General features: G+C 40.9%; 12 protein-coding genes and 3 non-coding genes across 22 annotated transcripts; 10 read left to right on the top strand and 5 right to left on the bottom strand.

The window, feature by feature from the left end:
- Window positions 1-2,587: 2,587 nt before the first annotated feature.
- Window positions 2,588-12,956, bottom strand: LOC134430801 (ubiquitin carboxyl-terminal hydrolase 42-like). The gene is made up of 13 exons (XM_063178685.1): window positions 12,932-12,956; window positions 11,622-11,822; window positions 9,821-9,931; window positions 9,643-9,745; window positions 9,427-9,494; window positions 9,216-9,286; window positions 8,631-8,713; window positions 7,667-7,778; window positions 6,218-6,358; window positions 4,653-4,753; window positions 3,827-3,968; window positions 2,765-2,955; window positions 2,588-2,651 (listed from the first exon to the last, which is right to left on the bottom strand). The coding sequence occupies exons 1-13, from the start codon at window positions 12,954-12,956 to the stop codon at window positions 2,588-2,590; spliced, it is 1,413 nt and encodes a 470-aa protein (XP_063034755.1).
- Window positions 12,957-17,824: 4,868 nt separating this feature from the next.
- On the top strand, window positions 17,825-24,209 carry LOC134430800 (acrosin-like). Its single transcript, XM_063178684.1, has 5 exons — window positions 17,825-17,895; window positions 19,014-19,223; window positions 20,424-20,689; window positions 22,566-22,711; window positions 23,616-24,209. The coding sequence occupies exons 1-5, from the start codon at window positions 17,825-17,827 to the stop codon at window positions 24,207-24,209; spliced, it is 1,287 nt and encodes a 428-aa protein (XP_063034754.1).
- A 1,870-nt stretch (window positions 24,210-26,079) lies between these two features.
- LOC134431011 (G protein-activated inward rectifier potassium channel 1-like) lies at window positions 26,080-38,220 on the bottom strand. Its single transcript, XM_063178933.1, has 3 exons — window positions 37,325-38,220; window positions 29,962-30,178; window positions 26,080-28,143 (listed from the first exon to the last, which is right to left on the bottom strand). The coding sequence occupies exons 1-3, from the start codon at window positions 37,973-37,975 to the stop codon at window positions 27,572-27,574; spliced, it is 1,440 nt and encodes a 479-aa protein (XP_063035003.1). The 5' UTR covers window positions 37,976-38,220; the 3' UTR covers window positions 26,080-27,571.
- Window positions 38,221-39,504: 1,284 nt separating this feature from the next.
- On the top strand, window positions 39,505-65,042 carry MPP3 (MAGUK p55 scaffold protein 3). Of its 3 annotated transcripts, none has more exons than XM_063178932.1 (19): window positions 39,505-39,674; window positions 42,420-42,572; window positions 45,279-45,397; window positions 45,877-45,954; window positions 47,581-47,661; window positions 48,145-48,282; window positions 49,310-49,391; window positions 50,159-50,244; window positions 51,766-51,840; window positions 53,747-53,943; window positions 55,000-55,064; window positions 55,704-55,724; window positions 56,454-56,492; window positions 57,784-57,948; window positions 58,617-58,697; window positions 59,099-59,192; window positions 59,964-60,072; window positions 61,836-61,958; window positions 63,477-65,042. In XM_063178932.1, exons 2-19 carry the CDS (start codon window positions 42,548-42,550, stop codon window positions 63,654-63,656), a joined length of 1,758 nt encoding a protein of 585 aa, XP_063035002.1. In that variant the 5' UTR covers window positions 39,505-39,674; window positions 42,420-42,547; the 3' UTR covers window positions 63,657-65,042. The 3 variants fall into 3 exon arrangements, with proteins under 3 accessions (XP_063035002.1, XP_063035000.1, XP_063035001.1); XM_063178930.1 differs by having other exon boundaries at window positions 39,507-39,674; window positions 56,451-56,492; XM_063178931.1 differs by lacking the exon at window positions 39,505-39,674 and adding an exon at window positions 39,967-39,984 and having other exon boundaries at window positions 56,451-56,492.
- Window positions 43,723-43,794, top strand: TRNAC-GCA (transfer RNA cysteine (anticodon GCA)). The gene has a single exon. It is a non-coding gene; the product is annotated as a tRNA-Cys (tRNA).
- TRNAC-GCA (transfer RNA cysteine (anticodon GCA)) lies at window positions 44,211-44,282 on the top strand. Its single transcript has one exon. It is a non-coding gene; the product is annotated as a tRNA-Cys (tRNA).
- Window positions 44,626-44,697, top strand: TRNAC-GCA (transfer RNA cysteine (anticodon GCA)). Its single transcript has one exon. It is a non-coding gene; the product is annotated as a tRNA-Cys (tRNA).
- A 628-nt stretch (window positions 65,043-65,670) lies between the features above and the next one.
- Window positions 65,671-70,275, bottom strand: LOC134431012 (ras-related protein Rab-18-B-like). The gene is made up of 7 exons (XM_063178934.1): window positions 70,189-70,275; window positions 70,063-70,118; window positions 69,696-69,757; window positions 69,262-69,334; window positions 68,229-68,347; window positions 67,668-67,734; window positions 65,671-66,825 (listed from the first exon to the last, which is right to left on the bottom strand). Exons 1-7 carry the CDS (start codon window positions 70,251-70,253, stop codon window positions 66,650-66,652), a joined length of 618 nt encoding a protein of 205 aa, XP_063035004.1. The 5' UTR covers window positions 70,254-70,275; the 3' UTR covers window positions 65,671-66,649.
- Window positions 70,276-70,355: 80 nt separating this feature from the next.
- Window positions 70,356-79,983, top strand: DUSP3 (dual specificity phosphatase 3). Of its 2 annotated transcripts, none has more exons than XM_063179129.1 (3): window positions 70,356-70,524; window positions 73,655-73,881; window positions 78,440-79,983. In XM_063179129.1, the coding sequence occupies exons 1-3, from the start codon at window positions 70,403-70,405 to the stop codon at window positions 78,637-78,639; spliced, it is 549 nt and encodes a 182-aa protein (XP_063035199.1). In that variant the 5' UTR covers window positions 70,356-70,402; the 3' UTR covers window positions 78,640-79,983. The 2 variants fall into 2 exon arrangements, with proteins under 2 accessions (XP_063035199.1, XP_063035198.1); XM_063179128.1 differs by having other exon boundaries at window positions 75,925-79,983.
- Window positions 79,984-82,422: 2,439 nt separating this feature from the next.
- On the top strand, window positions 82,423-91,738 carry SOST (sclerostin). Its single transcript, XM_063178917.1, has 2 exons — window positions 82,423-84,449; window positions 88,851-91,738. Exons 1-2 carry the CDS (start codon window positions 84,230-84,232, stop codon window positions 89,267-89,269), a joined length of 639 nt encoding a protein of 212 aa, XP_063034987.1. The 5' UTR covers window positions 82,423-84,229; the 3' UTR covers window positions 89,270-91,738.
- Window positions 91,739-115,589: 23,851 nt separating this feature from the next.
- Window positions 115,590-120,934, top strand: MEOX1 (mesenchyme homeobox 1). Its single transcript, XM_063178871.1, has 3 exons — window positions 115,590-116,259; window positions 119,219-119,391; window positions 120,605-120,934. The coding sequence occupies exons 1-3, from the start codon at window positions 115,833-115,835 to the stop codon at window positions 120,725-120,727; spliced, it is 723 nt and encodes a 240-aa protein (XP_063034941.1). The 5' UTR covers window positions 115,590-115,832; the 3' UTR covers window positions 120,728-120,934.
- Window positions 120,935-146,832: 25,898 nt separating this feature from the next.
- ETV4 (ETS variant transcription factor 4) lies at window positions 146,833-156,777 on the top strand. 2 transcript variants are annotated; one of them, XM_063179100.1, is made up of 7 exons: window positions 146,833-146,966; window positions 148,668-148,882; window positions 151,039-151,113; window positions 151,191-151,253; window positions 151,611-151,780; window positions 153,707-153,808; window positions 155,020-156,777. In XM_063179100.1, exons 2-7 carry the CDS (start codon window positions 148,693-148,695, stop codon window positions 155,299-155,301), a joined length of 882 nt encoding a protein of 293 aa, XP_063035170.1. In that variant the 5' UTR covers window positions 146,833-146,966; window positions 148,668-148,692; the 3' UTR covers window positions 155,302-156,777. The 2 variants fall into 2 exon arrangements, with proteins under 2 accessions (XP_063035170.1, XP_063035169.1); XM_063179099.1 differs by having other exon boundaries at window positions 151,608-151,780.
- Window positions 156,778-156,936: 159 nt separating this feature from the next.
- On the bottom strand, window positions 156,937-178,062 carry DHX8 (DEAH-box helicase 8). The gene is given in 28 exon segments (XM_063179101.1): window positions 156,937-159,233; window positions 159,236-159,261; window positions 160,201-160,380; window positions 161,231-161,427; window positions 163,142-163,270; window positions 163,721-163,855; window positions 164,667-164,823; window positions 165,701-165,759; window positions 165,761-165,834; window positions 166,491-166,547; window positions 166,550-166,678; window positions 166,975-166,989; window positions 166,992-167,127; window positions 167,129-167,185; window positions 168,588-168,773; window positions 168,968-169,162; window positions 169,564-169,745; window positions 170,055-170,202; window positions 170,699-170,796; window positions 171,382-171,469; window positions 172,401-172,604; window positions 173,467-173,611; window positions 174,324-174,635; window positions 175,720-175,829; window positions 176,419-176,504; window positions 176,843-176,915; window positions 177,508-177,593; window positions 177,936-178,062. Coding segments are annotated over 28 exon segments (3,567 nt in total). The 5' UTR covers window positions 178,048-178,062; the 3' UTR covers window positions 156,937-159,042.
- Window positions 178,063-179,385: 1,323 nt separating this feature from the next.
- On the bottom strand, window positions 179,386-201,993 carry NBR1 (NBR1 autophagy cargo receptor). Of its 3 annotated transcripts, none has more exons than XM_063179096.1 (21): window positions 201,858-201,993; window positions 198,879-198,941; window positions 197,230-197,248; window positions 196,814-196,836; window positions 195,790-195,987; window positions 195,232-195,306; window positions 193,704-193,933; window positions 190,460-190,624; window positions 189,821-190,027; window positions 189,006-189,165; window positions 188,224-188,511; window positions 187,650-187,802; window positions 187,125-187,200; window positions 186,699-186,809; window positions 185,732-185,920; window positions 185,476-185,610; window positions 184,067-184,427; window positions 183,665-183,762; window positions 183,056-183,125; window positions 182,091-182,196; window positions 179,386-181,611 (listed from the first exon to the last, which is right to left on the bottom strand). In XM_063179096.1, the coding sequence occupies exons 1-21, from the start codon at window positions 201,957-201,959 to the stop codon at window positions 181,438-181,440; spliced, it is 3,003 nt and encodes a 1,000-aa protein (XP_063035166.1). In that variant the 5' UTR covers window positions 201,960-201,993; the 3' UTR covers window positions 179,386-181,437. The 3 variants fall into 3 exon arrangements, with proteins under 3 accessions (XP_063035166.1, XP_063035167.1, XP_063035168.1); XM_063179097.1 differs by having other exon boundaries at window positions 179,386-181,608; XM_063179098.1 differs by lacking the exon at window positions 196,814-196,836 and having other exon boundaries at window positions 201,858-201,872.
- Window positions 201,994-202,707: 714 nt separating this feature from the next.
- On the top strand, window positions 202,708-223,563 carry BRCA1 (BRCA1 DNA repair associated). Of its 2 annotated transcripts, XM_063179145.1 has the most exons (22): window positions 202,708-202,848; window positions 203,259-203,358; window positions 203,818-203,871; window positions 204,216-204,296; window positions 204,851-204,939; window positions 205,299-205,444; window positions 206,141-206,243; window positions 207,029-207,074; window positions 207,523-207,665; window positions 208,234-211,521; window positions 212,186-212,271; window positions 214,536-214,714; window positions 214,895-215,061; window positions 215,554-215,879; window positions 216,476-216,563; window positions 217,203-217,280; window positions 217,736-217,776; window positions 218,486-218,569; window positions 218,976-219,030; window positions 221,095-221,168; window positions 221,550-221,610; window positions 222,560-223,563. In XM_063179145.1, the coding sequence occupies exons 2-22, from the start codon at window positions 203,279-203,281 to the stop codon at window positions 222,661-222,663; spliced, it is 5,373 nt and encodes a 1,790-aa protein (XP_063035215.1). In that variant the 5' UTR covers window positions 202,708-202,848; window positions 203,259-203,278; the 3' UTR covers window positions 222,664-223,563. The 2 variants fall into 2 exon arrangements, with proteins under 2 accessions (XP_063035215.1, XP_063035214.1); XM_063179144.1 differs by lacking the exon at window positions 202,708-202,848 and having other exon boundaries at window positions 203,270-203,358; window positions 206,144-206,243.
- Window positions 223,564-234,982: the final 11,419 nt, after the last annotated feature.

Here is a 234,982-nt window from a genome sequence, read left to right as displayed (position 1 = left end):
ACAATAATTAAGTAGATATTGATGCTACCCATGCAACAACCACAAGAAAATCTATTTTCTATTTTTCTCAGCCTTGAGAAGTGACCTTAAGGGGCTTCCCTACTCAAGGGAGGGATCTTCACCCACCTTAGGGTGGTAGTCTAAAAGTTCTCACCATACAAAAGTGGGATGGCATGGTGAGAACTTCTACAGCATAACAGGATTGGCTACCAATCTGATACATTTTTAGATTTTGTTTTTTCAGGTTTATTCAGTAAAATATGCTTTGCTGCTGAAAAAGGTGATAGAAGTGAGACACTTGTGACTCTCACTTCCCTGTGAAGGCCTGGCCATCCCTGCTGCTCCTGCCCTCAGATCAGGGAGTATCTATTTGGGAATGATATAACTTTACAGACACCTTTTCTAATGAATTGTTTTAATTAAATTTTCTAATTCCTTGTTTTAATTAATCACAACCAGTGTAATTTTCCACTCTGTCATAGCCAACATTCGGCAAGGTTTGTCATAAGCTGCTACAGTGGGAACACAGCTTGGGAAAATTCCTGAAGGTTTAAGTTTTGCTAAAACCACTGTAATCAACCTTGATAAGCTTCAATGGTCTCAGAGCTGGAAAAGGGATTTTTTGCTGAAGCTGGACACAAGGAATGCAGGATTTATGAGCCATGAGGCCATTGTGCAGAACCCTGAGATAAAGAGGGAACTAACAAAGCCAATCCACTGTAATCCCATTGTCCTGGTTTCAGCTAGGGTAGAGTTAATTTCTTCTTTAATTTCTTCTTTAGCTGCTGCAATTTGGGTTTGGAATGAGAATGGTGTTGATAACACACTGAATTTTTAGGTTTTGCTAAGCCATGTTTATCCTGAGTCAAGAACTGTTTGTTTCCTCATCTTCTGCTCTGCCAGTGAGGAGGTTCCAAAAAATAAAATGGGAGAGAACACAGCTGGGATAGGTGACCTGAACTGCCCAAAGGGACACCCACGCCCTAGAGCATCATGCCTGAAATATAAACTGGGAGGAATTGCCAAGAAAGGCAGCTGATCTTGGTTTGGGAAGGGATTTTGATTGCTCTGGCATCAGTCAGCAGGTGGTGTGCGATTGCAGTTGCATTTGGCCCCTTTTCATTATCATTATTAATTACTATTATTGTTGTACTTGACTTTATTTTCAAATATTAAATTGTTCTTGATTCAGCACACAAGTTTTACTCCAAATCTCCTCCCCTTGCACCAGTGTGGTGGGCAAGAAGAGGTGGTTGAGCAAGCAGCTGCGTGGTGCTTGATTTCCACCTGGGTTTAAAACACGATACCTCTCTCTATCTGGGAAAAAGATAATAAAAAGATTGAAAATATGAATTGATTAGCATGAAAAGCAAGAAGTCAATAATTAATAGAAGACAGAAAACTAATTAATGAAGAGCACTTTGCAATTTATAGCAAATGAACATTAATTGCTAAAATGTATAAATAGTGCAAAGTTTAGAAAGAGCGTGTGCATGTTGAGAGGAGCACTTTAACAAGGTAATGTGTGCTTTCTGATACTAAAAGTGACATTAGAGAGCTTAATTTATTCTGATGTTTTCAGTGACAATGTGACAGTTTGGTCAAGCTGCTCTCAGTGTTTTTAACACTAAAAACAGGAGACACTCCTTGCTCAATTTCTGGTGAGGTGTAAACAGCTGGAGCAGCTGTGTCCCTGCTCAGACAGTGTCCTGCTGCAGCTGGCTCCCTGACAGCCCATCCCTTCATACTCTAAAAGCCTTTCCCACTCTTTAATAGGACACACTCCCTTCTCAGAGTGTGGAGATTCCTCCCTTGAGTGGGGACAGCCAGCAAGGTTTCACTCTGAGACTGAGAAAAATGTTCAGGGCCATTGGGAAGGGTGAGTAATGTCAGTCTCTACTTAACATTTATTTTTCTACCTTTAACATAATTGCTTCAATATTGCTTCCAAACACTGAGCTATATTAGTAGCAATAACTATCTACACAGTGGAATAAAGAATTCTAATTAAACCCTTTTTAGTCTAGCCACCAACATCATCATCCATGTAAATAAACCCTCATGTGTGAGAAGGCGTGTAGAAAACAAGGACACCTTTGCTAAAAACCGCAGCGCTAATCTTCCATTCTGCTTCAGCCAGGGCCACAATCTGACTGCAGCACTCCCAGGGTGCTCTGAGTGCTTGTCTGACACGCGTCTCTGGGCCATGGAAACCCTCCTCTTCCTCGCTGGAGGCTGGTGGGTGCAGAGCACGAAGCGGCTGCGGAGATCGTAGCCCGGCTGCAGGGATCTTCTCTGCTCCCTCAGCCTGGCTCGGGATGGCTCCTGAGCAGCCCTGAGCATGGCAGCTTTCCTCAAGCTGCTGTTGTTATCCACTGGGCCTTTGTCACAATGTGGAGGACTCCTTCTGCCCCTGCTCCTCCTGCCCAGAAGGAGGTGGTGATGGTGTGTGCGCTGCACCGAGCGGCTGCGGCGCTCCCAGCCCCTTCTCCTCTGCTCCCTCCACCTCGGTGGGCTTTGCTGTCTGAGTGTGCCAGCCTGCTTCAAGCTGATGCTGGAGGGCTTTGGGACTGCTCTGTGGGCATGGTCATGACATGGAGGATTTGTTGCCTGCCTCCTCCTCCTCCTCCTCCTCCTCCTGGGTGAGGGCTCTGTGTGCAGCACAAAGCGGCTGCGGAGGTTGTAGCCGCCCCGCACGGATCTGCTCATGTCTCTGTGCCTCAGCAGGGTTTGCTCCTGGGCAGCCCTGGGGGCACCAGCCCACTGCAGGCTCCTCCTGGAAGGCCCTGAAGCTGCAGCATCCCTGGGAGAATGGCCTTTGCTGGCAGGGTTTGTTCTCCTCCCTGCTGAGGGGTCACAGTCCATGGTGTCCACAAAGCAGCTGTGGCCATCCCACAGCCGGGACTTGCTCCAGGCCTGCTCCATGCCAGCGTCCTCCACCTCCAGCACTGTGTCCTGCAAAGAGAGCTGTGGAGAGTTCCTGCCCTCCTCTCCTGAAAGGGCCAGAGTCGGTGGGGAACCCCCAGAAGTTCTGGGAGGGGACATTTCAGAGCCTCCCAAAGGCTCTTCTGGAGGCTGCCAAGGACAAATGGCCAAAGGTGCACAAATGGGATGGATCTGGGTGGGGTGTTTGAGACGAAGCAGCATTGTGGCTGTGGAGAATGCTGCAGGATGGGAGGAGAAAAATCAGAAATGCTGAGATCTGTCAGAACCCAGCAAATTCCTCTGGAGGGCTCCAGCCCCTGCCCAGGGGGCTCAGAGACCTTGGCACAGAGCCCCAAACCCCTGTGCCTTTGATTTAGCCCTTGGAAAAAACCATTACCAACATTTATATGAAGAATTACAAGTCAAGAAAGTTTAAATAGAATAATAGTTTGTCATGGGGTGAAAAATAGATTTTTTGAGGTTTTTAGAATGGGGGCTTGGGGTCCCAAGATGGAGGAATTTGGGTGTGCCTTGTCCTTTTTCTTTCTTCTTCATAGCCTCCATCTTCTGGGTGATGTTGGCATTTTTCGATTGGTTTAGAGTAGAAGCTCACTGTCTAAAATAGGTGATAGGTATTGGGAAGTTATTGTAAATAGTGTACATGTAGTTTTTAGTATAAAAAGATAACAGCAGTGTGCCTTTGTCTGACCAGCTGAACGGACCTCAGCAGGTTGGAGAAAGAATTTTATAGGTAAGAAACAATAAACAACCTTGAGAATGAGAATAGAAGAGTTCTGACTCCTTCTTCGACTGCTGAGAGACTTTCTAACACATCTCTGACCAGCAATGACTCTGAGAGAGATCCTAGAGAAAATCCCCTGCTCCCCCTGCCCAGAGTTACCTTCCTCCTGCCAGGCAAACCCTGGGGGCCAATGGAAGCCACCTTCTTGCTGCTGCCTGCCCAGTGGCTGAGGAAGGAAGGGGCATGTGGTGGTGTCAGAGAGGAAGAAGCAGCCCTCTCTCCAATCTTCAGATCAGAGCATCTGAAGAAAAAAAGATTAATCTCAGTTTAAGGCTGTTGTTGCAGCTTCCTCTGGGGTTCAGTGATTTTCTTGGAGAGGTTCCTATGACAGACAGAAGACTTAACCAAGGTCACTAATGGAAATTTCAACTAGAGTGTTCCCATTTAGTCTGCAAAACCTCATTTTGGTACCTTCTGCAGCCTCCATTTCATAAATTCAGAGAATTGTTTGAGTTGGAAGGGACCTTAAAGCTCATTTTGTTCCACCCCCCTGTCACATAAACAATAGACCAGGTTTTTTTCCAAGCCCTGTCCAAACTGGCCTTGAACACTTCCAGGGATGAGGCACCCATATCTATTTTGGGCAGCCTCTTCCATTGTCTCACCACTCTTCCCTGAAGCATTTCTCCCTAATATTTAATGTAAACCTGCCCTGGGTTAGCTGAAAACTGATAGCCTTCATTGTGTCCAACCTTTCTTTATAAAATCTTTCCTGGCAGGCCACTTTAAGTTCTCTTGCTCTTCTGTACATAATTCCAGCATCAGAGAGCAGGCAAAAATCAGGGTGACACACATGGGGTAGCAAAGGTTTCACAGCACTGAATGATGCAGGCAGTAATTGAAAAACATTCTGGAGTAGGAGAAGCAAAACAATAAACAGGGAAAAGGAAACATCTTCTGATCAGATCTGCATCCTGGTTATTACCTGGCATAAAAGAGCAGGTAGGCTTGCTGCCTGAGAGCTGTGTCAATGCAACGGAGCTCCACAGACTCATCATCCATCTCGTACCACAGCCCATTGCTGGCCTGGGAAAAAAAAGAAAAAAAAGGCAATTTTTGTGTTGTGAGGTGCCCAGGATGAGGTGAGAGATGAGAATTTGACTCCATGTTCTCAGAGGGCTGAAATCAATATAATGTAATATAATGTAATATAATGTAATATAATGTAATATAATATAATATAATATAATATAATATAATATAATATAATATAATATAATATAATATAATATAATATAATATAATATAATATAATATGCATTGTATTATATTGTATTATATTGTATTATATTGTATTATATTGTATTACATTGTACTCTGTTTCATTATATTACATATTATATTACATTACATTATATTATATTATATTACAATATATTACATTGCATTACATTATATTACAATATATTACATTACATTACATTATATTGTATTATATTATATTACATTATATTATATTATATTACAATATATTACATTGCATTACATTATATTACAATATATTACATTATATTATATTATATTATATTACATTATATTATATTACAATATATTACATTACATTATATTGTATTATATTATATTACATTACATTATATTCTAAAACTATACTAAAGAAAGAGAAAGGATGCATCAGAAGATTTAACAAGAATGATAATGAAAACTCGTGACTGACTCCTCAGAATCTGACACAGCTGATGGTGGTTGGTAATTAATTAAAAAAAATTCACATGGAACCAATCAAAGATGCACCTGTTAGTAAACCATCTCCAGACCACATTCCAGAGCAATCAGATAATTATTGTTTACATTCCTCTCTGAGGCTTCTCAGCTTTCCAGGAGAAGAAATCCTGGTGAAGGGATTTTTCAAAAAATATCATGGTGACAGGCAAGGATTTCTGCATGGCTTCTCTCCAAAAACACAGTCAGAAAACTACCAAGCAAAGAGTATATTAAAAAAATCCATTCTGTGGCATTCACATTTTCTGGAAAAATCCCTTTGCCCAGGATTTTTCTCCTGGCAAACTGAAAAGCCTCAGAGAAAAAGGAAAACAATAATTATCTCATTTGCTTCTCCTGGGTTTTGCTCATGTGGAATGTGTTTTGGAGATTGTTTATCCAACTGGAGATTGTTTCATTGGTTTCATGTGAATTGTTTTGACTTATTGGCCAATCAGGGCCAAGCTGTGTCAAGACTGGAAAGAGTCACAAGTTTTCATTATTATCTTTTTAGCCTCCTGAAAGTATCCTTTCTGAATTCTTCAGTATAGTATAGTATGGCATTCTTTAATATAATATAGCATTATAAAATAATAAATGAGCCTTGTTGAGAACATGGAGTCAGATTCATCACTCCTTCCTTCATCTGGGGACAACACAAATACAAAACCAGCCCAGGTCCTAAGGAAACCTTCTGCCCCAAAACCTTGGAAAGTTTATCTCCCCCAGCACACATTTTCCCCACGAGGAAGGAAGGAAACTGCTGCTCACCTTTGTGTAGCAGAAATAGTGTCCTCCTTGGCAGCTGACCCCACTGTGCACCAGGACAGCATACAAGGAGTACTGGAGGGGTTCTCCATCTGCCTGGGACATGTAGGGACGAAGGTCCAGGAATTCAGGGTACTCCACAACCTGCAGGGACACCAGCAGGGCTCAGAAGTGACCCTGACCTGTGACACAGCAGAGCCTGCCACATCCAGGGGCCACAGGTGTGTAAATACATCTTTGGGGCTCATGAACACCTGGTTGTCCATAAAGCAACATGGTTTGGGTGGCAGGAAATTGTCGTTGGCCAAAGCAGCTCTTGGAGAAGAGCACTTGCCTGTCTTCCCAAGGGAATTCTTCTCTCCTATGGAGGGGCTTGCAAGCAAAGCTGAGTTAATAGAAAAAATAACAATTTATGATTTCAAATACGTCTTTGGGGTTCATGAACAGCTGGTTTTTCATAAAGCAATGTGTAATGGTTTGGATGGAAAGTGTTCTTTGCCAAAGCAGGTCTTGGAGAAGAGAGCTTGCCTGTCTTCTTCTCTCCTATGGAGGGGTTTGACAGCTGGCTTGCAAGCAAAGCTGAGTGAATAGAAAAAATAACAATTTATGGTTTCAAATACATCTTTGGGTCTCATGAACAGCTGGTTTTCCATAAAGCAATGTGTAATGGTTTGGGTGGAAATTGTTCTCCGCCAAAGCAGCTCTTGGAGAAGAGAGCTTGCCTGTCTTCCCAAGGAAATTCTTCTCTCCTATGGAGGGGACCACAGGTGTGTAAATACATCTTTGGGGTTCATAAACAGCTGGTTTTCCATAAAGCAACATGGTTTGGGTGGCAGGAGAGTGTTCTTGGCCAAAGCAGCTCTTGGAGAAGAGTGCTTGCCTGTCTTCTTCTCTCCTATGGAGGGGTTTGACAGCTGGCTTACAAGCAAAGATGAGTTAATAGAAAAAAATAACAATTGATGATTTCTGAGTGTATTTATAACAAGGAAGAAGACAAGGTTGTTAGCATGTAAACAGAGAAACAGATATAGAAAAGATATATGAAAATTTTTGCAAGTTAGACTATGCCTATAAGTAGATGTGTATACGTGTTTTATTAAATTTCTGTAAAACTTTTGCCAACTATATTGATGCTAATTGCTTTGCACCAATGAATACAGTAACTTAGTGTGGTATAATTAAATCTTAATTTAAGATTAACTTAAATTCACACTCTGTTAAGAGTACATAAGCTGGAAAACTGCAAAATAAAAACTTTTTTCTTCTTAAACCCTGATCATGTGTGTGTGTATGTCACGTCCAAACTAATGGTGACACTCTCCCCAGAAGGGAACAGGACTAACCCAAGGCAGAGGCTTGTGCCAAGCTCTAGGAAATCTGCTCCAGGAAGAGAAAGCTGCCCCAGGAAATCTGCTCCAGGAAGAGAAAGCTGCCCCCCAGCTGTGTACCCACCTTGCTGATCTTCCCACCGTTGAAGCAGTCAAACCTCTTCAGGCACACCGTGAGGATCTTGGGGGCACGATGGACTGTGAACCTCTTGGAGGCAGCAACATTCTTCTTACACCTTGGAACCAAGCACAGAGCCCAGCGCTGAAATGCACCCAAACCCTGCCCCAAGGCGGCCATGCCACCATTATATTTTCTGGAAAAATCCTCTTTGCCCAGGATTTCTTCTCCTGGGAAGATGAGAAGCCTCCCAGGAGAGAGAAATGTAAACAATAATTATCTGAGTGCTCTGGAATGTGGTCTGGAGATCGTTTACCAACAGGTGCATCTTTGATTGGTTCCATGTGAATTGTTTTTAATTAATGACCAATCACCATCAGCTGTGTTGGACTCTGAGGAGTCAGTCACGGGTTTTTATTATTCATTCTTGTTAAGCCTTCTGATGTATCCTTTCTATTTCTTTAGTATAGTTTTAGCATAATATAATATAATATAATATAATATAATATAATATAATATAATATAATATAATATAATATAATCATATAATGTAATGTAATATAATGTAATATAATGTAATGTAATATGAGATCTATAATATATATAATATTATATGTAAATATAATATGATATATAAATATTATATTATGACATGGAATGGAATGGAATGGAATGGAATGGAATAGAATAGAATAGAATAGAATAGAATAAAATAGAATAGAATAGAATAGAATGTCAGATTCCTCATCTTTTCCCTTGTCCTGAGGACCTTACAAACACCACAGTGGCCAGGAAACGTCTCCTGCCTCACACAGCTTTTGCTATTCTAAGGCTTTTCACTGCCATGGTTTATAAAAGCTGCATCTCATCTGTGTGCAGGAAACCTCCACAAGAAGATGACTTCTGCTCAACGACATTCAGCCCCCTCACACAGGATTTTGTGTTAATAAGTTCTCAGTAGTCATCTTACTTGTCACATTTAAAGCAGTTATCACCATCCAGGTGCTCGGGTGTCACAAATTCCTCCAGAGCTGCAGTGAGGGACGAGGCTGCCTGGAGGGGAGAGAAATGAGCACTCTGTGCTGCAGGAAATGCCCTCAGCCCAAACATTTCCCCAGAAAACCCCTGTGGCTGATGCTGGAGAGACCCCCACCATGAACCTGTGCAGGAGGAGGCAGGAGCAGAGAGTGATGCTGAACATTTCCCTGTGTCCCAGCAGCTCCTGGAGCCATCAGGAGCTCCCTCCCTGTACCCCTGCTCAGTTCAACTGATGCCACTGTGCAGGGGCACCAGTGGTGCAAACAATGCAACCCACCAGCCTGGGAGGCAGACAGGGGTGGTGGGAGGGCAAAGGGAACAAGGATGAGGACGTATCGAGGGTGCAGAGAGGATAATGCTGCTTGTCCAGCTTAAAAACAGCACCCACAGAGTGCCACGGACTCTCCACTGCCCTTCCCACCCACACCAAGATCTCCTGGGTACATTTTTAAGACAAATGTGGTGGCTCTGGGAAGCTGCAGGGGATGTTTTGTACCACAACTGCAAAGCCTCTTACTTTGATATCCAAAGGAACGTCCAGGAAGGCCTCGTAGGAGTCAGAAATGGCTTCACAGCTGAAGCAGGTGACTGGAAGGAAAAATCCAAATGTTGAGCAATGTTGAACTGACTGACACTGCCCATTTACACACTGCACCTGCCCCACCAGTCCCAGGACCAAATATCAGGCACAGACAATGCCAAAGAGAGTAATAATTGTGCAAACATACCTCTGGATCTCAGAAAGCCCCCAAATATTTGATAGACAATGGTGGTGGATTGAGAAGAGAGGTCCAAGCTGGAAACAAGTGTTAAGACAAAGCATTATCTCCTCCATGGGTTTTGCTTGCCCTGAAAGCCCAGGGTTCAGGTTTTCCTTTTTTTGGGAGCACATCAAGCAGCCCAAAGGGCTCAGAATGCTCTGAGGGTGATTTGCTTGTGCTTACTCATTGCTAGCACTCAGACAAGCTCTCTGCATGGCATTGACAGTGCAGCACAGGAAATCATGGGCATCTTCCTCCCTGCCAGGCTGGAAATGCTCTCCTATGCCTAAAAAAGAAGGAGTTTGTGGTTTTCTCACGCAAGGAGGGAAGGAAACCTGCCAAAGCACGGGGCATGACTTACGTCTGAAAACCTTGAGGACAGCCAAGGGCAGGATGGCGCTGACAGGGGAGTGCAGGACCTTGTTCACGTGAGATTCCATGATGCACATCATGCAGAAACCTTGGTGGTGGCCTGAGGAGGAACACAGGGAAGGTCCTGAGGTTACCAAAATATCCACAGCAGCGGGGTAATGCCCCTCTCCCACCCCAGTGCAATGCTCCACTCCTCCCAGTGTCCCAGCCATCCCAGGTGTCACCATGATATTTTATGGAAAATCCCTTTACCCGGATTTTTTCTCCTGGGAAGCTGGGAAGTTTCAGCTTCTCCTTGTTTTGCTGCTTTGGAATGTGATTTGGAGAATTGTTTACCCAGCATGTGAATTGTTTTAATTTAATGACCAATCGCAGTCCAGCTGTGTCGGGACTCTGGTCAGTCATGGGTTTTTATTACTCATTCCTTTCTAGCTTTCTGCTGTATCTTTTCTCTTTCTATGGTATAGTTTTAGCATATAATATAACATAATATATAATATACAATATATAATGTATAATATAATATATAGGATATAGGATATACTATAATATGGTATGGTATGATTAATATAATATAATATAATATAATATAATATAATATAATATAATATAATATAATATAATATAATATAATATAATATAATATAATATAATATAATATAATATAATATAATATAATATAATATAATATATCAGCCTTCTGAGAAACATGGAGTCAAATTCTCATCTCTCACCTCATCCTGGGGACCTCACAACACCACACCAGGGCATTTTAGAAAGAGGGATTTTATCCCAGCAATCCCAGGGCATTTTAGAAAATGTTCTTAAGAGGGCTTCTCAACTGACAGTTTTCTGTGCAATAAGCCAAGAATGTTTAACTTGCAGGAGTAAAAACTTGGAGCTACAAAGAGATGTCTTCATGAAGGGCAAGACAGCTGGGTAGGACAAGTGGCTTCTAGGCTTGAGTGCTCAAAGAACATAAACTCATGGGGCTGACAAAGGACTGCTGTTCTCCTGTGGAAACCCAGGGAATATTTCTGTGTCTGCTCTGGGGTGCCCTGACCCCCAGGGGAGCTCTGACTTTGACCCTCATTCATGGAGAAAGTTTCCCAGACTTCAACATAGACTGGAACCCACAAAAGTGTGAAATAGATTATAGAGAGTAGTGTAGGTGTATCGCTGGGTGAGAAATTGAGGTTTTGGGATTTTAGTGTGTTGTGGATGGAAGCAAGATGGCACAGAGTGTCATCCTGAGTTTCTTCTTCATGGTTCTTCTTCATGGGTTTGAGTGGCATTTTGTAATGGGGCAGGAAAGTCTGCATTGTGGGCTCTTTGGGATCAGTTATTGGGTTAAAAGGGAAAATAATCCAGGTGTCAGTTCTTAATTGGATAGTTTACTCTTAAAAGACCTTGTAACCAGAGATTGTTGGCCATTTTGTGCCTTCTAATGAAAAGCTGCCCAACTCAGTAGTGAGACTGTTTTACTGATGAAAAACAATAAACACTTGAGTCTGAACATGAACTACTGTCTCAAGTGCCTTCAATCCAGACCCAGAGAAACCCAGAACACATTTGAGACTGTTTTACTGATAAGAAATAATAAACACTGGAGTCCAAACATGACTATGTTTGGAAATATCATCTCAAGTGCCTTCAACGCAGACCCAGAGACACCCACAGTGGTACCACCACATTCTCCCTAAATCTAACTCCATGTTCTGTGCATCTTTGGGGTTTGACAGACAGATTTTCAGGGAGATTTCCCAAGGAGATGTTCCCCCAGCACTCACAGGCCCGGCTGTGCTCGCGGGACAGCAGGTAGTTGGCCAGTGGCGGGGTGTAGGTCAAGCACTGCAGCACAGAGTTGAGGAAGCAGGTGTTGCCCACGTTGAAGAGCCCAGCCCCAGCATGCTGCTTCTGCTGCCAGACCATGCAGATCTTCTCCGGTGGAAAGAGGATCCTTTTTGGAGGAGCTATTCCCTCAGCAATGACTGTGGAGAAATTGCGGTTTGGAAAGAGGTGAGGTGAGGAGCAAAACCTTATTTAAACTTTGAGCTCTCCACACAAACAGTCAGGACTTGAATCGTGAACTCAGCACCAGGGGAAGCCTAGCACTGCCTTTGAAATGTACTGCTTTGGAAAACTCCGCTCCCTGTGTCACATTTTGTGAAAAATCATTTTGTTAGGATCTTCTCTCCTGAGAAGCTGGGAAGCTTCAGCTTCCCCATGTTTTGCTGCTTTGGAATGTGATTTGAAGAATTGTTTACCCAGCATGTGAATTGTTTTTACTTGGTGACCAATGACAGCCACCTGTGTCGAGGCTGTGAGCAGCCACAAGATTTTATTATTATTTTATTATTTATTTTTTATTATTTATTATTTTATTTTTATTTATTTTATTATTTATTTATTATTATTTATTTTATTATTTTATTTTGATTTAATTTATTGTTTATTTTATCATTTTAGTATTCATTATTTTATTTTTTTATTATTATTTTATTTTTATCCTTTTCATTCCTTTCTAGCCTTCTGATGAAATCCTTTATTCTCTTAGTATAGTTTTAATATATAATTTTCTTTTAATATAATATATATCATAAAAAAATAAATCAGCCTTCTGAAACAATTCAGATTCTCATCTCTTCCCTTGTCCTGTGATCCCCACCACATCTGGTGACCCTGAGTAAGGAAGATTCCCACATCCCTGTTTACTTTGCAAGAGTCCAACAAACCCCAACTCTGATTTCTGGGCCCCAGGGAAACTTCCTTTCCCACCAGAGGTGTAGATTGGATTATCAGGTCAAGCTTTCCCTGATTGTAACTTACAGAAAACAAGAAACTGAACACAAAAGGTAACTCAAGGGTGTCAGAGCTCTCTATGAGCAATGATGTTTCAAAGTCTTGTAAACAGTGAAAAAGGAGAGACAAAAGGTGTTATCCTAATCACAAACACCTGGGTCAGTCTGGCTGCTGTCAGGAAACATCCCAGAGCTCACTCTGGGTTGTGAGCACATCATTCTGGGGTCTGACCCCCAGTCATGTCAGTTGTCTGTGGGGATTCACCAAGTCCAAACCTGCCAGTGAAGCTGCTACTCACAGAAATCCTTCCCTGTTGTGGCCATTGCCTCTCTCAGGAGCAGAGGGCAAAGCTCTGGGTGACCAAGGACATCAGGACATGCTCCAGAATAGAGAGATCTGTGTCAATCCCATCACCTGATTGCAAAGAAATTACTGTAGCTCACCAAAAGTATAAAAAATACAACCAATAGAAGAGCATTTGCCATCCAGAGTTTCAGTGGTGCCTGTACCAGCTGCTGAGCTGCAGGCTCACACCTTTGGGATCAGTGGCAGAGCCCCAGCTCACAAGAGGTTCAGAGATTCCTCTGGAGTGCTCCAGGGCATGTTCCCTTCTCAGCCACAGCATCAGCAGCGGAGTTCTCTGGCTTTCCCTCCTCCTCTGCAGGAGTGCCCAGGTTTCAGCCACTAATTTAATTTAACTACTACCTTTGCTGCTCTCCTTTTTCTGTCTCACTCCCTCTGCAGCAGCCAGGGTGGGCTTTGTGCCCCTCAGACTATAATCACCCCCTACTTACCTATCCTAGGCTAAAGAGAATCAGCAAATGAGAGCTCTAGCCTGGCCTGTATCTGGGCAGCTACAAGGTATAAACCAGCCTAGACTTTTATCCCGTATCTCCTTCCTCTGTGATCCATCTTGTCGCAGACATCTTTTTATGAAAATCCTTTCTTTAGGATTTTTTTCTCCTGAGAAGCTGAGAGGCCTCAAGAACAAAATGTAAACAATGGTTATCTGCTGCTGTGGGATGCAACAGGTGCATCTGGGATTGGTCTCATGTGGTTGTTTCTAATTAATGGCAAATCATAGAAGAGCTGGCTTGGACAGAGAGTCTGAGGCAGCTGCCTCTGTTATCATTCTTGCCTTTCTATTCTTAGCTTAGCTGGCCTTCTGAGAACCTTTTCTTCTATTCTTTTAGCATAGTTTTAATGTAATATATATTATAAAATAGTAAATCAAGCCTTCTGAAACATGGAGTCAAATCTACATCTCTTCCCTCATCCTAAGACCCCTGTGAACACCGTCACACTATCCCAAGAGTCAAATCATAATTACCTTAGAGAGGATGAAAGTTGAGGAGGACAGTAAGCAATAAATTTGTTTAAAAGGCAGGGACATGAGTAGTAGAGGAAGAAGCTGAGTTATCCTGCAGGCCAGCTCTTTCATTAGCCTGCCCTCAGGACACCCAGCATTGGGCAGGTGAGGTCACAATGGCTGCACAGGTGCCACATCTCTGCCCCTCTGTGACACAGGGATGTGTCCCCTTGAGGCCACATGGGCACAGGTGTGACCGTGTTCACAGGGGTCTTATGTTGAAGGAAGAGACGGAGTTCTGACTCCATGTTTCAGAAGGGTTGATTTATTATTTTATGATATATATTACATTAAAACTATAGTAAAAGAATAGAAGAAAACGTTCTCCTCAGAAGGCTAGCTAAAAATAGAATAGAAAGAGTAACAAAGGTTGTGGCTGGGACAGAGAGTCTGAGCCAGCTGACTGTGATTGGCCATTAATTAGAAACAACCACATGAGGCCAATCCCAGATGCACCTGTTGCATTCCACAGCAGCAGATAACCATTGTTTACATTGTGTTCCTGAGGCATCTCAGCTTCTCAGGAGGAAAAACCCTAAGGAAAGGATTTTTCATAAAAAGATGTCTGCGATGCACAGGAACCCACCTGGCTCCTCTCAAGGTGGAAGTCATTGGGATTCTCCCTGTGCTGCTGATGAAGAGGGGTTCATTAGAAAAAGCTGCCACTCCTTCCCCAAACCACAGAGATGAATGAGCACAGGTTTGCCAGAGCTGGCACAAGCCTGGTCGCAGCTCTGCCTGGCACACAGGTCACTGGGGCTTTCTGTTCCACTGGCAAAGCCCCCATGGCCCTCACAAGGTCATTTCCAGTCGTGGTAAATAGGTGTGATTTGTGCTGACACAATTGACAACAGTAATCACAGTAATCAATATGGATACAGTAATTAATGTTTGGAAATAATAAAACAGTGAAAAGGTGTCATGCCAAGAAAGAAAGGGAGAGGAGGGGTTGAGAGGAGGGGTTCCATCCCCCCCTTTCCTGCAGATGTTCAAGGGCAGGAAAAAGCAAGAGATGACAGTTACTAAAAACTAACAGAAAGAAGGGAAAATCTGGTTGGGTCCCAGGAAAATGCCAGCTATAAGAGATTTATTGCTTTGATGCTTAAATGAAGTAATATGTTAGTTTTGGCTTACATTGTACTGGCTTGGTGCACATGTGTAACCCAAGGGTGAGTTGAAGGACATCAAAGAAGAGGAGAAGCCTTCATCAAAAACGACCCCCCCAAATTATCCCTTATTTTCAATCAAATTATATTGTCAATGTATATTTTCTAAACAATTCAATTAAAATTGCTGCTACCTCAAATATTGTTTGGGGCTTTTTTTATGATGGGATAATTGGGCAAACATAACACAGTGAATTTTATCAGGTACCTCAAGGTACCCCTAAGCTGACTTGAACCAGCATCACCAAAGGGGCCCTGCAGAGCCTGAGCTGAGTGAACTTTTTACAGCTTCACATTGAATCCTTCCTCCAGGCTTGGTCAGGCTGGGTTTGAGCAGACACAGCTTTAGCCAGATTCTCACTCAGGACAGCTGGAGGCAGATTTGTTCCTGCTCCACTTGATCCATGTGGGTTTGGGCCGTGCGCTGAAGTTCTGAGCAGCAGTTGGTGTTCCTCATGCTGCAAGGAGGCTGCTATTCACCACTGATGCCTTCAAATTTAACTTTTATATTTTTCATCTATTTGTAATCCTGCAATTCTTTCCTGTATAACTCTAAACTCTATATTCAACGTGAGCTGCTGCTTTCCCATTCTGGTCAGACACAACAATTCCTCTCCAAGGACACCTCACTGCCTCAGGCCCCAAGAGATGTGAACAAAAGTGAATTGGGGGGAGCAAACTGTGGGTAAATAACTTCATTACCTGAAGCTGTAATTGGAAGATTAACCCCCAATATGCAAAAGGACTAAACTTATAAAAATATAAAAAATCCATGAGCCATGGTTCGTTTTTGGGTGTAGCACCTGGAGGAACTGCCCAAAATGTACCTTTATTGAAGGCCCTTCAATAAATTTAACCACTTTTTATTCCACTTTTATTTTATTATTATTTTATTTTATTAATTTTTTCTGGCCTCTGTGTTTATGTAGTCCCAAAAGGCATCACCCCCACTTGAACTGGGGTTCAAGTTCTGTCACAAGGCTGCGAGAACAGGGATGGATTTTTGGAGATCAGGGCCCACCAAACACCTTCCTGCTGGGGAGAGTCTGGGGCACAGGCAGGAGGTGCCAGAACCACACAAACTCCATTTATATTTGTGTTAATTTAGGAATTAGGTGTTCCTTCTCACTTCCACCTAGGCAATAATTGCACAAAATAATTTCCCTGCAAGCCCCACAGCAGCCTCAGATCAGGATCCAAGAAAAGGGAACTATTGTGTGAATATTAAAAAAGCTTTAGTGATGTATAGTTCTGTTATTGTAGTTTAGATTTGTCATATGCTCTTATGCCTAAGAAAGAAGAAATATGTAGTTCTCTCATTAATAGTGGCATTTGTGACCACTGCCATAGAGGGGCATGGCAGTTTTTAATTTAAAAATTTAAAATTAATTTTAATGAATTTAAATTAACTTTTAACTTTGGGAACAAAGTTTGGGAAAATTACTGGAAAAATTATTGACACTCAAGTTTTATTAAACTAACCTTGACATGCCTCAATGAACAAAGTCTGAAGAGAGACATATATTGCTGAAATGAGACATGAGGAATACAGAATTTAAAGATCTTAAGGACATTTTGAAAAAATCAGAAGAAAAAGAAGTACATGGCAGAAAACTCTCTATTATATTGTGATTGTTGTATCCATGTGGCCAGCCAAGAATTGGGATTTTCCCCAGAGGATCCAGGTGATGGTCACTGTAACAAAACTCCTCCCAGCCAAGGTTTATTCTGCTCCCTCTGAGCTGGGGGGAAGCTGCAGTTTCAGAGGAGGAAGATATGCTTTCTGCCCTTCATTTTGATGTCTCATCAAAACCACTGCAGATTTAGATAAAAATCAAAGGGTAAGGGCCCAGGGATGCTCCTGACAGCCTTAAAAAGCCCCAGAATTTGGATCCTGATTGCTCCCTAAAAGAGGGAGAACCTGGGTGTCCCTGAGCTCCCTTTGAAGAACCTGAGTGTCCCTCTGCTCCCTTTGGGGTACCTCGGTGTCCCTCTGCTCTCATTGGGGAACCTGGGTGTCCCCCTGCTCCTTTTGGTGAACCTGTGTGTCCCTCTGCTCCTTTTTGGGCACCTGGGTGTCCCTTTGCTCCTTTTGGAGAATCTCAGTGTCCCTCTGCTCCTTTTTGGGTACCTGGGTGTCCCTCTGTTCCCTTTGAGGAACCTGGGTGTCCCTCTGCTCCTTTTTGGGTACCTGGGTGTCCTGCTCCCTCAGGGGAACCCAGGTGTCCCTCTGTTCCCTTTGAGGAATCTGGGTGTCCCTCTGCTCCCTCAGGAGAACCTGGGTGTCCTTCTGCTCCTTTTTGGGTACCTTGGTGTCCCTCTACTCCCTTAGAGGAACCTGGGTGTCCCTCTGCTCCCTTTGGGGAAGCCTTTGGAGTGACTTTCCCTTTGTGCCAGATTTGTCATTTTGCAGGCCCGGGACCCCTTTTTCCTTGCATGACCTTCAACGTCCCTCCCAGCCCAAACCATCCTCTGTTTCTCTAAGGCTGCGGCCTTTCCCTGCCCTCTGAGGCCACCGTGCCCAGAACCTGGAACCACCCAGTCTGTGACATCAGCCCCAGGGCTGCAGGTGCCAGGGGCAGTGCAGCTGCTGCAGGCACTCGGCTCACAGGCTGCCCTGGAAGAGACAAGACTTTGTTTCTTTCAGCTGGCAGTGATGAGCCTGCTGTACCTCCTCATCCTCCTGGCTGTGTACACACCTGCACATGGCGCCTGGGACAACTGCAGGTATGGCCCCAGGCTCTGGGAGAGGGCTTGTCTCCCATTGTCACACTCCAAATTCCATGTGGGAGGGGGCAGAAGGAACCAGAATGGGCAGGGCAGTAACCACAGAATTCACAGAAACACAGAATGACCAGGCTGGAAGAGATTTCCAAGATCATCGAGTCCAACCCAACCCAAACATCTTCTCCACTAAACCCTGGTACCCAGTGCCACATCCAGGCTTGTTTAAACACATCCAGGGATGGTGACTCCACCACCTCCCCAGTCCCAAAATTCCCATAATGACCAGGTTGGAAAAGACCTCCAAGATCATTGAGTCCAACCCAGCCCCAACACCTCAACCAGACCCTGGTACCCAGTATCAATCCAGCCTTGTTTAAACACACCCAGGGCAGTGCTCACCTCCCTGGCAGCACATCCCAGTGCCCAGTCCCTCTTCCTGTGAGGGATTTTTTCCTCATGCCCAGCCTAAACTCCCCCTGGCACAGCTGGAGGCTGTGTCCTCCTGTCCTGGTGTCACCGGTAAGCACTGCAGAGGAAATGACCTTGTGGGAATGGTGTGAGCGCAAAGAACAGAACAGAATGCCAGGTTGGAAGAGACCTCCAAGATCATCGAGTCCAACCCAGGCCCAACATCTTCTCCACTAAACCCTGGAACCCAGTGCCACATCCAGGCTTTGTTAAACACATCCAGGGATGGCACCCAGCAGAGTGTTTCCCCAGATGTATTTCTCCAGCAGAGCTGAGGGAAATCACAGAATCACCGGGTTGGAAGAGACCTTTAAGATCATCGAGTCCAACCCAGCCCCAACCCCTCAACTCAACCCTGGCACCCAGAGCCACATCCAGGCTTTGTTAAACACATCCAGGGATGGCACCCAGCAGAGTGTTTCCCCAGATGTATTTCTCCAGCAGAGCTGAGGGAAATCACAGAATCACCGGGTTGGAAGAGACCTTTAAGATCATCGAGTCCAACCCAGCCCCAACCCCTCAACTCAACCCTGGCACCCAGAGCCACATCCAGGCTTTGTTAAACACACCCAGGGATTGTGACTCCACCACCTCCCCGGGGCAGAACATTCCAGAACTTGATCACTCTAATAATCACTTTGTGCTTCCAGAGGGACCTGTGGGCAGCGGCCCATGGCTGACTTCGACTCCATAACTGCTGACTACAGAATCATGGCTGGCGCAGGGGCCCTGCCCGGGGCCTGGCCCTGGATTGTCAGCATCCAGGACCCCAGGAAAGATGGCAGCGGCCACACGTGTGGAGGGTCCCTCATCAGCCCACAGTGGGTCCTCACAGCAGCACACTGCTTCCTCCAGGCCAGGTAAGGAGGAGATATTGGAATAATTACCAATATAGCCAGACAGGATGTGCCTGAGTTTGTCTGGGCCTTGGTGCTGAACCAAATAGAGGCACTGTGGTGTTTCACCCCACAGACACTTTTGGCTGGCTGGGTGTGGTGTTTCACCCCACAGACACTTTTGGCTGGCTGGGTGTGTGGTGTTTCACCCCACAGACACTTTTGGCTGGCTGGGTGTGTGGTGTTTCACCCCACAGACACTTTTGGCTGGCTGGGTGTGTGGTGTTTCACCCCACAGATGCTTTTGGCTGGCTGGGTGTGTGGTGTTTCACCCCACAGACGCTTTTGGCTGGCTGGGTGCTGCAGCTGGGCATGTGGAGACAATTCCAGGCCTGCAGGAGCTCTGGTGGTGGTGGGATGGATCTTCCCCCCATAACAGGGTCTGATCCTTGGGTTTACCTCTGGCAGAGAAGATTTAAGGTGATGGCGAAGGAAAGGAGTCGGTTCTGATGGAGGGTTTGGTTCCAGAGCTTTATTCTGGCCCACACTTCTGCTGTATCTAAAGCTTGCATCTTGCAGCTTTCCCAAAACCCTCTAATTTTGTAGATTCCCACAAAATCCTTTCTTCTATTCTTTTAGTATAGTTTTAATGTAATATATATCATAAAATAATAAATCAAGATGTGACGGTGTTCACAGAGATCTTAGGATGAGGGATGAGACGTAGATCTAACTCCATGTTTCAGAAGGCTTGATTTATTATTTTATGATATATATTACATTAAAACTATACTAAAAAGAATAGAAGAAAAAGTTCTCATCAGAAGGCTGGCTAAGAATAGAAAAGAATGAATCAACAAAGGTCTGTGGGTTGGACAGAGAAAGAACCAGCTCTGTCATGATTGGCCATTTATTCCAAACAACCACATGAAACCAATCGTGGATTCACCTGTTGCATTCCACAGCAGCAGATAACCATTGTTTACATTCTGTTTCTGAGGCCTCTCAGCTTCTCAGAATGGAAAAATCCTAAAGAAAGGATTTTTAATGAAAATATGTCTGTGACAATCAAGCCTTCTGAAACATGGAGTCAGGTCCTCATCTCTTCCCTCATCCTAAGACCCCTGTGAACACGGTCACAGACGAAAAAACACAAAAGCTCAAATCCTAAGGGATCACCAGCACCCGGCTCTGCTCCCTCTCAGCCCTGTCTGTGCCCTGCAGGAACGTCACCAAGTGGCGCGTGCTGATCGGGGCCACCCAGCTGAGCCACCTGGGCCCCGAGGCTCAGGTGCGCCACGTCAAGAGGCTGCTGGCCCACCAGGAGTACACGGCTGACTCCCAGCAGAATGACATTGCCCTGCTGGAGCTGGACGAGCCCGTGGAGTGCAGCGACTACGTGCAGCTCGCCTGTGTGCCCAACGCCTCGCTCACGGTGTCGGAGCTGAAAACCTGCTACATCGCTGGATGGAGTTCTGCCAGTGCTAAAGGTGAGTTTCCAAAAATTCACTTATTCCACACTGTGGGTGAGCTGGGCTGTCTTGGTTTGGAAAGCCAGGAGTCGAAGTCTGCTAAGGAAGGCAGGAGCCTTCCCTGAAATGGAGAGTGTAAACCGTCCCCAGCCCTCTGAATTGCTATAAATTTTAAATTAAGGGGCTCTCAGGCAAAAGAATATGGGAGCAGAAAATAACAGTTCTTTATTAGGGAAGGAAAAAAAATAAAAGGATGAAATAAACAATGCAGTACACTAGAACAACACTGACAGAGTCAGAACCCAACCTGACACCCTGTGGGTCAGGGTGTTGGCAGCAGTCCCATTGGAAATGTGGCTCAGCCCTCCTGCAGTGTCAGGGGTGGTTCTGTTGGAGCAGGAGGATCTGCAGAGAAGGATGTATTCTTCCTCTGAAGATCCAGTGGAGGAAGAGACAGCTGCTGTTCCTTTGGGGAATACAGTGCAGAAAGCCGTGCTGGTGTCTCAAAACCTCTGGATTATATCTGGGTAGGAATGCTTGGCTCCTCCCTCTGGGCTCACATCTCCCAATGGGATGTTATAGTTCTTATCAGCCATGCAGTGACATTCAAGAGCTGTTATCAGCAGATGCCCCCTCCCCAGGGAGGTGTGAATGCGGTCACTCAGAGAGAGAGATAAAGCAAACAAGGAGACAAAGGATAGTTTTGTCACTCCATCAACACAGTGCACATTCCTATAGGGTACAGCCCTTCAACAGCTGCTCCAGAGGCAAAGCCAAGCCCTGGGTGTGGGAATCCACAAAATCAGAGGGTTTTGGGAAACCTGCAAAAGGCAGGCCCCAGAGACAGCAGAACTGTGATTAGAGCAAAGCAGCAGCCATGAGATAGGTCAGCAGAAAAATTATTTAAACTGTAGAAAAGCAAGGACAAATAGAACAATGGTCTGTGTATTAACGCTTGTCTAGAATAATTCTCTAAGCTACAGAAAAGTTTATCTAGCAAGATATTAGGAAGTTTGAAGCTTAATATTGGAGCTCTGTGTAAAGCTTACAAGTATTGTATTTGAAAGAAGCAAGCATTGTTTTAACCAAAGGGACGTGTGCTTATAGTAATTGGATGCAACTACTGTCAATGTGCTTTTGCTTTGTGTGATTGGTCACACAAACTTACAAAGTAAGTTGTAACATTAAGTTCTTAGTCTGATGCCTAAGATGTGAGCTGCTGGCATCTTCCCATTATCATAACCATGTACTGAGACTGATGCTGGAAAATAAAACAGCCCAAGGCACTTTCCACAGCAGCCCCATCACATCCATGATTTGTACAGAGACCCCTGGCCGGCATCAAAGGGGAATGACTTCACCCCCAGTGAGGCAAAGTGGAAATTTTCCAGGGTAGAAATCCATTTTGATTTTGGTGAAATGTACATCTTTGAGTTAAGTCTGTAGTTTGAAACATAGCTATGTAGGCTGACTGCAAGGCCTAGGCTCAGGGATTCTGTGAAGGACAGAAATAAAGGAGGGGAGGCAGAGGGTGATAAAGAAAGACAGAGAGACTGCTGTGAGAGCAGGTCAACCTGACCTAGGAATTCTTTCTGAAAAAGAAGAACTAGCGGCAAATGTCACATGAAATTTGTAAAAATGAATATGTATGAACCTATTGTGAAATTGTATGCATATGTATCTGAGAGGGGGATAAAAAGGAACCTGAAGTTCTCAAAGGTACACATGCCTTTTAAGGAGAGCAATCTCCACATGCGTCCAGCGCTGTAATAAACATACCGGCTTTACAACTTCCACAAAGTTGTGGAGTTTTGGGTTATCCCCTCCAAACACCAGACAGGGGAGTGGAGGTGGCAGGGAGCTGTCGGGTGCTCACTCCTTGCTGTGCTCCCAGCTCAGGGTGCCAGCGATGTCCTGCAGGAAGCCAAGGTCCGGCTCATGGATATCCGGCTGGTCAACAGCAGCCGCTGGTACGCCGGGGCCATCCACACCCACAACCTGTGTGCTGGCTACCCACGGGGTGCCATGGACACCTGCCAGGTAGGACTTGACACTTTTGATTCTGAAAAAATGTGCATTTTATGATTTTCACAAATATTAAAATGAATATTGTATGTGTTATGTCAGAAAGTGATGCTGTATTAATTTACACAAGTAGCATGTTAAATAGAGTTTTAGGTTATGACATAATGTTAAAATAGAGGGTTATAATGTCAAAATGGTAAAATAGAAATAATGTTAAATAATAGAAACTAATAATGTCAAAATAGAAACTATGTACGTGGGATATTTTTTTAAAGAAAGGAATGAGGTACTTACACCAGATAGCAGCCACAGGACACCTAAATCTTTCAGAGAAAGAGAATTTATTTCTCCATTATCAGAAGAAATGAACTTCTTCCTGCCTTGCTCAGTTGTGACGACACTGTTAGGATTAAGAGGAAGAAGCTGACACTGACCAGACAGAATCCTTTGTTTGAATTGAATTTATGCATCATGTATGAGGTGTATGAATATGTGTGAAAAATGCATATTTTATGATTTTCGCAAATACGAAAATGAATATTATATGTGTCATGTTAGAAAGTGAAGCTGCGTTAATTTTCTTGAGTAGCGTGTTAAATGCAGTTTTAGGCTATAACATAATGTTATAATAGAAACCGAGTATGTGGGATATTTTTTAAAGAAAGGAATGAGTTATTCACACTGAGATGGCAGCCACAGGACACCTAAATCTTTCAAAGAAAGAGAATTTATTGCTCCATTATCAGAAGAAATGAACTTCTTCCCACTTCACTCAGCCCTGAAAATACCATCAGGATTCAGGAGGAAGAAGATGATGATGACCAGACAGAATCCTGTGTTTGAATGGAATTTATGCATCATGTATGAGGTGTAGGAATGTGCAAGAGCAGCCACCCTAATCCTCCTTCCTGTGTTGCAGGGTGACAGTGGAGGGCCTCTGGTGTGCAAAGACAACCGTGCCAGCTACTTCTGGCTGGTTGGAGTGACCAGCTGGGGGAAAGGCTGTGCCAAAGCCAAACAGCCCGGAGTCTACACCTCCACTCAGTACTTCTACAACTGGATCCTGATCCAGATGGGCATGTGCCCACCTGTGACAGCCACTTCAGCGCCAGAGTCATCCTGCATCTCAATGCCTCTTGAGCAGCCAACACCAACACCAACACCAACACCAACACCATCAGGCTGCTCCACCTCTACTACCACTGCATGTCCACAGACAACTGTCACAGAGGCTCCAACGCCAGAGCCAAGCTTCAGCACAACCCCCCCTGTGCAGCCAACACCAACACCAACACCAACAGAGGCAGGCTGCTCTACTACAGCCAGTACTTATCAGCCAACTGCAGCAACCATGCCAGAGATACCCTGGCCCTCAAATTTCTCTGTGGAGCCAATGCCAACAGACTCTCTCTTTCCCACGCCACATCCGTATGAGATACTGCAGCATTTCCTAACTCAGGTGCACGAGATGCTGCAGAGACTCATGGGGAACAAGACAGAAGCAGGAGGATGAAGAAGATCCAGCGCAGGCTGCAGTGGACCATGACCACTTCACACTGGGGCAGTGCCTGCTGATCCAAAGGCAGCCTCAGGGTCAAAGGTGTCCTCTCTCCTGCCCATCTTCCTCCTCTGCACGCACGCAAATGCTGAAATTTAGTTGTGGAAATAAAGTTGCCTATAGCCACTGTTAGCACGTGTTTGCAGTCCAGTCCAGTCTCCTGTGCAAGACAAGGAGTCCCAGGCCAGGCACCAGCAAAACAGAGCTGTGATGGGAGAAGGGAACACTGGTCACAGGGGCTACAGCTCTTGAGGACAGCAGTAGGGAACATTGTTTTATGCTGCCCATCAGGGGGATCCCTGGGTGTGGGACTTGAAACTGGGCTCTCTTGTGACTCAGGAGATGTGGCATTCACATTCTCTGAAAAATCCCTTCACCCAGGATTTTTCTCCTGGGAAGCTGAGAAGCCTCAGAGAAAAGGAAAACAATCCTTATCTCATTTGCTTCTCCTGTGTTTTGCTCATGTGGAATGTGTTTGGAGATTGTTTACCCACAGGTGGTTGTTTCATTGGTTTCATGTGAATTGTTTTGACACATTGGCCAACCAGGGCCAAGCTGCGTCAAGACTCTGGAAATAGTCACAAGTTTTCATTATTATCTTTTTAGTATTCAGTAAGTATCCTTTCTGTATTCTTTAGTATAGTGTAGTATTTTTTTAATACAATATAGCATTATAAAATAATAAATTAGCCTTCTGAGAACATGGGGTCAGATTCATCATTCCTGCCTTTGTTGGGACATTCCCTGTAAATACAATAATTGTTTATGTTAATTAGCCTATCAGGCCCAAGCTGTGTCCTGAGTGTCAGGAGACAGTCATGAGTTTTCTTTAGGATTCTTTGTAGTATAGATATAGTACAGTATAATGTAATATGATATAGTTTTAATACAAAGAACATTCAGCATTCCAAAGCCTTGGAGTCAGATGCCAATCATTCCCAGAGTTGGGGCTGCCTGATTCATCATTCCTGCCTTCATCAGGACATTCCCAGCAAACACAACAAGGAGACACCGTTCCAGAAAGACTCAAGGCTGAAGATTGGCCAGACACATTGAGGAGGAGGAGTTCCTCAGGCAGGAGCAGGGATTTCTGAGCAGTGGGCAGACAGAATTGCATTGTGCCACCCCCATTGTGATACATGAACAGTCCACTGCTGGCACTCAGACTGACTCCACATCTGTCAGACACACAAGGAATATTCTGCAAAGTGCCTTGTGTTCCCCTACACTGAGCATCTTTACCTCTCTTTTCTCTAACTTAACCCTAATCATTTTATGTCTTAGTGCTTTTTATCACCAGGTATTAGCAGTGGGTGTGTAGTGTCAGTGTGCCTGTGTGGTTTTCTGCTTGGTTTGGGGTTTTGTGGGGTTTTTAAAATTTTTTTGTTGCAGTACTGCCTTTTGTCATTCTGTGGTAGTAGGGAGAGGGTTGTAATGACCATTACTCTGTAAAGACCACCCTCCTACAATGCATTAATTCAACATTTTACATTATATTTATTTATTCTGTATAGATCTATACTCACCCATTCTCCTATGGTGAAGTGTTCCGGGGTCCAATTAGTTTTTCTGTAAGTTAATTTTGTGTGTCAGTGTGTATAGAAATGAGGAGGTTTAATTATTTTATAAGTGGCAGTGTAAAAAACATTGGCCTCTAAGTTGGGTAACTCATTGATAATTAGCGCCGTTGCTCATTAACAATTAATTAATGCTATGACTCTGCCCCACAGCAGAGGGGGAGTGTGCCCAAGGGTGGGGCCTCATCTCCTGCAGCTGCTCTGCTCCAACACACACATGCACATTTGAGCAAAGAACACCTGAGACCTGGGGTGGATGTAATTTTATTTTATACTAATTTTGGCAGCTCTGGAGAGTAGGGAGAGTCATCATCACTTAAGACTTCATGCTGTCATCTAAGTACTCCATACAAATACAGTTGATAAATGAAAATACAGATTTTAGCACATATATATTGTTGAAATTCATGTTGAGAACAGGTAAACAACAACAAAGTAGCACATCTTAACCCTGCATAAAACAGCATTTTCCAGTTTCACACTGTAGACAGATCAAAAGAAATAGTGAGTTCTGCAAGCCAAGCTGTTCATAGCCTGGATACATAATTTTACCATCAAGGAATGCATTAGCAAACAACATGGCCATTGCCACCCCTTTTAATTAAATCTGACTGAATTTTGTCCATGTAACAAGAGCAGAATTGATCCTTTATTGGTCTGGTGATGAACACTGGATGCTGAGCACTGAACACTGTTTACAAACAGCAGGGTGTGTTTATAATTACTACCAACCAGGAAAGAAAAAGCCTCTCTCACAGACAGAGGTGGATTGAGCTGAATAGCAATAAATATCAAATCTACAAAATTACTGAGAATCATTTATAAATGGAGAAGGCAAATGTAACAAAATGGAAATTAGCAACACCAAAGACTACCATTCATTAGTAAAACTCTGAGATGTGTAATGACTGAGCATTATTTAGCACTTGGCTTTTATTTATTTACTTACAATGTCTCCAAACTGAAATGTCATTTAATTGCAGTATAAAACATGCCAAGAATCTGAGCTACTGATCTCAAGTTTCCTTCACAGTGAGTGGTGATATGGCCATTAAAATTCAGCACATGATCCACCAAATCAAATGCTGAGGTCTAATTCTGGACAGGATAAAGATCCTCACGTTTAGGAGAGCTCATGTGGGCCAAATGACCCAAATGGTTATTGCACACTGCTTCCTCACCTGAACAACCATGGATGAGACACTGGGAGCACACAGGGAGTGTGCCACAGTCACTGGGAAAGAAGGATGGAGCAGGAAAACCTCTTTGCAAAGAGACAGCTGGACTAGGGCTGAGCAGGGTCACATACTCCTCCTGTGTTCTGAGGTTCTGCCCTTCAGGAGCAGTCCAGGACCTGAGCTGCACAAAACCAGGGTCCAGCTGCTCTTACGCCCTTCTTGCTTCCATCTGTGCCTGAGGATCTGATCCTTGCTTTGTGAAAAAGCATCTGCATACACGGAAGACAGGCTGGATTTGCAATGAGCATGCTGATAAGCATTATCAGGGCAGGAATCTCTTTGGCATGACAGGGTAACCTTACTGCCCCTCAAAGTCCTGCTATGCTACCTACATTGGATCTGTACAGAACAATTATACAAAAAGGATCATTCTTCCTGAAAGCAGCAAAACCAAGTTGTGACTTTACTGTGATACAACTCTTCCAGGGCAGCAGTCTCAAATGCAGTTTATCAGCAACTTGTGTTTCTTCAGCTCTTGAAAGAAGTAATCAGAGTTCATTTTTCAAAGTTTGGCAGGGAAATTATCTTCCAATTTCACCTCTAGGGTGCCCATACCTGGAAAATCCTTCTGTAACTCGAGCTTGCTGGTGGACTGAGTCAGAGCCTTGGCATTTATTTTTAAGCCTTTCAGCTGCATCCTGTGATCACTGTCTTCACCATCAGACATGGGACTTATTTCTTCAATTTCCAAGAGATCTCCAGTGCTGAAATTCTTCTGTGTGTTACAGGAACTCATTCTCAGGGCTCTTGGTGGAAGGCCCTCCTTCCTCGAGCTGATCTTCTGGAGTTTAGCAGGGAGCTTGTTCTTCTCTCCTGTAGCATCAGCACAGTCAAGAGGACAAACCTGTTCTCTTCTGCTTTTCTTCTCAAAAGGACTGTTCAAGAGAGATGACTGGGACAGGCTTTCTTCTTGCTCTTTGACACTGTAAGGAGGAGTGGGGACTTCAAAGGTGGCATGAAATTGAGAATAATCGACACGGAAAAATCCATCTTCCAGAGACATGACTGGCAGGAACCTGTGACCCCACAGCACTTCATCCTCTGTGTAGGAGGTCCTGGCTTGGCACGTCATTCCTGTGCAAATGGACAAGAGCATTCCATGTGAGCAAGCAGACTGGCACGTGGAACCAAAAATACATGAGGCTGACAGATAAAAATGAATTTCAGCCAGCAAGCCAGTGATTTTATAGGTTATAAAATGGGGCAGTTGCTCCTAGACAATCTTCTGACAGTCATTGACTGACTAAATTTTTATGCAGACTTGCAACCAAGCCATAGCAAAATATAAAATAAAACAGTATTAGCTTGTGTGCTGGTTTCAGCTGGGACAGAATTAATTTTCTTTACTGTTTCTAGCATTAGAAGCAATTAGGTCATCCCAAAGTTTCCCTTTTCCGGGCTGAAAAATCCCTATTCAGACTTGAGAGAGTAAGTAATACTATTTCTTGGGAGAAGGAACTACTGCTTGCCAGAGGCTGACAGATGAAAATAAATTTCAGCCAGCAAGCCAACGATTTTATAGGTTATAAAATGGGGCAGTTGTTCCTAGACAATCTGATTGTCCAGTCAATGGAGTGCCTCTAATTGACTGACTACATTTTTATGCAGACTTGCAACCAAGCCATAGCAAAATATAAAATAAAACAGTATTAGCTTGTGTGCTGGTTTTAGCTGGGACATAATTAATTTTCTTCTCCATGTCGAGTATTGGAAGCAATTAGGTCATCCCAAAGATTCCCTTTTCCAGGCTGAACAATCCCAATTCAGCCTTGAGAGAATAATTCAGTCAAAATTCAGGAAAAATTCAGTCAAATTTGTCTGTTTAATTATGTATAATAATGAATTTCTTACTCTGAATTCAAGTCAGTGTAAGCTAGGCTGTCACTGTCATATTTTCTGGAAAAATCCCTTTGCCAGGATTTCTTCTCCTGGGAAGCTGAGAAGCCTCAGAAAAGAATGACAACAATAACTATCTGATTGCTTCTCCCTGTTTTGCTGCTTTGGAATGTGGTCTGGAGATTTCTGATCCAATATGTGAATTGTTTTTAATTAATGACCAATCACAACCAGCTGTGTCAGACTATGAGGAGTCAGTCATGAGTTTTCATTATCATTCTTTGTAGCCTTCTGTCTGTTTCCTTTCTCTATTGTTTAGTATAGTTTTAGTATAGTATTCCTTAAAATATAATACAATATAGTATAATACAGTATAGTATAATACAGTATAATATAATACAATATAGTATAATATAGTGTAATGTAACGTAATGTAATGTAATGTAATGTAATATAATAATATATAGGTTTATTTATCTATTTTAATATTTTATATATTATATAAAACAATTATTCATTATATTATATTATATTATATTATATTATATTATATTATATTATATTATATTATATTATATTATATTATATTATATTATATTATATTATATTATATTATATTATATTATATTATATTATATTATATTATATATATTATATTAGCCTTCTAAGAACATCGAGTCAGATTCTCAATTCCTCCTTCATCCTGGGGAACCAGAAAATACCACACTAGGCTGAAAGGAATTTTGCAGCACTAGCAAATGTTAAAGTTCAGCTTTCTTTCAGAGTGATGATCCCTAAAACAGAGGCTTCATAAAAGCATTGAGCTGTGGCACACAGAGTGGCAGGCTGTGTCCCTTGCTGGCCACTCTGGGGATTGGCAGTGCCAAGCCCTGTGGGGAAGGGAGGTCTCTGTTCCTTGTGAGAGCCACTGCAGCTCTGCAGCATATGGCAGGCAATGCTGCAGCATGCAGCACTAACAGCTGCCTTGCTAAAAATATCAGCACTGAAAAAAACAAAGATTAAAAATCAGAGTATGCAGATTATTCCAAGCCTTACCGGTGGTCTCAACGATTCCTTCGAGGATGACAACGATTTCAAATTGCTCACTCCTCAGGGATCTTTGTGAGAGACAGAAAAAGGGGCTTTCTGAGTTGATTTCATGGCAGATGGTTAAAGGGGAAACCAAAAACAGCTGGTCAGCTCCAGTTCCAAATCCAACATCCAGCTCACACTGGTCCAGTGGCAGAAATTCCCCCTCCGGTGTCTGTCTGGACTAAAGAGAAAAAGATGATTTAGTAATCACTGTGTGAGGCAAAACATAAAATCAATGCAATAAAGTTTAAATCTGCCTCTTGCATGATATTATCAGCTGCATGTGGTAGGTCTGGGGGCTTCATCATGGAGATGAAATAATGCTAAATACTGTGAGGCTGCTATGCAAGATCAAGGTTGACTTTTCTTATTATGCCACTGGATCTCATCACCACCTACAAACTTTACTGTGACATATATATATATATATATATATATATATATGTGTGTGTGTGTGTGTGTGGATATTTATATCTTATATGTTAAAATATTATTAATATTAATTATATCATTATATAATTATATATCATTATATCATAATGCATTATTAATAATACAGCAAGATATGTTTTTATAAATTTAATTATTATATAATTTATTATTTTATGTATATATTATATATTTTATATATCTAATATATATTTATTTTTATATTTTTAAATATGTATTTATTTTTGACCAAAATGTCATGTACCACACACTACATGCCTTGTAATGGATGTTCAACATGAATACCCTGTGGCAAAAGTTCCTGTTAATGAGACCAAAATCTGAAGCTGGACACATTTTATTCTGTTGTTTGAATTAATATTCTGTTATTTTTGTACATTACTAACTTTTGTTTGGCACTGTGATGTACTAACTTAACTCAAAGGTAAACACCACATTAATTGCACAGTATATCAGGTAAGTGGCATTTTCACAAATCACCTGAATTTATACTGATGATGCTCTCACCCCTTGCTTGTACCACCTACTGCATATGAACCTTAACAAACTGAACTTATTATTAAACAAAGTGCCTCATTCTTCTTCCCATCATTCCATGGCTTCAATAAAAATACTGACATAGCAGCTTCCCTCTACCCCACAGAGTTCTCTCCAAATTTTCCTGGTATTCAAAGTCTAACTAAAAATTACATCACTTGGCCAGGTAGCTCCTCATGTGATTGCTTTGAAGGTGTCTGGTGGAAGCTGCCCACCAAAATTAGCAGCTTTGCACAGCTGATAAATAAATCCTATTTCAAATCTTTCCTGTTTATTTCTGACCAAAAAGCACTTAACTCTTCAAGAAGATGACTACTGAATATAAATAAATAAATAAATATTATTATATTTCTACTACCTATATTTATATATATATATATTTCTATTATCTATATATATTTATCTATACTATCTATATTTCTAGTAATATTATTATAAGTTCTACTATCATAAATAAACAAATAAATAGTTTTAATTGTGCTGCATTTTGGAAACCTTGTTCACTGAGAGCAAGCCAAAGGCGGCAGTTTTCCATCAACTCAGATCTGCCTAGTGTTCTTTTAAGAAAGTTTCTGTCTTTAAAGAAAATCCCCAAGCAAATAGTTGATCTTCATATTGTCTCCCCTCTTCACATGGACCTTAAAAATGCTGATTTTATAACTGCCTAGTATTTACTGGGGATTACATACCCAGCTAGGCAGCAGCTGGAGCACAGCTCATTATTAAATACAATCCATGGTTTCATCTATGTGCTACCTGCTTGTTTTGCTGCTGAGGAAGAAATATTCTTCCTATCTAAGTAACAAAAGTTCTCCCCTGCACAGGAGTGATTCAGGGGTTTCTTTGAGCCAGGTCTGATAAGCTCTTGGAGGTCAATATCACACCTGAGATAGCTCAGCCACCTCAAATGACATAAAACCAGCAGGATGGCTTCTGTGGTAGTGTTGGAAACAGAAATATTTTAAAAACAGGCAAAATAACAAAGCTCTTTATAGAGAAAAACCAAGCCAGGGGCAAGAGGTTCTTGCTCCTGGTAAAACACCCTACAAAAACCAATTTAATTCCTTTGTTCTCTTTTTTTCTAGTGAATTGCTTAGGCAGGACCTTTTGGCCTCTGTCCAATTGGCCATCCTGAAGTTTGAGGTGAAGTCCCCAAGGTCCTATGAAGTGTCTTTTTACCTCATTGAGGAGAGAAACTTCTGAGCTTTTTCCCTTTTTTAAGGAGCCAAAAGATAATTTAGTCACTCCAGGGCACATTCCTACACAGGAGGCCAAGATTCAGTTTCTCCTTTGCTGATGAAGACAGAGAAAATATCAGCTGATTGCATGTGAAAGCATTTTCACAAATTATTTATGATCTGAAAGGTAAAGAGATAAAAATCTCTTTGTGAGATTTACTGTGAGATGAAAGTGATGTTACTGTGAGATAAAAGTGATCAACACTTCCACAGCAGTCATGACAGTCTGTTGTAAGCAAAGGTGGAATCAGCCTAGTGCAAAATCATCTTTTCTCTTTTCCTGCAGAGCTAAGCTGCAGATCAACACTGCTTTTGCTGCCTGGCTGCTGTTCTTGCAGTGGGTGCACAAACTGATTGCCCAGGTATAATCTTTGTTCTAACCAGTATGAGCCAACATCTAAATCTCAAATTGTCCCAAATCTTCATCAAATGCATCTACCTAGACAAAAATGTGCCATTTTGCACAAACTGTTGCCTGACTTGAGAATTGTTTGATCTACACAGCGTTTTTCTTTGTGGAAGTCTTCAATCAAACCCATTCAATAGTAAACAAACCCAGCCAGGATGATGAGAGGTAACAGATCTGGGAGAAAGCAGAAGGTTTTATTTGAGGTATTCAGGATCTTACATGCAGGATTGATTTATGCAGGGCATGGAGGATTTTTTAACTTGTTTGTTGAATAAAAATAGGTTAACCTGAATGAAGAGAGCTTAATAGCCCCAACAGGCTCAGCCTCCTAGCCAGTGACCTTTGTTTTATATTTACATTTACATCTACAGCTTTACTCAGAGGATCACAAAACAAGAAGACAGAGGGCTGTGAAATGTCAGGAATAAGTCTGGAAGGAACACTTGTGACTCTTTACTTTCACCATCCACATAACACAAAGACAAGGAAATTTTGCAGATTAATACATGCTGAACAAGGGAACAAGTAATTAGAAATGCCCTAGCCTGCAATTTAAATGTGGTCAGAGAGGGATAATCTAAAAGTCTCAAAGAATTCCTCTAAAGGTTAATTGCATCACAGGTAAGTAAAAAAAACAAATTAAAATGAAAAAAGACTCCTGTGTCTTTAACTTTCTGCCACTGGATCTTTGTTTCAGTTTTTATTACAAGGCAGGCTTCTACTGCATCACCACTTAAGTCTGTTTTAGTGTCTGAACAAATACATCCTGCTCTTTAAATCTTCACTCCCATCCTTTATTAATTCTCTTTGCTTTTCTGAACCCTGTTTATGCATAAACATGCATATCTCCCTGTAGTGATAATGCAGCTTTATTATTATTATTATCATTATCATTATTATTATCCCTCTGCCAGTTCACTCATTAGAGAACTCACATAATTCTGTTTTGATATCCAGGTGAACTAATCAAGCACTGGAGCAGAAAAAGTGGGACTCAAAAGATGGAGCACCATCAAGCTTAATATTGTAGAGAAACATATCTAGAAAAAAATCTAGAAAATGCTGAATTGGTACATGCTCATTGCTCCTCCCCCACACTCAGACTATCAGCTTGCAAGAAGTGTTATTGTATTTTGTATTACTGGAATATGAAGTCTATGGAACAATGGAATAAAATGATCTTGTTACTTGGATACCATCGCTGAAGATTTGTGTGGAGTTTTTTATCAGTTGTGACATTACACCTGGAGCTCCACTGCAGAGAATTCCTAGGATCACTGTTGCTTTTTATTTTAGTCTGGTTGTAAATATGACCTGTGTGAGCTGGGCTTGCTCAGACCAAAGCAGAGAAGGCATGGAGGAGGATCTAACAAACACCCCAACAGGGATGAGGAACATGAGAGGAACATGACCAAGACAGAGCCAGGCTTTTCACAGAGGTACCTGGCAGGAATGAGAGACAACAGGTATGAACTGAAACAAGGGAAGTTTGGATTGGATTGGATTGGATTGGATTGGATTGGATTGGATTGAAGGAAAATATTTTCATCATGCGGACAGTTAAGCAGTGGAAAAGCTTGCCCAGCAAGACTGTGCAGGTTTTTTTTTCTCAGAGGTTTCCAAAACTATATTGGAAAAAGCCGAGAATAACCTGGTCTGATCTAGCTCACCATGCTTTCAGCAGAAGGTTGGACCCCAAACTTCCTGAAGTTTCTTCCAATCTGAACAATTCTGTAATATTGAAAATCTCTTTTGTTTTGCGCTTTCTTCCCTACTTATCAGCTTACTGAAATCACAATATAATTATTTCCAATGCCTGTCACCTGCCATCTGCAAACTTTCTGGTACAATTTTGTTTGCTTTCAGCTCATTCAAAGCTGTTAGTAAGTACAGCCTAAAGAACAGGTGCCTGCTGGTTCTAACCCAAAGCTCACTGCCCTGTGGCTATCATATTTCACAACTGCATTTTTAAAACTATTGTTAGCACATGTTGAAACTATTGTTATTAATGGTACTAATGAAACTAATGTTAAAACTACTGTGGAAAACAGGCTATGATGATTTTACATTGCTCAACTTTCTGAATCAAAATTTCCTGTACTAGCTGAAACACCATAAAGACAACTTTACACACCAACACTATCATGTTTATCAATTACATATGCAGTCACATCAAGAAAATGTACAAATGTGTACTGTGATTGAGTTTTATAAAAATCAAAACTAATTGCCATACTCATGGCTGCTGCCTTAGGCACACTAGAAAGGCCCAGGAATCAAGGCAGAAAAATACAGTTCATTGTGACATTAAAAAGTCCAGGACCTGAAACTGCACATTTTCAGCAGCTAGTTCCAAATAGCTTTTCCTTTCTATTTCTTGCCCCAGGATTTTGCTTTTCCCAGCTTCTGTAGCACTCTATGTAAACTAGAAAAGACTTGGATTTCTGGAAAAGTCTTTGCTGAAAAACACACAATTAATCTTGTAACCGTCTTCCAAGCTCTCCTTAACTCATTTTAAATAGAGCCACAGACTTTTGCATGGTATCACTTTGCCATGCTGCTGGACCCAAAGAAAAGCCAGCCCAGCGTGGCAGCACCATTTTATTCCACTGAATGGACCAGGGCATCATCACACTGTCAGGAAATGCTGTTCAGACAAACTTAGGTTAGTGTACAAAGGTAAATCCTCAGAGCTCCATTGGTCTCAGCAAAACACCACATTCACTGCTGAATATATCTCCCAGCTCAAGTACAAAAATGTGATGTGCTTATTCACATTTATTCACTGTGGCACCAGTGCAAAAGAAAATTCTGGCTACCTGATCAGGTGCAGGAGCTGGCTGCAGGGAAGTACAGAGGGCAGAGCTCAAAAGGATTTGCTGAAGACAGCAAGCAAATTCTGGCACATCCACCCTAATTTACAGGACACAAAACGTTCCTTTAAAGCAGCTGATGGAAATTCAAGGGTGACCTGGAGAGCCACCAGTGGCTCCCAGAATGGTGTGTCCAGTTCAGTGACCAGGATTTACAGAAATACCACACCTTGCAATGAGGACTGAGGGGGCAGTTACTGCACACTCAATTTTAAATCTTCTGCTCATAGCTGGTGTTTGTCAAAGGTCACAAAGCAGCTTGAAGACAACATGATGATCATATAAAAAAAAAAAAAAATTAGGAATTGCTCACTGATTCGTAGTCTGGCCAACAAAACAGCTATCCTAAGATACCATGGTCATGCAGGTCCATCAAATGTCCTTCAGTTTTCTGGCCCAGTCACCAGCATTGTGTAGCAATAGAATTGTCAGCAGAAAGGACATCAGGCTGTGTACTTGGTGTCTTATTTCAAAAGAAAATTAGTTGCCCTCTCTGTAAAAACACAATGTGACCCCACTTTTATTCCACTTTGACCTGCGTTCCATTCTGAATGATAGAATTAAACACTTTCAAGGAGATTTCTGGAGGATAAAGCAACAAAAACCATGGTTCAGCTGGCTTTCCAATTCCTACAAAAATTGCTCCAGTGTAACTCCTGACAGCTTGTTCCCATAGATATAGATATATAAACATTTTCTTTTTAAACCTTAGCAGATTTTCCATTTTAAGTGGTATTATGTAGCAAGAAAAATTCACAGCTCGGGATGGCATTCAGCACAGAACAGATTTACCACTCATATTTAACACAGACTTATAATTCATATTTACCACTGCCCCAACACCTACTGCTTCATGTTTATTCATGCAGATTATTAAATAGGCCAGAGAGAATTACCAGATAGAACATTTATAACACTCAAATATGATATCCTGAAATTAATCTCATCACTGGGATCCAGCTTCTGACAGCTTAGGAGCTTCAGACAGAGCTCCTCACCAAGGATGCTCCCCTGACAAGTCATAGCTGCTGTGAGATGTTACATTGCTTAGGATTTCAGTGCTTTTCTTCCATTCTGCTCCAGCCCAATGTATGTTCTGGACCTTAGTGACTGCCAAACTCTTCTGGGTGTTTTTGTTTGTTTGTTTTGGGTTTGTTTTTTGTTGTTGTTGTTTTGTGGTTTGGTTTTGGTTTGTTTTTTATATTCCCCTTTGAATCCCAGTTGTTTTTTTTTTCCATTCTGAATTCTACTGGCCATTGTCAGTGATTAATAAACAGATACTGGTGACAATCAAAGGAGCATCTATACAATCCCCCTGAAATGCTGTCAGGTCACTAGCTGGAACATAGCTGGGATAAGAGACTGCAAGTTAAAGCTCACCAAGTTCCCCCAAGAGGAAGAGGAGGTCAAGGTTGATCTTTATCCTAGTTTAATACCACCACAAATCAATTCCTTATTCCCAGCCATCATCTGCTAAGCAGCATGCCTCAGTACCCATCCTTGGAGCTGTCCTGCATCCTGACACATCCATCCCTCCATCCTGACTTTCTGCCAGCCTCACAATCCACTGGGGGCTCTCTGATGAGACAATTTTTCCCTACACCTGCTTGGCTCTTTCACGGCTCCTGCTGCGAACAGGAAAAATCTTGCGCAGTCCTTGCCACCGCCCCAGCCAAGGGACAGCACGGGGCAGGGCAGAGCTGCCAGCTGGCACCACCAGCACCGGCTACACAGGAGAAACCTCACGCTGCTGCCCTCTGTGCCCACCTCTACCCGTGTCACCGCCGCCACCCAGGTGCCACCCTGTGCCACCGCCTCACCTTGATGAGCTTGCAGCGGATCTGGGCAGACACCATGTGGCTGTTGCGGAGGTTGCCCACACGGAACATGAGGCAGAGCTTGGCATCGCGCTGCGAGATGACGGCGGCGCGGCTGAACATGAGGGTCTCGGCTCGCTTCTTGGGCTGCGACATCTTGATGAACATGCAGCCGATGAGGAACGCGTCCACCACGGAGCCCAGCAGCGACTGGAAGAGGAACAGCACGATGCCCTCGGGGCAGCGCTCCGTGATGTAGCGGTGCCCGTAGCCGATGGTGGCCTCGGTCTCCACGAAGAAGAGGAAGGCGGAGGGGAAGTTGTACACGTTGGCCACGCACGGGCTGTACGAGTCACCGTGCGCCTGCTGCAGGTCCCCGCGCAGGTACGCGATGCCCCACCACATGGAGGCCATCACCAGCCAGGCCACCGTGTAGGTCAGCAGGAAGATGAGCAGGTTCCAGCGCCACTTGAGGTCCACCAGCGTGGTGAAGAAGTCGGAGAGGTAGCGGCTGCTCTCGCCGCCCAGGTTGCCGTGCTGCACGTTGCAGCGCCCGTTCTTGTCCACGAAGCGCTGCCGCTCCCTGCGGGCGCTGCAGCGGGCGAGGCCCACGGCCTGGTACTCGTCCCCAAACTTCCTGCGCACGGCTGCCATGCCCTCGGCTGCGCGGGGGCTCGGCGGGCACGCCGGGGATGCGGCGGGGCGGCAGGCTGAGCGCACCGCGCTGCCTGCGCGCTGCGGCCGCCAGCCCCCGGGGCGCGGGGAGCTCCGGGATGCCCGTGGAGCCGGAGAGGGAGCGGTGCTGCCAGGGCTGCCCGATCGCCAGCGGGGCAGGGGAACGGCTGGAGCAGCCGCAGCCTGAGCGGGCAGACGGCGGCAGGAGCAGGCAAGCTAGCGGGGAGAGCCGGGCTGGGCTGGGGCGGGGAGAGCCGCGATGGGGCGGGGAGAGAGGGGTTGGGATGGGGCGGGGAGAGCCGGGCTGGGCTGGGCTGTGGAGAGAGGGGCTGGACCGGGAGAGGGGCTGGGGCTGGGGCTGGGAGAGCCGGGATGGGGAGGGGGGACTGGGCCGGTCCGGGGTGATCCGGGCTGGGCTGTGGAGACAGTGGCTGGGCCGGGGAGAGACCCCGCCCCGGGCCGGGCTGGGCTGTGGAGACAGTGCCTGGGAGAGCCAGGGCTCGGGGCGGGTTCGGCGCTGGAGGTGCCCGGCCGAGCCCACGTACCCAAGGTAAAAACACCCAAGTGATGCACAATACAATCGCACCACCTGCCAGCTGATAGTAGACTCTGTCCCTGAACTCCTGTCAGTGCTCCTTTCAATAACTCCCGCAATTTATATGTAGAGTGCGGTGTTCTATGGTGTGGAAATCCTTTGGCCAGTCCATAACCTGTTCTGGCTCTTCCACTGAGCTTTTGTGTGCACCTCCTGACTGGCAGAGAATGAGACATAAAGTCCTTGGCTTAGGATAAGCACTGCTTAGCAACAACTAAAACCATCAGTGTGTTATCAACATTATTCTCATACTGGTTCCACAATACAGCCCTCTGCCAGCTACCAAATTAACTACTGATGTCTTTACAAATAATTTAATGGATGAAGATATGTGTGTTAACATCTTTGAAATGTCTCTACTGAGTTTGGGCAGCAGGTTTATTACTGTCCTGGAGAGCTTGGCTCCTGAGATAGGCACGGGTCTGCACAAGGCTGAACTTTGGGGGAAAATGCCAGGTTCAAGAGGGACTATGGAGTGGCTGCACCCTCCTGGTACCTCAGCAATGGGGAAAGGAACAGGGCACCATGCTGCAGGAGTTAGAATAAAAAGGAGACCGAGTCCTCTGAAACCCAGAGAGAGAAAACCCCGCGGGTGCGTGCCCCAGTGAACTCTCTCCCTTTATTCGAATAAATCAAAGGACTCCTCCATCTCCTTTTGGGACATAAAATTCTGGCGTTTTGGACTTTCCTGACAGCCCCCAAGGGTGACTTCAACAAGGGAACTCCGGAAGCCGGGCTGAGGCAGCGCCCAGGTCCGCCCGGCGCCCGGAGCTCCCCCGGGATAGCGGCATCCGGAGCCGCTCGCTCTGGGGCGAAACCCCGGGGCGGAGCTGGCAGCCGCTAACCCTGGCGGTGCCGAGGCCCCGATTTCGTTGTCAGCCGCCGCTCCGGGGCGATCCAGAGCTCCGGGGCGATCCAGCCGCCCCTCAGGCCGTGGCAGCTTGGGGGAGGGAAGGAGGGGGGCGTGCTTAGAACGGCTCTTGAGGGCGCATGAGCGAGGTGCGCAGCAGGCTGCGGGCAGCTCCGCGGCCGGCCGGGGCAGCCTCCAGCGCCGCAGGAGCCCAGCCCGGGCCGCTCCCGCAGGTAACGGCGGCCCGGGGCAGCGCCGGGCCCGGGGCGCGGCGCGGCGCGGGGGCCGCTGAGGCGGCGGGGGCGGCGCCATTTTGCGGCTCTTCGGGCCGGGCTCCGGTGCTGCCTTGGAGGCGCGGCCCGGCGTGAGGGAGCCCGCGGGTGTGTGCTGGGTGTGCCTGGGGGCTCGCTCCGGGTTAGGGCTCCCCGGTGGATGTGGGCCCGGAGCGTGCTCGCCTCACGGCTCGGGAAGCATCTCCGGTCCCGTGCGAAGCGCAGCCTCGCTCCGTACGCGGTGGGGCTGTGAGGAGGTTTGGGCCCGCAGGTATCACCTCCAGCTCGGTGGAGCTCACATAAAGCTCTCCGGGGCAGGACAGCCCTTGCCGGGGTTGCCGGTGGGTGTCACCGGGTCCCCACACCGGCCAGGGGTTGCCCGGCTGAGCCCGGAGCGCCCAGCGCGGCTGGGCCGGGGCTGCCCCTGACCGGGGGCTCGGAGGAAAAGTCCGGCCCGGTGATGCTCAGCAGGGTTGTGCGGTTTTATCTGTGCTTCGTTCAGCACCAGAGCAGTGTCTTTTTCCGTCCTGAACTAGGTACCCGTGAAGAGCTTCACTCAGGTTGGACAGGAGGAGAAAACCTGTGTGGCCATCAGCTATCACTTATGGCCCGCTTAGCGTAGTGATGCATCTTCTGATCTAATGTAAAATGTTAAACTGCAGATGCTTTCTGAAAGCAGCTGCTGCTTTGAATGATACAATCTGGATTACAGAAGCTTTCTGTTGTGTTAGGCTGTGAACCACAATAGGTTTGTTCTCTAAGTTAATGGGGATATTATGCTTCTGGTAATATTACGGTCATATTACGCTTCTATTTTATCTCCTGCATTGACCCTATGGAGAGCATCAGTTGAGTTTATTTAGCCCTTTCCAAATATTATCAACCCTTTTTCTAGGTAAGAAAGGTGCTTCAGGCTTTCAGCCTTGGTAACAGCTGGACAAGAAAAATGAATTAAGGTTTAGGTAGATGTTTTTAAAGAGGGAAAGTGTATTTGAGCCTATTGATGCTATAGTGATAAGAGGACAGATTGATGGTTTTGAGACACATCTTGCAAAATATCACGTGCTGGGGCTGATTTTAATACCTCTGAGAGCCAGCCCTGGCTCTGGAATGTTTTCCATTCTTTGGAGTGTTCATTCCTGGCAGTTCTGTGTAACGGGATTTTTACAGAGCATGGAAGATGCCTCTAGGGGAAGCCTCCATTTTGACTGCTGTGCCTAACTCGACTAATTCTCATGCTCCTGAGTTTGCTGTCTGGTTTCTAAGATGCTGAAATGTGTTTTTCAGGTTCCTGTGTGGGCTTTTTTCACTAATAATCTGGAAAATAACTTGGCATTTTGTGGGGTTTGGTGCTGAATAGGTTTGACTGTAGGAAGCACGCATTGTTGCAAAGATGAAGCAGGCAATTAAAGTTCTTTCTCAATCATTTGAGAAGATTTTAATATGAGTCAAATGAAATGCCATAATCAAGGAACCAAAGCAGTTGAATGAATTGCCCATAAATTTCTTTGGCATGAAGTGAGTGAAATGTTTATTTCTTCTAAGCAATGGGCAATAAGAGTGTTTAAATGAAGGTATAGTATATATAATGCACTGGAGCACAATCCATGGAGTAGAGTGAAATTTCAACACTCAGATAATTTATTTAGAGAACTCCAACCATATTTTGATGCCTAGATGGATTAATTAATTGTAGTAGTAGAAAATACAGGGTGTAAAACACAGGTGACTGTTGAGCTTAGTATTTCACTGTATTGTAGAGAAACTCAGAAATCTAAAAGATTCTAAATAAGGAAATGCTAATTTGCCATGCAGTACTATGGTATTTTCAGGCAGCTAGTCAAGAAAATTTGAATTGGAAGCATCAAACTTGTTTCATGCAACCAAAATATGATAGACTTATCTACAAATAGAAACACGAGGAGCATCCTTTTTTGTATTCAGCAAAGAGTTGGAGTATGTGTGCTGTTATGGAAGTTTATTTTTATAAAATACTACTCCAATGAATTTTATAAGCATGGAGAAGATTGTAAGTGCCCTGAAACACAATGTTTCATCTTGGACTGGCAATTACATGCATAGATTCAGTTTTGGGGGTTGTTTTAAATTAAAAAAAAAAAAAAAAATGCTCTGGAGTAATTTGCTCTGAGTGACAAGAGAAACCTGCAAGAGAAGTATCCAAAGCCATTTCTGAGCAGCGGAAGTAGCTTTATTTTTATAACATCTGTAGTACCTGTGACCAAGGTTGGCAGAGTGCCAGCCCTGCCAGCTTTGAGGAGCTGTAACTGTAGCATGGTTCCCATCAGAATTCAGGGATGTGGACACTTCTTTGAGATGAGTTTTAGGAAGCCCCAGCACATCTTGTGATGTGGCATCTTCCTGCATGCTCTGTTTCTGCACGTGATATTTCCCAGGGCTTTTAAACATCCCTTCTCTTCTGCTTTTTCTGTTAAAATTACCTATCTTGAGAGATGCTCTCTTCAGCCTCAGCTTTATCCCAGATACAATATGGTTATTATATAACCTTTCCCATTTTACTTACATTTCATTACATAACCTGGTATTTTCCATTGTCACTTGCATAGCAGAATAACTGCAGAGCCCTGCTTGATCCAGGTTAAACTGAAAACTAGAAAATTGCTATTTTTACATGCCTGACATTTCTCTTGCATGCTTGAGCTTAGATATTATGTTTGCTTATTTCAGGACTGCCTGTGAACCACAGCCCAGAAAGAAGAAACAATCCTGTTGGTTGAAGTTGAAGATTTGTCTCTAAGAAAAAGAAACAATCCTCTTGAGGTTGAACATTTTTCTCTAAGAGTAAGAGCAGAGCCATGCCAGTGCTTTCAGAAGACTCAGGTAACTCAGCTGCATGTTTTCAACAGAACAGGGATTGAAATCTTATCATAGGTGTGTCACACATAAAATTAATTCAAATTGGACTAAAATGTAATGGAATTAAGAGAATTCAGCTGGAGTTTTTGAGCAATTACTTACAAGAAAGAAGGTGAAATGTAAAAGGTAAAAAATTAATAAATTTTGTCAGGAAACAGTTTCCTGATAACCCTAGAGCACGAGAATATATTCTGATAGACCTGAGTGTATTCTGATAGACTTGAATATATTCTGATAGACTTGAATATATTCTGATAAACTTGAATATATTCTGATAAGTTCCTGTAGGCAGAGTTGGACCTCTCAGTGTAACAGTGCCTTCTACTCCTGCTTATTAAAGATCAGCCCATGTATATCTGCTGCTTGCTGGGTCATTTCTTAATATTTTCTAAACAGGGGTTGGTAAACTTTGTTAATATTCTTACATTTAACTTAAAATAAGTGATTTTGTTCAGAGCTGCTTACTAACTTTTCCAGTATGCTGCCCAGAGGGAAGTCACAGATATTGAATGATGCTTAGGGTTAAAGCAGGAGTGAGTTTGAGTCTCCTGGATCAAAATTCACTCTGAGGTTCATGGAGAGAATAGCCACAGGAATATATTTGAGCCCCCTCCACCTTTTCTTATTTCCTGTTTTGTTTTGGTCTTGTGTTCCCAGACATTGTTCACCAGGAAAAATCTGGTGTTTGTCTGCTGTGTGTGCTGCAAAATTGGGATACTGGTGATTAAAATAATTTTTAGAAAACAAGCCACAAGCTTTGATTCTGCCACAATGAAATCTCCACCTGTCCCTTCTTCCTCTGTTCAGGCCTGGCTTTTTTAGGTGCCTCAGAGGCAGAAGGGGCAAGAGAACACTGGGGAAGTGCAGGGGTTGTGCCCTGTGTGAGAAGCACTGGCTGCCTGTGTGAGCTTTTGTATGTTTGAAATTCCCTGCAGGCATCAGATTGACCTGAATTTCTCATTTTTTTTTCCCATCATTGATGACATTTGACCCCATGCAAAGCCATTGAGAAGTCCATTAAAGTGCAGAGGGGGGTGTCAAGGGTTCCTGGACAGCAAAACTTTTTCTTTGCCAAGAAATGTTTCTAAATTTCCCTGGTGCAGAAGCTGTGCCAGGGGGTATAGCTCAGTGGTAGAGCATTTGACTGCAGATCAAGAGGTCCCTGGTTCAACTCCAGGTGCCCCCTCTTTTTTTCCACCTTCCCTTTGCCCAAATTTTGCCACAGGAAAAATCCATGGAGAGCTCTGAGCTTGTGGAGTGTTGGTTCTGAACTCCAGCATGCAAGGAAGAGAGACTGAGCTGGGAAGGTTTTGGGGTTGTGTGTGCTCTTATCTGTTGTTAATTCTCTGTAATCACCACCAGAATTTCTTTTTGGTCTTCTTTATGAAAGGATTAGATTGCTTATATTTGTTAATGCTTGATTGAATTTGTGAAATGGAATGAAAGCTTTGATTGTTCTCCTAATTTCTGAGGTCTAACTGTGTGTACCTTTAGTAGGCACTTTGTGGAGCTGTGAAGGGAAGAAGTGCAGTTCCTGGACAACAAAATGTTTTTGTTTGCCAAGAAATATTTTCAAATTTCCCAGGTGCAGATGTTGTGCTAGGGGGTATAGCTCAGTGGTAGAGCATTTGACTGCAGATCAAGAGGTCCCTGGTTCAACTCCAGGTGCCCCCTCTTTTTTTCCTCTTTTCACCTTCCCTTTGCTCAAATTTTGCCACAGGAAAAATCCATGGAGAGCTCTGAGCTTGTGGGGTGTTGGTTCTGAACTCCAGCATACAAGGAAGAGAGACTGAGCTGGGAAGGTTTTGGGGTTGTGCTGGAAGCACTCAGTGTCTGTGTGTGCTCTTGTCTGTTGTTAATTCTCTGTAATCACCACCAGAATTTCTTTTTGGTCTTCTTTATGAAAGGCTTAGATTGCTTATATTTGTTGATGCTTGATTGAATTTGTGAAATGGTATGAAAGCTTTGATTGTTCTCCTAATTTCTGAGGTCTAATTTCCCAGGTGCAGGTGTGCTAGGGGGTATAGCTCAGTGGTAGAGCATTTGACTGCAGATCAAGAGGTCCCTGGTTCAACTCCAGGTGCCCCCTCTTTTTCTCCTCTTTTCACCTTCCCTTTGCCCAAATTTTGCCACAGGAAAAATCCATGGAGAGCTCTGAGCTTGTGGGGTGTTGGTTGAGAGCTCCAGCACGCAAGGAAGAGAGACTGAGCAGGGAAAGTTTTGGGGGTGTGCTCTTCTCTTTTGTTAATTCTCTGTAATCACCACCAGAATGGGGAGGTGGAGCTGCTAAAGGAGCTCATTCAGTCATTTTGAAAGTCTGCTGTGGTACTGAAAATTCAACATTTGTAAGAGGGAAACAAAGGGTTTTGGAAACAAAGCATAATGAACATGAAGTGGGAAATGTGAAAGAAATTTTTATATATATATATATATTGCTTTGTTAGCCTTTGCTTTAATATGATGCTGTGTTTGCCACTTATGAAGGGAATGTTGCAAAATGAATGGTGGATAAACACAAGATAAACATGATAAACACAAGATAAACTCTGCAAATTTGATGATCACCAATGTTTTACCCAAATAAATGTAGTGACTGTTAAGTCTGCAGTAGAAAGTCCAGTGATAAATCCTGTGTACAATGTTTTTGTTCTGTCCTGAATCTAAATTTAGGGTTGCACGAAACTTTGGCCCTTTTGACATCTCAGCTAAGACCTGATTCAAACCATAAAGAGGAAATGGGATTCCTTAGGGATGTCTTCAGTGAAAGGAGTCTCAGCTACCTGATGAAGGTAAAAGTTTATATTTATTTATGTACATTCTCCTTACAGTTTACTTTTTCTCTGTTCACTGGATTTATCAAGCATTTACTTTGCCAAACTTTTTTTTAAGAATTCTGTACCAAGCAAAACATATGTGTGCTTAAGAGCAAACATTAATAATGTTTGACAATTAGCATATTTTGTTCAGAAATAAATTTTTCTGCTCTTCTTGCTAAAATGAACACAGTGCCCCATAGCAAAAAAGTAATGTGAAATGGCTTCATTTTTTCCTTATGCTCCTAAAGTCTTTACAGATTTTCTGTCTGAAACTACCATGAGCAAAAAGAAAACAGAGTCCCAAACAAAACAAAAATAACCCTAAGAGAGATTATTTTTCTGACACATCTTAGATAAATTATATTCCTTAAATAGAAAAACATTCCAGTGTAGGTATATTGAGCAAGTTTTGTATCTCTCTGTAGAAATATCCCTGAATAATCTTTTTTCAGATTCATGAAAAGCTCCGGCATTATGAAAGACAGAGCCCAACTCCTGTTTTACACAGTGCAGCAGGATTAGTTGAAGATGTGAGTAAAAATTCTTGTCTCCTCATTTTCCTATTATTTACACCTGCTTTCCTAACAAATCAAAGCTTTGCAATTGTGCTGTATGTGAACATATTTCTCATCTTCCCCAGCTGTCTTTGTAATCTGTTGGCCATGATTAATCAAGGAAATGAGAGCTCAAAAATACCAAGTTATTAAATGTTTAGTGAAGATGGACACATTCAGGTGGAAGGAAAGGATATTGTGAATTACCTTCCTAAGGGAGAGGCTGCAAAAATCCTTCAGCCCTGTGTGGAAATATCCCAGCTGAGCATTCAGTCATCTTCAGCCTTAAAACCATTACAGCCCAGGCAGCTCTGCTGTTGGTTTGGGTTGGAGGGACCTTCAAATATGATCTCATCTAAGCACCACAGGCAGGCTCACCTTTCCCTGGATCAGATTGCTCACAGCCCTGTTATCCTGATTTTGAACATTTCCAGTGCTGGAGCATCCCAGACTTCTCTTGGCAGCCTTGTTTCCAGCATTTCACCATGCAGATGTTCTAGCATCTCACCACCTTCATCATAAAAAATTCTTCTTATATCCAATCTAAATATGGATAATCTAATTCTTCCTTATATCCAGTCTGCTCTCTTTCAATTTAAAACTACAAGCCTTGGTAAAGAGCTTTTCTCTCTCTTGTAAGCCTCATTTATGTGCTGAATTATCATAGTTGAGACAGAGACAACACAAAGCAGCACATTCCATTTTCAGAAGGCTTCAAACTGTTTTTATTATGGCATTTGCTGGTTCTTTACATGCACCTGTTCCCTACCATAGCATAGGAAGGGGCAGTGGAAGGTTTGGGAGCTGGAATATTTCAGTTTTCAAAGTCAGGAGACCCCAGTGCCCCCCTTAACATGCAGCACACCCCCTCTCCCTGTTCCACACACACTGTACCACCTCCACAAAAGTTTCAGCACTGCTACCTGGCAAGTCACACAAAATTTCCATCTTCAGAACAGCAGAGAAGTTTTTTATAGAGCTATATGAATTCCCTGCTTAGAACCCTTAACAGGGTAAGGAAATCTCTTTTGTCTCAATCCATTTTCCCTTCCTCCTCCCTCCCCTGCTTTCTCTCTCCTCTCACCCACTCAGCCCAGTGCAGAAGTGCCTCCATTATTTCTCTCATCTTTCATTTAAAGTGCCTGAGAGTCCAGGGCATATTTTGGTGTCCAGGTTTTGCAGGGGAACAAGGGAAGTTATGTTGCATGTTCCACACAGTTAATACTAGATGACTGCAGAAGTTTAAAGTCTTTTATCAAATAATGCAAGAATGTTGTTTCAGGTATCACTTATGTATTCCATATGGAATTAAAAATTTCAGAACTCATTCCTGAAATTCTATTGATGGAATAACTCTTAAAATGTATGTTTAGGGATTATTATTCTGATTCCTAATGCTGTCTTCTGTACTATCTAATAAAAATAGCTAAAGAAGCTTTGGTTTCTTTCAGGTTTCATGCACTATGGACTGGGATCAGTTTTGATCTGTGCACACTACGTTGATGGATGATAGATGTTAGCAAACACTCAACAGAAATGTAAATACATGACCTTGTTTGGTGAATTCCTTTAATTTTGAGGTTGTAAATTTTTATTTTAAAGGTAATAGAAGAATTGCAGACAGCACCAGTGAATAATGAAGAAAAGGAGCTGCTTCAGCTGTTGTCAACACCACATCTCAGGGTAAAAACCACAAAGAAATGTCTTTGCAGAATTGTGATAGAACATTTTGTAACAGAAAAGTTATATAGAAGCCTCCCACAAACTTCTATTCCACTGGGATTTCCTGCACAGACTTTGGCATGTGAAGAAAATTGAAAAGAGACAGCTTTCCTGCATAATGCACCATGCTGTCTTCTATTCCTCCCTTCCTTAATATTTTCTGAGGGACCAGAAAAGAAAAGGAGAAGAAAATTACACCTTCTTGCTTTTCATTGTCCACTGTGTTTTTTGTTGTTGCCTGGATTTATTTTAAATATTGATATACACCAGTGTGTAGTTTACATGATGGGTAAGGTAATTGCTAAATCATTTTTGGAGGATTTGTGGTGAGGGAAGAAAGGGGGAGGTTTAATTTTCCTGTAATACTGGAAAGATGAGAATGGGAATTGTGGTATTACTCCATTACATTTTTAAACATTATTGTTTTTTATTTCCTTTATGCAGGCAATGCTTGTAGTACATGACACTGTAGCACAGAAGAACTTTGACCCAGCTCTTCCACCTCTGCCTGATAATTTTGATGATGATTTTGATGAGGAATCAGTGAAAATTGTTCGGCTAGTGAAAAATAAAGAACCCTTGGTACATATTAGATCACCTATCTCTGGTTATAAAACTTTATAGTGCAAGAGTGTTATTGGGAGTATGGAGGAGATACTTGAAGATGTCATCAAATAGCCTTCAGAAACTTGGAGCGTTCTGAAGCTTATAAAGTAACATAAAAAACAATTTGGTAAATGATAAATGCACCTTCACAATTTTGCATTTGGCTGCTTTATGGGCATAGTTTATAATGCCAGGAAACAGTGAAGAAATTGTATATGTTGGAGCAATTATGCTGATTATATCTATTCATTCTTTTGATACTGTAGCTAGCATTCAATGACTTCATGTGTTCACTTGCATGAAAGTCAGTGAGAGTATGTTTGATACCTACATATAATCATTATATTGTCAAAGTCCTAATTTTATACTAATGGAAATGGAAGAATTGATTCCCTAAGGCAAAACAGCTGTATTGGGAAAGAAATTATTAAAGCTTTGTATTGCCAGCAGAGGTAGGAGGAGGAAAAAAAATCCAATTACTTGGCTTTTTTTCTTTTACATATAAAAGTGCTGACTGTATTGTATACAGATTCAGAAAAGGAGGAAAAGGAATATGTTACAATAAGATGTTTTGCACACTTGAGTGGCTTTGATGACCACAATAATCAAAGGCAGCAGAAAGGAAGGTGGGTGCACCTTGCCATAATCACTTGGCATGGGCAAAACTTGAGTAATGGTGGAAATCATCAGGGAGAAAGAGAAAAATCATAGAATAAATTAATTCCAGTTTAAAAGTCATAATAGTATACACATTATGTCTCTGGTTGCTGAATTCGGGGTAAATTTCTTACCTTTTTTTGGGTGGGGGGTATGTTTTATTTATAATCACTTGGCATGGGCAAAACTTGAGTAATGGTGGAAATCATCAGGGAGACAGAGAAAAATCATAGAATAAATTAATTCCAGTTTAAAAGTCATAATAGTATACACATTATGTCTCTGGTTGCTGAATTTGGGGTAAATTTCTTACCTTTTTTTGGGTGGGGGGTATGTTTTATTTCAGGGAGCTACCATCAGAAGAGATGAGCACACAGGAGCTGTGATTGTGGCCAGGATCATGAGGGGTGGTGCAGCTGATCGCAGTGGTATGATTGCAGTAGTTCATTTCTGAATTAAATCTGGAAACCTCTGAAGTTTCCTGGGCATGCTCTTAACATTTCTGTGTTTATCAGTAACCTGTTCATCTAATTACATATGCTTTTTATTAGGAAAAAATGAAAACAGAGATGGAAGAAGTATGTTTGAGCTGTAGAAAAATGCAAAGAATGTTTTTAGCTTCTAATCTAGTACCTTGGTTTATTCAGTGTATCATGTGTTGTTTTCTGTTTGCTTTACTGAGAATTTATTTTATGGCAGTTAACAGTAGCTGTATATATGACAACTACAACATTTCTTATTGAACTGGATAAACAAATCTAAATCTTGTAGAGTCTCTTCATGGCTTGTTAAAAAATTTAGTGTAGCATTCTTTCTGTGAGTGTGAAGTATTGATCTGTCAGGTGACAGATATGTCATTCCTGCCTTTATTTTCTGTGTGTCTCCTGATTTGGGCACACTCATGAAACTATTCCAGTTTTGTATACTTAATACTGATCCAAAGAGTGATTTTCCAGGGTTCCTTGCCTGTCTGCATGCTGCTCTCCTTTGAGCCTGTGCTGCATGGAGAGGAAAGTGCCATTAGGAATAAAGGCAGGAGACTCTGAGGCACATTTCCAACAAAGGCTTTGGTACTAAATCCATCAGTCTGGATGAGGGAGCTGAGGAAGTACAAGCTAATGATTTAGGCTGGACATCAGAGGAGAAGTGCTTTCCAGTCTCTAGACCTATTTTAATTTCCTTACCATCTTTTCAGGTCTTGTCCATGTTGGAGATGAACTAAGAGAAGTCAATGGTATTACTGTGCTTCACAAACGACCAGAAGAAATAAGTCAGATTTTGGTCTGCACTGATTTTCATTTCAAGATCTTTTCTGTTTGGTGATCTAGTAATTACAGTAGATGATGAAATTTAACCATGAGTTTAAAATATAGAGCTAAAAGATGCAATCCCTGCTTGTCTTTGCATTAAGAGTTTTTCTTCTCCCAGTGGATTAGTCTTCTCCTTTTGACTTCAGAAACTTCTGCGAACTGGATTGGTACCAAGTAAGATACAAATACAAAATTAACATGTTGCTCTGTCAAGAACTTCCCTTTAATGCTTTGTTTATGGCAAGCAAGCTGCAAATTATAAATACACTCCTAGAGGATGATTCATAATGTGGTGTGTTGGGAAGCTGAAGAGAGTCTTGTCTGTGTGTTCAGGAGCTGTCAGTCTGTCCTTTACCAGCAGATTCCTGGTGACATGAGCAATTTCTTGTTTCAAGCTTCTCTAACATGAATACCCACAAATCTTGGTAGAAAGTGGTGTAGCTCTTCTGCTTCTTTATCTCTGATTTCCCTTTTGTGCTGTAATTCCCCTTGTCTTGGTGTGGAGTGGAGTTAGGGACACAGTAAGGACACTGGTGTCACTTCCATCACCTCATTTCAATTTAGATCAAATAATCCCAATAATGCCAATGACTGCTTTTAACTTGGGGGGCAGGGGGTGTCAAAACCATTTTGAAATAGTGTGTAAAGTTTAATTCATGGGGATCTTGGGATGCTATTTATCTGTCCTGTGTGATTTCTAATTACATATGTCCCATGTGAGTTAATGCCTGAAGTGTAACACTTTCTTTTTCATGGTTTATTATTTGAAGAAAAGCTACAAATGTTTGTGTTTGCTTTTTAATCTGTGCAGAATTGCAGGCTTCCCTGAAACACAGTTCATCTCATGCAAAATAAGGCATCTAAAACAGATGAGATAAACCCATTCCAGATTTCTGATGAGATAAACCCATTCCAGATTTCTGATGAGATAAACCCATTCCAGATTTCTGATGAGATAAACCCATTCCAGATTTCTGAAGGACCCAGAAGTGCTTTTTAGTTTACTATAACTAATAGTTGTCATTTCCTAGCAAAGATTTCTAGAGTGAAAGTAGGTGTTTATTTTGTAGATGTTTATATTTCACTCTTGACAAGTTAGCCACTATATGGAGAAAACACAGCAGTATTGTTCAAAGCAGCACTTTAAAATTATTAGTCTGCAAAAATCTAAGTCAGTGTTGTACTAAAAGCCACAGAAATATGTAATGTACTCTGAAGTGTAGCCCAGAAATTAATGCAATTGCTAAAAGCAAACAAGAGAATTTTAATGCAGGTCTTAATATGTTTTAGCCAAGTAATTACTGTGGATGTCTCCACTGTTGTGGAGTCATGGAAAATCCTGATGTTCTCTGTAATGCAGTTAAATTGTGGATTAGCTTGGCCTGTTAGAGTTCTGAGGAGACAGCTGCTAGCTCCTTAACTGGAGCTTGAATAGTCTGCATTGTATCCTTGTCCTGCTTTCAAAGTAAAAAACCATTTCTGTTTTGCTCAGGCTCAGTCTCAAGGGTCAATAACACTGAAGATAATTCCAGCCATCAAAGAAGAAGATCGTCTCAAAGACAGCAAGGTATGCAGCTGAACCACTCAGGCACATCTTTACCATTCCTGCTCCAGTGGGAAGTGCCACAGACTCCTGATTGAGCTGCAAAGACAGCACAGTGCTTTTTTGTGCAGTACCCTTCTATTCATTACTCCTCTCCATCTTGGCACGTGTTCTTTTAGAGCATTTCTGAAATCCTGCCTCTCTTTTTGGTCTGTGTAATTCAATTGAGTGTTCTGCTGTCTCCTCTCACCGTGGCAGCTGCAGTCTGTCCATTTTCTCTGGGCATTTTGCCACTCATTTGAGTGAAAATGGACCTCTGCAAGCAGAGCAGCATCACCATGTGACCCCAGCAGCCCATTTCAGCTGCCCTACCTGATCAGCAATAAGTGATTGCTCACAAGGTTCCTCTGTCAGTCTCTCTGCCTCCCTGCTCTTGCTTGCTGAACTTCTCCTTCAAGCCCACAAATCACTTTCTGAATTGGTTCTGCTCTTGTGTTAAACTGTGTTAAGATACAAATCCAAAGTTGAACAGTAGATTTTGATGCATTAAAGGAACATTTTAAGAACAGTCTTTACGACTGGGCAACTTTGCAAAAAATCTGTGACAGTGGTCACAGGGGTTTTCAAGATGAGGGAGGAGACGAAGATTTGACTCTATATTTCAGAAAGCTTGATTTATTATTTTATTATATATATATATATTACATTATAACTGTACTAAAAATAATAGAAAGAAAAGTTTCATCTTAAAAGGCAAGCTAAGAATAGAATAGAATAAAAAACAAAGGTCTGTGGCTCAGACAGAGAGGGAGAGCTAGCTCTGCCATGAATGGTCACTAATTCTAAACATCTACACGAGACCAATCACAGATGCACCTGTTGTATTCCACAGCAGCAGATAACCATTGTTTACATTTTGTTTCTGAAGCCTCTTAGCTTCTTAGAAGGAGAAACCTTAAGAAAAGATTTTTCATAAAAAGATGTCTGCGACAAAAATCCATTTTTACTGTTTTCTCCCTTCCCTTATTTTTTTCCAACCATTCCTTTATTGCATTTTGTACTTAATGTAGATTGTCATCTGTGTTTCTTGGAACTTTGGTCTTTTGAGTCTCATGTTCCACAATTCCATAATTACTGGATATATCCTGGAAAGTTTTTTTTTACTGCACAAGCTGCCAGGTGTTTATATTTTTGAGTGCTTGCAGGAGGAATAAAGTATATATATAGCAGTGTTAGCATTGGGGGAAGCCTTTTAAAGGCAGACATTTCAAATTCCAGATAGGACAAGAAGAAATGACACGTTTCAGGACCCAGGACATCCCTCTGGCTGTCCTGAGCAGCCAAGACCCCTGCCAGGGGTCTCAGGGACCCTGGCACAGAGCACAAAATGCCCCTGTGGTTTTGATTTAGACCCATGGAGCAAATTACCAACCTTGTATGAAGATCAGCAAGCCAAAACAGTTTAGGTAGAATATAAGTGAAGTTATCACAAGGTGGAAAAGTAGATTTTAGGGTTTTTAGAATGGGGGTTCAGGAGGCAAGATGGAGGGAACTGTGTGTCTCCAGCCTTTCTCCTTCTTCTTCTTCTTGCTCTCCATTTTCTGCAGTGATGTTGGCACTTTGGGATTGGTTTAGAGTAGAAGCTCACTGCCTAACATAGGTGATAGGTATTGGAAACACAGGTTTTAGTATAAAGACATAACACTGCCCTGAGGGCAGGCAGAGTGCCTCAGACTGTCTTGCTGAGCTGACCTCGTCAGGGCAGGAGAAAAATTTTTATAGATAAGATAAAACAAACAACCTTGAGACCAAGAAATGAAGATCCTTGACTCCGTCAAGCGCCGGGCTGGGAAAAGCGACTTTGGAACTTTTCTTGGGGTCAGGCTGATAAGCCAATGATCCTGCCAGACATGTTACCTTTCTTTTGCAGGTGTTTATGAGGGCACTTTTCTGCTATAACCCCAAGGAGGACAGAGCCATTCCTTGCCAGGAGGCCGGGCTGCCGTTCAAACGCCGCCACGTGCTGGAGGTTGTGAGCCAGGATGATCCCACGTGGTGGCAAGCCAAGCGTGTTGGGGACACCAACCTCAGAGCAGGCTTGATCCCCTCAAAACAGTTCCAAGAAAGGTTTGTCAGCAAAGATTACAGGTTTTATTTTTTTCTTTTACATGTATACAGTTGTCACTATATTGATAAATTGATTTTATGCCTGTGGTGGTGTTCGCAGGGGTCCCAGGATGAGGGAAGAGATGAGAATCTTGACTCCATGTTTCAGAAGGCTGATTTATTATTTTATGATATATATTATATTAAAATAAAATTACATACTAAAAGAATAGAAGAAAAGATTTCATCAGAAGGCTTGAAAGGAATGATAATAAAATCTTGTGACTGACCAGAGAGTCTGAGACAGTTGGACTGTGATTGGCCATTAATTAAAAACACCAGATGAGACCAATCCCAGATGCACCTGTTGCATTCCACAGCAGCAGATAACCATTGTTTACATTTTGTTTCTAAGGCCTCTCAGCTTCTCAGGAGAAAACTCCTTTTGACAGGATTTTTCATAAAATATATCTGTGACAATGCCAGGTTTTTTTCACAGAAAATTAAAGGCATGGTCATGGCAGGGTAAATACAGCCAAGAGGAAAGTGCTAAAAAGCTCCATCTTCTCCAATTATATCATAAACTTCCTACTTGATTTTAACACTTAAGGAAGATTTTACTTGAAACTCTGTTCTTACATTTTCACACAAGCTGGGTAAATTGGTTTCTTTACTAGTAAATAACAGAAAACTTCCAAGTGATCTGGAAAAAGGTGGATAATTTCTACTTATGCACAGCTCAGTGACTGCTTTGGACAAAGGTTATTTACTTTTCTTAATGTTGCAAAAAAAGATCATGTGGGCAAAAGGGAAATAGGAAAAAAATCAGATTGATAAACTATTGATTTCTATGCTCTGATATATGAAAGCATAAAATGTTTTGAAATTTTCTTTTCATTCCCTTACCAGTAACAATGTGAGACTATCATACTTTTAAATAAAGCCTTTTAAATAGTTGAATCAGAAACATTTTAATTTTTTTTTAAGAAAAGCACTATGTCATTCTTTATTTTCCATGCTATAAATTCTCTGTAATTCTGAGTTTCCATATGTAAAATAGAATTATTTCCTATTCAGACGACTGACTTACAGGAGAACAACAGGCACTCTGCAGAATACCAGAACTCTGAAGAAACCTTTATGTAAGTCAGATGTGTTCTTTCAGTGGTGCTTTAATTGATACTAAATTATCAGTTTTTTCTGTTGTTTCAACAATTGTTTCACCACTGACTGATATTTTAAATACCAGCTGCCATTGGTTGATATGCATGGACACAAGGGAGGAGGAGGATTTGGGTTTGAGCTTTATTTTGTTAATGCTTATTGTTTTCAAAACTCATAGCTGTCCCTCTCTCTCTGCTCTCAAAAACATCTGGCCTCACATATTTAGATGCCTTAACATTTGCTCACACTTTTTCTGTGATTTGAAACTTGAAAGCTGCAAAAATAACCTAATGCATCTTCTGGAAATTCATATATGAGTGCATGAAACAAGTCTAGATTCACATGAAAATAAAGGCATGTAATGAGGAGTGCTGCTTAAGCTTTATCTCAGATGTTTTCAAGACAATTAAGCTGATAACTGGTTATAAGAACTCCATTTCTGCCCAAAATTCTTTAATCAGTTGATAAGGGTATTGTATTGCAGTACTTTTTTTAAGATAGAAAAGCCTGCTAAGCAAATTAAACCAGAACTTTCCTTTCTATTTTCTCTAATTTTGCTCAATTATTTGTCCATCTTTTAATATCATCCCAACTCTGCCTTTCATGCTAACTTATAGATGATCAGTCTTCTGACAAAGGTAGGTGCTCTCCTAACTCACTTTCTGTCTGAATATAAACAACCAAAGTATTTTCTAAAATAAAAATAATAAAATTTTCTAAAATTCCAAAGGGATCAGTAGATATATTGTTCCTAGGACATTTTCTTTGTGAATTATTATTTAAAGTAATCTAATTCAGGTTGATGGCTTAAGTAATGGTGATTTTGCTTTTCTGATTCAAGAGAAAGGATTTGAGATGTGTTTACATGTTCTGGAGGTTTCTGAGTGAGGTTCAAAGACTTGCAAGTTAAATGCAGTCTTTGATATGTTTAAAAAATAAAGAAATATTAGGGTTTAACATTTTAGGGCACCCATGTTCATTCTAAGTGATTTGTCTTCATTGTTTTCTGTGTTATTTTCATTATGAGCAATTCTGTTGGGCTTATGCAGTTTGTATGTCATGTACCAGCTGCCTTTCTAAATATCACATATTTCCTGTTGAATTCCATAAACTCTGGGAACTGTAAATACCAAGATATAAAATTCTCTAATTCAATATCAAAGTCAAGGATTTTTTCAAATACAAACCACTAGTCAAGGCAAGTATTTTTTAGTTTATGTTTAAAAAAGTACCTGCAAACAATGCAGGATATAAAATTTCTTTCCTTGCCAATGAGCCAGACTTGTATCACACACATTGTCTGATATTTCCTTCCTCCCTCTCACTCCTTTCCCCTGTGCCCTACCCCACTTTTGAATTTTCAGAAGACTGTGACTGTGAAGGATATTTCAATGGACACTACATAGGTGAGTAACCAAACCTTTACCTGTTCCCTAGCACACCCACCCCAAAAAAAACCAGAACCACAATGAAAACAAAACAAAACCCCCAAAAGAACCCACCTCCACATGAAAAAATCCAAACTGAACTATTAAATTAATTTCCCATACATTCATAAGCTAAATTATCTCTGTGAAGAGGCATAACCTAAAGCAGCTAAAGTTTTATGAGGGGGATTTTATTAGTGGTTGGGTGTTAGGATTTCTATCTCATATGCAGTGGGATATGAGGTTTTCTATCCTATATATGAAGTTTTCTCTCCCATATGCAATGGGATTTTAAGTTTTCAATCCCACATGCAATGGGATGTTAGGGTTTCTAACCCATGTTTTAGGGTTTCTATCCCATATTCAATGGGATGTTAGGTTTTCTATTTCATATATTAGGATTTCTATCCCATGTGCAGTAGGATATGAGTTTTTCTATCCTATATATGAAGTTTTCTCTCCCATATGCAATGGGATTTTAGGTTTTCAATCCCACATGCAATGGGATGTTGGGTTTTCTAACCCATATATTTGGGTTTCTATCCCATATTCAATGGGATGTGAGGGTTTCTATCCCATATTCAATGGAATATGAGATTTTCTATCCCAAATGTGAGGTTTTCTATCCTATATGTGAGGTTTTCAATCCCATATTCAATGGCATGTTAGGTTTTCTATTTCATATATTAGGATTTCCATCCCATATGCAGTGGGATGGGATGTTTTTTATCCCATATGGGAAGTTTTCTATCCCATATATGCAATGGGATGTTATGTTTTCTGTCCTATAGGCAATGAGATGAGAGGTTTTATATCCCATATTCAATGAGATGTTAGTTTTTCTGTCCCATATATTAGGGTTTCTATCCCATATTCAATGAGATGTTAGGGTTTCTATCCCCTATGTGAGGTTTTCTATCCCATATTCAGTGGAATATGAGGTTTTCTATCCCATATTTTAGGTTTTCTATCCCATATTCAATGAGATGTTACATTTTCTATCCCATATCCATATTTTCCCCCTTCCTTTTATCTTTTTGCCTTTTTTGGAACAGCTGCCAGTAACATTCTGCTCCTTGATCTCAGCTTTAATATCTTCAGCACCTTTTCCTCATGGTAGCAGCTTTTATTACAGATTTCTCCTATAATCTGATCACTGATTTGATGATAAACAAAATTGATGGGAATAACTCCCATTTGAAGACAACAACTTGAGGCTGAACAAGTTTAAAAATCTGAATTTTATCTTTTTCTTGTGTTTTGTGCCCAGCTGGTTTACGCAGGAGCTTTAGGTTGAGTCGAAAAGAGAAAGAAAACAATGGCAATGAGGGCAAGCAGGCAGAGCAGGCAGATGGAGCAGAGTTCCTCACATATGAAGAAGTCACAAAATATCAGCAACAGCCTGGTGAACAGCAGAGGCTGGTGGTTTTGATTGGTAAGGTGCCCAATGTGTTCAAAGTTTTTCACATTTCTCCTTCTTCCTTTATCCTGCACTCCCAGAGGCTTTTCTTACATGTTTCATTTTGGGGTTCTGGTGGGTTTTTCAAAACATTTTTCTGAACTCAGTCTTTTATTTTAAATTACATTAAAAAAAAAGAAAAGGAAAAAAAAAAAACAAAACAAGGAATCAAACTCACCAAATCCTTCTAAAAATAATGATGCAGGACTATTTCTCATTTTTCTGATTCACTTTCTGGTTTTTACTCCAGTGTTTAGGCTGTCAGAACTATTGATGAAGAGGCAGATGTTAGAATTATCTATCAAGATTTTGTATAAAATTTCATTTCAGCTTATCAGCCTTGTGCTAAACCAGTTTCTCAGGATGCCCTAAAATTCAAGGGTATCTCCTAGAACTGACTGCTAAGAGCAGATTTCCTGATTTAGTGCCTGCCAGGTGATTGTCCTGCAGTTCAAAGAATTAAATTTGTTCCTGATGATCTTCAAAGCAGAATATGGCAGAGCAGGTCATGTGCTCTCTCATGAAGGAGGTTTCTTCAAGCTCACTCCCAAATCATATTCTTTGTGTGAAAGTAATATATTTATTTTCTGCATTATTTAATTTCACACAGAAACCTGTCAGACAGTTTTATTTTATTTTTTTAGGTTGTTTGGGGGCCAAGTTAAGTGAGCTCAAGCAAAAAGTTGTGTCAGAGAACCCCCAGGAGTATGGGGTTGCAGTTCCACGTGAGTAAAATTTACTGATTGTGTTTGTTACATCTGTACTCCATAAATGCTGTCTAATTAATGTCCTGCCATCTGCACTAATCATTTCTGTTCTGACTATTGATTATATTAATATTTCTGAAGTACTCCGATTTTTTTTTCTCATGGTAAATTATCATCTTCCTAATTCTTTTTTGTTAGTTACAGCACTCCTGGGAGCAAAATAACTTCGTTTTTGGTCATACAATATTTGAAATTGAGTCTAAAACAAAATTATAGGGTCTGATTTATATTTTGTTCATTTAAATTTGCCACTGTGTAACTTTCTTGTTTGAAGTTGGGAAAATGTGACTGAAACTAAGTAGAGAAAACATTTGCAAAGGCTGATGTGTCTCCCATGTCTTGCTTCCCTTCTCTTCTAGATACAACAAGGTCAAGGAAAAGTCATGAGAGAGAAGGAGTAGAATACAATTTTGTTTCTAAGCAATCATTTGAGACAGATGTGCAGCAAAACAAGTGAGTTAGTTTTTAAATACTGGTATAATTGATTATTTAAAAATATTGGTTGCACAATTTTACATCATGAATACCAAAATCAGGTGACAAGTTGGACAAGATTAGAAGGATTCAGCTTTCAGCTTTTAAGTAAAAAGCTCTTTACAGAGTCTGGACTGTTAGAACAAACTCAAACATTGAGCTGGAAGCAATTTAGGAATAACATCAGTAGGAGGATCCTGAGTTAGAATTTAAATAATCTGCATAATGATTGGTTAGAATTGAATCTAGTGAAAATAACAGATACTTGGTTGGGCTGCTTACTGTCTGTTTAATATGATGAGTAAAAAGTTTTATTCACAAGTCTCTTTGAAAGTAAAAAGTTTTATTCACAAGTCTCCTTGAAAGTGTGTGCTAGATGGAACCTGTGGTTGTACCTGACACTGTGAGCCTGAACAGGTTTTCTCCAAGTTCAGATCTTTACCAGGCTCCCAAAAGATGGGAGAATTGCAGTCCATTGCCTTGCCAGCTTTGTTCTGTTTTCTGTGAAAAATATTCATTCTTCTTCCCCTTTTTGTCAGCAGTGCTGATTAACTGTTAGTGATTTATGAAGAATTGCTACAAAGCAAGGAAGGAAAAAAAATAAGTAAAAAGAAATAAAATCCCTCTCCTGGTTTTCTGCCTCTCTCCTCCCTCTTTGCTTTGACTTCAGCAAACAACTATCAAATGTTCCAAGTTAAATATTGTTAATATTTTTTGTAGATGATATTTAAAAGTGTATTGACTTTTTAGATTTGTGGAACACGGAGAGTACAAAGAGAATTTGTATGGCACCAGCCTGGAGGCAATCCGGTCTGTGATGGCCAAAAAGAAAGTTTGTCTGGTGGATGTGGTACCTGAAGTAAGTCCTGCAGCTTCTTTTAAAGAATGCAAATATCATTTCCTGCTGCCTGAGCAGAATGGCACTCTTGGGAATGCAGGGCAGTGGTTGCAGTTCCTACAGTCCAGCTGGGACATGCCTTGCAGATAAGATTAGATATTTTAAAGAAATGGAACTGTGAAAGATGCACTGTAGTAGGACCCACGAGGGGTAATTGGCTTTAAGGCATTTACAGCATGGGGTGGCAAAAGCTGATAGGTCAAAAAACACTTATAATTTATTGTAATTAGCAAATAATTGGCTTCTGAATGTGATGGCGTGAATTACAACATCTGTATTGTCTCACCCTTCACATGAGACTGAAAATTAGATAAAAGCTTTTAAAACACATCTCAGTTACCCCATCTCTGGGTCAGAAAAGGGATTAATCCAGCACAGCCTGGATGTCTCTTTAGTAATGCTCACTGTGGGACTTTTCCCTTGCTGTAGGACCAGTGTGCATCCCTGACCCAGCCTGCTCAGGACCCAGAGAGAATCCTTAGAACAGAGTTGTTATTTCCATTCTAGATCTGATTTTAAAAAACCCTGTCCCAGCCTGCTCAGGACCCAGAGAGAATCCTTAGAACAGAGTTGTTGTTTCCATTCTAGATCTGATTTTAAAAAACCCTGTCCCAGCCTGCTCAGTTCCTGGAGAGAATCCTTAGAACAGAGTTGTTGTTTCCATTCTAGATCTGATTTTAAAAAACCCTGTCCCAGCCTGCTCAGGTCCTGGAGAGAATCCTTAGAACAGAGTTGTTGTTTCCATTCTAGATCTGATTTTAAAAAACCCTGTCCCAGCCTGCTCAGTTCCTGGAGAGAATCCTTAGAACAGAGTTGTTGTTTCCATTCTAGATCTGATTTTAAAAAACCCTGTCCCAGCCTGCTCAGGACCCAGAGAGAATCCTTAGAACAGAGTTGTTGTTTCCATTCTAGATCTGATTTTAAAAAACCCTGTCCCAGCCTGCTCAGTTCCTAGAGAGAATCCTTAGAACAGAGTTGTTGTTTCCATTCTAGTTCTGATTTTTAAAATGCTGGCCATGGCACACCCACACCCCCCCAAGGCTCTCATTTGTAGGATCTCAAGGATGCAGAACCCATTTTTGGGTGCAGATACAGAATGCAGTAACACCATGAATCACCCCAGGACAGGAGCAGTGAAAGCAGTGCCAGCTCTCAGTACCCACCATGCTGTGAGTTAATACTTGAAAATTTGATCCAGATTTTGTAACTGGGCTAGGAAAAGGTTTGTGGTGCTACCTCAGATGAATTCCAGGTTTAAAATTTGCAGTGTTGTGCTAAGGCAGTTTCTCAGGATGCCCTGAAATTCAAGGGTATCTCCTAGAACTGACTGCTAAGGTCAGATTTTCTGATTTAGTGTCTGCCAAGTGATTGTCCAGCAGTTGTTCAAAGAATTACATTTCTTTAATTAAATTTGAAGCATAGGTGAAGCAAACCATAACTTGCCCATGAAGTCAGGGGTTTTTTTATACTTTCCTCAGTATTTTTTGCCATGTCCTTGCCCCTTGGAATCCCAGTGCTATTCAGGCAATGCTCCATGAAGTCTTGGGTGCTAGCCAGGATTCTGGCATGAGCCTTTGTTTGAAGGGCAAAAAATTGCTGTGGTCAGATGTGTAGGAAACAGGACTTCACACCACAGTACCAGTGAAACCACTGAAACCAGTTTGAGTCTCATGGAAATGTTGCAAAAACAAGTCTGATAACAAAAAAAAATCATCTGTTCACAGGCAGTAAAGCACTTGAGGACTCCTGAGTTTAAGCCTTATGTTATATTTGTGAAGCCTCTCATTTCAGAAAAGAAAAAACATGTCTTAAAATCTCACATGTCAGAAGAAATCTCATCCCCTCTTGTGAGTATTCCAAGTTCTAATGTCTTGAAAGAAATATTTGGGGCTAGCACTTCTGTTACTTGAAAGAACTCCTCTTCCATAGCAAGAGTTAAAGTGGGGCACTAAGTAGGTCCTGTAGCCTTTCAGGTGCAACTTCAGAAAATGGAATTTTTGATTCCTTATCTCCTCAAGTTTTAAAGTAACACAAAGCCAAGTGCCAGTCTTCCATATTCATCTGGCTACATCATCAAGGCTGCAGCAGGGGGAGTTGTGGTTATTAATTGTTGTAGTTTTGTTGTGGGTTTCAGGATGAGGTGAGAGATGAGAATTGACTCTAAGTTCTTAGAAGGCTGATTTATTATTATATTATATTATATTATATTATATTATATTATATTATATTATATTATATTATATTATATTATATTATATTATATTATATTATATTATATTATATTATATTATATTATATTATATTATATTATATTATAATTATATACTAAAACTACACTAAAGAAAGAGAAAGGAGACATCAGAAAGCTAGAAAGGAATAAATAATAAAATCTCATGGCAGACTCAGAGTCCAACACAGCTGGCTGTGATTGGCCATTAATTAAAAACAATTCACATGCTGGTAAACAATTCTCTAAATCACATTCCAAAGTAGCAAAACATGGAGAAGCTGAAGCTTCCCAGCTTCTCAGGAGAAAAGATCCTGGCAAAGGTATTTTTCATAAAATACCACAGTGACAAGAAGTTGCTGCTGAACTCAGATAAACCAACAATAATTTTACATTTCCTATGAGCAGCCATCAAAAAGTAATTTTGTTATACCCCCAAAGTGACAACCACAGCAGTGTTTAATGGTGTACACACAAATCACAGTGTGTGGATGTCTTGAGGATCAAACCTGGATCAGCTGCAGCTTGGTGATGTGTAAACCTGAACAGAGTGCATAATGGCTTTATTTATGATAACCTAAACTTAAATTTATATATATATATAAATATATATATATATCATAAATATATATATATTTATGATAACCTAAACTTAGTTCACTTGGTAAGGTTTTGTGTAAATCCTCAAAAATACTGATCTTGGGACAGTAGATGCATAATTTCTTTTCAGTTTTGAGGAGTGTGGTTGCCATATCTTGGGTTAAACTACATAAAATGAAGTATCATTTTCTGTCCCTCCTATACCATATTTTCCCCCTTCCCTGAGGCCCTTTGCATTTTTTGGAACAGCTGCCTGTAGCATACTGCTCCTTGATCTCAGTTTTAATATCTTCAACACCTTTTCCTAATGGTAGCAGCTTTTCTTACATGTCCTCAGAGTAATGACTCATTATGCTTTAAAATACCATACACTTTATACATATATATATATTTATTATAATGTATAATAATATATATAATGCATATAATAATCTTATATGTATAGTTTAATATATATATTAAAATAATATATACATACTTTGAAGTACTAGAAGGACATGCTGCAAATTTCATACCAAGATCTTGTTTTGATCAACAGGATGAAGAACAGCAGGAAATTCTGAATTCAGCAGCATTCATTGAAGAGCAGTATGGCCATTTAATTGACACTGTACTGGTGAAAGAAGATCTCCAGAGTGCATGTAATGAGCTGAAAACTGTGTTAGATAAACTGAACAAGGATTCATTCTGGGTGCCAGTCAGCTGGGTGAGGTCATAGCTTGTTACCATGTTTGAGGGAAAGACTGTATAAAAATGTTCTGTAAATACATGAATCAGAAAAGGGGAGTACATTGAATTTGCTTCAAAACTGCTGGTCTTACCTAGAAGGCAATAAATAAAGAATGTATGAGGAAAGATTAAACAAAGTCACAAGTTGACACTGCCTTTCTGAGTCAAATTTTGAATAGCAGCTGTCATTTAGAAGTTGATACTCAGACCAAATAAGCCAGTCCAGTCTTTTACTGATCTTTACACTGGAAATTGTGCATTTTGTTACAGTGGTGTTTCACAGAGGCTCCCACACTTCCAAAGCATTTTGTGCTGAGACACTGACAAAGATGGAAGGTTTGTCCTTTGGCCACAAATTTTTGTGGCTAGATTGAAAACCTCAGAATGAAGTCCCCCTTGGGAACAAGCTCCTTCAGCTGGGTGGGAAGTGTTCTTTGGAGAGAGGCTCAACAAGTTCAGCTGGCCAGCAAAACAGGCTTCCCTTCACAGAGAAGCATTAATTTAGTGCCTAATTAGGCACTAAAAACTAGGCCAGCTATAGGAGGGGTTTTTATGTCCATCACATTTTCCTGTACTCCAAATTATCTTGCACAGCTCACAGGTATTGTCTGCTCATCCACAACTTATGCTCACTTTCCCAGTCACAAAAGCTGAACAACCTCTGAGGGTACCTTTGATTAAATTAAAGCAAATTTAATTAAATCCTAAACCACAGATTTTTATAGTGTACATGAAAACAACTGCAAATGGTTCTAAAACAGGACAGTTAGGAAGCTTTGTTTCTGCAAAACATCTTTGCCTGTGCTACGTGGTGGGCCACAGCCTTGACACCAATGGAACAGCTCCAAAAAGGGCACTCAAAGGAGGAGCCACAGGTCAAAATCATCATCCTTCCAGCATTTATGTAGTAAAAAGAGGAGCTACAGCTCAAAATCTTCATCCTTCCAGCATTTATGCACTCAAAGGAGGAGCTACAAGTCAAAATCTTCATCCTTCCAGCATTTGTGACCACTTCTGTTCCAAATCTGGTAAAGGTTTCCAGAGCATCTAATTGGCCTGAAGAAGAAAACTCTTAAAGGACCTTGTATATATTTGAGACTTGAATATAGAGTATTTTTGAGTGGGTCTTAGGAAGATGCAGAGATGATTCTGGAAGTAGCTGTGCTTTATCCTTGGGGGATTTCAGGGGAGAGCATTGTACAGGTGCATGGTAGCTGTAACTAGTTCCTGTTCTCACTTGCCTGCTGAGGTCTGATATTTCCTGTGTATTAAACAAGACCTTTTGGTGTTCCTTCTATCCTAACACATAATGTTCTTCTTGTTCCATGACATTTAGCAGAACTAAAAGTTGCATATTAAAAGCACATTTCTTACAGACCAGTGTCACTGAATCTACATTATGTCAAGCCCAGAAAGTTGTGCAGAAGAATCATCCCCATCCATCCTCTCCAAATGAGAACTTCCATGTGTGGTCCTGCCCGTGGGCATTGAGGTTCTGTTCCCACTGCTACAAAAACAGAATTTTTCCCTGCACTTGTCAGTGCTGCAGCCTGGTGACCTCAAAAATGCTGAGGACTCCTCCACATGCAGTGGGCTGTCAGCTCTGCAACCATGTCCTACCACAAAAGGATTCTTAGAGAGGCAATTCATGACAGATATACCTTGATCCTGTGAAAATCTATAGGAAATACTTCAAAAATTATTTCAGTAACAGCATTTTAAACTAAATCATTTTGTGAAAATAATAAATGGCCAGACTGATCTCAACCTAGCTGTGTATTTCAGGTTACAAACTGATTTTTAGTGTCTGCAAGACATGAATATATTTAGAAGATTCAGATTTAAGTTAAAAAGCTAAGGGTCAGAATTTATTTAAAGCAAGGTTGCTATCATAAGATCTTAAAATATTTTGCATGGCTAGTGGTAAATAAAGCTGTATGTTTGCTTTATTATCTAACATAGTCTAATAGTAGGAATGTGCATGAACAGAAGCAAGGCACAAGTTCCATCTGGAATTTTCATTTATTTTAATGTAAGTTAGTAAAAATACAATATTGCCATTAAAAATGTAAAAGACAAAAGGGTAACTTCATAGGGGGATTGGTGACAGACACCCAAGTGCAAAGTCTCCCATAAGCAGCACATTTTCTGTGAAATTGAGTTTTATCAATTTCTGGTAACATTTTTATCAATTCTGATAAAATTTTCAATTTTATCTGTGGTTTCTGGAAGAGAACAAGGGTTTGCAGAGACTCTCAGTGACTGCAAAACCACAGCCCAAAATGATGAGTGCACCTCATCCCTGACCCTCAGTACAGCAATCACCACAGTGTCCTGCACTTTTCCTGTTAAAATACACATCCTCTTCATCACAGCCCTAAAACTAATCCCTGATCCTCAGTGCAAAGAGAACAGCAATCACCAGTGTCCTGCACTTTTCCTGACAAGTATTAAAATTCACATCCTCTTCATACAGCCCCAAAATTAACCAGTAACTCAGCTTACTGTCTGGGCACATGTAGCAATTTTGACTTTTTAAAACCATCCAAAATCAGGAAACTCTGTCCACTGATCAAACTCCTGCTGAGTAACTACATGAAAGTGACTTGGGTGCCTCAAAGCCTCCCATGCCATCCAAGGGAAGAGAATCTTCTCAATAATATTCCAGAATTGAATACCAATTAATTTATGCTGAGGCAAGAATTCCAGCAAAAGTCCATGTTGAATACAGCAAAAGCACAATTCTCTAAGCAGCACTATGATTTAATAGTGAAAAATCTGAGAGCTACCAGAAAAATACCTGCAGGCAGCAGTTGTGCAAAAGGGAAGGGGAAACTGTATTTTGTTAATGAATAAAAATGTATTTTGCTAATGAGTTTGTGGTTTGCATCTGCACAACCGATGGCACAGATTGGTGCTTGGAATCCCATCCCCACACCTTTTTTTTTTTCCTCCAGTCAGGCAGAACAGCCAGCTGTACATTTAAATAAGTGCACAGTAGGCACCACATAACCCTTTATGCTGCTGTGCTGAAGATTCCATGAGCTGGATTCCCTTTTTCCCTGTGCCCTTATCCCAAAGATCTGGAGTCTGCAGGATCTTTATGACCAGCTCCTCAAAGGCATGGTGCACTCCATCCTGTGTCTTGGCACTGGTCTCTGGAGAAAAGGGGAAAAAATATTTTATCGTATTTGCAGGGAGTATATTCCACTTAGAAAAATGTATTTTGGGACCAGAGAGAAGATGGGAGTTTTTTAATTAGTGAATCTCTTCTCCTTTCTCTTAAATGTACACTTATATAGGATAAACAGAAATACAACCCAGTCTGAAGTATCACATTTTTCCACCAAAAAGAAATCCACAGTTGCCCACTTTCTCCATAATGGAAAAAAAAAAGAAATTCTTCTCAGGCTGTGACAGTAAATCTAGAAGATAATTATTCCACAACCAAGCTGAGAAAGAATACAGAGGTAATTGCCTGTTGTTCCCTATGTGTTTTAATTTCTCCTAGAAATCTTTTCAAGAAACTTCCTCTTTAGAAACTCCCACCTTTATATCTTCACATTGTACATTTTATTGTTGCTCCAAGAATATTGTCTTTTATGTAGCTGCAACAGAAACTTGGAAATGAAAGATCAGCCAAGGTCCTTGCAGACATCAGTAAGGAGGAAAATTTCAGTCTTCTGGGCTCTGAATTGAAAAATCCTGCTAGTTTCAAAAGAATATGAAATTTATGCCTGTACAGTATATGCAGTAAATCTCTGTTTCTGTAAAAAAAATCTCTGTAAATTCTCTGTTTCAGAGAAAAATGCTTCTGGTCAATGCAGAATCTGAAACCTACATCCCTGCACAGGAATTACAGCAAAAGGAACTCATATTAATTAGGTATTTTAAAAAAAGGTTTAACAACCCATCAAGCTGAAAAACAATTGTACATTCATGCTTGGCAATACCAAAATAAGCATTTGAATGTGGAAGTTTTTGTCCCAGAGGTTCATACCTATAAAAAGCAGTGAGTGTTTCCTGGCAAGCTGGAGCCCTTCTTTTCTCTCCACTTCACGCTCAGGCTGCAGAGACAGATGAAGAACACAACTGAAAGAAGCTACACTTGCCACTTGCAAAAAGTACCCAGAAAAGCAGCACTGAAATGAGAACTAAACTTCAAAAATGAAGTTTTGTTGAAAGGAAAAATGTCTGTGATATGTAATAATCAACTGGAGTCTCCCACTCTGTAGCTCACTGCCAGGCTGGCTGTGTTACAGCACTCACCTCACATTTACACACTCTGATGAATAAATAATCCAGAAATGGAGCCTTCCCAGCTGAGCTGCAGAGTGAATTACCTCCTGACACAACAGCTGTGTTACTTACAGCTCTCACCTCACATTTACACCCTCTGATGAATAAATAATCCAGAAATGGAGCCTTCCCAGCTGAGCTGCAGAGTGAATTACCTCCTGACACAACAGCTGTGTTACTTACAGCTCTCACCTCACATTTACACACTCTGATGAATAAATAACCCAGGGAAGAATGGAAAAGGATGCATTCCCAAACTGACCTTATCAGTTTTATTGCCAACCAACATCTTCACAGTGCTGCTGGGGGTGGTGTACATCTCCAGCTCGTTCAGCCACCTTCCCAGTCCTGTGAAAGTTGCTTTTCTTGTAATATCATACACTGAGAACAGAGGAAAAGGAGTTTAACAGCTGCAGAGCCTTGGACAACATTTCCTTCATTGTCACAGAATTTAGTCCATCCACACTTCCTAACTACTGCCTGGAAAAAACAAAAGGTGCTAGGAAGCTACAGAAAGAGGGATTAACCACACACTCCTCCCACAGCTGGAACACACTGGGCTGTGCTCCCTCAGGATTACAGAACACAAGCACATCTGGAGGGAAAATCAGATTTCCCAACAGAAATACTCTATCTGTTGGTGGTGCTGAATTAGGCCACAGAGAATATTTTTAAATAGGTATTTTGTCAGCTAATTTTATGTATAAGTACATGCACACGCTGCTGGTAAAACATGGACTGAGTTCAAAGCCACTTTTGGGTACTGGTAACTTAATAACTGCATTTACATAAATCACTAAAGTTTAAAAATCACAGAAAGAATATTTTGTACAGCAAAGTTAAGGTTAGTCTTCACAAATCCTGAAAGGAAGAACCCCTTTGTTTTCTAATTGCTGTTGCCACACAGAAAGGGCTTTGTGTACAAACCTCAAGTCTTACCACAACCACAACAATCACATCAATAGTTTCTGGTGGGAGAAAAAAGCAAAATCATGGGGAAAAGAACACAACATAACCCCTGATTAGCCTTATTACCAGAAAATCACCCATGTGATAGCTACAAAGCTAATAATTCATCCACTCAACAGCCAGCACCATGACATCTCTGTCTTTTTAATTTAAGCAATAAATTGAAGCAGCAATATTTCCTGCCTGCGGTTTTGCATACCCAGTGTTTGAGCCATAATTATTCCTCTGATTATCTTGGATAACTTCCTTCTGCAAGGACATGCACATTTAGGAGAAATAAAGCCCACAATTTCTGTAATCATGCTTTTCTTCCATTTATTTCATACCTAAAACAACCCCTTGAGCTCCTCTGTAGTAACTGGGAGTCACTGTTCTGAAACGCTCCTGTCCTGCTGTATCCTGCAGAAGGAGGGGGGAAATAACCCCAAACACAAAACATCAAATACATTTATAACAACAAAAAAAGGGTATTTTAAACTAAACAAGATAAGCAAATTTAAAATTTTAACTCCTGAGCAGTAAGGAAGACATGAAATGGAAGGAAGTCCCAAACCTTGACTAAGGAAGACTAGAAGCGGTTCTGTTTGTCTGCAGCTCCCGCTGTACCATCACGACACTCATGAAATCTCAGCGTGAGGAAGACTTCAGCAAAGAGAGAGGAGGAGCAGGAAGGAAACGAGGAAACCACAAAAACGAGCTCTTGAAGCTTGCACACCTCTCAAAACCCAACACACCCCCATCTGTCTGGAACAAAACATACCCATAGGGCCAGCTGCACTGCACGGCCGTCCACCAGCATTTTCTTCACTTTAAAATCAATACCTGAGAGTTAGAAAGGGAGGCTCGTCAGAAGGAACTGCTGAAAAAGTTCGGCACCCGAACACCCTGGCAGCCCTCACATCTGCACGATCCTGGCTCCGAACCCCAAAACGAAGAAGCCCAGCAAGAAGGAGCCCAGCAAGAAGGAGCCCAGCAAGAAGAAAGGAGCCCAACAGGAACGAGTCCACTAAGGAGGAGCCCAAGCAGGAACGAGCCCAGCAAGAAGGAGCCCAAGCAGGAACGAGCCCAGCAAGAAGGAGCCCAAGCGGGAACGAGCCCAGCCCCGGGCGGGCGGACCCCGGGCTCACCGACGGTGGGTGTGAGGCGCGGCTCGAAGGCGCCGTCCGTGAACCTCCGCAGGAGGCTGTGGGGACAGAGAGCGCGGCCTCAGCGCGGGGCTGCGCTCGGGGCTCCCCCGCGGGCCGCTCCAGCACCTGGACTTGCCCACGCCGCTGTCCCCGAGCAGCAGCAGCTTCAGGGTGAGGCCTGCGGGCTCCATCCCGCAGCGCTCCGGGCCAGGCACCGCCGCTGCGCTCCCCGAGCGGCCCCCGCTGCTCCCGGCGGTGCGGCCCCGCCTCGGAGGCGGCGGCCGGGGCCGGGCGGGGCGGGAGCGGGCCGGGCTGGAGCCGCAGCGCCAAGGGCTCGGCCATGGGCGATTTCCAGCTCTCCGTGGAGGAGCTGAACGAGCTCCTGTCTAACGGGAGCGGCTGCTACAGCCTGCCCAGCGCGCACAGCAACGAGGTGGTGCCGCGCATCCACGTGGGGAACGCGTGAGTGCGCCGGAGCGGGGGCGCGGGGCAGGCCCGGCCTGGGCGGGCACGGGGGACGGAGGGGCCGGGCCGGGCCAGGCTGGGCTGGGTGGGGTGTGCGGAGGGGCCGGGCCGGGTGCGGTGTGTGGAGAGGCCGGGCCGAGTGCGGTGCCCGGCGGGAAGAGGGGCAGGGCAGGGCCGGGCCGGGTGCGGTGCCCGGCGGGAAGAGGGGCAGGGCAGGGCCGGGCCGGGTGCGGTGTGTGGAGAGGCCGGGCCGGGCCGGGCCGAGTGCGGTGCCCGGCGGGAAGAGGGGCAGGGCAGGGCCGGGCCGGGTGCGGTGCCCGGCGGGAAGAGGGGCAGGGCAGGGCCGGGCCGGGTGCGGTGCCCGGCGGGAAGAGGGGCAGGGCAGGGCCGGGCCGGGTGCGGTGCCCGGCGGGCAGTGAGGCCGGGCTGGGCTGGGCCGGGTGCCGTGTGTGGAGGGGCCGGGCTGGGCCGGGTGCAGTGCCCGGAGGGTGAAGAACTCGGGCCGGGCCAGGTGCGGTGCCCGGCGGGTAGTGAGACCGGGCAGGGCCGAGTCGGGCCGTGACCGTCACCGAGCAGCTCCCGGTGCTCCGAGCCCAGGGCAGTCAGGCTGCAGGACGGGATCTGCTGGATCTCAGCGGGGTTTATTTTTTACGCCACATCCTGGTGTCAGTTATCCGGTCCTATCCTGCTCGTAAAAAAACGCCAGTCACTTGTTTTTGAAATGTTAAAAGTTGAATAGTGATAAAATGGCCGTAAAAATAGTAACATAATTAGAGTAATAAAAATTTGGGCAATTTGGATTAGGATAATATGAAACAATAGAAACAAAGAGTTACAGAGGATCTGGGTACCTCTTTCTGGGCAAAATAAGCCCGAAAAAGGACACCCGTTAACCGAGGATTAACCCTTAAAAGCAACAGCCTGTTGCATATTCATACACCTCATCCATGATGCATAAATTCCGTTCAAACACAGGATTCTGTCTGGTCAGTGTCAGCTGCTTCCTCTGAATCCTGACAGCGTCGTCCTGACTGAGCGAGGCAGGAAGAAGTTCGTTTCTCCTGATAATGGAGCAATAAATTCTCTTTCTCTGAAAGATTCAGGTGTCCTGTGGCTGCTATCTCAGTGTGAATCCTTTCTTTAGAAAAAAAGTATCCTATAAAGCATAGTTTCCATTTTAACATTTTGTTATAAACTAAAACCATGTTAAACACACTACTTAAGAGAATTAATACAGCATTACTTTCTAACACAACACATATAACACTCATTTTAATATTTGAGAAAAGCTAATCCTAAAGTTCACATTTTTCACACTGCTGATTTTCCATTCCCTTTTTGGTCCATCTCTGTGCACTTCTTCCCTGTGAAATTGGGGGATTTTTTTTTTAAATACACTGGATCCCTGTACTTATTTTAGGTTTTTACCTTCTAAAGAAGTACAAGTCAAGATCATAGATTGTCACTAACTCCTAAGGCAAACCAAATTATATTTGTTACTGCCAGGACATTCACATCTAGAAAGGGGACTGAAATCATCCAGTAAACAGCCTGATGTCTGACAGCCACCATCTCCTTCATATTTGTAGTAGTTATAAAATAGTGGTAGTAGTTTTTTCCTGGGGAAAAAAAGGAAGTCATAGCTTGCAAGCTGATTTGTGCAGTAAATAATTTAAAAATAACAATCTGTTGCCACATTCAACCATTATTTCAGGATGGGAGTTCCTGTTGATGCTGAACACTCCGATATATGCTGATCTATATAATGTTAATTAAACCATGTTCTCACCCTACTAAGCATAGGAACTCACCACTGAATTAACACTTTTTGGTTTGGCCTTGCTCTGTAGGATTTTTGTGTTGAAAGCAGAATTCTCCAGACACTGAAACTTCTCCCCTGGCACAGATGATGTCCTGCCAGATGGAAAATCTGTCAGCATTTGTTTGGGTAATGAAGTCTTACAAATATTTGGTTCATTGCCATAGTTGCTTGGCACAGACAGCGGAAAATGTAGAAGCTTCAGTCATGCATAAATCTTCATCTGCTTTCACTAGAATTTAAGGGGTGTGCAATCATCAGGAAGAAAGAAATTCTCAAGATGTTCATGGCCTTGAATTAGATCAAAATTGTGAGTGAATGGACTCAGAGATTCATATAGATGTAAACTGACTAATTTGGATGTTTATTTTTTTAGGTTACCTAAGTGTCCAGCCAAAAGCCCTAGATGCATTGCCATCTCACAGAAACTTGTCCAGGATGATACTGCACAAATGCTTATCTGGAGCTCAGCTTAATATTAAGACCTCTTGTATGAGTTGAGCTGTGGGGAGTTTTAAAAAAATATTTGTTTCCATATCTAGTTAAACACATACTGAAAGCTGCTTTTAAAAACAATCTGTCTAGGCTACTTCCTTTCACACAGTGTGCAGGAACTGAGTTATCCTTCAGCTAAAGGATCTCTCACATTCTGCTGATGTTGGCCAGTGGGGCTTAGATTTTACTAGGAGACCACACAGAGTGATAAAACATGTGGGTTTTTTTTATTTCCCAGGAAAGTGAGGCAAATATTGCAAGTGACATAAGGAAATCATCAGACTCAGAATGAAAAGTAGTGGGATTATGGCAAAAAGGAGTCAATGCTCTCCTGATATTCCTTTATGGTTAGCTCCTCTTACTGTAGATTGCATCCCAGGGCACAAGCTGAGGTTGGTGCATGGTCACTTGTGTTACTGAGCAGGGTTGTTTAACTGGTTTTTAAATCATTTTATGTGGATAACTGTTAACCTTAGAAGTTAATGTGTTATCATCTCCAGTATTTTCCTACTTTGGTCAGAATTTTTTGTTCAGAAAGTTAGAATTTTATTCCACAGTAGGATCTAACAGATGCAGATTCACTTTCATGTGTGCATTCCTCAGTGTCAGACAAGAAATCAGCATTCTCTCATGCTCAAATAAGGGAACCATGGCTCTGAATATTTTTGTGAATTTATAACCTGTAGCTAATTCACTTTCTGGGCACATTTGGCATCTATTAGCAGAAAAATCCAAGGGTTTGGTTCTCAATACCTAAATACTGAGATGATTCACCAAATTCTAATCATTTTCTTGACACTTTTTGTCATGCAGGTTCATAGCCAAGAACATAACGAGGCTGCAGCATCTGGGGATAACCCATGTTCTGAATGCAGCAGAGGGGAAATCATTCATGCATGTGAACACTAATGCAGAGTTCTATGAAGGCTCAGGCATCAGATACCATGGCATTAAAGCTAATGATACACAGGAATTTAACCTCAGTCGCTACTTTGAGGAGGCAGCTGATTTTATTGACAAAGCCCTTTCCCAGAAGGATGGTAAGGCAAACTGAAATACCTTTCTACCATGTTTTCTGTGCACTGCATAGGCTTCTTAGTCATTTGCTGTTTAAAATGCTTCTTTGCTCTTACTATTCACAGAACAACCAAGGGAAAAATTCAGATAAAGGCCCTGGATCAGGCACAAGAAGGCACAGCTTAGTCTTGTGTTTATACATGCAGGTCTCCAGTACCTGGCAAAGGGAATTCTGTAGGGGTGACTTTGAAATGAGAAACAGCTGATGCATCTTATTATAGTTTCTTTCTGGCAAGAGATGTTTTTACTTTTCCTTAGACATTTTTGCTTTTTCTCTTCTTCTCTTCTAATGAAATATTCTTTAAAAAATAAGTTAAGCAGTTAAAAGTGGTTTAAGGACATTAGAAATTACAATTTAAAGGCAGAATTGATATAAGTAATACAAGTACTGAAGAGTAGTCACATAACCTGTTACATGGGGTTTTTTTCCAAATGTACAGTAAGAATACAGACTGTCACCTTACAGTTTTTCTTATATTAAGTCATTGTATTATTTTATGTGTTGATTGCCTCTATTTCCTAGGATTGCAGGAAAGTTGAAGGTCATATTTGCAATGTTGTTTATTGCCACATTTCTCTGTAGTGTGTTTCCTCAGAGCAGAAATCCTAGGACACAGTGCAGTGGGACAGATGGTGTTTGTGTTGTCTAGCTATTTCAACATTCCAGTTATTTCTGCACATGCCTAATTTCCTTCTTGCTTCGTGACTGAGCATTGAATAGCAGGAATGAGAACTCCCACAATTCTAGAAGTTCTTTCTCTGAAATGGGCAAAGGGGTTCTGGAGCTGTGATGTGGGTTTTGACAGATGGAAATAAATTCTTCATCCAGTTTGGTGGAGTATGAAAAATTCTAAAAATTAAATGCAACTCTTGCAGTTAGCACTGTGACTCGCTGAAACAGGCTGCAAGAGGAGAGAAGGGTTTGCTGTGCCATGACTGTACCTGCTCAGTTTAATCTCAAAAGTTTCAGGGTCAGTAAATTCAGAGTCAGTCTGGATTTGCAGCAGTTCCATTTCAGTCTGAGCAGTTGTTTACCACACCTACCACTGTTTTTTTAATGTGGTAAACAAGGAGGAGCCTTGGAGCTGGGTGATGTTGGAGTCAGTTTTAAGATTAACTGGCTACTGCAAATTATTAGTTTTGTTTGACATTGAAATGTGTTGTGGTGTGCTGTAATGTCCCATTTTGGCCTTCCAGGTCATTCCCCCAGGTGTGCCTATACCTCTCTCCCTTCCCCCTTGCCCCCATGCTGAGTGAGTCCTGTCAATCAGGCTGAACATTCCAGCAAGGCCTTGTGTGGTTGGTCAAGTTCAAAGGATGCCCCTATGCCCAGAGGTCATTGGCCTGTCTGGGTGTCATCTTCCCCTGAGACCCTGCCCCTCTCACCTGGTTGGTGCTCACCTGTCCCTCCCCTCCCCCTGTACCTGAGCTTAAAAAGGTGATCAGACCAATGCTGCCAGATTCTGTTGGAGCAGTTGCTCACGTTCAGACCTCTGTAACCATGGAATAAACCTCTGGACATTAAACCCTCCAGCAGAATCCTCTCCTTTTTCTCTTCACCATCGCCTGAAGCCATTCCTCCTGAGGTAAACGGGGTTCCTAACGAGCCTGGACTTGTTCAGTGCCCAGCTGCAACCACCAGCAAGCCAAGGTATCTCTGGGGTGATACACCGCAGGTGCTGCCTTTGGCCCAGCAGCGAGGGTCAGACCGGCCCAGGCACAATCTAACTGGGAATATTGGGAGCCTTATTCCAATAAAGTGTGTGACCCTGGCCCGCTGTAACCTCTTGGATGGAATAAGCTGCATTTTGGAGAGCTGCCTGGAGTCCCACATCCCTCATTTTGGCTCTTACAGACACACTTGGCGCCCAACGTGGGGCTCAAAGAGTCCCATCCTCTACCGGCTGACGCTTGGCAAACTTTCATCCTTCCCAACACGCATCACCTATTATTACATGTCCCGTTGCTTTGCAGCCTAACCCTGAGCTGTGGCTGTCTCCCTGCAGGCCAGGTGCTGGTGCACTGCCGCGAGGGCTACAGCCGCTCGCCCACGCTGGTCATCGCCTACCTGATGCTGCGGCGCGGCATGGACGTGCGCAGCGCGCTCTGCGCCGTGCGCCAGCAGCGCGAGATCGGCCCCAACGACGGCTTCCTCCGGCAGCTCTGCCAGCTCAACGAGCGCCTGCTCAAGGAGGGCAAGGTCAAGCCCTAGAGCACAGCGCTGCGCTGGTTCTGCTTTCGGTTTCTCGGAGCTTTAGAGGATGGGTTAGGCGCTTTAGAGACGCGAATTTCAACCGCCCGGCTGGAATTGCTGCTTGTCTAGTGAAAATGTCTGTCTGGAACTCTGTGATGTTTTCGAGATGGGACAAAATTGTGTCGCTGTTTGGAGCTGTTGCCATCAAGGGATGTTTGTAGAGGGGTAACTCAGCTGTCTTCACACACATTTCAGAGCCCCTGCGGGCTCCATAGCATATGTGGTTTGCGTTGACATTGAATGTGATTTGTTTAAGCTTTGTCTTTAGTTGTCTCACCAGTTCAGGAGCACATAATCACAGATTGATTATATGCAGCTGCTTTTATTTAAGAGCTCTGGGTGTCAGGGGCACAGACCCAAATCTGACTCTGACATGGGTTCAGGATGAACACAGTTTTATACCCTTATTATATAACTCCATATTAATTATTAAACTTACATTGTTCTATTGTATACATTGATTTCATCCAAGCATGGATTCTTGTAATTTGATGAGCCCTTGGGGGACACTGGACTGGGACTGTCCCAGTGCCACTTCCAGTGTCCCCAGTGCCACTCCCAGTGTCCCCAGTGTCCCCATTTCCCTGTTCCCAGTGCAAACTGGAGCTGGTGGTTGGGTCCCTGGCATCCTGCATGGAGCTGGTGCTGAGGACAAGGCCTTGGGGACTCTGGACTGGGACTGTCCCAATGTCCCCAGTGCCACTCCCAATCCAAAAATCCATTACATTGATTTCATCCAAGCATGGATTTCAGTAATTTTCATCAAACCCCCCTAACACAGTTTCTCATGATTCTTGTTACGATTAAACAATTCTATCCAATTACCAAACAATCATCACATTTAACAATTATGTCATTTATCATATAACAATCATATCTTTTATCACAGTCATTAAATTATTATACAGGTGCAGTTTTGCATGATCCATTAAAGCCTAACGTTTTCCCAGGCCCAACCTTTCTTTCCATTTCCCCTGAATATCCCATGATTTTAGAAACATTTTATCCCTATATTTTCAACCAGAGCACCAGCTCCCAAAAGCCCCAACACATCCCTTCACTCACTCTTAATAGGAGCACTGTAATTTCTAAAGCTTCTTTTTCATGCACACAGGTGCCTAAGGTTTGAATGTAGGAACTTCAGGGAATGGGAAGCAAATGTACAAATGCACAGATGCATTCACTTGGAAAAGAAAGTGCATGCAGTGTTTTGTGTGGATTTATGCTATACACAGTGTGAGAGTAAAGCCATTCAGAACCCATGCTTGATGTACACTGTGTCTCCAAGAATAGTTTTTTATCTTTTCTGTTACAATGGACATGAAATAGTCTGTTATTAAATGCTCTTTTATTTCAAGATCATAGTAGAAAAAACGTCAATTACAAATGCTGAGGGAAGAACTTGAACAAGGAAGAAATAATATTAATATTTAGAAGTGTTTGTGGTGGATATATAATATAAGTATCCTAATATAATGCCTTTCAAAGCTTGTATGGAATTACAGTGTCTTTATCTCTTCTTTACTATCACTGTTCAGTAACAGAATGGAATGACCTCACGTGCAGATTCCTTCCTTACAAAGCAGTTTGCACAAGAACACTCTTGACTTCTTGGATTGCTTGCATGGTATCATGAAATAAAAATGAGCATTGTAATGTACCACACTGTATAGGAAATATTTACATTGTATTCAAATAAATGATGACTCGATTCTGTTTACTACAGATGAAATGAGTGTTGGGAGAGGGAGCTTTGTTTGCACTGTGCCTGACTTAGTGGTAAATGTGTACCTGTGATTTACAGCACTGTATTCATGCCAGTGATCTCCCACTGCAAACTGGAATTGTTGGTTAAACCATCAGAAACCAGGGTGACTGCTCCATTCTCACCTGTGCTTTAATGGAGTTCTAGAATGAAAAATCTTAACACTGTTTTAAAGAGAAACACTTCAATAGTAGCACATGTGATCCCAGATGAAATTTTGTCTACTCAGGTCAGTAATCAGCAATCACAAACCATGCATGCATTGGTTTACAATGAGAAATTGTTTAGAATCAGAAATCACAAAGGCCATGCATGCATTGGTTTACAATCAGAAATCACAAAGGACATGCATGCATTGTTTTACTGCTGATTTTGGGGTTGTGTGGTTTGAGGTGTGGGAGAGGCAGTGGGGGCTCTGTACAGCAAGGTAAAGTTCTTGAAGTTAAATTCCAGAGCAGATTATTCTGCTTTAGCTCCACTCTTCCTGTTTTTCCTTCCACAGGATGGAGCTGCCACATCAAGGAGCCTTTTCTCTGTTGTGTCCTTCAGGTGACAGTGGAGGGACACTCTGCATGGTGTTCCTGTCACATCTCCACTGTCAGTCAGTATGCACTGCTGGCTTTGAACCAGGATGGTTCAGTACTAATAAGTAGTAATCAATTCCACTACCTAATTACACACCTGTTTGCTTTCTCCCATTGATCCACTTAATCAGGAGTAGATTAATTGCTTCCTCAAAATTCCTAGTTACTAATTTCATATTGTGTGAAGTAGGAGTAGTGGCTTTAGAAACAGGAATACTGGCCTTACCTTTTCTACAAGGCTGACTTTTCATACTGCAGTTTAATTTATAAATTACCCTTTAAAAATACTTTAAACATAGATTTTTTTTTTTTTATTGTCTCACACCATGTATTCTTAACACCTATTTGCACTATAAGGAAGAAAAAGGGAAGTTCACACTGGATGCACTTTATCTTTCACCTGTTACTTGGAAATCAAAATTCCAGTCTATTAAAGAGCTAAGAAACCATTAGGCATTAGATCTTTGTTGACCTTTAATAAACCAGAATGGTTTATTAAAATTGAGTCTGTTTACTTTATGGTGATATTTCTGTAGTTGTCACTAACAAGAAATATTGAAAATCAAAACAGGGGAATGTGTTCTTATATTCAAGATAATTTTTACTTCTTGGGACACTGGTCACTCTTATGGAAACTCTGGCCCATTTGTCTCAGTATAACAAAACTGATTTAGCAAATGTTTTGCAGTATGAGAGTGGAGAGACATAAGTAAAACAATGTTATAAATTGGTTTTAAAATTGAGACTGTGTATCATATTTAAAATCACTGATAGGCAACTCAGCAACAAAACCATTTCTGCTTTTAGAGCAGGCTAAAAATAGTTGAAATGTCAGAGCAGTGCTCCATTAATGGATCATAGCCTTCCTCTGAGTCTTGCTCTCCAAGTACAGTCATGCTGCAAATTCCTCTCCCCATTTTAGCTGGCCAGGAAGGTCTTGTATGTCTGTGACCCGCAGTGATATGCTGTATACCAAATTTCTCTTCCTGATTGTAGAAGGAAAGATACATAAAACATGGGAATGAGAGCTTTCTTTCCTTGTAATATGAAATCGAGAATGTATTGGAAAAAATAGAGCTTTTTATTCCTCTGAAATTGCTGAGAACCTGCCCTTTGCTGTGAGATCTTCCTTACAAGAATGCTAATTGAGGGAGGTACATTTGGAAAGAACTGTGTGTCGCAAACAGCAACACTCTGATGCCAGAAGCAGAATTTTTTACCTAATTTTATTTTTTATATTAGTTCTGCTAGTTTACTATGATGTTTTTAGCACAGAGATTATCTAGTGGAATCTGTCTTAGTTTAGCACAGAAGTTTCTCCTAAAATTATTTTCTGGGCTTCACCAAAGAGCAAAACTAGAAATAGAACAAGCCTGAGGGGTGTCTTTTAAGGATTTGCTGGTGAGAATTAGTTGTAGTTATTTATTAATTTATTCTGCAAATAAATCCTGGAAATAACGAAGTGTTGGTTGTGTGTTTTAATTGTAGCTCCTGTAGGCTGGTGCTGCTGGCTGGCTGACTCACCAGATGGAGCTGTAGGCTTGCTCTTCCTCCCTGGAGAGCCATCCCTGGCTCCTGCACTGTGCTGGGGTGTGAATCCAGGGAATTCTTACCACTGGAAAAGACAAGCCACCAGAATGACTTAGCAGTGTGAGGTGGAAAATAATAAGAATCCATTTATTTTGGCTTCTTGCGGGAGATGACACCACAGCATTCAGACTTTATTCACTCTGTGACATTGCAGAATTCTTCTGAGGCAACTGGAAGTTGATTAGGAAAGGCTGCAGCATGGAAAAAAAAAAAAAAAACAAAAACAAAAAAACAAACAACTGTTTGAGAAGCAAAGTTCATGTCAAAACAGAATTCTGATCATGTCAAAATTCAGAATTTTGATCAGGTCAAAACCAGAATTCCTGGGCAGTGTGTGAAGTTTGTGCACAGAGAAGCTGGAATTGCACCTGCACAGCTTTGGGCTGGGATGCTGAGCACAACCCTCAGGCCCAGGGGTGGGTAGGGAAGCACCTGGAGCTGGAATGACTGAGGAATTTCAGGAGATGAAATGACTGAGGAATTTCAGGAGCTGGAATGACTGAGGAATTTCAGGAGCTGGAATGACTGAGGAATTTCAGGAGATTAAATGACTGAGAAATTTCAGGAGATGGAATGACTGAGGCAATTTCAGGAGCTGGAATGACTGAGGAATTTCAGGAGATGAAATGACTGAGGAATTTCAGGAGCTGGAATGACTGAGGAATTTCAGGAGGTGAAATGACTGAGGAATTTCAGGAGATGGAATGACTGAGGAATTTCAGGAGATTAAATGACTGAGAAATTTCAGGAGATGGAATGACTGAGGCAATTTCAGGAGCTGGAATGACTGAGGAATTTCAGGAGATGGAAGGACTGAGGCAATGTCAGGACCTGGAATGACTGAGGAATTTCAGGAGCTGGAATGACTGAGGAATGTCAGGAGATGGAATGACTGAGGAATTTCAGGAGATGGAATGACTGAGGAATTTCAGGAGCTGGAATGACTGAGGAATTTCAGGAGCTGGAATGACTGAGGAATTTCAGGAGCTGCTTTAGCTGTGCCTGAATTGCAGGGTTCAATGCCAGTGTTTCAGGACAGTGTTTCAAGAGTTTCTGAACTCTTCTGGAGTTCAGAAAGCAGCAGCAGTGGATTCAGGCTGAGCAGGAGATGCCAATTAACTCCTGGTGGCTCTGGTTCCTCCTCAGAGCAGAGCACTGCTTTGGGCTCAGTGGGGTTAACTTTATTCCCATTTTGGGTTTGTGCTGAGCTCAGTGATGATCTTACAGAGATGTTTGTGTTGCTGCTGAGCAGGGCAGACACAGCTGAGGCCTTTGCTGCTGGGGGTTATTGGTTTCTCTGGGTCTGGATTGAAGGCACTTGAGATGATAATTCATGTTCAAACTCAGGTGTTTATTGTTTCTTATCAACGCAACAACCTCGCAACATGAGTTCTGCAGGTTTCATTAGCAAAACACAAAATGGCCAACAATCTCTTGTTACAAGGCCTTTTCAGACTAAACTATCCAATTAAGAAATGACACCTAAATTATTTTCCCTTTTAACCCAATAACTGATCACTCAAAGTCTGCAATGTGGATTTTCCTGTCCAATTACAAAATACCACCCAAACCCATGGAGAAGAAGGTAAAGGAGAGCAACCAGTCTCCACCCTAAAACCTCCATTTTGCTTCATATTTATTTCCAATTAAGAACTGACACCTAGATTATTTTCCCTTTTAACCCAATAACTGATCCCTCAAAGCTGCAATATGGACTTTTCTGTTCAGTTACAAAAAAATCGCCCAAAGCCATGGAGAAGAAGGAAAAATAAGGTAAAGAAGAACGGCCAGTCTCCACCCTAAAACCTCCATCTTGCTTAAGATATTACCTCAATATTTATTTCTATATTCTAAATATATTTAGGATATATTTATTTATAATATAATAGAATTTATTATATTTACTGATAATATAATACATTTATTATTATAAATAATTACTATTTATTTCTAATATAATAGAATTTATTATATTTACTTATAATAAATGTATTATTATAAATAATTATCATACTAATTTCTACATGTTAGAAAAATATTTCTATAAATACATAAATATTTATAGAATATTTATTTCTATAGTCTAAATATTTAGCATATTTATTATATACATAGGTTATATATATATTATCTATATACATTTAGATATATTTATTTCTAAATAAAATTTTAGAAATTAAATATTTATTTCTACATTCTAAATCCCCAAACTCTTAAGTTTTCTACCCTATAAGCATTTCTTGGCCTATCAGCTTTAGCTACATTATGCTGTAAATGCTTTAATCATCTAAAATTACTTTTTGTGGGTCTTACTACGATGTAGTTTTTTATAGTTCTATTTTTTTAAAGCATTTAGTCTTTTTTCCAAGGCTATCTTTTGAAACTTCTTTCTAGTTCAATTTCTCTCTCAACAATATCTACCTTATTCCATGGTATTTCTAAATTAGTATTTCTTATTTTAAAGTTTGCATACACATGTATACTGTGTGAGCTTTTTGTTAAGTTTTGAGAATTTTCTACAAATTCATTTCCCTGTGTGGGTTTGGCTCTGGCTATGGGCGAACCACAGCAGTGGCTGAGGATGGAATTGCTCAGCTCTGAATATTATATATAATAATATATATAATAATTATATATAATATTCTGATATAATATATTCAGCTCCAGTATCAGTCCCACCCTGTCAGAGCTCATTCTGAGAACACTCTCTCCCTAATAACTCTTTTTATTTTTTCCCGTGCTTCATTAAAACTAGAAAAATCAAATTTTTGGGGGAGGGAAGCAGCACAGAGAATGTCTGCTTTGCTGCAGGAAGGGCTGTGAGCAGGCAAGCAGCTGCAGGGTGTGAAAAAATGTTTTTGTAGCTAAGGAATCTGAATGGCTGAGATTTGGGTTCATTCCTGGCATCTATTAGGCCGCCCTCCTTCTTATGGACAAGAAGTTTTAAGCCACAGGCTAAATATATCTTCTGGTTTTTTCATTCAGACATTGTTTTGGTATTATTTCTCCGTGTGGGTTGTACAGATAAATACAATAGTTAGTAATAGTTTGTATAGAAGAGTGAATACAGATTGTCTGAGTGCTTGGGAGAAGCTACATCAAGAAGATTTTTCTGTTTTATGTGACAGCTGATCACTCTAAATGAGATTGTTGTCAGTGCAGGCCCACTAGAGACAACAGCTTTTGGAAATATTGCATGAAAAATTAACAGAAACTGAGCTTTGGTGGATACATCCAACTTTGAGGGCATTTAAACAGAGGAGTAAAGAAGCAGCAAGGACTCAGTGATTGCCAGCACTCAGCTCTGCTCTGCTCTCCTGTCCTGCTTTTCTGCAGCTCTGATGTCACTTTGGACAAGGCTCTCGTGGTGCTATTCCTGTCTGACCAAAATAATACCAAAATCCTTCTTTAGTCCCTGCTCCTTCAGGACTCGGAGTCCTTCACGGCTTGTTCAGTTCAGCTCCAAGCCAAAAATAGATTTACTACATGTAAGTAAGGAAAATGATGCTTAGAAGAACATGAAACAAAATGTGGAGCTCCTTTTTTTATGGAAAGGAGAGGGGAAAAAAGCTCCTTGTTATGGAAAGGATAGGAAAAAAACCCTAATAATTTCCCTGCAGAGACTGAAAAGCAGAATTACTGAGCTACACTTTCTAGATTTACTCACTTTAAACATTGAGCAAAGGGAAGAGGGAATTTGCTGAATAACAACAGCAAAATGTAAAAAGTCTGGAAAACCTTTGGAAAAGGCAAAGTTTCAAATATGGATGGAGGCAGAAGCAGGTTTTAATTACACCATTGTCAGAGCAAAACTGCAGAAAGGCTTGGCAGGTTGCAATTCATTGTAGTCTTGTCTATCACTTTTTGTTGCCAGGCTCAAAAATGAGGTAGATGAGAGAAGTTTTTGCATAACAGTTGTAAAATATTGTCACTAACCCACCCCCACACACCCATTTTATTTCACACTGACAAAAGCTGAGATGAATGAGTTGTCTGGCCCTTCCCACTTTGTATAGTCATTGGCTGGCTTGGTTCTAAAAGGGATTTTAAAAAGGGGAATAATGTGCCTTTGGCCAGGATCTGAGGCTGTCAGGGTGCTGAAAAGCTGATCTGTGACCATGCAGATCCCTTGGGCTGTGTGTGCTGTCTGTGTCCTGACACAAATCACGCTTCACTCTGTGCAAGGCTGGCAGGTGTTTAAAAATGATGCTACAGAAATCATTCCTGAGATCACTGAAAATCCAGAAACGCCAATGGAGCCGGCTTTCAGCAACAACAACACCATGAACCAGGCAAAACATGGAGGAAGACACATACAACAAACTCCAGACCTCAGTGGTAAGAAAAATATCATTATTTCTGTTTGGATCATAGCAATTTGTAAAAGAAAACTTGTGATCATCTATGTTTGTTTATTAACACTTTTAGGTGTGGCCCAGCTGCTTTAAGTGACAGGGATTTGCATCTGCTGTTGAAAAAGTATGAATATAAACATTAGGAAGAATATATTGGAGTTTACTGATGCAAACATCAGCTCTCTGTTGAATATTGCTACTCTGCAGACAACTCCAAAACATCCAACCTGTAGAAATTAATACCTGTAGATAAAAACAAATATCTGTAGATTTTACTTAACACTTCTCTGTGTTTTGTGAGGAAATATCACAAATTCTCTTTCCCTGTTTAATATTAGGATGGGGAATGGGTTGACAGTGGAGACGATAATATAAATTTGTAATTTAGGAACATCCACACCAGCTAAGGCTAAGATCACACCAAAAGGTGCACATTGAGGCTGTGCTCAGCTAAATGAGAGAAATTTGCTGCTCCCTGACTGACAGATCTTCAGCCAGGTTCCAGCAGCCAAAAATGCTCCAAAATCCATTGTCACTCGACCAAGTGTCTAACTTTAGCAGTGATGCAAGACATCATCCTTTTGGGGAGAGACAGGAGGTGGAAAGCCAACCCCAAACAGAGAAATGTGGATTTAAAAAAGTTTTCCACTGGAAAATAGGGCAAGTTTGGTCCTCCAGACACAGCACAAAGCACAGAGCAGCACAGGCACAGATCAAACTTAGAATTTCCACTGTTGGGCATCGCAGATCTGAGCCAGCCTCCTTTTTCTGGGGACAGTTTGAAGGCAATTGGGAATTTCTGCTGCAGCTGCCTTTAGGGCATTTAAAAGCAGAGGGTTAACAATATTTTAAAAATTTTTTTTTTAAATTAATGCTTTTGAGAGTGTGGCCTTAAAAGTCTCTCACATTCCTAAGAGGGAGAGCACTCTCAGGCAGTCCCACCAGGGCAGAGCAGGTTGGGTTTTTTATCTCATCTCAACACCTTCATTTCTTAACTTCTTACCACTCTGCCATCAGCTGGGAACCTGCCCCACAGATTTGTGCATATTTTTCCAAGTGGAAAGCACAGCAAGTTAAGCAATCAAAGACTGAAGGAGAGTGGGCAGCTGTTTAAGATACACAATGGTCTTGTATACTTATTTTGGGATTTTTAACATAAGGAATCAAAATTATGATCCAAAGTGGCCATTTCTGGAACATAAGCACCAGACCATGAGGGATTTCGCACCTGCACACTCACAGGACATAAATGCACAAATATCACCTACAGAGCTGAGGCAGGTGCTTGGATATTTAACTGCCTGTGCTTTATGGAGGTAAAATGCACCTTATTTCACTCATTTATTTATTTACAGACAGACATAATTTTCTTGACTGCTTGGGGAACTTGAGAGCGTTACTGAAGTGCATGTGGGGTTCAGTTGCCAGTGTTTTTGTCACAAGGATTGCTTAATTTCATTAATGCAGTCCTTCAAAATTAAAAAAAAAATGAAATTTTGCTAGCTGTACTTTGACAAATATAAATCTGAGCACTGAAAATCCTGTTTCTATACTTCACAGGAAAATTTAAAAAATTTAAAAAATTAAAATGTCTGTCCAAATACTGTTGTGTCACTAATAATTCAGGGTCAGAATTCTCTTTTGCTGAACTAAACCTTGCACACAGTGAGGAGAATGGGCCTAACAGGCACAGCCTTCTGTGAGCTGACTTTGAAGGCTTCCACCATAAACAGTGTTCCTGAGTTAAATCTGTCCTTTTTGTCCTTTTGACAAGAGAAGAACATTAATGTAGATGAATAATGTAAATGTATTAATGTAAATTAATAACTTCTAGTTGAAGTTATTTGATAAGCACTTAAAAATCAAATTTTGTGTCTTCCCAACAAGTCAATTAAACAAGGGAAAAGAGCCACTTTTGGGAAAAATTATGTTCCTATAACTGGAAAATTTCTAAATACTTAATGCTAAGAAATTCTCTATTTTCTAATGCTTCATTTGCCTAGAGTTATCCATTGAGAAAAAGGAGAGGAAAAAAGGTTCTAATAGCCAGAAGATGCCTTTAGCTCTCTCAGGGAGCTTTGTGGGACATGTGGAATTACCACAGAGAACAGGAAATTTGGAAAAGCTGCTGCCTGAATAGTGGGAATTCCTTAGTGCTGTTCTTACCTGGGATTTCTCTAACCTGGAACACATCATGCAAACTAAAAAATCACTTAAGAAACACTCTTTTTTTATTGGAAAAAAAATTTAAATCTGGAGTAAATAGAGTTAAAGTAAATAGAGTTAAACTAGAGCAGTGGAGGAAGGTGTTGCCCACAGTTAAATGGAGCTAGGAGAATATTGCCAAAAATTCCCAGCTGTTCCATTTCCCCCTGCACATCACTGACAGGAAAAGTATCTGGTGGGTTTTATTCACCAATTTGTACTTTGTTACTCAAGGGTTTTACAGCTGGAGTAGCTGAATAGTCAGGAGCAGCACGGGTGAGTTTTTTGAGGTATTTCTCCTGCAAATCTGCTGTTCAAGTGTGGCTCAGAGAGACATCTGCTGCAGGAAATCTTGTGCTTTGACACTGGCCCACAAAAGCCACTCACTCACCCTCCCCTGCCACAGCTGGGCAGAGGAGAGAAAAATCAACATCAAAAAAATCTGTCAGATTATAGCACTTGGTGAGAGAGTGAGAGAAACTGAGCTGGAGGTTTGGAGGTTGAGGGCAAAACAGGCTTGGCTTAGAGGTACAGAGTGACTTTATTACGACCAAAATCAGAGGAGGATAGTGAGAAGTAAAATAAACCCTTAAAAACACATTTGTTCCCCAAATTGTTCCTCCTTCCTACTGGCAGCTCAGGCAGCCAGGGCATGGGGGGTTTGGGTTTGGGTTGGGGTTTGGGTTTGGTGTAGGGTTAGGGTTTGGTATAGATTTAGGGTGCTTTCTGGCAGGGAAAGAGCCCAGAATGAAGGGAAGAACAGGATTGAAGGATTGCAGGAATGAAGGATCACAGGCATGAAACAACAGGTGTAAAGGGAAGAGCAGGAATGAAGGAAAGAACAGGAATAAAGGATTACAGGAATGAAAGAACAGGAATGAAGGAAGGAACAGGAACGAAGGATTACAGGAATGAAAGAACAGGAATGAAGGAAGGAACAGGGATGAAGGATTACAGGAAGGGAAGAGCAGGATTAGAAGAGAAGAGCAGGATTGAAGGGAAGAGCAGAAATGAAGGATCACAGGAATGAAGGAGCAGGACTGAAGGAAGGGAGGAGCAGGCATGAAGGACTACAGGACTGACGGAAGGAAAGAGCAGGAAAGCAGGGAAGAGCAGGACTGAAAGAACAGGACTGAAGGGAGGGAGCAAGATTAGAAAGGAAGAACAGGACTGAAGGGAGGAGCAGAAATGAAGGATTAGATTACAGGAATGAAGGAGCAGGACTGAAGGAAGTGAGGAGTAGGAATGAAGGATTGCAGGACTGAAGGAAGAGCAGGATTGAAGGATTACAGAACTGACAGAAAAGAGCAGGACTGAAGGGAGGGAAGAGGAGGGCTGAAGGATAAGAGGAAGGGAAGAGCAGGAATGCAGGGAAGAGCAGGGCTGAAAGAACAGGACTGAAGGGAAGAGCAGGACTCCAGAGAGGAGCAGGATTAGAAGGGAAGAGCAGGATTGAAGGGAGAAACAGAAATTAAGGATTACAGGAAAAGAAGGAGCAGGACTGAAGGAAGCGAGGAGCAGGCATGAAGGATTGCAGGACTGAGGGGAAGAGCAGGACTGAAGGGAGAAGCAGAAATGAAGGATTACAGGAATGAAGGAGCAGGACTGAAGGGAGGGAAGAGGAGGGCTGCAGGATTAGAGGAAGGCAGGAACAGGACTGCAGGGAGGGAGCAGAAATGGAGGATTAGAGGAAGGCAGGAACAGGACTGAAGGATTAGAGGAAGGCAGGAACAGGACTGAAGGGAGGGAGCAGAAATGAAGGATTAGAGGAAGGCAGGAACAGGACTGAAGGACTGGAGGAGCAGAAATGAAGGATTAGAGGAAGGCAGAGGCAGGACTGAAGAAAGGGAGGAGCAGGACTGAAGGATTAGAGGAAGGCAGGAACAGGACTGAAGGGAGGAGCAGAAATGGAGGATTAGAGGAAGGCAGGAACAGGACTGAAGGACTGGAGGAAGGCAGGAACAGGACTGAAGGATCAGAGGAAGGCAGGAACAGGACTGAAGGACTGGAGGAAGGCAGGAACAGGACTGAAGGACTGGAGGAAGGCAGGAACAGGACTGAAGGGAGGAGCAGAAATGAAGGATCAGAGGAAGGCAGGAACAGGACTGAAGGACTGGGGGAAGGCAGGAACAGGACCGCAGGGAGGCAGCCGAGGCAGTAACGCGTTCCCTGTCCGCAGATGCCGCCTTCAGCTGCCGGGAGGTTCGCACCACGCGGTTCCTGACGGACGGGCCGTGCCGCAGCCTGAAGCCGGTGAAGGAGCTGCTGTGCTCGGGCCAGTGCGAGCCCTCGCACCTGCTGCCCAACTCCATCGGCCGCGGCAAGTGGTGGCGGCAGAACGCGCCCGATCTCCGCTGCATCCCCGCGCACAGCCGCACCCAGCGCGTCCTCATGGCCTGTCCCCAGCAGGAGACGCGGACTTACAAATTCCGGGCGGCCACGGCCTGCAAGTGCAAGCGCTACACCCGCTACCACAACCAGTCCGAGCTCAAGGACTTCGGCAAGGACGTGCCCCGGCCCCAGAAGAACAAGAAAGCGCATCTGGCCAGAGCCAGGAGCGGCAAATCCAACCAGCACGAGCTGGAAAATGCCTATTAGGAGGGAAGGATGGATGGATGGGTGGATGGATGGATGGATGGAAGGATGGAGGTGGCTCTGGGTTGTTGAGTTTGTGAGGTGCCCAGGATGAGGTGAGAATCTGCCTCCCATGTTCTCAGAAGGCTGATTTGTTATTTTATGGTATTATATTGTATTAAAAGAATATACTGAAACTAAGAGAAAGGATACAGCCAGAAGGCTTGACAAGAATGATGATGAAAAAGTCGTGGCTGACTCCTCAGAGTCCGACACAGCTGGTGGTGATTGGTCATTAAGTAAAAACAATTCACATGAAACCAATCAAACCTGTTGGTAAACAATTCCAAAGCAGCAAAACAGGGAGAAGCAAATGAGATAATATTGTTTTCACTTTTCTCTGAGGCTTCTCATCTTCCCAGGAGAAGAAATCCTGGCGAAGGGATTTTTCAGAAAATGTGGCAGTGGCACTGGGCGACACAGACCAGCAGCTCCAGATGTTTGCTGAACCATCAAAAGGCACTCGGAGGTCACACCTTGATGTTCTGACTGCAGAAGGTTCCAATTCCTTCTGCTGAGCTGGGTCAAATAGGCAAAAAAATGGGTCAGATTGTAGCACTTATGTGTGATAAAGAATGAGATAAAGGCAGCTGGAGGCACCTGTCACTACAGGACACGAAATAACACGCAGCTCTCTCAAGGCAAAAAGAGAATTTTTAATTTCTGGCTCCAGCATTTATAGATTTCCAAAAGTGACAGTGGATTGGAGGGTGACAGTGCCACCTCTCCAATGACACTGGACAAACCAACAGCCTGTCAAATTTCTCCTCCTCCAGAAAAGAATGCAAAACAATGAGTTATTAACATAAAGCATATGAGGAAATTTGTTACAAGAATGCAAACATCAGAAAGCTTAGAAAAACTTAAATATGAGTTTTTCAGGAGAGAAGGACCCTTCCATGTGCATGCTGGACAAATAAATTAAAGTTTTCTCCCCCAGTCTCACGGGTTTGCTGCTGTCACTCACTTGTGTTGTCCTTCCTGCAGCTCAAAGAATTGCATCTTGTCTTGCTCCCAGCACTGGGCAGTTGTTTATGCCCTGTAAAACAAAAATACTGCAAGCCTTGTGGATAATCAACCAGTATTGCTGGGGAGAATTAAATTCCTGAGTTCACCGGAAAATATTTAGCGTTAGATTTTAAATGTAAAACCATTGGATTATTAGATTATCGAGTCACCAGAACACATTTAGCGCTAGATTTTAAATGTAAGACCATGAGATTTATTGAGTTCATCAGAAAAATCAGGGTGACAGGAGGTGCATGGCAGTTTGTGTGTCCTGGAGGAGCAGGGAGGCAGAGGAGAGCGAAGCTGGTGTGGGCACAGCCACATTTTGCTTTATTCCAAAGGGAACATTTACAGGAATAGAATCTTGGAATCCGTTCCCCAGACCAGGATGCAGGACAAGGCTGCAGTTATGAAAGCACCAGGAGAGTCTCTGAAGGCGCCCTAGAAGGTTTGGGGCAGCAGGGATTTCAGGTTCTGGTGGGTGAAGTCAAATTGTTGGGAAATGAGCACATTACCAGATGTCCTCGTGCACCAGGTGTTGCCTCTCGAACTGAAATGTGACGTTAATGTTCTCAAAACAGAAGTAAAAGTGTGACAAATCCATCTCATATTTTTAATTAGAAGCTTATGGGGTTGACAAGTTCAAAACTGGCGACTAGAACCATATTGATTTGGGAACAATGATTTGTTTTAGGGACAATTCAACAAATTCTCCTGGAACTGGAGTGGAGCAGATTTATGAACAAGATGCTCCTCCCAAACCAGATAAGCTCACTGATGTTTGTCCTGTAAGCAGCTAACATTATCCATAGCCTAACATAGAATATAGTGATTATTCCTTATTTCCTAGAACATGTTTGACTTTAATATCAGCTTAGACACATCCATTTACATTTTCTGTTCTGTAGAGGTTGGATTATGTGGCCACACACTCTGTAGCAGTAAAACTGTGCAAACCAAGCTCTGGGAGTGAGGTGGTGCTTCTGCATTAAAAGTGAGCCTCTGCTAAGTCATGAATTCCTCTAGAAAAGTCTTTAGGATATGCAACTTTGTTTTTTCTTTAGTTTGGCAGCAATTTTCCTTTGCTTAGCTTCTCAACACTCAGAGTAATGTTTATGGTTTTACATTAAAGGATATTGTTAGAAAGTGAATTGTCAAATGCTGTATACATCCTGTAGAATTTATGCTGAAATAATATGAATGTGGAAATTTGAAATGTTGATAGATTTTTCAGTTGTTTTATGTGAGACCAGAACCTAGGGACAAAAGATATCATTTCAGAGAGTGAATTATGTATTTATTTTTTTCCAGAAAATTATTTATGCAATGTTTCAACTTGTAGAGAACGAGAAGTAATACTGCTTTAAAAATATTAGTCTGTTATTTTTAATTTTAAATAAATTGTTAATAAAGTAGAAACAATGATTAATTCTAGAAAGACTCATTGATTTCCAGCTACAGCATAAAGCTGATTTCCTGCAAAGCCAGGGATTCACAGAACAGTCAGGGTGCCAAGTCCATTTTCTGGGATTAAAATTGAAATCCTTAATTCTACCAACCTACACACCCCTAAAGAAACTCCACCCTGGAGCTCCTTGCTCTGGTACAGGATGTTTCTCATGGAAAAATTCTTCCTGGGCACATGAGCAGCTCAGAATTATTTCCATATTCTCATTTCTGCTCCCCCCGGACATTCCCTGATTTGTGTGGCCACAACTGGATAAAGCCACCAAAGAAAACAATAAATCTGTGAACTCAAGAGATTTAAATCAAGAGATCTTGGTTGAAATCTGATTGCTTCAGATTTCCTTCATTGAAAAAAAAAAAAAGAAAGAAAACCGGTGTGGAATCCCCCTTTGCAAGGGCTGCCAAGCAACAATTAAAATTTTTTACACTTTGGTATTGTAGAGCTATGCTCGTTTTCATTGAGTCTTTAAGAATCATTTTTTCAATAAAATCAGAGAAAACTGAGCTTGGGCTGCACACAACGGGCAGATCTTTCAATGCAGATGTAAAATGAGCAGCTTTTTCAATTTAAACCAGTACATAAATTGTCCTTTCCTCACTATGACTTGATACATAAAGAAGAATTTTGGGAGAAAATACCACTTTTAAAACTAACTTCTCCTGCTGATTTGACTAGGGGAAAAAAATAAAGCCCTGCATAAAAACCCAAAGTAAACCATAAAAAAAAACACATAAAACCCCAAAGTAAATAATAAAAAAGCACATAAAAACTCAAAGTAAAGCATTGTCACAACTGCGACGACATCTTCCAAACTTACCTTTGCCTTCATGAATTTGAGCCTTGAATTTCAGAATTCAGTTTGAGCCCTGCAAGCAGTGCTGAAGTGAGAAAAGCAGTTCAGCTCCCTGGAAAGCTGTTCCAGTCTCTCAAGCATCTAAAATCAATGAAATGTTGGTTTTTAAATATGGATTGTGATCAATGCCAGTGAGAGAGACTTGCTGCACTTCGTCTCTGACTCCCCCCTGGGTTCCAGGCACTTCAGAAGCATCAGGCCTGATTCAGGTGGACCAGGATTGTCTCTGTCCCAAATATTTCACCTAGAAGAGATCTTCGTACCCCAAAAAATCATATTCCTACCCCCAAAAAATCATATTCCTACCCCAAAAAACAGATTCCTACCCCAAAAAATCATATTCCTACACCAAAAAATCATATTCCTACCCCAAAAAAATCATATTCCTACCCCAAAAAACAGATTCCTACCCCAAAAAATCATATTCCTACCCCAAAAACCATATTCCTACCCCAAAAAACATATTCCTACCCCAAAAAATCATATTCCTACCCCAAAAAACATATTCCTACCCCAAAAAATCATATTCCTACCCAAAAAAATCATATTCCTACCCCAAAAACAGATTCCTACCCCAAAAAATCATATTCCTACACCAAAAAACATATTCCTACCCCAAAAAAATCATATTCCTACCCCAAAAAACATATTCCCACCCCAAAAAACACATTGTCCCACACAGTTCTTGTTCAAAAAGTGTCAATGCTTCCTGCTGTCAAACTGCCACTCAGATCTTGCATTTTCCTGGCTCACAATGTAAGGATTCATTCTTTGCAAGCCATAAAAGCTTTTACAAGGACCCCAGAGGGTGAAGAATCCTTTTATGCTGTATTTCCTCTCGAAATCCATCCTGTCTGCAGTGAGTTCTCACTGGTTTTAGCTCAGGGTAAAGGTGGATGAGAGGAGCGCTGCAGAAATGACTGATTTTCTGTAATTTTTCTCCTGGAACACTCACCTCCAGCCAGCACTTTTGCAATTTATTTTATCAGGAGAGGAACTGGAAATAGTGTCTTGCTAACAGCTGAAAAAATCAAAATATAGGATGTTACACAGGTGGAATGCCACATTCTCCTCCACCACCACATCCAAATGGATTATTTTCAGAGAATTTGGGATTGTTTATTTATTTATTTTTGCAATCACCCTCTATTTTTTAACCTCCAATATTGCTGTGCATAATTTCAGAGGAGAAAGCATCCCTAACTGTGGGTTTGTAGGAAATTTGAGTTTCTCCTTTACACAAAATTACACATTTTCATTTCTTTTCAAAGAATGGACAGTGATCTGCTTTGTGCTTCTTCTACAAAAGCAGATTTGAGATTAGATTATTAAATTAGATAATTTTTCTTTGGAATTGTAAATTCTTCAAATGAAAGTGAATGTCTTCGTTGTCACTTTTGCAATAAAGCAGCACAATTGTGCATTATTTAGGTGTATCAGCAGTAACAGGTCACTACTTTTACCCAGAAGAGAAATCAAGTCACTTTTTTCAGACAATGATTCCTCCAAATCTTTGCTTTTCCAGCCCATTTTTATTTCTAACAATTTGTGTAGACTGTGGCACATTCTCTACAATTCACTCACTGGCTTAAAATAGTCACCGTGCTCACTTCATTTTTTTTTTTTCTGTCAAAAGTAGAATCCTGCTGTAATGAAATAAAAAATGAAAAAAAAAATTAAAAAGAAAAAATTTTAAAAATTTAAAAATGAAAAATAAACCTACCAGCAGAAGAAGGATCCTGCTGGTATCCACAAGGCCCCAAAGATTTTGCACAAAGTTCAACATTTTAATGAGAAATTGAACAATAAAGAGCATAACCTTACCCAGTGAGGTCCTAGGCCCAGAAAACACATCCCATGTGTGTTCTGCAATGTGGTTGAGAAAATCAGCATTGTGAAATACACAAGGCATAAACATGTAATTTTTTTTAGCCATATGACATCAACTTATAATTAGCTTGTTTCACTCAAATTAGTGCAGCATATGGGCACACAGAAGAGCTTTTCTATAATAAACAGCCTCAAAAGCTTTCAACTACCATAAAACACATTTATATGCAGCTGGAGTTTGGGTTGAACATGCTGTGAACCTGAAATTTGATAAAGTGGAACTCCCCTTGACAGGCCAGCGATGGAAATCCATTCTAAAATAACTCTAAAATAACTTCTAAAAGAACTCAGCATTTAAAATCAAGGCAGCACAAACTGCAGAACTTGCAGCACACGCAGCCAGTGTCATTTAGCTGCACAAAACTGCAGCTGCTCCCTGCAGAGCCACCAAAAGGAAAATTCAACTCCAGGTTGTTTTCAAGGCATTGACATTTCTCTTTCCAGAGCTGTGGAAAGAGGTTTTATCACTGAATTTTGGAGAGTCAAGCAGCAAAGTTCCATGGACAAGGCTTATGATGCCTTGTTTGCATTAGGAATGTGTATTTTTTTTATATTATTCACCAAAATGAATTTTAATCTGAGTAGAGTAGAACACACAGAGTGTCTCAAGACCAAAGGGAGGAAGTATGGCTGATTTTTCTCTCTCTTAAGCATTTCTGATGCTGCTGAACTGGTTATTTCTTTCAATCCTAAAAGCTTTCACTTTTTGTCTATGAGAACAACTTCTTACTGTAAAAAGAGGGTAAAAAACTAATCAGTGAAACCTGAATAGAGACAAAACTCATCAGCCCTGTTAATTATGAAATAAAAGTATAACAAACGCAAAGAGAACGTTTAAAACACCTCACCTTTAGCACATTGCAGTGTACAGAGAAATTGAACTCATCAAGCACATGCCCTGTTAATTATGAAGTATAAAACAAACACAAAGAGAACTTTTTAAACATCTCATCTTTACCACATTGCAGTGTACAGACAAATTGAACACTTCATGGATGAAGCATCCACAGCTTCTCTGGGCAGCCTCTCCCAGTGCCTCACCACCCTCACAATGAAGAATTTCTTCCTAAATCTGAACTTTTTCCAGTTTAAAACCATTGCCCCTGGCTCCCTGCTGCAGAGGCCTGTCCGTGGTTCCTCTAGACCCCATTTAGGTGTTGGAAATGTGCTCCAAGTTCTCCTGAAGCCACAAACATCCATTTTAGCCCCCACAGGTGAGTGTGTAAAGGGAATAATATTTTTTTTTTTTTTACCCATATTGGCCACTTAGATTACAGCTGATTCCAGTGGGCCTGTTATGCCACTTGGGAACTCAACTTGAGATGGAAATTGTGAATTTTCTGATGAAGAAAGAACACATTGCTCTGTTCTTGGTGTCCAGAAGGGTAATACCATCATTTTCATCTCAAAGGGTAATACCATCATTTTCATCTCAAAGGGTAATATAATAATTTCCATCTCAAAGTACCCCAAGTCTTGACCGAGTCCTGTGCCCCAAACCTTGGGTGATCTAAAAATCCAAAACCATGCATCAAATTAAACTCCCACCCCAGGATATTTGGAGCATCAACCCTAAGGCTGAAGCTTTCTAGCTCATGGCTTTCCAGGCAAATTAAATATACTCTCAAACCAAGCCATAACAGGGTATTTATTTCATGGTTATCAAGCTCCTAAATTAACCAGACATCATTATCACTCCCCCAACAATTTAATGCTTGCAGCATGAGGTTATTTTAATTAAGAAAACAGCTCAGCTCTGGCTAAATAAATAAGTGATGTCATTCTTCATTCAGACCTCCAGATTCTTTGGTGTAAAAACTTCCCCTAGGGGAGGTTTTGGGACACGGTGGCTCCTCTGAGACTATTTCCATCTCTCAATTTCTCTAATCTCTTCTTCCTTCCTTCCTCCTGTCTCTTTCCTTCCCTTTCACTCCAAACTCTATTTAACTCTAATGCTTCCAGCCTGCCCAACATGCTTTTAGAATTGGGTGGTTGTTGGTTTTGTTGTTTTGTTGGGGTTTTTTTTATAACCAGAAATAAGGTTTAATTTAAGGTAATTACTTCCCCATTTGGAGAGTTTTGCTATTTGCAGGGCCTTATTTTTTTCCCCCCTAGTTAAATTAGCAGGAGAAGTTACGTTTTAAAAGTGATAGTTTTCTCCTAAAATTGCTCTTCAGATTAAGGGTAGCGCTCAAAACCAGAAACTTCTCACTCATGTTGAGTTTCTGCATGTCTAGAAACAAAAGTGGTGCAAATCAGGAAATTATTCAGGGGAGGAAGAGGACAAACAATGACATAGAAAATATGTACTTAAGACTGATCACCAATTAGTATAGGCTTCAAAATAAATTAATCTTTAAATCAGAGGTGTCCAGAGTCCTCCCAGGAGTCAAAAATGGGCCCATTGGGAAACGTATTTTTCTCTAGAACTGTTTTGTTGGTTTTTTTTTAGTACCATCTCTAATATGGCATTGAGAACTCACAATCAGTCATAAGGATTGGACCTGCCCTTGCAGCACTTTGTGGAAATAAAAGTGTTAATAACTGTAAATATTCAATGGAAAAGTGCTAATAAATGCAAATATTCAAATATTCTCCTGTCCACTGACAGGAGAAAGTGAATATGACATAATTTCTGAATACAAGCATCACACCCTCAGTCAAATCCCTTTCTTCTATTTGGAGTTCTGTGTGTCTTTAAGGATTCTTTATTATTTTGAGGGGTTTGGAACCCCAAAGGGGCCAAAGTCTCCTAATTTTAGGAGAAAACTCTCACTTTTAAAACCAACTTCTGCTAATTTGACTGGATGTGTGCTGCTGGTTCGGAGCACAGGCTGAGCTGGCAATTTGCATGTGAGCAATGAACTCAGCCCACATCCAATTTACTTTTAAGCTACACAGCCCTCAAATCTGTAATTCTGGTTTGGTCAGCAGACCCATCAGCCTGTATTTACTGAAAAACACCACTATTATTTTTGAAGTGTGTGTTATGTATAGACATGGAAAAAGATCTTGAATTTATTTGTGTTTCTCTGCAAAAAGTGGAAATATAAATTTTAATATATACGTAGAGTGAAGGTGGAATGGCACAGGGTATTCATGCAAATGGTTTTTATGGGTGGTCTTTAGGGAAATGACAGTTATGGTAAAATTTATTTAGACCTGGCTCTTCAGGGAGACCTCACACAGAAGTCTGGTGAAAGGCTGGTCCAGAAAACTAAAAAAAAAAAAAACCAAACCAAAACAAAAAAAAGGCAAAAAGGCAAAACAAAACAAACAAAAAATAAAAAAATTAAAAACCCAAACAAACCCAAAAAACCCTCCCATAAGTAAAGAAATTCATGCCCAAGAGATAAGTGCAATTGATATGGGTTTCTGTGGAGCTGTACGGATTTTTAATATCTAGCTCTTAATACAGTATTTGCCCAGATTGCATTGATGCAGTTTAAAAAAAGATCTTTTATGTATGAAAGGCCAAAAAAGCCATACTAATCAGCCAGAATAAACATATTTAGCAGTAATAGCAGAAGAATTCTTCACACCTGCAGCTGATGGCAGTTTAAAATTAGTTGATTTTCAAAAATTTCGCTCTGAGTTACTGGGCAGTATACAGACATCCTTAGCTCCAAGAAGCACATACATAAAGGATATATATATATATATATATATATATATATATATATATATATATAGTATAGATATTAAAAGTACGTATATAAAGGATATAGAGGATATATAGGATTTATATATGGATATATAGAGGATATAGATAGATATATATAGATATAAAGGATATTTATCTAGGATATAGATGTGAAATAAATGGAAATAGAACAGGATAAATATATTGGAATTTTGTGGTAATATGTTAAGGAAGAAAAGCAGTTGGAATATTGGTAAGGCAAATCAGAAAAGTTTAAATGGATCTGAGTTACTGAGTCCATTTTGTTGGACTGACCGAAGCTTGGTGTTCTCTGTCCTAAATTACAATATCTGGCAAGAAAAAAAAATTGGGGTTTGTCTTTGATCCTCAGTTAAAGCAGACTGAGAAAATCCCTTCATAATTGGTTAACAGTTCATGGGGCTAGAATTGTTCTTGTAGCACAATCTGTGGGAACAACACAGGAGAAACATTTCCTGCAGAAAGAATGCTGAAGTTTAATTACTGCACATCACACAAGGGAGAATTTCAATTTTTAGGGCGCTGGGTTCAGTTACTAGGAGCTCGTGGTGGAATATTGCTGCTTTATTCCAGTCTCTGCTGTGCCAGAGAACAGTGCAGGGGCCTCATTCTCAGGATGGGGAAGGAGGAATGCTGCACATTTCTTAGCCCTTATCATCATGTACATTGCCACGCCAGGCAGTTTAATTAATAACTGTCACATCTTGTCATTTATCATCACCCAAACAGGAGGGAAGGGCCTTTCCATGTGCATGCTGCACAAATAAATTAAAGTTTTCTCCCCCAGTCTCACGGGTTTGCTGCTGTCACTCACTTGTTGTGTCCTTCCTGCAGCTCAAAGAATTGCATCTTATCTTGCTGCCAGGACCAGTTATTTATGTCCTGTAAAACAAAAAATACATGCAAGCCTAATCAACCAGTATTTCTGGGGAGAATTAAATTATTGAGTTCACCAGAAAATATTTAGCCCTAGCTTTTAAATGTAAAACCATTATATTATTAGATTATTGAGTTCACCAAAAAACATCGTGAGATTTTAAATGTAAAACCATTAGATTTATGGAGTTCACCAGAAAACATTTACCACTAGATTTTTAATGTAAAACCTTTAGATTATTAGATTTATTGAGTTTACCAGAAAACATTTACCACTAGAATTTAAATGTAAAACCATTAGATTTATTGAGTTGACCAGAAAACATTTACCACTAAATTTTAAATGTTAAACCATTAGATTATTAGATTATGGAGTTCACCAGAAAAAATTTACCACTAGATTTTAAATGTAAAATCATTAGATTATTGAGTTCACTAGAAAACATTTATCACTAGATTTACTGAGTTCACCAAAAAACATTAAGCACTAGATTTTAAGTGTTAAACCATTAAATTATTAGATTATTGAGTTGACCAAAAACATTTACTACTATATTTTAAGTGTTAACCATTAGATTTACTGAGTTGACCAGAAAACATTTAGCACTAGATTTTAAATGTAAAATCATTAGATTATTAGATTATAATTAATAATAATTATATTATTGAGTTCACTAGAAAACATTTACCACTAGATCTTAAATGTAAAATCATTAGATTTATTGAGTTCACCAGAAAACATTTACCACTGGATTCTAAATGTTAAACCATTAGATCTATTGTGTTCACCAGAAAATATTTACCACGAGATTTTAAATGTACTACAAGAAAGACTGTGTCATGAGCAAAGAAATGCAGAAACACCACAGTCAGATAATGATGTCAAAATAAGCTTTTTTCACTGATTTTAAATGTCATCAGAGCAATATCTTATTTTCATATCACAAAGCTAAATACTAATTAGTTCATGTAAGTAAATTGCTCATCTTTCTTTGGAATCACATGCAGCACACAGGAACACTCTGGGTACTGTAGGAGATTTTGTTCCCAACAGTCAGGCCTAAAAAGCTTTCTCTCTGTGAATCTTTAATTTTTCATAGCAATTTGCAGGAAAAAACAATTCCAGCTGAAATGAGAGAGGCAGTGCGATAAACAAAATGCATTTTTGGTAAATAAAAATAAAAAGTTTATTAGATGCATTCATCACAGGGTGGAAAACTTGGAGTTTAAGGGTTTAGAATATAGGAATAAATATAGAGCAAGATGGAGGTTTTAGGGTGGAGGCTGATCCCTCTTCTTCTTCTTTTTCTCCTTCTTCTTCACCTTCTTCTTCTCCTCCTTCTCCTTCACCTTCTTCTCCATGGGTTTGGGTGGTTTTGTGCAATTGGATAAAAAAATCCACATTGTGGGCCGTGGGTGATTAGTTAATGGGTTAAAATTAAAAATAATTTAGGTGTCATTTCTTAATCGGACAGTTTATCCTTAAAAGGCCTTGTAGAGAGAGAGAGATAAGGCTCCATTCTTAATTTGCTGAAGTGCTGCATGGTTTGTGAGGCTGTAACATAGATAAGAACTAATAAACATCTGGGTCCAAATAAGAAATGCCATCTCACACATTTAATCCTGACATTGGCAGAGAAAAGAAGCAAAAGAAGAGGAGCAAAAGAAGCAAAAGAGGAGAAGCAAAATAAGCAAAAGAAAAGAAGCAAAAGAAAAGAAGCAAAAGAATCCACAAGTCAGTGTGACCCTCTCAGGTGTCCCAGCTCTGTCCCTTAGGCTGGAGAGCAGCACTGGGGAATTTGTTTCTTTCAAACTCCACACCAAAATTTCCTGAAGAGAAGACATGCTCAAACACCAGCACCAAGTGCAAACAAGAAAATCCTGCAGCAGATCTTGTGAGACCCTCTGGTCTAAAATGTCCCAGGGCCAAAAAGCAGCAGGCATGAGATGGAGCAAGGGACGGACAGACAGACAGACAGACAGAGCCAAGGCTCAAAGAGCTGAGCTGTGAGTGCATTTTAATCAGGACATGTGGTAATTCTGGCCCCTTCTGGCTGCACTAAATTGCCCTGTTTGGCTGGAGCCAAGCTGAAATAGCACCTTGGGCATGCAGCAGGAAATGAGCTCAGAATATAGGAAGCCTCAGGCTCTAGGTGATAAGTAAGGGCCCAACAAATTAATCTCATCATCTGCATTCATCTTTGGGTGCTGCTCTGTGCCAGGCCACAGTGTGTGGGCTGCAGCCTATTTTTTTTCATTTGTCTAAGTTAAATTGGTGGTTTGAGTTACTATGATACGAATGTTCTATTCTGTGCTGTCTGCATGGCAGATCGTTCCTACTGAAATAGGGAGAATTATCATGTCATATTTTACAGGCCTGTGGATAAATGATTATCAGCCTTCTTTTGGCAATGTGTCTTGAATTATACATTGTATAAGTCTGGTGAAGGGAATTCATGGACATACTCTGTCTATTTTCCTTTAATGGCAAGTGTTTTTATTCATAATTGTAACTTAATTATTTATTATGCCATTCAGAATCCACTCACTTCTAAAGTTTGGCTCTGAATTGCATTCCTCACTGTATTATTAAGGCTTTCACGATCAAAAATTACATCTAAGTGAAATGGAAAAAAAGAATTGCCAGACTCATGATTGGAAGTCAAGTATGCTATTAAAAAAGAAAAAAATAACTCATTACTTCATATTACTTTACAGAGAAAAATCCACCCTCCATTTCAGAAAAATCCATTTCTTTTTACAGAATATTTCAGTAAAGTTTGCTGTCCTCAGAATGTTTCAGCAGCAGAAAGAACAGAATCATTACAACTCTCCCTTTTTCCCTGTCACAAATCAGAAAAGTGACTATTGCAGATATAAGGAGGACAGGCAAAGCTTTATTTTGCCTGTATTCCATCTTTCTTTTTGCTGAAATCCCCTGCACCAGGCTTGGATTGGTCTGGCTTGGTCACCTCCAGTTCTCCACTGGGGTCACTGTGACATCTCAGAGAGCACCAGACTGTTCTAAAGGAAATTCAGTATTTTCATGAATATTTGGATTGCTAAACAAATTGAAGCACAAAATGTTCACTATTTCTGCACAAAGGTACTCACTTAAAAGTTAAAAAAAAACAATTAAAGTAGCCCTGAAAATCTATACAAACTAGGATTTAATCCATGATCCCCTACTGATGATACATAAACCCAACTGATTTATAGATGGCCTTCCAATGTTAATGTGATAATGAAGGGGGGTGGTTATTCCATCTGTGAAAGCCCAAAGCTCTGTGGCACACAGAATTCTCCTCTTTGGCTATGAGGCCAGAAACAAATGGATTTTTGCAGGGAAAGGGAGAGAAAAAGAGTCAGAAGTTGATTTATTCATTACCCTGCTGAAATCGTCACTGAAATAACAACTGCAGCTATAGGGGCTAGAATTCAAATATCAGGAAAAGAAATTTGCTTTCCAGTTCTCTTGCAAGGGAAGAATTCAAGTTTAGCTTGTGCTTGCTATGCTTTTGGTGGCACTTTTTGCTGAAATCCTCAGCACCAGCCTGGGATTGGTCTGGCTTGGTCACCTGGGGGTCACTGTGACATCTCAGAGAGCACCAGACTGTTCTAAAGGAAATTCAGTATTTTCATGAAATTTGGATTGCTAAACAAATTGAAGCACAAAATGTTCACTATTTCTGCACAAAGATACTCACTTAAAAGTAAAAAAAAAACAATTAAAGTAGCCCTGAAAATCTATACAAACTAGGATTTAATCCATGATCCCCTACTGATGATACATAAACCCAACTGATTTATAGATGGCCTTCCAATGTTAATGTGATAATGAAGGGGGGTGGTTATTCCATCTGTGAAAGCCCAAAGCTCTGTGGCACACAGAATTCTCCTCTTTGGCTATGAGGCCAGAAACAAATGGATTTTTGCAGGGAAAGGGAGAGAAAAAGAGTCAGAAGTTGATTTATTCATTACCCTGCTGAAATCGTCACTGAAATAACAACTGCAGCTATAGGGGCTAGAATTCAAATATCAGGAAAAGAAATTTGCTTTCCAGTTCTCTTGCAAGGGAAGAATTCAGGTTTAGCTTGTGCTTGCTATGCTTTTGGTGGCACTTTTTGCTGAAATCCTCAGCACCAGCCTGGGATTGGTCTGGCTTGGTCACCTGGGGGTCACTGTGACATCTCAGAGAGCACCAGACGGTTCTAAAGGAAATTCAGTATTTTCACGAATATTTGGATTGCTAAACAAATTGAAGCACAAAATGTTCACTATTTCTGCGCAAAGATATACTCACTTAAAAGTTAAAAAAACAATTAAAGTAGCCCTGAAAAATTATACAAACTAGGATTTAATCCATGATTTAATCCGATACCCAAAGTTGGCTCCTTGCTCCATGCTGGTGGAACACTCAATTCTCTGCATTTTTCCTCCTGCTGGGTCTGTCCTGGGAGGGGACCAGGAGAGGTCCAGCCCCCTCAGGGCTCTTCTCTGCAGTGACAACCCAGCCACTTTGGCTTCAGCAAAAATTCCTCTCTTCAAACCCTAATTGCTGTGCTGGCACAGCACTCTGGGTGGTTTTTCTAATTGTTTGTATTTATTTGCAAAGTCTCTACTGCACGGTGATAAATATAATTCCACTCATGGCTAATTCGATGCTTTTTTGGGGGCCAGAAGGGAGAGTAATTTCATGGTAAACCATAATTACTGGCACAAAAAGTACCTTAATTGCCAATCCAATCTGAGGGAGTAGCTGAGGCTCCAATCAGCCTAATTAGAATTCTACTTGTTCATAATAAATAAGTGGTAATTCCTAATTGGACCTAGCCTACAGTGTTCTAAAAGTGTGGATTTAATGTCAGTTTGGGTTTAATTTTGGCCATTTCTTACTTGCACTGGGCTGACAGTCCAGCACAGAACTGAGCAGAGCATCTGAGGCCTTAAAGTCTTCTCCTGCTGTTGGCTTCTAGTGGCAGAACACACAACTAAAAAATGCAATTTATCACTGTTATTGAGTGCTGAGCTCCTGAATATCCAATTCCTGCTGTGGGTGTAGCACATAGACACCTATATGGTGGAAAAAGTGAAAAATCCTTTTAGCTTTCCCTGTTCCTCATCTTTTCTGGTGAAACCACGCTCATTCAGAGGTTAAAAACATCTTGTGTTTGATTTGGGTCATTCATGGCTAGAAAGCAGGGGTTCTGATTGCTGCCAAGTAAAAAGAAATATGATTACAATATATATGTTGGATTAAGCCTTTTTCTGACCTAAAAATGGGGGAACTGAGAGGAATTTTAAGAACTTTTATTCCATTTTCAGTCTCATGTGAAGGGTGAGACAATACAGATGTTGTAATTCACATCATCACAATCAGAAATTAATTATTTCCTAATTATAAGTGTTTCTTGGCCTATCAGCTTTTGCCACACCATGCTGTAAATGCCTTAAAGCAAATAATCTAAAATTACCCCTCGTGGCTCCTACTACAATGCATCTTTCATAGTTTTATTTCTCCTTCTATCAAACTCGAAAAATTCTCTACAAATTCATTTCCCACACTTGGCTCCAGCTGTTTATCAAATCTGTATTAAATCCCATGCATAAATCCCATTGTGCCTGAAAGGAGAGAGCCAAGTAGGTGTTTATTATTTCTTATTTGTGAAACAGTTTTATAACTATGAGTTTTGTAGCTTTTTATTAGCAAGGCACAGAACCACAGAGAACACTGCATTTACCTAAAGCTATTGTACAAGCTTCCAAAAGTTAATTAAGGAGGCACTTAGATTATTATTCTGTAGTTAAGTTAAGAAGTATGTAATATCACTAGAGTTGTAAAAATCTTTAAATTTGGGCTTTAGGAAGGAAGAAGAAAGATAGAAGAAGATAGAAGTTTAAAAGGTAGACACAAGTTGTTCTTCTTTACCTTAAGAAGGTAAAGAAGAACAACTTGTGTCTACCTTAAAACTTCTATCTTCTTTTATATTTATTCTTATATTTTAAAAGCCCAAACTTTAAGTTTTCAACTCTGTGATATTACATACTTCTAACTAACTACACACTCATAATCTCAGTGCTATTAATTAATTTTGGAAGCTTGTTCTATAGCTTTAGGTTAAATGCAGTGTTCTCTTGTGGGTCTGTGCCTTTAAGCACAGAAAATTTAAAATTCTCAGCATCCAGGTTTCCAACAGGATATCTGCCACTCTTCTTCCCACATTTTACTGAGATACTCTTACAACACTAGCAAGAAGAAACAAAGCATAATAAAATTATTTCTTCCATGGTTTCCCTTAATTTTTTTTTCTAAGAACTCACTGGTTGGTAATGGGAATATTTTGTTAATCCTACAAACGCATTTTAACTTGTGGTTGATAAATGTGTGAAGGAGATTTGACAATTAGAACATTACAGTAATAAAAATTCAAGAATTTTTCATTTTAAGTGAAGCTTACCAGATCTTTACCACTAATGAGGACCTGAAGATTTATTAATTACAGCACCATAAAGGCAGCAGCTTTTTATCTTAAAGATTCCCTAAAAAACATGGATAAGGAGCAACTGTGGGAATCAGAAGGGAAATATTTTGGCATCAACCTGGTCTGGCAGGGCTCTGTGTAATGAGTCAGTCATGTTAATTGCAATTAATGGTGCAATGAAATGGGAACTACAGTTACATTGTATTTAAAAATGGACCAACAGAGGGAGATTCTCCACCAGAACAATCCATTCCTTCACAATTCCTTCTCTTTTCCTTCCTGGAAGAGAGAGTTTCAACTGAACTGAACACACAGCCTGACTGGCCAAGAGACAAATATCCAGATAAAGATCCAAATATCCAGATATCCAAATATCCAGATATCCAAATATCCAAATATCTAAATACCCAAATATCCCACCCAAACCCCAAATGTCAGAGTGTTTCAATCTGTCTGTGGCCCCATATCCTCCTACCTACAGCAGTTACACTCAGACTTTGGAATCAGCATCTCCTCTTTACCCCTTTTATTTTTTATTTATCCTTTTATTTTTAGCGTTTTCCCCTGTTTTTTTCCCTGTTTTCTACTTTTTTTTTTTCTTTTTCTTTTTTTTTTTTTTCCCAAATTTGAGTCCTTCAGAAATAAATAGGGATTTCCTTGGGGTTTTTTTAGATCAGCTTCTGTTCTCATAGCTTCTGGGCAAATACTTCCTTATTTGCTGGAGGGCTTAAGGCCCTGGGAAACCCAGCAAGGGGCAAGTGGAGGAGCTGCTCCCACTCTTTCTTACCAACCTAAAAATCACTTTTTCTATCAATCAAACCCTACATGAGGCCTCCTTCAACTTACAGGCTCCTCACCTTTGTGTTCTGATCCTGCCAGTCACTGTCATGGCAACCACAGAGGCCATTCCAGCTGAGGAAAACTGCTGCTTTTTTAAAATAAAATATCCAATAGAAAAAAAAAATTATTTATCTTTTTTTTTTTTTTTTAGCATGCATGGAACTAAAAAGAATAAGATATGAAAATGTGAAAATCAATTTTTTTTTCTCCATAAACCATAGCTGTTGCATCCTCAATCAAGTTTGCCTCTCTGTGCTTGAGCAGCAAAGAACAGGAGTGAGTGATATATATGTATAAAGGAGTAATAATATATACAGGAGTATTTTTATATATATATGAACAGGAGTATAAAAATATATTTTTTTTTTTAACAGGGGTAAAATATATATATATTAACAGGGGTAAAAATATATATTAACAGGACTATAATATTTATATATTAAGAGGAGTAATAATATATATTTATTAAAAGGATTATAATATATATATATTAAGAGGAGTAATAATATATAATAACAGGAATATAATATATATATAAACAGGAGTAATAATATCTATATATTAACAGGAGTATAAAAATATGTATTAACAGGAGTATAATATATTTTTTTACAGGAGTATAATATAATGTATTTTTTAACAGGAGTAATAATATATATATTAACTGGAGTATAATATATATATTAACAGGGAGTACAATATATATAGTAAGAGGAGTAATAATAAATATATAAATATGTATCTTTATATATTTTATATATATATATATATATATTTATATATATATATAAAGTATAAGTGTATATATATCTACAGCCATGGGAGAGGGGAACATGAATTCAGCCAAAATCTGGGTGACAACCATGTCCCTGCACCCAAAGGCCCCACAAGGCTCAGGAATTCTGGATGTGCCCCCACTCCTGAGCTTAACCTTGTTCTAGTGCAAAAAAAAGTCCTGCAAAATTCTCTTTTTATAAATCCTGGGTTTGTATAAAAACCCAGGATTTATAAAAAATTCTGATTAATAAATTAGTAAATGTATATATTTTTAATTTATCGTTTTCAAAAGTGTATAAAGTTATATATTTTAAATTTATATATATATTAAATTTAAATTCTATATTTTATAAATTTATAAATATCCTTTTTATAGATCCTGTTTGAAGCCATGATTTCTCTCCTCCTTTGCCATCAGCTGCAGGGTGGGTGTCCTGACCTGGTGTGTTTTTGTTGGCTCTGCACTGCAGCTCTGGCCTTTCCTACAAGAGCTGCTCCAGCTGGGAATTTATTAATTAATATATTTTGTTTATTTATTAATTTATTTATTTATCCCCTGTGCCCGGGCATGGGCTTCCCTCACACCAAGGGGTTCCTGGCTCGTTTTTCTTTCTGGAAGCATCCTCAGCTCTAAGCTGCATCTTGAGGGTTGAGAAGCAAATCCTGCCCATGGGGCTGAGGAAACAGATGATGGAAAATCCATGGAAATTCACCAAGCAGTGGACAAGTGCTGCAATTCAGTTAATTTTTAAAATTTTTTTATTTAAACCAAAAGAAATAATGGAGGTCCTTGATAAAGCATCCTCGTACTTTTAGCCTTTGTTTTTTATTTTATTTTATTTATTTATTTCTAAGTGGAAGGATGGGAGGGGGAAGGCCACCCTTTTTATTTAAACCTCAGCCACAACTTCCCCTTTTTATTTTTTTTTACCTAGAATTTCAGGTAGACATCTCACCTCGTGGTGTGAAAGCAAAGTATCCTTCGAAAAATTCTGAATTACTATTTTGTGCAAAGGCAGCAGGCTAAAACAACTTCTGTGTATTATTCTCCAAAGCAAATTGTGCTTGTAAGCAAAACACAGAAATTGAGGGAGGAAAAAGGTTTTATTGGCTACATATAAAGCAAGGAGTTTATATATTAATATTATATATATATATATATATATATATATATACACATATATATACACACACATATATATGGGGTGTATATATGTGTATATATATGTATATATGTGTCTATATATATATATAATATTTATTAAATATAATCTATATTATATTATATATATATATATTATATTATAAATATAATTACAATTATCTACATTATAAAAAATAATTATATATTATTATTTTCGATATTTTTATATTATATATAATTATTTTATATTGTATAGTTACAATAAATAATTATGTGTAATTATTTCGCTTTTACTTATATATTCTATATTCTATATTTTATATAATACAATATATAATATACATTATGTCATATATTATATATAATAATATTAGTTATATGCTATATATTATATATTATATATAATATATTATATATTATATATTATATATTATATATTATATATTATATATTATATATTATATATTATATATTATATATTATATATTATATATTATATATTATATATTATATATTATATATTATATAGACAGATGATGGACTTTGGACCTCCTTAGCACAAGAGATTTGATAACAGGAGGCCTTGGCAAGAGCAAACAGAGCTCTGAGAATTAAACCAAGATTACAAGAAGATCAAATCAGATCAATTTACCAGAAAAAGAAAATTACATCAGACTTCTGCAAGCAAGAGATGTTTAAAATGTGTAAGTTTCTTGATGTGATAACTAAGCCAATAATTGTAGAACATTAGTAGCATCCCTCAAATAGTATGTAGAATTGTATTCCACAATAAATGTGGATTAATTTTTCCAAATTAATACAAATTTAATTGTACTCCACAATAGATTTGGATTAATTTATCTAAATTATTCCAAATTCACCAGCACAGAACCCCTGGTGTCACCAGCAGACAAAACCTGCGTCCTTCAGGCCTTTATTTCAGGACAAGCTGACAGGCTGCTGTGTAAATTCACTTTTCACTGCGTAAATTCACTGCTCAGTGTAAATTCACTTTTTTAATGAAAAAAAAATTTGTTCCAAACCCAGTGGAATTGGTGCAATGAAATGGGAACCACAGTTACAGCACATTTTAAAATGTACCAATAGAGGGAGATACTCCACCACAACAATTCATTCCTTCTCTTTTCCTTCCTGGAAAAGTGAATTTAAACTGAACAGAAACAAGTCATTGATGTCCTAGTTCTAAGGTGTAATACAACACAATGTGTTCTGTGGTTTCAGCAGAATTCCCAAAAAAAAAAGCTGAACTTTAATTACTAGACAGGATCACATAGGACACCTTGAATATTGGAATTTGCTCAGATCTCTTCAAAACATTCTGTGACTGCATTCCACATAATAATAAATTAACTAATTCTTTTATAATTTAGGAAAAAAAACCAATTTCCATTACAGTCATTCAACGCAGGAATGAATTCTGGCTCCTCCAAAAATCCTTTATAAAATTTTCATTTTATTTATCCTTTAATTTTAATTTAATTTAATTTTTTCATTTAATTTAACTAGCTCTACTGCGGTATTAAAGGCAAAGGGTGGTCTCAAGAGAAGTAGTGCAAACCTCTTGTCACTGAAGGAATTCAGGAGTTTATCACTTGTCAGATATTTAGTAGGATCTCCAGAAACAGATGGGATTCTTAATAAAACAAAACCTGAAAAAATATTGCATTCTGCTCTGCCTCAAAACTCAGATTTGTTAATCCATATCCACACAAAATGGTTTTTAAAAGGCTGAGTGTTCTGCTCTTCTCTGTTCCTGGCCGTGATTCCTGTTTCTTTCATGTTATCTGATTAAAAAAACAGAATTTTGCAATCTGCCAAAAGCTGAGCTAATTTTGTATTTTTCAAACTATTTGCCATTCAAACTCTTTAACTGTTCCTTTGTTGATCTTACAAAATAATCTTGATTTAATAGAAAGTTTCTGCTGCCTTGGACGTTCTTCAGGACATTCAGCTCTCCATGAAACAGCTACAATAGCAAGCACAAAATAAAGACAGGAGTCATTAAAAAAAAAAGATGATTTATCAAAGTTTCTGGCAAATGGTCTTTCCTGTCTTAAGGATTAATGTTGTAGCTGAGACACTATTTGCTTTTATGGTCTTTCAAGGGAGGAATATTCCTCATTTTTACATTATGTTGGGCCTAAAATGCACAAAAAAAGAACTTCAAGAGGAGAGACAAGCAAGGGATACAGAAGTTGTGTCCAGACTTGCAAGCCAAGATCTTTGCTCCCTTAGCACACAGCTGCTGAAAAAATGGAGCATTTGCTTCCTGCAATTGCTAAATTTCAATCAATATTATAAATATTTACCTATTTGCATTCATACCCACTTCCTAATAGTAGAGAGGAACCAAAAGATAATGTTTTAAACAAGTTGTGTAAAATAATCCCAATTAAGTGGGAACAGATCTAAGGTAGAAGAAAAACATGTATGCATCTACCCATCCTAGAATTCATTTCGTCTAATTTCTCAATTTCAATGACAGTAGCACCCTTTTTTTTATTTTAGGGTTTCATGTTAATTTTTTTAGAAACAAAATATTGTGTAACATTACAGCAGCTTCTAGCTGGTGATTTTTTTTCCTTTTAACATTTCTGCAAACTTAAATCTGGCCCCCTCTCTCTTCTGCTTTTTGCTTCTACTGCTCTCTGTCCTAAGATAAATTATCATGTAAAGTGTCTCTTACACATCTTGATGTTTCCTCTACCTGAAGCAGGATTTCTTTTTTTTTTTTTTTCCTGCACTACTGTGAAGCCATCAAATTTAATTAATCCCGGAAATATTGACTTAGTGCTAAGGGAAACATTATCATTAAATTAGAAATGCTTGTGGTGGTGATGCCAGCTGCAGAGCAAGGCAGACACTCCTCTCAGTAAGTGCAGCACATTTTAGGTAAAAGTCTTTGCAGCCAAAAACTTTATTTACTCATTTAATTTCATATATTCATTTCACTACTGAAGATCCAGGAGCTGCTTGTTTGGCATCTTCCTTCAACACTATTTCTCACACATTACATATCATTTGTGCTTCAGAATTCCCTGCAAATTGACTGAAAACTTGTTCTTAGAAGTTTAGGTAGAAGAGAAATAAAGACATCATACATCTGTGATGTCACTGTTACAAAATAGCTGCTTTTTAATTTATTTTTTTAAGAAGGAATGAAGACTTCCTCTCTAAATCTCCTCCTTCAAATTATCAAAAATCTAATACTGATTTTCTGCAAATACAGGCCTTTTAAACATGACTAATATGTCATATGGCATTACACCAAAATGCAAGTTAACATTTCATGAGATTTTGTCCAATATCTGATGTCTTTTAATAGCACTACTTAATCACATGGCTCTTTAACTTTCCTTGGTAGGAGATAATTTTTCCTTTCTAGGTTCTCTGCCTCTATTAAAGTCTAAGTTTTACACTGTTGAGTTTTAACTTCTTTTTGCAAGGGTTGTGATTAAATGTGTGAGAAGATATTTCTTGTTTGGACTCAGATGTTCATTACTTCTTATCTATGCTACAGCCTCACAAACCCTGAGTTCCACAGCACTTCAACAAACTAAAAATTGAGCCCCATCTCTCTCTCTACAAGGCCTTTTAAGGATAAACTATCCAATTAAGAAATGACACCCAAATTATTTTTACTTTTAACCCAATAATCAATCACCTGTGCCGCAATGTGGATTTTTCTGTCCACTTACACAAAACCACCCAAACTCATGGAGAAGAAGGAGAAGGAGAAGGTGAAGAAGAAGGAGAAGGAGAAGAAGAAGGATCATCCTCCACCCTAAAACGTCCATCTTGCTTTGTAGATTTGTTTTTTTTTATCTAATTACACAATACCACCCAAACCCATGGAGAAGAAGGTAAAAAAGAAGAAGGAGAAGAAGAAGGACTAGCCTCCACCGTAAACCCTCCATCTTGCTCTATATTTATTACAATATTCTAAACCCTTAAAGTACAAGTTTTCCACCCTGTGATATTACACACTTCTCTTCAAACTCCACACCCACAATCCCAGTTCTGTCATTCCATTTTGGAAGCTTCTCCACAGCCTAAGGTCAATGCAGTGTTCTCCTGGGGTTGGTGCCTGTCAGCGCACTTTATTTGAATAAAGTGAAAGGATTCCTCTGCCTCCTTTTTGGACGTAAACCTCTGATATTTGTGGATTAATTTTTCCAAGAAAAAAATCAAGGCTAAATCTCTGCCTCCTTACGGGAGCGCTCCTCACAGAGCCCACCTCCACCATGCCATTTTCCCCATCCATTTCCCAGAGCTTGACCACAGAAATGTTGACTTTAAGAAGGTTAAAGGTGGCAGCCTCGGGCACCAAACGGGGCTGGGCAGGAGGGGCTGGTTGTTGTTTTTTCAGCAGAAAAGTGTCAGGAAGATGCAGCGGCCCCCGGCCCCCGCTGAGGCGCCGAGTGACAGCGGCAGCTGCCGGGGTGAGGGAGCCCCACAGGCCCGAGGCTTCCCAGGCCAGGAAAGGCCACCACAGCTCCTGTTCCCACATCTGGTGTTAAAAAAGGGACCAGACCCCTGGTGTTGGAGGGTTTTCAGCAGTTCAGGGAGCAGCTTCTCCTCCCAGGCACCAGGGACACAGCCACTGGTGTTAGAAATGGGACCAGACTCATGGTGTGAAGGGATTTCAGCAGTTCAGGGAACGGCCTCTCCTCCAAGCACCAGGGACAGGAGAACAGGACATGGCCACTGGTGTTAAAAATGGGACCAAACTCCCAATACTGAAGTGATTTCAGTAATTCAGGGAACAGCCTCTCCTCCCAGGCACCAGGGACAGGAGAACAGGACACAGCCACTGGTGTTAAAAACGGAACTGGATTCCCAGTACTGAAGATATCTCCGTCCTGGGCAGGAGAGAGAATTTCTTCCCAGAAAGAAGACATCTCCTGTTCCCACATCTGGTGTTAAAAATGGGACCAGACTCCTGGTGCTGAAGTGATTTCAGCAGTTCAGGGAACCTCCTCTCCTCCCAGGCACCAGGGACAGGAGAACAGGACACAGCCTTAAGTTGCGAGGTCTAGGCTGGGCAGGAGGGAGAATTTCTTCCCAGAAAGAAGACATCTCCTGTTCCCACATCTGGTGTTAAAAACAGGACCAGACTCCCAATACTAAAAGTGATTTCAGCATTTATTATAATAAAAAGAAAGGCCTAAAGCAAGGGGGCCTGAGGGCCAAGCAGGAGCGATCCCGTTGAGGATGCTGCAGGTCTTCAGCAGTGATGTCCCCAATGTTCCAGATGGAGTGGCACAGGTGCCCTGGGTCAGATGCCCCTTTTTATCCTGTTTTTTGTCCCTTTGAATTGGTTTCTTTTTGGATCCTTCATGCAAATCCAGTTTTAGGTGCTTGATTGGCCCTTACAGTTCTGTCCAGGTTGGCTCGTTTCACTTGGGGAGTAGCACACTTTACTTAGGTGTAATTTCATGTAACCACCCTTTTCACTCCTTTTACAACATAACAACCAAACTAACAGTACATGGTTAACAATTATCAACTATTTTACAACACTTTCTAACCTATTTTTAACATCTGGGGCTGCAGGAATAACAACGAGAGCTCAAGGGAGACAATGACCCAAGTGGGCTTGAGACTAAGGGATAATTCTCCTTTCTTCTATCCCTGCATTGATGAATGTTTGCTAATTAGAGAGATCTCTTTGTAGACTGAAGGCAGGACTGAAAAACTGATTTAGTCTGAATTAATGCAAACCATGAGTAACCCATGTAAGTGAACACATATACACACACACAGAGAATATAAATTAAATATTCTACGCTGGCAAAACTTTCTGGACTCTGACTTAGATCCTGCCAATGCCTGAAAAATTTGCAGCATTCACAAATTCATCATAACCTGACCTTTCAAAAAAGAACAGTCTGGGGTCTTCCTCCTGCCTGTGAGTACGAAATGTTTTTAAATGTTTACTATTCAATGCAACAGATTTAATATTTAGGTGAGTTCTTCCTAGAGAATGAATTAGCTATCAGATAGTGAGTCTTTTGCATGAAAATTTAGGTTCCTGTGATAGAAAGGAATTTTATGTTCTTCTTCAGAAGGATTTAAACTAAAATAATTCGATTTCCTGGAAAAGGCCAAGTTCTAAAAACCAACAGATACAACAGGATAAACACATTGCCCACCTCACCCAGATTCCATGAAATTTCACAATTCTGAGCTATACAAAAACCAAAATATCTTCAGTATCACCTCAGCTCTTGTGGAAGATGAAGACCTCATGTCTGTTAAATCTCTGTGCTCCTGTGCTCACAAAACCCAGCAGCAGTGGTGGGAGAAGGGAAAGAGGCGCAGACAACATGGAGCAAGGCCTGGATGAGTATTTGAAATGTTTGTAAGCAGATTCTGGAGACATGGGACACATGCATACCTAAATTGTCATTAAAAATATGGAGAACAACCTAGTGAGGAGCTGCAGTAACCCTGGCATAGGGTTTGGGGCATTCTGACTTCTGGGAAAAAGGGATTGAGAACAGATTCCCTGTTAATGTCTTTTCAGCTGGGATGGCTCTGGGGTCTAAAAAAATCTGCTTTCTGTGAGGAAAAACTATAAAATGTTCAACAAAAGATGAAAAACATGCCTTTCATTGGCATAAAATCAGGAGATTTCCTTGCAAGAGGGTGTATTGAAAATTCCCTAGAAAGCAGAATACAGAAAGAATAACTGCCACTGGCAGCAAACTCCAACTCTCAGCAAATACATGTGTTACAAATCTAACAAAACAAACAGCACTCAAAGCCTTGCATGTGTGTACAAGCCAGGTTTAATAATTTTTCTTAACCTTAGGATTGGGCCTTAAATTATATATAATTAGTGAAGGCCTTTCTTGCTTCTATTTCCCACTTTAGTTCTTGAGATTTGGTGTCTATTGAATCCTGTTTTAGAGCTTTTTCTAAACCCAAGACTGAGAATTTTCTTAACAATGCAATAAAAATAACTTCATAGCGTTACAAGGAAACATTAAAGACTTTTTTGTGTGTGCGCTGCTCTTTCCCTTAAAAAAAAAAAAATACAGACATTGTTTCTTTAAAAGGCTCCATCTGCAAATCCCATTAGATGTGCATATAAGGTTTCAGATGATTAATAGCTGCCTGCTTTGCTTTGGTTGGAGGGGCTGAGGGTATGTGTGTTAACCCCTCCTTCCCTCGCTCACATTTCACTTCACAAACTTGTCACTGTCTCCCCAGCCCAGTGTTTAAAAAGTGTTTCACTCATGCCCAGCACTTCACAAGGAAGCAGCTCATGGCAATCCCTGCCTAAATCTGCTTGGCAATGAAGACCTCCAGAACCAGAGTTCCTAAAGCAGCAAACCTGCCGCGGCATCACCGGCAAACTGCTGCTTAGGGAGGAGATTTCTGTAACATCTGGAAGAGTTTCCCTCTGCTCCCCTGGTGCTTTTGGAGGCTGAGCTGTCAGCAGGCAGGAGCCCTGAGGTGTGGGCAGGACTGGGAGCAGATGGATCCCAGCAGCAGCAGCTGCATGAGCAGCCCACAGCCTCCCCCCCTGCTCTGGGGCTGTGTGAGGAGCTCCCAGCCCGAGCTGAGCTCGGCTCCAGGGCTCAGCCACTACCCAGCAGCGCCCTTCTCCTTCCAGCAAAAAGCAGATTTTGCTGCTTACCCTGATTTCTCAGCCTCCTGCCTGGTGCCAGCTGCCCACAGCTTCCCCCAGGAGCAGCACCCCTCGTTCCAGCACCCCTCGTGGCACCTGGCAGCGCCTGAGGCCACCAGAGGAGCAAACCCAGGGCTGGCCTTGGCTTCTGGAGAGTCAGAGGGCGGCAGCGCCAGCCTGGGGAGCGTGGCTGTGGATGAGGATGATGAGGCACCAGCAAATCCTACAAGTGACTCTGAGAAAAAGCCGTCCAGAAGGAAAAAGGAAAGCTCAGGTAGGTGATGTGAAATCAGGGTTGGGGGACAGTGCAGTTTTAGGTGCTTGATTGGCCCTTACAGTTCTGTCCAGGTTGGCTCGTTTCACTTGGGGAGTGGTGCACTTCACTCAGCGATCCCGTTGAGGATGCTGCAGGTCTTCAGCAGTGATGTCCCCAATGTTCCAGATGGAGTGGCACAGGTGCCCTGTGTCAGATGCCCCTTTTTATCCTGTTTTTTGTCCCTTTGGATTGGTTTCTTTTTGGATCCTTCATGCAAATCCAGTTTTAGGTGCTTGATTGGCCCTTACAGTTCTGTCCAGGTTGGCTCGTTTCGCTTGGGGAGTGGTGCACTTCACTCAGGTGTAATTTCTTATAACCACACTTTTCACCCCTTTTACAACTTAACAACCAGACTAACAGTACGTGTTTAACAATTATCAACTATTTTACAACACTTTCTAACCTATTTTTAACATCTGGGAGTGCAGGATGACAGCGAGAGCTCCATGAGGAGATCAGGGCCCGAGCAGTTTGAGAGCAGGAATTCCGAGCAGAAATGAGAACACCTGGTGAGACTGGGACCTAAGAAAGCAAGCTGCTGAGCAAAACATTTCATAATATTGACTGGGGAAACTTTAGACAGTAACAGGACTGTCTAAACTGGTCTAACATGACTAACTTACTGTCTTATTCTTTTTCTGGTCTTTGTATTTTATTTTACTCCTGCAGATCTTGGGAACTGAGCTAGGCATTTTACTCACCAGCACAATTGGCTGGAACTGAGCAGGAGTCCCATGGCATGTACACACACAGAACTCCACTAGGATGTGGAGTTACAGAGTTTTACATTCACACCTGCCATTTGTCTGAGCAAAAGAATGGCAGAGAGCAAAGATCCCTCACCTTGAGCTGCCTGTGGTAGTAGGCAATGTCATACTAGGGATTTGACATCTCAGCTGTGGTAAAGAGTACAAGAGGCAAAGTCTTCCTTTAAATATAAATTCTGTTTGGGGTCCCTAAATGTTAAATATTTTAACCTCAGAACAGGAGGTTCTAAAAGTTTGCCCATCAGGACAATTTCCAGCAGGGCAGAAAATGTTCATGGTTTTCATGGTGTCACCCTAGCTGGCAAAGCACATTCTACAGTGTAAAAACCAATAATTTCATAGTTATAAAAACTCTAAGTTGCTGATATCTCAGATCCAAATCAGTGAAATATGCATTAAATTGTTTTTACTTAGGAGGTTGTTAAAATTTAAGATACTTCTATTCATTAAAATACCATAATATTCACTTAAAAAGCTACACTGTGCTTTTTCCCACAGCCCTGCTACCAAGTGGAGAATATTTTCCTGTAGCCTCATTTCACAGGCAGAGAATGCAGGGATAAAAATATTAATTGATTGATTGATTTCTAGGTTTTGCAGACATTTGTAGAATTTAAGTTCATTTATACTGAAAAAAGCATATTTAGGCAAAATTTTCCCAAATACAAAGAAGTTTAAAAATAATAATAATTTAAAAGGTGAACACCACTTTCATTTAAACATCAGCTAGTCATAGGTAAACAGCAGATTTCAGCTTCCTCACATTATCATTAAAGAGACTGATTCCAAAGCACATCTCCCTGTTTTAAACAGAAGAAAAAAATTTTCTTTTTTCTCTCTTATTAGCACTCTTCACACTTTCTTTTCATCTTTTCTGCTGTCCCCTGCTCTCTTCCTTTCAGGGAGCTGTAAGCAATGACATCCCTGAGAGCTCTGAGCTTCCACCTACCAGTGACCACTGCAGCAAGGGGAGAGGCAGCTGCTAAATTAAACGCAGAATTGAAGCTGCTTGGGATCCTGGAAGGAGACACACTCAAACATATTTTATTTTATTTTATTTCCTCCTTTCCTTTCCTTTCCTTTCCTTTCCTTTCCTTTCCTTTCCTTTCCTTTCCTTTCCTTTCCTTTCCTTTCCTTTCCTTTCCTTTCCTTTCCTTCCTTTCCTTTCCTTTCCTTTCCTTTCCTTTCCTTTTCCTTTCCTTTCCTTTCCTTTCCTTTCCTTTCCTTTCCTTTCCTTTCCTTTCCTTTCCTTTCCTTTAATTTCCTTTCCTTTCCTTTCCTGAATTTCCTTTCCTGAATTTCCTTTCCTGAATTTCCTTTCCTGAATTTCCTGAATTTCCTTTCCTTTCCTGAATTTCCTGAATTTCCTTTCCTTTCCTGAATTTCCTTTCCTGAATTTCCTTTCCTGAATTTCCTTTCCTTTCCTTTCCTGAATTTCCTTTCCTGAATTTCCTTTCCTGAATTTCCTTTCCTGAATTTCCTGAATTTCCTTTCCTTTCCTTTCCTGAATTTCCTTTCCTGAATTTCCTTTCCTTTTCTTTCCTTGAATTTCCTTTCCTGGATTTCCTTTCCTGAATTTCCTTGAACTTCCCTTGCTTTTCTTTCTTCTTTTTCAACTGGCAGTACAGTAGGAAAACCTGCCCAAGATTATTTGTCCTTTCACACATTTGTCATTTCTCACATCCTGTTGTCAAAACTGAAGCAGCTGGGCCACATTTCCACCTCTGGAATCTCCCAGAACCTCAAGCCATGGATTAGGATTATTTCTCTTGACAATACCGTGTGGCACACAGTGTGGATGAGAGGTTCCAAGCTACACACACCATAATATCCAAATATTCACTTTAAATTATTCCCACTGTGAAAACTGCCCCTTGGAAAGGGAGTTCTTCCCACAGGGCTGTGAGGAGCTCCCAGGTACTTTGCATTGGTTATAGTTTATTTTCTCTCTCTGTTCAGAGGTTATGTGATTACCACGAGCTGTCCCACCTCTGTCCTCTCCAAATCAACATGCTGAGCTCAAGGGGGCATAAAGAAACATCTTAAATCTTCCACTGAGCACTTCAAGGAGTTTTTTTAGATCTCTGCCACTGCACATGTTCATCCACACCAGCATAACCCCAAATCACAGCAGTGTGCTTGCCTCCTAGAGAGCCAGATCTCCAGCAATAAGGCAGAAAGCAGCTGCAGATCGCGGAAGGAAAGGACAGCATTCACCAAGGAGCAGCTGAGGGAGCTGGAAGCTGAATTTGCCCACCACAACTACTTGACAAGGCTCAGGAGATACGAGATAGCTGTGAACCTGGATCTCACCGAAAGACAAGTACTTCCCAAACCCTCCCCAGCTCCTCTTTCCTCCCCCACAACTTCTCCTTAATGCTAAAAATCAGATTATGTTACTCAAGGGTCTGCTTTTGCAGTGGCACAGAGGTGTTTTAAAACCAAGCCTCCACATTCTTTCAAACACCTTTTTGTGGTGGTGCTCTCAGGGGTCCCAGGATGAGGGAAGAGATGAGAATCTTGACTCCATGTTTCAGAAGGCTGATTTATTATTTTATGATATATATTATATCAAAAGAAAATGATATATTAAAACTATACTACAAGAATAGAAGAAAGGATTTCGTCAGAAGGCTAGCAAGGAAAATAATGGAATGATGATAAAATCTTGTGACTGCTCACAGCCTTGACACAGGCGGCTGTCATTGGTCATCAAGTAAAAACAATTTCACATGCTGGGTAAACAATTCTCCAAATCACATTCCAAAGCAGCAAAACACGGGGAAGCTGAAGTTTCTCAGCTTCTCAGGAGAAAAGATCCTAATTAAAGGATTTTTCATAAAATATGTCTGTGACACCTTCATTACATATTTCTGTAAGTAGTTAATATTTTAATCATGTTTCTCTCAACTAAAGATAGCCCTGGTAATAACTGGTCTCTGCTGAGTTCTTGTTTACCACCATTCATTGGTGCCTATTGATATATCAAGGTTTACATGTGGAATATGGATATCACCTTTGACTAAAGGAAATTGTTGGAATTAATGTTTGATATGTGCATTCTTCCTGAGTCAGGTGGTATTTTGAGGTGGAAATTTTTTTTTCTTTTTATAAGGAAAGACAATTATACAAAGTTTTGTGGAGAGAGGTATTTCTGTTCTCTCATTGTCATCTCAGTCCAGGTTTCCTTATCAATGCTAAGTGGACAGCAGAAGAATTGTGTGATTATGTGAGGCAAATTAAAATTCCTGAAGCATTAGATTGGATGGCCTAGATGTTAAAAATACATGAGAGGCACTGTGCCTTGTTTGACATGAAGATTCTAGGCAAAGCCCTTTTACTACCCTTGAAGGTTTCAGAGGAACATCTGTGTGGAGCATTTCAGAAATAATTGTTGCAGTCTGTATTAGAGAGATGGATTAGTCAAACTCTGTTCACCTTTTCTTCTAGAATTCCACAAACCATCTCTCTACACACATATGCTTTATACAGCTCAGGCTGAGGCAACAAGTAATTATTTTCTCTTTATCACCCAGGTCAAAGTGTGGTTTCAGAACAGAAGAATGAAGTGGAAACGTGTTAAAGGTGGGCAAGCAGTGCCCCCACACGAACATGACACAGAGGATGTGGACTCTGCTGCCTCCCCCAGCTCTGAGTGATCCCTGCAGCAACGGGAGACGAGTTTGGAGAAAATCATTGGTTGGAATGTGGGTGCAAACTGCTTAAAATCAGCTACACAATGAGGTTACAGAGGCAATTAAAGAGCACAAGGGGAAAAAACGCCAAAGGACAGCATGGTTTTGATTTTTGTCTCTCAAACTGTCTTACTACCACAGATGATTCTATAAAAAAAAAAAAAAAAAAAAAAACAACAACAACAAACACTGAATATAAAACAGGAATAATATTGTAGAGACTCTCAAACATCCAGAAAATGCAGATTTTTAGTCAGAATATGCAGCTCTGTCCTCATCCAGGCTTCCCCTGGTCACACCTATTCAGTCTGCATTTGGACTTGACAATGCACATTTTCCCTGTGCCCTACTTGGAGAGAAATAAATACTTTTATAGTCACTGATTTTTCTTGCAAAATGAGTTGGACACCTGTATGAATAGACAATAAGATTACAAAATAAAATGTGAGACTAAAAATAGATTTACACAGAAGTCTGCTCCCCAGTTTCAGAAGAGAGTCCAAGAAGGTCAGTGCCTTGTTGATGGCAGCAATTTGCAGTGGGAAATTTCTTCCAAGCTTACTGTAAATCCTGAAATTAAATTGCTAGATCTCAGTTTCAAGTATTTTTTCAAAGCAGTCATTACCAAATGTCCCAGCAGGCACAGCAGGGATTGAACTCTCAACACAACAGCTAAAATATCCCCATTTTGGTTTCAAGTTTTCCAATAAACTGCCACAGCACCACCAGAAGTTTTAAGAACACTTAAGAACATTCCCACTTTAAATTATCCCCACTTTCAACCAAAATTTATGGCGTATCGAATTATGATGATTTAGAAAAGCATAAAACCTGCTCCCATTTCTTATATCCTTTTGTTTCATCTTTAATGCCATATTTTAAGCAGAATTTCACACTAGTGTACCACATTATGACCCTTGAGAGTACTGAAACTTTGGTTTAAATATTTCAAAGGTAACCATTATTTGCAGCTCCAGCCTTTCACCTTACTCTGATGCTGTTGTGGTTGCATGTGAACTGTAGATATGGTGGGTACAAATTTGTATATTTGGATTATATGTTTATAAAGCTGTTAGTGGTAATTCCACTTGTAAAAGACCTCAAAATTGATAAATATCATTTTTTAAAAAAACAAGGATGCTGTATTCTTTTCAAACAGCTGCTTACTGTATCTACTAAGAAAAAACATACATTACATTCCTTCTCAACATTTCCAAGCTCTGATGGATGAAAAAAATCAACAATTTAGAGTAAATATTTGTGCAAAACCAATTTAAAAAAAATAATTATTTTTTAAAATAAATTATTTTAAGTGAAAGAAACTTGAGAAGTTTGAGCAGCACTGAAGAAGTGAATTAGGTTGGTGTCTGGTTTCCCATACTGCACTTATTTTTATTATTTCCCATACTTGCTCTTATTCACTTTATCAAAAAACAGCAGTTACATAAAACAAAATGCCAACATTCCTCTGGCCCTGAAAAAAAAAAAAAAGAAAATAAGAAAAGAGCATCAGGGATGTCTCACATAGGGCCTCATGTAAATTCTGTGGGTATAATAACTACTATATAATCAGTTACAGCATTTAGGGCTATGCATGTTCTCTCTCTGGGCTAGACCTACCCCTGTCTCTTCAGATCTTTATGATAAGGAAAAATTACTGTCAATCATCTTCCTTGTAGTAGATATTGAAATGGAAGGTGGTTCAGACAGGGATTTAGGGTCAGATCCCAGTTTCTGCAGCACTGAGAAGGGTGGACAATGGCAAAATATAATTCTTTTTGTTAAAAAACTCAATGTTAGAAACAGGACAATAATCTCAGTACTCAGCTGACATAAAACTAGTTGGCTAAAAAAAATTGCTCATGCACAGATGAGATGAAATTTACTGTAGAAGTTTTCCATGTAAGAACAGAAAATTATTTTGGCTTTCCTTCTTGAACCTTTCTCCCTTCTGATTACATTTCTGACTAAACTCTTGGCAGAGACTAAAGCAAGCTTTAGTATTTTGTGAAGATCTCCTACCCTTTTCTCCTGGGACACAAACCACCACAGAGCAGGAGTTCTTCTTTACTTCTATCCTTGCAACCTCTTCAGCCATTTTTCTCTGTACATTTATCACGGTACATCACCTCCTCCCCACTGGGGTTAGAAAGTTTGCAACCTGCAGGAGCAGCTTCTTTGGAGATGAAAACATTTGGGCTCTTGGCTACTCACATAAACCAAAACCAGCTCCTCAGCCAGATGAGGGGCTAATAAATCTTGCCTTTCAAGGAAGTTGTCAATGGTGGCATAGTGAATCCTAATTTACTTAAAAACTAATCAATGGGATCTCAGTCTGTACCCATAATTGCAGCTCCTAAACAGCTCTGGCTCTGAATTTTGAGAAATAAGCTGAGTCACCTGTGATATCTTCTTGTGCTTAGGCAGTTTCTTCATTAAACCATCTGCTCACTCTAAGATTTTAGTGTTTTGAGAAGGAACATTTCACTGCTGACATCAAAGCATTTGACCTCTGAACCTCTGGTGCCAAGAATCTCCCAGGGAAGTCCTGTTGTCTGGGAGCAAAGTCTTTGACCTGCAATTATTTTTGTCAGAAATACACATCAGGCTGTACTCTCCTCTCAGAAGAGAGGGAAGCTACCTGGGGATGTTTGGCAATATTTTCTGCGCCTTTTTTGTCAATAAATAACCTGAGCACACAGTCACCCCATGGCATCAGAGGAGTCTGGCAGGAATTCCCCAGGAAGCACAGGCGAGCAGGGCACTGAGACTTTGCCAGTGCAAACAGCCCACAGGGAACAGGGATATCTGTACAAACACAAAAATATGTGCTGGAGCCCTTTATATCTGTTTACCTCTTCTAAATAGAGCAAGAGAAATGCTTTCCTTAGAGTCAGAGGCTTTATGGACCCTTTATCTGTCTAGCTAGATGCCAATGGAGCAGAGGCCCTGATTTATTTTACAAGTTCTGTATCCCCTGACTCCTCTGTTGTTAGTCCTCAGTTCCTCCAGGCCATTCCACAGCTTTAATCCAGGGATTTTTCCAGTGAATGGAACTCCTTAAACTCCAAAGATAACCCAAGACCAGTCCAGTGTCGCCTTGAATGTCTCCAGGGATGGGGCATCCACAACTTCTTCTCTGGGCAACCTGTGTCAGGGCCTCACCTCCCTCCCAAAAAATATAAAATATAAAAAAATAAGGAGCTAAACCCTCCAGTTTACACTGTCTGGGAAACAAGAGAGCCCTTTAGCAAACATTTCACAGCCAGAGATTGTGACTGGGACATATTCTACATTACAAATCCTGCTTCCTGTAGGATTTCCTATGCGTGGAAACAAGCACACACAACAAATTAGGGCATTTTACAGAACACACCATTTTTCAATTACCCCACTTTCTTCCCCCACCTCTAGTAGTGCTCATACGAAGTTTCATCAGCCACTATCTCATATTTTGGATAATTCCCTTCCCTTGAGGAAAGAGCAGAGCCTCTCTAAGAAGTGTCTATTGTGGTGAAGGTCCCCAGGACGAGGTGAGAGATGAGAATTGACTCCAAGTTCTCAGAAAGCTGATTTATTATATTATCATATTATATTCTACTATATTAAAAGAAAATTATAGACTAAAACTATACTAAAGAAAGAGAAAGGATACATCAGAAAGATAGAAAAGAATGATAATAAAAAGTGACAGACTCAGAGAGTCCAACACAGCTGGCTGTGATTGGCCATTATTAAAAACAATTCACATGCTGGGTAAACAACTCTCCAAATCACATTCCAGAGGAGCAAAACATTGGGAAGCTGAGGCTTCTCATCTTGCCAGGAGAAAAAATCCTGGCAAAGGGATTTTTCAGAAAATATCACAGTGACACATGTCTGCATTAGTTACCGGGCTCTGCCTGCTGGATCCACACAGCTCCTCCGGGCAGATGGACAGGAAATCCACTTTCTTTCAGTGCTTACAGCAGAAGGGCTTTGTCTGGATAAAATAACCTCAGGCTCCTGCCTTTCAGGCTGTATTTGTGAGTTATGATGGGGCAGCCCCCCTCAGCCCTGGCTCCAGGTGTTGGCCCCCCGTCGCCACCCTCCCCACACACAATGGCACATTGTTCTGCTTCCTGCAGGCAGGAAGGATTTCCATCCAGCACCAGACCCTTACACCACTGTTCCCTCCCTCTGGACCATAATTGTTATTTTATTCTCTTCCATAACTCTCAGACAGGGATAAGCTCCCAGGGCTGTCTGGGAGCTCCTCTGGGAGCAGATTGCTGCAGAGATAATGGCAGTGAGTAACAGAGAGCAGGGTGACTTCATGCGTGGAGCTTTGAGCTGCGTTTCTCTTTCCTTATTAAAGAAGAAAACATTTTTTCAAGCCTCCCTCAGTCACACTTTGGAGCAGGAAACAGAACTGTGAATTAACATGCTTTCTTACAGCCTTACATTTTCAGTTCAGTGAAAGTTTATTGCAGCCCACACTCATCCCCAGGGTTAATTTGTCACCCAAATGCCACATGTGAAGTATTCCCCACAGCCAGGAATTTATCACCAGGTGAGTGTTAGCCCAGCAGTGCCACAGTTAAGTTGATGATTGTAAAAACTCCCCAAAAAATATTTGTTTCTTCCTTTCAGTACTCACCACAAACAACCTAACAGTTTTATACTTCCATCTACTTCTATATTTTATATTTATATTTTTTCTATAAATATATGTATATATTTTATATTTTAATATATATTATATATATTAAATTTCTATTGATATATAAATAGATTATATATAATATATTATTTATATATTTTACCTATTTTATATTTTCTCTATAAATATTATGTAGAATATTATACGTAATTTATTAGAATATAGAAATATTTTATATAATATAAATATAATACTTCATAATTTCTCATCTATATTTCTATGCTTTTCTGTATACCTATATTTCAACACTTTCCATTCTCTATTTCTTTCATGAGAGAGGATGAAGATAGATAGATAGATAGATAGATAGATAGATAGATAGATAGATAGATAGATAGATAGATAGACAGATAGATAGATTATAGATATAGATATAGATATAGATATAGATATAGATATAGATATAGATATAGATATAGATATAGATATAGATATAGATATATATAACTGTTGAGAATCTGTGTAGTTTCCAATTCAGAAAAAAGTAATCTATCATGTCTAATTTAACTGCTCCATTCACTTTTCTTAGCTGAGGAGGACAAACCCCTGGTCCCAGTGTCAGGTACCTTACAAATCTGGACTGGAAATTATTTTCCTGTGAATAACTGGAAACTCTCCATAATAATCATCCACAATTTCTATGTGAGGTTAATTGAAAAGGACATTCTAGGGAAAAGTGTAGCTCAAGAAGCCAATCTTCATTCAGGTATACAAAAATCCAATATTCTTTTCTCTGATTTTACCTAAAAATATAAAGTATAAAAGTCCTGGCAGCATGGACTTATGTCAGGCTACTTGCTGTCTTCAAATCACCTGTATTTAGCTGGATTGAGTTATAAACTTCTTTAAAATGTTCCAAGAAAAATAAATCCATTAAAAAGAGAATAAAATAATGAGGTGAGAAACTGTCTGTGTCAGGAAAACATTGCAGGCACATCTCTCACTGGTTTATTTGCAGGAGAAAACACAGACACAACTGGAATATGTTTCCCATTACAAGAATTAAGGGTTCTTGTCTGCACTGAGGACTTGTTTACACTGCTGGGTTCCAGTTAGAATCTGGTTTATATCCTCTGCAAGCTCTGGGTCCTTCACACAGCCCAGCCAGGAAGTCTTCAATGCACACACTCAGAAGATATTTTCAGCTATTCAAACATTAAATAAATAAGCACGGCAAAAAAAATTCTACTGCAATAATGAAACTCTTCCTGTGTCTTTACAAGATTTCTGAAAAAAACCAAGCCTCCCAATCCTGACAGAGCTGTTTAAAAAGTCCAAGAAAGCCATAAGGGAAACAACTCAGTGGAAACCCATCCATTTGCCCCTTGAATTCTGTAGCACCATGAGAAATTATTTAAAGCCAGATTCTCACAGTGCTTGGCTAAGAGACATTTTGTCATTTAAAATAAGCAAGTATCAAGGAGAAAACCAAAATGTTCAATGTGTATTTACCCTTCTTCTCAAGGTAGAAAATGAGGAGCTGCCCAGTGCTGGAAGGGGGAACTGAGGCACCTGGAGTCCTTGTCTGCTCAATATTGATCTTCTCCAAGAGATTAAATATCACATTATCTCACTAATTATCACATCACAGTTCCTTTTCTTTGTGCTCTCTGAGAGTTTCTGAGGCAGTACCAAGATGAGAGGGGAAGCTGTGCCTGGAACTTGCCAGAGCTTTCAGTGCACTTGATAATATTCTCAATAATGAGCTCTAATTTTTGCTCAGCCCTGAAATCAGGTGCTTGAACTTAGTGGTTGTTCCTAGGGGCTTCCAAATGAAAAAATCTCTTCCAGTTGCAGTTGCTTTGACATCTTTTACACACATGGTTATGTAGGAAAAATGTATCTCACCATATGGAAAACAATGCAATGTTGGTGACAATGTTGGATTTGTCATCTGTGTATAATTTTAAATATAAAACTGGGCTTGAGTTTTCACTTTCCTTCAGAGTTGCCAGGGCCAGCTTGACTATTTTTAAGAGAAAAATGATCTCTCTTTTTTTTTTTTACAGTCTTCTCTCTGCTGTAATTTCTTTGTGTCTCTGCCAGAATCAAGATGAGGCCAAGAAAAAGGATGAGCTCATTGCATTTAATAGTATGAGGTTTCACAAATAAAAACGAGATTACTCAATGGAGAAGTAGTCAGTGGTATAAAGCAGGGTTAAAGGCAGGTAGTTTTAATTGGAAACAAAAAGAGTTCCTTAATTTCTCATGCTGGTTGTCATTAGTGAACTGATCTGATTAGCCTTCCTTAGGGATGGAATTTTAGATTAGTCACCATTATTGTATTGTTACTGCCCTTTTATGATAACATTAAAGAAAAGACAAACATTATTGGTAAAACAACACAGTGAAAGCAGTGAATTATAGAGAAGAGTCATTTGGATTTTCCTGTTCCTATCCAAGGCATAAATCTCAGCTCAGGAACAGCAGGTTCAGCACTCTTTCCACAACTTTTTGATTTCAAGCATCACACTGAGCTCAGAAATGTCTTGTTCCAAAGAACACTGAATCCTTCTTAGTGGTGCTGAACCAGTTCAGAAGAATCCTCAAACATGAGGAATCTGCTGACCATCAGCCCTACAGCATTGCATTTTCCCAGAAACCAGAGGCACAGTCTCTTTTGCAGTGCCATGCAGTCTTTGCTATGAGTCACATGAAAATTGAAGAGTTTTAAGAGGGAAGGGCAGTTCAGGTGCCTGCAATGCACATCTGAGCTCAAGATGTGCTTGGCTGGGTGCTGGATTTTTGCACAAAGTCCAGCTGAATCATTTTGTGCAAGGCAGGCAGCCACAGGTGTCAGAGATCACCTCTTACGGGAGCAAAATTTCAATAAAACTCCCAGATCTGTGGTTTTCCTGTATCCTCATGAAAATCCTTTACCTATGCTGCCAGGAATGCCATGACTGCTATCTGGAAAGGAACAAAAAGATATGATCCTTTCTGTCTCCTGCAGCACAACTGGAGCAGGATCCCTGTGGTGTTCCCAGAGGTGTCTGCTCCAGTGTCTCACTGACACAAAATGACCTCATTTGTTATGGCTGCTGAGAACTGAGAGGAATTAAATCCAGGGGCTGCAGTTAATTGGGGTCAGGCTGAGATGATTTATGACCTGAGGAATGTACTCACTCTATACACTATCATCCAAGCAGTATCAATTGGACTCAGCAAGCTTTGGAACCAAACTGGAATTGGGATTTTCCAGAAAATGAGCAGAAGCAGAGGCAGGAGGAGGAAGGCTGGTGGGCAGATGAGGCTGAATCTGAAAACAAAGCCAGGTTCTCTTCCCACACTGTTGATCAGTTACCCTCCAAGCTGTGATTGATTGGGATTCAGAGGAGAGATGGAAGAGCTCCATCTATGCCAAGGAAATTTCATCTGTCTGGAATCTGACAGGAAGAAAAAAAAAACCTTTGAAACTTTCAGAGGAAGCTGGGATTTGTCCCAGTTACAGGGTCCCTGTGTTCACTCAGCCAGCAAGTGTTAGCAAGTTAGGCTTACTGAAAAATTGTGGCTTTTGGATGCTTTTCCATGAATCAAGAACCCGAGTTTGGTCCCCAGATGTAGAATTCACATTCTCTGAAAAAATCCCTTCACCCAGGATTTTCTCCTGGGAAGCTGAGAAGCCTCGGAGAAAAAAGAAAACAATTCTTATCTCATTTGCTTCTGCTGTGTTTTGCTCCTTTGGAATGTGGCTGGAGATTGTTACCCAAGGGTGATTGTTCCATCGGATTCTGCTGTGACTCATTTGTTATTTTGTTATTTATTATTTCTCATTCTGTTTTCACTCTTTGGCCAATCAGTTTGGGACTCTGGAAAGAGTCACAAGTTTTCATTATTATCTTTTTAGCCTTCTGTAAGTATCCTTTCTGTATTCTTTAGTATAGTATACTTTAATATAATATAGTATTATAAAACAATTAATAATAATACAGTATCATAAAATAATAAATTAGCCTTCTGAGAACATGGAGAAGTCAAATCCATCATTCCTCCCTTCATCTGGGGGGAACACAAATACAAATCCCAGGCAGTGGCTTTTTAGCCTTCTGTAAGTGTCCTTTCTGTATTCTTTAGTACAGTACAGTATTCTTTAATATAATATAGTATTATAAAATTAATAATAATAATAATAATAATAATAATAATAATAATAATAATAATAATAATAATAATAATAATAATAATAATAATAATAATAGTATCAAATAATAAATTAGCCTTCTGAGAACATGGAGTCAAATCCATCATTCCTTCCTTCATCTGGGGGGAACACAAATACAAATCCCAGGCAGTGGCTGTGCAGTGCAGCCCATGACCCCACACAGCAGGAGCCTTCAGCAGCTTCCCCACGCCTTTTTCAGGATATCTTAAACAAATATATTTCTTTTCTTCGTGGGCTTTAGCAAAGGATTACAGCAGAGTTACTCTGTTTTCAAGTTCAAAGTATTTTATCACACTTCAGCAGTTAAGTTAAAGGTGAAAATAGAGCTATTCAATACTGATTTTCCTAGGAAAACAAAATCACAATTTCTTTTTTTTCCCTAATTAGGACTTCATTTTTCCTAATTTAATGTCCTGTTTTGGATTACACAAGGTTCAGCCATTCTTGTGCCCAGTAAAACCAGTGACTGACTGGGGTTTTTGTTTTGTTTTATTTTTTGGGTTTTTTGTTTCTTTGTTTGGGAGGTTTTTTGGGGTTCTTTTTTGTTTGTTTTGGTTTGGGGTTTTTTATTGTTTTTGGGGGGATTTGGGGCTTTGAGGGGTTTTTTGTTTGTTTTTGTTTTTGCTTTGCTTTTTTAAGTAGAAAAATCATCCTTATTCTGCTAATATCTATCAAAATAGGAAGAGAAAGTGAAGGAGAGACAGAAAAATTGCTGCAATGCCAGGAATGGAGGTTATACAAACCCTCTCTGTGCGTTTTTGTCCTTCTTATTGAAGCTCACACAGACCTTAACATGCCAGCTCAGTGAAAGGGCATCCACCCTTTACCTTCCTGTTCCCTGAGAGTGTCTTTGCATTCCACACAGATGTGAGCTCAAAACATGAGGAAATTTCCTTTTTCTTAGGAAAAAGAATGGCCATTAAGTGTTATGGATATATATTATAACATTGGCTTTTCACAAATATTAAAATCAATAATATATGTATAATGCTAAAATAAATTTGCTATAAAGATATCATTTTTATTTCTGTGGTTAACTAAACTTAAACATAGTAATAAAATAGCTAATGTAAGTATGCTTGTGTTAAAATACCTACTTAGTTAATATAACAGATGTATTATACTATATATATATTATATTATATTATATTATATTATATTATATTATATTATATTATATTATATTATATTATATTATATGTTATGTTATGTTATGTTATGTTATGTTATGTTATGTTATGTTATGTTATGTTATATTTATATTATAATATTGGATTATAATCAAATTACATTATAATATAAATATAATACTTATTATAAAAATCCAATATTGTAATTATTATTATATTTGATATTATAATATTTTTATATATTATATTTTATATTATATTGGATGTTATAAGACAATTCTGTTCTTATTATTATAGTGGATTTTTATATCATATATATATATATGATTATCCTATATATATATATGTTATAATATTGGATTTTTGGAAATATTAAAATGGGTTTTAGAAGTGTAGTGTTAAAGTAACTTTGTTATAAAGATATCATTTTTATTCCTGCTGTTAATTAAGCTTAGACATAGTAGTGAAAAGGCTGATATGTGTTAAAATGCCTGCTGGGATGGGATAACATCCAATGCACAAAGGATGAGGACACCTGTACAGATCTGCCAACCATCAGCACTCACTGGCTGAAAACAGAGTGCACCAAGGCCCAAAAACTGAAGGTGAATATAAAAAATACAAAAACCACAACCCAGAAATCCACATGCTTTGAAAAGTTGGAACCAAGGAGTAGCCATGCTAAACAATTCTTAGAAACTGTAAACTAGTTTGGGGAAAATGTTAATATACATAATGATTTATGAATATGGCACAGGCTGATACCATAGAAATGGGACATAAAGGATGTTTCCAAAATAACAAGTGCAAAGCCACACCCAGCTGCAATCTTTGCTTTATTATCTTTATCTCCTATTGTCCTTTATTAAACTTTTTACATTTTCACAGCAGAGTGAAGGTGTTTTTCACACAGGAATGTGCCTTTGCCCTCATCAATCTTTCTGCGGGACTGGCAGTGGCTGCAGAGTGTGGCAATCTCTACATTTGGCAGAGATTTTGCTACCTGCAGTTCAGCTCCCAGGCAAGCAGACTGCAAAAACACAGAATATTTATTCAGCTGTGCCTCTCTGCTGCATCCTGGGGAGAAAAGGGATGTTCTGCCTCTTTAATCACTTCATTCTTTGCTGGAGTAAACAAGAGGAGCCACGGGGGGTTCTCTTTGCTTGTGAGATTCTGCAAGAGGCTCCTTCACGGCTAGAGCACAAAGTTCTTGCTCTGGAAGGAGGGAAAGATGAGCTGGGGTGACCACATTTGTTAAAGGGAATGCAAAAAAAGGACTGAATAATGGTCCAAACAACTGCTTTCCATCCCTAGCAGCAAACCAAGCACCATCTGAGCACAGATGTGCTCAGAGACACCAGGTCTGGGAAAAGATCCATGAGAGAACAAAAACTGAGAACCAAAATAATGTTGAAGGTGAAGGGATCAGTAAAAAACCAAATACTACAAACTGCGGAACTTGGGAGCAATGAGCATTGAACCAATGAATTTCCCTGGGTTTTGACTGTAGAAGTGCAAGAAAACTGTGGTGAAAACTTTGTGGGATGGAAGGATTTTCTCTGCACATCCAGAGGTTCACTCTCCTGTGAAAATTGAAAAAGGATAATAAAGGACAATAGGAGACAAAGACAATTTTGGAAACACCCTTTATATCCCATTTCTGTGGCATCAGTCTGATACATCTTCATAAAGAAACAATGCAAAAAAGGACTGAATAAACGTCCAAACAACTCCTTTCCATCCATACCCACAGCCCACCACAGTGGGTGTGAAAAGTCTGAGGGAGGGTCAAGCCCTTGCTGACACCCAAACTGTGGGAAAGCCAAAAAATCTCTTCAACAACATTTTTAGTGTTAGAGAATCAAGGCATGACTTTATTCTGTCCAGGATGTGCCACAGAAATTTTTTCATCCACACATAGCCTGGGCAGAGAAAATCCTTCCATGACACGTGAATTTTATTAGATTTTTCAGATATTTACACAATGGAAACCCAGGGAAATTAACTAGTTAAAAATTCACTGATCCTAAATGAGGCAATTCTCGATATTTGGGGGTTTTTGGATAGCTTTTGGTGACATTGTGACACTGTGTGTCCCTGCAGCAGCCTCCTGTTAATCCTGCTCAGGCCATCAAGTTTGGAGTCTGTGAGCTGATGGGGTTGAGGTTGGTGTGACCTTCTGCCTTAGGCCAGAATCCTGGTGAGGATTTTCCAAATCAACATTTAGGCTGCTAAAAGAGAGTGGGGTTCTGGTGGTATTAACCACCAGACCGCAGAGAAAATGTGACTTTTACCTGGGGAATGTGCAGGCTGCCCTGCAATCCCTTCCTCCCTGCCCATCCCTGAGCATTCTGGAGCTGGAGCTGCTCTCCACACCGCTGGAACACAGCCAGAAACTCCCCCCTGAGCCTTTTTTTCCCCCTCAAAACTTAAAACATCCTCATATGGCAGCTTTCCAGGCTCTGGATCATCTTTGTGGCCTTTCTCTGGACCCTTTCCAACCTGTCTACATCTCTTTTTTTTGTACAGCAGGGATCAAAACTGAATTCCAGGCATGGCCTGTCAAGTGTTGGGAGGGACAATGACTGCTCCAGAAGTGCTGGAGATGCCCTGGATGGTGCAGCAGCACTCTGGGCACTCATTTTGTTGCTCATCCCCCAGGAACCTTTCCACGGTTTGGAGGTTTCCCCATCCTAATTCATTTTAATTTAATTAATTGAATTGAATTGAGAAATGACACTTAAATAATTTTTAGTTTTAATTTAACTAACTACTTGTGTTCTGTAGTGTGGATTTTTAAAGCTAATTATACAATACCACTAAAACTTGTGAAGAAGGAGGTGAAGAAGAAGGTGAGGAAGAAGGTGAGGAAGAAGATGAGGAAGAAGGATTCGTTTCTGTTTTAAATCTTCTATTTTGTTTTATATAGATTACTATATTTTAAAACTTCAAACACCAAGTTTTTACCATGTGATATTACACACTTCTATTCAAACTACACACTCATAATCATTTTTTTATCAATCAGTTTTGGAAACCTTCTCCACAGCCTCAGGTCAAATGCAGTGTTCTCTTTTACATAGTAAAGAAGGAGGAAAAGAAGAAGATGAAGAAGGATTAGTTTCTGTTTTAAAGCTTCTATTTTGTTTTATATAGATGACTATATTTTAAAACTTCAAACACCAAGCTTTTACCATGTGATATTACACACTTCTATTTAAACTTCACACCCATAATCTTAATTTTATCATTCAATTTTGGAAACTTTTTCCACAGCCTCAGGTCAAATGCAGTGTTCTCTTGGGGATCAGTGCCTGGAAGCACAGAAAATCTAAAATTCTCAGTTTCCAGGGTTCCAACACCTCTCCTGAGCAAAAATTTTTCTATTTGCTCTCACAGCTCTCCTGGTACATTATGGCCATGTGACAATCAATTAACTGCACACTCTATCAGAATAAAGAAGCCACCCAACCTTATATAACTCTTTTTAATTGTTTTCTTACATTATAGCATTTTGCTAAACTTATTCTGCCATAATTCACATAATTTAATTTCTCAAAGTGCTAATAAAATAATTGCTTCCTTCCTGTAGACAGAGTGCCTGAAATGTCTTGTCTCATTCAGAACATTATCAAAAGTGGCTGCCATGAATGCTTAAAAGGACTGGTTTATTCACAAAATTGTTCTCCCTGGAGTCTGTGTTGCGTCTCAGACAGCCACAAAGGTGCAAGGAACCTACCCAGACACTTCCTGGGGCTGCCTGTCCTGGAGAAAATCACCTGGAGTAGAAAAAGATAACAAGTCTCATGAGTAAAGTTCTGGTGAAAATCTCCTGTCCTTATAGAACAGCTTGGAAATAAACCACAAAATTCAAATCACAAGTAAATAACTCACACTACCGTAGAAACCATAGTATGGAAACTCATATTTTCACTTCCCTGCACCATCATGAAACTCAGAAACACATCCAAAAACTCAGCTGGTCACAGAGAGCAGATGAGACCAGGAGTGCATCACAGGAGATGGGGCATGCCACTGGCACATTTTCTGAAAAATCCTCTTTGCCCAGGATTTTCTCCTGGGAAGCTGAGAAGCCTCAGAGAAAAAGGAAAACAATAATTATCTGATTGCTTCTCCTGTGTTTGCTGCTTTGGAATGTGGTTGGAGATTGTTTATCCAACATGTGAATTGTTTTTAATTAATGGCCAATCACGGTCCAGCTGTGTCAAGGCTCTGAAGTTTTTATTATTCATTCTTTTCCAGCCTTCTGTCTGTATCCCTTCTCTTTCTTTAGTATAATTTTAGTATAGCATAATAATATTATATGATATATGATATGATTGATGTAATATAATGTAATGTAATGTAATGTAATAATATGATATGATATGATATGATATGATATGATATGATATGATATGATATGATATGATATGATATAATATAATATAATATAATATAATATAATATAATATAATATAATATAATATAATATAATATAATATAATATAATATAATATAATATAATATAATATAATATAATATAATATAATATAATATAATATAATATAATATAATATAATATAATATAATATAATATAATATAATATAATATAATATAATATAATATATCAGCCTTCTGAGAACATGGAGACACCTCATCCTGGGGACCTCACAAACACCACAGGGGCAGGCACTGAGCAGCAGCAATCCTGGATCTGGCTGAGCTGGCAACTTCTGTGCCTCAGTTTCCCCCTGCAGAGGGGCAAGGGAGTTTGAATTAGAATGAATTAGAGCCCGCAGGGTGCACCACAAAGGGGAAAGTATTGGGGTAAATTCTGTTGCAATGGAGGTTGTGATAATTATAATCACAGTAATCCATTTCTTATGATAGTTGGGCACTTTCAGTGCTCTAACGGCAGAAATCACAACAATTTCTCCTTAAATTCTGTCTGTTACCCCTTAAAACAAAGGCAGTGGAAGGTGCAGAGAGTGTTTTGGGTCAGGGAAGGTCTGGAAGGCTGGAAGAGGATCACAGCTGGAGCAGCATGAGGAAAACAATGTTGAGAAAACAAATTAGAGCATGGAGTGTGCATTGCTCAGGAGCCAGGCCCTGGAGGGTGTGTGAACAAGGCTGGATTGGCACTGTGTGCCATGGTTTAGTGGAGGTGTTGGGGTTGGATTGGACTTGGTGATCTTGAAGGTCTCTTCCAACCTCGTGGTATTTTTGGGGTCCCCAGGACACAGGAGGAAATGATGAATCTGACTCCGTGTTCTTAGAAGGCTAATTTAATATTTTATGTTATTATGTTATATTAAAGAATGCTGTACTAAAGAATAGAGAAAGGATACAGACAGGAGGCTACAAAGAATGATAATGAAAACTTGTGACTGACTCCTCAGAGTCCAACACAGCCTGACTGTGAATGGTCATTAATTAAAAACAATTCCCATGTTGGTTCAACAATCTCCAAACCACATTCCAAAGCAGCAAACACGGGAGAAGCAATCAGATAATTATTGTTTCCCTTTTTTTTCTGAGGCTTCTCAGCTTCCCAGAAGAAGAAATCCTGGTGAAGGGATTTTTCAGAAAATATGACAGTGACACAACCTGGCCATTCTGTTCTGTTCTTTGCGCTCACACCATTCCCACAAGGTCATTTCCTCTGCAGTGCTCACCAGTGACACCAGGACAGGAGGACACAGCCTCCAGCTGTGCCAGGGGGAGTTTAGGCTGGGCATGAGCAAAAAATCCTTCACAGAAGGAGTGACTGGGCACTGGGATGTGCTGCCAGGGAGGTGGGCACTGCCCTGGAGGTGTTTAACAAAGCCTGGATGTGGCTCTGGGTGCCAGGGCTGAGTTGAGGTGTTGGGGCTGGGTTGGACTCGATGATCTTGAAGGTCTTTTCCAACCCAGTGATTCTGTGAATTCTGTGAATTCTGTGATCCTGTGAATTCTGTGATCCTGTGAATTCTGTGAATTCTGTGAATTCTGTGATCCTGTGAACTCTGTGAATTCTGTGAATTCTGTGAATTCTGTGAATTCTGTGATCCTGTGAATTCTGTGAATTCTGTGAATTCTGTGATCCTGTGAATTCTGTGAATTCTGTGATTCTGTGATCCTGTGAATTCTGTGATTCTGTGAATTCTGTGATCCTGTGAACTCTGTGAATTCTGTGATCCTGTGAATTCTGCGATCCTGTGAACTCTGTGAGCAGTGTGCAGAGCCAGGGTACCAAAGCAAGACCCACAGCTGTTAGCAGGTACCAGCAACCCCGGGCCATTATGGTTGAGGTAACCACCAATAAAATCCAATCAATGAAATCCCTTTTAAGTTGGTTGGATCAGTGACCCAGCAAATAGCTCCCCTGCAGAAAAGGAAATGATAGTCTATAAAGTGAGAACTCAATGGGAAAAATCTATTAAAGTGAGCCAGCTAGAAGGAGACCTTTGGTGTTAACTGAAACCTTTTGGAAAGAAGCCACAAAAAACTCAGAGCGGGCTTTTAACCCTTCAGCTGCCACTGGGCAGGGAGGATGAGATGGTGGGACCCAAAAACCCTCCAACAACATTTTTAGTGTTAGAGAATAAAGCATTGCTTTATTCTGGCCAGGATGTGCAACAAAAATAATTTAATCCACGCAATGCCTGTGTTGTAGGTACATAGTATAATATTGGCTTTTTGCAAACATTGAAATTGATTTTATATATGTGGTGTTGGAGGGACTTTGTTTTAAAGATACAGTTTTTATTTCTGCTTTAATTAAAACTTAGAAATAGCTGATAGAAGTGTGCTTGTCTTAAAATGCCTGCTGGGATGGGATAAAATCCAATGTACACAGGATGAGGATACCTGCACAGATCTGCAAACCATCAGCACTCACTGGCTGAAGGAAGGGTAGAACAAGGCCCAAAAACTGAAGATGATGATAAAAAGGATTAAAAGCACAACCCAGAAATCCACATGCTCTAAAAAGGCGAAACTGAGGAGGAGCCATGCTAAACAATTAATGGAATATGTAAATTAGAGTGGAGAAAAGTTGAATGTGCATAACTATTCATGAATATGGCACAGGCTGATGCCATAGAAATGGGATATAAAGGATGTTCCCAAAATAACAAGTGAGCTCCTGGCTGAGGGCAAAGCCACACCCAGCTGCAATCTTTGCTTTATTGTCCTTGTCTCCTATTGTCCTTCATTAAACTTTTTCAATTTTTAAAGGAGAGTTAACCTCTGGGTGTGCAGAGAAAATCCTTCTATCCCACAAGGTTTTCACTGGAGTTTTCTTGTACTTCTACAGTCAAAACCCAGGGAAATTCATTAGTTCAATGCTCATTGCTCCCAAGTTCCACAGTTTGTAGTGTTTGGTTTTTTTATTGATCCCTTCACCTTTTATGTTGTTTTAGTTCTCAGTCGTGGTTCTCTCATCGATCTTTTCCCAGACCAGGTGTCTCTGACCATGCCAGAACTGGTGTTTGGAGCTGATTTTCATTAATGCTCATTATCTTTTCTGTATCTTCTGTGCTGCTCCCAGTTTGCTGCTGGGATGTGAAGCTCATCATGCCTTAAGATTCTTTTTTTCTTTGAAAAGAAACCTAAAATTCTTTTCCCCCGAGGAAAAGGCAACAAAACTGACTAAAGTTACCCCAAAATATTCAGGTTTGTATCATTTTCCAGCAATGGGGCAGCTGAGGAGTTCTCAGAGTGGATTTTGGAGCACCCAGCAATGTTGGAAACGCAGCTCCAGGAACTCCAGGCTCACCCTGCAAGGCTTTGAGTTTTGATTTCTGCCCCTGCCAAGCAGAATATTCACAGTGTGCCCAGAATTACCACTCAGCTTTCTTTTTTGTACCATTTAAACCTCAGCCAGCAGGGCAGCCTGAGCCTGGGACAGTGCAGAAGATAAATCTGAGGTACCCAGGAATGCATTGTGAAGGAAAGGGTTTTCTGGCACTCAGAAAATTCAAAATATCACACCCAACTAAATTCGAGAGAAAAAAGAAAAATCTGTTTTTCATAGGATTCTTTTTTTGGTCCAAAAATCAGCTTTCTGTTGCCCATCTATAGACAGAACTGATTGATGGCTAAGACTAGAAGACAAAAAGCAGAATCTCTGCCTTGTTTCTTCTGACATATCAGTGCAATTCCTGAAATGTCTGAGGAGCAAAATGGGGATCCAACAGTCCTGGGAACATAATTCAATAACAACAAAACCTTCTTGAAAGAAGTTATTAACATAGACGTTCTGAAAATCAGAAAATTCAAAATATGTTATGCATTAAATTCCGCCTAAGATTATTTTGATTCCATTACTTTATTTACTTACTTATTTTTTAAATGCTAGGCTATCCCCTTTCTTTATCTAAAAATGAAGAGAAATTCAGTGATGCAAAATAAGTCTGGTATCAAGGAAAATTCATTATCCAGATAGGTCTTGATCAATCAATATAGACTTCATCCTTGCACATAAATCACAATAAAGAAGCTGAGAATATCCATGTAGAAGTAGAAGCATCAGTCAAACGTGTTTTCACATTTTCAGTTCTAAAACTATTGGAAGTAATACAGCAAATCAGCCCCCAGGGACACTCAGGCCTTTTTACTTTTATCTTAATTGCTACCTCTGACTTTTTTATTCCATGTAAGTGGAAAAGGGATGGGGGGAGAAAGCTCATATGCACTGAAGACTGTGTGAAAAACATGTGTAAGCTCTGCTCTTTTTAAAAGTGGGGAGAAAAATCTGTGGAATCACAATTTGAGTGAACTTTTTCTAAAGAACCTGCCCTGGGAGGTCACTGAGCTGCAGGACCTGAGATATTTCTGCCTGTAATAATCATTATATTAAAACTTCAATTCTTGAAGGCTGAAAAGAGGATCCTGCTTTATCAGAATTTTACTTTCTTTTCTTTGAATCTGTTTAGTGGTGTTGTTTGGCCACTGGGAAGCAGCAGGAACAATGTGCTTTCCCCACTGGGAAGCAGCAGGAACAAGGTGCTTTCCCCACTGAGGATCTGCTGGGGTTTGGCTTCTTTTTCTCCTGTGAAGGTGGGATTGAAAGTGCTTGAGATGATAATTCATGTTCAGGCTCAAATATTTATTATTTCTTGTCTATGTTACAGCCTCAGCCCTGAGTTCTGCATTATATCACTACCAAGGCACAAAATGGCCAACCCTCTCTTGTTGCGAGGTCTTTGAAGGCTAAAATATCCAGTTAAGAAATGACAGCTAAGTTATTTTTATTTTTGACCCAATAACTGATCACTCATGGCATGCAACGTGGAATTTTCTGTCCAGTTACAAAATACCACCCAAACCCATGGAGAGGAGGAGGAGGAGAAGAGGAGGAGGAGGAGGAGGAGGAGGAGGAGAAGGAGAAGGAGAAGGAGAAGGAGAAGGAGAAGGAGAAGGAGAAGGAGAAGGAGAAGGAGAAGGAGAAGGAGAAGGAGAAGGAGAAGGAGAAGAAGGAGGAGAAGAAGGAGGAGAAGAAGGAGGAGAAGAAGGAGGAGAAGGAGGAGGAGAAGGAGAAAGAAGAATGAGAAGGAGAAAGAAGAATGAGAGGAAGAAGGAAGGAGGAAAAGAAGGAGAAGAAGAAGAAGGTGAAGAAGGATAAGAAGAAGGTGAAGAAGAAGGAGAAGGGCGAGAAGAAGAAGGAGCAGCCTCCACCCTAAACCCTCCATCTTGCTCTATATTTATTACTATATTCTAAACCCTTAAAGTACAAGTTTTCCACCCTGTGATATCACACACTTCTATCCAAACTCCACACCCACAATCCCAGTTCTGTCATTCCATTTTGTAACCTCCTCCACAGCCTCAGCTCAGTGCAGTGTTCTCCTGGGGGTCAGAGTCTGTCAGCACAGAAATTCTGAAACTCTCAGCACCCAGAGCACCAAGAGGGATCTGCACTCACCATCCCCAGCCCCTCTTTGCCCTCTGCCAGGAGCTGGGGCCGCTCAGCTGAGCTGGAGCTGCTCTCAGGGCTTGGCAGGAGCTCCCAGAGTTGGGATTTCTGTGTTTCCTCAGGAATTGCAGCACTGGCAACAATGGGCAGCTCTGGCCCCAGCTCCTCACTCGGATATTCCTGTCCAAGGAGCAGCAGGGCACTGAGGAGCAGCTGGGCTGATTTCATGCCTGATGTTAAGAAACCCGAGCTCTCCATCCAGCTGTTTATTATTATTTTTATAGAACTGCAGGTCTCTCTTCCTGCTCCATTCCACAGCACAGAGAGGTTTTTTTTTCCAGCTTCCAGTGTGTCACTTTCTAAGAGGTTTGTAATTGGATCCTGTCTGTGTCAGCATCTCTGTCTGAGAGCTTTGCATTTCCCCAGCCACAGCTGCAGGGGATGCGGCTGAAATCCAGGCTTGGCTTTTCTGAAAACAGCACAGCTAAATCTTAGGGGTGAGCACAGGAGGGAGAGGGGGATTAGGCACAAAATTCAGTTGGTGACTAAGAAAAATAAACTGTAAGTGCAGGGAAGAAACACCTAAGGCAGTGTGGGTTACAGTGATGGAATAAAGCTGTTGCTAATACTTTATAAGAATTATATGAATTTATAAGAACAGCTCTTCTACTTTATAAGAATTTATAAGAATCAGCTCTCTGGTTTATGGGTCACATCTGAACCCTTCAAACACCCCACACCTCAAGAAAAAAAAAATAATAGAAGGCAATTAATCACTCTGAACATTAATTGTTCACATTTGATTAGCCAGCCTGTGGAAATAAATGTGACACAGGAATAGAAAAAGCCATTGATAGCATTGACAGAACACCTTTGTCAGAGAAAAAAGCACCAAAAAAAACCCCAATAAATTTAAAAATGGCTTTACTGTCTGGTCAGTACCAATGGCAGTGAATTTGGGGCTGTGAATTTCCTGTTCACACTGGTGGTTCTTAAAAATACTTTCAAATATTTAACAATAATGATGTAAAAATATGCATGGCATTTGCTCCCCCAGGTGTGTCAGAGCTGTGTGTCAGTCGGGCTCCCTGACACAGTGGGGAGTTGTAACCTATTAGCAAAAATATCAAAATAAACATTGATTAGATAATTAAATTTCACAGACACCCCTTTCACAGCCAGCAGGACAATACAGCAAACTGGGATGAGTGAGATATAGAGAAAACATTAAAATTTTAAAGTTTCATTTAGCCTTATGGATAACTTTCCCTTTTCTTCCTCTCTTGAGTACCTATTTCTCCTCCAGGACACAACATTCCATCTTATTATCACCAGGCCCTGCATGTCACCAATATTTTTGAAGGTTAAACAGGATTAATAAATGTTAAATGTCATATTGGAATTTTAAAGGAGAAATTGGGGAAAAAATATTGGATGCATACACATGGCCCAGGAGACAGCATCTGGAAAAGCAAATCCACTTTTTTTAGTGTGCAAATCCCAAAACTAGATTTTTTTTTTTTTTTTTTTATGTTCTAGTCCCTTAACATTTGCTTGAGTAAAACTGATTTTGACAGGCTGTTAGTTTAATTATTTTTGCTCTGGTTGGTGAGATTTCTTCCAACTCTTGTTGAAACTTGCTCAGAACGGAACTGAACGAGAAGAGTGTTTGAAAATGACCTCGTAGGGTTTGAAAATGACCTCAGAGGGTTTGAAAATGGCTTGAAGAGTGTTTGAAAATGACCTCGTAGGGTTTGAAAATGACCTCAGAGGGTTTGAAAATGACCTCGGAGAGGTTTTAAAAACGAGCGCGATGCTGAGGAGGGGCAGGGCTGGGCCACGCTGGGTGGGACACACGGACACGGCGGGGCCCGCCTGGAGCCGCTCATGAATGAACTCCGGCTGAGTCTATTTTTTTATGAATGGGCTCCCCGCGATGAATGAACAGCGCGGCCCTGCGATGTGATTGGCCCGCCAGGGTGGGAGCCACGCCCACTCCTCGATGGCTGGCGGCCGAGGCGAGCGGTGATTGGCGGGCGTGCCCCGACTCGGAGCTTCATTCACAAAAAATTCGATCAAACAAAGGAGTGGGCGAGCCGGGGCCGTGAGCGCGGCCAATGGGGGGGGACCGGCCCCGGTCCCGGGCCCACGGCGGCCTCGGAGCGGCCACGGGGCGGCTCCGCCGGGGGCTCCGCGGGGGCCGGGCCCGCCGCTGCTGAGGGACGGCTCGGACGGGACCCGCTCCCTGTCCCGGGGCTCGTCCCGGCCGGGCTCGGTCCCGCCTCGCGTCCCAAGTTTCAGCGACGCGTTCGCCGCCTCTCCCGGATCTCGGCCCGGTTCCCCGTCCCCGGTACCCCTCAGATGCCCCAGCAGGATGAAGGGGTACCTGGACCAGCAGGTGCCGTTCACCTTCCCGCAGGTGAGTGGCGGCTCCGCCGGGGGGGGCTCCGGGCCGGCCCCGCTCCGCCCGGGGCTCCGCTCTGAGCTCTGATCCGCTCCTCCCTCCGCAGCAACCCCCGGGCCCGGCGCTGCCCGCGGGCCGAGCCGTGCTGGGCGCTGCCAGGACTCCCGGGGAACCGGCGGTGCCGCCCGAGCAGGACTCGGAAGGTGAGGGGGACCGGGGGGTGGCCGGGCTGGAACCGGGACCGCGACCGGGAGCGGGAGTGGGGTCGGATCCTGCCCCGCTCCGCGCCCCGAGCATCCCGCAATCAGCAGCGGCTCCTCTCCCCGCAGAGCTCTTCCAGGACCTGCGGCAGCTCCAGGAGACCTGGCTGACCGAAGGTAAGCTCCTTCTCATCTTCTTAAACTTCTGGAATGCTCTGCTCGGGGAGGCGGTGGAGTGACCGTCGCTGGAAGTGTTTAAAACTAGCCTGGATGTGGCAGGGTTGAGTTGAGGTGTCAGGGAATGGGTTGGATTTGATGGTCTTGAAGGTCTCTTCCAACCCAGTGATTCTGTGATGATTTCCCCCAGCTCTGCTTGGTGCCATCCCTGGGTGCGTTTAACAAAGCCTGGATGTGGCTCTGGGTGCCAGGGTTGAGTTGTGGTGTCAGGGAATGGGTTGGACTCGATGATCTTGAAGGTCTCTTCCAACCCAGTGATTCCATGATTCCCCCAGCTCTGCTCGGTTTTGAGTTGGTTTTGGGGTTTGTCCCGCTCCTGACTCCAAACAAAAGTGGTTTTTTCCAGCCTTGCCAGCCCCGGGTTTGTGGAAATGAGGACGCTGAATGGCACCATTGTGCCGGGCATTTGCTCATGAATGGAGCTTGGCTGCTGGCCCGCTTCCCCGGGTACAATTTTCGCTCCAGGCTGTTTGGAACTGCTTCGATTTTATGCTAATTTGTCACTTATCTTTGTAGGTTGCCAGAACGTTGATATTTTCTTAAACAACAAAGTAGTCTTTTAATTTGGGGAACAAAATGCTTCTATTTTTTCTTTTTTTTCTTCTTTTTCTATTTTTTTTTTCATGTAATACTTTGTGGGGACTTTCCTGGAATTTACATACTTTTCAGTTTAGTGTTGTTTTGAACTTCAAGGAAAACTTTGAATGCCAGGGAGTCACATTAATTCCTAGTGAATCTAGTTCTAAACGTGGTGATTTTGCTCTAATTCCAGTGCTGCAGATGATCCATTTTCTAGAAAATTCAAAACACACCCTCGAGTACAGACTCTTGATAAGTACAGAAGTACTTATTGTATCTAGGCACTTTAAAATATTTAACAATAACGATATAAAAAGATGCATGGCATTTTGAGTGGGGTTACTCCCTGAGGTTTATTTTTGGCTGACTGAGATTAGTGGGCTTCCATCCTTTATGTCCCTTAATTTTGACTGCATCACCTGTGTTTTAGAGCAGAGGGAGTGCAATCTGTTCTCCACTCTGCAATATCAAAAACTGTAACTTTTGTTAGCAGCAGCAGCATTTCTTTCAGCAGCACTGACAGATTTTATGAAATAACAACAATCTGCTGCCAGCTCTCCCTTCCCTGCAGTAAAAGGGATGTAAAAGTAATTGTTAGAAGTTATAAAATAGAGGTAAGGTTTCTCCCAGGAGTCACATGTATTCATTAATCCCAAAGGAAAACTCTCCTTAGTCACTAAAATCATACCAGCAGAGAGCTCAGATCTTTCCTGCAGAGATTTATTTCTGCCTTGGTGCTAATTATGCTGAACAAAGTGCCAAAACTGACTGCTCCCTGCCTCTTTTTCTCCCTTCCTCCCTCTCTCTCCTGACAGCTCAGGTTCCAGACAATGATGAACAATTTGTGCCTGACTTCCATTCAGAAAACTGTAAGTACCATGGGGATGCTCACACCTCTGGGGGAAAAGGCAAGTCCAAATTTTGGTGCCTTTCCCCCCTGCTCCAGGCAGTTTCCTCCACATAAACTGAAATGAAACACTTTTATTGGCTGCTCTTGTTTCCCTCCCTTCTCAGAGCTTGGTCTCTGAGCCATATATTTAATTTCTTTGTGTTTTGACCTAGAGCTGAGGAGAGGGATGGTCCCAGTTTCACTCTGAGTGAATCAGTGAGTCAGGTGTAATGGGAGATCCTGTTCCAGCTATTAGGGGCTGCAAAGAATTGGCTGCTCCCAAAACATCCAACTTCCTGACAATCCCATGGAATTCAGGGTCCTGGGCTGTTGGCACAGCAGAGATTCAGCCAAGGAACCCCTGCATTTGGAAATGCCTGATAATCACAGCTCCCCACAAAGAAGAAAAGTGTCAGTTTGACCTTTCCTTTCTCTCCTGCAGTAGCTTTTCACAGTCCTCCTGCTAAGATCAAGAAGGAGCCCCAGAGCCCCTCGGAGCTGTCCTGCAGCCACGAGCAGCCACTCCAGCACAACAGCAAGCCGTGCCTTTATGCCAGGTATGGCTCACACAGAGGGGGCAGCAGCTGCTCTGAAATCTGTGTCTTGGTTTGGAAAGTCAGGTGTGTGCTAAGGAAGGCAGGAGCCTCTCCTGAAATGGAAATTATAAACCCCCTCCCACTGGATTGTTATAAATTTGAAATTAAGGGCTCTCAGGTAAAGATATGGGAGTAGGGATAACAGTTCTTTGTTAGGGAAGAAAATAAAAATTATATAAATAGTTCAATAGAACAAAACAACACTGCCAGAGTCAGAGCCCAGCCTGACACCCTGTGGGCAGCAGTCCCATTGGAATTGTGGCTCAGCCCTCCTGCAGTGTCAGGGGTGGTTCTGCTGGAGCAGAGATCCTGTAAAAGGATGGGGTTTTCCTCTGAAGATCCAGAGGAAGAGGCAGCTGTTCCTGTGGGAATCCAGTGGAAAGGCTGTTCTGGTGTCCCAGAATCTCAGATTGTATCCAGGTAGGAATGTTTGAAATCTCCAGATTGTATCCAGGTAGGAATGTTTGAAATCTCTAGATTGTATCCAGGTAGGAATGTTTGAAATCTCCAGGTTGTATCCAGGTAGGAATATTTGAAATCTCCAGGTTGTATCCAGATAGGAATGTTTGAAATCTCGAGATTGTATCCAGGTAGGAATGTTCCAAACCTCAGATTGTATCCAGGTAGGAATGTTTGAAATCTCGAGATTGTATCCAGGTAGGAATGTTCCAAACCTCAGATTGTATCCAGGTAGGAATGTTTGAAATCTCCAGGTTGTATCCAGGTAGGAATGTTTGAAATCTCCAGGTTGTATCCAGGTAGGAATGTTTGAAATCTCCAGATTGTATCCAGGTAGGAATGTTTGAAATCTCCAGGTTGTATCCAGGTAGGAATGTTTGAAATCTCCAGATTGTATCCAGGTAGGAATGTTTGAAATCTCCAGGTTGTATCCAGGTAGGAATGTTTGAAATCTCCAGATTGTACCCAGGTAGGAATGCTTGGCTCCTCCCCTTGGGCGGAGAATCTCCCCATGGGATGATGGAATTTGATCAGCCATGCAGGGACACTCAATGACCCATTAACAGAAGATAATTAATCATTAATGACCAATTAACAGAATGTCTCCTGGAGGGAGGTTTGGCTGTGGAAGAGATAAAGAAAAATGCCCAATGAACAGCAGGTACCTGCCCCACCTCTGACAGATGGTGATAGAACACACACCCAGCTAAATCTTGCGGCCTAAGACAGAGATGTTCCTGGTGCTGCCAAAAGTCCCTCCTGGAGATCTGAAACAATTTCTGTTTGGCTGTTGCAGTGCCTATGAGCAGCCCAGACAGTGCCCCAGCCCTGGAGTCCTGGTTCAGCCAGCCCTGCAGCAGCTCCCCAGGCAGGACAGGAGCTTCCCCTGCCCTGCAGGGCCACCCAGCTCCACCTCCAGCTGTGGCTTCCTCAGTGAGAGCAGGTGAGTGACCCCAGAGCTGGGCAGGGGACAGCCACGGGCAAGGGTTGTCCTCCTGGCTGGTGGCAGCAGGAAGGTGGACGTGCTCTGTTTGCAGCTCCTGTGGCACCCAGCTCTGCTGCCTGGGCTGTGAAATCCACACCCTTAACCCTGCCAGGTCCTGCAGTGATGGGCTGTGGGGCAGCTGCCCTTGGAAACATCCTGCCCTGGGATGTCATCCTTCCTTGTGCCTGCCACAGGGAGTGCCTGCAGCTCCAGCAATGGGCTGAGGAGTTTCTGCCCCTCATCCAGCCCTGTGCCAGGGCTGAAACCAGGGGGGCCCCAGAAAGCAAAAACCAGGGCTGAAACCAGGGCCCCAGAAAGCAAAAATCAGGGCTGGGACCAAGGGGCCCAGAAAGCAAAAACCAGGGCTGAGACCAAGGGCCCCAGAAAACAAAAATCAGGGCTGATACCAAGGGGCCCAGAAAGCAAAAACCAGGGCTGAAAACAAGGACCCAGAAAGCAAAAATCAGGGCTGATACCAAGGGGCCCAGAAAACAAAAACCAGGGCTGAAACCAGAGGGTTCTTGTCGCTGTTAGGTTGGACATGACAAACACACACGTGGTCAGAGCCTAAGAAGAAAAAAGTATTTATTCTGCATGTTCTCTAGCTTATATAAATAGAGTGTGATTTTAAGTCATTAACTACATCAAAATAACTGATGATATTTATTGGTGCAAAGCAATTAGTGTTAATATAATTGGCAAAAGTTTTACAGTAATTTAATAAGGTATGTATACATATTTACTTATGCGTGGTCTAGCTTACAAAAATTTTCTATATATATAATAGATATATATAGAAATATATATCTAGATATATATAGCTATATATCTATATATAGATATATATAATAGATATTATATATAATAGATACTATATATATTTATAGATATCTTTTTATATATCTATAAACACATTTACTTATGCACATAGTGTAGCTTACAAAAATTTTCTATAGATATAACAGATAGAATAGATATATATAATAGATATAAAAATTTTACAAAATTTTTATAATTTTTTATTTTTAATTTTAAAAATCATTTTTTATTTTTAAATTTTTTATAAATTATATTAAAAATTACAAAAATTTCTCTCTCTATAATATATATAAAATAGATATGTATATTTATAGATATCTTTTTATGTATCTATAAATATGGATTAATAGTAATGTAGATATATTATTAATATTAATAGTAAGATATATTGATAATATAAGTATATATATACGTATATATATACATATATATACATATATATACATATATATAAGTGTATATATATACGTATATATATACATATATATACATATATATACAAACACACACACATATATATACACACATATATATACACACATATATACATATATACATATATATATATGTATATATATATATATATGTATATGTATATATATATATATATATATATATCTATCTTTTCTAATCTGTTTCCATGCTAACAATCTTGTCTTCCTTGTTATGGATAGACTCAAAAATCATCAATTGTTATTTCTTCTATTGACTCAGCTTTGCTTGCAGGCCAGCTCTCAAGCCCCCCCACAGGCTCACTACAGGCTCAGGGGGATCCCCCATTGTTTCTGGGACTGCAAATTCTCAAAGGAAGCAGCAGTCTCACATCTTCTCCCTTCTTAGCTCTGCCTATCAGCCGCCTCTGGAGATGTGCCACCCCTTCCCACCCTCCCAGGAGGACCCCAGTGCCTACCAGTGCCTCCAGTTCCCCCAGCAGGGCTTCAAGCAGGAGCAGCAGGACCCCCAGTACGAGGCAGCAGAGCGGGCAGGCAGCAGGCAGCAGTTCCCAGCAGCTGTGCTGGTCAAACAGGAGCAGGTGGATTACCTGTACGAGCCAGGTAGGCAGAACTGACCCTTCCTGAGGGCAGGGACTGTGGGGGTGACAGGGGTGGGACGGTGGGGATGGATGGAGATGAGAGATCTCTGGAGCCAGGTCGTGGAATTTGGGGTTTATTGCAAAGGGCCCTGCTGGGAGATGCCAGGCACAGCTCAGAGCAGGCCCAAGAGAAGTAAAGAGAGTGGTAAAGAGGATGAGAGGGTAAGAGAGTAAAAGGGTAAGAGAGCGAGGTTCCCGTTTCAATACAATAAATCTTCTTCTGTGTTGAATATTCTGATTCTCACTAACCAATCTAGTACAATATACAAATCCTATAGCATTTACATACAGCCTATAAGAATCATTACATCACCATACTGTGTTACATTTTAAACCCTAAAAACTCCTCTTTGGGCCCCTTCTGCCAAGCTGTAGGGTCTGCTCTGACCCTTGGGCCTGTCTGCAAGCAGAGGGTGTTGTTCCATCAAAAGGGGATCACCTTCAGCTGGCCCCACCATTGTTTTCCAGTTGTTCAGCAACTGAGGTACCTCAAAGCTTGCTTTCATTTCAATCTTGCTGACAGTTTCCATATTCTCAAAATCTTTTGCCAGGCAATCATATTTACAAGGCTTTCCTGTTTCATCTTCCCCAACAATGGGCATCATCAGGGGGGTGAGCAGCTCCTTGGGGAGCATCCAGCTGGATGAGCTGCTGCTCCCTGAGCTCTGGAGCAGCACTGGCAGCACTGTGTGCTCTCTGGGCAGCTAAAACAGTTCTGATGTTCACTGCAGCCAAAATAAGGCTGGGTGACTCATCTTGCTCTAAGAAAGAATTTGTGGTGCAGAGCAGAAAGTCTGAGCAAGGCAGGGGGTGATGTTAAATCCACTCAAACTAGATTAAAGTAGCCAATTAGGAGACACTCAAAATTCATGATTAGCCCACTCACACCATCAGGAATGACAAAAAGGCTGTTTCCAGTTTCACAGGGAGTTTTTGGTTTTGGGGGTATTTGTGAGCTTAGAAAGTAAGTGAGGTCAGTTTTGAAGAAATCACACTGAAAACAACAGCAGAAAGAAAGGAATTAAATATGTTGAAGTCAGTGATGCCAAAAAGAGCTCTCTAGATGCCAGATATCTCCACCAGGTGATTCTCTTATTTTCCCACAAGGGATAAATCTTATTTTTCTTATTTTTCTGACTCACTACCCTGAGATCACAATACCCTTCTTCCAGAGGGAGTGATACCTCTGCTTTCCTGGTATTTTAATGGACAGCTTGAATGGTTTCCTTTAGCAGAAATAAACACAAAAATCAAAAGCTCCTGTGAGGGGATCACCGTGGTGATATTGGTATTACAATTTCGCTGGGTCTGTTCAGAATATGTGCAAGCCCAGAGGATGGGAACGTGTTTTTTGTGAGAGTTTATGGTTGTAATAACACCCAGGCTGTCAGCTCAGAGTTCTCTTCCCTCAGCATCAGCAAAAATCTGCTGGCAGCCATGGTGTGAGAAAGAAATGGAACATAAACCTTTGCAAACTCCCAGTTACAGCTTCTGTTTCAGCTGTGCACAGTAAATAAATTTGATTCAGAAAACACAAATTGCAGTGCACAGACAGCACTTTACACACAGAACCAGGAAAAGACTTCCTGCTTGTTTTTAATTTTGCTCTTATATTTTCTAAACTGATTGTGAGAATGCTCCCTCATGATGTGAAAAAGCCAGGACATCTGAAATGTCATTTGTGAGACTCTAGAGACATCTGAAATGTCATTTGTGAGACTCTAGAGACATTCAGATGCTGCTTCTCTCCATTTTCAGCATCACAGTACCCCTGGAAAAATGTAATGCCTTCTTAAAGCAGCAGCAAAGTGTGTAATTATCTTAAACTAAGAGGAGAGAGAGGTTCAGATTGATTTTGAATATTGATTTATACATGATTTTGTGTAAAAGTGATGTGGAGGTGATTGGCTGGATATCCTGGCTACTCTGAAGGGTGATGCCACAAAATCTTACTGCTCTAATTCCTGATTAAAAGGAAAATGCAAATGGAGTTGATAATGCAAACCAGTCTGACTCTCACCCTTTAAGAGGGCTCCAAGAGGACCTTGGTTAAACTCACCTGTCTCCACCTGTGCTTTTTAAACAAATGGGTTTGTTAATTTGTTAATTGTCCTGTAGATGTTCCTGACTGCCCTTCCATGTACCTGAATGCTGAGGGTTACCCCAGCCACTCCAACACAGAGGGTGCATCAGGTAAGAGATGCAGGCACTGCCTTTTCTCCCTGCACCTCTGCTCCCGCCCTGACTGCTGGTGTTCCTCTCTCTTTCAGGCTATGACAAGCAGATGAGGCCCTTTGCTGATGATGTCTGTGTTGTTCCAGAGAAATTTGAAGGTTGGAGAAAGAAAGGCTTGGAGTTTTTATGTAAATATCACCTTACTTAGCCAGCCCCTTGGCCAGTACCTGCATGGTTCATTACCCTGGTATTTTTGTACCCAGCTTTTTGGTATTTTGCTCATTTTCTGAGCTTTCTTAGCAGCAACCAGGCCTTCTAGCATAATCAGCTTAATTGTGACTCACATCAGAGCTGCTCTTGTAGAGCTGCTTGTGAATTTACCACTGTTTTATGTGAACTGAAATATTCCAGGTAAACATTTTGAAACAGTGAAATGTGCTGCTTTTTTTTTTTTTTTTTTTTCCCCTTTTTTTCACTGTCCTCCTTAGAGACGTCTTGTTTGTCCTTGCCAGCAGGAGACCTCAAGCAGGAAGGTGCAGGGTACAGGGAAGGACCCCCCTACCAGAGACGGGGCTCGCTGCAGCTCTGGCAGTTCCTCGTGGCCCTCTTGGACAACCCCACCAATTCCCACTTCATTGCCTGGACTGGGAGAGGGATGGAGTTCAAGCTCATTGAGCCAGAGGAGGTGAAACCATTGGGGTTCTCTACGACACTCTCTGTTTCTGGGGCTGCAAATTCCCAAGTGGCTTTTCCTCTGCCCTGGCACTGGCACTTCCCACGTCCTGCAGCAAGTCAAGGTTTTTAGAAGAGGCCAAAACACTTGAGTGGCACAAATAGCAGGTTTAAGACACACTGCTTTTGTGTGAATTTGTAACCTCAGCCATGCAGTGAGTCAAATTATCCACAGCCTTCATTTCCCTGGATATTCACTCTCAAGCTTGCAGTGGCCTGTGCTGCCTTGTCATGCTCCATACTTGAGGCTGATATTGAGGTTTGGAGTTTTGAGCCCTACTGATTGCAGAAGTTTTCATAAAATATGCCCTAGTCTATCTTTCTTTCAAAATTACTTCCACTGAAGTGTGATTCCAAATGCTGCCATGCTCCAAAAAAAAAAAATCCAGTGATACTTTAACAGCATCTGGGAGAAGTGTCCATAATATCTGTTCATCTCTCGTTGCACTTAGAGCTGCATTTAGCACTGCTCTGGCTACAAATCAAAATTTATGGGCACTTCCAGTGCAGATGAGTTGATATTGGCTTACAGCAGACTTCTGAGTCTCATGGATAAAGCTGAAAAATGTGTAGGAGTAGAAAGATACAGGTCTCCTCCAACCATGCTTGGTCTCCTGATAAACATGGAATCTTGAAAATTAGGTGTAACATAGGGGAAAGCAGCCCTAGAAGAGGGCTCCTGGAGGAAGAGATCTCCTGGAGGGAGGATTGGCTGTGGGAGAGATAAAGAAAACTGCTCAATGAACAGCAGATAGCTGCCCCACCTCTGATAGGCGGCAATAGAATAAATCTATTTATTTATATTTAATAAATATTTCAGCTAAATCTTTCAACCTGAGGCAGCTGTGCTCACAGGCATTGTCACTCTGGTGCTGTGTTTGCAGGTGGCCAGGCTCTGGGGGATCCAGAAGGAGTAGAAAGGTGCAGGTCTCTTCCAGTGTGTTCCCTCCTGTAGCTTGGTCTCCTGATAAACATGGAACCTTGAAAATTAAGTGTAACATAGGAAAAAGCAGCCCTAGAAGAAGGCTCCTGGAGGGAGGATTGGTTGTGGAGGAGATAAAAAAGAACTGCATAATAAACAGCAGATAACTGCCCCACCTCTGACAGACGGTGATAGAATAAAACTATTTATTTATATTTAATAAATATTTCAGCTAAATCTTTCAACCTGAGGCAGCTGTGCTCACAGGCATTGCCCCTTTGGTGCTGTGTTTGCAGGTGGCCAGGCCCTGGGGCATCCAGAAGGAGTAGAAAGGTGCAGGTCTGTTCCAGTGTGCTAACTCATGTTTGATCTCCTGATAAACATGAAACCTTGAAAATTAGGTGTAACATAGGGGAAAGCAGCCCTAGAAGAGGGCTCCTGGAGGGAGGATTGGCTGTGGGAGAGATAAAGAAAACTGCTCAATGAACAGCAGATAGCTGCCCCACCTCTGACAGACGGCGATAGAATAAATCTATTTATTTAGATTTAATAAATATTTCAGCTAAATCACTCTACCTGAGGCAGCTGTGCTCACAGGCATTGGCACTCTGGTGCTGTGTTTGCAGGTGGCCAGGCTCTGGGGGATCCAGAAGGAGTAGAAAGGTGCAGGTCTGTTCCAGTGTGCTAACTCATGTTTGATCTCCTGATAAACATGAAACCTTGAAAATTAGGTGTAACATAGGGGAAAGCAGCCCTAGAAGAAGGCTCCTGGAGGGAGGATTGGCTGTGGGAGAGATAAAGAAAACTGCTCAATGAACAGCAGATAGCTGCCCCACCTCTGACAGACAGCGATAGAATAAATCTATTTATTTAGATTTAATAAATATTTCTACCTAAATCTCTCAAGCTGAGGCTGCTGTGCTCACAGGCATTGTCACTCTGGTGCTGTGTTTGCAGGTGGCCAGGCTCTGGGGCATCCAGAAGAACCGTCCAGCCATGAACTACGACAAGCTGAGCCGGTCTCTGCGCTACTACTACGAGAAAGGCATCATGCAGAAGGTCAGTTTGCAAAGCAGGAAAAAACTGTTTATGTTTTATGTGATGCTTCTCTTGTTTGAGACAAGAAGCCCTAGATAGGCCTTGAGCTAGCTGTGGGAAATAGGAAAGGTAAGATTTTTAGAAAGCTGGGAAAGCAGGCCTTAGAAAGAACAGAAAACTCAGAGCTAGCTGCGACTGCAAAGCATGAGAAATAAAACAAAGGGGGAATGAGAGTTTCTTTCTTTTTTCTGTATATCCTGCAGTCAGGAGAGTTGGAATTTGTGCAGCTTCAAGGAGATAGAATCAGTCCTTTCTCTGGTGAAGGAAAGGCTGCCTGGAACTTGGTGCTGTGTGGTCGGGCTGGTGTGAGGGCCCTGGAGCGATAACTGGGAGTGTGTCTGAGTGCAGACTGTTCAGGGACTGCTGCTGCTGTCACCTGGACAGAGAGTGTCAGCTGGCAGCTCCCCAGTCCCCAGGAGTGACATATTTTCTCCTCAAGCCAGGTCTTATAAGCTCTCAGAGAAACATATCCTACCCAAGATAGCCCAGCTACGTCAAATGGCATAAAATCAGTAGGATGGCTTCTGAGGTAGTGTTAGAAACAGAAAAGTTTTATTAAAAGGCAAAATAACAAAACTCTTTACAGAGAAAACCTGAGCTAGGGGCAAGAGGCTCCTGCTAAAACACCCCACAAAAGTGATTAGTTCCTTTGTTCTCTTCTTTTTCTAGTGAATTGCTTAGGCAGGACTTTTTGGCCTCTGTCCAATCCTTAGGTCTGACTTGAAGTCCCCAAGGTCCTATCTGGGGACACAGACACCTATGAGGTGTCGTTTTACCAAATTGAGGAGACAAACTTTAAGCCTTTTTTCCTTTTTAAGGAGACAAAGGATAATTTAGTCAATCCATCAACAGGGGGACACATTCCTGCACAGGAGCCGCTCCAGGGGAGGTCAGAGCAGCAAGAGGACAGCAGGGAAACCTTCCCCAAACTCCTATGGCTGCTTAAATGCCACGTACCTGATCTTGCTGGCTTTCTCATATGCATTGTGGAGGGAGAGGAGAAAAGGGAGTGGGACAGGGACAAAGCAGGTGAAAGATAAATTCTGATTTCCTAGCTAGTCTTTGCTCCAAGGAGAAACGAGCAGCTCTGACACATCTCAGGGCAGGCAGATGTTTGTGCAAACCTCCCCTGGGCCTTGCAGCACTCACCTGGCCTCCTCTCCTCCCTGCAGGTGGCTGGGGAGCGATACGTGTACAAGTTTGTGTGCGAGCCCGAGGCTCTGTTCTCCATGGCCTTCCCCGAGCAGCCGCGGCTGAAGGCGGAGCTGGAGCCCGGCGAGGAGGACACGCTGCCCCTGTCCCACCTGGGGGACAACGGGCTCCTACCTGCCAGAGCTCTTCCCTGCACAGCTCTACAGCAAAGGCTACACCTACTAGCACTGCTGGGAGCTCTGTGTGGGCAGGGGTGGGTGGTTGGCGGGCAGCTGGCGCAGTGTTTGTTCAGCCAGCTCTGAACTCGGCAGCCCTGCTCTGGTCAGGACAAGTTTTCAGGTACACAAAGGGAAAATCACCTGGCAGCACACAGGGCTCTTGTGTGCTTGTGGTAAAACCTTTGTTGTGAGTGAGGATGGGGCAGGTTCTCAGCTCAGGTGATTGGTGCCTCCAGATGTACCAAACCTGTCACAATCCCCTCATTGCAGAGGGAGGGGATGCTGTCCCACCACAGGGCTTTTTTCATTCAGAGAAATGAGAGAAATGATGAGAATGTTACAGTGCTGCTGCTGACTCTGTTCCTCCTGTCCATGTCCTGAACTTCTGCATGACCTGATTCCAGCTCTGACCAGAAGAGCCCACTCTGAAAGGCCACTTAAGCCTTCCCAGGATGGCTGCAGGACAATGGTCCCAGATTTTGTGCCTTCCTTGAGGAATACTCATTAATTATCCTGTACCTGCATGCTCCTGCCCTATCACCTCCCTGCCCATGCCAGGAGTTTCTGCTGTTCAGGCCCTCTGAGCAGGGCAGGTGGAGGATCCTGCAGCCAGAGGGATTTAGGGAACCACAGAGGAGATTTATTGCCCTGCTCTGGGGCACAGCTCAAACCAGTGCCTCCTTCAGGGTTGTGGGAAGCAGCAAGGCCTGAGACACAGCTCAGTGCAGTGGTGTGGCTTTTCCCAACTGAAAAAGTTCCTCAATAAACATCCTCAGGATATTTGAAGAGCTGCCAGGCTCTGGAGTGTGCCCAGCCTGAGCTTGGCAAGAGAACTGTCTGAGGCAAGAGGTGGGATTGAATTTAATCACACCTGGTGGAGGTGTGATTAAAAAATGCTATACAAAATAATCTAAACCATACATAGATCTTAATATAGGAATTCAGACCTAAACTCCACAGATATTTGCATGTTGGGGGGATTTCAGATGTGTTGAAAGGCAGCTCTCTCTGCACTCCAATGCAGCACATGCACTTAACTAAACTGGCAGGTTTTCCACAACAGTAAATGTTTATATTGGGTACCACATCCTGATTAAGAGGTGTTTAATTTTTTAATTAGCAGCTCCACCACATTCCCAGTTAGACAAGTGTACCCATACAGGAAAGTCACTTTCCACTGCTTCAGACTGATGCTTCAGCTGCTGAATACAGAGCATTGCCAATCATGCCAGCATGGTAGCCTGTAGAAAATATTCTGTATATTGACTGAAAGCCTGATTTCCCCTGCTGCCTGTCCCTGCATGGCCAATGCCAACCCTCCCAGCCTCACCCCTGAGTGCAAGAGCCATGGCAGGAGGGCTGGACACTCAGAGCTGTCTGCTCTGCTGATGCTTTGTTGTTCTGGCAGTTCTGACCCTCCTGCCTTGCCCTGCACAGCTCCTGTGCTGTGCCAGAAGCGAGGGTGAAGGGAAACCCTTCCTTTGGTATAAGCTGCCTTTTACTATTTATGAGTGTAAAAATATTATCATTAATAAATTGGTCTGTGTTGGGCCAGTGCAACCTCACTGAGTGCTCCTCCTTTACCTTCTGGGCTTGCTTTGCTCCTCCTTGGCACCAGCTCACAGCTTTGATCCCTCCACCTGCAGCACTCCAAGGATCTGACATTTATCCTTCGGGCCACCCCCTGCCCTTTACTTGACTCTCTGAGTCCAAAGTTACAACTTTGTAATTCCCTTTAATTTTATGATGATACAACACGAGGGAAAGCTCAGGACATTGAACATCCCTGCTCACCTTTGTACAGAGAGGTGTTCCCAACAGTTACTTTTCAATGTGAAACATTCTTCCAATTCACTGTGTAAAACAACCAGTCAAGCTACTTCTCTTCATTTCAACAATAATTTTAGCAAATTTTAGCAGTTTTAGAAAAAAAAATAAGGTTTCTACAGCTATGGAGTCAAATAAATTTCATCTGTTAGCAACAAAAAAAAATATTTTACAGATAGTTTGGGCCTGACATAGCACACTTCTTTTTTAAAACAATAAACTGTTATACAATTTTTACAGACATTTTAGCTGTAAGAGCTCATTCTATTACAAAACCCAACAGCTGTGATGCCACCAAGCATTTTTGTAAGTGAAAATAAAGCACATGGCACATTGTAGAAAAGGTCCAAACACTTGTAACCACTTACATTCCCAGGTGGAACTGAGCTGGAGAGGGGGTTACTGGTTGATAAACCCTGATGGGGATGAAGGGTAAGTCTTGCAGCCTGACCTGTGCCATTGTCCAAATATATTCTAGCTGGGTTTCAAGAATTTTTCCTGCCTTATCCCAAGCCAGAGATACTGAATATCTCACCACAGATGGCTTAAATAAAATACAAGTATTTACAGTGCATGGGAAAATGCATAAACTTGGTAAATAAAGAACAGGCTGCTCCCAAAAAGCAGTCACTGAGCAAGAACCTTAAGCAGAAATAAATCCCTTTTAGCAGGGTAAAAACACAAACTATTCCACCTTCTATTTGTCTGGTCACTCAGAACCGATCAAGCTGGTCAGCAACCAGTTTTAAATCATCATTTTTTTGTGTTGTTTAGCTCAGTTCACCCAGACTCCTGGGTCTTAGATTTTGTCTCTTGAAAAGTGAATAATCAGTATTAAATCACCACTTTTTTGTGTTGTTCAGCTGAGTACCCAGACTCCTGAGTCTTAGATTTTGTCTCTCAAAAGGGGAATCTCTAAAAGGAGAGGCTGAAAATTTCAGCTCAGCTCACCCAGACTCCTGGGTCTTAGATTTTGTGTCTTAAAAGGGGAATCTCTAGAAGGGGAAGCTGAAATTTCAGCTTCGTACCCAGACTCCTCAGTCTTAGATTTTGTCCCTTGAAAGGTGAACAATCAATTCTAAATCACCATTTTTTTGTGTTGTTTAGCTCAGTACCCAGACTCCTGGGTCTTAGATTTTGTCTCTCAAAAGGGGAAGCTGAAAATTTCAGCTCAGTTCACCCAGACTCCTGAGTCTTAGATTTTGCCTCTTGAAAGGAGAACAACCAGTTCTAAATCACCATTTTTTTGTGTTTAGCTCAATGCCCAGACTCCTGAGTCTTAGATTTTGCCTCTTGAAAGGTGAACAATCAGCTTTAAATTCTCCATTTATTGTGTTGTTCAGCTCAGTACCCAGACTCCTGGGTCTTAGATTTCTCTCTCAAAAGGGAAATATCTAAAGGGGAAGCTGAAAATTTCAGCTCAGCTCACCCAGACTCCTCAGTCTTAGATTTTTCCTCTTGAAAGATGAACAACCAGTTCACCATTTTTTTTGTGTTGTTTAGCTCAGTACCCAGACTCCTGGGTCTTAGATTTTGTCTCTTGAAAGAACAACCAGTTCTAAATCACCATTTTTTCTGTGTTGTTTAGCTCAGTACCCAGACTCCTGAGTCTTAGATTTTGTCTCTTGAAAGGAGAACAACTAGTTCTAAATCACCATTTTTTTGTATTGTTTAGCTCAGTACCCAGACTCCTGAGTCTTAGATTTTGCCTCTTGAAAGGAGAACAACCAGTTCTAAATCACCATTTTTTCTGTGTTGTTTAGCTCAGTACCCAGACCCTGAGTCTTAGATTTTGTCTCTCAAAAGGGGAATCACTAAAGTGCTCCAAGACCCACTCGTGAGAGGCTGTGCAGCTGCAGCACATCTGGGCTGCCCCCTGAGCTCCTGCTCTGCCCGAGCTGAGCTGCATGGGGGGTGTCTGTCCCCCAGGACAGTGGCAGCAGTGCAGAAGCCCCCGTCCCACAGGAGGAGAGCAGCAGATCCAGCAGGGAGCTGAGCTCAGCGCCGGCGGAAGGCGCGGGAGATCCTCCAGGCGTTGGGCTCCTCGTAGCGGTTGTAGAGGGGCTCCAGCCTCTGCTGCTTCTTCTGCTTGCTCAGCTTGGTTGGGTCAGAGACCTTGAAGAAAGCTGGGGCAAACTCCACCAGCCAGCGAGGATCGATGGTTGTCACCTCCCTCATGTACTCCTTGTGGTCAGCACCAGCTCGTGATACACCACCCTGGCAAAAGGGACAGAATGCTGAAAATCGGTTTTTGCAAACAAGAAGCAACAAGGAAAGGGCTGGAGGAGCTAAGCTTGCTCCTTTTAGGCTCCAGAAGAACCATCCAGAAGAGTTATCCCTCTGATAAAGGACTGAGTAAGCCCAGTGCTTGAGAATTGCTTTTGTTGAAGTCTCCCTCCAAACTACCTCTGTTCACTAGAAGGATCTGAAATTATTTATCTTCCTCCTCCTACTTCACAGCTACTCTTCAGCACAGAACTCCTCCATCCCATTTAAAACAATGCTCTCTCCCTCTTCAACACCCAGTGCTTTAAACCCCCTTCCAATAAAGAAACAATTACAACTTCAGGCCTGGCCCTGGCTCCAAAAGTCAGTCTCATCTCTGCACAGGCACTAAGCTCAGCTGTCACAGACATCTTTTATGAAAAATCCTTTCATTAGGATTTTTTTCTTCTGAGAAGCTGAGAGACCTCAGGAACAAAATGTAAACATTGATTATCTGCTGCTGTGGAATGCAACAGGTGCATCTGTGATTGGTCTCATGTGGTTGTTTCTAATTAATGGCCAATCACAGTCAGCTGGCTTGGACTCTGTCCCAGCCACAAGCTTTTGTTATCATTCTTTCTTTTTCTATTCTTTGCTAGCCTTCTGATGAAATCCTCTCTTCTATTCTTTTTTGTATTGTTTTAATATAATATATAACATAAAATAATAAATCAGCCTTCTGAAACGTGGAGTCAGATCTCATCTCTTCCCCATCCTCAGACCCCTCTGAACAGTCACACTCAGCAGCAGAAAGAGACAAAATCAGACTTGAAACTTTTCTCATTGCTAAGGAATCAGGAGCTCTGCTCAGATCTGTACTCCACACACCACAACTTTCTCTTTATAAAGTCTGAGGAGAAACAGGAAATCCCATGCTCTTGCCTTCCTTACCATTCAGGCTGCCTGTTGAAGAGAGCACTGGATGGGTGGATGTAGACAACCTGCTGGTCAATGAGTGTCCTGTACCCTTCCTGGGGATCCTTCTTGGCTGCATTCCTGAAGAAGCCACTGCAAATGGCCTTCTGGACCCGAACTGTGGCCTTCCCACAGGACACCACATCCAGCTTATGCCTGCCAGACAAGAGATAGAGACAAAAAGATTAGAGCTCTCCAGATTTGGATGCAGCTACCAAGATCAGTTTAGCAAATTTTCTTTAGCTATTACAATGTAAGAACAGAAGACACAGTGTAAGAGCTTGAGCGAGAGATGTGGGACTCCAGGTGGCTCTTCAAAATGCAGTTTATTCCATCTAAGAAGTTACAGCAGTCCAGAGTTGTGGGTGACAGAGCTGCACCTATAGCTGTCAGCTCCAGCTGCAGGCAGCCTGGAGACCCTTTGGTTTAGGTTACAATGCATTATATATTTTTCTTTAGGTTACAATGCATTCTATACTTTTCTTTTGGTTACAATGCATCATAGACTTTTCTTTGCTGAGCATGTTCATACAGCAGAACCAATTTATACCTTAACTTTTATCTATAGCCTATCATAACTACTGTAATTACCATAATCATGTTACTGTTCTCCAATCACTCAAAGTCAGTACATTACAGTTTAAGCTGGAAGTTGTTTTTCAGTTTTCTCGCAGTGGAAAATTCTGAGACCTTTTTTCTGCTTGCAACTTTGCTGCCTTCTTTGCCTGTGCTATCTTTCTGCTTGGTAAAAACATCTTGCTCTAAGTCCTAAAAACCCCTTCTAACCAACACACCCTTTGCCTCCTTGGTTATCCAGTAAGACTGGCTCAGCAATTCAGCAATTCTTTTCTTCTCAATCAAAACTTGCTTCCATCTCTATTCTTTCATCAAACTCTACATTCCAAAATCTTTCTGCTAAGCATACAGATCTATGAGACTTTCTTGTCAAACTTTCACCCTTCCCAACACCACAGAGTCAGAACTTGTCCCTCCTTGAGGTGCTCACCTGTCCATGATGCCCAACATCTGCTTGCGAATGTCCTGAGCCCGGCGCAAGGAACGAGCCTGGATGAAATTTTCATAGCACCAAGGATTTGAAAACTTATTGTTCTTCCAGGAATTGTACACAGCCAGCAGAGTGAGGTGGTCACCTTCTGTTTGATGGAACTTGGCTTTCTTTTGATCAGCAAGTGCTTGTTTATCCTAACACATAAAATATCCATCAATATATAAGATATCTACATCATGGAGAAAATCCCTGGACAATAAGGATGACACAGCTCCTTGTCATTCATATCATTTTTTACCTATCATTTTAAACCTATCATGATAATGATAACAGGATTAATGTGGTATTTTTGGGGTCCCCCCATGGCAGGAAGAAAAGATGAATTTGACTTCATGTTTTTAGAAAGATTATATTACATTATATTATATTATATTATATTATATTATATTATATTATATTATATTATATTATATTATATTATATTATATTATATTATATTATATTATATTTTTCATACTATATTATATTTCATACTATATTAATATTTCATACTATATTATATTTCAATACTATATCAATATAATATATATTTTATACTATACTAAAACTATACTAAAGAATAGAGAAACAGACAGAAAGTTTAACAAGATACTAATCAAAAACTCATGACTCTCCAGAGTCCTGACATAGCTAGGCTGTGATTGGTCATTAAGTAAAAACAATTCACAATGTTGGATAAACAATTTCTAAACTACATTCCAAAGCAACAAAACATGAAGAAACAAATAAAATGATTTTTTTTTCTTTTTTCTGAAGCTTCTCAGCTTCCCAGAAAAAAAAACAATCCTGGTGAAGGGATTTTTCAGAAAAATATAATAGTAAACAGATTAAGAACAACACAGAGTGGTTTTTTCAATTTCAGTCCCTATTTTGAAATGAACACATCAAAGTAAATGCTCATTTATATTGCAGGAAGCATATGCACACACTAGCACTAACTGGTTTTCTAACTGCTCCTACAATTCTTTCAGTAATTCATCAAGAAATGTGAAGCAGTAGTTTTGAGCTGGTGATTCACACACCTACTCCCATCTGCACATAAAACATTAATCAAATGCTGCAGTTACATAGATCAGAACTGAAGTTAACTACCCTGAAAAAGTAATGGATCCAAGACAAACCTGATCCCACCACAGCAGAGCCTGTTTTACCTACTGACTTTAAAGAAAGCAGCACGAGGATAGAGGTGCCATGAAGAAATACTTTCTCAAAATGTAAAGGCAATCTGACTGCAGAGCTGGGGACTGACTTGGTTTTGGGTGTGTGTGTTTGTTGGGAAATGCAAGAGTGTCACAGACATATTTTATGAAAAATCCTTTTGACAGGATTTTTTCTCCTGAGAAGCTGGGGGGGGTCTCAGAAATGAAATGTAAACAATGGTTATCTGCTGCTGGTGGAATGCAACAGGTGCATCTTTGATTGGTCTCATGTGGTTGGTTTTAATTAATGCCAATCACAGTCAGCTGGCTCAGACTCTCAAGATTTTATTATCATTCCATTCCTTTCAAGCCTTCTGATGAAATCCTTTCTTCTATTCTTTTTAGTATAGTTTTAATATAATATATACATCATAAAATAATATAACACAGCCTCCTCAAATATGGAGTCAAGATTCTCATCTCTTCCCTGTGAACACCACCACACAGGAGCAATTTTAAGACTTTTCACATTCCCATCTGCAAAGAAACTACCAACAGCTCAGCTACAGGCCCTTACATGAAAAGGAACATTTGCAGAGGCAAATGTTCTGACCAAATTACAAGTTTCTTTTGGAAATATGCTCACTCCTAACCCCTGAAGCTTTCACACCAAGACTGTAACACTGCTGCCTCTGGCTCAGCTGCTCACCTTTGGCCTGTAGAACACATTCTGCACAGACAGCATGGACACAATTGTCAGCATCTCCTCACTGCATCCCAGGTGCACTGACATGATCAACATCTTACACAGCATAGGCTCCAGGGGGAATTCTGCCATCTGCAAGAAAAATATTTCCAGGCATTCTGTGAAAAATCTCCAGTCTTCTCAGTGCAAAACAAAGCAATGCCCTTTTCTCACATATTTATTTTGCAAAGAGGTGTGCTTGATCCACAATCACTTCACTCAACATGAAGCAAATTATTTGTCTGTAATTCACTATCACAAGAATATCCCAATACTTACAGGAAGTTTTTAGACATAATAAATGTAAATTTATGAATAAAAAAAAACACTAGTTGCTCTTTAAAAAGCAGAAGGCACTTTGAAAAAAGCAGAAGGTATTTTAAAAAAGTAGAAGGCACTTTTAAAGGTATCTTTTAAGGTACCTTAAAAAAACAGAAGGTACAAGCAGAGCTGTGGTAAATGAAAAGCTACCAAAAACTACAAGACAGTGACAGCAAAAGCAAACCAAGAATGCTAAGAAGGATTTTATTCTGCCTACCCTACGTCCCAAGCCGAGTGAGCAGCCCCTCATCATCCAGAGCTCCCAGGGGTGTAGAGCTGCTCCATGGCTGTGATCAGAGTTTCCATGGGGGGAGCATCCATGAAGTCAAAGGACAGCAAATCATTGATGCCCATAGCCTGGGAGGGATGGGAGAAAAACCAAGTTAAAACATTCCAGAAGGAAAGCAACAAACTCCAGCCTGAGATGTAACAGCAAATAGAGAGGCACTACACAACTTTAGGCAGCTCTAGCCTGATGTGCTTATCCTGACTGCAGGTATGAATGCACAGCTGCCTTCCTGCACCTGAAATAAGGAGCACTGGCCATGGCATTCCTGCACTGCTCAGCTTTCTGCTCTGCTCTTTTAGGTACTGCTCCACACACCCCTCAAGCAACATGATTCAGTTGAGGAGAAACAGAAGCTGAATGCTGCCTTTGGGATTGTGTCTTGTAAAGCAGAGTGGCCTGACAGCTCCACAGGACCTTTAGGTGTGCTCCCAGGGAGGGGAATGGCAGCAGCTCTCCCAGCTGTGACTGTGTTAATCCAGCTCACAGACCCTCCAGAGGGATGGTACACACTTAAGACTTGCCAGGTTTGCAGCTCTAAACTCACTCTAAAACAATTTATCTCACCTGTTAACAATGTAAAGGTCCCCTACAAAGGAAGTGCTACTGCTGGAGATTTCTGTTTCTCCTACCTCCTGCAAGTAACCTGATTCATGCAGCTGAAGCTCATCATTTAGCTGGCTATCCAACAGAATAACCCTCAAGAAAAAACACAGGAGCAAGCCCAATGCCTGAGAATTGCTTTTGTTGAAATCTCCCTTCCAAACTACCTCTGTTCCCTAAATCTAAAATTACAGCACTACTTCCTGAGACTCAAAGGCAGAAACTCATTTATTGACACACTTAGCAGGCTGGCTTGCTACAAGCTGGTGAAATACCCACCTTCAGGGAGAGCACTGTGCTGGCCAAATTTGTTCTCTGGATTTCAGGCACGTTGGTGGTCAGCATCTCATCCCTGTATGCACGTTCTGTGTACAGCCTGTAGCATTTCCCTGGGCCTGTTCTGCCAGCCCTGCCCTGCACGCTGCTTGGCTTGAGCCTAAAGAGAACAAGGGAACAGGTACAAAAAACCAGGTGAAAATGAGTTAAATAAAATGGTTATTCACAAATTTACCTGTATTTATAGAAAGGCTTTCAATCGGCACAGACTCAAGGAGCTATCAGAAATGTGGGTTTATTATTGTCTCATTTTGCCTCACTTGTGCTTGAAAACAAGTGAAATAAAACCAGGTGAAAAAGGAAAGGGGAAGGGGGAAGGGGAAGGGGAAGGGAAGGGGAGGGAAGGGAAAGGAAGGAAAGGAAAAGGAAAAGGAAAGGAAAGGAAAGGAAAGGAAAAGGAAAAGGAAAGGAAAGAAAGGAAAGGAAAGGAAAGGAAAGGAAAGGAAAGGAAAGGAAAGGAAAGGAAAGGAAAGGAAAGGAAAGGAAAGGAAAGGAAAGAAAGGAAAGGAAAGGAAAGGAAAGGAAAGGAAAGGAAAGGAAAGGAAAGGAAAGGAAAGGAAAGGAAAGGAAGGAAGGAAAGGAAAGGAAAGAAAGGAAAGAGGAAAGGAAAGGAAAGGAAAGGAAAGGAAAGGAAAGGAAAGGAAAGAAAGGAAAGGAAAGAAAGAAAAGAAAAGAAAAGAAAAGAAAAGAAAAAGAAAAGAAAAGAAAGAAAAGAAAAGAAAAGAAAAGAAAAGAAAAGAAAAGAAAAGAAAAGAAAAGAAAAGAAAAGAAAAGAAAAGAAAAGAAAAGAAAAGGAGTTATTCACAATTTTACTTGACTTTCAGTACAACACAGGGAAGTATGTATTCTGCACACATAGATTCAGGGAGCTATCACAAATGTGGGTTTATCACTGCCTCATTTTGCTCACTTGTGCTTGGATGCCACATTGGCAAGACACACAACACCCATGGGAGAGCCAAACACAGAATACCTACCTGGAAATTGGTGTCACCACCAGCTGGTCAATTCCAGTCTTGGAGTTATAAACTTTCTGCCTTCACAAAGCCAGGATCAACCACATAATATATTCCATCAATAGTCAGAGATGTCTCTGCAATGTTGGTGGCATGACAACCTGCAAATCACAGTTTGAGTCAGCAGCAGCTCTGGGTCAGGCTGCCAAGACAACCCCACCACCCAACTTCACCCTCTGGTGTAATATGAGCAGTTTGTTACAAATGCAACCACTGTCACTTAATGTAGAAAGGAGTAATGTGCTCACAGGGAACAGAAGGAGATGTTATCCACAAAGATGGACAGGTTTTAAGTATCTACCTTTGTTTAAAGTTTGGGCAAAAAGGAAAAGAGCGTGAAAAAATCCACAATTCAAAGCAAGACTGCACTGACTTCAGGGAGATTTTTTTACCTATCACTCAGACAGCCTGTATTCAGAGAAAAATCTCCCTGAGATTGTACTCTAGATATTCACTAGCTGCTTGGTAGGAAATTTACCTCCATCCAACAGGAACTGCATTTAGATTTTAGATCTTTAGATTAACTGAAGTTAGTATCCATTAAATAACACACCAAGAACATTCCACACAGAGGTTTGCTCCACCAGATGTTTTTACATGTGTTGAAAGGCTTAGATAACTTGAGATGCATACAATCAAAAATATGCTCTTAGCTGTAAATAATCTTTTCCCCAAAAAGTTTATCCTTTAAGCACTGTAATACACCCCACTATTAAAATATATCAGCAGAAGATGACAGGGAACAAAGATGAAATTACCTTTCTGCTCCCTGGTGGGGCTGGGTCAAAGATCCTGGTCTGCATTTCACTGGCAAAGCTGAGTACACTGGCAGGATAATTAACTCTGGAACATCAGGTCCTAGAGATTTCATCCTCTCATAGAGGATTTCACAGGCAGTGTCAATCTCTTCCTGGCCAGTCAGAAAGACCAAAATGTCACCTACACAGGAAGTAAATCAAAACATCCACAGAATCAATTCTGTTCATTACAACTCCTGCATTTCCATATTTTCATCCTCATGTTTTCCATTGCTGAGGATCCCCAACTTTGCTAGCAACTCTTAGCCAAAGGCAACAAACTTCAGTCTTTCACCCAAAATTTTCAGCATTTTAGTTACTGTATTTACAAACAAGAAAGAGCATTTTGCTCACATTACTAACATGATCCATGATTCATACAAAGATCTTGCTCAGAGATCTTTAAATCACCAATAACTCAGACCATTTTCTACTCACCTGGTGGCTCTGTAAATGGATCTGCATCACTGTAATCAGGCTGGCATCCAAATAATCTGTCTCTGGCTCTTTTGTGTACAGAATTTCTACTGGGTATGTTCTGCCAGGAATTGTGAAGATTGGTGCTTCATAGAAATACTGAGAGAATTTCACAAGCATCCAGAGTTGCTGATGTCACTATCAGCTTCATGTCCTGCCGTTTCTGCACTGTCTGCAGGAGAACAAAGGTCTCAAGTCATTTATTGCCTTTGGAACTATACAAAATATGGATTGACTAAAATCAGACAAATACAACCAGTAATAAAAGGTGTTTTAACATCTGAGTAGAGGGGCAGCTCATCCCAGTACCAGAATTTCAGAAATCGACCCCTGAGGTCCCATTTGAAGCCTCCCTCAGCAACATTATCACAAGAAAGCTTTTGGTAGAGCAGGATGAGCAAAGCAAGAACACTCCCCTGTTCATCCACCATTATGAACATCCAGGATGGCAAATTCTCATTGTTCTGCTGCATTTTGCTTGCTCTGCCTCCACACAGAGGCTCATTTCACCAAGATTCAGACCATAAACCTTAAGAATATTTGCTCTCGAAGCACATGTATGAACCTAAATTGTGTGACTTCACCTTTGCCTCTGCTCTCCTGTCACTGTCATATTTTCTGAAAAAATCCCCTTCCCAGGATTTTCTCCTGGGAAGATGAGAAGCTTCTCCTGTGTTTTGCTGGTTTGGAATGTGGTTGGAGATTGTTTATCCAACATGTGAATTGTTTTAACTTAATGGCCAATCAGGGTCAGGCTGTGTCAAGGCTCTGAGGAGTCAGGAGCTTTCATTATCATTTTTGTGGCCTTCTGTCTGTAACCTTTCTCTATTCTTTAGTATAGTTTAGTATAGCATGATATAATGTGATATATAGCATGATATAATGTGATATAGCATGATGATATAATGTGATGTGATATAATGTGATGTGATATAGCATAATATAATCTAGCATAATATAATCTAGCATAATGTAATCTAGCATAATATAATAAAATATAGCATAATAAAATATAGCATAACAAAATAAAATATAGCATAACAAAATATAGCATAACAAAATATAGCATAACAAAATATAGCATAACATAATATAATATAACATAATGTAATATAACAATGTAATATAACATAATGTAATATAATCTAGCATAATATAATATATATAGCATGATATAATATATATAGCATGATATAAATATAATATAGCACAAAGAATATAATATAGCACAAAGAATATAATATGGCACAATATGGCACAATATGGCACAATATGATATGATAGATATGATATATGATATGATATGATATGATATGATATGATATGATATGATATGATATGATATGATATGATATGATATAATATAATATAATATAATATAATATAATATAATATAATATAATATAATATAATATAATATAATATAATATAATATAATATAACTCAATATAATAATCAATTACCCTTCTAAGAACACGGAGTCAGATTCTCAATTCCTCCTTCATCCTGGGGACCCTGAAAATGCCACACTTTCCTCCCCACACTGAAAGCAGTAAAAATCCAGGCTGTATTACCTTCTTCAGGAGCCCAAAGAGCACATCAGTATGGATGGTCCTCTCATGGGCCTCATCCAGCATGATGATGGCATACTGGGTGAGATCTGGGTCTATCAGGCACTCCCTCAGTAACATCCCATCTGTCATGTATTTGATGACAGTCTCAGGGCTGGTGCAGTCTTCAAATCTAATGGTGTAGCCAACCTGGAGGGAAGAATTGCACAGAAATAGAAGTTACACAATTATCAGCCTCATTAACGCCCAGTTTGATTATTCCACAAATTCACTTTACAGCTCACAGGGAATAGACAAATGGATACACAAGACAACCAGCTCCAACACTGATTTTTCCTACTTTTCATGATTATTTTGGCATGTTCTTCAACATTGAAATTCACCTCTTGTCCCAAGCAGCAACCAAATTCCTCTGACACCCTCTTTGCAACAGACATTGCAGCCACTCTGCGAGGCTGAGTACATCCAATCTTCCCCCTTGAGGTATATCCTGCCTCAGCCAGGTACTGGGTAATCTGGGTTGTTTTCCCAGATCCTGTCTCTCCAATAACAATCAGAATCTGGTTGTCATGCACAGCCTAGAAAAGATCAGAAAACATGCACTTGTTAATTTTTTTTTAATCAAAACAAGCCAAACAAAATAGCATGGGCTATCTGGGATTAGATTGAGCAGCTCTTGCTTTTGCTTCAATTAACTCAGAATAAAAATCATGTTCCTATTGATCAAGTCAGCAACCTGTTTAAGTGCTCAGCTGACTTACTCACATGATTTTAGTATCAATTTTGACTTACATTAGTAAATATCTGGAACCTCATTAAATATACATATATATATAAAATACTTTAAAATACATATTGTGAGCTTAAGTTCTGCACTTAAAATTATCAGCTGGCTATTCACCTATCAAAAAGCTAAACCAAGAGTATTTATTTTAAATTACTGCTTGCTCAAACCAGAATGCCTTTTCATGAGTCTTACTTGTATCAGCTGCTCCTTGAGTCTGAAGATTGGGAGACTCTCTCTCTGTTCAATGATGGAAAGCTGGGTCTTCTTACCATAAGAAGCTTTGTTGCCACCAAATGCATGTTTCTTCCACTCTGGGATATCATTTGGCATCATCCCAATACCTCTCATGTTTGCAGCTATTTGTCTTCCATCCACTAGAAAAGAAACAATTCCATCATTTACACACCCAGCACAGACCCTGATGATCCTGCTCCAACTGCTCCACCATCCAGGCCTTCTATTCTGTGTGTGCTTAAATGTTTTTAAGTTTCCAAGTGGATACCCCCACTTTTACAGGATATGCCTGTACACTTCCCCTGACATTCCTATTTCCATTTCAGTGGAAAAGCATTTTTGTTTTGACTCACTTTTAAAGTGTGGCAGACAAACACAGCATCAAGACATCTCTCCTGTGCTGCTGGAGCAGCACAAAAAAGGCACAGTTCAGCTGTGCTCAAACATACCATCAGGGAGAGGATCCACCCAGTGTGTGTTGAGGCCCATGGGGATGGAATCCATCTCTGCTTCCCTCTGGGCTTGTTTCAGCTCTCGCCTCTCTTTAGCTAAAGCACTTTGCATCATGGCAGCCTGGGACAGGGAACCATCTGGGTTCTGCAGAGCAACAAGAAAAGACTTCAAGCACTACCATTCCTTCACCTTCAATATAACTTTTCTTTAGGAACATCTTCTAAAAATGCTTTTTAAATGTTACATTTTGATCATTAGATTTCCAGGGTATTTCCATCAGGCTGGCCTCATGAATTTTTATAGTCATAACTAATATGGAGCATCCTTACAGTGCCCAGTCAGAAAGATTACAGGCACAACCAATGAAAATATTTCTTTACTACTTTCTACTTTCAAAACATAAGAAAAAGCAGATCAGAGAAACTTTGTTCTAACACACCTATGTAAAATGGCATTTCAGTTCCATTATTCCACTTGAGAGTCACCAGTTAAGTTAGAACCCAGCTTTATTTGGAAGGAGTTCAATGGTTATGTTTTTCAGGGCTCTCAGTAATGAGCAGGTGGGAAACAGGTTATTAAATTCCTAAATACTTATATCATTTAATCAAGTACATTGGTTTTAGCCCTGGAAATCTCTTACCTTTACTATTTTAATGGGACTCATATCCATGCTCTGTTTAGTGTGACCTCGAAGAAATGGTGGCTCCTCTTCAACTAGCTCAATCTCAAGATCCTCATCTAAAATTCACAAGTGACAATTGTTACAGAAAAAATCAAACATCTTTTGGGTACATTGAAGTGCCTCTTCAAATAATGCTTCCTGTGTATTCTTAAAGATATTCTTAAAACTCCTTGTAATATTGAAAAACTCCTTAGAATATTAAAGATATTCTTACAACTCCTTATAATATTTTGAAACTCCTTAGAATATTAAAGATATTCTTGCAACTCCTTATAATATTTTGAAACTCCTTAGAATATTAAAGATATTCTTAAAACTCCTTATAATATTTTGAAACTCCTTAGAATATTAAAGATATTCTTACAACTCCTTATAATATTTTGAAACTCCTTAGAATATTAAAGATATTCTTAAAACTCCTTAGGAGTTTTAAGAGCGGAAACACTGCAAATAAAATGCACAGACAGGGCACATCCAAATGCCACTAATAATACAGCCAGAAGAACCCTAGTTCCAAATATAAAGATGATAGCAAACTGTGTGATGCTTTATAGTTACTTCTATCATCAATATATTTTTGAATCAAAATACATCCAGAAAGACAAGGAATTTACAAGAATAAGACTGCTGGGAAATATTACCTTCTTCATCATCCACTTTAGGAAGAATCCCAGTCTCCTCATCAAAGTCAGGGAACTCTTCCTTGGAAAGCACATTAGCTGCAATCATCTGGGAACAGAATGAACACACCATGAATATGTCCTCATGAATGAACATAACTCATGCCTATGAGTCAGTTCTAACCCCATTCCTGTAAAACAGTGTCGGCTTCTCGGCTGTTTCAATGACCTGGAAAGGCCCGGGGTGGCCTTGGGTAGCCTGCGCTTCAAAGGACGAGAAGAGGCTTCAGGTTCTTTCTCAGACTTCAGTGTTTATTAGTTGTTTATCTAAAAGTTTTTCTCTCAGCTCAACAGAGGTCTGCACAGCAAGCCAGCCATGAGCACACTGCGAGCCCCCGGGGTGGTCACCTATCTTTATACTCAAAATTACATATATAATATTTATCAATTTTCCCCAATACCTTTTACCCTTATTAACCAGTACACTTTTAGTAATAACCAATCCCAAAGTGCCAACATCATCACAGAAGATGGAGGCCAAGAAGAAGAAGAAGAAGGACAGGACACCCCCCAATTCCTTCATCTTACTTCTCTAGACCCCCCTGTACAGAAATCTTAAACTCTGTGTTTCACTCTCTAATTAACTTATCCCTTCACCATTCACCCAGTGAAATCCTCCCATCCTCATACAGGTGTCATCTCCCATGTAGGATCAAAGTCCAGCCACCAGACACTTCTGGCAACATTCCAGGACTCCCGAGCCCCCCAAGGGTGGTCTCGGTCACTCTGCACATCAGTCCTGAGGTGCTGAGATCCCACAAAACAGGAACAAAGGAATGGTTCTGCATCCTGTATCCTCACCCAGCCTCTGACCAAGTCATCCTTCTGTTACTCTAAACCCCAACTAAACAATCCCAGATCGGAAACCAGCAATTCCAAGTTAATGAGCAAGTTACACAATCCAGGAGCTGTATTCCAGCTCATTAAACTCCCTGACAACTTCACCACCTTTATCCCATTGCCCTGAGTGCAGCACAGACCTGTTTTATCTCCCATTTCTCGGGGTCAGAGATGCGGGTGAGGCGTTTCCTCTCCAGGCTGTCGTCCTCCACCTCGGGGGCGCTCACCAGGGACAGGTGGCTGGGTCTGTCTGGGTTCCTCATGGAGCTCTCCTCATTGGTTTCTCCAACCAGGTTCCTCCTACGGTTTGGGTTCAGGTCCTCCCCAGTGTCTTGATCAACATCCTGTGTCACGGACATATTTTATGAAAAATCCGTTTGCTACAATTTTTTTTCTCCTGAGAAGCTGGGAGGCCTCAGAAATGAAATGTAAACAATGATTATCTGCTGCTGTGGAATGCAACAAGTGGATCTGTGATTGGTCTCATGTGGTTGTTTCTAATTAATGGCCAATCCCAGTCCAGCTGTCTCAGACTCTCTGGTCAGTTCCAAAATTTTATTATCATTCCTCTCTATCCCTTGCTAGCCTTCTGATGAAATCCTTTCTTCTATTCTTTTAGTATAATTTTAATACATCATTTTCTTTCAATATAATATATATCATAAAATAATAAATCAGTCTTCTGAAACATGGAGTCAAGATTCTCATCTCTTCCCTCATCCTGGGACCCCTGTGAACACCACCACAATCCTGTATCAGACGGATTAGTTAATCAATCAGCTCTACACTTCTCCTTATCTATTAACTCTGCCATTAACAGCCCATTCACAAAAAATGCTGGTTTGTAAGCTTTTTGGGTTTTTTCAGCTAAGAACATGGAACACCCTCTGTCTTGGCAATAGTAGTGATTAAGTTTAAAATTAAAAGCTTCTCCCCTACTGAAAGAGGAAGACAAACAGCAACAGCTTGAGGTTTGCCTTGACTCTTTGATATCATGTCAAGCCAAGAAATTGCCTCTTTAATATCATGTCAAGCCAAGAAACTACATCAAAACTAGAGAAAACGTGTAAAAATTAATAGGCTGCTTAAATACAGAATGGTAACTTAATTTTTAACTCCCAACTGAATGGTTATGCATTAGTTTCCAACCAAAAAGAGTGAAAAATAGCAAGAAGAGGCATCATTTTAAGAATTTTAGCACTGTACCTTCATGCTCAGGCTGGTTTTGGATCCAGTAAAAGACAACACTTTGACTTTCACTCTTTGTCCTTTGCTCACAACATCAGCAACGTTGGCAACCCGTCCTTCTCTTCGCAGCTCTGAGATGTGCACCAAGCCTTCCCAACGTTTCCTGCAGTGAAACAGAGGGGCATGGAAGGGGCACATTATTACTCTGACAGCAACAGATTTTAATATAGATTCTGAGTGATCTGAAGGGCTGTCAACAGACTGTGTATGTCCACAATCTGGTTTTTGTAATGAGAATTTTATAATTCTCCACTGTCAAATTTATTTTTCTGAAACATCCCTTCAAAGCCCAGAATTCCTGCTGGTACCTTCACCACATCTCTAAGGTACCAGCAGAAAAGAGAACTGAGCTGAAGCAGTACCAGATCAATGTCACTGTCATATTTTCTGAAAAATGTCTTTGCCAGGATTTCTTCTCCTGGGAAGCTGAGAAGTCTCAGAGAAAAATGAAAACAATAATTATCTGATTGCTTCTCCTGTGTTTTCCTGCTTTGGAATGTGGTTTGGACATTGTTTACCAACTGGTCATTGTTTTATTGGTTTCACGTGAATTGTTTTGACTTAATGACCAATCACAGCCCAGCTGTGTGGAGGCTCTGGAAAGAGTCACAAGTTTTTCATTACTATCTCGTTAAGCCTTCTGTAAATATCCTTTCTCTATTCTTTAGTATAGTATAGTATATCATTCTTTAATATAATATAGATCACAAAATAACAAATTAGCCTTCTAAGAACATGGAGTCAGATTCTCAATTCCTCCTCCCTCTGGGGAACCCACAGAATACCCCAGATCTCTAGGAAACATCAAAGGGTACCTCAGTCCTTCCAGCTGCACAAAGCACCCAAACTGCATGATGCTGGTGACTTTGCCATTGTAGATGTCCCCAATGGAAGGCTCCTCAGCTGGTGGTCGGTCTATGTGCTTGTCCCTCCACCTCTCATGGCTCTTCTCAAGGTATTTGTCCCGATCCCTGCGCTCCTTACTGGGGCTCCAACTCCTGCTCCTTGATCTGTATCTGGATTTTCCCCTGTTCCTGTCCCAGGTCCTGGAACGGGACCTGGAGCGCGATCTGTGCCTCCGCTTCCTGTCCCTGCTACGGCTCCGGCTCCTCTTCCTTTTCTTCACCCTAACAAACCAAAATTCCATCTCTGCAGAGCATTTCCACCTCAGGCAATGAGAGCAGCCCCAATTCCACCTCTGCAGAGCATTTCCACCTCAAGCAATGACAGCAGCCCCAGTTCCATCTCTGCAGAGCATTTATACCTCAGGCAATGAGAGCAGCCCCAACTCCATCTCTGCAGAGCATTTCCACCTCAGGCAATGAGAGCAGCCCCAGTTCCATCCCCACAGTGCATTTCCACCTCAGGCAATGACAGCAGCCCCAATGCCATCTCTGCAGAGCATTTCCACCTCAGGCAACAAGAGCAGCCCCAGTTCCATCTCTGCAGAGCATTTCCACCTCAGGCAATGAGAGCAGCCCCAGTTCCATCCCCACAGAGCATTTCCACCTCAGGCAACAAGAGCAGCCCCAACTCCATCTCTGCAGTGCATTTCCACCTCAGGCAATGAGAGCAGCCCCAATGCCACCTCTGCAGTGCATTTATACCTCAGGCAATGAGAGCAGCCCCAATTCCACCTCTGCAGAGCATTTCCACCTCAGGCAACAAGAGCAGCCCCAATTCCACCTCTGCAGAGCATTTCCACCTCAGGCAATGAGAGCAGCCCCAATGCCACCTCTGCAGAGCATTTCCACCTCAGGCAATGACAGCAGCCCCAACTCCATCTCAGGCAATGAGAGCAGCCCCAACTCCATCTCTGCAGAGCATTTCCACCTCAGGCAATGAGAGCAGCCCCAGTTCCACCTCTGCAGAGCATTTCCACCTCAGGCAATGAGAGCAGCCCCAATGCCATCTCTGCAGAGCATTTCCACCTCAGGCAACAAGAGCAGCCCCAATTCCACCTCTGCAGAGCATTTCCACCTCAGGCAATGAGAGCAGCCCCAGTTCCATCTCTGCAGAGCATTTCCACCTCAGGCAATGAGAGCAGCCCCAATGCCATCTCTGCAGAGCATTTCCACCTCAGGCAATGACAGCAGCCCCAACTCCACCTCAGGCAATGAGAGCAGCCCCAATACCACCTCTGCAGAGCATTTCCACCTCAGGCAATGAGAGCAGCCAAGACATTCCCCCATACACACACCAGGCACCTACCGATGGTCGCTGCTCCTCTGCTTGCTCTGCTTGTCTGCACTGGGCATCAGAGCTTCCAGCTCCTTCAGGGCATCAGCTGCCACTTTCACATCATCTTCATCCAGCATGTTCTGCAAGGACAGAAAACTGATGCCTCTTTCTGCAAAAGGGCTGATAAAAAGCTTGTCACAAAGAATTAATCTACAGAGTTATCAGCATACGTGTATCTATTTAGAAAGAATGCAAGATTTAAAAAATCAGGCTCGATGTGAGATAAAGAAAAAAAGGACTCTCCCTATTTGGCCACAATATTGAGACAATTCTGCTTTTATGCAACAGAAAGTTCCGTCTCAATGCCTCAAATTGTTACAGAAATAAAAAATGCAAGTCCCTCATAGCTTCTAAATATACCACACATTTAATTAGTTTGTAACACACCGTTACTTTCAACATTATGTAAGGAAGGCCAGGCTACAAATTTCATGTCACAAGAGACTCATCTTCCACATATTCTGCAAAATAGTATCAACATGGCAAATTGCTAACAGCTATTCTCTGCAACAATGTGCAGCAACACCAGCCTTCTACCTCTTCCACATTTCATCTCTCAAAGTTCACATTTATCCATGCATTAGACAGAGAAAAAAGGCTGAAACTAAAAAAAAAAAAAATTAAAAGTTTTCACAGAATCACGAAAGAAATGTGAAATGACCACCTTACCCTGATGTTGGGATTGTCTGGCCTGCAAAGGGCTGGATACAATTCCCTCAACTTTTCTTTCTCTGATTTGGGTTTGACAACTGCCTCTGATTTTGAGATAAAAAAAGAAACAAAAAAAAGCACAATGAAACACAAAATAGAACTGCTACAACAACTCACTCTTGATTTTTTTCTATAACTAAATATAGAATTTAATTTCCATCCGAATGCAAAGGCTGATACAGCTTTTACAGAGATTCAAGGAACACTGCGTTGCCTCCCTTCAAAGAAAATTCTGATTATTAGTGAATATTTGAAATACAGAACACTCTAAGCAGCACACTCAGAATAAAAACAGCAGGATGCATGGTACAATAGGATTTGCATTATAAAACTAAAGCAGAAAACAGAAGCTCAGCTCACACTGAGCACTGACCCCACGTACCTTTGCTCGTGGATGGTTTTGGAGGAGGCCGCATTGTCTGGATGAGACGTAGCAGGTTACTGATGAGGGAATCCTGACAAAAAAAAAATCAATAAAATACTTCAGGAAATGCCAGCAACACTTTCACTGTTAGAAGGCACAAGTGAGGGTTTATTGCAGGGCAAAAAAATGCTCAATTCTGAAGATGCAGGTCGATTTTTAGAAACTGTCATTGGGCTTTGTGTGTGCCCTAAAAAGAACCCAAAAATAATTATGATAATTTCATCTAAGTGACTTTTCTGCTAATCATTTTAATCACCTATTTAATCCAACTACAATTATTGCTGAGGAATCAATAAACACAGCATAAAAGCATCATAAGAAGACTTATGACAACATCTGCCTTCATGAAAAGTTGTTTCTTCCATGTTTTATATGCTCAACATAACAATAAGCAGTTTGAGTGCTCAGGAAGATGCTTTTTCAAAGAGTACAATAGTTTTTAAAAAATATGAAGGAGAGGAAGACAGGGGAGACAGGAATATCCGAAGCTAATTAGTATGTAGTCTTCCAATTGAAGAAATTCAATAAAACCTCCTCACAACCTTTCTATTTTTAAAATGGAAAGCTCTATAAAATACAGCATGACAAGAATAAAACACAGACAACGTTCAGGTGTCACTTACAGTGAACTCAGCGCCATTCTTCAGGAGAATTGCTTTAAACGAGTCAAACGTGGTATTCTTCTCGGCAAGACTTATCACAAATTCGGCTGTGAGGGAAAAGCATGAAGTAAATTGAACTAGTAAAGTAAAAAGCAGAGTAAGCAGGGCACGAGGGGGCAGAAGCAGCTCAGGGCCCCTGTGGGGGGAGAAGCCCGGGGAGCTTCTCCTCAGCTCTCCCGGGACCAAAGCGTTCCCTCAGGCTCACAAATTGTTCCTTTTGAAGAAAAATAATGATTTTTGATGTCTATATTCGAAAAGCACCTTTACAAAACACATCCGACCCCATCGAAAGGGCCACTACGGCCCTCCTCATGCTGGCCTCTGCCCGGGAACGCGCCGCTCACCGGAGCGCCCCGGAGGTGCCCGAAGGCCGCGGCCGCCCCGCTTACCCAGATCCTTGTCGTTGATGCCCAGGTGGTTGTCGAGCTCGGTGCACACCTTGGACACCAGCGACAGGTACTCGAGCTTGGCGAGCTCCTCCGCCGCCGCCAGCTCCGCCATGGCCGCCACGGCCGCGTCCGGGGCGCGCCGGAAACGGCGCCGTGAGGGGACAGGGGCGGGGCCGGGAGAGATGGGGCGGGGCCCGGGAGAGGACGGGGCGGGGCCGGGGCCAGCGGGGCGGGGCCCGGGACAGAGGGGCGGGGCCTGGGGACGAGACCGGGCTGGACCGGGACAGCGGGGCGCGGCCCGGGACGAGACCGGGTGGGACCGGGACCTGCGACCACACCGGGCCCGGCCGGGACAGCGAGCAGCGGGAAGGGATTGCCGGGCACCGAGTCTTTACCAACGCTATCATCACGACAATGCGAAGAAAGAGAAATATCTGGACTGTGGTTGGCTTACACAGTGCCGTGGCTCCTCTCACCTAGTGAAGGGTTTGTTTCTTCTTTATGCCAAATGGGCAGTGTATGTGTGTAGGAAAGACATTTTTGTGCTGTTCTTGTGAGGCAGTGAAGGCTTCCTGAAGATAAGGAAAGCCCCATATCTCTCCCAAGGAAGGTACCAAGGCTATCACCATGACAATGCGTAGAAAGAGACAAAAGATCTGGTTTTAGTCGGCTCACAGAGTGACGTGGCTCCTCTTCACCTATTGAGAGTTTTGTTTCTTTCTTATAACCAATGGGCAGTGTTATGTGTTTGTTAAGTAAATGTAAATATCCTGTAAAACTATAAAGGCAAAGGCAACATGTTGCTTTAATAAACGCCCCCTTATACAGCCTTCTGATCTGAGACTTGGTGCTTGCACTGTGTGGTGCTCTACAGCAACATCTGTGTTCCTTAAGTAAATGTAAACAACTTGTAAAACTATAAAAGCAACATGTTGCTTCAATAAATAAGTGTAAACAGCCTTCTGAGTGAGTCCTGGTGCTTTGTGCTCTGTGGGACTCTATAGCAACATCATCCCTGTCACAGATATATTTTATGAAAAATCCTTTTGCTGGGATTTTTTCTCCTGAGAAGCTGAGAGGCCTCGGAAATGAAATGTGAACAATGGTTATCTGCTGCTGTGGAATGTAACAGGTGCATCTGTGATTGGTCTCATGTGGTTGTTTCTAATTAATGGCCAATCCCAGTCTGGCTGGCTCGGACTCTCTGGTCAGTCACAAGATTTTATTATCACTCCTTTCCATTTCTTCTGATTAAATCCTTTCTTCTATTCTTTTAGTATAGTTTTAATTTATCATTTTCTTTTAATATAATATATATCATAAAATAATAAATCAGCCTTCTGAAACATGGAGTCAGATTCTCATCTCTTCCCTTATCCTGGGACTCCTGTGAACACCACCAACACATCCCAAACCCCCAGCTCACCCAAAATAAGATACAGAGATCACATCTGCTCTATAGAATATATTATAAATTATATCATGCATCCATTAACAAAATATACAAAGCCAACAGAAATATATCTATCTTAAGCCTGAGCATACAGCATCTAAACTCTAGTAAAAAGTAACATAAAGAGAACAGCATCTCACACTTGCCACTTCAATCCTCAATGAAGTGTTCCTCCTCAAATGCTTCAGTTTTGTAGTTTACAGAACACATGAACATTCCAAGTACAAAGGTACACATGGTGAACATGGGTCCTGCTGGGCCTGACAGACCCCAGCAAATAAAACCACATTATGCTTCAAAGTGTCATCAGCTTCTGCATTTCACCCCTGTCCTAGAGCTGGCATTAGTCAGAAGATACTCAAAAAAATCCACATCCAAGTTAAGGTGGAAAGTCACAGAAGGATCTTTACCTGGTCCACAGCACACAGTTGTACTGGTGTACAGAGAGATGGCAAACACTGCAAAATACTTCTACTGTATTTCAAAATAAACATTTAAGAGTATATCTTCCACAATCTATAAAAATAGGTTTAAAAGGAAAGTGGTATGATACATTTGTTTTCTTGAACTGTTTTAATGGTATTTTTATCTCTATGGGTACTAAAGTCTTTTAAAAAATTACTGATAACCTGGCCAGCACAATACTGATGCTGCTTCAGCTATGCTGTGACAAAACAGAACACTAGTTTTGAAGCAGGAGTAATATAAAATATTTTAGAATCGATGGTCTCTTACTGCAGCAAGGAAAAAATGTTTATTTGAAAGTAAGAATGCAGCCAACACTGTCACCTGCTGAGGGACTGAACTCTGAGAGGTTCTCTGGATACCCCACTGCACAGCAGTGTCTGGTGCTCATTTATGTCATTCTTCAGAATCAAACCTCTCAGCATATTCAGAAAGGAATTCTTAGATTTCCAAATTAAATATGGGCATCTAAAAATCTTAGCAGAAAAATGAATTCTACAGATGTGGCTATGGAAACACAGGGCCAGCTAAAACCATCAGAGGAGGCTGTACATTTGAAAGTGCTTCAGTTAATGCATTTTTTAAACTCTCATGTAAAGTTATGTGATCCCTGCTTCAAGCATTCTTTCCATTCCTAAACATTACAAAAATTTATACTCCAGGTCTGGGTTCCTACACATTCTTGAATTTTTTCATGTGGTATTAACAGAGTAAATATTTGCACTCTAGTGAAAAAAGGTAATGGTCAAATTTTTTATATTTTTACAAAGAGCCTGTAAAGATTCCTAGAAAAGCCTTTCCTACCCTTACACTCCATTTTTAACAAAATATTTTATGTAGGTTATTCTTCTACAGTTAGAGATGTGGTGTGCACTATCATTACTGATTCAATTGCTGGTGGTAATTTTCCTGCTTCATTCTGCTACAACAAAAACAACTTTACTGGTATTCATCAGTTGAACAGTTCCACTTTTAGACTTTTGAAAAGTCTAAATTCAAGATGGCTTTCTTTTATGAGCAACTTCTTTTTCTTAGAATAAGTTGTAAGATTTAAATTTGTCACTTTACTATCACACATTGGAAAACCAATTACTAAATCCTCAGAAGAAACAAAGAAACTCCTAGTTTCAGGCATCTCTTGTAAATTAAGCAGAACTACATTTTATAGCAGCATTTTACACTGGTTTCTATTCCAAAGCTAATTAAGCCAACAAAAAATTTCCAGCTGCCTAAAAAAAAAAAGTATATACACAATAAAATGGGAATTTCTCACCTGGGTACAAAGTTTAGTTCTACATGATTCTCTGGTAAAAGGATTTGATCTGAAATTAGAGATTTAAAGACTACTCATTTAACTATGAGGTCTAAATAATAACTGAAATTCTGGTATCCATTCCAAGAGATGCCACGAGAGTTGTTTGACATTTCCACGAGGGTAAAAAGAAGAAGTCAAATGCTCAAAGAAAAGCTGAAGTTTTAAACCAAACCTCCAAACAGAGAGCAGCTGAGGAGCAGCCTGCTACTCTTGCAATCTTTAATTAGAGTTTACTCAATGAAGATTATTCCTCTCTCCAGCAGGCAGGTTTAGCACCTACTGCACCAGTCTCTGTTACTGATCTGAAGCAATTCAGTCACCACCTCAATCATGTTGTTGTTGTGTTTCTTCAGCAGCCTCAGGTTTAACTGCCTGTCACAGAATCCCATCTCACACAGACTGGAGAGCAGAGCAGCAGTCTGCTCTTCTGGAGCTGCAGGCTGCTGAAAACAAAAGACAGTAAGATCAATTTAAAAAGCTGATTTATTTTTTGCCACTTGAACTAGGGGCCCTGCATTATGCTAGAATCAAACTGAGGCACAGAGGCTGCTGAAAACAAAAGACAGTAAGATCAATTTAAAAAGCTAATTTGTTTTTTGCCATTTGAACTGTGCATTATGCTAGAATCAAACTGAGCCACAGAGGCTCTTCTGGCCCCATTTAAGCCATTTATAACTCCCTTCACTGCTCACTTACAAAGGTGAGCTACTACTCCTACATGAGGCTACCAGAGACATGTTTTTATCCATATGGCATGGATTTCCCAGTCTGCTGAGAGCAGCAAACCTCAAAGGAACACCATCAAACTTAACATTTTACTCTTACATTAACTCCAATATAGACTATTGACACATTTAAAAAAACACACACCTGTAAATTTGTCATTCCATGAAGCTCACACAGCACACAAAAAGACACTCACCTGTTCCATAATGGGTGGTCCAGCAAATAATGCTTTGTAGGCAGAAGCAGCAACTGACAAAGCTCCTTTCACGAGCTCTCCTGCAATGCTGCTGCCCTGAGGGTACCTGTGAAGAGACCAGGAGCTGTTTTAGGGTCAGTAAAGCCAAGGGTTTGTTTCAGTGAAATGCAATTTGCTGCCTTTTGAGGCAAGAACTGCTGGAGACAACAGCCTGTGATCCAAAGGAATCAGCAGTGTTTGGGAACTGAGCTATACAAGAAGTTAATTCCTTCTTCTTGACAAGTTCTATTAAATTGTGGGTGTATGTCTTCCCTGAAGTGACCTTTTGTAAAGAGTTCAGTGCTCTCATCTAGAAGAGAACAGACCTACATGAAAGCTGTGCACTGACACATCCATTCAGGGTAGGGTAACTTCTATTTGTTTCCTATGAATACCTGAGTTACTTAATAATCCATTATATATATATATTCTATACGCTAATATATTATATATTAGAATATTTTATATATATATATATATATATATATATATATATATATATATATACATATATATATACATATATATATACACACTCTTATGTATTCTAATATATATATTCTTAATCAACATTTTGACTTACCTCTCCAGCCTCAGTATTTTATGACTACTTTATAGCTACCTTGTAAAATCCCCATCCTAAGAGGCCTGAGATTTTCCAGAAAAAAAAACCTCACAGAATTTTAGAAGCACTCAACTTGAGCTCTTCACTAACTTTGGTTTGCCAGTTCTGCATCCTTTTGATCTGTGCCCAAGTAGAAACTAAGATCTTACAAAAACACAGCATGTTTGCTTTAAGAAGGGAGGCCTCTCTCCAAATTATTGACAACATGAAATCTACAGGCCAGATCTTTTTCCTAGGTGTCTGATTAAGCTGCTCTCAGTCTAAAATAGTGTTTGTGAAGTCAGAGCTTCACCTTCATTACCTTGGGTATTCTGAGAACTTAGTGAGAAATGCAGAAGATCCTGGCTCATGATTATCTTCACCACTGGGTTCTGGAAGAGGAAGACAAAATGTCAACATATCCAGTTAATTAAGCTGGAGAAATGCAACACATGCAAAAACATAAAAAATGTGTCTCAGTACAACACTGATACTCTAAGTTTAGTTATGCAGAGAATCCAGGATTCTCACTGCAGTGACAGCAGTCAGAAGGTTTTCAGAACCATATGAGTGATTCATCACTGGTGTTTAACAAAGAGGAACTGCTGTCTCAGTGACTGTAACAGCAGCTTAAATACACAGCTCATCAATCCCAGAGCAAAGTAATTTTCCAGATGCCTGTAAGTACTTTTGAGTATCCTTTTAAATCTTTACAATTTCCCATAATAGATGCTCTTTACTGATCCACAAAACCAATTATTTCTTTATTTGCCACATCCATACAGCAAAAGTTCAACACTCAGAGAAAAACTAAAATCTTTACTTGATAGATTTCTGCTCTCCTCAAGAGAAAGGAGACATCAAATTCAATACCAGGCATAAAGAATGGGTGATAGCAATAGTCTGCACCCTTCATTAAATATGTCAATACCTTCTCTTTGTATTTGATCATGAGGAGCAGAAGAGATATGCTCTGAAGTTGCTGTGTTTGGTTCTTGGAAGGTAGAATACTGAAGAGATGAAAGATTCCTGAGAACATAAGGCAAAAACATCACCACTTTTATTCTACATGTACACACATAAGCAAGTCATGATCAACAGAAAAAAGAAAAAACTTCACATGCTCCCTTCTCTCCCTCTCTTGCACCCATTTAAATCAGCGAGTTAATAACACAGAGCCCCAAAACAGGCTCTCTAAAGTTGCAAGATTTAAGAACATTTACCTCAGCATATGATAAAAATTTTGTTACAATTCTTCCTTGGAAAGTACCAAACCTTGCAGACTCTAGAGCAATACCAGCATCACCATTTTGTTCCCATCCCCAAATCCTACCTTTGTGCCTGGGGAAGGCTGTCCACAGTTGCTGGGGTTAATGGTACTGCAGCCAGAGTTTGGGAAGTTGTCAGTGGATCACTGACCCTCTGGATCTGTGGTTGGCTTCCCCCTTCTGGGATCTCTGCTACTGTTTCAGGTTCTCCTGTCTTTTCTAAACCAGGCTGAGAAAGAGCTGAACTGTACATGGAGTCACCCAAGGGCCGGCTGGTGTCGAAGCACTCAGGGAGGATGATGATGTAGTCCTCTGAGGAAGCAGAGGAGCACTGACTCTGAACATCATCTTTGTCATCTTCCTCTTCATCACCATTGCCAGCAGCACTATGGGGGCTGGTGTTCTCATCAGGCAGTGGAAGGTCCCCTAGGAGGAAAAAAAAAGTGAGGTATTAACCATTCATTGTCTGTATGGAAAACAGCAGAGAGAGAATTGTCCCAGCTTGTGGAGAGCCTGGTTCAAGCATGGCTTAAAGAAAGAGGCCATGAAGGTATACAGCTGATGGGAAAGTAAAAGGTAGCTGTAAAGCAGCATTTCCCAGGCTTGATTTTGTAAATAACTAGGTTCTCAGGCACCTTTTTTATAAACAGCAGGATTCTCAGACAGTCTTCTCATAACAGTCCTTGGCTGCTCTGGGAACAGATATGAAGGTTTTGAGAACTTTTCATATCACAGTGAGAACACTAATTTTGGTTTCAATAAACAACCACGGGTATTGTAAACAAAAGGAGGGGTTAGAGTTTTCTCTGTAACCTATCGTGAGCTCGGATTTTGCAATATGCATGAAGTTAATTAACACTATTATAAAAGGTGACTGATTTGATCAATAAATCAGAGTCGATGCTGATCAACAAAGATGGGTCATCTCCCTTTGCTTTCAACACCAGTTGTAAGAAAAAAGTGTTTAGGAATAACTGTAAACCTCAGCTGCTGCCATTCACGGTGTCATTTTCCCTGCTGTGGGCAGGGTGTAGTGTGAAAGAGTAACAGATGCCAATGTTAAGCCTTTGCAAATACACTGCTGGTATTAATGCTTATAGTAAAAACTGGAGTAGGAGCTATATAAAGAACTGGAGTTTTCAGCTCCTGAATTACACACATTAGAAACAGGTCAGAAATACTGCAAGCTATGTGTACAAAATATGGAGGCACCAGTCATGCATTACATATGAGCATTTATCTGAATACCCAACTGGAACCTTTTAGTCTCAATTTCACTTCTTTAAACAGCAGCTGTTAAGCCAACTGCTTGTTAAACACTGACACCAATTTTCTGATGTAATGGTTCTCACAACTGGGACAATCTAACAATTCTCCTCATCTAATGAAGATCAATTTCCTAGAACAGTGTCACGTCTTCTCACACATGATTTTTTTTACAGCTTTATCTTATATTCAAGCCCATTTTACTTACCACATGAATTTTCTGTCACTGGTTCTGACTGATGAATCTTTGCTTCCTTTTTGGAAGTGGAATTACTATTTATCACAGGAGATTCTTCAGTTATTGTATTGCAGCTGAAGGTGTCTTGCAGTGTGTGTAAAGAGTCTAATAAAAGCAATCAGGAAAAACAATTAAATGGCATCAACCACCTGAGCTGAGCAATTTGTGTCTCATGTCTGACTGCAAACAAGTCAAACCAGAGAAGGCAGCTAATGACAGTACTTACTCTGGAGGATTTTGGGGTTTTTTTGTGGGGGTTTGTGGTCAGGTGCAGCATCCAGAGTCAGAGATCTAATTACAGTTTCACAGACAAACTGAGTCCCACTCATATCTTCTTCCCCTTCCTCCTGGTTCAATGCATGTTCAGCTTTCACCTTCACCACAGAAGAGTCCACAGAAAGGCCTTCTGCCACTCCTTGGAAAGGGAAACAACAGATTTTACCACCACAAAAAAGAAATGTAACTCTAAGAAGAATTTTTTAGACTGGCCACAGCTAATATTGATTCTGTGTGCTATTTCTAAAAATTGAAGGATTTTTGAATTCAGCTCAAGTTGAGCACAAAAGTGACTGAGAAGTATGGGGAGCACCCCTGGAGTGTTTGGAGTATAACCTAGTCTATAAAGGGCAGATCATTAATTCTCCCAACAATTCTAGTGGTCAGACAAATCAAAAGAAGGATTTAAATGGATTTTAAACAAGGACATGCAGTAATAGGACAGCAGGGAATGACTTTAACATGGAGGAGAGTATATTTAAATTAGATATTAGGCAGAAATTCTTCCTTTTGAGGGTTGTGAGGCCCTGGCACAGATTGCCCAGAGAAGCTGTGGCTGCCCCTGGATCCCTGGAAGTGTTCAAGGCCAGGCTGGGTGAGGCTTGGACCAGCCTGGGACACGGGAAGCTGTCACTGCTCATGACAGGGGGGTGGAACTGAATAATCTCTAAAGGTCCCTTCCAACCCAAAGCTTCCAAACCATTCTGTGATTCTATGAGTTCTATTTGCAATCTACATATATTATTCTCCAACCTCTATAATCACTAATGTAGTGTCAGACTCCAGGTTGATGAGACAAACAACCTGCAATTTATTTTTTTTTCCCAAAGAAGAGGAAGACAGTAATTAGAATTCCTTTTAGACATCAGGTTTGCTGACTACAGAGAAGTGACAACATCCTCAGGACTGCTGCTTACCAGGCACTAGTTTAAATCCACTCCCCTCGTTCTCCTCCTCTATCTGCCCTAAGCCAGGTTTCTCCAGCAAGGGGCTGTCACGTGGCAAAGGGGACATGCATGGAGTCATGTCTGGAAAACACAGGGAGCAAAGAAAATTGGCACTAAAGGACAAGGAGCCTCCATGAGGTAACATTTTCTTAAAGTTATTCTTTTTAAGGGACATTCTTTCAAGACTGAAGAAACTTAGTTATTTTGAAAGATAATCTGGTGGAATAAACAACTAGCTTTGCATTACTCTGCCACTGGCTGTGCAAAGAAAATGGCAGCATTCCTCAACATCTGGAATGTTATGTTCTTGGGGATATGAAGGTGAAAAGAAGCCAAGCTCTACACAAAGGATAGCTGTCTGTGCTCCAGAGAGCACCCAGAGCACAGGAGCCTTACCAACAGGAGTATTGTGTGGCACCCGCTCCAATTCCTGCACAATATTAATGTCCAACAGCTCAAAGGACAGCAAATCCTACAGGAAAAACACAGAGAGTTTCCATGAGCAAAGCCTGAAAGTGAATCATGTCTGTACTTGGCAGCACAGAGCCCACTGAGGTACAAATAACACTTTGTTTCTCAACACAATCTCCCACAATATATATTTACATCATTGAATATGGTGCACAAATTAGGGCAGCAAGGGACAAAGCTCAGAATTCCCTTATTAGAACCAGAGAAAGACTCAATGCTGACTCTCTTTTTTGAGACTCTTAATCTGTCCTACACATTTCTTCCACATAATGACAGTGCCTAACACCAGTTTGAGAAAACAGCTCTGCTATATAAAATGCAATATACTCTCTCTGAAAATAGAGAGGCCATTTCTAGAGCTCAGAAGTTTTAATCTTACAGAGGTCTACCTACCCAGACATCAAACCCAAGGTGGTTTGCTTTATATCTACCTGAATTTTAGCACTTTACCTGTGCAGTGAGGAGATCGACAGATGGGATATAAAATTCTCTCTCACTTGGCAGATTTTTGATCTTTAAAGGAACAGTTGGCAGAGATATTTCAGTCTGCTCTGCAATTTCACCTATCAGCTGAGCACCTGCTTCTGTCTCTAAGGAAGCACCCTGCAAAAAAACAAAAAAACCAGAAGCCCCTTAGCCACAGTAAATAAAACATCACATGAAATCTAAAGCCTGAGCTTTGTGTAAACACAGAAGTAATTTGAAAGAAATTTAAATCAACTCATTACAGAGCTAAAAGGACAAGACCTAACAAAGAGAAATGCTGCAGTGTTTCAGCTCAAAGAAGCAGACAAATAGCTGCAACAGACTGATAGCTGATGTCTTGACTGTCACAAAGAACAACTACTTTAGAACTTATAAATGCAATATATGTTGTATTTTTTCCTATTAAAATAAAATTTAAAAGCAAACAGCTAAAAGAATTCCCTTCAATAGTTAGTTAGGAATATTATGCCAAATAACAGACAATGCTCCTTCTCCTAGGCAATTCTGAGCTGCCTCAAACAGCAGGTGAGTGACTTGCCTGTTTGGTTCTGGAAGCTTTACTCTTCTGACAGGAGTCAGAATCCTTCCAATCACCTTCCACATAGTCAGCAGCTGGACAGGGATCCACCACAATACTGCACCAGATCCTTGGGCCAAACTGTTCCCCTCTGTGTGACAGTCTCCAGTGAGAAGTGTAAGTTCCTTCTATGTTGGGAGCTACAAACTCAACTGAAACAGTTCCTACTTGTCCAGATGGAAGGGATGGCACTATCACATCTTTTTTCTCAGCAGATGCCAAGGTCAGATTACCCCACATGAGTTTCAACTGAAAAATACAACAGAAAAAAGGCAAAAGTTAACTCCTCAAGCTTCTCTGCAAAGTGTGGGAAGTAGGAAGCAGAGGCTGAAAGGCCTTGTAGGTGCCAGGCATGGAGAAGAAGGTACACATTCCCACATTAATCACTATCAATACAAAGATACCCCCATCTTTTTAACACAAAGGCAGCTACTAACAGAACAAAGGGTTCTGGAGCTCAGAAAAGCAACAGACAGTTGTAAGCAGGGTGAAATTGCACCACCATAACATGGGGAACATACAATTAATTGGAAACACGTTCAGTGATGGTGCTCTGAATCTGTCCCTTCCCACAGCCTTCACTTTTGTAAAGAGCACCTACACAGCTTATTGCCCCAAAATTCCCAGCTGTAATTCAACAGGCCAAAGGAAACCTTAAACAGGTCCTAACAAGAGAATTCACCTACAAATGTTACCTCCCAGGATGATTTTAGTGTGTAGAAGGAAGAGCAAAGGCAAGATACCTTGGTGTCTGAGCTCCACTCCACATTGCCAGTATTCTTCATTCGCCAGTGTTTGATAAACTTTGTTCCTGGTTTCAAGTGAGTCCCATCAGGCAAATTCTCATCCACAAACACTGCACTAAGTGTTGGGACAATGGCTTGGAAGGGTTGATTAGGACTCCTGGGATTGGAGAAGAAACAAACAAAAAAAATACACCAAAAGTGAAGTTCAGCTGCTGATTGATGTTAATTTGGCTTTTAAATGCCCTAAATGGAAGGGATGAATTAAAGAAACAAACTGTACAAGTTTTACACTGCACAGTCATAAACTCAAAGAGAGTAGGAAATGCAGAGCAGTTGCCTGCAAAGGCTGCTGTCTAATGAACCTCAGTTTAAGAGCACATTAAAAAAAAAGAAACAGCAGTGAATATAAATATACAGAATGTACTTGATTTTATGCAGACACACTTAATAAAGCAGGAAGATACAGACTTTTTAAAAACTGGCAGTAAATGTTATTCTGTATGAGCATGCATGTGTATGTAAAATCCTAGGCACTCCCCTTCCTCCTAAATCTACATAAATCACTAAGTTTCTAGTAATAACCATCAGCCACTAATTTTTTTCCTTTCTCCTACTCTCCTCTCAATTAAAAACATTCTACCTTGCATTTGGACTCTACAAATGGCATTTGGACAAAATTCTCACCCAGTCAAATGACAAATCACCCTTCAAATGAGCAATTCCATAACCTTCCTCCAGTTACTTTAAATCGGTCTCATAACAAAAGGTCAGACAGCACAACTACCAGATGCTCAGTTAACCACAAGCCTTACAGGAAGGTATTAGGCTGGACACTCTCAGATTTCAGAGCAGGTGAGCCACTTGTTTCCAACACATGGATAGAGTTCCACAGATGAATTTTCCTGTGCAATTTTAGCTGCTTTTTGAGCTCTCGGACCTCTGCTTTTCGCTGTTTCTTCTCTGCTCGCAATCTTTGCTTCTCTGCCTTCAGAAATCTTTTGTCCATCTGTTTCTGGAGCCTGCAAAGCAATTAACACACCTTATTACATTAAATCGATTAGAATTTATCTTTACCCAACACAGTCTTAGTCTCAAGGGAACCCTTCAGGAAACATCCCATGCTTCTAGACTGGATACCAAATGATTTTAAAAGAACATCCTCGCAGTTGCTTGTGGAAGTATTTTCAACTGTTTCTGAAAGTACAAAAAAGGCAGGCACAGGATGCTCAAAGAAAAAGCAAGTTCTCAAAGTTTACAACCCAAAAAGTCTGTATTTTCTACTTTGTTATTAAAAACACTGTAAGATTTATGACTTATGCCCTTTAAGAAAATCTGAGCGCCATTTCCATTTCTTGTTATCTCTAAAATAAAAGCTGAACCCCAACTCCAACACAGGTGTTTCCTTGCACTCAGAACAACCTTGCCAGGCACTGCCAGGTGCCAGCACTTACCTGACTTGCTCCAGAGTGGCAGGCAGGCGTGGGGAGAGCTCTGCCAGGCTGTAATTGTCAGCCACACAGGGGATGGGTCTGCGCAGCTTTAACAAGACGTGGTTTGGATCGTGTGCATACGTTCCTGACTCACACTCCTCACAGATATTGTAGGCTGGACAAAGGCTGCAAAGCAGAAAGGATAAAGTTATCAAGAGGCAAAGAATTTCTGCAGAGAAGCTTTCACTGTAAGCAGTTCCCAAGTGAGCAGCTGGATGTCTCACTTATAGATCAGTATTTGGAGCCATGTGGAATACCTACATGATTATCTCTCTTCTTGGCACAACTGCAATATAGTTCCCACTTCTCTGAACACACATTGAAAAAATGTGGTGCTTCCTTTAGCACAAGTAATTAAAATTTTTGCTACAAAGGGCAGAACATTTTATCAAAATCCAGAGCTAGAAACAGCACCACACTTATGAAAATACAGTGGGTAAGTCAACAAGCATTCAGGGATGCAAAGCAGATTGCTCCTCCAGGAACAGGGCTGATAAAAACCAGACTGTCACCTCCTGCCAGCAAGGGAAAAAAAATCCAAAGAAAAACTCCTGCTGGCATTTCATCTACTGCTTCTGCCTAGTCCCAAAATGTTGATCTTTACAGCAGTTGCCTCATTCAAATAAAACTCTCACTTTTAACAACTTACTTCAGACATTTATCAAAATCTATTTCCTATTATTAGACAGACAAGAGTGGAGTCATTAAGAAAAGGTATGACCTGCCTTAGTCTCACTGACTCAGAACCAAACAAAGTGTTACAGACTAGTGGTTCTAAGCCCTGCTTTTTTGTTTAGTTAACCAAACAAAACGTTTCCCATTACAATTATTGGATCTTATTACTGCAGATAAGGTGATTGAGAACACAGCAATGAAGTTCTCTGAACTGTGTTAATTGAGAACACAACATTATAAAGTTCTCTCACTTTAACAATCACCTTTTCTCAAAATAATATTAATCTTGCTTTTATGCAGATAAAATCTAGCAACCACAGGAGAGAACATCAGATGTTGGTGAGACATAGAAGACATTCTGAAACATCCAGCAGGCTGCAAATTAGGAACGTAGAAGTATCTAACCCCAAGAGAGTTTCTCTCTCACTCACAAACCATGCCTGGCAGGTTCCCCATACTCCCAGATCCCAGCACTGAAATGTCCAGCAGGCTGCAGACTGGGAACCTAGAAGTATTTAATCCCAAGAGAGTTTCTCTCTCACTCACAAGCTGTGCATGTCAGCATGTCAAGTTCCCACTCTTCCAGCTCCCAGCACACTCTACCTGCACTGAAATGTCCAGCAGGGTGCAGATTGGGAACCTAGCAGTATCTAGTATCTAGAAACCCCAAGAGGATTTGATTTCTCTCTCTCTCTCACAGGCTGTGCCTGGCAGGTTCCCCACACTCCCAGATCCCAGCACTGAAATGTCCAGCAGGCTGCAGACTGACAACCTAGAAGTATTTAATCCCAAGAGAGTTTCTCACTCACAGGCTGTGCCTGGCAGGTTCCCACTCTCCCAACACTGAAATGTCCAGCAGGCTGCAGAATGGGAACCTAGAAGTATGTAACCCTTAGACAGTTTTACTCACAGGCTGTGCCTGGCAGGTTCCTCTCCCTCCCAGCACTGAAATGTCCAGCAGGCTGCAGAATGGGAACCTAGCAGTATCTAGTATCTAGAAACCCCAAAAGGATTTGATTTCTCTCTCTCTCACTCACTCACAGGCTGTGCCTGGCAGGTTCCCCACACTCCCAGCACAGAAATGTCCAGCAGGCTGCAGACAGGGAACCTAGCAGTATCTTACCCCAAGAGAGTTTCTCTCTCACTCACAAGCTGTGCATGTCAGCATGTCAAGTTCCCACCCTTCCAGCTCCCAGCACACTCTACCTGCACTGAAATGCAGGCTGCAGATTAGGAACCTAGAGGTATCTAACCCCAAGAGAGCTGCTTTCTCACTCTCAGGCTGTGCCTGCAGGTCCCCACACTCCCAGCTCCCAGCACTGAAATGTCCAGCAGGGTGCAGATTGGGAACCTAGCAGTATCTAGTATCTAGAAACCCCAGGAGGATTTCTCTCTCTCTCTCACTCACAGGCTGTGCCTGCCAGGGTCTCAACCTCCCAGCACACTGTACCTGCACTGAAATGCCCATCAGGCTGCAGATTAGGAACCCAGCAGTATCTAACCCCGAGACAGTTTCTCACTCACTCGCTCTCAAACTGTGCATGTCAGCATGTCAGGTTCCCACCCTTCCAGCTCACTGTACCTGCACTGAAATGTCCAGCAGGCTGCAGATTAAGAACCTAGTAGTATCTAACCCCCAGAGAGTTTCACTCACAGGCTGTGCCTGGCAGGGTCCCCACACTCCCAGCTCACTGCCATGTCCAGCAGGCTGCAGATTATGAACCCAGCAGTACCTTACCCCCAGAAGAGTTTCTCTCTCTCTCCCTCCCAGGCTGTGCCACCCTCCCAGCCCCCTGTACCAGCACTGAAACGTCCAGCAGGCTGCAGATTAAGAACCTAGCAATATCTAACCCCCAGAGAGTTTCACTCACAGCCTGTCCCTGGCAGGTTCCCCACACTCCCAGCTCCCTGTACCTGCACTGCAATGTCCTGCAGGCTGCAGATTGGGAACCCAGCAGTATCTAACCCCCAGAGAGTTTCACTCACAGCCTGTCCCTGGCAGGTTCCCCACACTCCTAGCTCCCTGTACCTGCACTGCAATGTCCTGCAGGCTGCAGATGATGAACCCAGCAGTATCCAACCACTAGAGTTTCTCTCTCCCTCCCTCCCAGCCCCTGTACCTGCACTGCAATGTCCTGCAGGCTGCAGATGATGAACACAGCAGTATCCAACCACCAGAGTTTCTCTCTCTCTCCCTCCCAGGCTGGTCCCACCCTCCCAGCCCCCTGTACGTGCACTGCAATGTCCTGCAGGCTGCAGATGATGAACCCAGCAGTATCCAACCCCCAGAGTTTCTCTCTCCCTCCCTCCCAGCCCCTGTACCTGCACTGCAATGCCCAGCAGGCTGCAGATTGGGAACCCAGCAGTATCCAACCCCCAGAGAGTTTCACTCACAGGCTGTCCTTGGCAGGTTCCCCACACTCCTAGCTCCCTGTACCTGCACTGCAATGTCCTGCAGGCTGCAGATGATGAACCCAGCAGTATCCAACCCCCAGAGTGTTTCTCTCTCCCTCCCTCCCAGCCCCTGTACCTGCACTGGTAGCGCACCCCGACGATGGGAGCCTGGCAGCTGCAGCAGGACATGAGCCAGTCACACTGCCTGCTGCTGCTGCTGCTGCTCCCCACGGGGCTCTCTGGAGGTGCAGCTGCTGCTGGGAATGAGCTCTCACAAAATTCTGCAGGCTGACTGCAATGGACAAGCTTCTCATACAGCTTCTGCTCCAGCCTCTCCACAGTCTCCTTAACTACTTGTTCTCTGAACTGGAAAGAAATTAAAGCAGTGGTGAATGAGAGCCACCTTTAAAGTTTGAAATGTTGAGTTACATTGTCCCAAGTCTCCCAATCTGTCAGTAGCCATTGACTACTTCAGAATAATTTCCCCTACCGCCAGCACACTCTTATTAAAATTATTTTAATATATAATACATATAACATATATATGATCATATCATTATATCATATTATACAGATCACAATCTAATATTATCATAATATCATATATATATGACATATAACATATATATGATCATATCATTATATCATATTATACAGATCACACAATCTAATATTATCATAATATCATATATATATGACATATAACATATATATGATCATATCATTATATCATATTATACAGATCACACAATCTAATATTATCATAATATCATATATATATGACATATAACATATATATGATCATATCATTATATCATATTATACAGATCACACAATCTAATATTATCATAATATCATATATATATGACATATAACATATATATGATCATATCATTATATCATATTATACAGATCACACAATCTAATATTATCATAATATCATATATATATGACATATAACATATATATGATCATATCATTATATCATATTATACAGATCACACAATCTAATATTATCATAATATCATATATATATGACATATAACATATATATGATCATATCATTATATCATATTATACAGATCACACAATCTAATATTATCATAATATCACATATATATGATATATAACATATATATGATAATACATAAAATATATCAACAAGTACCATGTTCCGCAGAGAGAACTTTTATTTTAGAAAATATCAACCCAGAGCTTTTAAGAAGGCAAATTAAAATTCACATATATGTGCTTACAATATTGTTTTTCTTCCATAAGCTTGCATGAAGGGAAGGAAAATCATCTCCAAAACTGGGCAATCAAGAGCCTACAACAGCAACACTCTCCATGCTCTCCCACAATGAGTGGTCTGTGCCACAAGGATTCTGTTTGTTATGGGAGCTACTTAAAACTACACTCTAACTGAATCAAATGCATAAACTAAATATTTCACTTTTCACAAGTGGTATGGATCAAGTTTTTGGTTTTGGGGTTTCTTAAGGTATCACTTGCAGACATAGTTAAACATTTAGTTCACATTAAGATCCTGGTCACAAGTGCTGATGGCAGGAGTGTTCAGATGTCAGGCATCACAAAGATCACTTCCAACAACAATAAAATTAAAGTATTTAAGTATATAAAAACTTGCAAGACAAAACACTTACTGTTTCCAAGTAGCTAGTAAACCATTCTGGAGGATTTTCATTTGTGCTTTCTGTCCTGGTCTGATTTAACTTTTGCTGGGGAAAAAAATAAATCAAAAGAAAACAAAAAAAAGTATGCAAAGTTAAAAAAAAAAAAAAAAACCCATCTCAACACAGCAAGTTAACTGCTGAAATAGCTTTTAAGTGTCTTTATAGAAAAATATTTAAGTAGCCACTGACATTTTCCTGAAACATTTCTGCCTCATTAGCATTTGAGTGTAATTACACACCAAAGAAATCAAGTCAGGCAGAAGTTACCAGATGGCAATGAGAGCTTCAGGAGATGAACTGCTCTGTTTAGCAGAATATTTAAGAATGGCCAACATGAAAGCACTGGCATTTCTAAAGACAGCATCAAATTACCCTCTTGAAGTTATTCAAACTTCAAGAGCTTCAACAGGTGCAGGGAACTGAAAACAGAGACCAACTCAGTTTTTATATATGGCTGAAGAGGACAATCAGTCTATAAAGTGAATTATATTTATTAATTCTTTGTTTGAATGCAGCTCAGCTTCTTACCTGCATGGTCAGGTCCTTGTCTTTTTTAAATTCTTCCTCTAATCCCTGAGCTAGCATGGAATGATGCAAAAGTGGTTTCTTCTCATCTTTAAGAAGCATCAGCTTTTCTGTCACATTTTTTTCATGGAGTTGCAAAGCATGAGAAGAGTTCTTTTCATAGGCATTCATCTGAAGCTGATTTCCTTGTTTTACTGCAATCTAAATAAACACAACACACATACACCACGTTTTCCACTTAAAATCAGTATAGGGAATCTGTAAAAATTCAGTATTGAACTACATTGGAGAGTTTGGCAAAAGGGTGGGGAAGGACTAACAGACAAAAAGAAAAACAGAGAGAGATGCCAAGGTAGAGTCAGCTGATATTCTACTTCAGAAAGGTTATTAATATATTATTTAAAAGTTTATTAAAAGCCAAAGGATAATCATGCAAATATCCAGTTGGAATTTTTCAGCCTACAATAAAGTGTTCCCAGGAGCCCGTAATCAACAGATTCTGTCCAGGAATTTATTTTGAAATTATCAGATTTGAAATTCAAACCACGAGTAAAAAGTTGTGAAAGACTTAATAATGTAAAACAGAAATGTAAAAAAATGCAATTCTTATTTTGTCCAACTGCTTATAAAGTAGCTAAGCATTGACTCCAACAAGTTTTAATGATATACTCTGCAGAATCTATGTGGTAATATTTTTGAAGGATTTCACCAAAGCCCAATATTTCTAAATATGGGATTACTTTTGAAGGGTTTGAGAAAATCAATCCCTTAACCAACCCAGTGCTGCTCAGGGTCCTGAATCTCAACTCCTATTCAACTAACTTATAAAAACAAAGACCAACCAGGACAGAAAAAAACAAAAAAAAAAAGTAATAAGACATCCAAGCTACTGTTCAAAGCTAGAAAACAGCTTTGAAAAACTATTCTGATTTCCTGGGCCAGGTAATGCCATTTTTTTTTCCTCAGCTACATCAGTTTTAATTAGAAAAGGATGAATATATTGAAAAAAGTCAAAGAGCACATTTACCTTCAGAGCTTCTTCATATTCCTCTAAAGAAAAATAGAAAGAAGTGTGAATGGCCCCTATCTCACACAACAGATGTTTTATCACACACTATTTAGAAACCTTTACATGACAAAGGGCCTCCCCTACCTTCTGTAAATTCTCTTAAATTAAACGCCTAATTAAATTAGTGCAAGAAATTGTATATACAGCAACAAGCACACAATTTCACAGTGAAGAACCACAACATTCCACTCATTTAGTAATTTTCAATTTGTTCCTGTGGATCAAGAATGCTTTCCTTTGGGAAGAATTTAATGCCAAGTCATATATAAAATTAAAAAATCCAAAAGCAAGCATTCTTAAGTGCATCTTCAAAATAAACAGGCAATAGTTGGGGTCTCTTATCTTGATTGCACCTCAGCAAAGCAGCAGCTCACCTTTGCTGTTCACAGAGACCTGCAAAGAGAAGGAACAGTGAGACATATTTTTGCAGTTCTCTCAAAATGAACACCCTTCAGAATAAACACACTTTTATTCTGTTCCTACAGCAGCAGTCCTTTAGCTGTTTGTCACTGCCATGTTTAATCATTACCCAAAGCTGGGGTGCCCTGGAGCAGCCCATGTTTGTTACTGGACTGGCACAGGAGGCAGCTCTGGCACCAGAACAAGCTGCTCTCCTCCAAAGTCACTGCCTGTACCCCTGGGCTCACTGCACAACTTTAAATGCTCAGTTAAGTGTTTCAAAAGATCAATTAAGTGTTTCACAAGCCCATTCTTCTCCAGAAAATTAATTATCAATGCTGCACATAGAAGTCATTAACACAGGAAGCTATTTAATCCTCACAGCATCACAGGATTCTGAACAATGCTTGCTCAGTATTTCAGGGAAAAGCTTTCATAGATTCATCTATATATTTATATATTATACAGGCTGGAAAATAAGGGGAGAATCATTCTCTGAAAGGTTGTTAGAAGCTTCTTGACATTTCCCCTTAGGGAAAAATAACAAGAACAAGAACCCCCATGTCATTTAGCAGAGCTATAATCCAAGCAGTGGAACACTGTGTTTGCAAAAGGTCATTCTGTGTGAGAGTTACAGTCCCCTCTGAATCTCTAGATAAACAAAAATAATATGAGAGGGTGAGACTGTGCCAAGCAGGAAGTTACTCAACAAGGACAACTAGAAGTAACCAATTTGTTTTGTGAGTCAGTAATCTGCTTGGAGATTACAGCAATTGCATCAAGCAGGCAGAGGATTTGAGTAGAGCAGATCACTGAGGCAAACCTGGGCTAATGACAGGGGACCTACATTTTCCAGAGGAAGGAGTCTAGAGTGAAAAGACAGAGCTTTACCACAGCTGCAAACACAAGTAGCTACAACTACCTGCCACAGACATATTTTCTGAAAATCCTTTTGTTAGGATCTTTTCTCCTGAGAAGCTGGGAAGCTTCAGCTTCTCCATGTTTTGTTGCTCTGGAGAATTGTTCACCTATCATGTGAAATTGTTTTTACTTGGTGACCAATGACAGCCAGCTGTGTCAAGGCTGTGAGCAGTCACAAGATTTTATTATCATTCCTTTCCTTTCAAGCCTTCTAATGAAATCCTGTCTTCTATTCTTTTAGTATAGTTTTAACATAGAATTTTCTTTTAATATAATATATCTCATAAAATAATAAATCAGCCTTCTGAAACATGGAGTCAAGATTCTCATCTCTTCCCTCATCCTGGGACTCTATGAACACCACCACAACTACCTTATAAAAAAAATTTAAAAATAAATAAGTTCCTCAATGGAAACATTCCTCCACAGAGCACAGAGAACGACTGGGTGTTCCAACAGGGTGGAAAAAAGAAAGGCAGTAGCTTCTAAAAAAGTATTTTAAAGTATGTATGCTGCATTAGGAGTAAGACCAAAAGACTATCAGCTATTTTCTTATTTAAAGGACAAACATTCCCCCACCCCAATGTGCATAAAAAACTCTCCTGAAGGACCCATGACCAACTATCAGGAGACAGAAAGTAATTTCTGCCAGCAGCCATTTCTCAGCTGACTTATTGGGAGGGTGGAGTGGCAGGGGTTTTACCTCATCATTATCCTCATCAATGTACTTGATCTGAATGTTGTCCAGGTCAAATGAAACTTTAACCTGTAATAAAAAAATAGAGCACAAAATCATAGTGAGGCAGGACCTCAGTTAACAATGATTATTAATTGGGAATAACACTACAACCCTTTTGATCCCTCCCTTCAGTTTCTCAGAAGCAAACACTGTTTTACCAAATCCATTCCTCTGGAGCTGAACTCTTCCCAGTGCCTTCCCTCCAAGCTTTCCTGACTTTCCCTAATGAAAATAATAAACACATCTTTTTCCTCTTGCACCTTGCCAGGTTAATGTTTACTCCAAAATAAATAACAAAAACCTCCCCATTCTAAGAGGACAAGCTCAGGGTTAACAAACTCAGTCATGGTAAACACTGCAAAACATGAAGACAAAAACAATCCCCAAACTCTTTTTAGAAAGCACCTGGGAGACAGCTCACAAGGGTGATCAGCCTTTCCTCAGCCTATCAAAACTCCCAGAATAAAGCTGAGCAGTTATTTTACATTTTACATTAGCAAGGCAGAATGAGCAGCACCAAATCAACCATAAAATGAAAGCAGTTGTTTCCACATGCTGAGCCTTTGAGGCTCCTGTACATTTCTGTACCAGGTTCCTACAAAAATGCATTTTTCTGCTTTGGTTTGAACAGACAGGTGTCTGCTCAGGAAGGCAGGAGCCTCCCTTGAAATGGAAAATGTAAACCTCCTCCTTCTGAATTATTGTAATTTTTAAATTAAGAATTATTGTAATTTTTAAATCAAGCAAAGATATGGGAATAGGAATAGCAGTTTATTTTTGTACCAGGTTCCTACAAAAACTGCATTTTTCTGCTTTGGTTTGAACAGACAGGAAGGCAGACACCTGAAATGAAAAATGTAAACCTCCTCCTTCTGAATTATTGTAATTTTTAAATTAAGGGGTTCTCAAGCAAAGATATGGGAATAGGAATAACAGTTTATTTTTGTACCAGGTTCCTACAAAAACTGCATTTTTCTGCTTTGGTTTGAACAGACAGGTGTCTGCTCAGGAAGGGAGACACCTGAAATGGAAAATGTAAACCTCCTCCTTCTGAATTATTATCATTTTTAAATTAAGGTGCTCTCAGCAAAGATATGGGGAAAAGAATAACAGTTTATTTTTGTACCAGGTTCCTACAAAAACTGTGTTTTTCTGCCTTGCTTTGAAGAGACAGGTGTCTGCTGAGGACACACGGACACAGCCCCACTGGGGCACAGGGACACACAGACACAGGGACACACAGACACATTCTGCTCCAGGCAGGCTCTTCCAGCAGCACATCCCAGATTCTGTGAGTGCAGAGACAGAACCAGCTTGTTTTGCCAGGAAGAAGCAGTGCTCTGCATTTCCATGGTCTGGAAGCACAGATTGTTCCCCTAAACTCCGGGCAGAACAAGAGCTCACAGGTTTATAAAAGTTTATCCCTTATCAACATCAACCACGTTGCACAGAATACCAAAGTACAACAAAAACACAAGTTTAACTCCTTTAAAACAATATTTCCCACAACAGGGACAACCCCTGGCTGTACCTCAGGGAAACACTGTAATGGAAACACCACACCTTGAACAAACACACCCTGGCTCTCAGAATACCTGAGATTAAGGGCAGCACGGTGCTTACACAGTAATCTGCTTCCAGCTTTGATGCAAGCACGGCTCTGACCAGCTCAGACATTCCTGCAGCTCTACTTGCACTAAGTATTTTAAGGCTGAACCTCTCGGTGCCTCTTTTCAGAGGACTGAAATACAGCAAGGGAAGGTGATGCAGCTCAAACCTTGGACCTGAGCAATTCACAAAACAAACCCCTCCTGCATGTGTACTGGAAGATACTGGCCAGAAAAACAGAAAATAACACAGCAGCAAGATCTCTTCAGATGTATCTTTGAAAGCAAGCTAAGAAAAATGAGAACAGTTGTGTGGAAGAGGTTTTACAGCAACTTCTGTCAGCCAGAGAGGAGTTTGATAAGAGGATCCATAATTACCCGTGAAAGAATTTCCTACCAAGGTCATTGACATAGAAACCAAGAAAGAAAGGAGGATAAATAAAAGAAACCTGAACTGTCCATTCCAATAAACACTTTCTTTGTCTCTGGTGACCAATGAGTAAAGTGTAAACTTATGATCTTTGTAAGAATGTATAAAAAGCATGCAGGCTATAATAAAAACAGTTTGAAGCCTTCTGAAAATGGAGTGTGTTGTCTCAGTCTCAACTACGACACAGCTGCTACAGAATTAATTAATAACAACAATAATAATAATAGTAATAATAATGTTAGTTTCATCATAGCCAAGGGAATACTTACAACAGAATTTCACACTAAGCCAATACAGGAATTGTCACTAAACCCTGAAAACAAGCACCCAAACAAACCGAGCTCTACCAAAGCAGGACACACAGACCTGCCCACACAGGCACGGCCCAGTCAGAGCCGGTTCTACCCAAACTACCTCACACAAAGCTCTGGGAACCAAGGACCAAACTAAAATCTGTTGGTGACTCAGTATCCCAAAAGGCACAGACAAATCTTCAGAAAATCACAGACAGGTGTTACTTCACGATCAGTACTTCAAAAAGTACAGGAAATAACAGAATGTACTTTACAGAGGGATACAGAGCCAAACCTGCAAAAAAGGGCAAAGAGAAGAGCTAAGCCCTGCTGCTCACACAGAAAAAAAAGAGCTCTTGAGAATCTTTTTCCAAACCAGGCCGTTCACATCAATCTAAGCACACAGCAGGAGTGAATAACACTATTTAGGCAAAAATAACAATCAAGACCGCAGGCCTATGAACCGGCAGCTCTAACAGCCCGTGAAATGGATAACACTGCTTCGGAAAGCGCGGTCGGAGACGCTGAGCCCTCAAAGCTTCGCTGGCCCGGTCAGCGCCTCACCGGGCCGGCTCCCGGCGGCTGCGGCCCCCCCGCCTCGCCTCCCGCTCACCATGGCCTCCACATCGGCCCACGTCGTGCGCGCCGGGTCGGACACGAGGAAGGAGCGGGTTTCGCCGCGGCAGGTGACGCGCAGGGTGACCCGCGGCTCCATGGCGCGCTCCCGCGGGGCCGGGGCCGGCGGCGCCAGCCCTCCCGACAGGCACAACATGGCGGCCCGAGGGCGGCCCGCCCCGCGCCCGCTGCGCGCGGTTATTGGCGGAGCCGCCTGTCACTCATCCATCCCTCCGCTGTGATTGGTCGGAAGGCGGAGTCAGAGGGGTCGCGGAACAACAACAATAAACACAGCCGGGCGCGCGCGCGCGCACCGCGGCCACGCACGTCCGGCAACTGCGCCGCGGCGGCGCTTGTGCACTCCGGCATCACGTGGCGGCGGCGGCCAATCAGCTACCAAACCAGAGCCAACCAGAACCAATCAGAGTCAAGCAGGCCAGCGCGGCCCCGCCCCGCCGAGGGGAAGGAGCCCGTCAGGGGGCGCTGCAGGGGCGCGCGCCGGCTCCGCGACTTCGGATTGGCTGCGCGCGGCGGGGCGGGAAGGGCGCGAAACGCGGCGCGGGGAGCGCGGGGAGCGCTGAGGGGAGACGGGCGCGACACTGAGGAACGCAGAGGGGAGACGGGCGCGACACCGGCACCGGGGAGCGCTGAGGGGAGACGGGCGCGACACCGGCCGACACCGGCCGACACCGGCACCGGGGAGCGCTGAGGGGAGACAGGCACGGCAGCGGGGAGCGCTGAGGGGAGACGGCAGCGGCAGCGGCGAGCGCTGAGGGGAGACGGGAGCGGCAGCGGGGAGAGCTGAGAGGAGACGGGAGCGGCACCGGCACCGGGGAGCGCTGAGGGGAGACGGGAACGGCACCGCCATGGCCTGGCCCTGACCTAATCGCACCGACACCGGTGCTGCCCTGGCACTGAGCGCACCGACGCCGGTACCGGCCTGGCTCTGACCGCCCCGGCCCTGCCCGCTCTCCTTCCCCCCGTGCCCGGTACGCTTCCCTGCAGGGCCGGTCCCGAGCGGTTTCTCTTTGTTTTCAGCGTTCGCTCTGGGCTCTCAGGCTCGGGTGGGTCCGCTCTGGCTCCTTGGCATGACCTGTCTGCCCTCGGCTCTGCTGCTTTCCTTGCCAGCAATCCCCTCGCTCTGGCTGCTTTGTGCTCTTGCTGAATTTCACCTGAATAAACCTTTTCTGGGCGCTCCTTTGGGTATAAAGCTCGAGGGGTTTTAGCTGCAAACGTTCAGAGTAAGAACCCCTCTGTACCCCTCTGTAAAGTGTTAAGCAAAAATAATGTTATACTATTCTTCAGTTCGAGCAGAGCCGTGGGGAAGCCAGCATAGCTGTGGGAGGCAACAGAATTTTTTGCAGAAACAAAGCTGATAATGTGGTTTTTATTCCTGTAGACTATTTTTGGATGTGAAGGATGGACTTCTCAGTGATTACTGTTGGACAAGTACAAAATGTGCTGTCAGCAATGCAGAAGAACTTGGAGTGCCCAATATGGTATGTCAGGGAATAATATCTGCATAGTTAATTTTTTGGAGATGTGTTTTTTATTCTCGTTTCTTTGCAAATGCTTTGTCAGTTCTATGGCTTACCAGAAAGCAAAGAGATTTGCACTTAAAACTAAACATGTTTATGTTTTGTAAGGCTCAAGTGAGAAAGTGCAAGAAAAAACTTACATTTTGCTCTTATGTTCTATATTTTGCTTTTCTCTTAAAACCTGAATGTGTCAGTCCTTTATTCAGTGAGGGGGAAATTACATCTGATTGGATTAGAGGATTGTTTGTAAAGGTGGGTGGGGTTTTGTCCCTTGTCTCTGAGAGGTAAATGAGGTCTGTAGTTCCTTAATGTTGCATTTAATATCTTGCATTTCTTTAATGCAAACAGATGCTGAAGTAGCAGAGGTTCTGGTTGAAGTCTATAACCTCTGTGCTCTTGTTTTTGTTTCCCTCTTTGTAGCCTGGATGTGGTGCAAGAGCCTGTTTCAACAAAATGTGATCACATATTCTGCAGGTGTGTATGCATATTGCAAGTGCAATGCAGTTTTTAATTTCCACATATAATGGTTTGGGGTTTTTAATTTTTAATTCCATTTATACCAGTTTTAATTAAGTTTCTTCAGTGCTAATCATGTATGTATGCTTTGTTTTGGTAACTTCATCTTGAGGGGGGGGAAAAGTCAGTTCTGTAGAAGAGAGAAATGCAAATTTAAAATGCATCAAAGGGGATTAATTAACTCACTGTAACCTCAAAACAGGAATGCATCCTCAATTCACTGAGTGGTGAATGTGTACAGTCACTTTTAGGGACAATTATATCCTTCTCTTGTTACCATCATAAGTGTTCTTCCTTTCTAGATTCTGCATGTTCAAACTAATCAACAAAAAGAAGAAAGGTGTGGTGGAGTGTCCTCTGTGTAAGACTGAAGTTACCAAGAGGTGAGGAAATCATCTTTGTGAGGGGCTGGAGATGAGGTGTTTGAGCTCTGAGGAAAGATCAACAATCGTCTTAAAATATATCAGCATAATATATTTATTTATTTAATTATTACCATCATATATTTTTATTTTATATTTATTTTATATTTATTTTTCTTCTGAAATACAGAAGGAAAGGGGTTTTTTTAGTTAGCTGCCCATTCCTAAAGGAGTAAATTTAGTATCTTACATCAATGTGAGCTTTTTCCAGGTGAACACACCTCTCTCAACAAGTGTCTGTGCTAGATTGGTGTTTAATCCTGATTTCTCTCCACTAAACCTGTATGAGAAAATTATATGCTCACTTTTGTGATCATTTCAGTTCCTATACTAATGATTCTTTGTTATTCCATGGCAACAATTTCTTCTTGTCTCATCTTCCACTTTGAAGCTTTACCCCTTTTCTGGTTCAGCCAGAATTCTAGAAATATTTATAGTTAGCCTGTTCTTTTGTCTTAAAATAGCTTTGTCTGTTCTTTTGTCTTAAAATAACTGAAGTGCTGATGTTATTTCAGAAGTCTGAAAGAAAATTCCAGATTTAAGCAACTCATTGAAGGACTGTTGGAAACTATCCATGCTTTTGAGCTTGACACTGGAGTGAAGTGTAAGTGTTGGGAATTTATGTCCCCAGGTTTTTTTTTAAATGAGGTTTTGACATATCATGATCATTTATAAGGTATCCTGTTCTAAAATAACTAGAATTAGGTCTTGGTAGAATATCTATATAACCAAAATTGGTTGAGAAAATTAGTTTGGAGGATTAAGATCTTCATTATTACTTGAAGAGTGCTCAGAAAGAATAATCAGACTAATAATTCAACAAATTTTCTTTTTGGATAAACATATTTTAGCTGTATATTCTGTAAGTGCACAGAGTCTAAAAAATCTATTTCATTCATATATCATGAGTCATACTCAGTGTAAAAATATATATTTATTTTTTTACCTAATGACATGATTTAGTTTTAAAGAGTCATCACTTTCCTAAAACATCCACGGAAGCCACTGCTGCTGAGTCCCTGTGTAACGAAAGTTCTGTCATCCAAAGCAAGGGCTTCAGAAACAGGAGGAAAAGTGCCAAAGGAAATGGACAAGAAAACCTCACCTTGGTAACTGCTTTTTCCAATTTTATTTGTGTGGGTTGTTTAAAAATGTATTTGGAAGGTGTATATACATAAAAGAATGAAGTAGGAGATTTTGGGTTGATCTCAGATTGTTATTTGATCTGAGTGATCTGCACGAGGACATCTGTATGTTTTTGTTTTCCTAACCTACTTGAGAAAGATGTTTGCACAAAATAACCTGAACTGACACACAATATTGCCATAATACAGTCTGTTCCTGAAACCAGGATTGAAAACTTCTTCCATCTGCTTGCTCCATGAGGCTGTTGAGGGTTTTTACCTTTTTGGTAAAAGGGTTTTTACCTTTTTAGGGGCAAGATCACCACTATATCTTAGAATTCACAGGGCATTACCCAGCTTGGGGTGTTTGCTGTGTGTGTGACTGTCCATGGCATGGTGTTTGTGTTTTCATCTGCTTAATGCAGAATAGAATATTAGACAATACAGAATGTAAGATCAAGCTGGTAATGATTTGATCTGTTAAATGCATGATTCATTGTTTCTATTGACACATTTCATTACTGCTGTCAACATTATAAATTAATTCTATTGTTCATAGAAGCTACCAATGCATATGAATTAAGTACTTATACCAGCTCCCTGTTAAGATTTAAATAGCTGTGAATTTATTTTTAATATCCCACTGTTGTAAATAACTATTCCTTTTTGTTTTCCTGTCAGCAGGAGGCTAGTGTGAATATTCAGCTTACAGATGCCAAAATGTGTCACCCAAGAAGCAAACCCCAGAAATCTGGTTCTCAAAAGGGTACTTACATAGAGTTTGGTAAGATCTGTTCTAAATCCACACTAATTGATCCTGTGTACAATGCTTGCAAAGTAATGAAAGGTGATTATGTTCAAAGTCTTTAGAAACACTAATTTCTACTTAACAAAATTACAAAAAGGAGACAAATTATGGACAATGCCAAGTTGGCAAATCAAAAGGGTTTTTTACATAATTCTATCATGGCAAATAATGCTGCTGTAGTGAACCCTTAAACTTTGGTGTGCACAGTCCAGAGAAGGTATTTACAGATGTGCAAAAAATTACACCTAAAGGTAGCCACTGCTTTCTGAAGAATACTAAACCTTGTCACTAAGTGCTTGAGATGAAGATGAAATCTATTTGAGATATTAATATCTTTTTGCTATCTATCCCAGCTTTTCAGAATTTTACTTTATCTGGTGTTGACTGCAATGAAAAAAAAAGACAAATGCCATGCATGCCTTATTTTCTATGCTGTTCCTTCAAGGAAGGAATTGAGTTTGTTTCCTCACTTTTTTCCTTATTGCATCTGCCAGGATCAAAGGATCTGTGAGAGACATTTGAATGTATTTCTCTGACTTCCAGCTCAAAATTCTAAATACTTGTAGCTGTTTTGTATACAAATTTAGAAATTAGAAAGTAACTTTTAGGTGATTAACTTACCAGTCACTGTATTTAAACACAGTTTGATGCTGGAGCCATGCAAATAGTTTTACATGGAAATCATTAAAATTAGGTAAAATACTGGCAAGTCATCCTTCTCTGAATCATTCCAACCAGAGTAACAGATTATTTGTTTTCAGGCTCTGAATCATCTGAAGAGTTTTTTAAACAGGCAACCAAAACTGGGTAAGTAAAGGTGATTAAGGAATTCATATTTTCTACAGACTGTAGTTCAATATTCTCATTTCCTGTGTTCTGGTTTCTTAGCATAGGACTGATATAATTCTTAAGCAGACAAATGGTTTTCAACTTTGAGGGCATTAGGGTAGAATGGGGAGCTGAATTCCAGCAGTTTTCCATATTTCATGCTTTAAAACTTGTTTCTAAATGCTTTGTTGTGGACATTGATCTTCCATAGAAAAGCAGGCACTGTGCTTTAAAAAGTAAATACTAAATTCAGGATTGCACAAAAAATCTTTTAAGGAAATGGCCTGCAACTCTGAAGAGTTTCAATTGTGCAGCTTGGCTTCTCCAGAAATTATTTCAGAGAGCAAAAAGGGAAAAATAATTATCATCTTCTATTCTGTCTGTTATGGTTTAATCTGTAATGAAAGTAAATTTCCTTTTCCAACAGGTTTGAAAACAAAGGAGCTGTTCAGATTTCTTCTCAAGCAAGGCTGGAAGAGCTTGAGAGTGCTGAGAAAGGGAATGAAAATTCTTGTAATGCACAGCCTGACAAGCTGGGTGCCAAAGAAATAACACTGCCAGATATCACAGGTGTGTTATTTTGGTGACAAAGGTGATTAGGCCTGAAATAGACCACAAGTTAACATTTTTATTTCACATTATTTTTTATACAAAATTGTTTGCAGTCTTGTATAATGAAGTTCTGTTAATGCCTACAGCTAATACAAGACTGTTCCTGTAGCCTAGATACAAAATGTGGATGTTTGTATACACAGGAACAGAAAGGAAGCAAAAATACAAAACTTAATCTATTCTATGTGAGTCATATTACAGATGAAAAAGCACTGGCTAGTAATTGATGTAAAAATTTAGAACATGTAATCTGATCTTTCTGCCTTTCTCTAGAGGGAAATTTGTGCAGGTTAGGGGGGAAACAAGAGCAGTTCTTTTAAAACAAAGTAGCCATTAAGCTTGTTCTTGTGCTTGGATGTGGCACTTGCTGCCATGATCTAGTTGAATTGTTAGAACATGGGTTGGACTTGATGATCTTACAGGTCTCTTCCAGCCTTGAATTTCTGTGATTCTGTAATTTCTGTGATTCTGTGCTTGTGTGTGTAAAATAGAGGTTAATAATTTATTGTGCCTATAAATCTAACAGGTGCAGGGGATTTCTCAAAGGAATGTTTGAGCAAGAAGAGCACTCAGAGCATCACTGAATGTGCCAAACCTGACCAAGTGAATGTGACTGGATGCCAGAATTCTCCTTTGGATGTTTTTGCTGTGGAGCTGCTCCCAGAGCAGTGTGACAGAGCAGGGGGTGCCAGTCCCACCCTGAATAAGGACACAGCATTCTCCAAGAACACAGAAGAAATGGAGGAACAGCAAAGCCAGCACAGCAGTGAGCACCAAGAGTCTGATTTAGAAGATGGCTCAGAGAACAGGCTGGATAAAAGCAGGGAAATGGATACTGATGCACAAAGTGTGGAAGCTGCAGAGGGATATGAGCCTGAGAATGAATCTTCCCAGGACAAAGAACTTCCTCAGGCAGAGCCCCTTCACTCTGCCACCCTGAATAAAGTCTCCAAGAAGAGACTGAAGCAGAGCATTCAGAAAGTCAACGAATGGTTTTCAAAAAGCAATGAGATTTTGTCTTCTGGTTCTTCAGTGGATGAATCTGCTGCGTCAGCTGATGTCTCAGGTGAAGGAGATCTGTGTTTGTCAGATAAAGAGTCCTGTATTTCAGGAAGGACTGACCCTATGGCAGATTCCATGGGAGCTGCAGCAGTGGAAGGGAAAAAGAGGTGGTCAAAACAAACAGCAGAAGACATTAAAGACAAAATATTTGGCAGAACATACAAGAAAGGGAGGAAATCAAACCCCCCTTCTACCTTGAGAGACATTTTGCCTGCTAGACAAAAGGAAGATGTGGCTGCTGCTCAGTGCCTGAAGGATTCCAGCAAAGACAGACTCAAACGAAAGAGGAAGAGTGCCTGCCTGCAACCTGAGGATTTCATCAAGAAAAAAGACACAGAAAAGGGAGATGGGGGCCCTCAAAGTGTCAATGGGGGCCTTGGAGAGGCTGAAGAGAAAAGCTGTGATGAAAGTGTTGCTGTTAATGAGAGTCACCTCTCTCAGAATAGAGCAAATAATACATTGGCAGAAGCTGAGGAGGGAGGAGAGTCCACATGGAAGAAAGCTACTGAGAAGGTCCCTGCCAAGCACTGTGATGGGGAGCCAGAAATGTATAACTGTGACCAGAAAAGCACCAAAAAGAGAAGTTCTGCAGCAAAAAGATGCAGGCATTCTAGCAGAACCATGTGTGCTCTGCAGTTGGTGGTGGACAGAGACTCTGATTTCCCTGACCCAGCTGAGCCACAGATTGACAGCTACCCCAGCAGTGGAGAGCCCAGGAAAGCTGAGCCTGAGCAAAACCCGGTGAGGCGCAGCAGGAGGCTGCAGTTACTCTCTGAGGAAATGACAAAAGAGACAAGAAAAAGAGTAAAAAAGAGCAAAAAGAGAAATAGCAGTGATCATGGAAAGTCTGTCTCTGGAGAGCAGAGGAGTGTGGCAGCTCACTCTGCTGAGTGCAAAGAGCTGAGTGAGCCTCAGGATGAGTTGAGTTCCAGGCCAGTCACTCATTTGGAGGGAGGTGATCTGCAAGCAAATGAAGTGCAGGTTAATCTAAAGAATTTATCTGACACTGCAGGAACTGGAAAGAGTCTGTTCAGTCCTTCATGTCTGCCTTCAAACTGTGGTTCCACTGTGCCTGATACAAGTTCTCAAGACAGTAGAATACTTGGTAGTCCCCTCCTCCTACAAGTTCCTTCAGTGTGTGCTGGGCAAACTGCTTCTCCCCAGACTGAGGAGGTGACTGAATCACCTCCTGCTTCTCCCCCACAATGTGGGCATGATTCACAAAATGCTCCAGGGGACTTCAAAGCTGAAAAGTTGCCAATGGCTAAAAATGTTTTGGAATGGGCAAAGGAAGCTGAAGACAGTGACCTGGACACACAATATCTGAGGAACATATTCAGGCATTCCAAGCGCTCCTCCTTCAGCCTTTTTCAGACTCGTGCCATGGCAGATCCTCCTGAAACCTTCAATCTGTCATGTGCTGCTCAGGTAGAAAATAAAGCTAGCAAACAATTACAACCAGAAAGCTTGCAAGAGGAGAGAACTGATCAAAACTTGAGCAGGGTTTCTGAGAAAGATGAAGAGAAAGAGAAGCTTAAGACCTGTGAGTCTGCACGTGTTGATCCTGTGCCTTGCTTTGCTGTCAGTAGGGATGACATTTCACAGGCTGCAGAGGAAGGGACTCTGACGCCAGCAGGAGCAGGGACTGCTCAGGCTGAGCACAAAAATGGATTGCTGCAAGAAGAGCAGGGCAGTGAAAAGCCAGTGTCAGATGAGACAGGGACAGAAAGTGATTTGGGACAAAATCCCATTGAAAGTGATGGAAGCCAGAGTGATCAGAGTAACACAGAGGAGCATGAGTCCAGCCAAAATGATTTACACACAGGCCAGGCAAACAGCTTCAGTTCAGAAAGCAATCAGGCAGGAAAGCCTGAAGTGGTTGATTGCACAGAACCAATTCTGCAGTTTCAATCCACATCAACGATTTCTTCTGCAACTTGTCAGCAAAGCCCTGCTGAACTCACTAGGACAAGAAGTAGCAAAAGAGAAAGAAAATGTGTAAAGGGGAATGAAGAAGAAGCAGCCCAAACTGTTAGCACAGCAATGCCTGAGTGTTCAGCTGCAGAGGCTCTGGAAGAACCTCTTGGGGAGAATTGTGGCCTTACAGGTTTGTCTGAAACCCCTAATGCCTTGCTGTGCTCTGATACTGACATTGAGGAGAACACCAGCTTGTGTGACCCTGATAGGAAGGAGCAATCTGCAGTGTTTGTGAAAAGTGACAGTGCAGAACTGCAGAGCAGAAATTCAGATTCCAAACCAAGACCTCGAGGTCCTCGAAAATTTCGAAGGCGAGTGCAGAAATTGCCATCTTCAGATGAAGAGTCCTGTGAGGATGAGGAGTTACCCTGCTTCAGAACGTTGATCTTCAGCAAATCAGCAAGCACACCTTTGCAGGCTGATAAACAAATGGCACCTGAGGTGGAGTCTGCAGTGGCAGAGTGTCCAGGGAGCCCCAGTGTGAGTAATGATGGCAATGCTGTGCAGAAAGTGCCAGAAGCTTCCCTAGGTCATGTGTGTGCTTCTCCAAGCCAGGAGTCAGAATGCTCTGTCAACTTATTTTCTTCCCAGTCCAACATGTCTGAGGAGTCACTTAATGGAGCACAAGAACTGAACAAACATTTACCCCAAGCTCAGGTGTCCAAACAAATGAGCAATGTAAATGACAGTAAAGAAACTTCTGAGAATTCTGGTGGAGGGCTGAAGGAAACCAAAGATCAAAGCCAAGAAGATCCAGACATGGGAGCAAACCTAGGTACAAACCAAGATTTTTCTCTCTGCAGCTTTGTTTATAATGTACTTACATCAAGGTTTTTGGTGTGTGCATGGAAACTTTGTTCTATATTAAGAACAGAACTCTTCTAGAAGAATATATCAGTCTTAAACAAAAACCCCTCAGTGGTTTATATCGTAAAAATTATGTTCTTCCAGTGCTCTTTGTTCAGAGCACAAATGAACAGACTGACTGTCTGATGGGAATTCCTGTTTGAGGGAATTGCTGGTTCTCTTACTGCAATGGGATACTTCCATTGTCAGCCAAATTTCCCAGCCTATCCAAGCTTTTTCCCCACATGAAATGTTTGTTGAAATTGGCTGTAGAATTTTGTAGTGAATATTTTGCCTTTTTTATGGCCTTTGTAAATGTTTAGGGCTCTTTCATCCCTGTTGAAAGAGAATTCTGTTGAAACACTGAATTCTGTTTACTTTGTCATGTTTGTTTCATGGTATTCTTTGAAATATTCACTTAAAAGAAATCTGTCCTAACTTCAACATTTTCAAAACTTGTCACTTTAGTGTTACAATTTTTAGTTCTCTAAAACTTCCACATGCTAAGAAATTATGGATACTGTTGGTTTGTTGTTGTTTGGTGGAGTTTTTTCTTTAACTCAGGAGGTTTTTTTTTTTCTACTTTCTTCAAGGTGAAGGATCTGGATCTGACAGTGAAGTAAGCATTGTAGAAGATTCCTGTGGAGCATTCTCTCAGGGTGAAATCCTCACCACACAGGTGAGTGGTTCCTGCCCTGAGTGAAGGAGCAGCCTGCATTCCAGGAGATAAGCAGGCTGTGAGGTCAATGCAGTGGAAAATTCCTTTCATCATAATTCTTGATCACTAAATTACTTCCAAAAGCATAATTAATGAGGATCTGCAGAGCTGCTTCTGTGCCATTATTTGTCCAGCTTTTCCTCCCCTGGTGACCTTACACTGCAATGGCCACAGCTTATTATGTGTTATTGGTCACAGAACTTAATTATGGGAGATGCTAATTAATGCATCTCCACACTTGGCCAGTGCTGCAAATGTCACCTCCCCATATTTAAAAACTTTAATGATAAGAATATATAAGAATTTGGTGATAAGAAGTAGATTTATTACAACATGATATTTAAAATCAGAGACTTTTCTTCTTTGTGTAAAGATTAAATCAAATAATTCCATATTAGATATTATAGGTACAAGTCCCAGCAGGCAGTGTCTGATGAAAGGTGTGTCTGGCAGTGAATTTTTTGTCTGCTGTTAAAATCCTGTGGCCTGACTTTATGTATTGGGTGGTTTATGATTTGGGCTGGGGGTTCTGATAAAGTAGAGAAATCAAATTGAGGGTTAGGGGCTTGGGGGTTTCTTGTTTTGCTTTGGGGGTTTTTCTTTGTCCTGTATGACTGTAAGATAAGTCTTATGGCAACTCTCTCTTCAGCATTTTCAGCCCTATGGGCTTTATGTAAGTCCAAAAAAAGTGAATTTAATTTTTGTGCTCTGTCGATGTATTGGGTGATTTGGTCTTGGGGTTCAGATGAGGGTTAGGGGCTTAGGGTTTTTCCTTGTCCTGTGTGACTTTAAGATAAGTTTTATACCAACTCTCTCTTCAGCATTTTCAGCCCTATGGGCTTTATGTATGTAAAAAAAAAAAAAAAAAAAAAAAAAAAGGTAATTTAATTTTTGTGCTTTAGGGGTGATTTCGATGATTTGGGCTGGGGGTTCAGCTGAGGCTTGGGGTTTCTTATTTTGCTTTGGGGTTTTTCCTTGTCCTGTGTGACTTTAAGATAAGTTTTATGCCAACTCTCTCTTCAGCATTTTCAGCCCTATGGGCTTTATTTATGTAGAAAAAAAAGTGAATTTCATTTTTGTGCTTTAGGGGTGTATTGGGGAATTTGGGCTTGGTGTTCAGCTGAGGGTTAGGGGCTTGGGGTTTTGCTTTGGGGTTTTCCTTTGTCCTGTGTACTTCAAGATAAGTCTTATGCCAATTCTCTCTCTCCCTATGGCCTTTCTGTATGTTCAAAAACTGAATTTAATTTTTGTGCTCTATGGGTTTATTGGGGGATTTGGTCTGGAGGTTCAGCTGAGGGTTAGGGGCTTGAGGTTTCTTGTTTTGCTTTGGGGTTTTTCCTTGTCCTGTGTGACTTTAAGATAAGTTTTATGCCAACTCTCTCTCCAGCATTTTCGGCCCTATGGGCTTTATGTACATCCAAAAAAAACTTGAATTTAATTTTTGTGCTTTGTGGGTGCTTCTCCTGTTTACAGCATCACTGAAATGGGAAGCTGGCAGGACACTGCTCCTCCTGTAGCTTCATGGATGGAGATGCTGGGATGGATTAATGGCATGGAGGTTGGGATTTGGGTTTGTGGGGATGGTTTTGGGTTTTCTGTTTGCTTGGGAGTTTTTATGGGTTCAGTAACAAACAGGCTCCACATGGTGCCAGTGCTGGAGCTACAAATGGAATATTCTGTGCAAATTGCTTCATCATCTAAAGGGTTTGGGTTTTTATAAAGGTCTTTTGAAACCCTTTGAGCTATTTTTGTGCTGCCTATGGCATGGTTTTGATCATGTAATTTTGAGAAGGAACATAAGGAAGAATATTATGAAATGGTTTAGTCCTTTAAATGATCTTTGGAGCTTTTAGTAACTGTGGAAAATGAAGACTCAATTTAGAATTTAATAATGAACATCGTGGATTGAGCTACTAATGGAGTTTGGACAAAATTACTTTCAAATAAATTTGTGCAGGAATTGTGGTGTTTTCTGATTGATTAAACTCTGAGGCATCTAAACTGAAATAACATGACTGGCAAAGTGAGTGTGTGGTTGTTTGGGTGGATTTGCTTCTGATTTTGGATGTGTGCACTATTTGTTACAGTAAAAGCACCATTGTCACCTTTTCAACATGTGACAAAAACTTAATTCAAAACCATCTTGCTATTTCTAATTTCCAAGTGTTTGTTAAAGAAATGACCCCTGAGTTTGCTTATGTTGGCATTCTTGTTCTCCTTTGCAGCAAAAGAATGCAATGCAAAATAGCCTGAAAAAACTTCAGCAAGAAATGGCTGCACTTGAAGCAGTGCTAAAGCAGAATGGGAGCCAGAACTGTGAAGTTTTACCTGTTCAGAGGGAGCTGCCCCATTCCAGTACTGAAGGAGCATCTGAAATGGAACAAACAAGACCAGAAAAAAACAGGTCATTTATTTTGTTTGGAGTTTTGGGGGTTTTTTATGTTTATTTCTAAATTTTTATTTTTTAAAAAAATCTTAAGTATCCCTGAGCTTCTAGGAAATTACAATAATTTCACTGCTGCTGCATTTTTCTGATGCTTAAAAGAGTGAAAAGGTATTAAAATCAGTTTCTCTCTCTCTCAAGGTCCCCAGAATTGCTGCTTTCAGCTTCTAAATCCTCTTTAAGGAAGAGATCAGATCTGGAAAAAGGCCCTGAGTGTGACAGTGCTCTACAGAACAAAATCCCCTCTGAAAAGACAAAACCTGTGCAGGAGGCAGTGCAGGAACACAGGCAGGGCCAGCTTGAAACAGGTAACACTGAAGAGAATTTTTCATTTCTGGTGGTTTTCTCCTGTTCTTTTCATGTTTTTATATATCAGCAAGATACAATTTTTTCCTGTAAATCTATTATTTTAATTTATATATTCCTGATCATTTTAAAAAGGTGTTGCTACTTTGGTAGCCCAGCTGTATGGCTGCCCATCAAATGGGGTGTGACAGCTTTTTAACAGTAATAAAGAGTTTTTCTGTCTCACTTCTAAATTCAGACAACTTGACAAATATGCTACTCAATATACCAGGTATTTTAGTGTCTTGCCTATAGATCAGGAAAAAATAATGTTGGAGGCAAAGATGAAGTAATAAACACAGAAGGAATTAATAAACACAAAAAAGTAATAACACAAAAAGAGAGGAAGTAACTGCAGAATTTAAACCTAAAAGAAAGAGCAACAACCTTCTACCATGACAACAAGAAAAATCCAGTTTTAGTTTTCTCAAGGAGTAATTTCTTGTTTCCTTCAGAAAATGCAGAGGAGCAGAATTGTGGGACTGGACAAAACAGTGCATCTGTCTCATCAGATCTTTTTGGGAATGTGACCCAGAGTTCAGATAATTCTTCCTCCTCTGCAATGCTTTTTATCCCTCAAACTGCAGAAGCCACAGCTGGGCCTGTTGTGGCTCAGAGAACTGAGAAAAGCTCTGGCCCAGGACACAAATTTAAAAAAAGTGAATGTTTTCCTGTACCTGTTCTGCACAATTCAGCTGGGAAAGAAAATGCTCCAAATCCAGTGGGGACCAAGAGGAAAGAAATGTCAATTGTGGTCTCAGGTCTAAATCACAGTGAGCATGTAAGTAGAGTTCAGAATTTGGAGATCACTAGTTAATAATTGCTGATGAGCACTATAATCCTCAATAGAGAGATCTCTAAGTGTAATAAAAGTAATCTTGCAGGAATTGCAGCCAAACTTGATCACTCCTAAAGCTGTGAGGATGCTGCCTGGAATGGTCCTGTTAAACTTAGTGAAATTTGAATTTTTTGAACAATTCCTGATGTCTGGGGGGGAAAAACACAGGATTGCAAAGCCTTGGGGCTGGGGAGGGGCTGTGGGTGTTTGGCCCAGTCAGTGTTCCCAGATTATGCAGCTTCACCCAATTTCTGATCCATAGGGAGCAGTCTGTAAATAGGAATTCTGAGTTGCTAATACACCTGTTTGTGCACTCAGTTTCCAGAAGGATTTGGCTTTTGGATTATAAAACACACACCAAGAGCTCTGCATTACTTTAGTCTGTTGAATGGTGCCAAAACTAAATGTACTTTCTGTGTGCCAGCACATAAAACTGTTACTTTAAAGTAACTATCCTATTTACATTATGCTCCTAAAAAGTGGGGCTGTTGAGGGTGTTAAAACTGTTGCTAACTTTTATTTTCTTAACTACTTTTCAGTTGGTGGTCCAGAAGTTTGTGAAGAAAACTCAGAGCACTTTATCTAATCACATTACTGAAGGAACAACCCATGTCATAATGAAAACAGGTTTGTTGGGAGCTGGGGGACCAAATCCTCTATTGACAGAAAATAAAGAATTTTACCTTCAGTTTAAACACCAAGCAGACAGGTCAGCAATAAATTTAATAAGTTTGAGGAAAAGGTATTGATTGTTTTCTCTACTGCAAGTTTTTGTTTAAGCCTGTGAGTTTTCTCATTCTGTTCCAGAGGAAAAGTGTGAGGGCATTTTTTTCCCTTGTGTAATTCAAAGTTAATATTGCTTGCTATTTGTTTCTTCAGCTGTTTGCTCTTAATGTTCAGGTGTTGACATCACACTAGTGTGAAGTAGTTCAGAACCAACCACAAAGAAACAAAGATAATTCCCAAAGAAATCCTCCTTTTTCTTGCCTCTTATCTTTATTGAATAATTTTTTAAAGGGCTCACAATTGGTACATGTGATTAATTTCTGCCCATTTCCTTCAGTTTAGTAACATCATCAACATTTGAACCTTTGTACTCTTTGCACTTAGCAAAAAGTGTTTGTTTTTACAGGCAGATACCCTGAGCTGTGTTTTTCTGGTAATGGCAAAACTAAAAGAGGTTTTACTGTTGTTTGACAGAACTAAAAGAGGTTTTACTGTTGTTTGGCAGAACTAAAAGAGGTTTTACTGTTGTTTTTCCTGCAGATGAGGAGCTGGTGTGTGAACGGACCCTGAAGTATTTCCTGGGCATTGCAGGAGGAAAATGGGTGGTTGGTTATCAGTGTAGGTATCCCTGCTGCTGGAGATCTTTGCCCTTCTGCCATGAATGCAGTCTTCACTTGTTGCACTAAATAAAAAGGATCTCTTCATGCCTTGCCATCTGATGTTTTGCAGTGTTTCTTCTAAATACCTTAAAAGAAATTAAAATTAAGAAATACGAGCAGCAATATCAAGCTTCTTCCTCTTGTGAATTACTTACTCTTACTGTTTCTGCTCCCCACTGTGGCAAAAGCCTTTTGTCCTTCTTAATTTAAATCTTTGTGATCCATGGCATCAATTAGTGTAAAATTAGTGTTATTTCTAAATGGTAAAAACATTCTTTAAATATTTAGTGTTATACTGTATTCCTTTAGTACAAATACCTTCAATTTAATGTAGCAATGAAGTCAGAGTACTGATAGTGGAAGAACCATTTTCCTAGATAAAATGACTTTTCTTCTTCTGATCTTTTTATTTAGGGATAATTCAGTCTTTTAAAGCAGGAAGAGTACTGGATGAGGTAAGGTCTTTTATCTTGAGTGAAATGTCAAATGGTTAAGAAATGCTGTTACATGATGGACTTAGGAATTTATTTGTGTTGTATAGACAGATATTGTCTAAATATTTAATATGGAATTTTATCTCTAAAACCTGGGGTTCTGGACTTATGAGTTTATTTGTATTGTACAGATAGATACTGTCTAAATATTTAATATGGAATTTTAGCTCTGAAACCTGGGGTTCTAGTTTTACCAAATCCACACTTAGGCCCTGTGCATTCTTTGGTGTTGAAGACACAATGAGTTCCTATTATTTTTAACATGATATAGACATATTTTTATACATGTTCCTACTGATATTAATAGATTATAGCATTAAGCAAATAATAGATCTTTTGCTTTAGGAAATAATGTTATATACAGATAATTTCTATCAAGTAAGACTTTACTGATAAGACAATTACAGTCTTGGAGTGTGCTGCTTCTTTTATTTAGTTTGCTAGATTACTATACAGTTTGAGTAAAATTTGTTTATTTAAAAATTGCCTGATGCTGCAGGGGTTTCATACTCCAGCATTTCCCTTGCAAAGCCTTTTAATTCATACTGTGAACACACTCATGGATTTTCAGTTCTGAAATCTGACACCTTCCTGTTTTGAAGCAGAACTCTGACAGGAAAAGTGTTCTCAGTCTCTTCACTTCTGATTCCTTGCTTTTGTTGTGTTCCAGGAGAACTTTGAAGTCAGAGGAGATGTAATCAATGGGAGGAACCATCAAGGTCCCAAGAGGGCCAGACAGGCCCTGACTGAAAAGGTACAAAGCACATCAGGGATCAAATTCTGTCCTGGCTGAGCCTCTGGAACTTCTCCCAGTCTCTCTGTACATAGAGCTGTACAAATTAATCATTTTTATCCATGAAGGGTGAGCTCTGTCAGCAGCAGAGCAGATATTCTGTAGGAAGTGAATGTTGTCTTTTTATAAGCTTGGAGTAAATGTTGTCTTTTTATAACAGAGGGTTAGTGGTCTTTAATATATTCTTTTAGTTTTATTCTTAAATTCTTTTGGTTGGTAGGTTACAAAAAGCTTTGTGGAATAGTCACAACTTGATAGCAAGCCCCGCAAGTGCAATGAAAACAGCAAATAAATTTAAAAAAACAGCATATAAAGCATTGCTCTTTAAAAACCCCCTGTGAACTCTAACATGTTCCTTGCTTTTCAGATCTTTAAAGACTTTGAGATCTGTTGCTGTGGACCCTTCACTGACATGACTACAGGTGTGTCATTGGATGAATGGTCAACATAAAAAATATTTGGAGGGACACTGTGCCTTCACCAGAATTGTACATTTCTGCATAATTTTTACCTCTTTTCCTCTGTAAATCTAAAAATACCTACATGGGGTAAGGTGTAGATAAATAATTTTATCCAGTTCTTTCTCCAAATAGAGTGGAAATTTTGTTCTCATCTATTTGGATGTCCTCAGACAACCCCTGGCAATTCTGCTGCATTTCAAACTAAGCCTTTTATCTCTAAATTATCTAGGAAAAGCATTAATGTCATGCTGTCTGGTAATTGTTTTTGATGCTCTTGATCTCTCATATTTGAGCATTTTTTCTTCTGTCTCAGTAAACAGTTCCTAAGTATCCTTGTCCTAGCAGCTGACACATCTCTGCTGTAGCCTCCTGTCTATAGGAGCCAGTGTTAAAAGTGAAACCCTTTAACAAAGCTAGAAGTTCATATAAAAAGAAAAAGCTGTTCAGAATAGCTTCATTTTTTATTTTTGAAATTTAATGAACTATGTTACAAGTTTTTGAAAATTTAATTCTTTTTCTACTTCAAATATTTGTACTTGACTTCCCATTTTTTATGGCTTATTCAGCAGATACTTTCAGATTTATCCAAGTTATATTATCCAATATAACTTCATTTTTGACTGGATGAAATATGCTCACATTTCTTGACATTTACAGTAATTGCTGCAAAGGATGCAGTGCTTTCACCTGCTGCAGTGATCCTCAATTTTGACTCTTATACTGGAGAGATTTAATCTTCTTCACTACCAATTCAACAAATTGGTGCAAATTACATACTTTGGCTACTTCTCTTAATGATAAATAATCACAGTTCAGACTTCTCATTTTTAATTTCCATTTCACCTCTTGCATCCTTATGTGAAGAGGAAATAAATTGTGATTTTTTTCGGGGTTTGGTTTTGTGCAGCCCTGTCTGGGGGGTGAGGGAGGGGGGAGTTGATGTTCCCTAGCAGGTTTTGAAGTGAAAAGATTTTGTTTTCTGCTCACATCTCCTTCAGATGATAGTGGTTTGTGAACTGGAACAAACACTTAGGGAATAGTGTCAGCTTCAATGTGATAGAAAACACTGAAGTGGCTTGTCACTGTCACATTTTCTGAAAAATGCCTTTGCCAGGATTTCTCCTCCTGGGAAGCTGAGAAGCCTCAGAGAAAAATAAAAACAATAATTATCTGATTGCTTCTCCTCTGTTTTACTGCTTTGGAATGTGATTTGGAGATTGTTTGATTGGTTTCATGTGAATTGTTTTTATTTAATGACCAATCACTGTCAGGCTGTGTCAGGTCTCTGGAAGGAGTCATGAATTTTCATTATCATTCTTTGTAGCTTCCTGTCTTTATCCTTTCATTATTCTTTAGTATAGTTTAATATAGCATTCTATACTATACTATACTGTAATATAATATAATATAATACAATATAATATAATATAATAATATAATATAATAATAATATATAATATAATAATATATAATGTTATCATAATATATAATATTAATAATATAATAATATATAGTAATATACATAATAAATATTATATTATGGTATAGTATATTATAGTATATTATACTATAGTATATTTTATTGTATTTATAGTATAACATAGTAGTATAGTATAATATAGTATACAGGATATAGTATAATATAATATAGTGTAATATGATTATTATATTATATTGCATTATATATAATATATTATATAATATATAATGTTTAATATATGTTATATGATATATAATATTTAATATATAATATGATATACAATATGTATAATATTATAATATATATTATAATATTTAATGAAATATATAATGTGTAACGTAATATTTCATATACTATATAGTGTGTAGTATAATATTTAATATCAAATTATATGTACAATTATATAATACTATAATTAATATAGTATAATATGTAATACAATATTTAGCCTTCTAAGAACATGGAGTCAGATTCTCATCTCTCCCCTCCTCGGGGTTATCTGCAAATTCCACAGTGACTGAACTGATTTCATCTGATTTCTTCAGAGCATCTGGAGTGGATGGTGGAGCTGTGTGGTGCCTCTGTGGTGAAGCAGCCTGACCAGTTCACAGCCACAGCAGTGAGTGCTGAGGAGTTTTTACCCTCCCACAGTTCCCAGAGCTGTCAGCACAGCCTGGCAGTGCCCCTTGGCTCCAGGCCTGGCCAGCCTGCACTCAAGACAGGCTCCTTTGTAGCAGAGACATGATTGGTGTTGGCCACATCACTAATTTGTCCTGAAATTAGCACTGAGCCTTCCCTTTCCAGCTCCAAAAGCCTTTTAGTGACTGAGTGTAGTCACAGAATTTCTGGGGAGAAATTACAGAAGAATCTTGGGAACTAATGTCTTCCTCCCTCTACTTACATTCCTCTCTGAAATTAGTTAATGCTCTCTATAAATAAATATATAAATATATAAGAACAGACAACAACAGCATTTTTATTCTTTATCTTAAAATCCTAGAGTTCTACTGCAGTTGTGGTTGTGCAGCCAGATGCTTGGGAAGAAAACACGGATTATGGAGGTAAAGCAACATTTTTTTTGAGCTGCTTTCTGGTACACATCAAGTGTCTTTATCACCTGTCCTTTTAATAGCTAAATATCAAAGGGTTGTAGAAAAATCAAAATTCTACTGCATGGGTATGGAAGTAGGTCTTGTAAGAAAAATCTAGAAGGGCAAAGAATATTGTTTCAAGGAGCAGCAATAGTTTTAAGAGCTGCTCTGGCAGCTGCTGCCTCAGTTGTCCTCTGTATCATCAGCTTTACAGAAACTTTTCTAATTTAGTAGTTTTTAAAAGGTAGGGTAGGGTGTCCTTGGAGCACCAGTAAGATCTAGGAGAGAGCCTCAGATGGAACAAGATTCCCTTGGTCTGAAAAGGTCATGTTAAAAAGCCTTAATAGATGTAGTTTGCATTTTTTTTTCCTTTAAGCAAACTGCTTAGGAGAAGCCATGAGGCTTTGAAAGTGCAAGTGGGGTTCTGGGAGGAATGGGAGCTAGTTAGGCTACACTGAGGTCCAACAAAACAGTGGAGCAGGATGATGATGTAGAAAACCCAGCTGTTTCCATGGCACTGTAAAAAAGAGAAAAGAAAAAGATCCTGGAATGAGGAGGAACAGTCTGAGAACACTTCAGTAATTTTCTGTTGCTTCTCTTAATGAGACTCATTGCTTGTCACACACTCAGTGTGTCTGGGCAGACAGGAACCAAAGCTCTGTCACTGAGATCCTAAATGAAAAGATAACAACTCCATTCTTTATTTTTAGTGTTTATGTTGTGGTGTTCACTGCTTCCAGCTCTGCTCTTGGAGCCCAGCATTACCTGCCTTGAAAGGCACTGCCACATCTCTGCTTTTATAGCAAGCTTTTAAAAAAGCAAACAGCTTATTCTGAAAGCCATCAGTGGCCTCACCTTCAGCTTGTTTGGAGCTCTTGCTAACAGCTGCATCATTTATTTCTGTGTCTTTGTCTTGCAGCAATCCAGCAGCAGAGCAACGTTGCCCTGGTAACTCGGGAGTGGGTCCTGGACAGCGTGGCTTGCTACCAGTGCCAGGAGCTGAGAGCTTACCTTGTGTCCTGAGGGTGAACAGCAGCTCTTAATAATCATAAAACTACTAAAATGTTACCCTCTAGAAGGTGCAATTACCCACTGTTCTTAAAAGCTTTGTATTAGCTTAAAGGGCTGTGAGATTGTAAATGTTAAACCCATTTTAAAAGTTGGAGAATGTAGTGTGTGGCCTCCTCAGAGAAATGTGATATACTGTTTGCCACTGCAGCCAGTTTCTGTGTAAATACTTGGGGACAGTCATTTCCTCAAAAGAGGAATATTGGGCTCAGGGTTTCCATTAAAACATACCTGCCCTCTGGAATAACCTCCATATTTTCATTCTGCCTAAATACAAACACTGAATGCTGTTTTGTGATTATTAATGCACCAGCCTTGGCCATTGATTGATTATGGTTGTGTTGAAAACCCTACAAACAGCTTTCCTGTTGTGCATCACAGTGCCAGAAACCTAACCAGAAACACAGGTATGGGCCCCAGAAATGCAATGAGTGAATCCAAAAAGAAAGGAAGTATTAAAACCAAGCTTAAAATTTAGTACCAGTGCTGTCAGGCTGATTTCTAAGTGTATGTGGCACTGTGAAAGGATAATGAATAGATGCATTTTAGTATCCTGGTGACCCATGATAAGGCCAAAAATATCTGCTTCTAATAGTCCCTGCTTGCAAAATGAGGCTGCAGAGAAATTGGCTTTTTATGAAAGAAAATATCTTGCTTGTTTCTGTTGCCAAGCAATTCAATTTCATATCTAATTTTGTACTTTGGGAGCAGAACTGCTTGTTTAAAAAGCAAAAAAGAATGTAGCTAAGTTCATAAAATTGTTTTGTGATAAGATGCTGCTGTCTTGGAAAGTTACAGAAAGTATGTTTATAAATATTTGAATGCACAGAAGAAATAAAATTATTTTGGCAAATATTTACCTACTTGTTTAGCTTTTATATGAACCAGCCCCTCAGTCTGCATTGAGGCATAAGTGAAAAAACACCTTAGCCCAACCTCCTGAAATGGGGAAGTGGAGAAGGTAAAAAATGTAAATGAGAATTTCGGAGATGCAATCAGAGCTGCAGTTGCTATCAGCCTGAGGAGTGAAAGTGTTATCAACCCTCCTGCAGCTGCCAGGAGCAGGTAGGCTGATCAAGCATTGCTGCTGGCATTGTGAGAGCTGGAAGCATTTGCTGAGCTGCTGTTCCCTCCTGGGTGGCAATTGCAGAGCTCCCAGGCTCAGCCCAGCCTGCTGCTCTTATCTCTGCAGCCCATGCTGGCCTGGCTGTTTGATAATCTGCATTTCAAAGGGCAGCTGGAGGCAAGGGCTAAACACTCCCTGTTGGAGGCAAGGGAAAGGCCAAGCGAATCTGGTTTGCTTTGTGAGATTGTCCCCAGATATTGATGCAAAGATTCTCTACATCAGGTCAGGTACCTGATTGTCTACAGGAATGACACCCATGGTGCTGCTGCTGCTCTTTGGAGGTGACTAAATCTGTGGAAACTCTGTTTCTGTAAAGTGTTATCTGTGAACTTTGCTGGTCATCTCCACCTGGTGTAAGATATAAATGAAATGAAATGATTTCCAAGCAGCTGAAGGCAAGGAATGCTTCCAGAGGAGCAGGGGAGGGAATGGGGCTGTCCTGGAGCCATCTGCACTTCTCCAGTCACACAGTGCTGAGTTCCCTGTGGATCTGAGAAGCCTCAGAGGAGACACTGGGGCACCTGGCAATGGCCCTGCTTTGGCTTTCAGTGGCCTCTGCCACAAAATCCTTTCCTCTGTCACGTCAGTGCCCCGTTCCAGCCAGGTGCTCAAACCCCCAGTGTGAGAAATGACAAAGAACCCCTGATGTAAGGTGAAAACAAACTGAGGGTGAGCCACCTGTCTTTCCCATGTGTTCACTCTGACCTAGCTGATTTCTGCAGCTGTCAATGAATCACCTCATTGCATTGAATCAATCAACCCATTGTAATCAATTAAAATGAATGTATGTATGCAAAAACAGCAAATGCTTCCCTCAGCAAGGGCCTCAGGGGAGCAGCCTGTCAGCAGCCATGCTCTGCAAAGCTTCTTTCATTTCTCCAAGCCAATAAATACAAATGCTGAGCACTTCAGGACCTGAATATTAATGCAGGTAATTAAACGTGGGGTTTTTTTTTTTCTAGCAGATGACTTCATGAGCAGAACCTCCTCCCTGCTCTTGCCTGTGTTGCATGAACAGACCCTTGGCCCGTGATTTATCCCCACAGAAAGGTGGGAAGGGGGGCACAGAGGACATCCTTGGGAAAGACAGCCACGTGCAAGAGCCAGATAAAATTTCCCCCTGCTTTTTGACTGTGCTGGTTAATACCAGGGTTGTGAACAAGCCCAGGGTGGTGGTTTGAAATTGCAACTGAGCCTGACCTGTGGTTCCTGCTGCCTGTGGTTGTGCAGCAGCCCCAGCCCCCTGCAGCTCAGCAGTGACCCTTCCCCTGCAGCAGTGATCCCTGGCTGAGGGGAGAAACACAGCAATAATTATTGTAGCAAATAATTGTTTGTTATAACCCTCTAAAATTGGGGAGAGTTAAAGGAATGCCCTGTGTGTCTTTACCCAGGTGTCCTTTACCCACCCCCAGCTCATCCATTCCCACATTTCAGCTGCTGTGGGAGCAGGGAAAGAGGGAAACACAGCAATAATCATTGTAGCAAATAATTATTTGTTAAAACCCTCTAAAATTGTGGAGAGTTAAAGGAATGCCCTGTCTTTACCCAGGTGTGTCTTTGCCTAGGTCTGTCTTTACCCACCCCAGCTCCTTCATTCCCACATTTCAGCTGCTGTGGGAGCAGGGAAAGAGGGAAACACAGCAATAATTATTGTAGCAAATAATTATTTGTTATAACCTTCTAAAATTGTGGAGATTTAAAGGAATGCCCTGTCTTTACCCAGGTCTGTCTTCACCCAGGTGTGCTTTACCCACCCCAGCTCCTCCTTTCCCACATTTCAGCTGCTGTGGGAGCAGGGAGGGAGGGAAAGGCCAATTCTGCAGCGTGGGTGCTGCCGTCCAAGCAGGGTGCAGAAAGGGTCAGGGCTTTGCAGAGAGCTGCAGGGTGATCAGCAAATTAATGAGCTGCTCCCCCAGCCCTGGGCAGCTCTGGGCTGGCATTGGTATGGGCAGCACACACTGGCACAGATGCACTGCTGGTGGCTTGGCAGAAAATTCACTCTGCTTTCCCCCTTCTCTGCAGCTCTCAGGAGAAATATTAGCTGTGAGACTCAGTTCCCCCTTAAATTCACTGACCACTTTAATATATATAATTTATAGAAATTAAATTCATAATTTAAAGAAATTAAAGAAACTCTAATTTATAATTTAAAAGCTAAAAAAAACTCCAATAAATTAATAAATATTAATTATAAAAATATTTTTAATTCATTATAAAATAAAAATAAAATTAATATTTCTGGGCTTGGCTGTTCTCAAATTCACTGACCACACAGAAACTTTAATTTATAGTTTAAAAGTAAAACCAAATTAAAATAAAAGTAATAAATTAATAAAGAGGAATTCTAAAAAATTAATTGTAAAATAAAAATAAAATAAATAAAACCAAATTAAAATAAATAAAAGTGATAAATTAATAAAGAGTAATTCTAAAAAATTAATTGTAAAATAAAAATAAATAAAATAAATAAAACCAAATTAAAATAAATAAAAGCAATAAATTAATAAAGAGTAATTCTAAAAAATTAATTGTAAAATAAAAATAAATAAAATTAAATTAAAAAAATAAAATTAATAAAGAGTAATTCTAAAAAATTAATTGTAAAATAAAAATAAATAAAATTAATATTTCTGTGCTTGGCTGTTCTCAAATTCATTGACCACATAGAAATGTTAATTTATAATTTTTAAAAGTTTAAAAAACCTAAAATAAATAAAAGTAATGAATTAATAAATAAAATGTTAATTATAAAAATAAAATTTTGAAATTGCTTATAAAATAAAAATCAATAAATTAATAAATGAAATTAATATTTCTGTGCTTGGCTGTTCTCAAGGAATGGGTACAGGATGCACTGAATTGCCTGCTCCCCTTATGGGGAATGGCACTCATTTTTCTCCCTGGGACAAGGGAAAATAGATTTTCTTCATTTGCCAATCTAGAGAAAAAGTCTGGCAAGGAAAAAGGGCATCCTGATGGGCAATGGGATGGGGTGCATGAGCTATAAAAACTCAGCTCCCCAAGGAAAGCAGCTTTTCCACCAGCAGCCCCAGAAATTCTGTCACAGCCCCCAGCCCGAGGAACGGCTCTGGTTCCCTGCCCTGACAAATACCCACAGTCACAGGTGAGACACAGATTACAGAGAATTATTTGATGTTTTCCTCACCCACAGCTGGTTCCAGCCATGTCTGTCAGCACTTGGCTCCTGGGGAGGCTTCCTCTTCTCTAAAATATAAATTTTGATCTGCGTTTGCCTGATCCTGAGCAGGTTTGCGGTGTTTCTCTCACCAGCGCTGATGATTTTGCTGCAAGAGATTTCTCAGGCTGAAATAGAACCTCAGTAAATCAAAGCCAGGAATGAGAAAGATGCGAGAGTGCAAGCAGGGAGGGAAACCCTCCACACACCTCCCAGGGAAGTCCTGCTGAATAGGGGAGGGTGAGCAAAGGAGTGAAGAGCTCATGGGAAAAGGCTGACCCAGCATCCCTGCAGGGGTGTAAATATCTGCCCTGAGTCACTGCACTCCCTTTGGAGCCTGCCCTGGTCAAACCCTGCCTGGGAAGGGCTTGGAAAGGATCCTGGCAGCAGCTCTGCCCTCAGGGTTTCTGCTGCTCACAGTGACCCCAGATGTGTTAAAGTCTCTTTTCCCAGCCTGGCAGTCAAAGAAGGGGTCAGAACTCTTCTGTTCTCATTCTCAAGGTTGTTTATTGTATCTTATTTATACAATTCTTCCTCTGCCCTGCCGAGGTCTGTTCAGCAGGTCAGACAGAGGCTGAAGGAACTCGGCAGGCCAGAGAAAGAATTTTATAGATAAGAAAATCTTATACTATCTTTGTAGTATAAGAAGGTTGTAACCTTCTTATATAAAGAAGGTTGTAGCATTCTTATATAAAGTATACTATATATACTTATATATAGTATCTTTATACTATCTTTTAGTATAAAAAGATAACTGATGTTATCTTTTTATACTAAAAACCACATGTACATTATTTACCATAACTTCCCAATACCTATCACCTATGTCAGATAGTGAGCTTCTACTCTAAACCAATCCAAAAGTGCCAACATCACCCAGAAGATGGAGGCCAAGAAGAAGAAGAAGGAGAAAGACTGGATGAGCCCAGATTCCTCCATCTTGCCTCCTGAATCCCCATTCTAAAAACCCCAAAAAATCTATTTTTCACCCCCTGATAACCTAATTATTATTCTGCTTAGACTTTGATGGCTTGCGGATCCTCATGTAAGGTTGGTAGCTTTTTCATAATCAAAGCCATAGGTGTCTTGGGCTCTGTGCCAGGGTCTCTGAGCCCCCTGGCAGGGTTTGGGCAATCCAGGACAGCCAGAGGGATGTGCTGAGTTCTGACATGCTGGGTTCTGGCACTGCCCTCCTCCCATCCCCACGCAAATGGAGATTGCAGCCCCACCCTGCAGCACCAGCGCTGCTCCCACACCCCAAAACCTCCTCCTGCCGCTTCTCCTTCTCCCTCTCCCAGAGTTCTTCATCTGAGCCTGCTCATTTCTGGATTTTCTAGGACATAACAGCATACCAATAACCCAAATCAGAGCTGAATCTGTGACCTCTGAAGGTCCCAGCTGGGAACAAACCAGGCTCAGGCACCGCTCTGAGATGGGGGAGACCCTGGGGTCCTGGCAATGGGTTTGGGGCTGCTGGAAAGACTTTTCATCACTGATAACTCATCACTGTGGCTGCGGTGAAAGCCAGACCAGCAACGTTTGGTTTTCCAAGGTTCACAGACTCAGTGATGTCGCCCAACTCTGAGATTCTGAGATTTGATGCGTTAATCCAGAAGTACAGGGGCACCTGTAAAACAGGGCCATTACTGAAAAATAATTAAATAATAGAGTTTGGAAACTGCAAGGTGAAATCGCAACAAAAACTGTGAGGCTGATGAAGTGATCTCATTTCATTCCTGGAAGGGCAGAAGTGTAAACAGTCTGGAAGTGGATATAAACATTACAAAATACACTAAAGGAAGATGCATTCTAATACTGGAGGGGTAGCATGCCTAAAAATTTCAGATTTGCAGTAAAGAACCACATGGGTGAAGTCGGGGGGGTACTTACATTTGGTTACATGAGTAACTATCAGTGTATTTATACTTACACATATGTATATTTATATTTATATTCATATTTATATTTATATTTATATTTATATTTATATTTATATTTATATTTATATTTATATTTATATTTATATTTATATTTATATTTATATTTATATTTATATTTATATTTATATTTATCGAACCTTCAGTTCTAACTCCTGTTGCTGCAGCTGCAGAAGAAATTAACTCTCAGCTGCTTCTAATTTCTTTCTATCTGATCACCCATTCTCCTTCCTTTTCCCTTGGGTCCCCTGCTTGTTAATCTTACAGGTCATGGAGCTTTATTAAAATAACACACCAGGAAGACATTGTTAATTATTAATAAAGGCTTTATAGATTTCTTTTCAATAATTTAAGCTCATTATGGTCAAAGCTATTACATTAAACACCAGATCAGTTAGTACAGATGGGATTGCTGACAGGGAATTGTCACTGTAATGTTATCCTGACTTGGAAGGTGTCCATTAATTAACACTTAAAGCCCAAGTTGGAGTCATAAGAGGTTTTTTTTTTTCTTGCCATCTCACATATAGTGATTTGTGGGAATCAGAAAAACAGAAAACTCCACAGACACTGAGGGATTTGATCTGCAGCCTTGGAAGAAACTTAGATTCTATTATATGTAAATTATATGTAAATTACATCTATTTATGTAAGATATATTTTTCTAGTTTTCTATTTTTCTATAAAAATATATATTTATATATAAATGTATCAATATGAATGAATTTATATAATTTATATAAAACTTACATTATATTTTATATCATTTATAATTCATATCATTATATATTATAATATAGAAATGTCTATATTAATTTTTCAGTTAATCTATGTAAGATTTATTATACTATATTATTATTTAATATATAATATAATATATATATTATATTATATTATATTATATTATATTATATTATATTATATTATATTATATTATATTATATTATATTATATTATATTATATTATATTATATTATATTATATTATATTATATTATATTATATATTTATTAATGTATAAATAATTAATTTTTATACATTTTATATATATCAAATATATATCAATATATGTTATATATTTGATATACAAATTATTATTTATATATAAAATAGATATATAAATATATATTTTAATATTTACACATATATGTACATTTTATATATAATTATATGTAAAAATACAACATACAGACATTAATCGGAAAAATCATAAACTTATATTTCTATAGTTGTAGGTGAGAGTATGCCTTAAGTAAGTGAGAAACTGGACTGATAAGATGGTGAAGGGTTATATAAAATAAAAAGATTGTGATTGTATAAAATAAGCTGAGAGTTTAGAAGCTGTAACCGAAGCCAATGTGTGTATGTGAGTTAGACGTTGATTGGATAAAAGGATTTGCAGTGCAGCAGAAGTGAGTAAAGGCGATAGGTTAGAAAAGCAAAATAAATCCTGTTGTAACTGTCCATTGAGTTAAAAAGTTCTGTATTGCCTTGTGACAAAGAACTTGTGACCACTTTGAGCTGTGGCTGAATTCTTGCTCCTCTGAAACCTCACAGCCCCCGAGACTGCTGTGTGTCTGAGCAATGAATCATTCTGAGCCTGAAAATGGTGCCACCCCTTCATTTCCAGCAGTGACAATGACAGTGATTATCTGCCATTAGCACCCTCTGAAAGGGCCATTGAGGGGTTGGTGACCCAGTGCCGTGGCCTTAGAGCCCTTCCCTGAGCCCTGCTGGGGCTCCATCCCCCAGCCCTGCCTTTCCCAGGACATTCCCCCCGTCCCTGCTGCTGCTCAGGCTGCTGCCCTCACCCTCAGCCCCTGAAAAATGTGCATTTTATGATTGGCTTTTCACAAATATTGAAATGAATGTTATATGTGCTGTGTTAGAAAGTTATACCGTATTAATTTTTGAAGTAGTGTGTTAAATAGAGTTTTAGGTTGTAACATAATGTTAATGGAAACTATGCCATGGAAGATACTTTTTAAAGAAAGGACTCACACTAGATAGCAGCCTCAGGACACCTGAATCTTTCAGAGAAAAGGAATTTATTGCTCCATTATCAGAAGAAACAAACTTCTTGTTAGGATTCAGAGGAAGAAGCTGACACTGACCAGACAGAATCCTGTGTTTGAATGGAATTTATGCATCATGGATGAGGTGTATGAATATGCAACAGACTGTTGCTTTTAAGGGTTAATCCTCTGTTAATCCTCTGTTCGGGCTTATTTTGCCCAGAAAGAGGTACCCAGACTGTCCATAACTCTTTGTTTCTATTGTCTCATATTGTCGTAAATCCTAATTGTCCAAATTTTTATTACTCTAATTATATTACTATTTTTATAACCATTTTGTTACTATTAAACTTTTAAAATTTCAAAAACAAGTGATTGGTGTTTTTCACACAGGGCTGCACAGAAGACTCACAGGTCACCACCCTTGGGAGCAGAACAATTTCTGCTGTGACCCAGACCAAAGGGGCTGCCTGAAATAGGAATCTCCTTGAGCCAGGTCTCATAAGCTCTTGGAGATTTATTTCACACCCAAGATAGCTCAGCTGCCTCAGAAGGCATAAAATCAGCAGGATGGCTTCTGTGGAAGTGTTGGAAACAAAAAGGTTTAATAAAAGGCAAAATAACAAAACTCTTTACAGAGAAAAACAAGCCAGGTGCAAGAGGTTCTTGCTGCTGGTATAACACCTCACAAAAGCCATTGGTTTATTTGTTCTCTTCTTTTTCTAGTGAATTGCTCAGGTGGGACTTTTTGGCTCCTATCCAATTGGTTATCCTTAAGTTTGAGGTGAAGTCCCCCAGGTCCTATGAGGTGAAGTCCCCCAGAGCCTATGAGATGCCTTTTTTTGCTAATTGAGAAGAGAAACTTCTGGGCTTATTTCCTTTTTAAGGAGACAAAGGATAATTGTGTCACTCCATTAACAGGGGACACATTCCTGCAGCTGCCTGTCCCTGGCTGTCCCTGTCCTGCTCCCCATGGCTGGGGAATGCTTTTTTGGCAGGACACCTGCACTGGCAGTGCTGCTCATTAATTTTCCTGCAGGCACTAATTATGGGCCTCGAGTCCTCCTCAGTTGCTGTGTGTTTCATGTGTCAGTTCCATTTCTTCCATCTGCTTGTTTTTGTTTCTCTCTTTCCTGTGCTGACTCATCTGCCCGAGCCAGGCAGCTCCTTGGCTGTGCCTCTGGGGAGCTCTGCATCAGCAGAGAATTTACAGAATTCACAAAATTCACAGAATCACCAGGTTGGAAAAGACCTTTAAGATCATCGAGTTCAACCCAGCCCCAACACCTCAACCCAACCCTGGCACCCAGTGCCACATCCAGGCTTTGTTAAACACACCCAGGGATGGGGACTCCACCACATCCTTGGGCAGAACATTCCAGAGCTTTATCACCTTTCTGCAAAATATTTCTTCCTAAAATCCAACCTAAATTTCCCTTGGTGCAGCTTGAGCCTGTGTGGCTCCTCCATCCCCTGCCTGTGGGTCCAAGGCTTGCCCCATTTTTGGGTTACCTGGTGCTTGTGATGCTTGGGAGTGGGGGCCATGGCCACGTTCCCCACACACCTACTGCTAGTTTTTTATCCTGAATTACCTGCCATTAATTCAGCACGTTCTTTGGAGCTGTTCCCATGCTGACAATCCCAAAACTTCCATTTTCTACTTTTTTATCTACTCCTATTTATGTATTTTTTCATATATATAGATATATATATACAGACACAATATATATATTATGTGTATATATATATATATACACACATATATAGAGGAATACATATACATATACACTATATATATCTATAATACACTATATATATCTATATATATCTGTATATATATAGATATTTATATCTATATATCTATAACTATTTTTTCATATATACAGACATATATATACATACAGACACAATATATATATTATGTGTATATATATATATATACATACATATATAGGAATATATTTCCACACTATATATCTATATCTATCTATATCTATCTATCTATCTATCTATCTATCTATCTATCTATCTATCTATCTATCTATCTATCTATCTATCTATCTATATTTTTATCTAGATCTATAACTATATTTTTTCATATATACAGACACAATATATATATTATGTATATATATACACATATATAGGGATCTATATACATGCACTATATATTTATATATATCTGTATATATCTATATATATCTATATATATATTTATATCTATATCTATATATATAAAACTATATTTTTTCATATATATAGACATATATATATACAGACACAATATATATATTATGTATATATATACACACATAAATAGGGATCTATATATATGCACTATATATATCTGTATATATCTATCTATATATCTATATTCATATCTATATCTATATCTCTACAACTATATATCTATATATAGATAGACATAGATGTCTATATATCCATATATATATATATATATATATATATATATGAAAATATATAATATATACATACACAAAAGACTCCCAAACTTCTCCCAGCAGGCTCTGATTTGGTTTGGAGGAGAAGGGACCCAACAATGAGTTCGTTTGCTCTGTCCTGTGGTTGTGGCTCTCCTTTTCTCCTTCTGACTTTATTCTTTTTTTTTTTTTCTTTTTTTTTTTTTTGCCTTTTCTATTCTTCCTTTGATTTTGCTTCCTGTTTTGTCTTGTTTATTCCTCTGTAGAGAAGGAGAGTGAGGGAGAGGAGCTCCTTTGAAAAGTCTGGTTAAATGAGCTACTGTGGGAGCCCAAACACTCTTTATTAGACAAGAAAGCTGGTGCAGAAGCAAGTGCCAGAATATTAAGCTGCTTTTTGAATTGTGGCTGCAGAGAGCAGCCTTGGAGGGGCAGAGGAGGGGACAGGGACTCTCATTTGCCCAGAATTCAATCCCACTCTGAAGCCACAAGCCCAAGGCTCCAAAAAAGGCTCCCAGCAGTTCATGTCTGGGTTGTATTCAAGGCTGACAGATGAATGCTTTGGGTTCAGCTCAGCTGGGGCAGCATTTGCATTTTGGCTTTCATCAGCTTCTCATGAGCTGGCTGCACATTCCTGCGTCCAAACCTCCTCTGGACATGTCTGCATCTGAGTCTGGTCCTGCTCACTCTGGCAGAATGCACATTTTTTTTGGCTGATACAAATTTATTTTTGTTTTTTTTTTTTTTTTTTTGCTGTTCTAGAAGCAGCTGGGCACAAATTACTTTCACTCCAATGTCATTATTATTTTCATACCACAGTTAAAGCTGTGCTGAGGGTGGTGTGAGGTGAGTAGAAACGACACTTCCCTCCAGCACAGAAAATAAATTAACGAAACCAGAACAAGAAGTTTTCAAGGAAGATCCCATCCTTGTCCCTGTGGGACTGGTGCTCCCACAGCTCCCTGAGCTGAGCCTGATGTGCTGTGCCCATTCTGCACTGGTGCTGCCCTGCACAGCCCCCCAGCATGGATCCTGGAATTAAGATTTGTTTACAGGGTGACCTAACAAGTTAAGGCAGAGCCAGCACAAGTTTAAACTGATCAGTGACCCAGGAACTGCTTTTGTAGGGACTGGCACATTAAAGTCAAACTGCTTTTGACATTAAATTCAAACTGCTTCTGTAGGGACTGGCACTTTAAATTCAAACTGCTTTTGTAGGGACTGGCACATTAAAGTCAAACTGCTTTTGACATTAAATTCAAACTGCTTCTGTAGGGACTGGCACTTTAAATTCAAACTGCTTTTGTAGGGACTGGCACATTAAATTCAAACTGCTTCTGTAGGGACTGGCACATTAAATTCAAACTGCTTTTTAGGGACTGACACTTTAAATTCAGAGCCTGAGAGCTCTGTAAAAGGGACTGCACTTGCTGTGTGATGAGGAAAGAAGGAAGCCCCAGTGGCTGTGGGACATGAGGTGGTGAGAACACCTGCAAACAGGTTCTGAGGAATGAGCAGTGACTCCTGCGTGCCTCTGACTGCTACAGTCCAAGATTTGGGATC

This window comes from Melospiza melodia, chromosome 30 (genome assembly GCF_035770615.1).
Source record: "Melospiza melodia melodia isolate bMelMel2 chromosome 30, bMelMel2.pri, whole genome shotgun sequence".
Classification (NCBI taxonomy): Eukaryota; Metazoa; Chordata; class Aves; order Passeriformes; family Passerellidae; genus Melospiza; species Melospiza melodia.
This window is presented reverse-complemented; position numbering and strand designations above follow the sequence as displayed.

Coding starts and splice junctions, on each gene's coding strand:
- LOC134430801 (XM_063178685.1), bottom strand. CDS start 12,956: ATGGCCACAACAGGGAAGGATTTCT. Junction 6,359..7,666: donor ACGGTGGGAAGATCAGCAAG/GTGGGTACACAG, acceptor GTGTCCCTGCAG/GTTGTGGAGTACCCTGAATT. Junction 2,652..2,764: donor CCTTCCAGGAGGAGCCTGCA/GTGGGCTGGTGC, acceptor TGCTGCACACAG/AGCCCTCACCCAGGAGGAGG.
- LOC134430800 (XM_063178684.1), top strand. CDS start 17,825: ATGAGCCTGCTGTACCTCCTCATCCTCCTGGCTGTGTACACACCTGCA. Junction 20,690..22,565: donor GAGTTCTGCCAGTGCTAAAG/GTGAGTTTCCAA, acceptor CTGTGCTCCCAG/CTCAGGGTGCCAGCGATGTC. Junction 22,712..23,615: donor GTGCCATGGACACCTGCCAG/GTAGGACTTGAC, acceptor CCTGTGTTGCAG/GGTGACAGTGGAGGGCCTCT.
- LOC134431011 (XM_063178933.1), bottom strand. CDS start 37,975: ATGGCAGCCGTGCGCAGGAAGTTTGGGGACGAGTACCAGGCCGTGGGC. Junction 30,179..37,324: donor TCCGCTGCAAGCTCATCAAG/GTGAGGCGGTGG, acceptor TTTTCTCTTTAG/TCCAGACAGACACCGGAGGG. Junction 28,144..29,961: donor AGGAATCGTTGAGACCACCG/GTAAGGCTTGGA, acceptor CCATTTGCACAG/GAATGACGTGCCAAGCCAGG.
- MPP3 (XM_063178930.1), top strand. CDS start 42,548: ATGCCAGTGCTTTCAGAAGACTCAG. Junction 57,949..58,616: donor GAGGCTGGTGGTTTTGATTG/GTAAGGTGCCCA, acceptor TTATTTTTTTAG/GTTGTTTGGGGGCCAAGTTA. Junction 60,073..61,835: donor TGGTGGATGTGGTACCTGAA/GTAAGTCCTGCA, acceptor ATCTGTTCACAG/GCAGTAAAGCACTTGAGGAC.
- LOC134431012 (XM_063178934.1), bottom strand. CDS start 70,253: ATGGAGCCCGCAGGCCTCACCCTGAAGCTGCTGCTGCTCGGGGACAGC. Junction 67,735..68,228: donor TTGGCAATAAAACTGATAAG/GTCAGTTTGGGA, acceptor CTGTCTCTGCAG/CCTGAGCGTGAAGTGGAGAG. Junction 66,826..67,667: donor ACACTCACTGCTTTTTATAG/GTATGAACCTCT, acceptor CCTTTTCTCCAG/AGACCAGTGCCAAGACACAG.
- DUSP3 (XM_063179128.1), top strand. CDS start 70,403: ATGGGCGATTTCCAGCTCTCCGTGGAGGAGCTGAACGAGCTCCTGTCT. Junction 70,525..73,654: donor CGCATCCACGTGGGGAACGC/GTGAGTGCGCCG, acceptor TTTGTCATGCAG/GTTCATAGCCAAGAACATAA. Junction 73,882..75,924: donor AGCCCTTTCCCAGAAGGATG/GTAAGGCAAACT, acceptor GTCTCCCTGCAG/GCCAGGTGCTGGTGCACTGC.
- SOST (XM_063178917.1), top strand. CDS start 84,230: ATGCAGATCCCTTGGGCTGTGTGTGCTGTCTGTGTCCTGACACAAATC. Junction 84,450..88,850: donor ACAAACTCCAGACCTCAGTG/GTAAGAAAAATA, acceptor CCCTGTCCGCAG/ATGCCGCCTTCAGCTGCCGG.
- MEOX1 (XM_063178871.1), top strand. CDS start 115,833: ATGGATCCCAGCAGCAGCAGCTGCATGAGCAGCCCACAGCCTCCCCCC. Junction 116,260..119,218: donor AAGGAAAAAGGAAAGCTCAG/GTAGGTGATGTG, acceptor CTTGCCTCCTAG/AGAGCCAGATCTCCAGCAAT. Junction 119,392..120,604: donor TGGATCTCACCGAAAGACAA/GTACTTCCCAAA, acceptor TTTATCACCCAG/GTCAAAGTGTGGTTTCAGAA.
- ETV4 (XM_063179099.1), top strand. CDS start 148,693: ATGTGCCACCCCTTCCCACCCTCCCAGGAGGACCCCAGTGCCTACCAG. Junction 151,114..151,190: donor CAACACAGAGGGTGCATCAG/GTAAGAGATGCA, acceptor TCTCTCTTTCAG/GCTATGACAAGCAGATGAGG. Junction 153,809..155,019: donor AGAAAGGCATCATGCAGAAG/GTCAGTTTGCAA, acceptor TCCTCCCTGCAG/GTGGCTGGGGAGCGATACGT.
- NBR1 (XM_063179096.1), bottom strand. CDS start 201,959: ATGGAGCCGCGGGTCACCCTGCGCGTCACCTGCCGCGGCGAAACCCGC. Junction 190,625..193,703: donor GGGGTGCGCTACCAGTGCAG/GTACAGGGGCTG, acceptor TCTGCTTTGCAG/CCTTTGTCCAGCCTACAATA. Junction 190,028..190,459: donor GCCACTCTGGAGCAAGTCAG/GTAAGTGCTGGC, acceptor ATTGCTTTGCAG/GCTCCAGAAACAGATGGACA.
- BRCA1 (XM_063179145.1), top strand. CDS start 203,279: ATGGACTTCTCAGTGATTACTGTTGGACAAGTACAAAATGTGCTGTCA. Junction 218,570..218,975: donor GACAGGCCCTGACTGAAAAG/GTACAAAGCACA, acceptor CTTGCTTTTCAG/ATCTTTAAAGACTTTGAGAT. Junction 221,611..222,559: donor AGAAAACACGGATTATGGAG/GTAAAGCAACAT, acceptor TTTGTCTTGCAG/CAATCCAGCAGCAGAGCAAC.